General features: G+C 41.7%; 7 protein-coding genes, 1 non-coding gene and 1 pseudogene across 12 annotated transcripts in view; 4 read left to right on the top strand and 5 right to left on the bottom strand.

Annotated features, from left to right (window-relative positions):
• ECHDC2 (enoyl-CoA hydratase domain containing 2) overlaps nt 1–18,224 on the top strand; it is a 20,064-nt gene extending 1,840 nt beyond the window's left edge. Inside the window, exons 2-10 of one of the 2 annotated variants that reach the window (XM_060233315.1) lie at nt 110–177; nt 955–1,042; nt 1,847–1,933; nt 2,460–2,552; nt 3,149–3,205; nt 9,469–9,656; nt 10,939–10,989; nt 17,127–17,174; nt 17,695–18,224. In XM_060233315.1, the coding sequence (XP_060089298.1) occupies nt 110–177; nt 955–1,042; nt 1,847–1,933; nt 2,460–2,552; nt 3,149–3,205; nt 9,469–9,656; nt 10,939–10,989; nt 17,127–17,174; nt 17,695–17,772 (758 nt within the window). In that variant the 3' untranslated portion in view covers nt 17,773–18,224. The remainder of the gene's footprint in view (nt 1–109; nt 178–954; nt 1,043–1,846; nt 1,934–2,459; nt 2,553–3,148; nt 3,206–9,468; nt 9,657–10,938; nt 10,990–17,126; nt 17,175–17,694) is intronic. The other variant, XM_060233317.1, reaches the window with a different exon arrangement.
• A 3,816-nt stretch (nt 18,225–22,040) lies between these two features.
• LOC132566627 (protein zyg-11 homolog B-like) lies at nt 22,041–40,129 on the bottom strand. Of its 2 annotated transcripts, XM_060231830.1 has the most exons (14): nt 39,957–40,129; nt 38,588–38,753; nt 37,281–38,035; nt 36,494–36,634; nt 36,090–36,266; nt 32,516–32,580; nt 30,742–30,841; nt 30,614–30,667; nt 29,600–29,761; nt 29,472–29,519; nt 28,941–29,138; nt 28,803–28,864; nt 24,658–24,755; nt 22,041–23,051 (listed from the first exon to the last, which is right to left on the bottom strand). In XM_060231830.1, exons 1-14 carry the CDS (start codon nt 40,029–40,031, stop codon nt 22,861–22,863), a joined length of 2,292 nt encoding a protein of 763 aa, XP_060087813.1. In that variant the 5' UTR covers nt 40,032–40,129; the 3' UTR covers nt 22,041–22,860. The 2 variants fall into 2 exon arrangements, with proteins under 2 accessions (XP_060087813.1, XP_060087814.1); XM_060231831.1 differs by lacking the exon at nt 29,472–29,519 and having other exon boundaries at nt 39,957–40,123.
• A 2,991-nt stretch (nt 40,130–43,120) lies between these two features.
• ZYG11B (zyg-11 family member B, cell cycle regulator) lies at nt 43,121–80,827 on the bottom strand. Of its 2 annotated transcripts, XM_060231828.1 has the most exons (14): nt 80,679–80,827; nt 66,368–66,533; nt 64,114–64,868; nt 58,800–58,940; nt 57,344–57,520; nt 56,529–56,593; nt 54,840–54,939; nt 54,689–54,739; nt 50,230–50,391; nt 48,523–48,570; nt 47,431–47,628; nt 47,289–47,341; nt 44,936–45,033; nt 43,121–44,309 (listed from the first exon to the last, which is right to left on the bottom strand). In XM_060231828.1, exons 1-14 carry the CDS (start codon nt 80,679–80,681, stop codon nt 44,128–44,130), a joined length of 2,199 nt encoding a protein of 732 aa, XP_060087811.1. In that variant the 5' UTR covers nt 80,682–80,827; the 3' UTR covers nt 43,121–44,127. The 2 variants fall into 2 exon arrangements, with proteins under 2 accessions (XP_060087811.1, XP_060087812.1); XM_060231829.1 differs by lacking the exon at nt 48,523–48,570 and having other exon boundaries at nt 80,679–80,820.
• A 9,203-nt stretch (nt 80,828–90,030) lies between these two features.
• LOC132567338 (splicing factor 3B subunit 6-like) lies at nt 90,031–99,750 on the bottom strand (annotated as a pseudogene).
• Nucleotides 99,751–122,528: 22,778 nt separating this feature from the next.
• On the bottom strand, nt 122,529–157,165 carry GPX7 (glutathione peroxidase 7). Its single transcript, XM_060231827.1, has 3 exons — nt 156,882–157,165; nt 135,039–135,300; nt 122,529–123,119 (listed from the first exon to the last, which is right to left on the bottom strand). Exons 1-3 carry the CDS (start codon nt 157,092–157,094, stop codon nt 122,956–122,958), a joined length of 639 nt encoding a protein of 212 aa, XP_060087810.1. The 5' UTR covers nt 157,095–157,165; the 3' UTR covers nt 122,529–122,955.
• A 1,873-nt stretch (nt 157,166–159,038) lies between these two features.
• On the top strand, nt 159,039–251,373 carry TUT4 (terminal uridylyl transferase 4). 2 transcript variants are annotated; one of them, XM_060231814.1, is made up of 30 exons: nt 159,039–159,288; nt 173,640–174,315; nt 175,234–175,397; nt 178,087–178,203; nt 179,242–179,419; nt 181,388–181,476; nt 185,980–186,031; nt 186,228–186,297; nt 191,772–191,898; nt 193,572–193,691; nt 194,102–194,323; nt 194,517–194,691; nt 195,320–196,050; nt 198,230–198,380; nt 200,101–200,187; nt 203,510–203,613; nt 203,755–203,812; nt 203,908–204,011; nt 204,940–205,029; nt 224,659–224,772; nt 225,485–225,562; nt 230,472–230,649; nt 231,255–231,302; nt 231,390–231,472; nt 242,182–242,297; nt 242,929–243,089; nt 246,033–246,133; nt 247,157–247,679; nt 249,652–249,828; nt 250,547–251,373. In XM_060231814.1, exons 2-30 carry the CDS (start codon nt 173,751–173,753, stop codon nt 250,636–250,638), a joined length of 4,875 nt encoding a protein of 1,624 aa, XP_060087797.1. In that variant the 5' UTR covers nt 159,039–159,288; nt 173,640–173,750; the 3' UTR covers nt 250,639–251,373. The 2 variants fall into 2 exon arrangements, with proteins under 2 accessions (XP_060087797.1, XP_060087796.1); XM_060231813.1 differs by having other exon boundaries at nt 159,153–159,288; nt 173,643–174,315.
• A 982-nt stretch (nt 251,374–252,355) lies between these two features.
• On the bottom strand, nt 252,356–257,020 carry PRPF38A (pre-mRNA processing factor 38A). Its single transcript, XM_060231826.1, has 10 exons — nt 256,646–257,020; nt 256,310–256,469; nt 255,747–255,868; nt 255,147–255,232; nt 254,546–254,656; nt 254,265–254,377; nt 254,135–254,161; nt 253,454–253,551; nt 252,887–252,935; nt 252,356–252,660 (listed from the first exon to the last, which is right to left on the bottom strand). Exons 1-10 carry the CDS (start codon nt 256,773–256,775, stop codon nt 252,618–252,620), a joined length of 939 nt encoding a protein of 312 aa, XP_060087809.1. The 5' UTR covers nt 256,776–257,020; the 3' UTR covers nt 252,356–252,617.
• On the top strand, nt 256,873–287,885 carry ORC1 (origin recognition complex subunit 1). The gene is made up of 18 exons (XM_060231816.1): nt 256,873–257,107; nt 257,419–257,516; nt 261,096–261,223; nt 262,385–262,551; nt 263,719–264,085; nt 265,557–265,854; nt 266,531–266,620; nt 271,398–271,532; nt 273,783–273,969; nt 275,052–275,158; nt 275,959–276,060; nt 277,243–277,414; nt 282,404–282,511; nt 283,270–283,419; nt 284,441–284,560; nt 284,900–285,066; nt 287,109–287,196; nt 287,511–287,885. Exons 1-18 carry the CDS (start codon nt 256,988–256,990, stop codon nt 287,703–287,705), a joined length of 2,799 nt encoding a protein of 932 aa, XP_060087799.1. The 5' UTR covers nt 256,873–256,987; the 3' UTR covers nt 287,706–287,885.
• TRNAA-GGC (transfer RNA alanine (anticodon GGC)) lies at nt 258,779–258,853 on the top strand. Its single transcript has one exon. It is a non-coding gene; the product is annotated as a tRNA-Ala (tRNA).
• Nucleotides 287,886–288,358: the final 473 nt, after the last annotated feature.

The raw sequence follows: 288,358 nt of genomic DNA, 5'->3' as shown, positions 1-288,358 counted from the left end.
AGGAAATATCAGATATAAATTCTGGAGGTACTCTCCACTACCAACACCCAAGTGCTAAACTTTAAACATGGGATCACCTGTTCTTGTTTTTTGTTTTTTTTTACTAAAGGCATTGCAGAAATTCAAATGAACAGACCACATGCCAAAAATTCATTGGGTAAAGTGTTTGTAGATGAAGTGAAAGCCTCTGTCTAACTTTCAGTTATGTAACCTCTATTTGAATATTCATCTGTGTTCAATGGCATAATCCTCAAGTAATTTATTCTGCAGAATCTTTTTAGTGGAGTGCATGGTTTTTAGAGTGAAGCCTATTTAGGGGGAGGACTGTTTAAAAATCTAAATAAATAAAATGAAGGAAGTGCTTATATAGTAAGTTTAGAATAGTGTTATACAAAGTATATATAGAGCCCCGTGGCGCAGAGTGGTAAAGCTGCAGTACTGCAGTCTGAGCTCCCTGCTCAGGCGACCTGAGTTCGATCTCAGCAGAAGCTGGGTTTTCAGGCTGCCGCCTCGAGGTTGACTCAGCCTTCCATCCTTCCGAGGTTGGTAAAATGAGTACCCAGCTTGCTGGGGAGACAGTGTAGATGACTGGGGAAGGCAATGGCAAACCACCCCGTAAAAAGTCTGCCGTGAAAACGTTGTGAAAGCAATGTCACCCCAGAGTTGGAAATGACTGGCACTTGCACAGGGGACTACCTTTACCTTTATACAAGGTAGTTGTAAGATAAGCTGTCAGAATTTTGAAAATCGAATATACTTCAATGTGCTAAGCCACTGATTTGCTATATTGCCTAATTTTTACATATTTTGTGGTATAAAGTTCCCTATGGATTCCTTTAGAGTAGAGTTTCCATTTGCGATTTTCAGCAACAATCACCTGATAAAATTAACCATAGAGTTATGGGTTCTGGTAGAATTTTATATTTCAACTCTGACTATATTCTCTCCCCTTAGCTTTATGAAACCCTTGACATTCTCCGTTGTGATGAAAATGTTCGTGTAGTGATAATCAAGAGCAATGTAAAAGGTGTTTTTTGTGCAGGTGGGTGAGAACATATTCTGATGTAACAATTTACAGCCACCGCTACCCCAAAAATAATAGATAAAAATCATAGACTTTATTAAATGGAAAAGCATTGCTGTGGGCCATGTGGTTCTCTATCTGATTTAATTAATGAGTATACAGTAGGAATATACAGTACTATCAGAACTGATTCAAAAGACTATTAAAAGAGGCCTTCCCAAAACCAGACAGCTGCGATTAACTGGCAAGTGGTCATTTTAACAGATCAATCTTATGCAGAATTAAGTGCACTTCACTGATTTTTAACAGGGTTTGGAGAGGTAATATGATCACCATCTTCAAGTGCCTGAAGGGCTGTCATATAGAAGATGGTGCAGAGTTGTTTTCTGTTGTCTCAGAAGGTTGGACCAGAACCAGCAGGTTGAAATTAAATCAAAAGAGTATTTAGCTAAACATTAGGAAGACCTTCCTGACAGAGCAGTTCCCCAGCAGAACAGGCGTCCTCGGGAGTTGGCGGGTTCTCCTTCTTTGGAGGTTTTTAAGCAGAAGCTAGCTGGCCATCTGACAGCAATGCTGAATTCTGTGAACTTAGGCAAATCATGAGGAGCAGAGGGGGAGGTATTTGTGAATTCCCTGCATTGTGCAGGGGTTGGACTAGATGAGCTTGGAGGTCCCTTCCAAATCTATGATTCTGTGACCAAATTCTACATAGGATTCTCTTGTAGCTTACAAGGCAATTATTGGTGTGTTGAAGCAATACTGCTTAACTCCTTGTGTTCCCTTTGTGTATCAACAAACGATCTGTTTCTACTCCAAATATAGGTGCTGACCTAAAAGAGCGTGCTCAGATGACTGATTCCCAAGCTGTTCAGTTTGTTCAAAGGCTCAGAAGCTTAATGGATGGCATTGGTAAGTAATTAACAGCCATTTTCATGTGATTGTTGTCAAGGTACTAACTAGAATTATCCTCAGATAGAAAGGAGAGAGGAGCACTGATTTCATAGTTATTTATTAATTCTGTCTAACTTATGTTGTATTTTAGAAGGTTTTAAACTGTAAATTATTGTCATCCACTCTGAGACCGTTTCAGGGAGAGTGGGTGATAAATCAAATGAAATAAATAAGGAACTCTCAGCTATGCCATTAAATCAATAGAATTGCTGAACCTATGCTGAGTCAATGTGTTAGCTAGGCTTGCTAAATTGTGATTTTTTTGTGTACAATTCTGTTCAGTAGATCCTCTATGAGATGAATTATACTTCTTTTCTGGAGGTACACTAACATGATAATGTGTTTCAGGCTGAAGCATTAAAATATCCTAAAGTAAATATTAGTAATTTCTTTGTATTTTCTTGGACAGTCACTAATTACTATAAGTAGATTGTATGGAGTACTCGCTTCACATAAAATGTTTTTCCATACTATTTTCTTACAGCCTCACTGCCAATGCCAACCATTGCTGCAGTTGAAGGCTATTCATTGGGTGGAGGTTTGGAACTGGCGCTAGCTTGTGATCTCCGAGTTGCAGGTTTGTACACCAACATAACTATCTGTGTTACAGGGAGAGTTAGGCAGTATTCAAACCTCATATTGTTAACTTTGGTTAAGGAAAAATGTGTTTGAGCCCAGTTTGTTAACAAGTTGACATGCATGTCTCGCTCCTTCTGGTGTTGTGCCAAGAATTCTTGTTAAATAACTGTGACTCATGATGTACAAATGCCAGCGTGTGAGTTAACTGAGTTAGTTCCCCTTTACTACCACTAACCAGGATTTTGGTTTAGGATTCCATTTAGGGAACAGGAAACTAACTCTGGTTAAACTGTGTTCCTGCATTCATACATTGCAGGTAACTGAAGCTAGTTTTAACCACTGTCTTGGGGTGAGAAGAGAATGAGGAACACTAAGACATGAGCTCAGCAGCAACAGGTGTTGCTTGCATGCAGCCTTAATGTCCAAAGGTAGGCTGTAGGGCCTCTGAACGCACCACATGACACAGATTGATCACTGTTCCTTTTTTCCCTCCAAGTGCACAGCTGTGAGCACAATCCAACCAAGTTTAGCACAGTTAAACAGCATAATGCATATGTTAAAGTGACTTCCTTCTTCTGTTGCTTTTTCTGGCAGCATCATCTGCAAAAATGGGTCTCATTGAGACAACCAGAGGACTCTTTCCAGGTGCAGGTAAAGCAGCTTTATACACTTTATTACTTGTTGCTTTCATAATAGCATACTGTCACGACCCGGACCTTCAGGTAGAGACGGGCGGCTGCTGTTGCCCTGGCAATCGGCCAGGACGCTGGCAGCCGGCTACGGTGCTTTCAAGGAGCAGCACAAGCGTTATCTAGCAGTCCTAATTAGTCCCTACCATAAATCAGTCCAGCCGAAGGGAGAAGCAGGGCGTGTCGTCACAGGAATGCAGTGGGTCAAAAGCCAGAGGAAGCAAGCCGAATATATTCAAAGTACCTAAGCCAGTCCACAGGGCAAAAGCAGAGTCCAGTTCCAAGTCCAAGATTCAAGCCGTGGCGGACGGGTCCAGAGCGCAGCAGATGACCGTCCACGACCTCGACCAGGGTAGGGGTCTTCTTTTCCCGGATGGGGATGCCATGTTCCTTGGCGAAGAGGTGGTCCATGTAGCAGCAGGCAGCCCCTGAGTCCAACATGGCATGTACAAAGATCCACCGGCCGTCAGGGAGCTGCAGACGAATCGGGACCAGGAACGGGGTAGGTGGGGGATCGACGGAGCTGGAGGCCCTCAAGAAGTGCCCCAGGTCAGGAGCTCCAACTAGACCTGGGGCTGGCCTTTTACCGGGGCAGCGGAGCTTGCGGGGCGCTGCGATTTGGCTGGACAGGTACTTGCAAAATGTCCAGCTCCGCCACAATACAGGCACAGGTTGTGGGTGCGCCGACGGGTCTTCTCCTCGGGAGTCAGGCGAGGGCGGGCGACGCCCAGCTGCATGGGTTCCGCAGCTGGGGGAAGAGCCAGGGAACCTGGCGGTGGAGCAGCTGTGGGGACCCTCGCTGGGGCGTTGCCTCCTTTCTGCTTCTGGCGGCGGCTCTGTAGCCGCCCATCAATGCGCATGCATAACCGGATCAGGTCTTGTAGGGCGGTTGGTCGGTCGCTGCGGGCCAGTTCATCCAGGATGGCATCAGAGAGTCCCTCCGTATACTGGTCCACCAGGGCAGCTTCATTCCAGGCCAGGTCTTGAGCCAACAACTGGAATTCAGTGGTGTAGTGGGAGACAGAGTTTTGGCCTTGTTGCAAAGTCCGTATCTTGCGGTTGGCCGTCTCAGCTCGCACGGGGTTGGCATAGGCAGCCGTGAAATGTGCCTTGAAACGGGGGTAATCTGCTAGCAGCGGCGAAGATTCCAGCAGTAGGGGAGTGGCCCATTTGGCCGCTTGCCCTTTAAGCAGGCTCAAAACAAAACAGACCTTGGTCTTGTCTGTAGGGAAGTCGCTCTGCCTTATCTCCATGTACAGTTCACATTGGGCGAGGAAGGCAGGGAACTCTTCCAGGCTTCCTTCAAACTTGTCAGGAACACTCACCGGGCAGCGGGAGCGAGGCGCTGCTGCAGCAGCCAGGGCCGTAGCATTGGAAGCAGTCTGTTGCTGGAGTGTAATTACAGCCTGCGTCAGCTGTTGCACTTGGTCGAGGAGCCACGACAGGGGGTCCACGCCTCCTGCCGCTTGTTCAGTCATGGGGGAGCCAGGCGAGTTATATGGGTGCTGGCAAGCTGTCACGACCCGGACCTTCAGGTAGAGACGGGCGGCTGCTGTTGCCCTGGCAATCGGCCAGGACGCTGGCAGCCGGCTACGGTGCTTTCAAGGAGCACCACAAGCGTTATCTAGCAGTCCTAATTAGTCCCTACCATAAATCAGTCCAGCCGAAGGGAGAAGCAGGGCGCGTCGTCACAGGAATGCAGTGGGTCAAAAGCCAGAGGAAGCAAGCCGAATATATTCAAAGTACCTAAGCCAGTCCACAGGGCAAAAGCAGAGTCCAGTTCCAAGTCCAAGATTCAAGCCGGGTCAGGAGCAAACGGGTTCTCTCAGCAGGCAAGAGGGTGCAGGGCATGGTCACGTCCGAGGAGGATCGTTCGTTGCCAGCATAGTTTGCCCTAAGGCCAGGACTACAGATATACTGTGCTGGCTTGTTAGCTCGTTAGTACTCCGGGCTTAGATCTCTCCTCCCACGCATGCGTGCTTCTTTCCGTCTGTCTTTGAACTCCTGCCGTCTTCTTTCACGGAGCCGGCTCACAGGTGGCGGGGATTCAGGAGGTGATGCACTAGGGCCCGGTGTGGCCTGATCAGTTTCAGGAGGGGATGAGCTAGGGCCTGGTGTGGCCTGATCAGTTTCAGGTGGCTCCTGCTCTGGGTTAGCAAGGGCTGGGTCTGGTGCAGGCATGACACATACACTCCAGGCTGTATCCAGCAGTCATTGCCCACTAGAGTAAGGAGGAGTGACTTTTGACTATTCCCCTTTCCTTCTAGACTCCCCATACTGTGGCCGGCATTGTTCCTGGGTATACCCTGAATCATGGGTCAGTTTTACAAAGGGCTGCAGTGGGAGGCAGATAGACCACATTCTGTGAGCTGCATGCACAAGTTTATTAGGCAGAACCCTATGTCACTGAATAGCACAGTAAACATAAGAACATAAGAGAAGCCATGTTGGATCAGGCCAATGGCCCATCCAGTCCAACACTCTGTGTCACACAGTGGCAAAAAATTTTATATATACACACACACTGTGGCTAATAGCCACTGATGGACCTCTGCTCCATATTTTTATCTAAACCCCTCTTGAAGGTAGCTATGCTTGTGGCCGCCACCACCTCCTGTGGCAGTGAATTCCACATGTTAATCACCGTTTGGGTGAAGAAGTACTTCCTTTTATCCGTTCTAACCTGACTGCTCAGCAATTTCATCGAATGCCCACGAGTTCTTGTATTGTGAGAAAGGGAGAAAAGTACTTCTTTCTCTACTTTCTCCATCCCATGCATTATCTTGTAAACCTCTATCATGTCACCCCGCAGTCGACATTTCTCCAAGCTAAAGAGTCCCAAGCGTTTCAACCTTTCTTCATAGGGAAAGTGTTCCAGCCCTTTAATCATTCTAGTTGCCCTTTTCTGGACTTTCTCCAATGCTATACTATCCTTTTTGAGGTGCGGCGACCAGAACTGCACACAGTACTCCAAATGAGACCGCACCATCGATTTATACAGGGGCATTATGATACTGGCTGATTTGTTTTCAATTCCCTTCCTAATAATTCCCAGCATGGCGTTGGCCTTTTTTATTGCAAACGCACACTGTCTTGACATTTTCAGTGAGTTATCTACCACAACCCCAAGATCTCTCTCTTGGTCAGCCTCTGCCAGTTCACACCCCATCAACTTGTATTGGTAGCTGGGATTCTTGGCCCCAATGTGCATTACTTTGCACTTGGCCACATTGAACCGCATCTGCCACGTTGACGCCCACTCACCCAGCCTCAACAGATCCCTTTGGAGTTCCTCACAATCCTCTCTGGTTCTCACCACCCTGAACAATTTAGTGTCATCCGCAAACTTGGCCACTTCACTGCTCACTCCCAACTCTAAATCATTTATGAACAAGTTAAAGAGCATGGGACCCAGTACGGAGCCCTGCAGCACCCCACTGCTTACCATCCTCCACTGCGAAGACTGCCCATTTATACTCACTCTCTGCTTCCTATTACTCAGCCAGTTTTTGATCCACAAGAGGACCTGTCCTTTTACTCCATGACTCTCAAGCTTTCTAAGGAGCCTTTGATGAGGAACTTTATCAAAAGCTTTCTGGAAGTCAAGGTAAACATCTATCGGGTCTCCTTTGTCCACATGTTTGTTTACCCCCTCAAAGAACTGTAACAGGTTAGTGAGGCAAGATCTCCCCTTGCAGAACCCATGCTGAGTCTTCCTCAATAACCCATGTTCATCAATGTGCCTACTCATTCTGTCCTTAATAATGGTTTCTACCAACTTTCCCGGTATTGAAGTCAGACTGACAGGCCTGTAATTTCCCGCGTCTCCTCTGGAACCCTTTTTAAAGATGGGGGTGACATTTGCTACCTTCCAGTCCTCAGGAACGGAGGCAGATTTCAATGAAAGATTACAGATCTTTGTCAGAAGATCCACAAGTTCAACTTTGAGTTCTTTCAGAACTCTCGGATGTATGCCATCCAGACCCGGTGACTTATTAGTTTTTAATTTATCTATCAGTTGTAGGACCTCTTCTTTTGTCACCTCAATCTGACCCAGGTCTTTAAACACCCCTTCCAAAATTAGTGGTTCTGGAGCGGGCAAAAAGTTCTCGTCTTCCACAGTGAAGACGGAGGCAAAAAATTCATTTAGCTTCTCAACCATTTCCCTATCCTCCTTCAGTAATCCTTTTACCCCATGGTCATCCAAGGGCCCCACTGCTTCCCTGGCTGGTTTCCTACTTCTAATATATTTGAAGAAATTTTTATTGTTGGTCCTTATGTTTTTTGCAATATGCTCCTCATAGTCCCTTTTTGCCTGCCTGATCACAGTCTTGCATTTGATTTGCCACAGCCTGTGTTCCCTTTTACTAATCTCACTTGGACTGGTTTTCCACCGCTGAAAGGAGTCCTTCTTACCTTTTACAGCTTCCATTACTTTGTTTGTTAACCATGCAGGCCTTTTCTTATGCCTGTTTGTGCCTTTCCTAACTTGTGGTATGTATTTTATCTGAGCTTCTAGGATTATAGTTTTAAATACTGTCCAAGCTTCCCCAAGGGTTTTGACCGTATTTACCTTCCCTTTCAGTTTCCTCCTCACATGCCTCCTCATCTCAGTGTATTTACCTCTTTTAAAGTTAAACGTGGTTGTGGCGGTCTTTTTGGGCAACTCCCTATTTATACAAACGGTGAAATCAATAACATTATGGTCACTGCTCCCAAGCGGCGCAATCACTTTTACATCTCTCACCAAGTCTTGGGCATTACTTAAGACCAAATCCAGGATCGCCTCACCCCTGGTAGGTTCTGAGACCATCTGCTCCATAGCACAGTCATTGAGAGCATCAAGAAACTCAAGATACAAATTGTAAAGATACAAATTGTTATATTTATTGATGTTATTTATAGTCTCTCTTTTTAAGGGGCTTGGGTATGTTCAGTCTGGAGAAGAGGTGGCTGAGGGGGGCATGATTGTGCTCTTTAAGTATTTGAAGGGCTGTCACTTAGAGAAGGGCAGCAGAAGAGAGAACTCGCAATAATAGGTTTAAATTAAGGACAGGAAGATACCAGTTGGATATTAGGAAAAACTTTTTACAGTAAGAGTGGTTCAACAGTGGAATCAGCTACCAAGGGAGATGGTGAGCTCCCCCCTCACTGGTATTCTTTAAGCAGCAGCTGGATGAACACTTGTCAGAGATGCTCTAGGCTAGGAGTGGCCAAATTTGCGTAACATAAGAGCCACATAGAATAAATGTCAGATGCTTGAAAGCCACAAAAAAGGAAGGGAAGGAAATAGATGGAGGGAGATGCGAAAAGAAAGCAACATTAAATCCATTCTCCAAGCCACCAACTAGCTTGGCTTAGAGATGATATTGGGTTTATATCCTGCCCTATACTCTGAATCTCAGAGTCTCAGAGTAGTCACAATCTCCTTTACCTTCCTCCCCTACAAGAGACACCCTATGAGGTGGGTGGGGCTGAGAGAGCTCTTACAGCAGCTGCTCTTTTAAGGACAACTCATATGAGAGCTATGGCTGACCCAAGGCCATTCCCACAGCTGTAAATGGAGGAGCGGGGAATCAAACCTGGTTCTCCCAGATAGGAGTCTGCGCACTTAACCACTACACCAAACTGGTGATTTAAAGAGAGAAATGCCTTCTCCAACCCAGCTGATGGGTGGTGGGGGCTTTGAGAACCACACAATATGTGTGAAAGAGCCACATGTGGCCACCCCTGTTCTAGGCTGATCCTGCATTGAGTAAGGGGTTGGCCTGTATGACCCCTTCAACTGTGATTGTTTTAATTCTCACAGGGACTCAAGGCAGATTACACATAGTGCCTACACAAAATGGAACATTCAGTCACCAGGATAGCTGGTTCTGTAATATTCTCTCTTGAGGCCATTGGTAGAGATTATGAGCAACACAGCTGGATCCAGCTAATTTATGAAGAGATAATTATCATAGCTTAGATCCTATCCCTCAGTTCCACTGGGTCAGATCTACTTGAGCAAGCAGAAAAGACTGTGTTTTTGCCCACTTTCTCCCCATTCAGCAACTCATCCCAAAGGTGGCTGCAATGAGGAAGCAAGAGGCCTCTACCAGTGCTTTCTGCAGTACAGGTGTGGCAAAGGATCCTAGTTCATTGTTTCCGTATACAGAACCACAGTAGAGAATTTGCCTCCCAAAATCTGTGCTACATTTTATCATTGTTTTGTTTTTTGCCTAGGTGGATCCCAGCGTCTACCACGATGCATTGGAGTAGGCCGTGCCAAAGAACTGATTTTCACTGGCAGACAGATTGATGGACAAGAGGCCTACTCAATTGGGCTAGTTAATCATGCAGTGCCACAGAATGAGGAGGGCAATGCAGCTTATCAAAGAGCATTAGCTTTAGCTGAAGAGATTGTTCCTCGGGTCAGTGTATCATCACTTGATGGGTATCATCTGCAGGATACTTTTTTGCACTGTCAGAATAATGGGTGCTCACTGCACCAAACCTATTTTTTCTAAAGAACATCAAGGCAACCCAAATTTGTTTAAAAAAGAAATCATATCCAGTTTCACCTTATCACTAATTTTCATGATTTACCGTATTTTTTGGACCATAAGACGCACTCCCCCCCCCAAAAAAAAGTGGGGGGAAAAGTGTGTGCGTCTTATGGAGCGAGGGTACCTTCCTCGGGGAGGGGGCGATCCGCTGCCTCCGCCTCTGATCCCAGCGCTTCCCCCACACCTGCCTGCCTGGCTCCAGCTTCTTCCAGCAAGCGCTGGGATCGCTCCACGCTGCCCCCACCGCAAACCCAGAGCTTCGCGAGCGCCGGCTGCGGAGGGGGCAGCATGCTTCCTCCATGCCTGTCTGCCTGGCGCCAGCTCTGACGCTTACAGCAAGCGCCAGGATTGCTCCCTCCGCCCTCCGATCCCGGCCCCTTCTCTGATGCTTAAAGCAAGCACCGGGATTGGAGGGCGGAGGGAGCGATCCTGGCGCTTGCTGTAAGCGTCAGAGCTGGAGCCAGGCAGACAGGCACGGAGGAAGCACGCTGCCCCCTCTGCAGCTGGTGCTCGCAAAGCGCTGAGTTTGTGGTGGGGGCAGCGTGGAGCGATCCCAGCGCTTGCTGGAAGAAGCTGGAGCCAGGCAGGCAGGCGCGGGGGAAGCGCCGGGATCGGAGGAGGCAGCGGATCGCGCCCCAGGAGGAAGGTGCGTCCTATGGTCCGGAGCGCCTTATGGACCGAAAAATACGGGTAGATTCTGATTTTAGGGGGGTAGGAATTTGCTTTTCTATTTTCTATTGCAAATGCTTTGAGGGTATATACTTTTAAACTTTCTAACAACACAGACAGTGATAGGCCCAAGGTTACCTAGTGAACTTTATGGCTGAGCAGTGACTAGAACCCAGACCTTTCTGCCCCTTGCAAATATTGTGTTACTTATTTTGTCTATGGAATCTGATAAGGAACCATGCCCAATAATACAACCATGCCCAATGATGATATTGTTCCATCGGTGGCCCATGATTCCAGTGGGGAGTGATACAAACTAAAACAAATCTAAGTTCCTATAGGAACAGGGATTTGTCAACTTTTTTCCTATTCCACTGTTTTCTCTTCATCCTAAGGCAGATAATTCTTTTCAGCAGTTATGAATATCCTCATTGGTATATTACTACTCACAAATCCCTGTTCTCTTTTCTGTTAAAAGGCTCCAATTGCAGTGAAAATGAGTAAAGTGGCTATAAACAGAGGAACTGAGGTAATGAGTTTATAATAAGGCTTTTTATGAAGATCTTCAGCAAACCAGAGATGTACATGACTACACTACATATACTCACAAAATAGCTGTTTTTAAGCAAAGCAGCTCTTGAAAAGCAATTCTCAGCATAAATATGACTGTGTGCACATATATTCTTAATAGTTCTTTTCCTCTCACCCCTACCTAAGGTCCAGACATGGGAACTGTAAAACTACATATGTAGTAGCCAAAGGTATTGAGAGGGAGGTTATGGAATGCCATCTATGGAGGCTTTTGAGTAAAAACTGAATTATGTAGATATATTTTACATTGATACTTTTTTGGGGGGAGGGGAGGGGTTTGCACACTCTTGAAAATGTCCCAAGATTATCACATTTGTTGTTGCATTTTATCAGTTTTCTGTTTAAGTATCTGACCTCCTAGGCTAAAACACAGGAAATGCTGCACTGCAGTAAAACATCTTTGAAGGCATTCCAAAACTTTTTGGGTTAGAACCAAATGTTCCACTCTGCTAAGGATCCAGAACTGTACTGTGGCAGAACAGACATGTTGGATCCATCCCTCTGTTCATCTTGGGGGCAGCAGTGAAGACTACACCATAGATGGGATTTCCAGGGTCATCTAGTCCAACCTCCTGCACAATGCAGGAAACTCACAAATACCTTCCCTGCCCCCACCCAGTGACACCTGCTTCACACCCAGAAGATGGCAAAAAAACAAAAAACCTCCAGGATCCCTGGCCAAACTGACCTGGATAAAAATTGCTGCCTGACCCTAAAGTGGTGAACAGCATTCCCTGGGCATGTAAGAAAGGGCAATGAGACTTCCGGAGTTGGAAAATGGAGAGCTGAACTGCTTCTCACAAGGGGAGCAGACTGGGGTCTCTGTTCGGAGTAGAAAAGGCGATCTCAACGCCTACTGCCTACTTTTTTCAGTCAGAGATTAGTCCAAGACATGCTTGAAAAATTCTGAGGAGATTTACTTTGGCTGAAAAGGAGTTCCAGAGGGGCTCCTTTAAGGCTTTGAAGAGTCTCCAGCGACGAATTGCATTCCAATGTCTACAGAGAACCCCCAGGGTCATTCAGTTGACTTAAACTCACCAGGATCCAATGCTTCTTTGTTCTACTTAACATCTGAATTAACATCAGAATGGTGTCTACTTGGATAACTAACGTTGAGGGTACTGATCTTTATCTATCATTCCGGGACTAAAATAAGAACTTTAAAAGAAAGACTAAAAGGTGGCAAGTTAAACATATTATGTCAATATAAAGAAGAAGAGGAGGGGGTGAGATTGAGACTATTGGATATTAAAGAACAGCGTTAAAAGATGAGAAAAACAATGTTTTGAATACCTGTGGTTTCTGCTGAAAACCCCCATCGTCACAGAGTTGCTGATCTACTGGAAATCACAGGAAGTGTGTCATTAAAGTATCGAGAAATCTTTGGATCACTAAGAACAGGATTTGGTAGCAAGCAAGGCAGGAAGTGGCCATTGAAAGAAGGTAAAATGCAAGTTAACCAACCTACTCAAGGACTAAGAAACCATAGAAAAACATCAGCGGCCATTAAGAGAAGGTAAAAAAATTAAAATGATTTAAAGCTATTTGGGACTTGGAAAATTAGTGGAGCCGGAATATTTGGACATTATAAAGTGAAAAATATTGGACAATATCAACAAAATTAATTTGGGTAGCCTCTAGAAGAAAAAGGAAAATTTTAAAAAAGAGGCGCAGAAAAACCGCGGGCGCCATCTTGGACAGAATAAAAACTTTAAAAATTAATATCTTGACCTGGAAAGCTCCAGGAACGGCAATTTTGGGCTCACTGAAGAAGGCAAGCCTCTGTCTTTAAAATCTTATACTTGAAATTTAATTTGGAAAGATCAACTTTTGGAGCTTATTTACATGTCAGACCATAAGCCAATACGTACAAGGGCTGGCTCACTTGAAAAGATGCAGGAGCAACTGGATGTGATGGAGGCAAGAATGATGAAAGGAATGAAAGAGCTAATAACTGCCTATAAAAAAGAAATAAAGGACATTGAATCCAGTAAAGAAGCTCAAAAAAAATTGAGGATCTCAGAAATGACACCTTAGTGACATCTAAGAAAGTACAAGAGGTGGAGGAGAAGGTGAAAGAACATGATTCCACCTTAAAATAAGTGCAAGAGAAGGTAGTAATGCACGACTGCAAGCTGATGAAAAATGAGATATGCCTGAGAGGGGTACCTGAAAATGAACAAAATGACCTGAAGGAATATAACAAAAATCATTGCTGAATTTTTAGGTGATGAGTTTCCGGTAACGGCACAGCGCTAACAGACGTGTTTGTCGGAGCTCCGGCTCTGCAGCGTCTGTGCTGGTCTTTTTTGGGGGGGTTCTTCAGCTGGTAAGAACTCGGTGGTACCCCTGTTGGAGGGGCACTCGTGCGGAGGAGTGCTGGGTGCTCTGTGCCGATTTGTCTGAGCATAGAGCCCGTTCAACATATTACTTCAAGCCCGGATAGGCCAGACGCCTTAATGGCGAATTAGCTGTGACCACCGGAGAAGAGGAGTAGGCGAAGCGGCATTTGGAGGACAGAATAAATGGTAAAGAAGGGGGGGGGAGTACATCTGACCCTAAACTGGAGACATAAACGAAGGAAAGAACTTACTAAGTGCATTGTTTTGCCCCTGCTTTCGAGTGGAATCCGAAGCTGGGGGGGGAAAGACCTGGTTTAGCGAATGCACAAAGGTAGAAAGCGGAGGAGTGGTGGAGGACTACCTTGGCAGCAACGGCAGAGGTTGGGAGTCGTAGACTGGCTATGATTGTAAAAGTTTGTGAAGAGCACTGAGACAGAGGAGGTGAAGAAGGGGGGAAAAGAGGAAAGAAGCAGGAGATTTCTGACGATTTAAGGGGAGCCTTCATGAACTTCTTTTCCTCTCCCTTTTCCCATATGCTTGTGCATGGCGATTTTCTTAAAGAGACAGGGAGCTAAATAAAGGCTCAACGGTGGTTATAATATACAGGGTGGAAAGAAAGTCACCGGACCTTTGAAATGAGTTGAATCTGAAGATGGGAGACTTTTGATGTTAGTATAGAGTTTCCAGGAACACAAGGGCGGAGGTGAGGTGGAGAGGCTGGAATTCCGTTGGCAGAGATGTGGAAGAACAGGAATGGATTTACTGAACTGGCTTTTTGAACTGGTAGCAGAAGAGAGGAGCAGAGATTGAGATTAAGAAGAGGAAGAAAAAGGAGAAGAAGAGGAAGACAGAAGGATAAGAGGTTGGGAAACATTAAGGATTCAAAAGAGACAGTTAACAAATAATTAATGGATTGAATAATTAACTATTGTTAATTTGATTACTGCTTATTTTCTGTATGATTTTCTATATGTAATGAGTTAATGTGAATGTTCAGGTGAAGGGTGTTTGGTGGTAAAGAATAGTAATTTAAGGATATAAAAACCAACTGGTATGTGAGAGTGTTAAAGGAAGGTGATGTATGAATTTTGAGTGAAGTAAGGCGAAGTAGTAGTATATGACTTGGAATTGGGGTGTCAGTAAGACCTTGGATAATAGAAAAATGAGTATGACATACAAGTAAGACAAAATAGATAGGCTAGTCCCACTATTGGCAACTTTAAAACTGATGGAGATAATGTCCTCACAGGAAGTTATAGAGGAATTGCAGAATTCTATGCAAATGTATTTTATGAATGCATTGAGTCAGGTGCAGGCAAATCTGACAGAACAATTAGATGGAGTAAATAAGAAATTAGATGGCCTGCAAAAGCAATTGACGGAAGTAAAGGAAGAGATTCATGGCTTGACACAATCTGCAAAATATGTGGAAGGAAAGTTGGAAGTAGTGAATGAAAAGTCTGAGGAGATTGAAAAAGTTCAAAAATACGAAGGGGACAGATTAGTGAGAATAGAAACGGTGCAGGTAGTGCATATTTCAGGAATGCAGAATATTCCAGAGGATAGATATGACCATATAAAGGAGGTGATAGTAGAGATCTTGACACCAGTTCTTGGTATGAAGAAAAAGGAATTGGAGAAAGATACAGAAAATGGCTATAGAGCTTGCCTTATTTATTTCAAGGAACACTGCCTGCTGAGACAGGTTTATATAAGGTGTATTAGGAGGAAAATGAAGGAATTGGTCTGCCAGACGATGAGAGACAAATCATTAAAGTTATATCGTTGGCATATTACACCAATAAAACTGAAGAAAGTGTATTCCGAAATTGCTGGTTGCTTTGTTGCAGGGAAACAAATTGATACCATGCAATTCACAAACAAAGTAAGATGATTTGAAATGCTAATTTTTTTTTCTTCTTTTTTGGACCACAGTGTAGAAGAAAAAGTTTTCTTTTTCGTTAGCTCTAGACTTAGCTGAGGTAGATACTCTGATGGAGATACTAAGAGAAGAAATTAACAAATAGCTAGAAGGAAAACGGATCTTATTGTATGAAAGTGTATTCCAAACTTGCTGGGGGTTTTTTGTTGTTGTTGTTGTTGCAGGGAATTAAATTGATACTATGTAATTTATAAATAAAGTAAGATGACTTGAAATGCCAAATGTTCTTTTGGATCACAGTGTAGAAGAAAGAAAGTATTTTTGGTTGGTTCTAGACTGAGCTGAGGTAGATACTCTGATGGAGATATTAAGACAAGAAATTAACAAATAGACAAATAGAAGAGAAATGGAACTTATTGTATGAATGGTTATGGGGGAAAGATAATAAGAATATAGTGTAAAAAGGGGTTAACTGTAGAATGTATGATTTGGTTTAGGTTAGAACAAAGGATTTGTGTTTTAATGATATAAGTATAATGCATCCCGCGGTCTACATCCCTAAGTTTATGTTTTGTGTGTGTGTGTGTGTGTGTGTGTGTGTGTGTGTGTATATATATATATATATATATATATATATATTGTTAAATGTAATAAAAAGTTAAAAACTCCCCCCAAAAAAATTTTAGGTGATGACCCAGAGGATTCTAAACACCTGTATGACTATGTATACAGGGTCAACTCATTCTATGCTAAGAAGAATAAATTACCAAGAGATGTGGTGATAAGGTTTGTGACACAAGATATGGTTGGAAAGATCATTTAAACTTTGAAAAAATACTAATGGTTGAAGACAGCAGAGTAAGAATAATGAAAGAGCTGCCAAGGAAGGTTATAACTGACAGAAGACTATATAAAAAATTAACAGACAAGCTACGAGACAATGAAACAAGGTATAGATGGATGCTACAAGAAGGTTTGAGTTTTGAATATCAAGGGAAAAGGATTACAATTACAAGCATTCAAGAGCTACAAAGGTTTTTTGAACAGCATAAAGAATTTGGGGATACAGAAGTAAAAGAATCATGATGGATTATACCACAAAGCAGTATGCTTGGTATGGATAAAAAAATGGGTGACATTATAAATAAAAAAACTTTTAGTATTGGAAGAAGTTCAGAAGATATGTGGAAAAAGAATGGAAAATAAAGGGACTGGGTGATTTTTGATAATAATTGAATAATGAAAATGGACTAAAATAAGTTGGTTTATATAGGTTTTGTTTACTGTCTTGTAGGATGATACGTAGTTTTCTTTTTTAAGGAAATTCTTTAAGTGATAAGGTTACGTTTTTTTATTACTATTTTAAGTAATTGACACTGGTGGAAGTCTTGATATGGGGGAGGGGAGGATAAAATTGAGTAATGTATGGGATAGGTATAGAGTGTTTTTCTTTTAATGTTATTAGTATTTGATATTACCATATGTTACTAAATAAAAATTGTTTTAGCAAAAAAAAGAAAAGAAAGGGCAATGAGAACTAAACACAGATGCAACCCTTCCTGCCCTCCTTCTCATGAGCTGCCTAAGTTCACAGAATTCAGCATTGCTGTCAGATGGCCATTTAGCCTCTGATCAAAAACCTCCAAAGGAGAGTCCACCATCTCCTAAGAAAGCCTGTTCCACTGAGAAACCACTCTGTCAGGAAGTTCTTCCTAATGTTTAGTCAAAATTTTCTCATCCAGTTTAACATGTTAGTATATTACTACTGAAATTGTGGCTAAAAGAGTACAAAAGGTTAATAATTAGAAAATGTTCATCTTCTGTACATACAAATAAGGTTTCCTTTTGCAGGTTGATATTGCTTCTGGGATGGCTATTGAAGGAATATGTTATACCCTGGTAAGCTGCCCAATTTTTTTTTTGTTGGGGGGGGGGATCTGCTTTTTAAAAGTTGGATTTTTTTACAATTATGCACAAATCATATATACGTTATAATTTGAAGATCAGGTTGAATCTGACATTTCTCAGATTTGGATCCAAAATGTGCCTAGAAGCTTGCATGTTATCTATTACTTGTCTTCGGCCTTGAGTGAATTAAATATGTTCAGTGAACATGCACATTTCTCAATAGGAAGAACTATTTATAAAGTAAAAAGTACTGCATGTCTGCTTAGGACATCAGGCTGCTCATCATTTGAAACTGAAAGCTGCCTACACGTTACAAACTTAACTTTTTCCTCCTCCTTTCTACTTTATCCCCAACTTTATCCCCATTATGGGAACTTTATGATAGCTATGTATCCTGGGATTATGAGACCGCTTCTATCAAACTATAATTCAAAAGTTATTAATGCAGAATATACTTTTGTACTTAATAGGACTTCCTTTAAGTGTTAACCACTGTAATTTTTAAATGCAGAATATCCCTACAAAAGACCGGAGGGAAGGAATGGCTGCTTTCATAGAGAAACGACCACCAAAATTCATTGGCAAGTGATTTTAAGTTTCCTTCAGATGCCTGAAATAACTCCAAAATGTGATTGGAATACTGTAATGAGGCTTTTTTAAAAATAAATTTTGTATTCGGTAACGGTGCCTTACTGGTGGAACCAGCTGCCGGAAGAGGTACGGGCCCTGCGGGACCTAGGGCAGTTCCGCAGGGCCTGTAAGACAGCCCTCTTCCGGCAGGCCTATAACAACTGACATTGAGAATATCTTCTGGATGGAACTAAAAATGACATTGAGAATATCTTCTGGATGGAACTAGAAATGCATCTACAGACCGCTGGTTTTTATTCTTATTTTTATGTCTTATTAATTATGGTTTTAACTTTATTATGTAAATGTTTTTAAGCTGAATCTATGTGAATGTTGTGAGCCGCCCTGAGCCACTTCGGTGGGAAGGGCGGGATATAAGTCTAAATATAAATAAATATTCAGACTTTGGTACTCATATCTTGATTCATATGAATACCACTTTCAAGAATAGAAAAACTTCAGTGATAAAAGTAGGATCTATATGCTATGATGGAGAGAATTTAGGTGCCTTGGCTGAATACTATATATTTAACATGACAGTGGTTTTTATAAGGTGGTGATGGTAGGCATTTCAAACCCCAAGCTAGACAAGAGGCCACCCTGGTGCTTCTAGTCTCAAACACCACCATGGTGGACCCTTACTTCTAGTTGTGGGAGGAGCAGGTTGAAAAAGTTTGAAAACTATTTTGAATAGTTTGTTGCAATATGTTTATTAACCAAAACTCAAGCAAACAGATAAGATCCATATGCACATCCATATAGAATTTTCTACTGCAAGTGCAAGAGAGATCACTCTCAGGAACTGACCTCTCTATGTATGCAAGAATTAAATTTTCTTCCACATTTGCCCAGAAATGAAAATGTGGGAGGAAAGAATTTAACACTTGTTTCCGTTGGAGTGTAACAGGGAAGAGTATAAAACAGCTGCACCTCAGACCTTGCATATAGGGCTGTAGCCTTCATCCAGGACAGCAGAGTGCTCTCTTAGGTAAAAGTCGTCATGTTTTGGAAGAATTCTATGAGCTTGCAGCTAGCATCTAAACATGGTCTAATTTAGATATATAAGCTATCAAGAGGTTGTATTTAAGTTTGGCAACACAGATCTCACATTATAAAGGCATCCCTCAATGTTGCTTCAGACCTTACTTTGACTATTGCAAAAACAAAAGTACAGAAATATGTTTAGGGGAAATTAGAACAATGAACATGGAAACTATAGCCAAGAATTTCCCTGTTTATGGAACTATTTAATGACTGCTCAAACTTTGTTTCAAGGAAATTCTCTCATTTTCTATAGCTTGAATCTTGAACCACAAATAAGCTCTACTGCATATAATGTTTTTCAACAGATACAACAGTGAACAGTCTATCCAAAATTGTTTTCAGAACTGGCTTAGAACAGATTTAAAGTCCAGAACCATGTCCCCAAAAAGTTCCATACAAGGCTGAAGAATAAACATTGGCTTCCATTACACTGAATGGAAGAAGAATGTGCTCTTTTCCTTAGTTGAAGTACATTATGGACATACTGCACAGCTTCTAGTTTAGTAACCTGACCATGGGCTTTCCAAACATTTATAAACCTGAACCTTTTATTTATCGGTAAGTGAATTTCCTACCCAAGCCTACTCATTTGCTTTAATGCAAAGATGTTCAGGAATACCTCAGCTGTACAAGAAAAAATAGGATGTAATTGATGTAAATGATGACTGAGCTTCTATTCTTCCCTTTTAGAGGCATTTCATCAAATTTTATTCAGGGCCATTATCTATCTTGAAATGTATCTACAACCAATATTTTGAAATGTTTTATCACTGGGGCCATGACCACACCCATCTGAAAATGAATTGGTTACACTCTCCATGAAGTATACGCTCATTCATTTTACCATAAAATACTTTACTTTAAACAGACCAAGTTTGAGTCCAGTGGCACCTTTAAAACCTACAAAGTTTTATTCAACATGCCCACAAAAGCTTGTACCCACAATAAAACTTCGTTGGTCTCAAACTTTGTTCTGCTTTAGATCAACATGGCTACTCCTTTGAATTTACCTGAAACAGTAATTAAAGCCTCATTGTGAAGCTCAATGTTTCATTAAAACATATAAAAAGCAGTAAACCAAAATTAATAAAACGCAGCAATAACTGATGGCCAAACATCTACATAAAGTCTCCAAATTTTCAGAACTTTCTACACCTATTATCTTCTAGGCTCTGATCTGGATGGGAGACCATGAAGGAAGTCGAGTGTTGCTATGCAGAGGCAGGCAATGGCAAACCACCTCTGAACATCTCCTGGCTTGAATTATTGGGTTGCCTAAATTGTGATTTGATGGCACTTTCCATTAATTCTTTCCTGGGGTAGTAATATTTTAAAAAGTTTTGACTGTTAATGAATCATGTGAGAAAATACCTTGCACCCTTTATACCTCAGTATTCTATTAATACAATGCTGGTAAAATACTGGCAAAAGAAAAACACAGTTTACCATCTCACACTTTGCTAGAATGTCACACTTGAAAAGCTAAAAGGCTACAATAATCCTTTTCTCTTGAGGTAGGAAGATCAGGACTGACCTCCGAGAAGACAAGTCTCCAAAGGGGAAATTATAAACTGTCAGAATGTGAGAAGGATGTTCTTGTCTCCTTGACTGCCTTTCATAGATTGGGCACAAACCATGAAGAACTATGCCTTTACTTAGGGATTCCATCTTGACCCCAACTCGGAGATGTGTGGCAATGATGGACTTTTAAATGCTGCTGCTTTAAGATCCCCTAGCCTATTCTAATTTAACAAACATCTGAGTTAACTTTATAGTTAACTTTATAGTAGGACTGCATGTTTATCCTTTTTATCCTTGCTCAGCCTGTATACTCTTATTTAAAACTTTCTGATATTTTGTCTGCCCGTTGTCTGTAAACAAACCCTATCTATTTGAGTCTTGCTTCCAAAGAGCCATAAGGGAGAGAGGCAGTAGTTGAGCTCACACTCCATAAAGATCATCCCTATGCTAGCTAGCAGGAGAGATGGCAACAGGGCAGAACTTTAAACAGCAATGCAGGTACAGAGCACTAGATATACAAATATGTCTATCAAGAGATACTCTCAGAAGTCTTAGTGACAGCAGTTACTCCCCAGTGATGTCTGGTACTGCCGGAAAGTAAGGGAAAATAGCAGCATTGCCAAGCAGACACTAGGGATGGCTATGGGGACTTTTTGAGCTTCTGAGACCCAAGAGATTGGGGGCTAATGTGTCCATTCCTTCACAGACATGTAAAATGACGGCAACACTTCAGCAAAACTCATGACTGATGCAACTCTAAGTAGATTTTGTTGATTTCACCAAGAATAAATGTTTTGCAACAGAGATAGGAAGCATACCTGCCCTGAATCTCAGAAATAATCTGAATTGACTAGGGCCAAAAAAATCTACCACTATTTGTCATACACACCTAAACCCAGTTGCAGGGTAACTATCAGAAGTGACAGCTCTTGTTTTCACAAAGAACTCTGCAAAAGCCATTGCCAAGAATAAGGCAATCAACATTTGTTTTACAGTTTTGCCTAGAATTGGCTACAGAATCAAAGTTTGCTTTCAAATTCACAAAAGCTGTGAACAAATATATTTCTGTGGATCAGCTGAACAGAGTACACTGTGGCTCAGAAACCAGAAGAGGTTCCAAAAAGAACTGTCAGGAAACCAGCTGTTTATAGTTTGTGCAGCTCAGTCTCTCTGCTTTCATCTTTTGTGCATAAATGACTGCAACACAGACATATTCTACAGAACTATATACATTACATTAATTGCATATTAAACAACTTGGTTAGTGGCATGATCTGTGGCACAGAAAACAACAAAGACTTGCCTTATTAAGAATTGGGGGCCAAAATGAGTGTTATGGCAGTATTACAACACACGTTGTGCAGATGTTCTAGTGTGACAGTAAGAGGGCAAATTTAAAGCAGAACACAGGGGAAGGTTTTTCAACCAACCAAAATTTCCTACTGTGTTTTTTTTCCTGTGGGAACTTATGCTCTGACCACCATCAGAAAAAGACAACATGAGTCCTTTGGTATCCCATCTCATTCCCCCTTAACAGCTTTTTAAGGAATAGATATTACCCAATATTTTATTTCCTACTTGCCCCCCCCCCATTCCTGTGCCTTCTTTTGTACAGCCATTATTTCTCTACTAATGCTTACCAATTTACTGAAAGTTTGAAGCTAGATGCTATATTGAGACGTTTATTTTAGATATGAACACAATCTGAAAGATTCTGTCCTAGTATAAAAATAATGTGTATGTACATTCCCAAAGTAATACAAGTTCATACAGGGCTTTCTGATGGATTGTGGCAATAAAAACTTCGCAGTTGACTAGATTCTTCCTTTTAGGACATGCACCCCTCTTACAGCTATGTTCAAGCAGCTCATAAAATTTGCAACTGGCAGAAGGACCTATTGTAGCCTAATCTAATGATCTAAATATCATGAACAAGTCAAGTTTCTGCCTTTTCTAAGATTTTCATTCTCAGTTCACTCTCCTTGTCCTTTGATGTTTAAGTTTTCCCTGTATTAATTAAGTCATTCCAATTTTCTGGCCTTAATAATAAAGCAAAACTGACTCCACTGTTCATACGATATAAGACAATACCTGCTACAGGGACAGAAATTGCAGGAACGGTAACAAGTGGTTTTAAAGCCTCCATTTTCAGTGTCCTTGATAGCTAATTTTGTCATGGTACATGATGAGTGGCTTGCAAGCATCAGCCTCTGTTTAAGCCTTGTATTACTAAGCAATTTTTTTCTAGAATGCCTTGCAAGTGGAGAGATACTGAAGGACCAGTGCGTCATTTCCCCTTTCAGAAGGCAAGTTGTGAATTAGATCTACTTGTAGAAGACTCCTGGCTGTGCATGCCATACAAGTATCCTGAAATGTAGACAGCAGTAATCTTACAGGAAGGGCCATCCTGATGCCCATGGAGGGTAAGAAATCACTAGTACAGCTTGTGAAAGTAACAGGAGACAGTTCCAGCCACCCACAGTTATCCATTTGATTTGGCTTGTAGCTCCTTTAGGTGTTTAGGTTTCCCATAATACATCATGTGATTATCCATGTAAGTTAGTATCTCAGTTGTTAAATACAGGACATCTGGGTCACTCTGGTCATTTTCTTTGATATTATATAAATGTTGTAGCCCATCCTCTTCTATTAACATAGCACAATATCTGGCAGCTGAAGAAAAACAAGAGTTTGGTCATTAAAAATCCAGAGCCAGCATATTAAACACTATAGTAAAATTGGATCAAAGCAATTTAGAACAAATTCACCAGTTTCTGCTTCCACTAACTCTTCTTTTCATTGCATTCAAGATATGTCTTTGGACACCAAGGAAACATACATACACAAAAGCTTTAGCACAGAGCTCCCCAACCCCAGGCCGTGGACCGGTACCGGTCCGCGCCTGTTAGCAAGTGCGCCATGAGTTGTATAATTATTTTATTATGTATTACAATGTAGTAATAATAAGACATCAGATTTATATCCTGCCCTGCACTTCGAATTTCAGAATCTCAGAGCAGCTCACAATCTCCTTTACCTTCCTCCCCCACAACAGACACCTTGTGAGGTGGGTGGGGCTGAGAGAGCTCTCACAGAAGCTGCCCTTTCAAGGACAGCTTTGTGAGAGCTATGGCTAACCCAAGGCCATTCCAGCAGCTGCAAATAAAGGAGTGGGGAATCAAACCCGGTTCTCCCAGATAAGAGTCTGCACACTTCACCAACACAACAAACACTTTAGAAATACAATGCGCAATTGGAAAATTTGTCTTCCACAAAACCGGTCCCTGATGCCAAAAAGGTTGGGGACCACTGCTTTAGCAGATACATAAAAGACACATTATTTTGGAAGAACTAAATATGAATGTATTACAGTCCTTTTTGCCGGAGACCAGAAGAGTACCAGAATGAATGTAAGAGCAGCCCTGCTGGATCAGACAATGTAGTTCAGCATCCTTCCTGCTTCATTTAGTGGCCAACCAACTGCCCTTGAAGACATGGAAGCCAAGGCCCTGTTTCATGATAGTTCCTCTTAGCACTGGAATTAAGACATTTACCACCTCTGAATGTGGCTGTTCTTTTGAATTAACCTAGCTAGTAGCCTTCATGAACCTGTCTAACCCCCTTTAAAGCCACCTATGTTTGCAGCCATCATTATGTCCATTGACAGTGAATCTCACAACTTAACTGCTCATTAAATAAAGTATCACTTCCTTTTATCTACCCTCAATCCATTGCCTATTAACTTCATTGAGTACCCCCAATTTCTAGTATTATGGGAGAGGAGGAAAAAATGCTCTCAAGAACTTTAACATTATGTAAGAAATCAAGTTACAGATCCAGAATGTTGTGGCTCAGCTTAGTCAGAAAGAGAGCAGCATCTTGCCTTTCCCTCTTACATTGCCAATTCACTCCTCTGCTTCTTGGGCTTGCTAACTCTGTAATTGTCAGAAAATTATGGATAGGGCTAGCCTCCAAAGCATGGCTTTCTGGCAAGGCAGTAGCCATAGTTCATACACTTCTGAAAGCTATGATCCTTAAAAGCCTGGAATAGAGAAGGAAGCAGGAATATGGAAGGAAAGGGGAAAACAATACACTGTTAGCAATACATGAATTGAACAACCATCACTCTGAACCCACAGAAATATTTCAGGATTTGCAATTAACACCTGAATTCTCAGACAAGAATGTATTGTGGTCTGTTTAAACAAGTGTCCTCTTCAAGGTAACCTGGAGAATCAAAGTCTTATTAAGAACAACAGACTCTGTTAACAAAACTTACGAGTTTTGCAGCAAATGTGCAGGATGGCCCATGCTGCCCAGATCTGTACACTGGGTAATGTAAAACAATCAAGTAACGGGTAGAACGGCTTGAGTGACCTATACATTGGAGAAACATTTTGATAAATAGACAGTTTAACGTAATTACACATGCATGCTACATAACTACTTTTATCAGTACATAAGCAGCTTAATGAGATATGCAGCATCATTACACGAATAAAAGCCATAGGTATGTTTTTTCTGGAAAGCAAGACTACCATTGAATGAGGGCTGTGCCATATTGGAATGAAAACCACAGCCCCCATTCAACAGAACCATGCAGGTCATAGTGGGGGAGATGTCACAATAGCACTCTGTCCAGTGCACGCTGAACCCTCCATCTGCAGGCCTTCAACTAGTCAGAGGTTTCACAAACAAAAGTGACATGAATCCTTCAAAATCAATGGTATGAAGAACACAAAGGTCTAGAGCCACATATCTGTATCATCAGGAGGGGGAAAGAAATGCATTAATAAAAGGCATCAGAAGCTGAGGTTTGTTCTGTTTGCAGAGAACATAAGAGAAGCCATGTTGGATCAGGCCAATGGCCCATGCAGTCCAACACTCTGTGTCACATAGTGGCCAAAAATTTTATATATATATACACACACACACAGAGTGGCTAATAGCCACTGATGGATCTCTGCTCCATATTTTTCTCTAACTCCCTCTTGAAGTTGACTATGCTTGTAGCAGCCACCACCTCCTGTGGCAGTGAATTCCACATGTTAATCACCCTTTGGGTGAAGAAGTACCTCCTTTTATCCGTTCGAACCCGACTGCTCAGCAATTTCATCGAATGCCCACAAGTTCTTGTATTGTGAGAAAGGGAGAAAAGTACTTATTTCTCTACCTTCTCCATCCCATGCATAATCTTGTAAACCTCTATCATGTCACCCCGCAGTCGACGTTTCTCCAACCTAAAGAGCCCCAAGAGTTTTAACCTTTCTTCATAGGAAAAGTGTTCCAGCCCTTTAATCATTCCAGCTGCCCTTTTCTGCACTTTTCCCAATGCTATAATATTCTTTTTGAGGTGCGGTGACCAGAATTGCACACAGTATTCCAAATGTGACCGCACCATCGATTTATACAGGGGCATTATGATACTGGCTGATTTGTTTTCAATTGCCTTCCTAATAATTCCCAGCATGGCATTGGCCTTTTTTATTGCAATCGCACACTGTCTTGACATTTTCAGTGAGTTATCTACCACAACCCCAAGATCTCTCTCTTGGTCAGTCTCTGCCAGTTTACACCCCATCAACTTGTATTTGTAGCTGGGATTCTTGGCCCCAATGTGCATTACTTTGCACTTGGCCACACTGAACCTCATCTGCCACGTTGACGCCCACTCACCCAGCCTCAACAGATCCCTTTGGAGTTCCTCACAACCCTCTCTGGTTCTCACCACCCTGAACAATTTAGTGTCATCTGCAAACATGGCCACTTCACTGCTTACTCTCAACTCCAAATCATTTATGAACAAGTTAAAGAGCATGGGACCCAGTACGGAGCCCTGCGGCACTCCACTGCTTACTGTCCTCCACTGTGAAGACTGCCCATTTATACTCACTCTCTGCTTCCTATTAATTAGCCAGTTTTTGATCCACAAGAGGACCTGTCCTTTTACTCCATGACTCTTGAGCTTACTAAGGAGCCTTTGATGAGGAACTTTATCAAAAGCTTTCTGGAAGTCAAGGTAAACAACATCTATCGGGTCTCCTTTGTCCACATGTTTGTTCACCCCCTCAAAGAAATGTAACAGGTTAGTGAGGCAAGATCTTCCCTTATAGAACCCATACTGAGTCTTCCTCAATAACTCGTGTTCATCAATGTGCCTACTAATTTTGCCCTTAATAATGGTTTCTACCAACTTTCCCGGTATTGAAGTCAGACTGACTAGCCTGTAGTTTCCCAGATCTCCTCTGGAACCCTTTTTAAAGATGGGGGTGACATTTGCTACCTTCCAGTCCTCAGGAACGGAGGCAGATTTCATTGAAAGATTACATATTTTTGTCAGAAGATCCACAAGTTTAACTTTGAGTTCTTTCAGAACTCTTGGATGTTTGCCACCCGGACCTGGTGACTTATTAGTTTTTAATTCGTCTATCAGGTGTAGGACCTCCTCTCTTGTAACCTCAATCTGACTCAGGTCTTTCAACACCCCAATAGAAGTGGTTCTGGAGTGGGCAAACATTTCTCATCTTCCACAGTGAAGAATGGAGGCAAAAAATGCATTCAGCTTCTCAGCAATTTCCCTATCCTCCTTCAGTAATCCTTTGACCCCTTGGTCATCCAAGGGCCCCACTGCCTCCCTGGCTGCTTTCCTGCTTCTAATATATTTGAAGAAATTCTTATTGTTGGTCTTTATGTTTTTTGCAATATGCTCCTCATAGTCCCTTTTTGCCTGCCTGATCACAGTCTTGCATTTGATTTGCCACTGCCTGTGTTCCCTTTTATTAATCTCACTTGGACTAGCTCTCCACCGCTTAAAGGAGTCCTTCTTACCTTTTACAGCTTCCATTACTTTGTTTGTTAACCATGCAGGCCTTCTCATATACCTCTTTGTACCTTTCCTAACTTGTGATATATATTTTATCTGAGCTTCTAGGATTGTAGTTTTAAATAGCCTCCAAGCTTCCCCAAGGGTTTTGATTGTATTTACCTTTCCTTTCAGTTTCCTCTTCACATGCCTCCTCGTCTCAGAGAATTTACCCCTTTTAAAGTTAAACGTGGTTGCGCTGGTCTTTTGGGGCAACTCTCTATTTATACAAATGGTGAAATCAATAACGTTATGGTCACTGCTCCCAAACGGTGCGATCACTTTTACATCTCTCATCAAGTCTTGGGCATTACTTAGGACCAAATCCAGAATCGCCCCACCCCTGGTAGGTTCTGTGACCATCTGCTCCATAGCACAGTCATTGAGAGCATCTAGAAACTCAATTTCTTTCTCTTGATCAGAACACATATTGCCCCAATCAATCTGCGGGTAGTTAAAATCACCTATGACGACACAGTTTTTACGTCTAGCCACTATCTTTAAGCCTTCCATCATGTTATAGTCATCCTCCATCTTCTCCCATCGTTAAATTTCCTTTTGGGCCCTCTATTTCAACCCAAAGCATTTCTAGAAGGGAATCTAATTCTCTGACCTCAGTCTTACTGAGGTAATATAAAGAGCCAAACCCAAAACATTAAGGACCAGTTCACAGAAATAGGGAGGACTTAACTCCTACACACAGACACAAATTAGGAATTTTGTAACCATGGCTAAGAAATCATGTTCTTTTCCTCTCACGAACTTTCTTCTCTACCACAACCTATCCAGCCATATCCCTTTACTGTGGCTAAACTGTATATCTGTTCCAAACTTAATTATGATTAAAGTAACCAAGTTCTCTTTACCATATACCTTCAAACACTAAGAGAGAACCACAGGTTAGTTACATTAGCCAGCCTATGGAAGCGCAGAACAGAATTTGCTCCCGAGGGTGGAGGGGCGCATGCAATACCACAACCTGCTCCTGATGCTTAACCAGGGTTAAAAGATTCATAGAATATATCTGCCACTTCTGTAGGCACAGAGGCAGTCTCATTTATGTAGATTATATATGTCATCCAGTAAATTAACTACTACTACTACCAAAAAAGACCCTGAAATCTAAATCATTGGATTGGTGTTGACAAGTATTTGAGTTCTACGTAGCGCTTCATGTCTTGTCTCAACACATTAACTACTCAGAAAAAATGAACCCAGTGTGCCACATTATGGGCCAAGTGAAGCATACTTTCTATTCAGCTGCTTACAATAAGTACGCAGTTATTTTTAGAAGAGTATTTTAATAAAATAAGTACCTGGATAGCCCAGGCAAGCCCGATCTCGTCAGATCTTGGAAGTTAAGCAGGGCCGACTTTGGCAAGTACCTGGATGGGTGACCTCTAAGGAATACTAGCAGTCAGGAGGCTGGGGCAGGCTTTATTCAGCTACCTCCCTGAATATCCTCAAGGCCCCCAATCGGGGTCAGTCACCAGAGATCTCCACGACTTCCAGGTGTGCACACACACACACACACACAAATGCAAAATAAATAAAATAAGTACCTATAGGCTGGAAGTGCTACCATCTTGCATTCTGGTGTTGGCCACTTTAAGAGGGCTGAGTGCTGTAACAGAAAGATGTGTCAGGTTTTCAATAAACATGCAGAATGTTTTTAAAAATATGCATTTAAGTCAGTTTACCAGCTTCTCAATAAGCAGTCTTCTCTGTGTTTGACTTAATGTCCAAGCTTGCTCGCCTCTGGATAGTAAATTAGCAATAATCCCAGCTGAGAAGTAACAGACTTCCATTTCAGTACTGTTCAACAATTCACTGATGTGATCCACAAAGTCCTTCTGCATTAACTTGGGATGCAGTTCTCTCACTTCTGCTACATTGTTCTGTGATATAATGGGGGAAAGAGGAGATACAGCTATAAAAAAAAGATAGTCACAGCATACAATATGATTTACATGATTAATTTTATGCAATTCCTTCTAAAGGAGAATAGGAATTATGTTTAAAAATTTAATGTATTTTTACTAAGATCCAGATAAATGTATTTGGGTGTTTTATCAACTCTTGAGCGCACACAATTCAAGGGAGAAGCCTAATAAAGCAAATGCCCCTTTTCTGGAGCACTTTTACCCTAATTATTAATGACTGTTTAACATGATATAACACACAGCTTAAAAAATACATTTGTAGAATGAAGCATTTAATTCTGATCTTACCAGAAGGCCGAGCACTTTATGCTGCGTAGAGGAGTCCGCTGGAAATGACTGTCAAAAGAAATAAACAAAGCTATTCAACTTATGTGGTAAATATACTATAAACTGGTCAAAAAGGCTATTATGTTTACCTGTAAAACTCTCATAAAAAGCTCCAATCCTTTGTTGTCAATGAAGTGTCCACATGTGGTTGGGGCTTCATCTGTGAGATTCCAAAGGGCACTCAGAGTAAAATGGAATGTTGTGTCCAGTTCATTCTGATTAGTTTTCTGTTCAACTATTTCAAGAAGTTTCTATTTAAAAAGATGCTGCTATTAATATCACAATATACAAGACCCAGACCTGCAGGGGAGAGGAAAGCAACCATACCCACTGGCTCCTGCTTCATGTTATCCCCCATCCCCCTCTTCTCTTATCCACAACCTTTCACCACCCTACGCTCACTTATCACCTCTACTTTATCACTCATTATCACTCATTCTCCCCAACAGTCCCCTGTCTCAGCCAATCCTTAATTTTTTAAAGGCCTAGTTCCAGGAGATTGCTAGGCTAATATTGGTCAACATTTTAAAAAGCTGCAGTGTGGGCATAGGAACACATTTAACTGGGGGGGGGGGGGGTTGGTTGGGTTATACTGACCAGTTTTTGAATATGCGGTTTTCTGAAAAGCTGCGTGCCTGCCCCCGCCCCTGGCTGTAGAAACATCTCCCCTTTCCATCCATATAATAGAATTAAAGAGTTGGATCAGCCTAGAGCATCTCTGACAAGTGCTTGTTCCGCCACTGGTTAAAGACTACCAGTGACAGGGAGCTCACCACCTCCCTCAATAGCTGATTTCACTGTTGAACAACTCTTACTGTAAGGAAGTTTTTCCTAATATCCAGCTGGTACCTTCTCACCCTTAATTTAAACCCATTATTGCGAATCTTCTCCTCTGCTGCCAAGGGGAACAGCTCCCTGCCCTCCTCTACATGACAGCCCTTCAAATACTTAAAGAGATATTTCGCCCCACTGTGTGAATTTTTTGATCCCTACTCTTGAGGCCAGTTTCAGAATTTTATATATATATATATATTTTTTTTTTTGCTACAACAAACCCTTCTTGCCCCATTGCTTATTTAACTAATTGATGGCATACAACTCACCCCAACAACTATGTAGAATTCTGCAGTAAGTTGTGCTGCTTGTTCATCTGAAAGCTGATAAATCACATATGTTTAGATCATTATATGAAAAATCTCCAAAAAGTAGACATCACATAAAGATAACATACCTTTAGTGCTAGGATAGAGATAATATTAACTGCAATTCTTTGTATATGCTGATTTTCCTGGTTACACAGCCACTGAACAACAAATTTGGCAGCTGCAAACCTGCAATTTGAAAGTATTTTCAGAATATATTCTTTGCAACCCTAACAACAACAATGGTTTTACTGCAAGCATACGTGAACTTTACTATTAACAGGGCTGTGAGTAGGCTTCTGCCTAAAAGGGAAAAAAAATCCTATGCACAGTCCTCAACCAAGCACAGCCAAAGAGAAATTTAACTTCAATACACCTCTCAGATCTGAAGGCCCAGAAGAGGAAAAAATTCAGAAAACTGCAGCAGAAGTGTTTCTCCAAGGACTTTCCCCAGTTTTTTTTTAATGGAGCTTGGGGAGAAAAGCTCCTGCAAAATATCTAATGAGTAAGATGCTTTTTAAAGCAACATTTTTCACATTCAAAATGTACAGCATGAAAGAATCTGAAGACTTCCTCAGTTTTTTTCCAATGGAAAAATCAAGAAATTTGTGGGAGTACTGGAATAAGCATTTTACACTTGTAGACATATACAATGTTCAATAAACTTTTTAATTTCAATATAAATTTGGCAACAATATGCTCAGAGTTTAATGATGGTTCATTATTAAATTTTTCAGTGTGTTCAATGCTACATGGTTTAGCTTAATATCCAGAAAGGCTGGCAGTCCTACCTGAGACTGCCTGAATAACATATTCTTTTAATACAGATTTTTCCCTACCTTCAACTGTTGTTATTCCTCCCTGTCAGGTGGCAAAATTGAAAGTTTTATGTGCTATGACAGCACACGGTGCAGCAGTTTACAACTCTTGTCAAATACTTTTTCTTATAGAAAATATATTTATCCTTTAAAATTCAAAAAATATGTCTAACAGTGCTATTTTACATGCTAAGTTATAAACAAATAATTTTATGTACTTTAGGCAGTAAAACAATTTTAGTTTGAGAGGAAAGTACTGCATATATTTCAGTCCCCCCCCCCAATTCCTATTTCCCCCTGAAAAAAGAAACACACACATATCTGGTTTCTAAATTTCTGGACATTTTATATTTCTACACATCTCTCAACAGTATGACAGCAAAGGATGCTTTAGCAGAACCCTTCCCTTACTATGCACCTCTAATACTTCCTTCAAGGCATATGAAACTTCCTTCTACTGGCTCCGTACTGTAAGTTAATTGGTAATGGCACATCAAGGTGTGGAACACAGCATTGTGTCATGCTACCTAAGATATGTCTAATCATACATTCTAGGAATGAACCAGAGACCTTCTGCATAAAAACAATCACTGAGTTTCAGATCCACCCAGACAAGTACACAGGTTCACTGTCCCCCAGAATGAACAGCAACAGAAGCTTTGTTATGCCAGGTAGAAGCAACACTGACAGGGCCTCACAGACTTTCTGCATGCTTGTGTGCACAAATAAAACAACTACAGTGCATGGAAAACCACAATGGCAGAAAGGTTTAGCTTGGCTGGCATATTTAAATCAGGGTTTACTATGAACATCTGAGGGAAGAACTCTACTGAAGCTTCTATTGCTATTCCTGCTGGAAAGCAGAGGGTGAAAAAGACTCTTCACCTATGATTTGGAAAAAGTGGGCGCAGGAAAAAACACTTAGATGCATAACATGAAAACACTGAGACTGGGGAAATATCTGGTGGACAAAATAAAAAATCCCATGGATCACATTGCCCCGGTATTCTTGTTGCCGCATATGACTGTACATTATTTAACTTGCCTGTTAAATGGAACATCTTGCAGAATCCTGACACTAGATAAAGAAAGAAGGCAATTCTTCTGCAGCTGTATGAAGAAAGCACAACATCACAAACTTCTACACTTTCATAATAAATTGAATTTAAATTTGATTTAATTTAATAGTAAATTAAATTTGAATGTAATAGTAAATTAAATTTGAATTTAATAGTAAATTAAATTTGAATTTAATAGTAAATTAAATTTAAATCAGGGTTTACTGTGAACATCTACTACTTTAAATTTATATCCGGCCCTTCCCACAAATGATTACAGCAATATATCAGAACAATAAAAGCAACTACAATGAATATCAGTCAATAAAACAGTTAAAACAATTTTAATATACAGCATATCAATCATGGCTGGCAGCGTGATGGTTGTAGCATTTATGCCTAATCTGAAAATGGTTGGATCATAACCAAGTGATGCGATCTTTCTGGTAACCTGAGCTGCAACAGGGAGGCCAACTGGTAGACACCTGCCACTTCAACCACAGACCTAGTGGAACAGCTCTGTTATATTTATGAAACAGGAGATCCAGAAATGCACAATTCTAAATGCAATTCTAAAAAAAACAAAGATCCTGTGAATTTAGGAGGTGTCTGTGAGTTTCCTGCATTGTGCAAAAGGGTGGACTAGATGACCCTGGAGGTTCCTTCCAACTCTATGATTCTGATTCTACTTTGTACTTTGTAACGGGAGGAAATTAGTTTAGTAAACAAGAATAAAGCCATATTCCTTATTAAAACAGTTACTGTTTGTGCTCTAGCTTGAATGTTACTTAAGGTTTCTGCTGGAGGATAGAGGTGATTTTCACCATTTTCCCACATCTACTGCACATTTACTTCATTCCACATTGCTCCTAGAGATCCAATTTGCGGGCAAAGCAGGGGGTATGGGGTGTTATTTATTTCGAAGCGGTGGGGTAGGGCGGGATATAAATCGAATGAAATAATAAAAAGTGTGTGTGTGTAATCAGTGAAAATCTCCCTTCCCTGCTGCCAGCCCTTCAGTTTTGCTCCTTGTTGCATTGAAGTGTGGGGGAGAAGCAAAACCAGAAGGTTAAATGAAAACCCCTTCCTGGGCGACCCCCCCCCCCCTCTCTCCCAGTCATGGCTCACCACAGACAGGAGGAAGGGGAAAGGGAAGTCCCTTCCCAGGCAATCCTCCCCATCCCATTCTACCACATCCCAAACTTGCTGGACCAGTGCGGTCCATGTGAGGCCAGTTCCTCAAGGAACAGCATTTGGGGGCTGCAGCAAGAGGGAGGGAGTTGAGGAAGTTACACTTGGCAGAGGAAAATCCCTCCTGTTTGCAGAAATCCTCCAGACATTCAAGCAAATGTCACAAACTGCACTGTATGTGCAACAGGAAACGTCAAAAGGTCAAAATTACTGATTTTACTAACCAAAATTCAAAAAAACAAAAAAAACCCCACCCTGTCCAAATACTGAAAAAAGAGACCTGATTGACTGTTTTTCTAGACTTTCTGGAAGATTCACCAAATCACGTTTATTCTTAGGAACAAAGTCCTTAAAGTAGTTCATAACTGCTGGCCACTGTTCAGTCAGTCTTGTGGCAGTACTCTCTAGTGGTAAGTGCCAAAAGAAACATGTTTCAAGAAACAATGATTTGGGATATTGAGCTCTTTGAATTTTTGTGAAATCCTCCCATTGTGATGGCCACCCATAAGAACCCCCCACAAACAAGGAACATTAAATTTGAAGCATTGTTGTCCAGTTCTGCCATGCCCTACAGAATACATTATATGAACGTTACAAGTGCCAATATCTACCACAGGCTAGCTCTCTGTCAAAGTAAGATAATCAATCATGAGTTTAGCGACATCTTTGCTGACATTTGGCCCATCATTACTTAGCACCAGCAGCTTCAACCAAGGAAATAATGCCAAATCCAAAGTTTCATCCATTTTACTATAAATATCTTAGCTATTGCAAAATCCATCTAAAAAGTCTGGAGGTACCTGGTCATAATCATTTTTTTGGTTGGTGACTAGTATCTAACAGCTACCTACAATTCTCCATAAGATGCTACAATGGTGGCTACATCATAGCACAAGGTGTAATATGTACTAATACAGTCCTTCAGCAACTGTTCCCTGAAGTATGGAGCCAGTGTATCTGTTGTTAGATATCATGCCTTTGTCCTTGAGAAAGTTTCCCCAGTATATGTTCACAAGATAGCTCAAAAGGGAAGTCAGCTGAATTTTTAAAAATGTATTTATTGGAATTTCTATCCCACCCTCTCCTGCAAGCAGGCCCAGGGTAGGTCACAACAAAGTAGTAAAATAAAATAATCCAGCATAATTTCAATAAAATCTGACCAATTCATTCACTAATGATGGTAGTCCCAAAAAATCCCTGACCCTGGGTTTATACTGCCTGTGGGTTCAAGGCTGGCATACTGACAGACAAAACCAGATCACCACTTACAATATGAAGTGATAACATAGATGATATAATGTGCAGCCACAGGCGGGTTGGAGCAAGGGACGTCAATAGAAGTTAGACACTCGCCACTTCAACCAAAGCTCTGGTGGAACAGCTCTGTATTTGCACCAGCTGTAGTTTCCAGGTCAGATTCAAGGGTAGCCCCATGTAGAACAAGGTGCAATAGTCCAGCCTGGATGTGACCACTGCATGGAACAAGGTGCAATAGTCCAGCCTGGATGTGACCACTGTTGTCAAGCTGTGGGAGGGGAGATAGGGAACCAGTTGCCTGACCAGCTTAAGGTTATAAAAGGCAACAGCTGTGACCTGGGCCTCCACTGAGAGTGAGGCATCCAGGATCACGCCTAGGTTTCTGTCAGTGCTGGCGTTAGCGACAGCCTGCCAAGGGGAGGGAATTGGAAATTGTTTTCATTACCTAGGTAAGTTCTGCTCTCATTGCACTACAGTTGAAACTGGAAAGTGTAATAGTTCCTTTGCAATCTGTGGCTACCAGAACTAGTTTTCTCCAGCACACCGGGATGAACCACTGACAGATGTAGCGGAGATGAAACCAGTTGATTCCTGCACTCATCCTTATGTTTACAAGATGTGGCGAGCTGTTCAACTGCTTCAAACCCCAATCTGATAAATCCTTTAGCACACACAACACAAAACAGTTCTTCACTTTTTTCCTGTCCCCATTCAGATATACTGACTTTACTGGCCTTTAAAAATACACAAAGTAATGACCAAAATGAAAAAAACTGACTTTTACTGATTTTACTGACCATTTTCCACCCTTACTGAGCCTCCCACCCCACAGTTCCACATGTATGTATTTAAAAAACAACTAAAGACTAATAAAAGCCAAGACCACAAGGAGTCTTGGAAAAAGTCTATACTACACAACTGAATTGGAGCTACAGATGCCATTTTTGAAAGCTAGCCAAAGCTAGTGCAGACTTTCTGTGTTCTAGTCATCATGTGGCCTACTTCACTCCACAAAGCTTTCGCTAATAAGTTTTTATGATGGCAAAGAATTTTTTTGCATGCTTCGTTATTATTAGGGATGAACTGTATCTAAGTTCTGATGTACACCCTTACCTGCTGCTGTTCAGGAAAGGTTTCCATGGCCTTCAGAAGCAGCTGGATTACACTGGACAGCAGGCGGACAGGCATGCCTGCTGCTAGGCCTTGCCTAGTTAAGTTCAAGGCACAGGCACTAGCAGTCAATTGTACTGCCAAGTCCAGAGGATGATTCCTCATTCCAATAATCACAAGCTGCAATGGGAAATGCAGGAAAGGCAATTTTGGAGGAGGAACAAAAACACAATATTGAGATCAGGCATATCAGAATAAGCAGCTCTTTACGGCTTCTGAGTACAAATAATAATCAAATTAGATTTAAGTTGAAGGAAAATACAATCACAAAAATTAAGTATCTATCAAGCCTAAGAACAACCCTGTACTTCACATACAATTGTTTATTTTGAACCAATAGTTTTTACCTTTAGGATTTCAGGCTTTGTAATTCTCATAAAACATGTCTGAGTAAAAAGGTGGAAAAAGGCTTCTTTCACAAAGCATGCCCTTTCACTGTAACGTTTCAAAGCTTCTGAAATCTGGTTTTCATTTTCTCCTCCTGATACCTGATGCCAAATGAAAAAATCTGTTAACTTTACTGACCTCAGAATTTATTTTGTTGTTAATGCATTTAGTAACAATCTCCTCATCAAAAATTGTCTGTTAAGTACATGAGGTACAGATATCCATGCCAGGCCTGTGTGTTACAAAGACATGGAGTTGCAGGTCTCCGACTCCTTCCCACTCCCTTGAAACACAGAGATACTTCAAAGGAATAACAACATGGACTCCACTAGGCTGTAGTGCTGGCTTACCTCAAATGGTCTCACAGAAGCCCCAGGCAAAAATTGATCCTAAATGTTCCTCTACACCATGCTACATTTCTCAAGAGCTTATTCCAGTGCTTTCCCACATGGTAAGTGACTAAAAGCACTGAATCCAGTGATGTGCATGTAGACAGTATGAGTTATGGAGGCACTGTTCTTGCCTGCACCAGCCTGAAACACTTGACTTCTAACACATTACTAACACATAAAAACACTTTACTTCTAACAGAATAAATGAAAGTTTGTTCTGACCGGGCACACAATTTCAGTTGAAGGTTAATGGCAAGTCAGCACACAACCCAAAGTTAAAAGTTATGTTTCCAATCAAGCACAATATATATCTTCATTTGCAATATTAACCCAGGGAATATTTAAAAATTCAAACCTTCAAGGTTCCTTCTCCCGAAAGGAACTCTGTATATCCTGCTTCAGTACCCAGCAACCCCACAAACCGCATCGCAGGTCGCTGTCTAACAAATGCTTCTACAGCTTCATCAGTAATGTATTTACTCCCAGAAATGTCCAAAGATACAAGGTAGGGCAGGATGTCTTTCTCTCCTAGCAGACGAAAGGGAATGTCTGATCTGGAATGCTGTTCATCTGAGATATCAAGATGATTTAGATACTTTAGTTCTCTCATGACATCCAAGAACTTTGGTGCTGACATACTCAAACATTTCAAACCATGCATAGCGAGGGATTTAAGCCGATCCTTGCAGGCAACAAGTGCAGTTATGTCTGTGACAGAAGTACTGGATATATCCAAGCTTTCTAATCTTGGCAAGGAAGCAACCTCTGCTAAATCTTCATCACGGAAGGCCACATTGGTAATGCTCAAAGCGCGAAGACCAGAGAGCTGGCTAAAGCACCTTTCATAAGGATTTGTAGGGGACAGAGTTAATGAGTCCAAGACAAGGCACTGAAGGTTGCTCTGGATCCACACACTGCTACCCAGCCCACTCACAACATCTGAAACAGTAACAGCTTCATTCATCCCTGCAGCATCAAGCTCTATTAGTTTGTGATGGCAGAATGCCTGCTGGAAGGCCTGGGCAGAGATCTTTGCTTTGCGAATGCAAGCTTGCTTCAAACGCATTTGGTTGCCTCGGAAAATGCCCACTGTCCCATCATTCAACAGCTCTGTCAGGAAAAAAAAACATAATTCTGTCACGGCAAATATACCCAAGAATATTGGCAAATTGTTTTCGGTCTGCAAGATGTATCAGTGATTATACAATGGGAAGCATCTAAACAATAATGAAGGCTACACAGAGGGTTAAATTGGTAAATTCTATAACATGTATACAGTGTTTAACATCAGCAAATTTACATGCGGTTTCTTATTTTACATTATTTATTCCCTTCTGTTGGTCATGATGGGAGAAGATCTAAGCAGCATATTAAAGACTCATCACTGGCAGTGTTTCCCTAAAAATCAACTTCGATTAAAAAAGAACATGATGGCAATACTGGTTTGTTGCCTAAATCATGATGCTTACTTTTACTCAGTTCTTTGCCGCTGGAAAGCTTTTATTGCCATTTTAGGCCAATACAAGAATACATAAACCAGACATAAAGCAGTCTTCCTTAGGCCTTCAGATCACAGAAGCAGGATATATTCACAAGGGAAAATGCTCTCATTTATTACTATAATTAGAATTCTATTATTGCTAGCCCAGAAAGAAGTCTTACCCCGATATGCCATTGTTTCCAGTAACTGATCAGCCACTTCTTGAGGAAGCCTTTCTGATTCTTTCAAGCATAATGATCCATCTGGCCTTTCAACACAAAATTTTTCTAAATCGGCAACTAAGGCATTCAAGCAGATATCAAGTAGAGAATATGGAGATGCTTCAGCCTGCAATCACAGAGAAATAACATATCAGCAGGAAAATAAACAGCAGAGATAAGTAACCAGGATTATTAAATTAAATTACAATAAATTTAAGGCAAACCCGGCAGCATTTTCAAAGCAAGAGATGAGGTAGTTTGCCATTGCCTTTTTCCATGCAGCAAACCTCCTCTTCCCTGGTGGTCTTTCATCCCACCCAGGCTTAGCTTCTAAACTCTGACAAGCTAGTCTCGGCTATTCAGGCTATTGCTACTTTGGTGGTGGAAAAGTGCCAGCAAATCACAGCTGATTTTTGAAGAGCCTGTAGGGTTTTAAAGGCAAGAGACATTCAGAGGTGGGTTTGTCATGTCACAACCTTGGTACCCCTTGGTGGCCTCCCATTCAAACACTACCCAGAGCTGACCCAGCGTAGCTTCCAAAATCTGATGAGATCCAGCTAGCCTGAGCTATGTGAGTTAGAGCAATGTGACTTTACTAAGAAAATCAGGTATGCCTAGCCCTTTGTTATTCAAAGATCATTTTGTCAAATACTGGGTCCTGGAAAATTCTGTTGGTCTTTTATCGTGCTTTGGTTCCCTAATAATTTTTTACTACTACAGATTAACAAAACTACCCACGTGCTCCTATTAGATCTGCTTACCTTGTAGGTTGATCAATTCTACTTTGCCTATCTAACAAGGGGGGGGGGGGAGCCTTTACCCACTCAAATCCCTGAATCTTGTTTTTAATCACCCTCCCTTTGCAACTTCTCTCCCCATCTTTCTTATGCGAATACAGACACATCGACTTAAAGACACGCTTTCATGTATCGAATTAAGCGATCTCTGACTAACGAAAGGTTACCCCGAAATAAGTTTTCTTAGTCTTTTAAAGTGCAAGGGACTCTTCTTTTGTTTTCCTTCTATCTAAAGCACCGCCAGCTGGGAAAGCATAAGGCAACGAAGGCAGCAGGGCCTCTCTTAAAGACCCCCGCCCCCACCCACAAGAAATCACCCTTCCCCTATCAATACGGGCAGGCAGAATTTGCCCCTACGGCCATTATTGCCCCACCAACCCTTCCCGTGCCATCTGCGCAATCCCTCTGCTAAAAACGCAGCGCTTCGTTTCATCTACTCCTTCCTACTCCCATTGTCTCCTTCCTTTCTTTCCCTTCTCTTTTCACCTCGCCGCCGCCGCCACCTTTGTTTTCCTTAGGTCTTTCTAACTCACCTGTACAGCAGGACAATCCCCGCAAATAGTTAGTGGGGCTCGCTGCCGGTTCTGAATATGCAGGAATCGCACCATCGCAAAGGACCACCCAAAACTCAACAAGAACGAGGACAGAACTAATCAACCGGAAACACCACCGGCCGGAACGGCAAAAAAAGAGCACGTTTTACCGCCCTATGGCTGGAGCTAGAGCGCATGCGCTTCTTGAGGTCATGGAGACGCCAGCCGATTGGGCCGTGAGGGACGCGGGCTGATTTTCAAGAGATGGAGCGGGCTCTTGCGTCATTTTTTAATTATTATTATTATTTGTAAGCATATGCTTTGTGATGTAAGGTGTTTCTGGTTTAGCTAATTTAGTGCTAAGATGGCCATGGGCTGGAGCAAGGACGGATATGTTACCAACATGCAATACAAAGTCCCTTCCCTTATCGTCCTGTTACAGGCAGGGCTTTTTTTTTTTTAGCAGGAGCCCACAGGAACGCAGTTTCAGCTGGCTTGGTGTCAGGGGGTATGGCCTAAAATGCAAATATTCCTGCTGGGCTTTTCCTACAAAAAAGCCAGGTGTGAAACAATGGTGATGTCAGGGTGTGTGGCCTAATATGCAAATGAGTTCTTGCTGAGCTTTTTCTACCAAAAAAGTCCTAGTTACAGGGTTACTTCATAGGTGGTATTTTTGCATAGAGAAGTAATCCCAGTATGAAAACAACTCTGTCGTTCTGAAGTATGGTGGTGCATAGGTTCATTGTTGCCACATAATTCAGGAATTGTATGGCTCACATGGAAAAAAACCCCCAAAACTACACGTTTATGAGAGGGTAGTTATTTGACTGGATGGAACTGCTGGAATGGTACAGGTGCAAACATATTACATGAGGGTTTTTTCCCCAGAAATGCACACATGATGCTAATACAAATGCATGCAGCTGTGTTGTTACATGCAGATTTGCCCTTAACCAAAAAGTGTGCAGCAAATAGTTTTATTTTGGACGGTGCTTTAAGCAAGATGCTATATGTTGGCTTATGATCTTGGTGAAATCCATGCAGCCCAATCATGTATATCTGACTGAGATGAGTTTAGTAAGGGCATAGGCTGACTATCTGAGCACAAGAAGGCTCCATTCAAGTATTCATTCAAGATTAAATCAGGTTAAATCCTACAAAGAGCCTGCACTTTAAAGATTTAAAAATCTATTGTGGCATATGCTTTTGTAAACCTGTGCCCACTTTGTCAGATGCATGAAGTGTTACATTAAGTTGGCAGAAAAGATCTATACTCAAAGCTATACACAGCAGAAAAGCAGGGAGTGGGGTGCATTGCAAAGAGGTTAGAAGGCCTGGATTTCCAGGACAAGGTGTGGAATGTTGCATTGCAGAGCACAAATGAAAACAAGATCTAATCAAAAGTAAACAATCTACTCAGAGTGGATGTTGGCCACTCCTACACACAATACACCTGGCTTTCCCTTCCTAGGGCACAGACAATGTTCAGTTCTCTCCAGGTTTCATAATGATTTTGACATATTAGAAGGGCTGGATGAAAGGAGTTTACTCAAATTATGCCTGTTAGAGCAATCAGTCAAAAACAGCTTAAATATTCCTGGCTTTATTACATTAGCAAGTTAATGTAACATGAGTTTTTAGATATCTGGTATAGTTGGATTTATGGTCTGCCAAACTTCAGAATAAAAACAAACACAAGATGGGGCTAACCAACTTGACAGTGGAAGTTCAAGACTCTAAAGATACTTCCAGAGTTTCGGCTTTCCAAATAAATCAATTTTAACAATGATGTTCACAGATTTATTTTGTACTAGATCAAGGGTGGCCAAACTGGCTCAGGAGCCACATGTGGCTTTCACGTGTATTGTGTGGCTCTCGAAGTCCCCACCACCCCATTGGCCAGCTTGAAGAAGGCATTTTTCTCTTTAAATCACTTCCCCAAGCCAAGCCAGCTGCTTGTTAATGTTAAAATTGCTTTATTTCTACCTCTTCCTCCCCCATCTGTTTTCTTTCATTCCTTATTTCCTTCCTTCCTTCTTTCCGACATCTGATATTCATGTCTTTGGCTCTCAACCATCTGATATTTATTCTATGTAGCTGTTATATTAAGCACGTTTGACCATACCTGTCATACCCCCTGATGTAGTCAATCCTCCAAGAGTTTACAGGGCTCTTAGTACAGGGGCTACTGTAAGCTCTTGAAGGATTGGCTACATCTGGGGTGTGTGGCCTAATATGCAAAGGAGCTCCTGCTAGAATTCCACCCCTGTCTGTACTAGATATACTGTTCTCTGCTTCCAAGCCGTTTAATATGCTTTTGATCTCTCCCTTAAGTTTCAAAGCACACCAGAATTGCTTACTTTTATCTTACACAGAAACTCTTCCTGGTCCATCTTCAAGAAATAGGCCACCTGTTAAGGATTCAACAGATGAGCATCTATTACATAAAAATAACATTGTTTTGCATGCTTGTTGCAGCAGAAATACAGACTAAAAAATTCATGGTGGCTTGTCAAGACTTATACCACAAATATGTTAGTCTTGTGTCTAAAGACTAAACTCAGCAATTTGATAAAAATTAGGTCCAGTGTTATCAATACAAATGTGATTTGCTGTTAAGGAAATTTGTATAAAAACTGGTTTTTCCTCGTTTGCTATTGGCAGCATTTATTTATTTATTCATTTGTTGTTATGGTAGCCAGCAGCCAAAATAATTTTCTGTTCATTGTCTGTTCTCTTCCATCAACTAACACAATAGTATTCATCCAAAACTTTTTTTAAAAAAAGGGAGCAAGGCTGCCCACACTGACAGGAGGGGTCTCACTTTTCAGAACCTTTAATTTTTTTTGCTGAATTCACACTTTGCTTCTTTTTGGAAAAGAAAATCTCAAGCAGCTCTGAATAAGGCTGTAAATGATGTCATGCACAGGAATTAGTTTTTCATTCTCTGTGATTAGGCTACATTATATTGAAAAATATCTTAGGGTTGTTTTTTTTCTGAAGCAAATTAAAGAGCAGTACTTCAGAAATAAAAAAGCTTAACTCAAATTGCCATTTGTTTCATTAGCTCTCCTTTGTACTAAGCTTCTGTGTCCTGGTTCTATCTCCATTTTGTCTCACAAAACATTCACAGATAACAATTTACAGAGAAACTTCAGAGAGAGTTTTTAAACTATGGGAAGTTTTATACAAAACTTTAATACTCCACACAACAACGTGATTTACACCAGACTTTACATATGATGTTGGGTGAGATTTTGTATCATGGTGCCTTGCACATGAAGTTCACTGCACAAATGCTGACCAAGTATGTACACGACAGCAAAGCGATCAGTAGTCTTTCATAAATAAGGTGATCAGATATCCTTGGCCTCATACAATCCCAGTGGATAAGGAAATTCTACCCACTTTAGCCCGTGTTTTTGGTGGGCAGTTCCACCATTTGTCAGTCTTCTGTTCAACGTATATTTAACATTAAAAAGGGTAATAGCATTTATGTTTTATTTTTCACCTGTAATTAATTCTTTCCCCCCCATGCTTGGGGCTCCTAGAGGACAACCTATGTTTTTTCCTACAAGCAGACGGTTTCCTTAGAATACCAGAAAAAATAAGGTGTTGATTCATAGTTCAGACGCTCCTGCTTAGACAGAGGATGAGAAACATGAGATGACTCTGAAGGCTCTATATGGGTTTTTAAAGATCTCTAAAAGAAAAAAATCCCTGGTCACCTTACTCATAAAACTGTTGTGTTTTAATGCATGAACATATGACATGGCTGTAAGCTAAATAGCGCTGACTTTACAAGCACAAACAGTTCTATTCAAATACTGGGTTGGTGAAGTGATTTAAACACAGTTATGGATGAAGCAAGCAGAAATAATTTTCTGTACCTCAATTCACAAATTCAAAGATTTCATTTTGAATGGGAATTTGAACAATCTCCAACTTTCTCAGCCAGCAGTGATCCTCTAAACATAACCAATTTAAGAATGCATCCCAGATCCTCATGAAAACCCTTAAAGACCACTAAAGACAACATCTGCCAGCTGTGCACTGTTATCTGATGTCATGCTGACAAATGCTTTAACGGTGATCACTGGAACAGAAGTCTTTCCAATTAGAGACACTTTGCAAGGGATTATTAGAGGATAAGTTACATGCCTATTCTCTGCTATTTTTCTGACTGTTTTCTACAAGGAGGTGGCCGCCCATGCCGCAAAATATGTTTTTCTAAACTATCTAAAATAGAGATAGCAATTCGTTGAACATCTGGATCTGTCTGGCTGTTTTCCTTGATGTTGTATAAATGTTGCAGTCCACCTTCTTCAATTAACATGCTGCAGTACCTGGCAGCTAAAATGAGAAGAGGGAGCAGGGAGACAAATTCTGTTAGACTGCATGTTTTCAGATTATTTGATTCTGTCGTTTTTCACTTTTAGCAAAATCGCAGCAAGCAGACCCCAGTCCTCCTCCATACCATTTTCCTGTCTACAGAAGAAGTATATGCAAAGCTCTCACTTGGCATCTGAAGACTCTAAATACATGATTTAGGAGTAGAAATTGTTCCTTTAACACCCCCACATTCAGGCAGGGCAGAGCAAGTCTCATCACCTATAGTACAAGTTGTTAAGTGACCGCATCTTCAGGAAATTAACATACTAAAACTGTCAGCATAGTAATGCTCTTATGCACAGTGTATGTGCATGGTGGAGGATCATACTAGGATATAATTAAAACTACAAAACAGGACAGACTGTCAGTAGTTGTGTTTCTCTGTAATGTTATTCATTTTGTATTTCCCCTCTAATAAATCTGTCAGAGGCCTATCTGATTTAAAGGCATATCAACCACAACTTTTAACTCCCTACTTTTAATCAGGAGAAAAGTTAGACTTTGCTATAATTTATCTGGAGTATTTACTCACTCAACTGCACCTGAAAAGTGTTGTTATAAATGCAGATTTCTGTCGCAGTACGTACGGTTTTTGCTGCAGACATGCTGCATGGCCCATACTGCCCATAGCTGTACCCCAGGTGTCATGAAACAGCCAAGCAAGGGGAAAAAAGGGTTGAATGACCTATGAAGGAGAATAAAAGTTGGATCAATCATTTAGATATTTTTTGCACCTTTACTACAGCATAAGCCTACCCAAGGATTTATGTAACTTGTCAAAAGAGGTCACAGAGAGTTCTCAACACTCTCTGTTTTCTAATTTGACACGCAATTCTTTATTGCAAACCAGAATGCATGATGATATCACTACTTCATGGCTTTTTTTGTAGAAAAAGCCCAGCAGGAACTCATTTGCATATCAGGCCACACCCCTTGACACCAAGCCAGCCAGAACTGCGTTCCTGTGCAATCCTGTTCAAAAAAAGCCCTGCTACAACCTTCAAGAGTCTGTCTTTACAGCTTCAGCACCTCTAGCCTTGTCTATGAGCCAATCTCTTCTTTAGAAACCTCCAACACTGGCTTTGAAGGCAAAGCATCAGGATTGCTGCTAGCACAACCAGAACAATACAAAGAAAACAATTATGTTTTGCTACAAAATATGTCAACTTATCTGTACTATCAAGGAAAATACGCCCGCAATGCCTTTTTTTCTTTGAAACACCCTCACTGTAATTCAGTATTTCAGAGGGTAGCCGTGTTGGTCTTCAGTAGAACAGTTAGATTCAAGTCCAATAGTACCTTAGAGACCAACAAGAAGTTTCCAAATGTAGAAGCTTTCCAGATCCAATGCTCCCTTCATCAGACACAAGAAATGGAGAGATCTCTGGATCTGCATCTGACAGAGGGAGCTTTGACTCTCAAAACTCTCTGAAACTCTTGGTTGGTCTCTTAAGATATTATTAGACTTGAATCTCAGTGTATTTGATGCCCCCCACAGATGAAAAGAGAGGAAAGCCAAGGAACAGAGAATACTCTGTATTGCTGCAGGTGTCTCTGTGTGTCCCCCTCTGCATTTCTCTTGCAGCTCAAGCAATTTGTGCTCAAACATGGGGTGGAAACTAAACTCCAAAAATAACACAGAAATCAGACACAACATAAAGCCATACGTACTTTTATTTGTATGAATTTCTGAAAACCAAAAGCAGCTTTGGGGAACCAAAGAATTTCAGCACAGTGTTGGAGAGAGGGTTTCCCAAGTATCTGATGGTGGACAATTTAGAAGATAATTTTTAAAGGAATCGTTAAAAACCCATTTCCCTGCTCCAACCTGCAAAGTTCTCAGGTTGCTTTAAAATACCTTAGAGAAAGACAGTTCCAAATGTATCCTGTCTCATGTGGTGCACTAAGTTAATTTCAACTGTCTTAATATCATTCTTGCAGGTGACCGTAGTAGTAAAGCTGGCTAAGGAGTCACCGAACAGCTTTAAGAGTTCTGAGATCTATAAACTTACTTTAACAAGTGAGTTCAGGTGAGATTCTGATGAAAGATGTAGTACTCTTGTTGGTGTCAACTGCATTTAAGTGTTTTTTTAAAGGAGAAATTAAAGAGATCTAGGTTCAAATCCAACTCTGGGTGACCTTGGGCTAGTCATACACTCTCAACCTAAACAACCTTACAGAGTTGTTGTGAAAGTAAAATGGAGGAGAGTGAGCAGCTCTAGATCCCCACTTGGTAGAAGAGCAGGAGATAAATGAAGTAAATAAATAAATACAAAGGTATGGGAAGGCAGCAGACGAAAGAAAACACCTACAATTCATCACTAGTTAAATCATAAGCAATATCCATAGTGATTCATGACATATACACAAATTAAGCTCCATTACATTGTATCAGACCACTGGTCCATCAAGGTCAGTATTAGTTATTTCATTTATACCTTGCCTTTCTTCCCAATAGGGACCCTTTCTCCATTTTATGAGAATGTTAACTGTCCAGTTGTTAAAAACTTTGATGCTGATTCCATACAGAAACTCTGAAGATTCCTGGCTTTACAAGTTACTGAGAATTCTGTGAAGGTTTTCAGCTGAAAGCATGTTGTCTTTTAAAAGAACAGTACTTAAAGAAGTAATATATGAAAACAGGAGTACCTCTCAGCTCATGTATCTATATGCAAGAGTTTCTGTAATTTGAATCTGTATGTAGGGTTTTTTGGTAATGTGACAAAGAAAGATTGCTGTACGAAGAACAAAGGAAGTTTGTAATGTGACTTGTCATGTTCTCACAATTACAGTATGTCCTTCTGCATTCATTGTTTTGGTTACTTCACATTGTGGTTCCTTTTTCTAGTACACTGCAGCCAAAAGCAATATCATTCATAGCAAATTAAACAGAAACAGAAGTCAGTGTTTTCTTAAGCTTTACATCAAGGCTATAGTTACCTGTATGCTACCATTTCACATTCTGGTGTAGGCCATTTCAATATAGCAGAATGCTGTAAAACAAGGAAATGAGACATTACTATTTACATTAACAATATTGTTCCAGAGGAACACCAGACAATGTTTCCAGTCATATCTGTACCAGCTGTTCTAGAAGAGAGGTTCTCTGGTTGCGACTCAGTGTCCAGGCTTGTTCTCCTCGTGATATCAAGTGAGCAATAATCCCAGCTGCGAAGTAACTGACCTCCACCTCAACACTGTGCAAAAGCTTGCTGATGTGGTCTATGAAGTCCTTCCACATTAGCTCTGAATGGAGCTCTTTCACCTCTGCTATGTTATTCTACAAGAAAACAAAATATATGGGCTTCAATACGAACAAACAGCTCTTTAACGGATATGCTTGCTCTATATATATTAAGGTTGGAGCACTGCTGAGTGCCGAACTAGTTTTATTTCAAAATAAGCTTTCTAAAGAAAAAAGAATTAGTTTCGTCTTATATACGTGAATTCAAATTCTGCAGAGTTAAGTGTATGAGCCTCCAGATTGGTCTTCACTAACAGTCATGGTAAATTAAGCAGAATACCCATTTGAAGAAGGTGGTATTTTTTTAAAAAAAAAAAAAACAGCCAATACTGTGGAGTATTAGAAAAGGAGACTGAAAATAGCTTTAAAGGGTTTAGATAGATTCACAGAGGAGAGTACAAGCCATAGTGACTGAAGAGAGCCTCCATCTACAGAGACCTCTATGCTGGGAGGCAGCAACAGTGGAGGGCCTTGGCCTCTAAAGTCCTGTTTATTTGCCCCTCCAAGGCAACTGTTTGGGCATTGTGTGAAACTGTATGCCGGACTAGATGACCCAGCAGGCTCTTACGTTCTCAATGGAATGCCCAGCACAACAATGCCCAGACTGAGGGCTTCCCAGAGTCACTGTTAGGAAAAGAGTGCTAGACTAGATTGTTTCTTGTCCTCTCCAGCAGGACACTTCTTGTATCCCAATACCGTTGCCATATGCCAAATGAGCAGCCTGTGTTTGCCGGAGAGCACCCAAAATGCACTCTTAAGTAATTTGTCTCATGCAGTATTAAAGAGAAGATGAGAGGAATCTAACCCAGTGAAAGATAATGCTGAAATAAAATCTTATTAGGAATCACTAGGCTCCCATTTACCTCTATAGGGCAAAGAAGCAATGTTGGCATTCCCAGAGAAAATAGTGTGTTATTGTGTTCATCTTACCAGAAGGCCAAGAACTTTCTGTTGGATAGAAGATTCTGTTGGAAAAGACTGTAAGTAAAACAAAAATATGTGACAATAAGAAATTTAATAAATATTTTATATTCCAAGAGCGAAAACTGAAAATTGTCTGCAGAAAATTGGTAGTTTACTAATTTAGATTTTAGTTTGGTGGTGGATTAGCTAAGGAAGGATTGAGAAGCAAAGCAAACAGCAAACTTCATCTAGGCCCATTCCTCTGCCCCACACAATCATTTTAGCTATGTGGATAAAGGCTGGGGAGGAAAGAGAGCGAATGGGGATTTTTGCAGGGGAAAGGGTAAGAATTACTATTGGTAGGGAGGGTCACCTTAATAATAATAATAATAATAATAACTTTATTTTTATATCCGCCCTCCCCCGCCAAAGGCGGGCTCAGGGCGGCTCACAGACATGGAATTCCATGATTCAATAAAACAATATAAACAACAATTTTAGATACAATCAATTACATAAATAAATTAGTTAAAAATAGATAAAATAGGTGCTATAAAATACTATATATCGTAATCATATATAAGATGGCTAGATGGCTGCAATCAGTTTAGCCAGGTTCTGTCTTAAAAGCAAGCTGAAAAAGAAATGTTTTGCAAGCCCTGCGGAATTGGTTCAAGTCCCGCAGGGCTCGCACCATCTCTGGAAGTTGATTCCATTCTCCATTGTTGAGGATGCTGCTTGGGAATAAGTGCTTTACCTCAAAGGCTCTTTCCTCCCAGAAAATCAGAACATGATGTACATAATACCATTTATTAGCACCAACCCAAGACACCAGGCCACTGCAATAGAAAAATGATTCTTCTAAAACAGTTCTTCTAGAACTGGTACCGGTTCGTGGCCTGTTAGCAACTGAGCCATAGGGCAAGGCAGAGGTGCTGCACCTTTCACCCGCCTGGGACCCGGGCAGACAAAAGAGGCAGCGCAGCCTCACTCCACAGCCTCGGAGAGAGGCAGAACAGCTCCACCGCCCCTTTTGCCTGCCTGGGACCTGCGTGGATGAAAGAGGCAGTGTGACCTTGCTCCAAAGCACCACCTCTTTCATCTGCCCAGGTCCCAGGTGGGCAGAAGGGACAGCATGGCAGCAACCTTCGGCTACCCCTCATTTAAAGACCCCCGTGGGGGCAGGGATGAGCGGTTGGGGGGGCAGCCTGGGGGGGGGGGGCAAAACCCCCAGCACCATCGCCTTGCATTGGTCCATGGAGAAATTGTCTTCCACGAAACTGGTCCCTGGTGCCAAAAAGGTTGGGAGCCACTGTTCTAGAAGAGCTTTCCTCTCAAGTAGCAGTAGTGGTAGCATCAGAGAAGGTAAAGTAAGCCTAAACTCTTCTTCCCTTCTTGTGATGTTTTGTATGTCAGAGTGGTTGAGGTCCCTGAGTCCCACACCCTAGCAAAAAACAAAACTGGGGGAGGGGTATGCATGTATGTGGAGAGGGGGATTAGGTTCAGGGGAAGCCTACCATTTACTTCCAAGGAGCTCAGTTTCTCCCCACCACAACACCATTTTGCTGTAAAGGCAAAGTGTGTCTACTGTGTGAGTACAGCCCCTCCTTTTACACTGTCCATGCATGCCTCCCTGCATCAGATTTGTCACATTTAGAATCTACATGTGGACACTGGAACTCATACACAGCATGATAGCTGAACAAATGCTGACAGATAATCCTCTGTTCTTACCTCCAAGACTTTCATGAAGAGTTCCAGCCCTTGGTTTTCAATAAAGTGCCGACATGTGGTTGGAGACTCATCAGTGAGATTCCAAAGTGCGCTCAGTGTAAACTTGAGAGTAGTATCCACTACATTCTGATTTGTTTTTTGTTTCACAATTTGAAGTAGTTGCTGAAAATGGAGAAACCAAAGAAGTCTTTTGCCTTGGTGAATTACACAATCAGCTATTTGAGACTCAAACCACACATGGCGGAGGCAGATACTTTCAGTTCAACTCAGGTGTACCCAAATCACATATAAATTGTGTGTATGAATGAGAGAGAGAGAAAGAGAATGTGTGTATTAGGGCTCAAGATTTTTTGACCAAAAGGGGCATACAGGTAGCTGTACAAAACTTCCTCCCCCTGTCCACAGTTTGTCACCATGTGATCACATAGCCTCTGTTCTGATGACATATCTCTCCCAGGTGGGTTTGTATCGGAGAACAGATGGAGAAAAGCAACTTTGGGATAGGTTACAAGAGGTAAGTACAAATATTGGCCCCTTTGAATCTCAAAATTTGACCCCATCTTCCTGTTTTTATATACCATTTGATCTAAACAAACAGGGCTGCTACCATTATATGTAGTATGCTAGGGGTTTAGAACACCATAGTACTAACTCTAACTAGAAATTAGGGCTATGTCTCACTTTTCTAGATAGATGAAAGGCAGCCTTGTCCATTTTCCCCTTCCTTTTCTTGATCTACTTTTGTCTCATTGTTACCTGAGGTCAAACAATTTGTAAACCACTATAAGCCTGGAAAAGTATGTGGGAAGAATATGCACACTATATAAATGATGCCTCCTTCATTGCCACTGCCACCTTAAACTGTGAAAAACAACTGTGCCTCCAGCTGCCATTCCTCTGTTATTTTGCACATGTGCAGTCCATGAATTCACACACCAAAAGCAGCCTAGGCTAGGAGTACATGTAAGCAAAAAGAAGACTGGGATTCTCTCCTAAGAATGGATTTGATGATGGCTACAGTTCTGCAGTAAATCTGCTTAAAGTAGCTTCAGCTTAAGGAACAGGTTGGAGACGTCCTCCCTCACGGATAGATGTCCTAGCCTGCATTTCATATGGCAGACTAGGGCTCTTACTCATGCGTTTGCCAGTTAACTGCAAGCAGATCTTGTTGCTAATGTTCTATCAAATTTTTTATCTTACCTTTTCAACACGGAAGTCATGCACTGTTCTTCCCTTTCCTTGGTCAGAAGGGTTAAGCTGAGACTGACTTGCCCAAGGTCACTCACCAAGCTTTGTGGCTCAGTGATATTTGAACTCGGATCTTCCAAGTCCTAGACTTCACACTCAATCACTAGTCCATGCAGTTACTAATGAGCAGCTCACCCTGCCATATCAAGCAGCAATCTTGGGCAGGACTGTGTGCCTTACACCTCCTGAATAAAATTCTCTCTTTAATGTGCTTGAACAGAATGACATAATTCTAGTCAAGGCATCGTCTGGGATAGAAAAGTGGCCTGTAATAGCAGTTTGGATGCTGTTTGCCACATACCTTGGGAAAACAACAAGTCACTTCCTAAGACACTGTGGGCTTGATCCCATGCAGCACAATGGAAGGTGCTGGTGAGACACATATTTTCTTCCAACCTCCAACAGCTGCCAGTGAGCCTCAAAAATGTCATACCAAGGGTTGGAGATAAGCCGGAATGACAAGTCATGTGAGATGGGCCACTGCACTGAGGAGAGCAAAATTAGTGAAATCACCCCTCCTATCTAATCCTCCAGAAACACTTCATATGGCACTAGATATTCTGCTGATAGAAGAGGCAAAGGAGGGCAATTTCACTCCCCACCCTTCTCAGTGCAACTGCTTGCATTGCATGGCTTTTTGTCCATGTAGGTCTCCAGATCTTCTTGCCCCTAAGGCCCCCCCCCCCCCGAGACACATGTCATTTGTACCCCAAGATCCTTTGGCCTTCAAATACTAGAGGTGCAGAAAAAAATCCATCCAGTTTGGTATTAAATCTGGGTATCTCAAATAAGACAGGAATTTGCTTAGGAACTCTCAAAAGAGAGTAGCCTGACTGCTTGAATATTTCAGGAAACTGTCATCAAAGTTCGTGTGTGTTCATATATTTCTATTCAATTATTTTATATATACTTTATTGTAAAGGTTATTTTCATGTTCACTGCCTTGGGACTCTATTTAGGTGGAAAAGCAGCATAGAAATGTTTTAAATAAAATAAAATATCAAGATTCCTTTGTCCAGCTCTCCAGAGCAGTGCACATCATAATCAATCCAGGTCTGCAGAACCAATTATGAAAGCTCTCAGGACTCCTCTCATAATGAACTCTTCCTTGATAAAACAAGCATTAGGCCAGGGAGGACAATCAAGCCACATCCTGACCTTTATCAAACACCTTATGTGACAAAGGGAGCTTTAACTCACAAAAGCATATAAAATTTTGAAAATTTTGTTGGTCCTTACAGTATATGTGGATTCAATTTTTTTCACACATTAATTGGTCTGCCAGGTAATTCCATCGTCCCACTCAGATTATCCTGCTGTCCCTTGTCTCACCTTGTACCCATCCTCCTCTTCTTCCTCATGACCATATTTGCACTTTCACTTCCTTCCCAGTATACACCATCCTCCATTTATCAAAAATTCAAGCCTACCATACCAATAGGAAGTCAGTGGTCTAATACCATTACAGAACCTAGTTCTGCATAGAAACTAGCCAACAGGCAAGCCTCCTCCACTGGAGCCCAGGAAGACATAGGTGCATAAGAAGGACATCTCATGCCCTTCATTTCAGTAGCTAGTTCTGTAAGGCACCTTACACCAGTTGTGCATAGGACTTAATCCTACCACTGTGGTGTAGTGGTTAGAGTGTCAAACTAAGATCTCAGACATCCAGGTTCAAATCTCTATGCATTCTGCTTGCTCCTTGAGCCAGTCATACACTCTCAGCCTAATCCACTTCACAGGGTTGTTGTGAGAATAAAATGGAGGGCAGGAGAATAAGGAAAGTGCTTCAGGTCCCCACTTGGGAGAAAGGCTAGGTATAAATAAATTTTAATGTATGTATAATGTATAAATAATGCAATGTATATTTAAATTTTAATGTATGATTCTACAGTAACTGTTTTCTATGAACTAGTAACCCTCTTCTTGCTTTCTCACTAGCTGTCTTTTAATCATGTATTGACTATAGCCCTGCACTGCCATATCACACTGGCCAATAAAATAGAACCATCAGTAACTGGTAATAAACAAATTTGTTTGCTATGGAATCTGTCTTCTTACTTAAAAAATAGAAAATTTTAACTTGGAAAAAACTAGAAAAAATATTTTACTTGAAAAAACTAGGAAAATAATTATACCTTCCCATTTAACCAATCAACTCAAGGCAGTTTAAGACCATTTTAAAATAACAAATTGTCTTAAATAATGAGCACTTCAAGGACTGCTTCAAATTTAACTTTTTATATCGACTACTATGCTTAATATGGTTTGAAAGTTTTTTTTTAAAACACACACACACTCAGCAGGTAAAATAAACTTTGAGGCTACCCTTTGGGTCAGCCATAGCTCCCGCAGAGTTGTCCTTGAAAGGGCAGCTTCTGTGAGAGCTCTCTCAGTCCCACCTACCTCACAGGGTGTTTGTTGTGGGGAAGGAAGGTAAAGGAGATTGTGACTGCTCTGAGACTCTGAGATTCAGAGTGGAGGGCAGGGTATAAATCCAATAATCTTCTTCTTTTTATGGCATCATAGGTAATATGTGCTAGGAAACTGTAACCTAGAAAAGTTTTCATCTAAAATCAGTATTCTAGACTTTGCCTTTTTTGTGATACACCAAGGACACCAATTCTTCCACCAAATCAGAAGATCCTACATATGAATGCTAGCTCCATGGTATCTATATGGGTCCCAGGTCTGGCAAAGTCAGGCCATGTTTCAAGTGAGGTACAAAGTGATTCACTGATTCACGAGCTGCATTTTTTACCACACCAATCAATTTGTGTGCACTGCATTGTTGATGCTTCTAATGCGTGTCATACTGTTAGCACCACACTGTAAACATCAAAAAGCACCTTGTTCTTTTTCAAGTATTATGATTAGTGAAGGAGATTAACCTTTCAGCACCACAAAAGGCAACACACCCATAAGAGCTTAAAATCATAGGCAAAGTTCAATGAGTGATGACAAAAAGATAACTAATCAAAATCAAACTATCACATGTTCCTGCCTCTGCATTGCCTAGATCTGTATATGCCTGTGTTAGATTCACTGAGGTACATGCAAAAACTCAATGTCACAAACACCTAAACTTCTAATCTTGCCAGTGTACATTTTTAACAAAACTGCTGTCAACTGAAACAGACTGAAAAAAGAGGAAATGTTACAGCAGACAATATTTCAACAACTTTCAAGAAGGTGGCAGCACTCAGCTTACCCTAACAATGAAGAGCTCTGCACCAAGTTGAGCTGTTTGCTCTGTGGAAAGCTGTAAGCAGAAAAGACAAAAAGATTGGATTACTGTTAGGTGGGCCTTGGGGCTCACAGAGGTTAGAAACAACACAGTGGAGAAATCTAAAATCTCACACCTTTGCAGCAAGAATGGAGATGATAGCCACTGCCATCCTCTGCATATTCTGATCCTCATGGTTACATAGCCACTGCATGACAAGCTTGGCTGCTTCAAACCTGAAAGGCAACAGAGCATTCACAAATCTTGTGGGAACTGAAATACCAAGTGTCACATTGCATAAGCTACAAAAACCAGAAGCAATCAGATTATTTCACCATGGATGAAACCATACTGTAACATTTTAAAAGCTCAGCCAGCATCAGGCACTAAGCAAAATGGCTGTTCTCTGACAAGCACCACCAGCCCTTAAAAGAAGCATGTTACTTTGGTCAGTTTGGTGAAACTCCTCTTCCTACCAGCTCTCCCTGGAGCCTGGAGCGTAAACAGTAAGCATGAAATGCTCTGGATCTCAATTGGCCACTGGATGTTGAGACTGGAAAGGTATTTCCTCCTTGTGGCAGATGAGCACAAGCAGCTGTAGCTCTTACACTATCCCCAAGAGCAACAGTATGATTTGGGCTGGTGCTTTATGTTTTCTAACAACTTAGTTTATGGTGTTTTCACTGTTTTGGCAGCTGGCAGAATCTTGAGCTGAGAAATAAACAGGAGAGGTGAATGGGGAGGGGGTGTCCAGAAGAGACATTAAGGGCACAGGCTCCCAAACTAGGTCTGTGACTGGAGAAAGAATGGCACTACAACACACCTAGGAGATGACAAAGGCAAGCAGTGTTCAGAGACAAATTTTCAGATAAGCTGGAAGGGTTTCTTGGTTAAGAATGAGATGGAGAGAAGAGTGGTGCATGCGCAGGTAGCTGAGAGACAGCAACAGGGAACAATGCAAGGCTCTTAAGTATTAAAGAACCTATTCATTTCTGCTCTGATTTCTAAGCTTTCTTCTGTTCACATCCAGAGGGCTAGAAATGTTTTAGACAGTGAGGCTTTCAAGATACTATATCCTGTGTCAGGCGTCAAATCCTTTGGTGGGCATTAAAGCCACAATTCACACAACACTCCTTAACATGCAGTTACTTCTTTCTGGAACAAAACCCAGAAGTTAGATTTGCCAAGGAAAAGGTAGCATAGTGCATATTGATGTGAGTTTTATGTATTTTTATGTATTTTATATATTTTATTGTATAATTATTAATGTATTTTAAACTGATTTTGTTAGCTTTTTGAATTGTAAGCCGCCCTGAGCCCGCCTTGGTGGGGTAGGGCGGGATATAAATCGAACAAATAAATAAAAAAAGAAATCCATTTAGTACTGTATATTGCTCAAAGTTGATCTATTACTAAAAGTTTATGGTTGTCATTTTTTTTCTCAATACCAAGTAACTAGACCATTTCACACTTCCAAAATTCACTTTAGTTACAGCCAATTGGTCTATAGTCTGCTGTTATGTTAAATGTAACTGCTTCTGTAGAAGCAGGTTTTAAAAATCAGCAGCAATATAAACTAGGGGAAACTGATAAAAAACGAAAATGACCCATAACTATCTGGCATGCATGTGGATCTGATGAACGAACACTTATTTCATGACCATAGTGTATAAGTTAGCAAGCAGTAAACTATAACTATGTAAGAAGTCATAATTTGGTCCAGAAAAACCAATTAGAATCTTTCTAAATAAGAGATAAGCAGATTGCAAATCATTACATCATGGTAACCAGAAACACTCTCCCTAATTCAGGAGGAGAAACTCACCTGTTAAATGGAACATCTTGAAGAATCCTGTCACTGCACAATGACAGAAGGCAGTTCTTTTGCAGCTGTAAAAGAGCAAAATGGAGTCCTGCACAAACACTGCTTGCACAGCATTGCCTTTTTGCAGCAGAAATCTAATAGGTTACAGCTTGGGGAAAGGCCAAAACAGACTTATGGAGCATCTACTTTGCATTCAGAAGGTCTCAGGTTCCATTCATAGTATGTTACAATTAAAAAGGATTCAAGGGCTGGAAAAGCCCAGAATACTTCCTTTTATGATTTGCTGCTGTCGTTCCAATATTTTTAAATGAAAGATGACAACAAAAAAACCAGCATGGAAGGATACTATAGACATTCACAATACACTATCACCTGAGACTGCCAGACATTGTCAACAAATTAAACACAACCTTGACAGAAGAGATGTAGGTAGAAATGGTGTTGTGTAAAGCAAATGTTGCTTGGAATGACTGCATTCTCACATGAATTTACCAATAATATTTGATCCAATTTCACAGCAGCATAGCAAACCCACTGCAGGTGGAGATGGACCTTGTTCACAAAAACAGATTAAGTCTAAATATGCAATCTGAAAAAAAGCTGAAATCACTGGTCTCAAAAGACCTCTTTGAGGTAGCTGTACCAAAACAGGTTGCTCACTCCTGTTCTTTGAAGTTGGTTTTAATAGCAGCCTATTCATCATTACAAGTTAATAATCCTCACTTCTTCTGAAGAGCGTCATGAGGAAGATTTTTCTCATTTTAGAAACATCTGAAATGTTTCAGCACTTTGCCTTGAAAAGAAAATAAGCTTACCTGTTGGTGGTTGGGAAAGTGCTCCATGGCTTTAAGGAGCAAGTGAGTGACATCTGCCAGGAGCCTAACAGGCATGCCTAAGGCTAGCTCCTGTTTGGTCAAGTTAAATACACAAGCACTCGCTGCTAACTGCACTGGCAAATTGAGGGGGTGATTTCTCATCCCAGTAACTACCAGCTGGGGAGGAAAAACAAAAATCACAGACCAAATCAGAATCTAATCTCACATTTTTAAAAAATCACATATTCAAACTAAGCCACAAAAAAACTTAGCAAAGTCAACTTCATAGCTGCCAAGGAAAGAAGTAAGCTAAATGTCCAAAATTCCAAGAGCCCAGGTTACGCTGGGAACTGGACATGGTGACAATGAGGGACAGCAGGAATGTATCACTTTTAATTAGGCATTTTATGAAGGTGGGGGCACAAAGTGAACTTTTCCCTATGGTAGCCCTGGTCAGCTTATCCTCTCTATGAACCGTTGAACTAGCTGTAAGTAGACCTCAAGTTTCTCTCTCTCTCTCTTACACACACACACACACACACACTCACTCACTCTCTTTCCAGGGTCCAAATCAACAGGTCAGCCTTTTCCTCCCCTTACAGAGACCATGTCATTCAGACTGTCTGCTGTTTTCTTCTCTTCCAAGACCACATTCATTCAGTATTTGTTTGGGGGTATGATGAAAAATAGAGGGTAGAGGCTCTCTGCCCTTCCTACCAGTTCACTGATGTTTTACAGAAAGCAGGGCTTTTTTTGAGCAGGAATGCAGTTCCAGCTGGCTTGGCATCAGGGGGTGTGGCCTAATATGCAAATGAGTTCCTGCTGAGCTTTTTCTACAAAGAAAGCCCTGCAGAAAACATTCAGAGATACAAGAGTTTGCTGTTCTTACATGCAGTTCAGCCCACAGTTAGACCCACTTCACCAATCTGGATAAACGAGTTGGCTATTACTGCATCATCCATTTGATAGATATTTGAGACTGCACTATATCAAATCTCCAAGCTACCCAAAGGCAGCAAACCCTTCAAAATGGAAGCAATTGGAATGTTATTTCTTACTGTAGTAAACATTTGCACCATATTTTTCCTCTGCCCTTCAGATTAGGGTTATAATAGCCTTCTCTTCCAAATAACTTTCTATCACCAGAAAGATAAACATTTTGCTGTCCTGAATTTAATTTTTAATTATTACTTAGTTAAAAATAAGGGAACATTTCAACAAACCACTGACTTTGAAACTGAGCGTAACCCTATGGATGAAATATAACAATTTCTTCCAAACTTTTTGTATCTTCCTTTCTTTCTCCTCCTTACCCTGCCACTTCCAAACATAAAGGTGAGGTTATTTTGATCATGTATGCACATTTCATCCCATCTTATCTCAAGTTTAATAGTCTCAAACTACATTCACACAGTGATGCTTGCAAAGCTGGTTTACCATTGCTTAATTGTTTTACCTTTAGAATTTCTGGCTTGGTTTTTTCCATAACATGGGTAAGGCTGAAGAGATGAAAGAGTGCCTCCCTCACAAAGAATGCTCGCTCACTGTAACGCTTCAGAGCTTCAGAAATCTGAGTTTCATTTGCTTCTCCTGATACCTTCAACAACCAAACAAAAAATACAAGTGTTCACAAAGGCAGAAGATCATTATCTGGTGCTATTGTTGAAGCAAGAGAGACATAAACTGGAAATTTTATGTACCCAAAGGTTCTGCATGATTAACTTCCTCCAAAGTTACCTTGACTATCATTCTTCTTCATATATTCATTATTGCAGCAACCCATTCTGACAGCTGGAACAGGAAACATTTTTCACATGACATATTATATTTTAAAAGAGGACACTAGAATGATTTGTACTTGCTATAACTGGTGTATCATGCTCCGTGATAAAAACTAAATTATGTGAATATAAAACATACAAAGTTTCATCATATTGTATGGTTATGTCTAGCTGAGTACTACCTACTCTGACTGTTGGTAGTTTCCAGGATTCAGATAGAGTTTTCTGTGTCTGCTATCTGAGATCTTTTAATCTGAAAAGCCATCATGCCAGAGACTGAGCTTTTATGCATGTAAAATGTCCTCGCTCTATCTCCTGTTATGATCCCTCTCCAAATTCTATATCCTGTTGCTTGCACCATTCTAGTTGCTTAGTTCAGATATATACTGCCTTCATTATTTCTTTAAATAATCCTATTACCCAATGTTCTTGCCTCCATTACAAATAGCATTACAGCAGAAAAGAGTAAGAGTCCAGTAGCACCTTAAAGACTAACAAAATTTGTTGCAGGGGATGAGCTACTGCTCACTTCTTCAGCTACAGCTAGAATGTGAGTCCATCTGTCCTAAATATTGGAAAGTGGAGACATTTCGGATGCCAAATGGCATTAGCAGGTCAGTGACAATCTAAGGTGTGACTGGATTAGGTGTGATATGCAGAAAAGTAGTCTCTCGGCTTGACTTTGCGAACGAAGATTTAAGAAAAAGTAGTAGGCATGGAGAAATCCGCATTGGTAATGAGACAGGAAACCTAGGTCGATTCAATCCAGGTGGATCCATTGTCTTGACCTTTGTTATCAGCAGCAATTCAGTAGTCTCTCTTTCTAATCTCCCTTTGAAAGAGAACTGCTACTTTTAGGTCAGCAACTGAATATCCTGGAAGGTTAAAATGTTCCCCCACTAGTCTTTTAATGTTGTGGTTTGATGTTCCTTACAATTACATTACAATAGCATTATGATTAGCCATTTGCCTGTGGCAAGTGTCTTGCAGGACCCCTATCAGTCACGCAGGGCAACAGCTGGTAAATTCTTGATACCTAACAGTATTCCAGAATCTCTGAAGCAGAGGAATAGTAAAGAGTTCAGTAGCACCTTTAAGACTAACAAATTTTATTATAGCATAAACATTCAAGAAACACAGTTTTCTTCATCAGAGAAGAGTGTGTTTCATCAGAGAACTGTTTCTTGAAAGCTGATGCTACAATAAAATTTGTTAAGTCTTAAAGGTGCTACTGGACTCTTTACTATTTTGCAGCAACAGACTAACATGGCTAACTCCTCTGGATCTATGAAGCAGAGGAATTTCCCATCCTTACTACCCAAGGTCTTTTAATCACGGAGGAAATGCATGAGACAATTTTTTCCATAAAAATTACAACAGTTAGACAATGAGGCTGCCAACATTTGGCAAAAGCAGAATCAGGATACATAATATAGATGCAAAATTTTAGGCTTGCCAACCTCCAGGTGAGGCCTGGAGAGCTCCTAGAATTACTACTGATCTCCAGACTACAGAGGTCAATTTCCCTGGAGCAAATGGCACCTTTGGATGGTAGGCTCTATGGCAAGATACCCTGCTGAGGTCTCTCCCCTCACTAAACCCCACCCTCCCGAGGCTCCACCCCCAAATCTCCAGGAATTTCACAACATGGATCTGGGAACCCTAAAAATTCAGATACTGTGATCAAAATCCAGCAAGCTTGCAGCAAAATCTGCCGTATTTTCATATAAATCAAATGCTTTCTTTCAACGACGCTATCTCATTATTTTTTTATATCAATCCATCTTCTGCAATTTTATGCACATGAAGTATACCCATTCTGCAGTGTGAACCTTACCAGCTGTGCATATGAAAGAATAATCCAGTATTTCAATATTTTTAAGCACTGCAAATTCTATGCTGCTGGGCAACCTCAATGCACAAGATGTATAGTAAAAATGGAAGTTTAATAATAGATCTATTAAACATAACCCAGACCTGAACATCCTGTTTCAAATTAACTTCAGATTACTCCAAAAGATTCAACATAATGTTAAAATTACAACTGAAATTCAACAGAATTCACTCATCACTTGGAAAAAGGTGCAATTTTTAAAAAATCACACATGTATAAAACTTTTAAAAGTCAACAACACTGTATTGTTATGGATTTATGAGCCATTTATAGTGATCATGAAGAGGATTCCACCCTAATTTGCCTATCATGGTAAATAATGATCTGCCAGTAAAGAAACCGTTGTTCTTCAAAGAAGCTAGGATGTAATTTCTGATATGTAAGCATGGTTACAAACTTCGGCCACGTGTCTACATAAGGTCAGTGACCCAAGTGAGAAGTATTTAGCTATAAGACTGATACAATTTTAACATCTATCCAAATGCAGGATCAAGGACAATAGTTCAATAACGCAGATAAGCCAGCTGGAGTGCCAGAGGAGAACATACCTTTAGGTATGGAATTCCTTTTCACAGGGTACAAAATTATTGTTCCCTCCTTCAGGTACAGCCACCCATTTCTCACAGCTATGCTCCTTGGCAAGGGGGGGTGAGAGCGACATAGCAACAGAGTCCATACCCAGCCAGTAAAAACATTACCTTACTCTCTGTGATGTGTTTCTCAGGCTTAAGAACAATACAGCTGATTTTATACACCAGTGGGACAGAGGAGAAGCACTGTATAAAAAGAGACAGGTGTTCTTTTGCTCTAGCTAGGACTACTCTCTCACTAGATGCATTCACACTGCACTACACTAAATAACATGTTTTGCAACTGGACTTTTATTGTGTAAGAATAGCAAAAATTCAGTTGCAAAGTGTATTATTTGGTGTATTGTGAATGAATCCACAAATTGTTATCTTAGGAGGCACATGAAAGCCATCGCCACATATCCAGGTTTTCCTCATATTTTTCCTGTTAAAAAGTACTCTAAAAGCAATTTTGTGAATTTTTTTTTAAGTTCCAGTCTTAACAATTACATAGAAGTTTTGTCACAAAAATGAGGGACAAACAGTATATACGTACCAGCGTCAATTTCCCCTTTAAAAGCCCTTATACTGACCTTAACTCCCTTGGGGTGTTTGTTAAGCACTGGTGAATTAATTTCATCCCTCAGACAGAGGCTGTTGACATGTGATTCTTATCAGAGCTGCCTCTTCAGACCTTAATTGAATCTGATTCCATCAAGTTAATGGGCAAGTGCCATTAGGGGGAGCCTGCCCACACTCCTCTGTTATTCCTTTAAAAAATTCCTTTCCACTCCTTTCTTTTTTTCTTGTGTATTTTGTTACTTTCATACAGAGAAGGCTGTGATTTGTTTCTCTCTCCGTTTATTACGGATTGAACGAGCATTAGTCAAGCTAACTGGATACTTCAAAACAATCTAAACTGATTAGAAGCATATAATTGAATGACCATTACAATTTAAAGATTTATAGCTTTACTCCTTCATTTGTTTTGAAGATAGGACTCATCTTACCAGCCAGTGATATTAGTAAAAATTACACAGGAATGGGCTGGAAGTGCAAAGAGTTAGGATGGTACTTTTTACCGTAATTGGTGGTACTGTAAAAAGCCTAGAAAATTTTGGAAAGAAATACATGCTGAAATTTAGAAAATTTTGAATATAAAATTCACCATGAAACCTGCGACTATATTATTAGGAATCCTACCAGTAAATATAGATAGATCATCACATGAATTGTTTAGATATATGTTAACCGCGGCATGAGTAGTATTCCCGACTAAGTGGAAAACTGAGGTTTGCCCAAACCTTGAGAGCTGGAAAGATAAAATGGAAGATTATATAGTTATGGCAAAACTGACAAATCATATAAATAAAATATCAAATAGTGAATTTGAGAACAAGTGGGGAGCTTTTTACACCTATTATAGATAAAACTGTAAGAGGAGATGTAATACTTAGGGATTTTAAATTGATAAAGAACAAAAAAATCATATCATTAAAGTAAGCATTGCAGTAATTGCTATTAATATTATTAATTAATGTTAATGTTTCACAATTACATAACTAATTTATTATACAAATCTGCATTTCCATATGGAATACTATCTTTTGTTTTTTCTTTATTATTGCAAATTGTTATGTTATTTTTAAAATATATACAAACTCAAAAAACTCTATTTTCTTCTTGCCCCTTTGTTTTTCTTCACAGCCCTCTAGATAGAGAATAATGTAAATATATTATGAGGAAATAGTAGTATAGTCTGTCTATATGATGGGTGTGCATACCCTACTGAGCATAGAATTGTTTTATTTATTATACATACACCTCACCATCAGGTCCCAGTGGGCCCCTCAGCTCAACTTACAAAGAAAATAAAAGCTTGCAGGGGGAAAAAATACACACACATACATACATACATACATACATAATGTTCCAGTTTCATTTACCTTTGTTACCATTTTTTCCATCATTTCCACACAACTTTGTTAGTAATCCCTTGCTGTCCCAGATTTTCTACTTTTTTCTTGCTCTTTCTGAAACCTGTTTCTCCCCCTCAATCTTTTTTCCCCCCTGTAATGGCTTGATTGCAGTTTTGAACCAGACTGAAATGCCTGCGCAGTTTCACAATGCTCTCCCTACCTTGCCATCTTGGGCAGAGTGGACAGTATTTAAAACAAACAAACAAAAACCCCTTGCAATCCAGAATTAGACTGCGCATGTGCTGAACAACCATCGTGCCCAATTAGAAGGCCTAAAATTATTGCCTTGCTACCTCATGGTACATTTCCAAGAGCACATTTGAGCAATCCACCTGGATGCCATTTTCAAATTCTGTTTGCTGTGTGAGTGGGTGAGCCAAGATGGCATCAAGAAGCCAGTCCAACAAGCCTCTCATCATCAAAAGTGATCCACTTGTCACTGACCAGAATTTTTTTTTTTTTTTGGAAAGTTAAAACTTATTTCAGAATTCGCATTTCAGGTATGTGTCTCACACACAAACATATATACACACACAAAGATACCAACCTTTAAGTTTCCCTCTCCAGTAAGAAATAATGAGTAGCCAGCATCAGTTGCCAAAAGCCCCACAAACTGCATGGATGGTCGCTGTTGAACAAATGCTTCTACAGCTTCATCAGTAACATGCTTCCTGCCTGAAATGTCTAATGATACAAGACTGGGTAAGATGTCTTTCTGTTCTAACAAGCGTAGTGCAATATCAGATGTGAACTGCTTATCATCTGAAATGTCAAGATGATTGAGATATTTTAATTCTCGTATGACATCCAAAATCTGAGTGGTTGTCATTTTCAAGCATTTCAAGTGGTGCATGGTAAGAGACTTGAGGTGATCCTTGCAGGTGAGTAGTGCAGTTATATCAGTCACAGAGGTGTTAGAGATATCCAAGCTTTCTAATCTTGGTAGCGAAGCCACATCAGCTAGATCTTCATTGTAAAAGAGAACGTTGGTAATGCTCAAAGCACGAAGACCAGTCAACTGACTGAAGCACCTTTCATAGGGATCTTCCAGTGAAAGAGTTAATGAGTTCAGCACAAGGCATTGGAGGTTCTGCTGAATCCATTTATTGCTGCCAAGTCCACTGATGATATCTGTGATGGTAATGTCTGCATTCACCCCCGTAGCATCAAGTTCTACCAGCTTATGGTGGCAGAATGCCTTCCGAAAAGCCACAGCAGATATTTTTGCTTTGCGGATACAAGCTCTTTTCAAGCGCATCTGGTTGCCTCGAAAAATGCCCACAGTTGCCTCATTCAACAGACCTGTGGAAAAAGCAGTAACAGGCCTCTCAAATATATTGTTTTAAAACTGGAAGCAAGAACAGGAAGAAGATACCACAGCTAAGGAATTCCTCCCTTAGCTTTGGGACTGGACTTTCTGGGCAGAAGAAAGAAAAGGTTTCCCAGAGGAGAATGAAAAAGAGTAACTTGCATTGTTAATTTTGAGATCTTCTTTTTTCTAGGCTTCAGGGTACTGGGGAACTGCAACAATGTCCTGCCTTTTGCTATGAGGTATATAGGATCCAGCTGGGTGCCAGTGATGGCCTTTGTTCTAGCACTGACATTTATTCCACATACACCCCCCTCCACATCAGTGCTACCATAACTCCCCCTGAACAGACTCATGGTCTCAGGCAGTGCACAAGGTTTTTCTTCTGCGGAAAGGATAACACCACCAGCACCCTGTACAATAGAGCTGTTAGGACAATACCCATAGGTACTCTGTATGAGCACACTGTACTTCCCATAACCAGTAACTATTTTTTAAAAGCTGTAGAAGAAGAACTCTGGTTTTGTCACAATTGTTTCATGAAAGAAGCCACTGAGCTCCAATGGCACAGAATTACAATGCATGTCAGAATAACACCATGCAATACCAAGAAACAATTCAAATGGATATCAGTATATCTAATGCACTACATGGCCCCATTCATGGATATATTCAGAAACTGCATACACAAGCAGACAAAACAGATCTTTCTACAAACTGAGAAAAGTCGCTGGTTTCCAGACAATTCTGAATCTTTAAAAAAGAATTTCAGCATCACCCCCCCCCCCCCCCAAAATAGAAGCAGTACTTGCAGTTTTAAGAAACAAATGCCCTCAATGGCTGTTGCTAGGAAATATACAGTATTGCCAGTATTCAGGCATACGTGTCTGTCAGTAAAAGACAAGAGGACAGAACAGGACCATTTCTAGGGCTGTTTTGGCATTATCAGGGCCAGGCCCAGCAACAACCACCAGGCAACTTGCTACCATGCGACTTGCATGGCTCATGTAGGACTGGCTGCTTGCTACTGTTGGAATAGTAGCCCCCCCCCCCCCCCCCCGCAAAAAAAAAAGGCCAATGTGGTATAGCAGTTAAAGTGCTGAAGTTTCAGACAAGGATTTGGGAGACCCAGGTCAGAATCATCACTCTGCCATGAAAACTCAGTAGGTACCTTTCAGCCTGCCACACAACTTCAGCCTTACTAACCTCACAGCATTGTTATGAGGATAAAATGGATGAGAGGAGAATGATGTAGGCTGCTTTAGGTTTCAACTGTGAAGAAAGGTGGGGTATAAATTAAATAATATTGTTTAAGAGGGGGGGTACAAATAAAAAGTTAGGTGAGTGGGAATGAAAGAAGAAAACAAGAAAGGGGGAAGGGATGAGAAAAAAAATGAGATGCCTCCTGCAACCGCTTGTAGGTCCCCCACTTTTCTTTTTTTATTTTAATTAGAATCCCTATAACAAATATTCCTCAGAAGACTCATTATACCATTAAATGCCATTGTCTGCAGCAATCTGTCAGCCACCTCTTGGGGAAATATTCCAGGCTCTTGCAAGCACAATGTTCCATCCCGCCTTTCCGTACAAAACTTCTCTAAGTCAGCAGTCAGATAATTCAAGCAAATGTCAAGTAGAGAGTAAGGTGAAGCTTCCTCCTGTCACAAAGAAAAAACAAATACGAGATGTTTTATAGTTTAAAAAAATTATAGAACACTACAAATGATGTTATTAGCTGAAAATCAATGACAAGGGGTTGTGTGAAACCTACCAAAAGGAATCTTTGGGGGAAGATTCTGTATCTGGAGGTGGGAGAGAAACTGGGCTCAGAATGTATACAATGCCAGCAAACAACCTAACTATTTAAGGAATGCCCATCTACCCATTAAGTTGAAGTCATATAGGTTGGCCTTGAATGACCTTATATGTCAGGAACTGGATATTTAGCAGTTCTTCTAATAGTAAAGAGACTGGAAGCTGAAAATCACAAAAGCTGTCTAACTGGACTACCTGAATTTCACTACACTCTGGGGATCTCCCCGTGTGCAAAAAAGGTGATGAAATACATTAACCAGAAGTGTGGGGGGGGGGGGACCAGACATGGCTTCATGAAGCCTGAATATGCTCTAGGATGCAGGGAATATTGAGAACTACTAAGTAAATTAAACAAATAAAAGCAGGAAGAGAAAAACACCTGTTCAAGCCCTTAAGTACTTGATCATTTCTAAAGGGGCAGATTTTGAGGTGGATTGGGATTTCACAACTGCTTCCTCCTTCCAGGATTCTTTATGGGCCTTCATCTGGTTCTAGTACATCACAGAAAGCATTTGTATTCTGTATATCCAGCCAAGTGTAATGAAAGAAGTGTCAAGTGTAATGAAAGAAGAAAACAAAACTTCTGAAGGCTTCTGATGAAGTCATTAAAGTAACATGCTGGAACACACGTGAAGAATATGTATCATGGAAAACTGATCCAGTTTCTCCTTGAGATGCAATAGCAATCATTCCTTTACATCTTGCTTCTATTTCTAGTTATCACTTCCATGCAAAGTGTCCACATGCAAACAATTTAATAATAACTAAGGTAATCAAACTAAAACGTCAAACTTATCATTGTTAGTACAGATTACAAAGGTTTCTTTGTTTTTTCCTCTTTTAAATCCAAGAAGAAAATAGAAATGCCATACCAATCACAGAGAAATAAAATAAGCAAAAGTGCTGATGATAGCATAAATGAAGATTACTTTATTGTACAAGTAAAACATTCCTTACACGTTTCACACAAAGTTTCTTCAGGGGGACCTGCTACTCTTTCAGTGAAAATGCAATATCAGTGGAAGTTCTTACTTCCACAATAAAATATCCTTCTAGGGTTGCCAGCCTCCAGGTAGAGCCTGGAGATCTCCCATTTTTTACAGAGAGATCAGCTTCCCTCGAGAAAATGGCTACTTTGAAGGGTGGACTCCATGGCATTGCATCATGCTAAGGCCTCTCCCCTCCCCTCCCCTCCCCACCCCACCCTCTCCCATATCCACCCCCAAAGTCTGCATGTATTTTCCAACACAGACCTGGCAACCCTATACCCTTCATTAGCAGCACTTCTACCTATTTTATTTCCCCTTTTCATATCCCCCATATATGCTTAATATTTTCCGTTTCCTAGTTTTTAACCCAAGGAGATTGTGCATTGTGCAGGGGGTTGGACTAGATGACCCTGGAGGTCCAACTCTATGATTCTATGAGAGAACAGCATCATCACCACTGTGAATCATTTTCAGTACCAACAAAAAACAGGCCCAGCATTTACACCCCCAGCCAATTTTAAAAACAGAAGCGCCAACTGTTGGCTTTGTAAACTGAGAGGAACAGTGTCTTACCTTTGCACCAACTGGTTTACTAGCATTTCACTTTTATTTTGAAGAATCCAACAGTGCACTCCCATACCAGCTACTCCGGTCTAAGCCCACTGAATTTAATTGTGTTAGTCTGTGTTAACTATGTATGGGACTGCATTGCCTTTTAGGCTTCCCAACCCTCTCGCCCTGGCAGGGGACCCCAGAATTTCCAGCCTCTTCCCCCGCTCCCCAAAAAACCGGATGCGGGGGGAGGGGGGAAACAGCACCAAGGAGCATGGCGAGCCGCCCCATCTCTGAGCGGGTGCCGCCGCTGTGCAGCAGCCGCCTCTTCTCCGCTCACCGTAGCTGCTCCTCAAAGATGGGCTCAGGCTGAGCCCATCTCGGAGAAGCAGCTATGGCAAGCGGAGAAGAGGCCAACCTTCCATGAATCCAAAGCAAGGCAGCCCTTTTCCGCCCTCCAGCTTCTTCTCCAGCCCGAAGTCTGTGCACGCGCCGGTCTCTCCTTGTCCCGGGCAGCTTACCAACGCGACCTCGAGGAGCCGTCCCCGTCAGCCTGGGCCTGCAAAACAACCGGCCAGCCACCCCGACAAGGAGAAAGGGGGCGGTGGCGGGCGCCACAGTTACACAGCAGCGCCGCCAGCCCAACCCGGGCCTCAGCACTGCTTCGCTCAGGTAACCTAACCAGACCGCCTCTCTGGTCGGCCGCGCTAGCAGTGGGGGCACAGACGCCGCGCCCTCCTGCGCTCCGGAGGCCGCAGCCTCGCCGGCAGCCTTCCTTGGCGGCCCCGGGCATGCACACACCCCTAACGGAGCTACCTGCCGGGACGGGGTTGCTGCAAATGGAGGGAATGAAATGACCTGGCGTGGGATTGGGGCATGGTTTGTGTGATGGAGGGTGACCGGTGGCCATAATTACGTACACACACACCGTGTTCTTGGGATCCGCTTTCACTATGGGCGCTCCTGCCGTGTCCCATGAAGAGTCTCTGCATTTCAGCTACCACCACACTTCCATTCCTACTACTTGTTGTTGTTCGTTGGACAGAGGTATCTAGCTTGAAAGCTATGTTGCACGCGATGGGGCTCTCAGACGACAGCGACAGGATCGCTGTCAGTGGTTGCAGTGGGTCAATGTACTCTGTATATGCTCAGAAGCCTGCGGATCCAATCCTTCAGGACATACATACTCAACACCAGATACAAGAAACATCATACCTTTAGAAAGTAGTCCTTCATAGGTCTACTCAGAATCCTACTTAGGTCTACTGAGTGGCATATTCCCCAGAAACTATTTTCAGTATTGCTCTGTTAATTTAGGTACAACTAGACTCCCAATAATGTACTCAGGCATTTTTAACTACCATCCAAAAATTATCTCTTTGGCTATAAATGTATTTTGAAAGCATGATTTATAGATCTAGCCTTTACAATTCTTTACCCTCTCCTCCCCCCAGCATTCCTGATCTCTCTCCTTTGAAGGTTTTTAAATAGAGGCTAGGTGGCAGTTTGACAGCAATGTTGATTCTGTGAATTTAGGCAGATCATGAGAAGGGGGGCACGAAGGGGAGCATCAGTGCTTTGTTCTTGTGGCCCCTTCTTATACACCCAGGGAAATGCTGATTGCCGCTTTGGGATCAGGCAGCAATTTTCCTCCAGACCAGTTTGGCCAGGGATCCTGGAGGTTTTTTGTTTGTTTGTTTTCCCATCCTCTGGGCACGAAGCAGGGGTCACTGGGGTGTGAGGATATTTGTGAATTCCCTGCATTGTGCAGGGGGGTTGGGCTAGATGACTCTGGAGATCCCTTCCAAGCATCACCTCTTTCATGCCCCTCCAACCACTACTCCCATCAACATCAACACTTCCCTATTGCTTTTACACCCAACCCTGAGAGCTTGCTCCACCCCCTACTACTCCCCTCAGCCTTTTATTCTTGATCACATAAACTAGATTCTCTTGCCCATAGCTGATGCTCCCTAGCACATCTCCCTGTCTCGAGACAGGCAGTGTTCTTGAATATTAATCTTTGGCAATTGATCACTTGAATATCTGTATCTTCTGCCAAATTAGATTCTCCAACTGACAGATGCACAAGAAGCTCACTGTGAGCTCCAAGCAGCTTTCTTCATCACCTCATCCCCACTTCGCCACTGCCACCACTATCAGCCTGAGCCCATCTCGGAGGAACAGCTACGGTGAAGTGGAGAAAAGGCGGCAGCGCAGTGGTGTCGCCCGCTCCGCTCCGCCTCTGAGGTGAAATCAGAGAAGGGGAGGGTGGAGGGAAGGAAGGCATTTAAAAAGTTGTGAGGTCCCTTTAATTGTGATGGACAGAACTCCCTTTGGAGTTCAATTGTGCTTGTCACACCTTTGCTCCTAGCTCCACCCCAGTGTCTCCTGGCTCCACCCCCAAAGTCTCCTGGCTCCACCCCCAAAGTCCCCAGATATTTCTGGAATTGGACTTGGCAACCCTATTGCCTTTATTTCATTCGCCTGACATAAACTTCTTGTTGAACTCAGAGGAGTAGTAAAATAGAATGGAGGCAATCCCTGCAAACTCTGTTTAAAATACAGCCTTTGCAGTAACCATTAATTTCTCAGCAACAAGTAAAAGAGAATTGTATGTGGCTCTTCAGGGCTTCCTTTCCCCCAGAAAAATAAAGCCGGCTCCATGCTTTTGTATTGCTTTTTTTTTAATCTGTAGAGATAATGAAATAGGGAAAGAAGTATCTCTCATTATTAAAACACAATAATATTTCAGAACCAAATGGCAGGGGCTTACTTTGAGTCATCCCTGTTCTTGCTACAATCACTAGGCAACCCACAGACCGCAATGAAGCTGCCTGTGGCCTAGTGATTGCACCCTTATGCCATATACAGCAGCTGCCAGTGCTAACATTACCATTTCTACAAATTTCTCCCTCACTGAGAAAATGGCTATGGCTGAGTCAGTAAGGTGGAGCAAGAGTTATCATCAGAGTGAAAGAGAAAGCTTAAAACTATTTTGAGATCACTCCATGCTGGCTGCAAGAATGGCTTGCTCATGTAACACTAGTACTAGTGGCAGCTTGCTGTTTTATAAGGCAGGTCTGCCAAGAGTGGCTAAAAGGATATATATCTTTAGCTCATTTCCCTGTAAAATTCTGACATAAGACTAGCTAACTTTAGATCCCTCAAGACAGACTGTGCATGGTAATTATAATTTTAGTAACTCACACTACACAGGGAATAACTTAATAAAATATTCTTACAAGCTGTAAATCTACAACACCCACTGCACCATTCTCATTTTAATATGTACCTAATACAGGCAGAACAAAGTAGGAGTCAAGTTGTACCTTTAAGACCAACAAAGTTTTATTCAGAACATAAGCGTTTGTGTGCTTACGTTCTGAATAAAACTTTGTTGGTCTTAAAGGTGCAACTTGACTCCTACTTTGCTCTACTGCTTCAGACCAACACAGCTGCCCACTTGAATCTAATATAGACAATTAGACCTAAGCAGCAGCAATTGAATGATTCATAAGATATTTTAATGCAGATGAGTAGCCATGTTAGGTCTTCAGCAGCAGACTAAACCAGGCATCTGATGAAGTGAGCTCTAATTCACAAATGTTCAAACCAGGAATACATTTTGTTAACTTTTAAAGTGCCACTACTCTGATTTTAATAAAAAGCCCTGCAGATCAGACCAGTGTCCATCTAATCCAGCATCCTGTCTTACACAGCAGCCCACCCACTTGTTGTGTAAAGAAGTATTTCCTTTTGTCCATCTTGAATCTACTGCCCATCAAATTCATTATGTGTCCTTGAGTTCTAATATTCTGGTTGAGGGAGAAAAAATCCTGTCGTAAATCCAGAACACCTCTTTAACACAAACAAACTTTGCTTTAAAAGGTCTTTTTTTAAAAAATGCAAACCATGGTGTTCTCAGACTGCATCTTCAACTTAACTGCAATCTATATAGAACTGCATTATGAGCCATCCACAGGCACTTGGCAGACTCCTGTATCTCAGTTGTTAGCATCCTGCCAGTGTACCATATGAAATTCAAAAGTCCATTACAATGTTTAAAATGTTTATAAACATTGACATACTGTATGAGGAGGAAGGGGAATAGGAGAGGTTAACTTTTTATGTTCATCCATGTTAAAACTTCCGTGCAAATTTTAAAAAAATGCATAAAATAATCTTTGGTATTTACTAGTTTTGTATACGTACAGAGTTTGTGTTTACATCAGAAGAGTTCCTCATGCTACCACTAAAATCTGAAGTGGTATTGTTCAGTAATACATTATATATGGTTGAACATGCAATTTAGTTCTCAGAACAGAATTTAAAATTAGAATAAAAAAACCTCATGAGCATTAAGGAAGCAATACAATTATCCTTGAATATCCAAAATAAGAAGCAAGAATAGTTTAATCTAGCTACTAACTTCTATGTATGTGTGCATGTATGTATTTATTTAGAATATTTCTATGCTGCTGCTTCAGAATCCTGCTCACGGCAGTTTACAATTAATATCACAGTATAAAAACACCCAGCATTAAAAACATATGTAGGCATTTATACATGTACACATGCATATAAATTAACAGCTGATTATTTATTTTTAATTAATTATTAGCAATATAGAATTCTAGTACAAAAAGGCCAGTATGGTTAGTGGTTACGAGGTTAGTTAGTAAGATTAGGAACAGAATTCTAGTACAAAAAGGCCAGTATGGTTAGTGGTTACTAGGTTAGTTAGTAAGATTAGGAACTGGGATACCCAGGTTCGAATTCACACTCTGTGTTACCACAGGCCTCTCAGCCTAACCTACATCATAAGGTTGTTGCGAGGACAAAATGGAGGAGAGGAAAATGATGTAAGCCATTTTAGGTCCCCCACTAGGGAGAAAGGTGGAATATAAATAAATAAACTTGTATTAACACTAACAAATCTAGTAGCTGGCAAGAAATGAAAGTTTTATTAGAATTACGTATTTCCTTTTCCCCATGTATTTAACATCCACAACATCAGGCCCATATACATTTTGTTAAATATACCAGAATACTGATTCCACATTTATTACCACAAACACAGATTAGAACTATCCCTGTACTGATAAAAGTGCACTGGCAGGATAGAAATCATGCAAGTTTCTAACTGCTTCATCAAGTTCTTAAAATGTTACTAAGGACTATTACTAGGAACTAAATCCCACTGAAGCTAGTGGTACTTCAGAGTAAACCTAAGATTATAGTGCATAGTATATGATGTGATCTGTAAATTCTTCACAGAAACCTAAGCATGGATTTTTCTTCTGGAATAAGTAATTTATTCCAGTGGATTAAATAATTTATTCCCATCTGGTGAAGTGGTCAGTGTGATGGACTAGGACTGGGGAGACCAGGATTCAAGACCATGCTTGCAATGAAATTTACTGGGTGACCCTTGACCAAACATTGTTTCAGCCTAATCTACTTCATAAAGAGCCCTGGGGCGCAGAGTGGTAAAGCTGCAGTACTGTAGTCTGAACTCTCTGCTTACAACCTGAGTTCAATCCTGGCGGAAGCTGGTTTCATGTAGCCAGCTCAGGTTAACTCAGCCTTCCATCCTTCTGAGGTTGATTAAATGAGTACCCAGCTTGCTGGGGGGGGAAAGTGTAGAAGACTGGGGAAGGCAATGGCAAACCACCCCGTAAAAAGTCTGCCCCAGAGTCGGAAATGATTAGTGCTTGCACAGGGGACTACCTTTACCTTTTTAATCTACTTCACAGAAAGAAAAGCCCCAGAGTGACAAAAGACTTTGTCATCCTGGGGCTTTTCTTTCTTTTTGTCACCCTGGGGCTTTTCTTTCTTTTTGTCACCCTGGGGCTTTTCTTTCTTTCTTTAGCAATATAATTACTCCAGGTCTCCTATGCTTGTTCATAATTTACTTCACAGAGCTATTGCGGGAATAAAGCAGAGGACAGAGAATCATGACTAACCTGAACTTTTTATAGGAAGGGCAGAATAAACATCTACTAAATAAAACAAATATTCTAAAACCACCTCTGATTTTGCTTGGGTTGCACATACAGCATCACACACCTTTATCCCTGCTGTTATTTTAAAAGTACTGTTCTACAATAACAAATGTGGATCTCTATGGACTGGAAATCTGTTCTTTTACCACTATTTAGCTATGTGGGGGGTGGGGGGGTGGGCTCCCTCTGGGTATCCTACCCCCCCAGGGAAAGTGTATGCGCAATACATAGCCTCTCCTCTCCCGGTGTAGTGAACGCCGCGTGGTCACTGTCTGGCTATGCCTGGCAGATGGTCACTGCAATGGCCTCTCCTGCATTACTGCATCCATAGCAACACCTTCTCGCTGGTCCCCCCCGTTTTTCACAGAGTTTGCTACGTCATGGTGCGACCGAATTGTCCGGCGGTATAACCGGATGGGCAGGCTGGGCCCACCAACCTTGCCAGCCTAAGAGAAGGAAAACTCTAACATCAAACCCGGGCAGATAGAGCTCGTTAATGTAACACCTACCACCTGGAGGACTCGCTGCCGGCGTCCCGGCTTACTGGGCCATGGCAGATGACCCCCAGGTGAAAGGGTGGAGCCAGTACCGCGCACACTGGGCTTCACCTAAAAAATTCCTCTGCGCAGGCCTGAAGGGCATATCCACATACACAACCCACAACCCACAACACATCAAGTCCTGCAGCGATGGGCAAGGGGCGAAACGGCAGGTGGAAGGTGCCACTGGAAGCCGCAGTCCCGATCCTGCATGTAGGCGGTTCAGGGTATTGGTCGCCTGATGCTAACCCGGAGACGAAAGCATTTTTCGGCAGCACCCTGAACGACCAAGCAGCCTTATCTAGGGACAGCACTGCTTGCTCCACACGGAGAGGGGCCTAGAAAAGGTGGCCTAAACAAAGCTCGTCTCCTCCACCCCAGTTGGCTAGCCGCGGTCAACGGGCATCCTTACTTGCGGTCAAAAAATAACAACAAAGAAAAGGCATGCACCTGCCTCACAAAGTGTGCAAAGACTAAAGCTTGCGTGTTGGAACATCAGAACCATGCTTGACACAGTAGACAGTGGTCGCCCTGAACGACGCTCTGCTCTAGTTGCCCACGAACTTCTCAGGTTGAATATCGACATAGCAGCTCTCAGTGAGGTCCGTTTCCCTGAGGAAGGTAGTCTTCAAGAACACGGTGCTGGCTATACCCTCTACTGGTCAGGTAAGTCAAAGGCTGAGAGCCGCCTTTCTGGCATTGGCTTCATGGTCAGGAACTCCATTGCCTCCAAACTCGAAAACCTGCCAACAGGTCACTCAGATCGCATCATGTCCATGCGCCTCCCACTTCAAAACAAGCAGCATGCAACACTCTTCAGTGTGTATGCCCCAACCCTTCAAGCAGATCCTGCAGAAAAGAACAAGTTCTATGCTGATCTACACAACCTCGTACGGAAGACCCCTACAGAGGACAAGGTGATCATCCTTGACGACTTCAATGCCAGAGTAGGTAAAGACTCGGAAGCCTGGAAAGGAGTACTTGGCAAACACGGCATTGGCAACTGCAATGACAACGGGCGCCTCCTGCTAGAATTCTGCATGGAGCACCAGCTCACCATCACCAACACTATCTTCCAGCAGAAGAACAGTCTGAAGACAACCTGGATGCACCCACGGTCCAAGCACTGGCACCTTATCGACTACATTCTGGTGCGCCAGAGAGACCTTCGAGATGTCTTACACACCCGAGTAATGCCCAGTGCAGAATGTCATACGGATCATCGTCTTGTACGCTGCAATCTCCGTCTTCACTTTAAACCCACACCCAGGAGAGGAGGTATCCCTCGGAGGAAGTTTCAGGTTGGCAGTCTCCAGTCAGCCGAAGTTAAAGCTGCCTTCCAGGCAAAACTCCAGTCAAGAATTGAGGACCCCAGTTGCCCCACAGACCCTTCTCCAGAAGCACTCTGGGAACACCTAAAAACTACCGTCCTGCAGATCTCTGAAGAAGTCCTCGGGTTCTCCACAAGGAAGAACAAGGACTGGTTTGATGAGAACAATCAAGAGATCCAAGATTTGCTGGCGAAAAAGAGATCTGCCTACCAAGCACATCTTGCTCAGCCCTTCTGTCCTGGGAAAAAAGCAACCTTTCGCGCTGTATGTAGCAACCTCCAGTGCAAGCTTCGAGACATTCAGAACGAGTGGTGGACCAAGCTTGCTGAGAGAACCCAGCTGTGTGCAGACACTGGTGATTTAAGAGGGTTCTACGAAGCCCTGAAGGCAGTATATGGTCCATCATATCAGGCTCAGAGTCCCTTGCGTAGTGCAGACGGCCAAGTGCTCCTCACAGACAAGGCATCCATATTGAACCGGTGGTTGGAGTATTTTCAGGTTCTCTTCAGTGCCAACCGCGTAGTTCAAGATTCAGCAATTCACCTCACCCCACTTCAACCAGTGAAAACAGAGTTGGATGAGATCCCCACTCTAGAAGAGACTGTTAAAGCCATCAAGCAACTGAAAAGTGGCAAGGCAGCAGGAGTTGATGGAATTCCACCAGAGATCTGGAAGCATGGGGGCACAGTACTACATAGCTCACTTCACAAAGTACTTGTCACCTGCTGGGAACAAGGCAAATTACCACAGGACTTTCGCGATGCAATCATCATCACCCTATACAAGAACAAAGGGGAAAAGTCAGACTGCTCCAACTACGGGGGATAACCCTGCTCTCCATCGCAGGCAAAATCCTTGCCAGAATACTCCTGAACAGACTGGTGCCCGCCATTGCAGAAGAACTCCTCCCAGAGAGCCAGTGCGGCTTCAGAGCTAACAGGAGCACCACCGACATGGTATTTGTTCTCAGGCAGCTCCAAGAGAAATGCAGGGAACAAAACAAGGCTCTGTATGTGACTTTTGTCGACCTTACCAAAGCTTTCGATACCGTTAGCAGGAAAGGCCTGTGGAAAATCTTGGAACGTTTAGGATGTCCCCCAAGGTTCCTCAGCATGATCATCCAGCTACACGAAGACCAGCGAGGCCAAGTCAGACACTACAACGACCTCTCGGAGACCTTCCCAATAGGCACAGGTGTAAAGCAAGGCTGCGTTCTTGCGCCAACTCTCTTTACGATCTTCTTTAGCATGATGCTTCAAAGAGCCGCAGTAGATCTAGATGATGACAATGGTGTCTACATCCGCTATCGCACCGATGGCAGCCTGTTCAACCTGAGGCGACTAAAGGCCCACTCCAAGACAATGGAAAAACTCATCCGAGAGCTACTGTTTGCTGATGATGCTGCACTCGTCTCCCACTCGGTATCAGCTCTGCAGCATATGACGTCCTGCTTTGCAGAGGCTGCCAAGCTATTCGGCCTAGAAGTTAGTCTGAAGAAGACAGAAGTTCTCCACCAGCCTGCACCCCAGGAAGATTATCACCCTCCCTGCATCACTGTGGGTGAATCAGTTCTGAAGACAGTCCAGCAGTTCAGCTACCTGGGGTGCATCATCTCCTCAGATGCTAAGATCGACAAGGAGATCGACAACAGGCTGGCAAAGGCAAACCGTGCCTTTGGCCGACTGCACAAAAGAGTGTGGAGCAACAAGCATCTGAAAAAAGGCACAAAGATCAATGTTTACAAAGCGGTTGTGATGACAACCCTCATCTATGGCTCCGAATCGTGGGTTTTATACCGTCATCACCTGCGACTCCTTGAGCGCTTTCATCAGCGCTGCCTTCGCACCATCCTCAACATCCACTGGAGTGACTTTGTGACCAACACTGAAGTTCTCAAGCGGGCGGAGGTTACCAGCATCGAGGCACTGCTGTTGAAGACCCAGCTGCGCTGGGCAGGGCATATTTCTAGGATGGAAAGCCACCGCCTTCCCAAGATTGCCCTGTATGGCGAACTCTCCACCGGTCCTCGAAATAGAGGGGCACCAAAGAAGAGGTACAAGGACTCCTTGAAGAAATCCCTTGGCACCTGTCGCATCAACCATCACCAGTGGTCTGACCTAGCCTCAGATCGCAAAGCATGGAGGCACACCATCCACCAGGCTGTCTCTTCTTTTGAGAACGCACGCATAGCTGGTCTTGAGGACAAAAGGAGATTGAGGAAGAGTCGCACTGCTACAGCACCAACCCTAAATCAGACTTTTCCCTGCAGCCACTGTGGCCGGACCTGCCTGTCCCGCATTGGTCTTGTCAGCCACCAGCGAGCCTGCAGCAGACGTGGACTATTGCACCCTTCTTAAATCTTCGTTCGCGAAGCCAAGCCGAGAGATGAGATGGAGATTTAGCTATGTCAATATACACACAAAAGGGAAAGTAAAATGTTTCTGGGAATCACAAATACACATTGAGTATTTTCATTCACACTGTTTTCTGATGGTATCAAAAATAGTTTAAATTCTTTAGAATCATAGAGTTGGAAGGGACCTCCAGGGTTATCTAATCCATCCCCCTGCACAATGCAGGAATCCCACAAATACCTTCCCCAAGTTTACAGGATCTTCATTGCTGTCAGATGGCCATCTAGCCTCTTTTTAAAAACCTCCAAGGAAGGAGAGCCCACCATCTTCAGAGGAAGCCTGTTCCACTGAGGAATCGTTCTAACGGTCAGGAAGTTCTTCCTAATGTGGAATCGTTCTAATGGTCAGGAAGTTCTTCCTAATGTTGAGTCGGAAACTCTTTTGATTTAATTTCAACCCACTGTTTCTGGTCCTACCTTCCGGGGCCACAGAAAACAATTCCACACCATCCTCTATATGACAGCCCTTCAAGCACTTGAAGATGGTGATCATATCACCTCTCACTCGCCTCCTCTCCAGGGTAAACATGCCCAGCTCCTTCAACCTTTCCTCATACGACTTGGTCTCCAGACCCCGCACCATCTTTGTTGCTTTTCATTGCTCTTCCTCATAAATTAGTACGTACCACATGACATGCTGTCAACTGTAACAAATATATTCTTAAAATCAATAGTCTAAGGGAAACATTTAACATGCCTTTAACACCAGATATGCTGCCCCAACTGTTGAAGAACAAAGCCAAATACAATCTCACTAGCTGTTTATGATTCAACTCTCCTATTTTGCTGCTCCCCTTTAACAACAAAAACAGGAGTGGGGAGTGGACAGAGATAACAGTTTATATATGATTAGCTGCCACTGCTTTAGACGATCACATCAGACAACGTACCCAAATATACATGAAGTAGCCAAATGCACAACAAAGTTCCTATTCATTTAGCAGTTTTGCAGAAACAAATGTTTCATCAAGTACAGCTTTTCCCATCTTGGCATGACAAACTGTACCTGTCAAAATTCAACCATTCCACCTTCACAGGCATGTTATTGAAAGACATGTTTCTAGGACTATCTAAATAAGGGACAGTTTTAACATGCATCTACATGAGGGCACTGAAAACTACACATACAGAAAGCCATGTTTTCTATTATGTTACAAGTCTGCTCCATATGCCAGTGCAGCCACATGACAGAAGCTGCAACTAACATGTGCTCAATGATCTTGCTACATGTGAAAAATTCCCACATCAGCACTTTACATTGGTGTTAGAGAGATTCTTTGTACAAAAGGATCCAGCCATTTGCTGAACAATTTTCAGATGTCACTTGTCCGTCAAGGGCATTTGCTATGCAGCCCCATCCTCCATACAGTTCCTCAAAGGTGAACATTTCCCCCAGCGTGCCTTGCTTTTTCACATAAACACATTTTCTTCCGTGGCCACACAGGTGTATGTGTGTTTTGGTATACACACAAACACATTGCAAGACCCAGTGAAAAACCATAGCCAACTTCACTTAACATGGCTGGTTACCATATTACATCTTTTAGTCAGCCATCTGAACACAGGATAAGGGTGATTAAAAAGGAGAATCATTTTCGTTACATTTTCAGTGCATGATTAAGGTAAGTGGTGATTTTAGCTCACATTAGCAATTTCAAGTGCAGATCTGGGAATATCTGCTAATCCCAATCAGTTCAGTTCTCTACATCATAAAATGTTACTCCCTAAAATATTTTCCTGTAATAATTTCAATACTACTTATTCTCGTCTTGGATACACATTCCAATCACTTGACTCAAGATATATCTCCAGGTTTCCAACTCTTATAGATACCTGCCCAAATGTACTAGACACGAATCACCCACCAGGTAACGTCCCTTAACACCCTATAAGGTAGAGTTAATGTGTGCTCTTCGTATGTTGAGGCTGCCGCCTAATCGGTAAGCAATTCCCCAATGCAAGCTCCGTTTTAGTGACCGACCAGGAAAAAGAAGAAATGGAGGCGGGGAACCATACTCCGGTCCGGATCAATAAATCCGAAATCAAAGAAGAGGGCTTCCACGATTGCCTCTCCGGGCGGGGTTCCCTTTCTCCATGTGGGTGTTTCGGCGGCTCTCCCTCTTTCCTCCTCTGTCATTGCAGGAACTCCTACTCACCATTTCTGAGCCTGGAACCCCCCGTCTGCTCTTCCTGCTCCTAGTGAGGGGCGGGCCCCGACCACCGATTAGAGAGAGCCGCCCCCCCCCCCCAGTCACCCTCGACCTGGAAGTGAATTCGCCTCGGCCGAGCCGGCAGGAGGGGGGGAAAGGCCATCATAGGCATGTCTTCCGCTTCTCTTAAAGGAGACGTGCTCAGGATGCGGATAAGTAGGTTTGTTTAAACCTCACAGCAAAAGCGGTGATAACCTGTCTTCCTTCTTTCCAGTACTTAGGATGCCAATATTAATAAATAAAAGAGCATTCTCACGTCTGTATAGAGTGCCGCCGCAATTTTTTTTGCCATCAACTCCCAGCTGGTTTAGGGTAACCGTATAACGCAAGAGACGTTCAGAGATAATTTGTCTTTCCCAGCTCTGCCCCCAGGCGCAGAGTGGTAAAGCTGCAGTACTGCAGTCCAAGCTCTCTGCTCAGAACCCAGCAGAAGCTGCGTTCAGGTAACCAGCTCGAGGTTGACTCAGCTTTCCATGCTTCCGAGGTCCATAAAATGAGTACCCAGCTTGCTGGGTTGGGGGGAAAGTGTAGATGACAGGGGAAGGCAACCACCCCATAAAAAGTCAGGACAGGGTAAAAGCTGGAATGGGCCGGAACAGCCCGGAATGGGCATAAAACAACGTAGCCTGTCACAAAAAAACACTGGGATGCATCACAGACACTCAAGAACAATATTCTAGAACAGAAAAAGCAGAACTCACATGTCCTTATTACCCCATTCTGGGCCAAAATGCCTTCTGAACACCCTGGAACTGGCATCAAACAACCTGGGCTGCCACAAAAAACACTGGCATGCATCTCAGACACTCCAGAGCAATATTCTAGAACAGAAAAAGTGGAACTCACATGTCCTTATTACCCCGTTTCGAACCAAAATGCCTCTGGAACACTCTAGAACTGGCCGGAACGGGCATCAAGCAACCTGGGCTGCCACAAAAAACACTGGCATGCATCACAGATACTCCAGAACAATATTCTAGAACAGAAAAAGTGAAACACATCCTTATTACTCCGTTCCGGGCCAAAATACCTCTGGAACACCCTGGAACTGGCCAGAACAGGCAACAAACAACCGCTGGAATGTCTGTGATGCATGCCAGTGTTTTTTGTGGCAGCCCAGGTTGTTTGATGCCAGTTCCAGGGTGTTCAGGAGGCATTTTGGCCCAGAATGGGGTAATAAGGACATGTGAGTTCCACTTTTTCTGTTCTAGAATATTGTTCTCAAGTGTCTGTGATGCATCCCAGTGTTTTTTGTGACAGTCTACGTTGTTTTATGCCCGTTCCTGGCTGTTCCGGTCCGTTCTGGCTTTTACTGTCCCTAAAAAGTCTGCCGTGAAAACATCGAGATGTGACGTCACCCCAGAGTTGGAAACGACAGGTGCTTGCACAGGGGACTACCATTACCTTTTACTGCCTCTGCATAGCAGCCCTGGATTTTCCTTGTGGTCTCTCATCCAAATAACTAACAAGGGCAGCGTCTCTTTAGTTTCTGGGACTTGATGAGATTATTCTAGCCTGTCCTACACAAATCTGGAAACAGGGAAAGAAGAATTCTGGTGAAATGGCAAGAGTTCCAGTCGGATTTGAGTTTCAACAGATTATGTATTATTTATGTATTAAGCCAGGGGTGTCAAATTTATTTGTTACCAGGGCTGGATCTGATATAAATATTACTTTGTGGGATTGAGCCATATGTAGCATAAAATGTAATGCCAGGTACCAGAGATATAAACTTTATGAAGGACACAGGCATATCCCATTAACAATATTGATTTTGCTCAAAATACAAACAAAAGCCATTGATTCCTAGGAGCAAAAGCAATTGATTTACTGGGGAATCCACAAAAGCCCCACTAAATATATTTAATGATATGTAAGACTAGTTTTTTCCCAAGAGATATCATAAAAGGTGGGTTATCTTATATTATCACACAAATTAGCTACTTTTTTAGGTATAACACTTTTACAAGATGAGTCATCATCCTTGCAGGAAAATAAGGTAGCTTATTTTAGGTAAATAAGGTAGCTTAATAAGGTATGCCCAGCCTCAGCAGCCGAGCATGGATCCATCTCTTACTTTGTTTCCTTTCTTCCCGTCTTATCTGAGGATCTCAAGGAGGTATGCTGTACTCACTTCACCACTCAATCCCCACCAACAACAACCCTGTGAGGTGGGCAAGGCTGAGCAACAGACCCCAGGTGACCCAGATGGCAGGGCCCTGGCTCAGGAGGGGGGGGGCTCTCCCATATCCTCCCGCTTCTCATCCCGCCTGTGCTTCCTACAGAAACAGTGGGGCTGGGGAAAGGCCTGACGGAGAGGCTGTTCCTGAAACTTCCGTGGGGTGTTTTTGTGTCCTCCCATAACCTTTTCCCCCTCATGGGTTGAAAACAGGTGTGGGGAGAAGGGAGGTCACTGTCCACCCCAACACTCACTCTGCCTCCCTGTGCTCTGCAATGGTTCAGACATTCAGCAGCACCATCAGCACCCATTTTTTTTCATTGCTCCTCCGCTTGCTTCTGAGGCAGGGAGGTCCTTCCCCCAAGGGCGGCATGCATAAGACAGTCCAAGTTGCCTCCCAATCCATGTGCAGGGCTTCCTCCTCTTCCATACTGGCCCTGTATCTTCATTGGCTAACTGCACACCCATTCTTAACAATCTCACTCACAGTTGCCATGTGAAAAAGTGAAGCTGGCCACTCAGCTCCACCCCCCATGTAGTGGCTTCTCCAGTCCTCAATGAGCTGAGATCCAAGGAAGGAGGGAAAAAAACATGGTGCCTCCTCTTTCTCTGTCTTCTCTTCCATCCGTCCCCCTACAATATTTTACCTCAGCCTCTTAGCAGCACCCGCTAGCCATTTTCTATTTCTTGACAACTTCTACCACACACACACACCTCACCACATGCACCTGCTCACCCTCCCAAGCAACCTCCTGCCTTCCTTCCCTCACACCAGTTGCTCACGGACTAGGTAAGAGTCCTGGGCAGGCTGGTTCTGTCCCCCAGGCCTTATGTTTAACATCCCGTATTAAGCTCATATATGGCACAGTTAGAGCCAGCAACATTTGTTTAGGTTCTGACTCTCAGGTGCAAAGATCTAAATGGTTACAAATTCTTCACTGCAAGGATATGCTAGCTCTTGCGATACAGAATCTATAATAAATGTGCATGAAGCAGAAAACAAGATAGGAGCATTGGTCAGGCATTTCAAAATATCTCGCTAGGAGAAAAAACTGGATCTGCATAGATCCTCATGGGTCCTCTAGGGTTGTTTTTTTTAATCGAACTCCCCCAAATCTAGTATGAAATTACATGTCAAAGCCAGGACTGCAGATTAAATCTTTAAAAACACAGATCCAATACTTTGTGGTGCAGCAATGGCACAATAACATGGATATTATTTTTTGCACTGGAACAAAACAAAACTATCTTCATATTGTATATTAGAGGTGTCAATCTCATTTGTTATGAGGGCCAGATGTGACATAAATTGGATCTTGTCAGGACAGGTCATGTGTGTCATAAAATGTAATGCCAGGTAGCGTTCCGGACACATAGACTTTATGAAGGACACAGACAAACACGAAGATTTTTTTCTTAAATAAAACATGCTTAAAACAATAGCATGCTTGCAATATTTTGTTTTTTAAACACTACATGGGAGGTGGAGCTGAGTGGCCAGCTTCACTTTTTCACATGACAACTGTGAGTGAGATTGTTAAGAATGGGTGTGCAGTTAGCCAATGAAGATACAGGGCCAGTATGGAAGAGGAGGATAAATGTCACCTCTTGCTATGAATTATTGCATAAAAAACTGCAGGCAATGTAGTGTACCAATCTTAAACATGCTGTTCAGGTGTTGTTCAGATGTGTACCTCTGTAAGTTGCAAACCTACTTTTGATTTATTGACATTAATTACAGAGATCTTATGGTCAATGCTTTAAGCCTAAGACCCAGAGGAAAACATGCAGCTGGGCATTGTGAGTTTTTGTACATAAGTTGCTTCATGTGCTGGCCAAGAACATGTGAAGGCACCATGGCAAAGATTAAGGGCTATGTGTCTATAGTCTTCCTAGAAAAATAACTACAAGTCTTATGTGGCAGTGGAAGAACAGAGAGACAGCCATGTACTGCGGTCACTATCAGCCTACTATTTGGGAAGTCTAACTTCAAGATCATAAATCAAAGGAAAATGTGGAAAAAAATCAAGGGAAATTTGCTGAGTAATCCTGGGCTGGACACATCCTGGCTTGTTTGCTCTTCTAAATAGTTCACTTGCTTTCCTACTGAGAAAGACTGGAGGGCATGAATACAGTGAAAGAGGGGAACCCAGTTGCACCCATAACAAACTCAACAAAACTCTCTCTCTGTAGCAAGGCAAGAATTTATACCTTCAATAAAACCTCACTACTCTTAAAAGTGCTTTCTTTGTATCTCTCCCGAAGGTGGGGATGGACAAAGGAAGCCCTGCCAGCTTTCCCTCCCTCCCCAGGGGACAAGGAGAGGGAGAGGGAGGAGCTTCACCACTAGAAGAGAGGCTTGGTTCAGTAGCTATGTGGTGACTGATTGAGCCTGACAACCTTAATCACACAGCAAAGCTAACCTTAATCACACAGCAAAGCTATACAGCCAAGCTCCTGAATTTGGGAAAAGGGAGGGGGAAGAGGGAAAGAGAGGACAGGCTGCTTTGCTGGCTGCTTAGTGCAGGGGAAAAACACAAGATGGCAACCAGGAAGCACGCAAGGGAGAAGGAAGTAGACGATGGCCAGTTGCTGGTGGGCCTGACTGGAACTCTCTGGGGTCCGGATTCGGCCTACGGGCTGTATGTTTGACTTCCCTGGCTGAAACCTAATTAGTAATCCCATTTCATATTATGCCAAGCAAGAATTGAGAGGCCTCACTGTTTGTGGATTGCATATTCTCTTATTCTTTAAAAAATATTTGCATCTCTCCTCCCAGGACTTTTGATTTTGCTTATTTCCTGAATCAAGAATGGTGAACAGTAATATGCAAGGAAAAAAGTAAAAGCTGGATCTACATAGATCCTCAAGGGGTTTTTTTCACAGACCTCTCCCAAATCTAGTATCAAATCACGTCAAAGCCAGGACCACAAATTGCAAAAACCAGGTTGCAGGACTGCAGGTAACTCACTGCTGTCCCAGCTGAAAGCTTCCTCAGACCCTGAGTGCAGACCTTGACACTGCCAACCCTCTCCATCCTTTGCCAACAACTTCTGGTTCCTGGGCCTGTCACACAACTTGCATTTCCTGGAATTCCAGAGGAATGCCCTTCCTATCTTACTTCAACAGATGACCCACCCCAGCGCTGCAGGGCCTGGATGGCACACATGCACATCAGGAGTGAAATCCCCAGATCAGCTGCTGGGTGATCTTGAGATGTTTCCTATTTCCTCCTTCTTCTGTTTCCTAGAGTTTCTAGACAGAAAATTGAACCAGACCAATGTCAAAATGGCAGCTGATGCTTTGAGAGGGTCCAAAGATTGCCAAAGCATTGCTAAAGGCGGCTGTAATGGGGAGGGAGGGTTACTGAGCTGCAGTCAGTTTAAATTTTAAACACTTTCCCCTATGAATAGCTCTGCTAGGCTTTCCTTCTCTGGGAGCTCCATTTAACATCCCTGTGTTTATATTTTATTTAATATAAATATTATACACATTTTATTCTAAAGAATGCTGTTTAATGTTTGGAATGTTTTAATGTTTGCTGCCTTGGGGACTCTGAATTGGGTGGGAAAGCAGCATAGAAATGTATTTTAAAGGGGGGAAAGTAAAAATTGGAGCTACCCAAATCCTCATGGATCCTCTAGGTTTTATTCAATGAACTCCCCCAAATCCAGTATCAGATCACATGCCAACACTTTTAAAAACATGGATCCGAGGCACTGATATTCATATAAGTTTAACACTGAAACTAAATAAAATCATCACAAAAATTACGCGCCAGGTTCCTCTTAGGAACAGGCTATCTTAAAAATACAACAACTTTGAGCTAACTGGAAGATGGAGACCTCAACTACACAAGACAGCATTATTAAGCTGAACTTCTGTGTCACAGCTTGTTTTGCCAGGCTTGCTCAGTCAAGCAACAGAGCAAAGCCTCTATTTTCTCACTTGGCTGAAGCAACTTATGTACAAAAGCTTGCAATGTCCAGCCATTTCATGTTTTCCCTTCCCACCTCCACATTTCATTTCCTACCCATCTAAACCCACTCTGTTTACGCCACTCAAGGTAACACAGAGCATTCCAGTCAAGGAAAGTATACAGATACCCTTAAGACAGAAATCAAACACAAACTTGAAACAAATACATATATGCTTTTGCCTTGTAATAGTTAATTATTGGGGGGGGAGGGGTGGGCTCCCTCTTGGGTATCCTGCCCCCCCAGGGAAAGTGTATGCGCAATTACATAGCCTCTCCTTTCCCGGTGTAGTGAACGCCGCGTGGTCACTGTCCGGCTATGCCTGGCAGATGGTCACTGCAATGGCCTCTCCTGCATTACTGCATCCGTGGCAACACCTTCCCACTGGTCCCCCCCCCCCCGTTTCTCACAGAGTTTGCCACGTCATGGTGCGACCGAATGTCCGGCAGTATAACCGGATGGGCAGGCTGGGCTCACCAACCTCGCCAGCCAAGAGAAGGAAAACTCTAACATCAAGCCCGGGCAGACAGAGCTCATTAATGTAACACCTTATCGACTACATTCTGGTGCGCCAGAGAGACCTTCGAGATGTCTTACACAACCGAGTAATGCCCAGTGCGGAATGTCATACGGATCATCGTCTCGTACGCTGCAATCTCCATCTTCACTTTAAATCCACACCCAGGAGAGGAGGTATCCCTCAGAGGAAGCTTCAGGTTGGCAGCCTTCAGTCAGCCGAAGTTAAAGCTGCCTTCCAGGCAAAACTCCAGTCAAGAATTGAGGACCCCAGTTGCCCCACAGACCCTTCTCCAGAAGCACTCTGGGAACACCTAAAAACTACCATCCTGTCGATCTCTGAAGAAGTCCTCGGGTTCTCCACAAGGAAGAACAAGGACTGGTTTGATGAGAACAATCAAGAGATCCAAGAATTACTAGCAAAAAAGAGATCTGCCTACCAAGCACATCTTGCTCAGCCCTCCTGTCCTGGGAAAAAAGCAATCTTTCTCGCTGCATGTAGCAACCTCCAGCGCAAGCTTCGAGACATTCAGAACGAGTGGTGGACCAAGCTTGCAGAGAGAACCCAGCTGTGTGCAGACACTGGTGATTTAAGAGGGTTCTACGAAGCCCTGAAGGCAGCATATGGCCCATCATATCAGGCTCAGAGTCCCTTGCGTAGTGCAGACGGCCAAGTGCTCCTCACAGACAAGGCATCCATACTGAACCGGTGGTCGGAGTATTTTCAGGTTCTCTTCAGTGCCAACCGCATAGTTCAAGATTCAGCAATCCACCTCACCCCACTTCAACCAGTGAAAACAGAGTTGGATGAGATCCCCACCCTAGAAGAGACTGTTAAAGCCATCAAGCAACTGAAAAGTGGCAAGGCAGCGGGAGTTGATGGAATCCCACCAGAGATCTGGAAGCATGGGGGCACAGTACTACATAGCACACTTCACAAAGTACTTGTCACCTGCTGGGAACAAGGCAAACTACCACAGGACTTTCACGATGCAATCATCATCACTCTACACAAGAACAAAGGGGAAAAGTCAGACTGCTCCAACTACCAGGGGATAACCCTGCTCTCCATCGCAGGCAAAATCCTTGCCAGAATACTCCTGAACAGACTGGTGCCCACCATTGCAGAAGAACTCCTCCCAGAGAACCAGTGCAGCTTCAGAGCTAACAGGAGCACCACCGACATGGTATTTGTTCTCAGGCAGCTCCAAGAGAAATGCAGGGAACAGAACAAGGGTCTATATGTGACTTTTGTCGACCTTACCAAAGCTTTCGATACCGTTAGCAGGAAAGGCCTGTGGCAAATATTGGAACGTTTAGGATGTCCCCCAAGGTTCCTCAGCATGATCATCCAGCTACATGAAGACCAGCGAGGCCAAGTCAGACACTGCAACGACCTCTCGGAGCCCTTCCCAATAGGCACAGATGTAAAGCAAGGCTGCATTCTCGCGCCAACTCTCTTTACGATCTTCTTTAGCATGATGCTTCAAAGAGCCGCAGTAGATCTAGATGATGATAATGGTGTCTACATCCGCTATCGCACTGATGGCAGACTGTTCAACCTGAGGCGACTAAAGGCCCACTCCAAGACAATGAAAAAACTTATCGGAGAGCTACTGTTTGCTGATGATGCTGCACTCGTCTCCCACTCGGTATCAGCTCTGCAGCATATGATGTCCTGCTTTGCAGAGGCTGCCAAGCTATTCGGCCTAGAAGTTAGTCTGAAGAAGACAGAAGTTCTCCACCAGCCTGCACCCCAGGACGATTATCACCCTCCCTGCATCACTGTGGGTGAATCAGTTCTGAAGACAGTCCAGCAGTTCAGCTACCTGGGGTGCATCATCTCCTCAGATGCCAAGATCGACAAGGAGATCGACAACAGGCTGGCAAAGGCAAACCGTGCATTTGGCCGACTGCACAAAAGAGTGTGGAGCAACAAGCATCTGAAAAAAGGCACAAAGATCAATGTTTACAAAGCGGTTGTGATGACAACCCTCATCTACGGCTCCGAATCGTGGGTTTTATACCGTCATCACCTGCGACTCCTTGAGCGCTTTCATCAGTGCTGCCTTTGGACCATCCTCAACATCCACTGGAGTGACTTTGTGACCAACACTGAAGTCCTCAAGAGGCACAAGCATCGAGGCACTGCTGTTGAAGACGCACCTGCGCTGGGCAGGGCATATTTCTAGGATGGAAAACCACCGCCTTCCCAAGATTGCTCTGTATGGCGAACTTTCTACCGGCCATCGAAATAGAGGGGCACCAAAGAAGAGGTACAAGGACTCCTTGAAGAAATCCATGGCACCTGTCGCATCAACCATCACCAGTGGTCTGACCTAGCCTCAGATTGCAAAGCATGGAGGCACGCCATCCACCAGGCTGTCTCTTCCTTTGAGAATGCACGCATAGCTGGTCTTGAGGACAAAAGGAGATTGAGGAAGAATCGCCCTGCTACAGCACCAACCCCAAATCAGACTTTTCCCTGCAGCCATTGTGGCCGGATCTGCCTGTCCCTCATTGGTCTTGTCAGCCACCAGCGAGCCTGCAGCAGACGTGGACTACTGCACCCGTCTTAAATCTTCGTTCGCGAAGTCAAGCCGAGAGAGAGAGAGAGAGAGTTAATTATTATATTAATGATGCACAACACCTTGTATAAGCCTCTGAGTTTCAAGAAATTTCATCAGCAGCATACCAAATGTCTTGGTTAATCTTTATTTTGAAACACCAATTAGAAAGACATTGGAGTTAACACAGCAGTGATGAGTTCATCTGCATCTGGGATTATCATATAAAGCAGCCATGTGTATTTGTGGGGAAATTTCAGCCCAGAAAATAATGGGGTTAAAAATAAATAATTGCCCATATACCCAGTGGCTCCTCACAAAGGCCAAGGGTCTTATTTTGGTGGGTCCATGTTTATTCCATATTCCTTCATCAAGAGTTTCAGCTGTTCTTTGTTTTATTTTGTATTCATTTTTGAAGAGCCTAAAATAAAACAGAAATAAACTGTGAATAAATCAACTCTCTCCATTCAGAGCAATTCTATCAATATTATTAAAATGATTTCATTTTCTCCTATTTAACCAATTATCATTGTAGAAGAAGAAGAAGAAGATATTGGAGTTATATCCCGCCCTCCACTCCGAAGAGTCTCAGAGCGGCTCACAATCTCCTTTACCTTCCTCCCCCACAACAGACACCCTGTGAGGTGGGCGGGGCTGGAGAGGGCTCTCACAGCAGCTGCCCTTTCAAGGACAACCTCTGCCAGAGCTATGGCTGACCCAAGGCCATGCTAGCAGGTGCAAGTGGAGGAGTGGGGAATCAAACCCGGTTCTCCCAGATAAGAGTCCGCACACTTAACCACTACACCAAACTGGCTCTCCAGGAAATCAAGATGCATTATATTTAAATACTTCTTAAGATGAATGCATGCATTTAATTCCTCAAAACCAAGCCAGGCCCTTTGGAAAGCGACCAATGCCATAATAAGAAATTAACTTCAAACAATATTTTTGAAGTTAACGTCAAACAATATCCCATTTAGGTTCCAATTGTTGTGAGAAATATTAAAATAATTATAAATAAACTGATATAAGATCCAGAGTTCAATGGGGAGAACTCAAGTGTGTCTATGGTGGGAAAGCATACAAATTGTTATCAATTTGTGAATAGCCACCCTTCTCAATTGTATGTGGCAAGTAAGCACCTCCACATAATTCAGCAGGGAAGTGTTTGTAAATTGCAAACTGTTTCAGGTCAATGTGCCAAAAGTAACTAAATCTAGCCAAGCATGAGTATGCAAACATGAGGCTCACAGATCTTTCCAACACTCCACCCACCTTAGCAACATTACTATTTCTAATATTTTCATAGTAATTTGGATTCTTTTGATCAAACAACATTTTTCCAAAAAGAGGTACCATTTCTCTAGGTAGTCAGAATCTACTGCAGTCTCTTTAAACGCCTTCTAGCTGTGCCTGAATAAAAGCAGTATAATAATATTGGCTTTTATTCGAGCACAATTATTTCAGTAGCTGAATCAAATTCTCTAATTTATTAATTCAGTATACACCAAGCATATGTCCCTACTAAAGGTATAGTCCAGAAGTACACAATACAGCCACCCTTCTGAAACTAAGCAGTGGAAGGACTGATTAGAACAAGGGTGCAAAAACTTCTTGGAATCCTATATACCAGGGGTGTCAAACATGCAGCCTGTTGGCCAGATCAGACCCCCGGAGGGCTCCTATTAGGCCCATGAGTAACTCACTGTCATCTGCTTCCTTCTCCCTCTCTTGCTTCCTTCTGTGTTACAGCTTGCTTTGCCAGGCTTGCTCAGTCAAGCTACAGAGCAAAAGCCTCTATTTTCTCACTTGGCTGACCAACACATGAAGCAACGTATGTACAAAAGCTCGCAATGCCCAGCCATTTCATGTTTTCCTCTGGATCTAAGTCTTAAAGAACTGAACATGAGATTTCTGTAATGAATGTCAATAAATCAAAAGTTTCAACTTACAGATACTTGAACAACACCTGAACTGCATACTCAAGATTGCTACAGCACAGACATTGTCTCCAGATTTTGATGCAATAATTCAGAACAAGTAGTGTCAGTTATTAGAGGTTGTTCAATAAACAAAATACTGCAAACGTGCTAATCTTTTAAGCATCTTATTTTAAGATTTTTTAAAAAATATTTACCTTATTTTTCAGTCCATAAGGCGCTCCAGACCATAGGACGCACCTTCCTCCTGGGGGGTGATCCGCTGCCTCCGCCTCCGATCCCAGCGCTTCCCCCACGCCTGCCTGCCTGGCTCCAGCTTCTTCCAGCAAGCGCTGGGATCGCTCCACGCTGCCCCCACCGCAAACCCAGCGCTTCGCGAGCGCCGGCTGCGGAGGGGGCAGCGTGCTTCCTCCGTGCCTGTCTGCCTGGCTCCAGCTCTGACGCTAACAGCAAGCGCCAGGATTGCTCCCTCCGCTGTCCGATCCCGGTGCTTGCTTTAAGTATTAGAGCTGGAGACAGGCAGACAGGCACGGAGAAAGCACACCGCCCCCTTCACAGCTGGCACTCGCAAAGCGCTGGGTTTGCGGAGATGGCGGGTGCTTCCTCCGTGCCTGTCTGCCTGGCTCCAGCTCTGATGCTTAAAGCAAGCGCCGGGATCGGAGGGCGGAGGGAGCGATCCTGGCGCTTGCTGTAAGTGTCAGAGCTGGAGCCAGGCAGACAGGCACGGAGGAAGCACACTGCCCCCTCTGCAGCCGGCGCTCGCGAAGTGCTGGGTTTGCGGTGGGGGCAGCGTGCAGCAATCCCAGCGCTTGCTGGAAGAAGGTGGAGCCAGGCAGGCAGGCGCGGGGGAAGCGCCGGGATCAGAGGCGGAGGCAGCGGATTGCCCCCCCCCCGGAGGAAGGTACCTTCGCTCCATAAGACGCACACACTTTCCCCCCACTTTTTTGGGGGGGGGAAGTGCGTCTTATGGTTCGAAAAATACGGTAATTGTGTTTGTCTGTGCCCTTTTTAAAGTTTATATCTCTGCTACCTGGCATTACATTTTATGACACACAGGGTCTGGCTCGAAAAGGTCTCATTTATGTCAAATCCAGCCCTCATAACAAATGAATTCAACATCCCTGCTATATACACTGCCTCAAGTGCTTCAGAAGGAAAGAGGGCAATGGTGACATGGATGTTACTTTCCTATTTCTCATAACAAATTCAACTATAGTTGATAGAATTTGTATGCAAAGGAACTCACTCTTTTAACTCTATATGCTTACCAAAACAAAGGCCCCCGTCAGGTCTCCCTTCCTCCCAGTGCTCCTTAGCCTTCCAAAAAGCCTGAACAAACTTAAATATATATATACTGACTTTATGAGCCCATTATTCACTGTATTGGAGCCAGAAGGCATGCATCACAGAGCTCTTCAAATTCTGTTCTCAGTCATTTTACACAGAAAGCACAGCAGGTCCCCTATTATCTTGAATTATTCCAGTATTGGTCTCATAATGCTTTTGCCCAAATCAAATTAAAAGTTCATATTACGTGGTAACAACTGCTAAATTGTTTAAGAAAAGTTCTTGCCCTGTCTGTGTTATAGCACAAGACCACAAGGTATCTGTTGCACATGTTGAATCTTGACAGATTAATGGAAGCATTTTTGGCATCAAAAATATCTTCATAGACATCATAACATGTTCCTCTAGTCTCAGGGGCACTTCCTCTGTAGGATAAGCAGCATTTTAATATTTACTAAGGATAACAGTACAAACTCCATTAGCATTCAGAAATGACGTAAGGAAATGCATCACCAATACAATATTAAATGAGTTTCTTTAAAGTGCTGATATTTTGATTTCTTGTTATGTTTTTTCACGTGGGATTGGGGGGTTTTCCCCTCAATTCTGTAATCCTAGTTCTACTTCATTGTTTATTGAACATCCTTTACTGTTTGTTTGAATTGATTTTTATATTTTATAATCCTCCCTGAGTTCAAGCAGGCTACAAATGACATTAACAGCAATAACATGAGGGTCACAATTCCATGCATGCTTACTTGGAAGTAAGCATCAATGAACTCAGAGGGAGTTGCTTAGATTAAACATACCTAATATTGGCTGCACATATTGGTAGTCACTTTGCATCTGTTCTGAACACATAGAAAAGACTCCCAGTAAATTCTATGAATCAAGAAAGAAGCCTTAAGTGAAGCCACAATGAAGTGGCCAACTGCATGAAGACAACCAGACAGATTTTTTCAGCATGTTGCCAACTAGCGTTACAAGGGTCAAGAGGTACAAAAAGCAGGACAGGACAGATTCAACTGCAGGGTTCCATGTGCTTTTACAGATCAAGTACTACAAATTCTGTAATTCTACCTATTTGCATAAACATATGTAAAACGACAGCCTGAGCAACAGAGTCTGGCATGGTATTCCCAGGAAGCATGGCTGTTTCTGCTGGCTAACAACTGAAAAGGGTACAATTTTCCTGCAAACTAGGAGTGGATAAATCAACAGCACAACAAACTTCTATTCTGTTGTCATTCAATCACAGAATAACTTTGACTCTTAATGATTCACTGTGGTGTTACTACACTGTCAAATTTACCATCCTTACTCCAGAATTTCTCCAATTGTCTTGTTTCCTTAAAAAAAACCTTCCAGAGCAAATTTTATAGCATCAGTTCCTTTATAGTATTTCCTACACTATGGATCTATGGATCTACACTATTAAACTAATAAATATCCCACTTAATTTCTAGGGTTGCGTGGCTCATGTTATATGTTGGTCTTCTCCATTCTGCACCTTCCCTTAGAAACTTGGTTTTAGTTTGTCCCTTGTGTTATTTTACACAGAAAGCTGAAATAATGTCATGCCAGTCAACCAGAAAGTTGTCTTAAGGACATCACTTCAAAAATTATATTGCTAGCCTCCATTTTGAAACACTCCATAAGCTTACACTCGATTTATTCAGCATGTCCATATTTTCTAAAACTGTCATACATTTCTTCAGCTGTGATGTTATATGGCAAATTTCTTACACAAAATTCTGTTGACATCAGTAGGCAGACGAATCTAGATTTAGTCAAACATGCAAAATTATCAACAGCATAGATTTCCAGAAGAGGAGCGTTCAGCTTTAAACTTTCTATGTCACCCATATTGTTAATCTCAAAGCATCCTTGCCCATCACTAGGGTTGCAGGCCCACATGCGGGGATCCCCTGGTTTCAGGGGCTTCTCCTCACCATGGATCAGTTAGCTGATGGGGGATACCCCTCCTCTAAACAGGGATGTCACATGGGGGGGCACTCTGGTTTTGGGGAAATTTTATGGTTTAAACCCAATTTAACCATAGAGTTTGCCAAAAACCAGAGCATCCGCCATGTGACACTCCCAGAATGCACCCCAAATTCCCCCACTGGACCGGCAAGAGGACCTGGCAACCCTGGTAACACTCTCTAAGGCAGGGGTGTCAAACTCATTTGTTATTGTAATGCTTTTTGGGTTCTTAACAAGAACTTTGGTCCAGAGGCCTGACTCTAAACTCTGGTGAAAAAGTTTGCCTTTAAGATCCCAGCCAGGCTCCTTGACTGTAAAAAATTCTCTCACAAGGACTAATTGGTATGGTATACGGCCTACAAATGCAGTTATCAATACCTGTTGATAGCTTGGTATCATCCCTAACTGTTCGAATTAAAAGATTATTTGCAGCTGAAGGTATCTCTCTGTAGCTATGCAACCCAAGGACAATTGATAGTCACATGACTTCTTGGTTACTCTGGCAACAGGAAGGGAGATGACATCACCTCATAGACTCTGATTGGCTCCACAGGCCCTGGGGGCAATCCAACTCTATTCTATAAACTACACTTTGCTTAGCAGCTGCTTTCCCTTTGACAATCCATCATATCAGTCAGTAGTAGCTAGCAGATCCAAAGCTGAACCTGGCTGAAGCATTTGTCTTGTGAAACTCCCTACATGTTTGGAATCTTGGTAACTATATTGTCTTTAAGTGCTAGTTAGCCTGGAAATGAATAGGTCTTTTATTTTGTTATTCCTTCACTGTCTTGTCTTTGAAATATATATTTGCACTTCAATAAACCATTTTTTAAAATAACCTTATATGAAATCTTTTCCTCTGCAGCCTCAAAGCCTAAGTACAGAGTCCTGACTATGTGTAAAAGTCCAGTTTGGAAACTCAGTATCACAAGCCTACCTTGCAGGGCTGATTTTTTGAATTAACTTCCCTGAAAGGCTCAAGAAGTTGGCTCTGTTTCTGGAGTTACTGGGAATAGTCAGTGAACCTGATGGCAGCCTACAATTCAGCCCACAGAGAGGGAAGACTCTCTGAAGGAACTTGATAGAATGTTGTTCTTGCCTGTGTTAAAAGGCCCTTCTCTCTTTCCCTGGGCATGGGAGAACCCAAGACAGTTATGAGGACCAGATCTGACATAAATGTCACTTTGATGGGCCAGGCCATGTGTGCCATAAATTGTAATGCCAGTTACCAGAGATATTTTATCACTGACCATGACCCACATGCCTTCTCAGTACCTAACTTACCACCCTTTACTCAATATGCACAAGACGTTTTGCACAGAAAGCTCCTGGCTGATAACCAAGGTTGCTCACAAGCCGAATAAGAGCTCTGGATGGGATGGATCTGGCCCATGAGCTGCATGTTTGACATGTCTTCTCTAAGGCCTTAATACATCTATTTAAACAAAACAGGATAACTTGAGCTGCTTATCATGGCTTTCCTGTTTTAAAATGGCATCCCTTCTATATCATATAACTTGCAGTGTTACAGACAGCTGAACACATTTAGGCTCCCGTTTGACTTGAGCCTATTTGCATACAATCTGTGAAATCTGAACTACATCCGAAGAAGAGGATAAAATTTAAAGGGCCACATGGTTGGTTGTGTGTTTGTGTCAAATCTGCTGTCTTTCTACTATTCTTATCCCCCCCCCCCCAATCCATTTCTGCAAATACTTTCTCTGAGCCAGGTTCGAATAACAGAGGAGGAGGAGAAAAGCTGGATTCATACCCAGGTCTTCACTTGGAGTCTCAGAACAGCTTATAATCTCCTTCCCTTCCTCTCCCCACAACAGACACCCTGTGAGGTAGGTGGGGCTGAGAGAGTTCTGAGAGAACTTCTCTTGAGAGAACAGCTCTGAACAGAACTGTGACTAACCCAAGGTCACCCAGCTGGCTGCATGTGGAGGAGCGAGGAATCAAACCTGGTTCTCCAGATTAGAGTCTGCCGCTTTTAACCACTACACTAAGCTGGCTCTAAAGGAAAGCGAACAAGAAGACACACTGCCAATCAACATACTCAGCAGATGACTGATCAAAATGGGTAGCTGTGTTTGTCTGTAGCAGTAGAAGAGTGCAAGAATCCAGTAAAACCTTAAAGACTAAAAAAAATTGTGGCAAAGTATGAATTTTTGTGAGTCACTGCTCACTTCTTCAATGAATGACCCTGTGCCACTCTCAACCTCATAAGCATATTGTCAGAATAACATGTGGAGAAGATAATCATGTACATTGCTACTCTGAGCTTCTTAGACAACCAGTGAGATTAAAACCAACAATTGTATTGCTTTACAAAAGCACCCACACAGTGGGATTTACATGTAGAGACATACTCTAGGTATCACAAAGCAGGAGTCAAGTTTCACCTTTAAGATCAACCAAGTTTTATTAAGAACATAAGCTTTCGTGTGCTCTCTAAGCACACTTCATCAGACAAGGGGATCAGGTATTGTGAACGCTTACGTTCTTAATAAAACTTGATTGGTCTTAAAATTGCAACTTGACTCCTGCTTTGTTCAACTACTTCAGACCAACACAGCTTCCCACTTGGATCTATCTAGGATCACAGTTCCCTATCAAATGTATTTACTTCATTTATAGCCCACCTTTCTTCCCAACAATCCCAAAGCAGCTATCCTCACAACAATCCTTTAAGGTAGGTTAGGTTGAGACTAGCCCAGGTCATACTGCAAGCCTCAGTGGCAGAGAACATTCAAATTAAAAGCTCAACCATCAGATGTCAGCTAGACTGGGCTCCGCCTCCAGACACAATTGCCTCCCCTGACGCTTATATACTTGTACAGGAGGCTAGTCGATTCCATGCCACCAGCTGGAGACACATCCCCACGCAACGAGCCTCCAATGCCAATCGATCTCATCATCCTCTGCCAGCCCTTTCCACCCCTCCATAATAAAGCTCCTCAACTCCCACCAGTCAGGCTTTCACCCGGGTCACGGGACGGAGACAGTGCTGGTTGCCCTGGTGGATGATCTTCAGTGGCATCTGGATCGAGGCGGCTCGGAGGTACTGATGTTGTTAGACCTATCGGCAGCGTTCAATACGGTCAACCATCGGTTGCTGACCTGCTGTCTCACCAACGTGGGGATTCAGGGGTTGGCTTTACAATGGCTGACCTTTTTCCTCGAGGGTCGGGGACAAAGCGTGGCGATTGGGAACGAACTGTCCCGGAGGCGCCCGCTTGATTGCGGGGTGCCTCAGGGGGCAGTTCTCTCCCCGATGTTGTTTAACATCTACATGCACCCCCTTGCCCAGATTGCCCGGAGATATGGGCTGGGTTGCCACCAGTACGCTGATGACACCCAGCTCTATCTACTCATGGACGGATGGCCTGCCTGTGTCCCAGAAAACCTGGACCTGGCGTTGCAAGCCGTGGCTGGATGGCTCAGGCTGAGTGGATTGAAACTAAATCCAGCGAAGACAGAGGTCCTTTGCTTGGGTCGCCGTGGTCCGGGGAGGGAGATTCCCTTACCAGCTCTTGACGGTGTGCCTCTGACAGCGGCGCACAGGGTCAGGAGCTTGGGGGTGCTGTTGGAGCCTACTTTAACTATGGAGGCTCAGATAGCAGCCACCGCCAAGTCCACATTTTTTCACCTTAGGCGGGCAAGGCAGTTGGCTCCTTTCCTGGAGAACGGCGATCTGGCAATAGTGATCCATGCAACGGTCACCTCGAGGCTGGACTACTGCAATGCCCTCTACATGGGGCTGCCCCTGTGCCGAACCCGGAAGCTACAGCTAGTGCAGAATGCCGCCGCCCGGCTGTTGTTAGGGCTCCCTAGAAGGGAGCACATTCAACCAGGGCTTCGGGGACTGCATTGGCTGCCGATAGCATACCGAGTTCGGTACAAGGTGCTGGTTATGACATTTAAAGCCCTTTATGGTCTAGGACCTGCCTACCTTAGGGACCGTCTCTCCCCACACGTTCCCCAGAGAGTGCTGAGATCGGGGTCCCAGAACCTCCTTACAATCCCTGGGCCAAAGGAGGCCCGTCTGAAAACAACTAGAGACAGGGCCTTTTCGATTGCAGCCCCCTGTTGGTGGAACCAGCTCCCGGAGGAGGTGAGGGCCCTGCGGAATCTTAGACAGTTCCGCAGGGCCTGTAAGACAACCCTCTTCCGACTGGCATACAACTGACCGATATCTGAATATCTAAATTCATGAACATCAGCATATCTGAACTTTGATATACTTGAAGAACCGACTTTCAGGGAAGATGTAGCATGGTATATTGATAAATGTGTTTTTATGTATTTTACTGTATTAATTTTTAATGTATTTAACCTGATTTACTGTTAAGAGTTTTATGTTGTGAGCCGCCCTGAGCCCGCTTCGGTGGGGTAGGGCGGGATATAAATGGAATGAAATAAATAAATAAAGCTGCCTTCGAGGACCCTGAGCCACTGCGGGGAAAAAACAGGAGCCCATACAAAATAGGTGTTCTGGCCCAAGGCAGCGGGGAGGGAGGTGCCCGCATTTATGCTCATGCATTTCGCAGCTTGCATCGCCATGGCAACGGTCTAAGTAGAGTCCTCTCTTCCATTTCCGAGAAAATTTAAAAAAAAACACCTATACACCAAGACCGATTTCGCACTCAGCTTACCCCGCTGTCACGTTCCTCTTCTCCGGGCAGCGTCCTTCGGATTTCCCGCTATCTACTCCAGAGCTGCAAGATACATCACGATTTTCGCGGGGAAAACGGAAACTGGTTTTTAGTGGTTTCCATTTGCCGCGCGAAAACCACTAAGTTTGCTGCAGCTCGGAGCAGATAGTGGGAAATCCAAAGAATGCTGCCCGGAGAAGAGGAACACGACAGCGGGGTAAGCTGAGTGCAAAATTGGTCCAAGACTTGTGATGCTTCCACTGCGCAGGCGCCCTGTACCTCACCCTGAACACTTTTCATAGTCTTCTAGGATAATCTTAATCTCTTTAACACCCTCTTTAGGGTTAGTCATAATTACAATAATATCATCTGCAAAAAGGTTAAGCTTCATTTCTTCATTACCTATCTTATAGCCCTCAATTCTACCTGAATTTCTAATCTGTTCCGCTAGTTTGTTTGTTTGTTTGTTTGTTTGTTTATTTATTACTTTACATTTATATCCCGCCCTCTCTGCAAGCGGACTCAGGGCGGCTCACAACATCATAAAAACAATCAATTCAATAAAACATATAAAACCATAATTTACTTATCAATTTAAAAACTATTAGCGCTGTCTCAGTCCAATCTAGGCGGTATTGACTTCTGCCTATGCTCGCCAGCATTCTGTGGGATGTCCGGTGGCAGCCCATTTTCAATCAACCACAAAAGCCTGTTTAAACAGTTCGGTCTTACAGGCCCTGCGGAACGCCGACAAATCCCGCAGGGCCCTTATAGCTTCTGGGAGGGTGTTCCAGAGTTCTGGTGCTGCCACCGAGAAAGCCCTAGATCTTGTTATGCATAGCTTGGCTTCTTTTGGGCCAGGGGCAGACAGCAGATTTTTTGTCCCTGATCGCAGTGCTCTCTGGGGGATATATGGGGAAAGGCGGTCCCGTAGATAGGCATGTCCCTGACCATATAGGGCTTTAAAGGTTAATACCAACACCATTGCTATTATAAATAAGAGAGGAGATAGAGGACAACCCTGTCTTACTCCTCCTTGTATAGGAAATGCTTGTGTATGGTTATAGGGTGGCCAGACCGTCCCGGGCACCCGGGAATGTCCCGGTTCTGGCCCCCTATTCCCGCCTCCCGGGCTGGCTATACCGGGACCATTAGAGGTCCCGGTTTAGCCAGCCCCGGAGGCGGTGGGCCGCGCGCGGGGCCCGGCGGCGGTGGCGGAGGCCGGGGAGGCGGCGGAGAGGCCGGCGCTGGTCGCTGGAGGCTCCAGAGACTCTGGAGGGCCTCCAGCGACCAGCGCCGACCAGCGCCAACCAGCACCGACCAGCGGAGGCCGCGGAGAGGCCGGCGCTGGTCCCTGGAGGCCCTCCAGAGTCTCTGGAGGGCCTCCAGGGACCAGCGCCGGCCTCTCCGCGGCCTCCGCTGGCTGGCGCTGGTCGCTGGAGGCCCTCCAGAGACTCTGGAGGGCCTCCAGCGACCAGCGCCGACCAACAGAGGCCGCGGAGAGGCCGGCGCTGGTTCCTGGAGGCCCTCCAGAGACCAGCGGAGGCCCTCCCCGGCCTCCGCAGCTGCCGCCAGCCCCGCCAGCAGCACCAGCCACCGGGAGGAGAGGCCGCCACTAGCCCTGGATGAAGGTAAGCAGGGAGGGAGGGGGCCGAAAGCGGGGGGGGCGGCTGGCGGGAGGGGGCGGCCTTCCTTCCTTCCCTCCTTTCTCCCTCCCTCCTTCCCTCCCTCCTCCCTTCCTTCCCTCCCTACCTCCTCCCTTCCTTCCCTCCCTCCTTCCTTCCTCCCTCCTTCCTTTCTTCCTTCCTCCCTCCTTCCTTCCTTCCTTCCCTCCCGCCTTCCTTCCTTCCTTTCTTCCTTCCCTCCTTCCCTCCCTCCCTCCTCCCTTCCTTCCCTCCCTCCCTCCTTCCTCCCTCCTTCCTTCCTTTCTTCCTTCCTCAACCTTCCCTCCTTCCTTCCCTCCCTCCTTCCTTCCTTCCTTCCTTCCTTCCTTCCTTCCTTCCTTCCTTCCTTCCTTCCCTCCCTCCTCCCTTCCTTCCCTCCCTCCCTCTTCCCTTCCTTCCCTCCCTCCTCCCTTCCTTCCCTCCCTCCTTCCTTTCTTCCTTCCCTCCCTCCTTCCTTTCTTCCTTCCTTCCCTCCCTCCCTCCTCCCTTCCTTCCTTCCTTCCCTCCCTCCCTCCTTCCTCCATCCCTGTTTTGGTGGTTTGGTATATGGTTACTTTTGCATTTATTGGCATTTGCATTTATTGGCAATAGCTTGTGTAATACAGCATTTTGACTTCTTTTTTTTTTTTTGCCATATAGATAGGGTGATCATTTTCCTATACTACTTCTGCTTTGCGTATTTTTTAAGTGCTTGTGTATTTATGTACATTGTTTTCATTGACTAAGGGAGGTATCTGGTGTTTTCTGGTTGCTGACCTAGCCAGACAGGACAGGAGACCAGCAGAGAATATCTCCCCTGTTTCCCTCCCTCCCTCCCTCCTTCCCTTCCTTCCTTCCTTCCTTCCTTCCTTCCTTCCTTCCTTCCTTCCTTCCGTGGCTCTCAAATATCCGATGTTCATGTCTTGCGGCTCTCAAACATCTGACCTTTATTCTGTGTTGCTCTTTTGTTAAGCAACTCTGGCCACCCCTTGAGTAGACAATACTGACTTTGGTGGACCCAAGCACTGATTCAGTGTAAGGGAGCTTTGTGTTTGTGTCTTCTGGTGCACTTTGTTCTCAAATCCTGTATTTACTTCATCAGTATATGGGATAAGGCACTTTCTCAACTGTGCTGCATAATGCAGCCTATTTATTTTGTCCTGTTTGCTCTGTTGGCTCTATCTGCACCACCTTCATCACTTTCGGGGTGTGGATCCCCCAGTGGGGTAGTCTCCCGACTCCCTCCGCCGGCTGTTTCTGTTAGCCCTGCGCCCCCTCTTTCATTTGATATGTGTCCCGTGCGGGTGCCACCCTCCCGCCGGGAGATGCCGCAAAATGAGCCCCCTTGAGGCTTATGGTGGCAGGGCTCGGGGGAAGCGAGCTAGACTGCTGTTCTTTTGAGGGGTTATAGAGTGTTTCGAGCCTGTCCCTGTGGCATCGGTCCCATCGTTGTGGGGCCCAGGGGGCCGGTGCAGCGGCACGCTGAAGCAGCCTGTCGGTCACTTCCGGGTTCCTGTCCTGCATCTCGACCTGTGTTATTAGTGATAGGCTGCTTCGGCGTGTCGCTGCGCCGGCCCCCTGGGTCCCACAACGATGGGACCGATGCCACGGGACACATATCAAATGAAAGAGGGGGTGCAGGGCTATCAGAAACAGCCGGCGGAGGGAGTCGGGAGACCACCCCACTGGGGGATCCACACCCCAAAAGTGATGAAGGTGGCGCAGATAGAGCCAACAGAGCAAACAGGACAAAATAAATAGGCTGCATTATGCAGCACAGTCTCACTGGAATCTCACTGGAATCTGACTGGCTTCTCAGCATGGAACCCGTTCTCTCTAGTCTTCTCACTTTGAAAAAAGTAAAAAAAGAGTTTCATTTAACTTTACTTCCCTCTTTCCCTCTCTATAAATAATCTTGGTGTTTCCAGCGGTGATATTTGGGGGATTTTGGGGGACGTCACAGGAAGTGCTGTGAAGTCACTTCCTGTTTCCGGCAGTGGCATTTGGGGGAAATGATGTCATTTGGGGGAAATGATGTCACAGGAAGTGATGTCACTTCCTGCTTCCGGCAGGTGGCGGGGGGGGGAATGATGTCACAGGAAGTGATGTCACTTCCTGTTTCCGGCAGGTGGTGTGGGGGAAATGATGTCACAGGAAGTGATGTCACTTCCTGTTTCTGGCGGTGGCATGACATCGCCGGAAGTGACGTCACTTCCTGCTTCCGGCAGGTGGCGCGGGGGGGGGTGATGCCACAGGAAGTGATGTCGCTTCCTGTTTCCGGCAGGTGGCGTGGGGAAAATGATGTCACAGGAAGTGATGTCACTTCCTGTTTCTGGCGGTGGCATGCCGTCACCGGAAGTGACGTCACTTCCTGCTTCTGGCAGATGGCGCGGGGGGATGATGTCACAGGAAGCGATGTCACTTCCTGTTTCCGGCAGGTGGCGTGGGGGAAGTGATGTCACAGGAAGTGATGTCACTTCCTGTTTCCGGCGGTGGCATGACATCACCGGAAGTGCCGTCACCAGACGTTATGTCACTTCCTGCTTCCGGCAGGTGGTGCGGGGGGGAATGATGTCACAGGAAGTGATGTCACTTCCTGTTTCCGGCAGGTGGCGTTGGGGGGGAATGATGTCACAGGAAGTGATGTCACTTCCTGTTTCCGGCGGTGGCATGATGTCACCGGAAGTGATGTCACTGGAAGTGATGTCACCGGGAGTGACGTCACTTCCTGTTTCCGGCAGCGCGCACCCCCCCTACCTTCCCCCCAAAAAGGTGTCCCTGGCTGGCCTTCAGACATTATGGCCACCGTACCCTGTCACTGCAGATGCTTGAAGTGTTTGTATTGGCCAGAGAAACTGAGATCTGGTGCTTGCTAGAGCACTCAGATAACCACTTGACCATGACTGAATGAGTTTGTGAGAACTGGCTCTAATTTCTGTCTATTTTACAACTGTTTCGTTAGACAGGGCAGATAAAAAGCCTGCATAGACTCCCTTCACCATTTGATATCACAGATGTCCCTAACTCAATGTATCTCCATGTTTTTGAAACATCCTTTCCTCAGGAAAGGGGAAATTTCTTCATCTTCAGATACTTGAACTGCACGACTTTTTAAATAAAGGTTATGTGAACATACCATTCATAGAATCAGCACAATGCCAAAGGAGATGGCTTCTACAAGACTACATTATAAAAACATCATAGAAATTGTTTGCACTTTAAGAAAGTTTCCAACTTTATTACACAGCTTACATCAGTAGAATACCTGTGAACTATTATTCACATTATTTGTAAATATTATTTCAGCAAGTATCCCAATAAAGAACAAATAAAACCTTAAGCATTTACTTAGAGCTTTACAGTGCTCAAAGAATTTTGCATATATTATTACAGAGTTCAGGTTTTTAAAAAATAAATTAGCCAATTGGCTCATCCCACTCCCAAATGCAATGGCATTTGTGGGGCAAAGCTGGGTCAGGTCTCCCCAGGTTTCTGATAGCTTCCAGGCAGTAAAAGCCTGTCAGCCTGTTCTCCAGTCTTACCTAAGCCACCACATGTAGCTGTGTTCATAGGGGAAAAAGCTGTTTGGGTCATCGCAGCAATATTTGACATCCTGGAAGTCGCAGCAATAGATCGTGCTCGCTGCACCATTATCCTGGGGACAACTAAAAGCACTCACCAGAACCTTTTCAATGTTCATGTAACTCGTACAGTCAGCACACATGGTGTAGCCAGCCTTCCTTGAATTTGTTGAGAAGCTGTATTCGGCTACCATCTAGAGCCAAAGAAAAGAAATAGGCGGCATAACAAAGGAGTAAAATGACCACATGGGCAGGAAAAGTATGCGATAAGGAAGCTAGAAAGGCACAATTCTAGTGTGCCAGTGAAGTCATTGCTCTTTTCCTGGCGTGTTGAGCCAGCAGCTGATTCTTCAGAAGAATGACACTCCCTTCTGTGTAATGTTACAGTCAAGGTTAATTACTGATTACTAGTCTGTATTGTTTGGTACCCAAAAAATGGCACCTCCTGAAATAACCATAGAAAGAGGGAGAAATTATACTCACTATTAATATATAATGCTTTTTAAAATAGTTTTTATATATGCAGGCCTCAGATCCAGTGGGAGCTCACAGGAGCACAGCTCCTGAACCTTTCTGAGAGTTCCACCTCTTCCTTCTGAGAGTTCCACCTCCCTGTCCATTGAATAGTATGTGCAGCTGTATAACAATCCCTGGATGAGCTCCACCACCTGTTTTTCTACAAAATTAGCCCTGTATATATGTTATCTGTCTGTCTATCTATATTAAGAAAGCAATTTGTAGAATACATTTTAAGAAAAAATCATATATGTTATTTTGGAATCCTTATTCATAATTCAAACTGTTCATTAACTTGGCATGTTTTGGTATGTTTTTTTAAAAAAAGAATATTTACATTCTAAGAAATTATTGTAATTTAGTTGAGAAGATATCCTTTTGTTCTATCTATCAGATATCAGAACTCTGTCCTCAACAAAGGTAAAATGTAAAAACTGTTGATGAACAACTTTCGGATTTTTATACCTCCTTTTTTCTGTATCCTATTTATATGATAAAATAAACACACATACATACAAACCCACAAAAATAAAGCTGTGAATGGCAGAGTTGTTTTTGCCATGCCAAATAGGATTGTTTTACACACTCACCCACAGATAAAGGATCGAAGTCATCTCAGCATTGTCTGCCATCCCCGGTGTGCCAGATTGATGTTCCTTTTTCTGAGGGCACTCACCCCTGAGACTTCACCCTGTGTCAGTCTTACCATGATATGGTTCCACCTTGAGGCATTTCAATAGCTGAGGATATTAAAGGGCGACACCAGAATCCTCTGATGTTGGTTGAGACTACGGGATCTAAACATTTACTGGTCCCACACTAAATGCAACTTGCACATTAACATGTTAGAGCTCAGAGCGATAAAATGAGCTGTTCTTTTGCAGGTTTGCTGAAAGTACTCAGAGTTCTACTGTAGGGATGGGCATGAACCAGGAAAATGGTGATTCATGGTTCATTGGGCTCATCATCCATCTTTGTGTGCAATCCCACACTGGATGTGTGTCTGCACAAAAGATGTCAATTAACAAGAGTTACAGATAGGGCTCTTTTTGTAGAAAAAACCCAGTAGGAACTCATTTGCATACTAGGTCACACCCCCTGACAGCACCATTGTTCCACACAGGGCTTTTTTGTAGAAAAAGCTCAGCAGGAACTTATATACATATTAGGCCACACCCCGTTGAAAAGCCAGCCAGAACTGTGTTCCTGTGCATTCCTGCTCAAAAAAAGCCCTGTTTCCCACAAACTTTCATGAACTTTTCTGTTTGCTTAACTGGTTCATGCGGTTTGTGATTTTGGGAGGTGGTAGAATGGCCCCCTTGCATAGCTCAAAGCAGATGCCCCCAGGAAAGCTCAGCTATGAGAATCTGAAACCCATTATAAACTGGAGACAGCAACAAGTCACTGGGTGTGGAAACAAAGGAGCCTCTCCTTGAATCAGCCAGCAGTAGCAAGCAATTCTTCTCCTAACTGTCTCTTACTCAACAAATAACTCCTCTCTATTCCTGCTGCAAAGTGAAAACAGCTGAGTCAGTGTGTACAGTCTATTCCCACAGAGCAGAATGGGAGCTTTGTGGTTGGCTACCAGAGCTTTCAGTCAAGCTGTGAACAACTATGGTGTTTCTAGAGCTTTCCACAAGGCCACCCCCAGTGTTGCCTAGGAATTGAATGAATTAGCATCGGGCTGTCTGGCCAACACACCACTCTAATGAACCACTTGAGCCTGCGTGGAAAAAATGGTAGTTTCAATGTTGATTTGGGAATGGTGCAACCAACAAATCTGGTCAAAATGAACTATGAACCAGTCTGGTTCAAGTAAATATTCAGTTCATTTTGCAATTCATGCCCATCCTTATTCTACTCTCGACAGACAACACTACTGTTTAATGTTATCTAAACAGACAAAGGGAGACATGGGCCATTCAACTTCCTATGGAAGCAGAGCATATTTGGAAATGGGCAATCATGAACAACTGGTTGTTGTAGATTTTCCGGGCTATGTGGCCGTGGTCTTGACACTGTGAGACCTGATGTTTCACTAGCAACTGTGACTGGCATCCTCAGAGGTGTAACCCAGAAAACTGGAGTTCTCTCTGGGTCAAATTGAGAAGAAGTTGGTAGGCAGGTAATTTATATCTACTCAGGCAGGTGGGGTGCTTCCTGGGCTGTGACATGCTAATAGAGGAGTTTATCTGAGGGTGTTCTTTTGTGTATGGATTGGCTATTGACATTCCAATCTTATCTCTAGTGCTGTTGTAAGCTGTAGGGCATTTTGTGTTTTTCAGGACTGGAAGCCGTGCCCTATTCATTTTTAAACTTCCTTCCTGTTGAAATTGTGTTTGTGTTCATGATTTCAATGGCTTCTCTGTGTAATCTAGCATGGTAATTGGATGTATTGTTTAGCATCACAGTGTCCTGGAATAAGATACTGTGTCCTGTTTGAGTTTGGCTATGTTCAGCCACTGCTGATTTTTCAGGCTGCCAAATCTGCAGTGTCTTTCATGTTCTTTTATTCTTGTCTGGATGCTATGTTGTGTGGTCCCGATGTAAACTTGTCCACAACTGCAGGGTATGTGGCATACTCCTGCATAAGTGAGGGGGGTCTCCTCTGTCTTTTGCAGATCGTACCATCTGATGTATTTTTCTGGTGGGTCTGAAAACTGTTTGTAGGCTATGTTTCCTCATAAGTTTTCCCATCTGATCAGACTACCCTATAAGAAAGGAATGCCAGTTTGTATATGGCCAGGGGTTCACCCCTGATGGAATGCTTGAACATTAATTATAAACTCTTAACACCTTGTTTAAGGGGCCTATGATTTGTGTATGGAAACTGTTAAAGGAGGGAGACTTTTGTTCTAACTTGTAAACTTTAGAATTATTGTTTCCGGGCTGTGCTATCTTTTTTTAAAAAAAAGTTTAAAACAGTTTATTGATCTCAAAATAAACAGGTACAGTATAATCATCAATCATATCTTCAATGTACTTACTTAAACATTCAAGCAGGACTCTTACATTAAGGTACACATGTACACAGTTATAAAACACAACCAAACTGTACAACTTCATGACTGGCAGCATAAACAAGAAAAGAAGACACACTAATCACAGTTTCATTACATTAAATTAATAATATCAAATATCTGCTGGGGATGTGCAACCTTGCAAGGTTTGAATTGGTAAAGAAAATTCAAGAAAAGGCAACCACTTATACATTGGAGATACGTCACCATCTGAATCAGAAGGTTATTTCAAGCTATCCGCAATCTTATACATTGCATAGACTTCCCATATTTTTGCATACCAAGCTTTTAAGGGTGGGGAATTAGGAGATCTCCAGAACTCAACTAGAACCATCTTGGCTGCAGCAAGTAGAAATGATATTAAGGCTTTACTAGATTTTGGGATGGAAATACCAACCCAATAATCTAAAAGTATAAATTCCATTTTGACATGGAGAGTGTAACCTGTGATATCCTTAATCCTTTCCAAAATTCGAGACCAAAATGATTTTACCACTGGACAGGACCACCAGCAGTGGATAAACGAACCCTCTCCTCCACAATTCTTCCAGCATAAGGAGGAAGTATGTGGCAAAATATAGTGCAACCTTTTGGGTGTCAAATACCACCGGAACTGAATTGTTTGAGTTTGTAGTTCAATGTTCAATGCAGTCGATGAGTATGAAGGTGAGGTCCAAATCTGTTGCCAAGCAGCCTCACTTAAATTAACGAAACAATTCCTTTGCCAAGCCTTCTGATAAGAAAGAAATTCCTCACTGTCCTTCTCCAGCAATCCCTTATATATGTAGGAAATCAGTTCACAAAATTTAGAAGATGGAGAAGATAACAATTGTTCAAAAAATTGTTCAAAAAATTGTTCACAGGGGGTGCTGGCGGCCACAAGTATAGCCACCTTCAAGAAGGGTTTAGATAAATATATGAAGCACAGGTCCATCAGTGGCTATTAGCCACAGTGTATGTGTGTATATAAAAATTTTTGCCACTGTGTGACACAGAGTGTTGGACTTGATGGGCCGTTGGCCTGATCCAACATGGCTTCTCTTATGTTCTTATGTAAATGTGAGAGCACACCCAAAATTATGACTTTTAGAAAAAGATGTTATCAGGTGTTTCACCTGTAGATACTTGAACCAAAATAATGTCTTCTCAGCCTTTTTATCTAAAGTCTGTTTATCAAGCAGGCTACCTTTTGACATAATGTCTTTGAAACTACATATGGCAACATGCCTCCAAGCATAGTAAGAATTGTACAGATGCCCCGGTTGAAACCAAGAAAGTCCTAAAAAGTGAGAAACTGGAGATATTGAAGGAGCTAGATGACTACAAAGTTTGTCCCAAGTCTGAAAGACAGCTTTAAGAAAAAAATTAAATGCTGTAGCAGGTGGCCTACATCTTGGGATTTCCCAAAGTAAAGTGTTAAATGAACTATGACCAAGATAAGAACTTTCTATGATTTTCCAATCTATTTGCTGCGATGAGTCATAGAATTTAATAAGTCCACCTAAAATAGTTGCTTCATAATATTTACGAAGATCAGGGAGAGCTAGGCCTCCTAAGGATTAAGGGCGAATAAGAGTAGAATAACCAATTCTGGGCATGCCTGCATTCCAAATGTATTTAAGGAAGGAGCGCTTCCACCCTTTAAACAAGTAATCAGGAATAAGGATAGGAATAGCTCTAAATAAAAATAAAATTTTTGGAAAAATGAAGGATTTAATAATCTAAATTTTCTCATTTCAAGGAATAAAGGAAGAATTCTTATTCTTTTTGTAAGCTAATTATATCATTATTTAAAAGATGGTAATTGACTTTAAAAATATCACTCAAGTTTATGGGAGTATTCACTCCTAAATATGTCCAACACTTATCGATCTTCTTAAAATGATAATTAGAATAAATGAAGTCTTGAAGAGTATTAGATATTACCATGGGCTATAAAATGGATTTAGATGAATTAGATTTAAGCCCAGAAATAGAAGCAAACAGAGATAGTAAATTTGCTGTAGCCGGTAGTGAGGAATCAAGATTAGTTACAAAAAGTGTCAAGTCATCCGAGAACAAAGAAAGTTTAATATGCTGATTATTGATATGTACCCCCACAAATTCAGGAGTGTTATAGAGAGCATTGGCAAGAGGCTCAATTGCCAGAGCAAAAAGGAGGGAGGAGAGGGGACAGCCTTGCCTGGTGCCACGGGATAACCAAAATTCTTCTGAATCTAAATTATTAACATGAATAATAGCAGACGGGGAGTGGTATAAAGCTCAAATGATTTTGATAAATACCAGACCAAATTCCATCTTTTCCAACAGTGTGATAAGGTAAGGGAGTCCAACAGAATCAAAGGCTTTCTCAAAATCAATTGATAAAATAAAAGAAGAGTCTACATTGAATTTCCTACAATATTGTATAATATTGGGAACCTTTCTGGTATTATCAGTTAGTTCACGGTTCGGGATAAACCCAGATTGGTCTGGGTGAATATAAGTCCCAATAAAGGTATTAAGACGTGAAACTATAGCCGCTGTAAAGATTTTATAATTACAGTTGAGAAGCGAAATAGGTTTATAGGAACTAGGTTCTAACAAGTCTTTGCCCTTCTTGGGGAGAACTATAATTTTTGCTTGAGATCAAGTGGCAGGAAAATTATTCGAAGTTACAAATTGATTACAAAAATCAGCTAGAGTAGGGGCCAACAAAGCGTTAAAAAAATTATAAAATTCAGGAATAAATCCATCTCTGCCAGGCGATTTGTTGGACTTTAACCATTTAATGGTCTCTTGAGTTTCAAGTGCCGTAAATGGTTGCTCCAAGAAGGATCAAATTGCCAAAGAAAGCAGTTTAAGATTGGAGTGAGTATCTTAAAAAGATTTAATAAGGTTAAGTGAGGGGTGCTGAGACGAATATAAAACAGAATAATATTGTTTAAAGACACCCACAATGTCTTTAGCTGAATACTTCAAGGAGCCAGCTTTAGTCCGAATAGAGGAGACCGCCATCAATGTTAATCTCTTTTTTACTTTCCACAAAAGAAGTTTGAGAGATTGAGGGGTTCAGAACCAGTACTTGTGTTTGACAAATGCTATTTGTTTCTGAATCTTGGAGACCTCTAATGATTCTAATTTTTTCCGTTCTATAAGAAGATTTGAGTATACTTTCTTACTTCCAAACTTTTAAAATTTTTCTTCCAACATTTTGATATTGGACAGCAACTCAGATCTAATCCTCTCTTTTTCTTTCCTATATGAAGAGGCAATAGCCATAAACCTGCCCCGAATAACAGCCTTGAAGGAGTCCCAAACAATATGTTGGGGAACCCCACACACCAAATTAAATTGAAAAAATCCTTTAATAGAAAAATCCCTCAATAGAATAAGTAACAGATTTCATTGAGAGAAGTTTTTTGTTTATTCTCCAAGCAAATGAAGCCAAATTTTGGCCCATCATGTTCAAACCTCCTTCCACCCAAGCATGATCGGACCAGATCATAGAAGCAATGTCCCCTCGAAAAAAAAGATTAGAAATGGAATCAGAAACTAAAAGAAAATCAATCCTAGAATAAGTCTGGTGCCTAAAGGAAAAAAGGTATAATCTCTCTCTGTCTGGTGCTTGAGTCTCCATATATCACAAAGGTTGTAAGATTGCAAAATATCATATAAAGTGTTATGAGACGTCAGTCTCTGGGACTGAGAACAAGATTTACCTGAAGAGGGTAGGGGACCATGGTGAGATCTGTCAAGAGAAGGATTAATTGCATAGTTGAGATCACCTCCCAAAATAATAGGACCAGTATGAAAGTTCCTCAGCTTTGAAAAAGTATCTTCTAGAAACACAATCTGACCCTCATTCGGCGCATATATTGATGCCATTGTATATTGATGTCCATTAAAGATCCCATTGACAAAAAAATAACGTCCGCTTGGGTCAATCAGCGTATTTTCTAAAACAAAATGAACTGATTTACTAATCAAAATGGCCACTCCTCGTGCCTTAGAAAGACCCTGGAGCCTGAATTTGGTGAACAAAAAATTTTGATTGAAAAACATTAAAATGACTATTCTTGAGATGCGTTTCTTGCAAAAAAACTACGTCCAGTTTTTGACGAGATGGCAGAAGCAATGTGCTTTTTAAAATTAAATTATTTAAATCATTGCAGTTCAAAGATAGAAATTTCAATTGACACTCAGCCATTTAAAAGGAAAAAAATAAGAATATCACAAATCATAACTCTTACACAGTAAGAATTCAATAACCTCATGTTGGCTGCCAAAAATATGCCTTTTAAGTAATGCATGACCTTCAAAGTAGTTGAAAAGTCCATGAAGGACTTGCCATGTAAGCGTTTTCTGCCAGCAAAAAATTAAAAAAGGCACATGTAAGATTTAAGAAGCACCCCTATAAATGTTCCAAAATGTTGCCATAAACTCTCACTGCCCATAACTTGAACAAGTAACAACCAACTCCAGTGGCTCAACATGAAAAGCCACCAACCATGAAAAACATCAACACTTTCTGCTAACCACAAATAGGGAAAACAACAGTCAATATTTGCAAGTATTTATGTAATTGAGCACACACAAAAGCAAAGACTTCCTTCAAGAAGCTCCACTTAAAAAAATTAACAACAAAGTGGAGCAATAAGAAAAACCGAAAGTCTCTGTTCACCTTCCCCCCTTACCACCTAAAATAATTAAAGCAGATTTTAGCATTATCAGCCCAGCTCTTAAACCCTTTATTAAAAAAAGATTAAAAATAAAATTATATATACAATGTTTAAACAACAACCCCTCCTTACTCATTCAATTTACATATAAAAGCTTTCTACATATAAAGTATTTCATAAAGGAACCTTATCCTGATTGACAAGGTACAACTGCCAGCGTGAGTATACATAAACTTCCCAATGGTGACCTGAAGTGCATCAAGCTAATATATTTCTGCAAGAAAATTTTAGTGTAATCTGAGATTATCAGCATTGCCAAGTCTTTCATAGAATTAAATGCATCCCCCCACTTCAAAAGTTTCAAAAATATCCCAAAAGGTAAAGGGACTAATCACACATCCTGAATCACAATTTCCCCAAGTTAGCGAAATCCCAAACCCACACACCCATATCTCCATACCTATTAATCTAATTAGCATTTTAACATCGTATTTTACCTTCAGACAAAACCATGCATCCTCACCACTCTTCCAAGCCCCACGCCATCCAGCACCCATACCTATCCACATTTTCAATAGATCTTCCTTCAACAACTAACAACAAAGCCATAAGCACAAACCCTTCTTCCCATGCACCCACACCTAAATATTTAATAATCAACCTAAAATTTAATTATATTTCTATACAAAACAGCACTCTCACCCCACACTTCCCACTTACTCAACAATCAACAAACAGCCAAAACCACATTGCTAACAAACATACCTCTATAATCCGACAACAAATTCATTTGACTCATAATACTTCAACAAGACGATACATTTTTAACCTTAGCACATACCACACACCCACACCATACACGCATTACCAGGAAAAAATTCATTTAACATCTTAACACATTGGACAAAATGAAAATTAATTATTTACAAGAAGCATTAAAGATAAGACTCCCTTTGTACTCCATTTGGCGCAGAGCATTTTGCAGTCACTGACACTCAGCATAGGCAACGCAGCAGACAAGTCCAGAACGTGTAGAACTCGACAGGCCAGCAGATGACCTTTCACAGCTTTACATCAGTTTAACATTGGAAAACTAAGAGTCCAAAAGTACGGTAACAAAGAAACAGTTTCAGCAGTTTAGCTGCTGTTGTATTCAGGACGAGTAGAACGATTCATGGGTACACGTCGCCATCTAGTGTCAGAAGTCAGTGGGTGTTCTTGGGAAGCAGCCTCTACCAGTTCATTAGGAACATGAAGTTTCAGATCTCGCAGCAAGCCAATTCCTGATTCCAGATCCCAAGCCATAAACGTTTGGTCTTGAATTGGAACTTGCAGTTTATAAAAAGCAAACCAGCAATACCGAATGTTTTCTTTGTTTAAGATCTCAGTGATTGGCTTCATAACTTTACGTCTTTGCAAGGTTTCAGCAGACAGGTCTTGCAAAATTAGAACTTTGTGTTCACCCTATTTAAATAAACTAGAAGCATGGGCTTTTTGCATAAGCTTAGCTTTAGTGGAGACCAACGAGAAGTGGACTAGAATGTCTCTAGGCATTGATGATTTCTGCCTACACATGGGGCCGATTCTATAAGCCGCTTCCAATGTGCCCAATTCAGATTCAAAAAAGCCAAGCTCTTTGGATAGCCACTTGTTAATGAGACCTTTCAAATCATTAGGGGAAGCTGAGTTCTCAGGGAGCCCACGAATTTTTACGTTTCCCACCTTTAACTGGTTTTCAAGCGCAATAACTTTGTCTGTAGCCCATTCTTCCCGTTTATAAAAATACTGTGCCTCATCTTGAGACATGCTCCCCATATTGAAAGCAGAGTCAGCAGTCTCCGCCACCTTCTCAAGAGAAGCTTGGAAATCCACCAATTGAGCAGAAAGTGGCTGAATCATAGCGGATATTTTATCAGTCATTTTCTAGATTTTTAAAAGCCGCCATTACCTCTGAGCGAAAATCCGCAAGTTCGTCCGATGCGGTTTTCCTGCCTCCCAACGCCATCTTTTCTGCTGAGTTAGGTGCCGCTTTTTGGGCTCTAAATCTAGGCCCCTTGGGAAAATAGTCTTTCATGGAGTTCTTTGGGTTTCTTTTGGGTCGTGATTTTGGGCCATCTGATGTTCCCATACTATTTAGGTGAGTAAAAAAAATTTTAAAATGATGCTGGGTGCTTTGGTGGATGGGATTTCAGGAGGCAGACACGGAGCTTCGCTTTCAGGTGTCCATCTCTGAAGCCCGCAATGCCACGCCCCTGGCTGTGTTATCTAATGGCAGGCCTGTAGCCACAGGGGCAGCTGCAGGGGCACTGCCCCATGACTTTCAAACCTGGCCCCCTGACTATGCCTTCCAGGACATAGCCTGCTTAAGGGGGGCATAGCTGAGTCAGCAAAGCAGCAGCAGCAACAGCAACAGATGGAGAGGAGGTGGATGGAGCTGCTGGCTGCAAAGTGCCAGAGTGGGGAAGAGGGAGGTGGAAGGAAACCCACTGCTTGCATGCAAAGTGCAGCCCCTTCTTGACTCCAAAGTTGGCTGCCTCAGCTTGGCAACTTTCAGAGACTCCAGCCTTTGCCCTACCCCAGAAAGGTTCTGAGAAGTGACAAGCCCTGCAGAAGATGAGAAAGGGTGCCCCCAACTTTTAAAAAAGCCCCTGACTTTTAAAATTCTGGCTACGGCCCTGTCTAATGGGAAGTTAATTTGGACCCTCATCTTCAAAGCCAGAGCACAGGGAGTTCAGCTGGAGACTTCCTGGGCCACCAACAAGATGAAAGAGTTGGAGTTTTGGGGTGGCAAGCTGTGAAGGAGGTAAAAGTTAACTTTACAATAGCATACACCAGTGTCTCCCATTTGCAGGGTCGCGACCCGGTACCAGGCCATGGAAGCCTCACTACCGGGTCACAAGAAAAGCCAAAGCTAGCCCTGCCTCAGCAAAGCATGACTTCTGCTCTGCTTCCCCTGTCTCTGTGTTGTGCAGAGAAAAGCTAGCCTTGAAGATTGACACAGGCTACAAAGCCTGAGCTCCATTTGGCTTCCTTCCTTCCCCTGTCTCTGTGTTGTGCAGAGAAAAGCTAGCCTTGAAGACTGACACAAGCTGCAAAACCTGAGCTCCGTTTGGCTTCCTTCCTTTCCCCATCTCTGTTGTGCAGAGAGGAGCTGGGCTGCCTCTCCTTCCTTCTCCCCCCCACCCCAAGTTTTTGAGAGAAAAGCTGGCGTCCACTGGCACTTTAGACCCAGGAAGTGTTCTTCAAGGTATGAGCTTTCATATACCTTGCAGTATGTTATTTTGGGGACATTTCCCTGGGAGGCCTGGGCAGCAAAGAGCCGGGTGTGTGAGTGTGTGTTTTCAGCCGGGAGGGGTGGGGAGTGAGCATTCCAGCAGCTGTGTTTTTTTGTGTTTTTTTTAACCAAACAACCCCGGGGCAGAATTGTTGCTGGCTGGGGTCATCTGATGGTGAGTAAGGCTTTTTCTTCTTCTTTGTCCTCCCTTCTTTCTTTCTTTCCCTACAAGTGATGCTATGTCTGTATTCTTGGTGCTGGGGGTGGAGGAAGCAACATTGGGAGGTCTTCTAGTGCCCTGGCCCCACTGGTGGACATTCTGGTGCTTTTGGGGCATTGTGTGAAAGAATTTTAGACTGGATGGTCCACTGGCCTGATCCAACATGGTTTTTCTTATGTTCTTTCTTTCCATGTCTTTCTTTTCTTTTCCTTTCATCCTTTCCCTTTCTCTTTCTTTCTTTCCTTCCATTTTTACTGGATGAAACTTTTCTGTTCATCATACTGTTGTTGCAGACATAGGAGCTCTGTCAATGAAAAGTTGGTACCCACAGTTGCAACCAGCGTTTCAGCCAAGGAAAAGTATGAACAATAGTTGCCAAAAGTTTTTCTTGAAACCAAGCAAGCTTGGTTATAGCTTGAGTCAGGGTTCAGTAGCATCTGAAGGAAGGGCCTACTAAATGTGTCAGCATATTTTGAGGTAGAGCAGTTGCCAGGGCTCAGTGTGGGTGATACACAGTGCTGGCATTCGTGATGGCAATGGCAACAGCACTCCCAACTGCATACAGTGGCCAATGCTGTTGATGAATGGATGCATAGGTGGTGCAGGCAATTGAACATGGGCATTAGGAGTGCTTGCAAGTTGGAGAAGAACACACAGACAGATAGGTGCATGCAGCAGTGGGGGTGGAAAGAGAGGACCTTGGGAATGTATGAAAAAGTTGCAGTCCACCCACTTTCCACCCCCATTTTGGCTCAGCCTGAGTTTCAGAGAGATTTTTCTGAAAATGAAGTTACTTCAGAAGAAGAGGCAGGTTTGGGGGAGTGCCCTGGAAGTGACATCACAGGAAAAGGTGGAGTTTTGGTTCAGTGTGCCCCAGAAGTGACATCACTTGGCCTTTGACCTGGAAGTGACACCACAGGAAATGACATAATTGACTTGATTACCATTGAATCTCTGAATGATCAGTCTCAAATGCAGAGGATTCTGCTTACCTTTCAATCCCCCAACATTCCTTCACTAATTTTGAGGCAAAAGAATTACTTATGGTCGAAGTAACTTATGGTCGTATAATCCCCGTACGATCTTTTATTAACTCTCAAACAGTGGCGTAGGGAGGGGGCGGGGGGGCGGATCGCCCCAGGTCTGGGGGATCTGGGGGGCCCCCGCATTGCCAAGGGGGGGTCCCTCCCCTCCCCGGCAGGGCTCCGGAGCGTCGCGCAGACCTTCCAGCCACAGTCCCAGCTCGGGGCGGGGGAAGCGGCGTCCGACCCTCGCCTGCTCGAGGCTTCTCCTGCTGCTCCACGTGCCGCGGGCAGCAGCAGGAAGCAGAAGGCGGTGGCGGCGTTGCGCGCCCAGTGGCCGCATCCCCACGCTCGGCAGCAGCGCCCCGGAGCTCTCCGGCCCCCTCAACTCCCAGGCGCCGATGACTCAGCCACTCCTGGCCCCGGCCGCGGCGGTGCGCCAGAAAGAGGAACTTCGGGAGTGCATGAGGCAGGCTGCGGGGGCGGAGGGATGTGGGGAGGGCCGCGCGCCGCTCGGCGTCTTAAGGCAGGGAAGCCCCTCCCCTCCCCTCTGCCACACACATAGGGGGGCCCACATAAATCTTGCGCCCCAGGCCCCCGAAGCCCTAGCTACGCCCCTGCTCTCAAACTAATGCTCTGTTGCCTAACCTGTCCGCAGGGGACAGTACGCGAAGTAATCCCCATCTCTTGAAGAACGCATCATCTTCAGCAGCAAAATATAAAGCTGCGATGTGTTTTAAGGTTTCCAGATCTGGTCAGTCCCAAGCAAACCTCGAGTTGCATAATGAGTCATCAGTGCAGCCCTCTATGGATGTGATGCATAGTCCTCTTAATGTTTCATTAGAAGATGACCTTTTGCAGTCATTTGGGAGTCTTCCAGCAAAAGATCAACAGGCGATACTTGTAAGACTTGAAGGTACTAAGCTGCAGCTGCAAAGGTCTTTAGAGCCGGGGAAATCAGTTCCTTCAATCAATCTGTCATCTATCGATAACTTTTACATCGATCCGCGCACAGAAAGTGACCACCTGCCCCTAACTCTATCCTTAAGATAGGATCTGGAGGTTAATATGGTATCACCTTTCCAATCTGTGAAGGCCCCTGAGAATGTTCTAAAAAAAATTAAGTGGTCCCCGGCCCTAGAAAGGGATTTTTCTTCCCTCTTTGGCTCTGAAGCGCTACGCAGATTAAGGGATTCAATCATAAATTCCAATTCAGATGATTCAGTCCTTTTAGGATTGTCATTATTAATTGATTATTGTAGTGCTAAAGCTAAACCTGTGATCTTGTCTAGGTCTAGTTTCTCTAGCTGGTTCGATACAGATTGTTTAGCTTGGAAACAAGAACTGAGAGCTCATTTTAAAGAGGCTTGTCACTCTAAAGACCAAACAAAAATTAAGGCCTACATTGCTTATAAGACAGCCTACCTGGAGCTTACTACATCCAAAAAGAAAGTTTTCTTTCAGAATAAATGGGACCAACTTTACCACTCGATAAAATCTAATGATAATAAGGCTTTCTGGAGAATCATTTCAGGTAATCTAAAAAACAATTCTGTTACTGACCCAAATATTTCTGAGCAAACATGGGTTGATTACTTCTCTAACATTTTTGCTGCTCCATGTGTATCCCCTCCTATCTTAGCAAACCCCTCAGTTACTAATATGCCGGTCTGGCCTCCAGTAACTCTAGAGGAAATCAGTGAGTTATTGAAGGATTTAAAAGCGTGTAAAGCACCTGGCCCTGATGGCCTTCCCGCTGAGGTATTCACAAAGTTTGCCGATTGGTGGCTCTTGCCCCTTGCAAAATTGTTCTCTTTTATCGATCTGCATGGCTCCATCCCTGACTCTTGGCTTGATTCTATAATTATCCCAATATACAAAAAGGGGGGGGGGGGTTGGAGTTACCAGAAAATTTCCGCCCCATTAGTTTATTATCTATAGTGGGCAAATTGTATGCAAAACATTTAGAACTCCAATTAACTGACTGGATGCGCCTAGGCAACATCATAGGTCCTAAACAGATTGGCTTCTCCAAAGGCAAATCTGCTATGGATCACTGCTGCACTCTGGCCTTCCTTGCTGAAAAGCATATGCATACCGGGTCAAAAAAATTATACGCTGCCTTCATCGATTTGAAGGGTGCTTTTGATTCAATAGATAGAGCCCAACTATGGATCAAGCTAGGTTACCTGGGAATGGACTCCCGTCTGCTGTTTCTCTTGAGGAAACTTCATTCTAATACCTTTTGCCAAGTGAAATTTTCTTCTAGCGGTGACTTGACTAGTAAAATCTCAGTGTTAAAGGGGGTTAAACAAGGTTGTGTGCTGGCCCCGCATCTTTTAAATTTATTTTTAACTGACCTGGCACAATTTTTGAGCCCTATTAACGGTCATCCACCTAAACTTGCAGGCCGACCGGTCCCCTTATTACTTTATGCCGGTGACACTACCATCCTCTCTTGTACAAGAGTGGGCCTGCAAAGGTATTTGAATGCCTTTTATGACTACTGTAATTGTAATTCACTTTCTATCAACTATGCCAAATCTAAAGTACCGTATTTTTCGCTCCATAAGACGCACCTGAGCATAAGACGCACCTAGTTTTTAGAGCCGTTTGTGTGAATTTAGAGGCATTTGTGTGAATTTTTTGCAGTATTCGCTCCTTAAGACGCACACATTTTTCCCTCCACTTTTTTTTTGGGGGGGGGGGGGGGGAGTGAGTCTTATGGTGCAAAAAATACAGTAGTTGTCTTTTCAAATTGCTGGCGCCCACAGAGATGGTTTATTGGCAACTCAACAATTGAGCAAACAAACTTTTTTAAATACTTGGGGATCACTTTTAACCACAAGTTAAGCTGGGTTTCACATCATAACAACACTGTCAACTTGGCTAAAAGTTCAGCTGCTCAAATTAAACAGTTTTTCTTTGCAAGGGGCAACCAATTAGTTCCAGCAGCTATTAAAGTGTTCAAAGCCAAAACGCTTGCCCAAACTCTCTATGGTATCCCTATATGGATCTCAGCTTTTACCAGGAAAGTGGAGGGCATTCAAGCCTCATTCTTTAGACAAATTCTTGGTTTGCCAAAATGTGAGTCCTACTTTGCTCTCTGCTCTGAAGTGGGTCAGTCTTTGGTGGAGACAAAAGCCTGGATTGCAGTGTTTAAATTCTGGCTCAAAATTCACTTTAGAACAGATCCCAACAGCCTTCTTGATTGTATGAAAAGAGACCCATATATTTCATCCTGGACAGCAGTGCTTCTGTCCAAACTCAATCAATTGGGGTTAGAGGTAGATGATTTTTCTACCTCTGATGAGTCATATATCTTCAGATGTATTAAATTGAGACTGTGGGAATCGGAGGAAACGAAATTACGGCCAACTGACCCTTATATTTTCTCTCCAGCTTCCTTAGGTCTCTATGCTTTCTGTGGCAAAATGCCCAATTATCTATCAGACTTAACCACTCCAAGTCATCGCAGGGCATTTATGTTGGCTAGACTAAATGCGTTTCCCTCCAAAGTTTTACAAGGGAGATATCAGCGAGTCCCTTTAGCCGACAGACTTTGCTCCTGTGGAGCGAATACTCCTGACTCAATCCAGCATATATTGCTTGATTGTTCTTTTTACCATAACCTCTGCAAAGATTTATTTGGCAAGCTTTCTTTTCCCCCAGATTTGTTTAGTCTACCACCCTGTTATTATTTATTGAGTGATACTGAGGGGGTGGTTAGTGAGGCTGTGGCAAAATTTCTGACTGACATCCTTAAATTTAATTCTGACCATGTTTGAATGCATCTGTAAGCTCGGTTTCATTTTGATTTTATCTCCAATGTTTAAATTTTTATATTCTGTGTATTTTTATCTGAATCTATTATGCCATTAAAGGTTTGGTATGGTATGGTATAATTCCTGTCTCATATGAACATATGAAGCTGCCTTCTACTGAATCAGACCTTCGGTCCATCAAAGTCAGTACTGTCTACTCAGACTGGCAGCGGCTCTCCAGGGTCTCAAGCTGAGGCTTTTCACGCCTACTTGCCTGGACCCTTTTTAGTTGGAGATGCCGGGGATTGAACCTGGGACCTTCTGCTTACCAAGCAGATGCTCTACCACTGAGCCACCGTCCCTCCACCCCCAAAGTTTCCTGGCTCCACCCCTGAATTTTAGTGGGCCACAAAGGAGAAGTGTAAAAATAACTGGGCCGTGGGAAAGACAAGTTTGGGAAAACCCAGCATACACCATCACCCTATCAGCTGATGAACAAAGTGGAAAAAATCAATCGAGTGGGAAGCTACAGTAGGACTTAAAGAAAGATTAGGACACAATTCATTATGGATTTATCTTATTCTAGCATTGAAGTGAATGGGATGCAAGCAAAGACCTATGGCTCCCGATAACTGGGACCTAATAGCAACTTAACAATTATGGCTAAATCTAATACACGTAATCAGGAAAATTTCCCTTTTCCTCATGTAGTCAAAAGGAATCTGGCCATTCTTTTATCTATTTAAACTTTCCCATTGCTTTTGCTTACTTTGTAAGATGTGGGCCTGACTCCCAAGAGTGCTTCTCATTTTTCAATTTAATGTAAAAAGCAGGAATCAACTTCTTTTGATAGTATAACCTTTCTTAAAGATGGTTGTGTATCATATTCAGGTAAACAGTTCTATACTTCTTCATTCAGCAATTTTTTAACTACACATATATTTTATTTTGGTTTAAAACAATAAAGGAAGTTCATACAATTTGATAAAATGGTATGGGTATCTTTTATTTTGGGTCAATCAGAGAAAAGTGCACTGATGATTATCAGAAACAATTCCAATCATCAGTAAAGTATCTTCATATAGCAATATGTTTATTATACAGAGGAATGACATAAATTCTTCCACACAACAAAGAAGTGAATTTATTTTTTTTACCAGCTTCTTCAGCTTGTTTGTTTACTTGTTCAGTGGAGACTGTGCATTATCTACTCTTACTGAAAAGGGAATGGTAGCCCTTTCTAGTCCCAGTGACATCTGCCTTTCTCCAGCCACTACCCTACCTCCTGGGAATTAACAGTTCTCTTTTCATATTATCTTCACTACATTTTCTTCTAGGAATGTGAATACAAAATTGTACAAGTGATTCCTAAAGGTAGAAAATGCCAGAGTCCTTTATTTTTTTAAAAAATGTCACAGTTCGTCTTTTTTCTTCAGTATGATATTCCTGACAAGCTCAGTAACATAAGGTTTTATTTCTTCAATAGTGACAGTAGAATCCCAAGCCTTTACCACATTTCCACTGGGATCTACCAAGTACTTCCAGAAGTTCCAGGTTGGCTCATCACCAGTGGATTCTACATAGAAAAAAATAAGCAGAGAAAAATGGAAAGTTGCATATAATTTTATAATTCTATGACTATTCAGTTCTCAAGGAAAGAAGGTATGTGAGATATTATATCATAAAATAATTATTTATTAATCTCACAGAAAGAATCCTGGAAATTTAAAAAAAACTAATCTATTTTTCCTTATGATGTGTTTTGCATATAGGTTGAAGAGATTAGGGAGATAAAATGCATCCTTATCTAACACCTTTCCCAATTGGAAAGCATTCTGTTTCCATATATTGTCCTAACAGTAGCCTCTTGTTTGAAGTACAGGTTGTACATCAAAACAACAAGATGTTGTGGCACACCTGTTTCTTTTAAAACCAACCATAATTTTTCATAATCCACATAATCTTGCTGTAATCTATGAAACACAAACTGATTTTCTTCTGAAATTCTCTGGTATGCTCCAATAACCAACTAGGATTGCCAGACTCTAGATCTGGCCAGGGGACCTCCCCCCACACCTGGTCTTTGGGGCTCCAATCCATCAGCCCCTAGCTAGCTGGTGGGGAAAACCCCTCCCCCAAATAGGGACATTGTTGCACAGTGTCTCTGATGTCACTCAGAAGTGATGTCATCATATTGTGCAATGATGCTCTGGGTTTTAGGCAAACTCTATGGTTTTGTAGCAAAAAGACCATAGATTTTTTGCTCAAAACCTAGAGCATCATGCATGATGTCAGCAATGTGATGATGTCACTCCCAGACTGAGTCCAGGTTCCCCCCAGTGGTAGCAAGATAGGACCTGGCAACCCTATAACCAACATAAATTTGCAATATGATCTCTTGTGCCTCTTCCTTTTCTGAATTCAGCTTGAATATCTGGTACAGATCAGGAATTGTTAATAGTGAAAATTAGAATAAAATTGGAGAAATTCACCAAAACAGACATAGTGCCAAAATAAATCTTAGTAACATTCCTGAAGAGTTTAAAGACCATGTAAATAACAGATTTGCATTATTAAATCCAAGTGAATGTGAATCAGAAGAACTATGGTTTGAAACCAGAGATATTATCAAGGACAAATGCACAAAAACTATTTCTGTAGCCAAAGAAAAGAAAAGCCTCTATGGATGACTGATTAAACTCTTAAAATTACTAAAGGTAGATAAGAAGCAAAAGTAAAAAGTAACTGAAACAGAATCAAAAGTCCAAATGCTGTGTTCCAGCATTCACACATAAAGACAAATAGAACTATTATAATAATCAGTGTAAAGAAATAAAAGAGAATAATAAAATGGAAGAACAAGAGATCTGTTCCACAAGATCCAAGAAATCAAAGGGAAATTTAAAGCATTGTTAGGCAGGCTGAAAGATCAGTGTGGAAATATTAATGAAAAAGGACAAAATAAAGAAAATATGGGAACAATATACAGAAGAACTACACAGAAATAGGGTTGCCAGACCCCCCCTGGTGGAGGCAGGGGTCTCCCACCACCAGGCCCCACCTTCCCAACTGGGCAGTGGACGAGGAACTTACTCGGAAAAAGAGTGAGGTCCAGTTGACATTGCAGTGATGTTTCTATGTCACTTCCAATGTGACCTGGAAGTGACATCATCACATTGGCACCATTGGGGCAACACTGATATTTGGGCAAAAACTCTATGGTAAAGGCCAAATGTACCATAGTTTTTGCCTGAATTCCAGCGGGTTGCCACAACATCACTGCATGAGGACATGACTTCTGGGTCATGTCAGAAGTGACATAGACACCTCACTGCAATATCAGCTGGGCTTCCCTCCCACTCCTGGTAAGTCCCCCCACCCCCTGCCAGTTGCCAGGAAGGACCTGGTGGCCCTATACTGGAGAGGTGAAAGGACAAAAGATTCCTTCAAGTAGACTCTTTTGAAGAAGAACCTACAGTTTTAGAAAGTTATGTGAAAGCTGTGCTGAGAACAACCGGGAGAAACAAATCACCAGGAGGAGATGGAATATCAACAGAGCTATTCAAAGCCACAGAAACTGAGTCTATCAAAATCTTAACAAGGTAGTGCAAACAAATATGGAAAACAAAACAGTAGCTGATAGACTGGAAATGCTCAATTTACATTCCAGTTCCAAAAAAAGATGTCAAAGACTGAAGCAACTATTGGACCATTGTGTTAATTTCTCAAGCAAGTAAAAATTTTGATTGAATGTTTCCAGTCTGTGGGACATTGTTTAGTTTTCCATATTTATTGCCAAATTCTTGTTAGGATTTTGATGTACTGATTACTGTATCTTAAAAAGGACATTGCAGAGCTGGAAAAGGTACAGAAAAGGGCAACTAATATGGTTAAGGGGCTGGAGCACCTTTTCTATGAGGAAGGAGAGTCTGGGACTTTTCAGTTTAGAAAAAGATGACAAAGGAGAGGAACATTATGATAGAGTTTTTACTATGCAGAAGGCAGAGAGAGTGGTCAGAGAGAACTTTTATCTGCCTCCCAAAATACTAGAATCTGGGGTTATTCACTGAACTTGATAGGCAGTAGAAACAGGGCAGACAAAAGGAAATATTTATTCAAACAATGTGGAATTAATGGTCAGAGGATGTAGTGATGACCACAGGAATAACTAGCTTTAAAAGGGGATTAGATAGATTCATGGAAGATAGGTCTATCATTGGCTCCTACTACCCGTGGTGACTAAAGGGAACCTCCACATTCAGAGGTGATAAACCTCTGAATACTAGTGCCAAGAAGCAACATCAGTGGAAGGCCTTGGCCTCTATTTCCTGTTGTTAGCTCTTCAGAATAACTAGCTAGTCACTGTGTGTGATAGGATTCTGGACTAGATAGATTACTAGTCTGATCCAGCAGGCCTCTTCTTATATACTTACGTTCAGGGCGTGTGGTGCTCCAGCAGGCATCCCCTTGCTGCTGCACTCCTGCAGCGCTGCAATGCAGTGCCGCACTTCACCACACACTCCCCAAGGGTGACACCCGCCTCCACCTGTGCCTCCTCTACCTGCCCACTGCCGCCTGCCCCTCCTTTCCCTTCCCATTGCCCCCCTACATGATCACAGCACGCTGCGCCTCAGCCGTACTAGCTGTGACCTGGCATGTATCTTATAATTCGAAGACCATGCTGGAGGAGAAGCCTCCAGTGCGTTCTTAGAAATATAGGATGCATGTTGTGCCCCAGCTGGCAGGGCCTAGGCGCAGCACGCTGTGATTGTGGGGGGGAGGCGATGGGAAGGGAAGGAGGGGGTGGGCAGGTGGTGACAGGAAGGGAAGGGAAAGGAGTGGCGGGCGGTGGTGGCAGCGGGTGAAGGAGGCAGGCAAACTAGGTGCTTGCCTGGGGCACCAGGAGGGGGGAGCCCAATTTGGCGCACCCACCTTCCCAGCGCCCTAGGCAACCACCTAGTTTGCTAGTGGGCGAGCTGGCCCTGTGTTCAGGGCTTTTCTTGTAGAAAATGCCCCGCAGGAACTCATTTACATATTAGGCCACATCCCCTGATGCCACTATTGTTTCACAAAAGGTTTTTTTGGAGAAAAAGCCTAGCAGGTACTCATTTGCATATTAGGCCACACACCCTGACACCAAGCCAACCAGAACTGCATTCCTGTGTGTTCCTGCTCAAAAAAAGCCCTGCTTATGTTCTTAAGATGTTTCAGCTTGCTGAAAAATTTCTTAAATATTAAAGAAAGTGGTGATTTGGATTCAGATCTGCACTGTAGGTAAGAGGTCTTAACACATTCATCTGCTCCATTAACCTAACAGAAACTCCCCCTTCTCCATTAGTCCCAGTAGATAAAAAGGACCCATACTGAAGATTTGTAGATTTGGGGTTACTTAATTTAAGCACTACTCTGGCACCACTAACGGGTTTATGATGAATGGATTTATAACGTATGTCTCTGAACTTGGGAAACTAAAACTGTGAATTTAATAAAAGATACAACAAAATATAGCCTGTGGAATAAATTATGGATGACTCAAACAAGGAAAACTGTATCAATAGCCTTTAGGGAGAATTCTTTAAAACTACTACATCAATGGTATATTACTCCAGTATATCTTGCAAGAATAAGTAATACAAATAACACAAAATGTTGGAGAAATTGCAATGAACAGGGCAATTACATCCACATGTAATAGTCTTGAGCTGTAGTGTCACAGTTCTGGGGAAAATATTTACAGAAATGGAAAATATGCATCAAATAATGTATGCTACACCAGCACTGGCTTTGTTAACATTTTTTTGGGGGGTGGGGTGGGGATGAAAAGTGACATCCAAGGGATTAATACTGTTGATGGTAGACTGTGGGGTAAAAGTAATGTGTTGGAAATCTGCAGAATTTTTAACATTATTGGTATTCTGAATTATGGCAAATAGCTATAGCAGGAAAAATTGACATATCAACTTAGAATAGTCAAAGGTAAAGTTAAAATGTCAGATTTTTATTAAACATGGAATGATTTTATCTCATATATGAATCAGAAAAGGTATTCAATATCCATCCAAGCCCTTCCTCAAATTATGGAAAAGACTTGAGCATAAAGTATACAAAAATATTTTTAACATTCTGCCTTCAATTACTTCCTCTCTAAGCTATATCTTGTAAGATAAATGAAAATTGTGTTAAATATTAAGCCCTCTGTCAATTATTTGATTCAAAATTGTCTATATTTATATTTTACATGTTTAATTTGTTTGTAATCTTGTCTCTATTTTTGTAATTTAGAAGGGGTTTTCTGTCTGATTGAGCAGTGGTTGCTTTCTTTTCTTTTGTTTGAAAAATTAATAAAATTATTATTTTAAAAAGATATGTCTGGGGAGTCAACAGATGTAAGTATGAACAATCCTTTTGCTATTGCTGAACAGAAGCTACCCCCAGAGAATCCTAGGTTCCTCTCTTGAAGATGAGTGGCAGAGATCAATCACAATCTTCTTTCAAAGGCTTCTCCCAGAGTGAAATTGTATGTTATATATAGTTCTGTGACCAATTTAAATGGATGTTTTTCTTTTATAGATTGCAACTGCGGCTTATTTAATTTATATGCAGAGTACATGTGGAATGCTGGCCTGGATGAAGCACAAGCCGGAATTAAGATTGCCGGGAAAAGGACTTCCGGGGGAGGAAAATGCTGAGCTGAGCTGCTTCTCATAACGGGAGCAGGCTGGAACTTCTGTTCGGGGTAGTGGAAGGCAAATTAATGCTTCCTGCCTACTTTTCTCAGTCAGAGATTAGTCCAAAATATGCACAGAAAACTTTGAGGAGATTTACCTTGTCTAAAAGGGAGTCCCGGGGTGGGGCTCCTTTGAGGGTTGCATCTCATAATCTGCAGAAGTTCTCAGAGTCATTTATTTGACATAAACTTGACAGAATCCTAACCTTCTTGGACATTGCTAAACATCTAAAGCTACACAAGACCGGTGTGGATCTGGATAACTGGCAGAAAAAGTACAGATTACTATCTTTCATTCCGGGACTATTTACAGTTAAACAGAATAAACTCAGAAGGTGGAAAATGGAAATATAGAAAGCTTGGAAGAAAAAGGGAGGAAGAGGTGAAATTTGGACTTTGTAAATTTAAAGGACAGTGCTAAAAAGTGTGAAGGAATTTATTGTTTGGTTTACTTGCAGTTTTGAAAAAAGAGCACCATCGTCACAGACCTGCAGCATATACAATCAACACAGGAAGTATGTCAAGTATCATGAGATCTCTTTACCAGTGAAAACGAGATTTGGTGGCAAGTAAAGCAGGAAGTAGTAGATGAAAAGCCTACTCTAGGATTATAATACCATAGAGAAACATTGGCGGCCATTGCAAGGAGGTTAAAATTAAAATAATTTTTTTAAAGTGTTCGAGACATTAAAAATTGTTGAAAATAATTGAGGTGATAAGAAGATAAAGATTATTGGACATATTGTTTGTAATGGACCTTAGAAGCCTTTAAAAGAAAAGAGAAAAATTTTTTTAGAGAGAAGCAAAAAGTCGCAACCGCCATTTTGAAGGATTTAAAAACTTTAAAAATTAATATCTTGGTCCAGGAAGCTCTGAGGACGGCGAAATTAGGCTTGTTGTAAAAAGCAAGCTCTAATCTTTTGAATCTGATAGTCAAATTTAAAATTGGTGAGATCAAAATTTTCGGTGTTTTTAAATGTCAGAACACAAGCAAACCCGTGCAAGGGCTACCTCATTGGAGAAAATGCAGGACCAATTAGAGGCGGAGGCTAGAATGATGAAAGGTATGAAAGCGATGATAACTGCATCTAAAAAAAATTATAGAAGAGATTAAAAAAGATATTGAAAATCTCAGAAATGAAACAGAAGAAACATCTAAGAAAGTGCAGGAGGTAGAAGGGAGAATGAAAGCACATGACTCCACCTTGTTAAAAATACAAGAAAAAGTGGCAATACACGACTGCAAATTGATGGAGACTCAGACACATCTGAGAGGAGTACCTGAAAAGGAAGATGGTGACTTGAAAGAATATATAATAAAAATAATTGCAGAATTTTTAGAGGAAGATCCTGAAGAGACTAAAAGTATGTATGATTATATGTATAGAGTGAATTCACTCTATGCCAAAAAAAATTACCAAGAGATGTTGTCATAAGATATATGACAAAAGAAATGGTGGGAAAGATAATGAACAAAATTTTTGAAAAGACATTGATAGTGGGAGGCAGCAGAGTAAAAATTATGGAGTTGCCAAGGCAAGTGATAAATGATAGAAGAACATATAAAAAACTTGACAGAAAAATTACGGGACAATCAAATGAGGTATAGATGGATAATACCTGAAGGCTTGAGCTTTGAACTTCAGGGGAAAAGAACCACAATTACAAACACACAGGAACTGCGTAGCTTTTATGAAGAACATAAAGAATTTGCACCATGATGGATTATAAATTATTGTCTTGGAATGTAAATGGACTAAATTCACCACAAAAAAGAAGGGCAACGTTTCATTGGATTAAAAAGCAAAATTGTAATATAGTTTGTTTACAAGAAGTGCATATTAAACAAAAGGATTATAAATTTTTATGGAATAAACAATTGGGACTAGAATTTTATTCATTGGCTGAACAGAAGAAAAGGGGAGTGATTTTTTATATTAAACAAGAATTGGAGCTGAAATTAGTGTTTAAAGACAAAGATGGAAGATTTGTTGCAGTAGAAATTATATTAAATGCAAAAAAAACCGTTGTTATTGGGACTGTATGCACCAAATGGTGCAAAGGATGCTTTTTAAAAAGACATTACACAACAATTTGATGAAATGACTTATGATCAAGTTCTGATAATGGGGGACTTTAATGGAACAATTAAGAATACACTGGATAGGTCTGAGGGGAAAATAATAATAATATAGAAGGAAAATTGCCAAAATCTTTTTTTGAATTGGTCAAACAAGAAAATTTGGAGGATATATGGAGGAAATTAAACCCTGAAGTGCGGGACTATACCTTTTTTTCAGCAAGACATAAACTTTTTCCAGAAATGACGTGTTGTGGGGCAGTAAAGATTTAGGTCTTATAACAAGGAAAATAGAGATTTTACCTAAAATTGGGGCAGATCATAACCCAATAATGCGGGTTACAAAATTATCTAAGAAGCTGAGAAGATGAAGATTGAATGAAGATTTACTACAGAATAAAGAAATAGTGACATACCTAGAAAATGAAACTAAAGCTTTCTTTCAAATGAATGACAAAGAGGATATAGAATTTCAGACGGTCCGGGATGCCTACAAAGCAGTAATGAGAGGAATATTGATTACTTTGAATAATAAAGATAAAAGAGCAAAAGAAAAACAGTTGTTGGACATACAAAATGAAATAAAGAAAAAAGAAGGGGAGTTGAGAAAAAGGCCAGGGAAGAAGAAAATTATAAGGGAAATTACAATACTTCAAATGCAAATGAGACATTTGTTAAATAAAGAATTGGAATGGAATTTGAAAAGATTGCAGCAGAAATCTTTTGAGGGTGCAAATAAACCTGGAAAATATTTGGCTTGGCAACTGAAGAAAAAGAGAGAAAATAAAATTATTAATAAAATTGTGGCAGATGGAAGAGAGGTGGTTAATCAAGAAGGAATAAAAAGAGAATTTTTAAGTATTATGCCAAGTTGTTTAAAGGTGTTAAAATAAATAAAGAAAAGTTGGATGAGTATTTACAAGAGATAAAAATAGAACCCTTAACAGAAAATAGGGGAAAAGTTTTGAATGATCCAATTGAAAAAATAAAAATTGAAGCAGCAATTAACGCAATAAAAAATGGAAAGGCACCTGGGCCAGATGGATATACAGCTAAATACTTTATAACCTTTAAAGAGGAGTTAATACCGAAATTGCAGAAGTTGATGAACATGATAAGAATAAAAGGGAAAATACCAAACACATGGAAGGAAGCTGTTATTTCGTTGATCCCAAAGGAAGATAGAGATGTCATGAATGTAAAAAATTACAGACCAATTTTGCTATTAAATAATGTCTATAAAATATATACAAGAATCTTGGCAGAACGGCTTAAACATCTGATAAATTTTATAAAGGAGGAACAAGCGGGGTTTCTTCCCAAAAGGCAAATAAGAGACAATATTAGAACTGTTGTAAATATTGTAGAATATTATGAAAGACATCCAGAAAAGGAAGTAGCATTATTCTTTGCGGATGCAGAGAAAGCATTTGACAATTTAAACTGGGACTTTATGTTTGCAGTAATGGAGAAAATGGAGTTGAAAGAAAGCATTATAAGAATGATAAAAGCAATATATACTGAACAACATGCAAGGCTATATATAAACACAGATCTTACAGAAGATAAGACAATTAGCAAAGGTACAAGACAAGGCTGTCCGCTTTCCCCACTGTTGTTTATAATGACTCTTGAAATATTATTGATGCAGATTCAAGACGATAAAGAAATAGAAGGATTAAGAATAAAAGGATTTACTTACAAATATAGAGCATTTGCAGACGATATAATGTTTATAAATGAAAATCCTATACAAGTTACACCTTTGTTGTTAGCCAAAATAAATGAATATGGAGAGTTAACGGGACTTTGTGTTAATAAAGATAAATTTAAAGATAAAAATATGCAAATAAGCAAGCAACAGGCCTTGCAGAGACTGACAGAGTGTGAAGTTATCTCCAAGGTAAAATATTTGGGTGTGGAGATAACAATGAAGAATATTGATTTGTTCAAAAATAACTATGAGAAGCTATGGCATAAAATGGATGAAGATATGTTAAAATGGAATAAACTTAATTTGTCATTGCTGGACAGAATAGCTGCAATTAAAATGAATAGTCTACCAAGAATAATGTATTTGTTTCAAACTATTCCTATTGTGAAAGTTAGTAAACAATTTGATAAATGGAGAAGAAAAATCTCAGAATTTGTGTGGGCTGGGAAGAAACCAAGGATCAAAATGAAAATTTTGACAGATGCAAAAGAGAGAGGTGGATTTCAATTACCAAATTTAAAATTATATCAAGAAGCAGTTTGTTTAGTGTGGATAAAAGAATGGATAATGCTGTTAAATAAAAAACTCCTAGCGCTGGAAGGTCATGTAAATAAATTTGGCTGGCACGCGTATTTGTATTATGGAAAAAAGATGGACGGTTTTTTCCTCTCACCATTATATAAGAAATAATTTGTTAAATGATTAAATGGGCAATTAATGTAAATGAAGAAATACAGATGGAAACTTGGGAATACTTGTGGAAGAACTCTATGAAGCTCTCGATGCGTCATAGTATTAAAGAGAACTGTTTTAAAATGATGTATAGATGGTATATGACTCCTAAAAAATTGGCAAAGATGAACAACAAGATGCCAGATAGATGTTGGAAATGTAAAAAACATGAAGGTTCTTTCTACCATATGTGGTATACTTGTGAAAGAGCAAAAAAGTATTGGCAGATGATTCAACAAGAAATTTCTAAGATCTTGGGATATGATTTTAAGAAAGTTGTGGAGACTATTCTGTTGGGACTACAAATGGAAAAATTTCCAAAAGAAGATAGAACTATAATTTGGTACTTGCTTTCAGCTGCTAGGACATTGTATGCGCAGTTGTGGAAGCAAGAAAAAATACCAGAGAAATGAGACTGGATTGTAAAAGTTATGACGTGGAGTGAAATGGACAAATTAACAAGAATTTTAAGAGACTATGATGTAGAAGTTTTCAAGATGGAGTGGAAAAAGTTCAGAAGATATATAGAAAAAGAGTGGAAAATAAAAGAACATTGGACAATTTTTGATAATGATTAAGTCTTAGAAAAAAGGAGAATATTAATTTTTGTTTTTATTAGTTAAGGGTACCTTTAAATATTAGTATTTTAAGTAAATAACACCGGCAGGGGTCAAGTAACGGGGGGAAGGATGGGTAGAAAGTAATTTATGGGATAGATAAAAGAAGTTATTAATGATGCAAGAATTATGTTACCATATGTTACCAAATAAAATTGTTTTAAATACAAAGATTGTCAGGAAAAACATCAACAACCTCAGATATGCAGATGATACCACTCTAATGGCAGAAAGTGAAGAGGACCTAAAGGACCTGTTGTTGAGGGTGAAAGAGGAGAGCATAAAAGTATCATTGAAACTCAACTTCAAAAAAACCAAGATCATGGCATCCGGCCCCATCACACCTTGGCAAATAGAAGGGGAAGACATGGAAGTAGTGACAGATTTCACATTTCTGGGATCCAAGATTACTGCAGATGGCAACTGTAGCCATGAAATTAAAATACATTTGCTCCTTGGGAGGACAGCTATGGCAAACCTAGGCAGTATAATAAAAAGTAGAGACATCACCCTGCCAACAAAAGTCCATATAGTCAAAGCGATGATATTCCCAGTAGTAATGTATGGCTGTGAGAGCTGGACCATAAGGAAGGCTGAGCGCAGAAGAATACATGCTTTTGAGCTGTGGTGCTGGAGAAGACTCTTGAGAATCCCTTGGACTGCAAGAACATCAAACCAGTCAGTCCTAAGAGAAATCAACCCTGACTGTTCCCTGGAAGGTCAGATGCTGAAGCTGAAGCTCAAATACTTTGAACACCAAATGAGAAGGGAGCACTCACTGGAGAAGATCCTGATGCTGGGAAAGACAGAAGGCAAAAGAAGAAGGGGATGGCAAAAGATGAGATGTCTGGACAGTGTTGCTGATGTAACTAACACAAATTTGAGCAGACTTCGGAGGATGGTGGAAGACAGCAGAGTCTGGCATGACTTGGTCTATGCAGTCGCAAAGAGTCGGACTTGACTGTGCGACTGAACAACAACAACAAAAGCTGCTAGAGCTTCGATTTCTAGAGCAGGGCTAGTGGCAGCAGTGGCAGGGGTCTCTTTCCCCATGCTATTATTTGTATTTAACTGTTGCATATCACCTAGAGCCTGGCATTGGACAGGATAAGGTGAAATAACAACAACAACAACAACAATAATAGAACTGTGAATTGCTTTTACCAGGTACCAGGAAAAATACAGGTACCCCTACCTTTCAACTCCCAGCTTGCTTCAACTACTGTTCATGTTCAGAAATAAATAAGAACATCTGAAAGTAGAACCTATAGAGGACCTATCTTCTGTTAACTTCTGTTAAACAGAAATTTCTCTGGCATTTTGGTTTGAAGGGCAAGGCAATTAAACATCCACTTAACTCTTATTGTCCCTACTGCATTTCACAGAGATAGAAAAGAATAATAACAGATGTCCCTAAAAGGGGTTTCTTTTTCATACTTAAACCTTGACTGGGTCAAATATTTGGACCTTAGACCTTACTAAATGCTGCCAGTATCCCCCCTTCCTTATTATATTATCCCACCTTATTATGGGAACCATGTGTATCCTAAATCATATTTACAGCTATCACTATACAACAGTTCCAAGCCACAAATCAGCTGCTCTGCTATTTCTACTGTACTCACCAACTAGGTATTTGAAGGCTGGATTTGCACCAGTGCCCTTCACTGCAATCTTGCTGAACATGGGGAAGGAGACTCCATATGTTTTTCGAGCAAAACTCTCAATTTCTTTGTTGCTATCTGGTTCTTGCTGCCCAAACTGATTACATGGGAATGCGAGGACATTAAAATGATATGGGCCTAGTTCTCGCTGCAACTGCTGCAGGGCTTTGTAATGGCTGTCGGTATAGCCGCACTCACTTGCAACATTGACAACTAAGGATACCTAAAGGAAAGATAAAAATTTGAAGTACAGTTTATTGCTATTTCTTTTGTCAGCACATTGTCTTGCTTTTAATTGATAAAGTACCATAAAATAATATGTGTGATATTCATGATTATTGAATGAAAATTGTTCCTTCACTTTTTAAAGAATACTGTACTTAACTTGGTTGTTTAGGAGTGGGCCACCCCCAGCATCAAAGCCACCCCCAGACTTACCCCAAAGCTACAGGATTGTCACTCAGAAACCCACCTAATCCCAACGTGTTGTCAGTCTCCAGCTGGGGTCTGGAATCAATCAATTGATCTCCAGACTACAAAGATCAGTTCCCCTGGAGAAAATGACAGTTCGGGAAGGCCAACTTGAGGATATCACATTCCTGCTCTTCCCAAACTCCAGGCTCTGCCCCTAGATCTCCAGGAATTTTCCAAACCAGAGTTAGCAACCTTATCACCAACAACTGTCAGTTGTTTAATTCAAGTGAAGCCTGTGATTCCACTCCCCCCCCCCACAAAAAAAAAATCTTGCCAGGCTTTGGGGGAAATAACTGGCTATAAGCAATTTGTTGCACTGGCTTAGGGGCTTAGAAACTAGGCAGTGCGGAGGTGGCTAGGCTCTCTTTCTCCAGACTGTGCAGGAAAGACCCAATAGAGAGGTGGAAGAACCAGGGGCTGCAACCCACACCCCTCCGCTACCCGGTTCTGCAAGCCCCAAATATGATAGACAGGGCAAAACTTTCCAAGGGAGTTTCTGAGAGCAGAGATATGTACATTGCTGTACCCCACACAGGTTAAGACCTTCAGATGGCTAGCTGCTTCATTTTGCTTTCATCCCTTATTCCTTTTCTCCTATCTAAGTGCCTGGAGCCTTTTCTTCTGTATAAGAAAAGAGATTTCTAAGTTGCCAACAAGAGACTTAATGGCTGGACATGAGCAGCTGCCTGGTAATATGCCGCCTGGTAATTGACATCTCATTAAAGAGACAGGGCATTTCTTCTCTGGGCAGTTGGCAGCCCTATTGCCACCCCATTTATGGAGGGTAAGCAAATGACAATCTGAAAATATGGCTTACCACAGTTTAACAAGTAATTTGCTGTAAGGCATCCGCTACAGTTATCCTTGTGCATATTCTTGCCATTGTCAGAAGTTAATTGAAGTAGAAGTTTCTCAATTCTAATGCCAATATAAATCCTTACAGTATCTAAATTTGTCAAAACCTGCATAGCTTCTGCCTGAATGTTCTGATAATGGTACTATGAATGGAACAAAGTAGGAGTCCAGTAGCACCTTTAAGACCAACAAAGATCTAGTCAGACTGTAAACTTTCGCATGCATGCATACTTCATCAGACATCATCAGTGATTGTCTGAAGAAGTATGCATGCATATGAAAGCTTACAGTCAGAATAGAACTTTGTTGGTCTTAAAGGTGCTACTGGACTCCTACTTGGTTCTATTGCTTTAGACCAACACAGCTGCCCACCTGGTATTATGAATGCTTAGTATCTCTTGAGAGTGCTACTGGCCCAGATACTCATGTTTGGCCTAAAACCCATCATCATTTTGCAACACCACATATACTTGAGCTCCCCTGCACTTTTTATTCCCTAGGGGCAAAATGAAGGGTATTTCATTAGAGATTCTGAACATGTTATGGACTGTATGGGAATGAATGACAAGGAGTTTTGTAGTAGCATATTAAGATGGAATATTTTTTGTGCAGGATACTTTCTCTCTCTCTCTCCATCTAGGAGGTTGTTTATTCCACATTTTCAAAAGTTTTATTGGTTTCAGAAAGAGTGAAGGTAGGGGATAGGGGGAGTAGAAAGCACAATACATTTTGACCTTGTTCTGCATAAAAATGCTTTCAGAAAGTACAAGCTTAGTCCTACAATACTTTCTTTACATAAATTGTCCCATATTATTATGTCTAAACAAAACATCATCCACATTTTAAAATTTTATAGTATAAATCTTTTGTTAAAGTTATCTATTAGTTTTGACAATTCCAGTAAAGGCAATTTTATAATATAAAATACAGCGGGCGGGGGGAGGAGAAATAAGTTCACATCAGAGAATCTTAAGAGTCTTGAATGAGATAGCAGATAGTTTATGCAATATAAACAATTCAGAAGGTAACGAATCTCTGATGTACAAGTGGATTCCATTTCTTAAATTTTCTTTTGGTCCTGTAGATCAAATGCGTACATGTATACCTGGAAGATATTATGACATTATCAATTTGATGTAATTAATATATGGACAGAGTACTTATTTTTTAATTCAGCTGCCAATTATGTATGTGTGTGTGAATATATATGTGTGTGTGTGTGTGTGTGTATGTATATATACATACACAGACATATATATATATACATACACACACACACACACACACACATATATATATATATATATATATATATATATATATATATATATATATATAGTGTTTCTTCTTTCGATTTCCCAGCCAACAGCTGGGATAGAAAGTCCAGCTCTGCTGTTTCCAGAATTTTTCCCACCAAGTCCATTTTTGTGGGAATTTCCTGAGATTTCTATCTCTGTGCCAAGAGAATCCTGGCAGCTGTGTTAAAGTGTGCCAACAAATGTCTCATTTCTTTGGAATAGTCCTCAGGAAATATGTTCAATAAAAATAGTTCTGGTTTGAAATGGATCTGTCTTCATAATCTTCTGTAATATTTCATGCACCATTTTCCAATAGCCCTTCACCATCTCACATGTCCACCACATATGGTAAAAAGAACCAACCTGTTTAGTGCATTTCCAACATTTGTTAGACATGTTAGTATAAATCTTACACAATTTTCAAAGATTTCAGGTTTTCACGACTGGTAACATCATTAGGGTTTGTAGAATCTTTCGGGATCAAGTGCCGTGTTCTACTGGATAAAGTTTTCCTTCCAGACATTTCATTCTCAGCTGCGGAGAACATCCTCAGTGGCGTTGCAGCCGGAGCAGGCGCTCAGACCTTCTTGGCTGCTGTGCATTGAGTGGGGCCAGGGCTGCTGGAGAGCTGCTATTTGTAGGCTGGAGGGGGTGTGATGAAAGCGCAATTGGTTTGTGGATGTGCCCATTGTTTGGTGGGGCTTCCTGGAAGGGTAGTGATAAGGAAACTGGCAGTTGAATGTGACCATTGTTCTGTGTTAATTGCTGGGAAGGTTGGAAGGGGTTTAAAGATAAGGAAGATGGTTGTTGACTGTGCTGATTGTTCTGTGGAATTTGCTGGTTGCATCTCCAAGTTCCCTTATTGTTATTGGCTCATTTAAAATTTTTTGTTGTTCTTCTGTAAATTTATTGAGATTATTTTGGTTGATACATTCTTCTAAATCTGTTTTATGAACTTGCTCATCTGCATATAATTTTTTATAGAACTGTTCCACAATTTGACATATTTCTTGCTTTTGAATTTTCTCTTTATTGTTCTCATCTTTCAGTGTCGTAATTATTCTTTTGACCTTTTCTTTTCTCATCCTATAAGCCAACCACCTTCCAGGCTTGTTGGCATGTTCAAATTTTTTTTGTCTAGCATACCTCAATTTAATCTCCATTTCTTCCATAAGAATTAAATTCAATTTGTGTTGCATTTCTTTCACCTTTTTTTGAAATTCATGTTTTGTTGGCTGTTTTTTAAGATTCTTTTCAGCTTCTCCATCTTGTGACATTAAGTTTTGAAAATTTTCAGTTCTTTCTTTCTTTTTATTGATACTATATCTAATTGCAAGGCCCCTATAGTAAGCTTTAGCAATGTCCCAAACTACTTGCATCTTTACCTCTTGTGTTATGTTCTGTTTAAAAAAAAGATTCCATTTCCACCTTAGATTCTTTGAGAAAGTCTTTATCTTTCAAAATTGAAATATTTAGCCTCCATGATCTTCTCATCCGTGGCCCTTTGAGCTTTATCATTACAGGGCTATGGTCTGAAATAACTCTTGTTTGAATTTCTGTGTCAACTAAGTCTTTAATCATATTTGCAGAAAGCCAACACATATCTATTCTTGACCAAGTTTGGTGGCTGGAGGAATAGTAAGTAAAGTCTTTGGAATTGGGATATCTTGTTCTCCATACATCAACCAAATCCATTTCTTCTGCTAATTTCCCAAAACTTGTTGGCAACTGAAGACCTTTACTTTTCATCTGTTTGTGCATTTTTTGTCCAGTTGTCTGTCAGAAATTGCATTGAAATCTCCTATTAGACAATATTCTACATACTCCAAATTTGATAATTTAAGATGCAAATCTTGAAAAAATTTCTCTTGGTGATCATTTGGGGCATAGATATTTGCAAGTAAAAAAATTTTATTATCCACTGTAATTTCCACTAATAGAATTATTCCATCTTCAGAAGCATACTGCAATTGTGGGTTAAATTTATCTTTAATATATATTGCCACTCCCCTTTTCTTCTTGTTCATGTCTGTTGCTGTAAATAAATTACCAAGTTTTTTATTTTTTAAAAAATGTTGATCTTTAGTTAAAATATGAGTTTCTTGTAAGCAAATCATGTCATTTCCATTTTTGTCAAATATCTAAAAGTCTTCCTCCTTTTGGCAGGGGAGTTGAGTCCATTCACATTAATTGAAACTATTGAAGCCATTATGGGTTTTGCTTATCATTATCTTTCTTATCTTTTTTGGAATGCTGTCTTGTATGGTATCTCCATGGTTCGTTTGGATTTTCTTCACCAGAACTTTCTTCCTCCTCCTGTCAGCAAAGGATTCATTGAAGTATCCAAAATGATCAGACTTGGCTTTGTTCAAAACTAAGTTTGATTTATTGATTACAACAATATTGCTCTCTGCACATGTTCATTGAAACTGATAACGAGTAACTGGAATCATTGGTATTTATGAACATACATCAAAGACTAGGACTACAAACTACTTCTCATAATAAATCTACATCAGTCCCTGCACTTGTTACTTTCACACGCCGGTTATCTCTTCCCCCCAGGCATAGTTACATCCTCCCTCCGGTTGGTGTCCTTGCTCTCGCCCGGGAGGCGCCAGAGCGGTCAGCCTGGTATTTTACACTTCAAAGGCCAGGCTGCTCTTTGGAGTTTTGGCAACCTTCTTCCCACCCCTCCTTTCAGTGCAGGGCACAATCATTAATAACTAGCATTTTATTAAGCATTAGGGTTAGTAGGCATGGATTAAACATTATTAATAAGCACAGTTGACTTCAATGAAGCATTGCCTGACACCTCCTCCTCCTTTTCCTTGCCTTCTTTTCCTTCACTCTATCCAGAAAATTCTGAGCTTTAAAAATGGAGTTAATCCTGTATCTGTTCTCCTGGTAGGTAAAGAGAAGGCCTTCTGGCATTAGCCACATGTAGGATATTTCTCTTCCCCTCAAAAAGTCTTTTAATGCTTGATATTCTCTCCACTTTTGTCTCACTGGCCAAGGTACCTCTCTTAGAATTTTCACCATATTTCCAGCTATCATCATAGGTCTGTCTCTTACTTGCTTCAAAATGTCATCTTTAGTCCTCTTTCTTGTGAGTCTCAAATGAACTTCACTAGGTAATTTGTTTCATCTTGTATAACTTGATGGCACCCGTCTAACTGATCAAACTCTTCTTCCATCCTCTAAGGAGTCACCTGTAAAATTTCAGCCAAGGCTTCACTTAAAATTTTCTGTAAATCTTCATTTTTCTCTTCTGGTATATTTTGAAACCTCAACATATAGGCGGCTCTGTCTACTTCCAGCTTCAAGAGTCTAGAATCATGTATATTCTGTTCTTTTTCCAGATGTTTCACCTTTTGGATATTCTCTGTCACCTGACCATCTAGTACTTTTAAGGCTTTGTTGGTCTCAGCTGTCTTTCTGCTATTCTCCAAAAGCTCTTGTTTAATCTCTGCCATCTGTTCACCAATATTGTCTACTTCACTAGTCAGCTGTGTTATAGCAGTCATTGAGGTGTTTTGCATTTCTTTCATATCTCCCTGCATGGTTGTAAATTTTCCTGGCCCAGGTGAAGCATTAGGCGAAGAAAATGATGGCTTTCCTTCTCTGTTATCTTTTTTTGACTATTTCTTTGAAACCAATCCCAGCTTTATTTTCCATTCTTATTAGAGTAAGCACACTCACAGCCACGAGTTCAATAATGCCTCTTCAACGTTTGTTTTGAAACTCTATGTTCCTGTTTATAACAGATAAGTTAATCTCCACCAAGTGGTGCCCTTATTATGAAGTAGTTTTAAAAAGAAAACAACCTTCTAGCTTCTATCAACAATTTGTGGTAGCCAAAACAATGCTAAGAATAATAATATACAGAACTTTTTAGCCAACCACATTAAATAGTCAATAGGCAAAACAATTCAGTTCACTACAACAGTTCACTATTACAAGTCCTCTAGCAACACTGATTCAGTTGAAATCCGAATCCCCACAATTTCTTTCAAATAACTTCAAATTTCAGAAACTTCATGGTGTAGATTTGTAATCCAGGGCTGAATGCCCTATTTGTAATCCAAGAGTGAGATCCAAAATTAAAAAATAAGCCAATAATCCAAATAAAAGGAAGGGAAATCAGGCACTCCCAAAAGTAAAGGCAAAAAATAATAGGAAATAGGAAAAATTTCCCCTATTTGGTGATACAAAAAGGAATGAAAAATGAAAGGTGCATAAAAAAAGGAATCCCAAACCAAAAAATATTTAAACTATGTCAAAAAATATTCCAGCCACAGATAAAAAGAAGGCAAAGAAAAAAAAACAAGTTTAAAAGGTTATATCCATATCATCCAACAAGAATAGCTAAAAATCCACTTTGGAAATTTGTAGAGGTATTCTTCTTACAGCCAGAGATCCTGCTATGTCTTATAAGACAATATCAAGTACCCACCAGCCTTTAGAAGTTAATTAAAATTCTTATAAATTCATTCAGAGCACTTCAATTTAAGCTTCAAAGTATTTTTAAGCCAACTGTCTTTCACATCCATATACACTTGCAAGCAAGCATCTTTCCCAAAATCCAAAACATTTTTCTCCCCCAAAGGGGGTTTAAAGCAGATCAGTTAAATTCAGCCATCAAGTTTCTTATAAAACTAAAAATTGGTGTGGTCTCCTCATGCAGGTATTTTCAATGTTATCAGGTTAGGCAGAAACTTTTGCAAGCCTTGAAAAAGAATGAGGGAGAGTCCCCCCCCCCCTCAGTCTTTTGCTCCACTTGAGATCTGCTTCAGTCCTGATTCTCCTTTTTCCTGCTTGTCAGAGATGTTACCATTCAAAAAATTAGTTTAGGAAAAGAACACTTACAGTAGTAGAAAGATCAATGTCACTTATCTTGATATTGGAAGATTTTAAGATCTAAAATGTAGAGTGTTGAAGAGAAAGAAGCTGATTGCTGACCCTCTTGCCATTTAAAAATGGCAATCGAAATGATGAGGCTAGAGGAAAGTGGGATCGGGGAGCAGCCGCCTCCGCTGACACCCCCGTTCTACCGCTCAAGCCCCTTGCCTTCTGGGACCCTTCCTGGGTCCCAGAGTCGAGTCGTCCTTTGGGAGTGACCCCTCTACGGACCAATTTGAAAGCGGCTCTGGACACATCGGTCCGAGCCGCTTTCAGCTGCGCGTCGCCGAAACCGGAAGTCGAGGTTGTTTATTCCAACACAGTTCAAATTAGAGAAATATACTGAACAACTGGAAACCCAGGTCGTTCTCCCCCTAATTAACAAAGCCGTTTGTTTAGATCCTTATGGGTTAAAAGTCCAGACTGGGATAAAGTGATTTCTTGGGCCTTTTTTAGCTTCTAGCACCACAAGGTAAGAGCCAAAACAATTGTCCAGCAATGTACCAGTCACATGGAATTGAGAAATATGTGAACCAAGCTTGCCATCTAGTGTACACAGCAAAAAAGTTGTTAGTAGCCTTGATCCACAGACTCCTGCAAAAACAGAGAGAGAGAGAGAGATTCCAATTTGGGGACTTTTTCAAGTAGCTGCCATTTTGGAAAATGCCATTTTCCAAAATGGCAGATATGGTTATATGTAAAATTCAGGAAGGATACTCATCTTGGTGTCCTTGTACATGTTTCTGAGACTGATAAAGCCAAATGCACTATTATATTTGTTGCAGAGATAACCATTTTCCTATAGCCATCATTTTGCAAGATGGCAGATTTTTAAACATGTGGGTAGAAAGCTCATAATATTTGTAAGGTCTGTAATATTTGAAGGGATGATAAATCCAGGAAAACTGTTATTTTTAAAAACATTTGTAATGTTTGAAATATTGGGACAAAAAGTAGCAGAACTGTTATAGCGACAACCAAAAGTCCAGATTTTTTCCTGCTGTTTTAAATAACAGTATTTATTTATTATTTATTTAAAATATTTATTAGCCACCTTTCTTCCTTACAGACCTCAAGGCAGCTTACAATATTAATAAAATACATTACATAAAAACATAAAACTACATTTAAAATCACACTTCAGGTTTGCTTTAATCACATACAGTCCTAAATAAAAACATCTTCAGCTGCCCCCTAAGAATCAAACTCAATGGCCAATTAGGGCTGGCACAGGCACCCCCCCCCCCAGCCAGATTAAAATGGTGCATTCAAACACACACATCTGGGCCACAGCCAACACTTGCCCTTACCTCGTCCTCTGGCATCTCTATGTTGCTTCCCAAAGCCACCAATTACTAACTGGTGGCAAATCTCTGAAGCACTTCCCTGTCATTTTTCCTGGTTGTTCAGCCTGGGAGCAGCAGGGAAGCGCCTCCTATGCGAATGAGTGATGTGACTGCTCCTCTGGGGTACACACAGCCTGTCCCTCTTCCATGTGCTGTCTGACTGCCCTAGGGCACCTCTAACTATGCTGACTTTTTCCTGAGCTGGAAGACTGCCAACCCAAGGCTACTCATGTGTGCCCAGCCTAAATGTCAGCAATATGTGGATGATACTCAGCTCTACCCTTCTTTTCCACCTAATGGGCTGGATGAGGGTGAAACTTAATCCTGACAAGACAGAGGGTTTGGGGGTTAGTAGAAAGGCAGAACAGCAACTTGAGGTCTCTCCTGTCTTGGGTGAGGTTATGCTTCCCTTGGGAAGCCAGGTTTGCAGCTTAGAAGTGCTACTTGACACAGCAGTCACCTTAGAAAACCAAGTAGCTGCTGTAGTCTGGAGTCTTTTCATGCTGCTTGGGTTGGTGCATCAGCTGCATCCATTCCTGGCTCAGTGTTGTGTTCCATGGTCAGGGTCAATGACCCAGTGCCAGTAAGTCACAGGAAGGCCCCGGTATCTGGATTTTGAAAGACAGTCCCAGCCTAACACAAGAGGACCAGGCACCAAGACACCGAGGTTAGGTAGCAAGGCAATGTCTAAGAGCTGTCATCCAATCTGGTCCAAGGTCAAGGCACAAAAGTCTGGATCCCAGGTGAGTCAGGAGGCAGAACAGAGTTTAAGGAGTCAAGATACAGAGGTCACTGCACAAGGTGTCAAGTCCAAGGCAAAGTCCAAGAGGTGTGGTCAGGTCCAGAATAGAGGTTGTTACACAGAGTCAGGATACAAGGCAAAGTCCAAGAAGCAAGGCTGATCCAACAAACATTGTTGCCAGTGAGGGACTGGTTGCAGCTGCTTGGAATTTATGGAACTGCAGTAGCCCCCCCCCCCCACACCAAGTGTTGCTTGTTCTTGAAAGGAGCCATCAGATTCTCCAGCTGTGATCACTTACAGCCAGGTTTTCATCTGCTTCTGTTTTGCTCTCTTCTCCCTTTGACACTCTCAGCATGGGTGAGGCAATGTCCCCTCCTCAGAGTTGGGTTGTAATTCTGGGGAAGGCCCTGACATGGTTTGAAAGCTCCCCAGGCTCCCTTTGTCTGGTCTTAGGTACCTCTGGGGGCCCCAATCAGTTGTCATTGGAATGGAACTTTCCTTGGCCAGGCAGTCATGTGCAAAGCAGCCAGGAACTCCACAGCAGAGGCACAGCCCCTCCCTCCAGCAATGTCAAGGAGGGGTTGACTCCCCCAACAGCATTGGTTCCTCTGGAGGTAATGCAGGGATAGTGGCAGGTGCTAGCTCGCTCTGGATTGGGCATAGAGCAGGAGTCCTACCTGCAACCTGAGATCAATGGGCCAAACTTTGGCCTTTCAGACACCCATCAATGCGTTGACACTTTTAGGTTAAGGCTTTCACAGAGGCGGGGCCTTCCATTTCTGCCAGCTTCTCTAAGATCTCATCCAAGAGGCCCTCCAGGCTCCAATTGTTCCAGTCCAGCTATTATGCCAAGAGATGGAATGAACTGGTGTATTCAGTAACTGAACTGAATCTGACAAAGACGATGAATCTGCTGGCTGGCCATCCCTGCTGTCACGGCTCGAGTCTTCAGATAAGGAACGGCAGTTGCCAACGTCCCGGCAGCTGGCCAGGACTCTCGCAGCCGGCTGGGGGGGGGGGTAGCACGGGGGTGATCGTAAACAGTCCAATTAGTCAACACCGTAAATCAGTCCGGCCGAAGGAGGAAACAGAGAGCGTAGTCGTAGGAATGCAGAGAGTCAAAGCCAGAGGAAGCAAAGTCAAACACAGTCCAAAATACCTAAGCCAGTCCACAAAGCAAAGTCAAAGTCCAGAGTTGCAAGTCCAAGGTTCAAGCCGGGTCAGGAGTACACGGGTTCTCTCAGCAAGCAAGAGGGTGCAGAGCGTGGTTACGTCCTAGTAGGATCGTTCGTTGCCAGCACAGTTTGCCCTAGGGCCAAGATTACAGATATACTGTGCTGGCTTGTTAACTCATTAGTATGCCGGGCTTAGATCTCTTCTCCCCCGCATGCGTGCCTCACTTCTTCTGCTTCGCATCTCCTGTCGTCTCCTTTCACGGAGCCGGCTAACAGGTGGCGGTGATTCCGGAGGGGATGAGCTGGGGCCCGGCGTGGCCTGATCAGTTCCAGGTGGCTCCTGCTGCCGGCTTGCTTCTTCGGGACTTACGTCCAGGGCTGTTAAAGGTGCCTGCTCTGAGCTAGCAGGGGCTGGGTCAGGGGCAGGCATGACACTTGCTGCCTGAGGATCCACAAAAGCAGTTCTCAATTAATTTATGAAGAAAGAGTAAGTCCCCAGACTTGACTTGAGCAAGTAGGATGTGGCTCATTTCATGGCTGGTACACCAAGCAAGTTGATTATGAAGGCTACCTGAGTCTACTCATCCAAAAGTCCTCTGGCCTTACTTTCATGTACAGTTCACACTGGGCCAAGAAGGCTGGGAGGGCATCAGCAGCCCCCTCAAACTTATCTAGCATTGCCACTGGGCACTTATACATAATGGGCACAGGCCGTGGGGGAGCTTCAGTGAGGCACATCTGCAATACATTCAGTGTCAGTTAATTGGCACACCTGCTCTACCAGTGCTAGAGCAATGCAGCAGCCAGATCCATGATACCTGCAAGCTTAGGATTGCCAACAAGCTGTCCTGTCCCATGGTCAGGGCGAAAAGTCTGGTTCCAGTGAGTCACAAGAAGGCCCTAGCATCTCAGTTTCAAGAGACAGTCCCAGTCTAATGTGAGTGGTCTGGGCAAACAAGGCGCCAAGGTTAGATAGCAAGGCAAGAGCTGAGGTCCAATTTGGTTCAAGGTCAAGGGACAAAAGGAGTCTGGATCCCAGGTGAATCCATAGGGTGTAGTCAGGTTCAGAACAGAGATCACTGCACAAAGAATCCAAGAGGCATAGTCAGAAAGAATGTCAAAGCAAATATTCCCAGGAATGGCGCCTTACTGCAGGACACACTTATGGACGTAGCTCCAGTGAGTGGCTATGAATCAGGCATTTGGATGGCTCCCTCCGGCTGGAGGACCGACGGAAAACCTTGATAAAGGTCCTCTGCAGCTGTTGACTGGAAAGGAGGCAGTGTGCTGAGCGGCAGTTTGACACACAGGTCCCCAGTTGCCACAAAGTGTCACGGGCTGGGGCCAGGCCAGGCGAAGTCCAGGGGCAGTCCAAGGTCTATAGCTGGGTAGCAAGGAGGGTCCAAAGCGCCAAAACCGAATCACAGTCCAGATATCGTAGGTCAGAGGTTCAGAAGCCGAAGTCAGGGGGTCCAGAAGTCAATGCCAGAGTCAGGGGGTCCAGAAGCCAAAGTCAGAAGCCGAAGTGGATGCTAGAACGTCAGGTAAGTGACTAGTTGCTTCCACAAAGCCTTCTCTCCAAGCCCACAGCTATATAGCCCTCTGCTGTCTGTTGCCCATTTGGGCTAATTGCTGACTCAGAGGGCAGCCAGGATCCTGCTGAGACTCAAGCACCCTCACTCCTAGAAGGGCCAGAATCCTTTCAAAACTCAGGGCTCAGGGAGCGTCTTGCTCGTGAGCGTGCCGCCCTCCTCCGATCCCTGAGGTCCTGACGAAGGCGGTCACGCACATGAGCCACCCGAGAGGGCGAGGCAGGGGGGCTTGGATCTTCTCCAGCAGGAGGCAGGGGCACTGGTGCAGGTGGCAGGGGCACAGTTTCTTCTGCAGGCTCAGCTTCTTCTGCAGGGCCCCCAGCACCCATGACACAAAGCTCCATTGCTCCAATCTCCATTTTGGAAATTAAAGGTGACTCCCAGCTTGCTTTCAGACTTTCAAACTCTCTTGATCTGCATCTCTATTCTTGAAATCTCAAGTTTTCATGAGACTTTGCCTTTTTAACCATTTAACTCTTTGCTCATTGGATCTATCAGAAAGGAAAACCTCTCTTTCTAAGGGGTTAATTGAAATGGATATAGTAAAGGTGGAAAGTGGGGGGGATTCCTCACTCGCTTTCCCCCAAGCTCCACAGCTTTCAAACTAACCCGGCATTGAAAGTTCATGAAGTTTATGAAGTGAAGAAGTTCCCCAGTTTCTGTTGGTTGTGCAGTCTCAGAGAGACAAAGGAAGGATTTTAAAGAAGGGGCGAAGGAAGGGTTTTTAGGGCTTTCCTAGCTCTTCCTTCGCTAAAGATGGCCATTTGCAGTGAGCTGGCTGGTTGTGTTATTTATTGATGGAAGTGTCTTTTTTTTTTTTTTTTGATGATCCTGCTAGTTATCCTGATTTTTCCCCTTTCATTTTGGAAGTTTTGGTCATCCTGCCATGAATTACAGTTAGATTACAGTTGGATTTTTATAGCTTCAGTCCTTTTAACCTAGGATTATAATGGTGCTGATTATTATAAACAGATTTGAACACAGGACTGAACTTCTTGGGTTTTTGGAGCAGTTTATTCTACTATGCAAAAACACTAACTGTCTTGAACTCTGTTTTTTTAGAACTTTGCACTTTTTATTTTTTTATTTTTTGGGGGGGGATTTAATATAGCTCTGGTTTGTTAATTGAAGATACTCTCTTTGGAGCCAATTTGAATTGATTCAAGGCAGAATTGGGGTAAGACCGATCCTGATTTTGTGTCTGCATGGTGTTTTTACCAAAGACCTTTTCAGCTTCATTTTAGTTTAATAATACTTGCAGGCTCTAATCTGCACTTTGCTTGTGGTTGGATTGTTTGGGAGTTTGCAAGAACTGATGAAGTGAGTATTTTATTTACTTTAAGTGGGGATTGCTGATATTTGTAGTACATGGTGTTCCATAACAATAGTGTTCAAAAGTAAATATCTCATTCATTGGAAATAGTCTTAAAGTTATAAGACAGGTAAACTAATAAAGGTATTTTTTTATTATTGTGTGCTTATTGATTGGTGGAGTGTAGCAATAATGAGTAAAAGAGGTATACCTTCCCCAAATATTTTAACAGGGCCCTCTAAATTGAAACCTCAAATTTACAAGAAGAAATTAAAGAGTTGCAAGCGACACTGATGAAAGCTATGTCAGATGTAACTGACAAAGTGGTAACTTTAGGGGAGCAAATGCAATAGGTAAAAGGTGATGTTAAGGTATGCAAGTGGGTACATTTTTCCATATGTGGTGGACTTGGTGAGTTATTAAAAATATTGGATTATGGTGCATGAAATGTTACAAAAGATGCTGAAAACGCATATCCTTTTTAATCCAGAACTATTTTTATTGAACATATTACCAACAGACGTTCCAAGGCAGAGTAAACATTTGATGTTTATAATGACAGCAAAACTTTTGATAGCACAACGTTGGAAACATCATGAAGCTCCAAAGAAACAAGATTTGATTGACAAAATACTAGAACCAGCAGAAATTTATATTTCACTTCATCTTAAAGGCAAACTACTAAAAGATGGAGAAAATCTTTGGAAACCTTTTTATGAATGGCTTGATGCATGAGCTTGACATTGTATATTATCTGTTGCACTATGTAATGTACTCCTTATTTTGATATGGTTGAATTTATAGTAGCAAACTATTTACTATAACCTATAGTGGCATAGAGTGGTAAAGCTGCAGTGCTGCAGTCCAAACTCTCTGCTCACGACCTGAGTTTGATCCCAGCAGAAGCAGGGTTCAGTTGCCGGCTCAAGGTTGTCTCAGCCTTCCATCCTTCCAAGGTCGGTAAAAGCTTGCTCGGGGGAAAGTGTAGATGACTGGGGAAGGCAATGGCAAACCACCTCGTAAAAAGTCAGCCGTGAAAACGTTGTGATGTGATATCACCCCATAGTCGGAAACGACTGGTGCTTGCACAGGGGACTACCTTACCTTTGTAGGCTATAAACTTGTGGAGACTAAGAGTATTATTATGTATTCTAATGATGCAGGGTGGGGGGAATGTTGACTCATGTTATTTTTACCCCTTTTCCCTTTCCACTCTGTATTCCTTTACCTCGCCCCTTTTCCCAAAATTTCAATAAAATATATATAACCTGAATGAATGTCAAAGCCCACAGAAGCAAGGCTTAGCAGGGAGCTGGTAGGACCACTGTTGCCTGCAAGGACTGGCTGCAACTGCTTGGTATTTATGGAACTGCAGCAGCCCACCCCCACCAGATGTTGCTTGTTCCTGAAAAGGAGCAATCAGTTTCTCCAGCTGTGACCACTTACACTGGTTTTCCTCCGCTTCTGTTTTGCTCTCTTCTCCCCACTCCCCTGCTGGGAGCTGGCGCCTTAGGCAATTGCATAGTTTGCCTGCTCCCACACACCGGCCCTGTACATGTCTAGATAACTAACACTCCATTTTTACTCCATCTTTCCATTTACAAGTTTCCATAGTTCTCACCTTCCCATTTTATCCTTGTAACAAACCTGTGAAGTATAGTAGGCTGAGGGAAAATAAGTGATTTAATTGGGATCATCCAATGAGATTCACAGTTCAGTGGAGACTGGAACTTCACCTCCCCAGTCCTGGGCCATTACTCTAACCCAGACATGTCAAACATACACCCTGGGGCCAGAATCAGCCTGCCAGGGGTCTTAACTGGCCTGCAACCAACCAGGAGGAAAGTGGTCCAAATGCAGACCCCCTGCTGAGGTCCCTCCATTCTCCAAATGTGGTTCTTTCTCCAGATCACCAGGGATTTCCTAACCTGGAGCTGGCAACCATAAGGGGTGAGAAGGGCTGGTTTGTCCCCAAGCTATCTGCAGGCAGTCCCTTTGGGGCCTGCCTGCTGCTCTTGGCCAGGCCCCGGGCTGGAACACACTGCTTGCCACCATCTTTTCCTCCTGTGGCCAGAGCACATTGGTCTCCTGCTTCTACTGCCTGTGCTGCTGAAAGGATGGATGGATGCTCATGTGCAGCTGGCAGAATCTCTTTGGCCCTGCCTCCACAAGCCAAGTTAAGTGGCTTCCCACTCACAGGCAGCTCGGGAAAAGTGCCTGCAGGTACAGAGGCCTGCGGAAAGCCACTGGTCAGCTTATCAAATGTGTCCTGCTTATGTAAGACCATTTTCGCACACAGCTTACCATGCGGTCACATTCCTGTTCTCTCCGCAGCGTCTGTTGGATTTCCCATTATCTGCGCCGGAGTTACAGGAAGTGCCGCAGCTTTTGTGCAGCAAACATAAATTGGGTTTTAGCAGTTTACGTTTGCTATGCAAAAGCCTCGGCACTTCCTGTAACTTCGGCGAAGATAATGGGAAATCCGACGGACGCTGTGGAGAAAACAGGGATGTGACCCCATGGTAAGCTGTGTGTGAAAACAGTCTTTGTGTGTGAACAGAGCAACTGGCTCAGCCAGACATGCTGTGTGCAACAGTCTAGGCAAAAGAGAAAAGCCTGGTGCAACATGTTTAGAATACTGAGGGTTGGGATGGAGGAGGCCCATCAAGTCAGGTGAACCAGAGCCTGCTAACTCAAACGTGCATGGCTCCTCTCCTACCTCCCTTCCATGCTAGTGCAGGGAGGATTAAATAGGAGGCAAAGTCTAAATGCACACGTGTTCCCTGGGCTCCCTGCAAGCAAGCACTGCTTTATGTAACAGTATGAATGGAAGCAGGGGATGAGGCAAAGGTCAGGGACAGGAGTAGGCATTCAGAAAAGTGTGCTGGGTTTGCACATGGCAGAGTCAGGCGCTGGATGTGCATCTTTGTGCTTGCACGCAGGGAGTAATATGTTAGGTGGCTGGATAACACCATGGAGCTAGAAATAAAAGTCTGCAAAGGACCATTAAAGTGGAGCTGACATCTTTGGAGAGTGGCAGCTCTTGAAGATTGCTTGTGGTGCTGAGGAGCATCGCAGTTTCCCCTGTGGTTCAGACTTGTTGCTGAATTTGGGACTTTGACAGAGGGAGGTGTGGGATTGTGGCTGCCTCACCCCTACCCCTTCCCTCACCAAATTCTGTTGACCATAGCAGTTTCTTTAACACTGTGTTCCCTGTTGGGTTCCTTGTTGGGTTCCCTGGTTGATGCCACTTGGCTACCTCCTTTGGCTGCTACCCTTGCAGCAATAGAGTGTAGCACTTCATGTCCCAGTAATCAAAAGCTTCTGAAATGTGCTAGTCTTTAAAGAGCCACAAGAGTCTCTGGTTGTTCCACCTCAACTTTCAGGCAATAACTCTCTGTACTGTGCAAAACTTCTTCGGCATATTGAGCAAAGGGTGGTTAGTTATGTGCTTGGGTTGGGGGTGGGGTCACAGTCAGTGGCAAAGTATCTCCAATATGTGGCCAAATTTGCGGATGACACTAAATTGTTCAGGGTGGTGAGAACCAGAGAGGATTGTGAGGAACTCCAAAGGGATCTGTTGAGGCTGGGTGAGTGGGCGTCAACGTGGCAGATGCGGTTCAATGTGGCCAAGTGCAAAGTAATGCACATTGGGGCCAAGAATCCCAGCTACAAATACAAGTTGATGGGGTGTGAACTGGCAGAGACAGACCAAGAGAGAGATCTTGGGGTCATGGTAGATAATTCACTGAAAATGTCAAGACAGTGTGCGTTTGCAATAAAAAAGGCCAACGCCATGCTGGGAATTATTAGGAAGGGAACTGAAAACAAATCAGCCAGTATCATAATGCCTCTGTATAAATCGATGGTGCTCTGTATAAATCATTTGGAGTACTGTGTGCAGTTCTGGTCGCCGCACCTCAAAAAGGATATTATAGCATTGGAGAAAGTTCAGAAAAGGGCAACTAAAATGATTAAAGGGCTGGAACACCTTCCCTATGAAGAAAGGTTGAAACGCTTAGGGCTCTTTAGCTTGGAGAAACATCGACTGAGGGGTGACATGATGGAAGTTTACAAGATAATGCATGGGATGGAGAAAGTAGAGAAAGAAGTACTTTTCTCCCTTTCTCACAATACAAGAACTCGTGGGCATTCGATGAAATTGCTGAGCAGACAGGTTAAAACGGATAAAAGGAAGTACTTCTTCACCCAAAGGGTGATTAACATGTGGAATTCACTGCCACAGGAGGTGGTGGCGTCCACAAGCATAGCCACCTTCAAGAAGGGGTTAGATAAAAATATGGAGCAGAGGTCCATCAGTGGCTATTAGCCACAGTGTATGTGTGTATATATATATATATATATATATTTGGCCGCTGTGTGACACAGAATGTTGGACTGGATGGGCCATTGGCCTGATCTAACATGGCTTCTCTTATGTTCTTATGTTCTTATGGCATTACATTTTAAGGCACACATAACTCAGCCCAACAAAGCAACATTGTGTCCATTATCCAGATCACATGAAGTGATGGTATTGCTTTACTCTGCTCTGGTAAGACTTCACTTGGAGTATTGTGTTCAGTTTTGGCCACCACATTTTAAGGATGTAGACAAGCTGGAACGGGTTCAGAGAAGGGTGACAAAGATGGTGAGGTGTCTGGAGACCAAGCTCTAAGAAGAAAGGTTGAAGGCACTGGGTATGTTTAGCCTGGAGAGGAGGTGGCTGAGAGGTGATATGATCACCATCTTCAACTACTTGAAGGGCTATCATATAGAGGATGGTGCAGAATTGTTTTCTGTTGCCCAGGTTTAAATTTAATACAGGAATTTGTCTAACTGTAAAAGATGTAATCTTTCTTTATTAATAGAATATTGCAATCAAGAAAATTCTTGTCTATTCTTTTAAAAAAAGAATATTCTTTTAAAGAAAGAATACACCTCAAAATATTTTAATTATGTTTTATTATCTGCTCTCACATGTGAGTTATATATTTTTACATAAACAGTTCACTTTACATGATGTTACTGTATGTAACTATTCATAACATTTGGAAATTATTGATGAATTTATACTTTCCCCTTCCCCTTTTTTCCTTCTGTACCCTCCTTTTCTAAATAGATAGATAAATAAAAGATCTCCTTGGCTTGGCTGCAGTCCTTCAAAACCTGGTATTAAATTATCTTTTTTTGGGGGGGAGGGAAGGAAATATACAGTCAGAACTCATTAGCATACTGTATGGACAGAAAAGTGTGCCTACATCAATATAATTTTCTTTGCCTCAGCTCCAACAGCTATTCCCCACCACCACAACATGAGGGAGCTGAGGCTTTTTAAACAGTAGCAATTATAACCATTTACTGCCAAAATCTTCTAGTTCAGCTTTCATTTTAAAAAAATTAATAAAAACCCACAAGAAAATTCAGTTAAATGCAGAGGAACTAGAAGAATATGGCAATAGATCATTATTAATGTATCTAATTTCAGTTTTAAAAACTCACAGTTTGGGGCCACAGACAGCCAAGACATGTTATTCTACAAATCTAAGTAAAACTTCAAGGTAAACTAAGTAAAAAGGGATGGAGGCAGAGCACATTGGAGGATTAACCCCCTTAAATGATCAAAGCAGCACCTGTAGCTTTAGGAAACGAAACCCATTGTGAGGCAACCACTATTGCCAGCCTTCCAGATTTCTGTCAGTAAAAGGCAGAGGGGCGGGCCCTTTGTGGGAGGGCTCATTAGCAGCAACTGGGCAATTTGCTAACATGAATTATTCAGGCCCAGCTGCTTACTACTGCTCAGCAGCAGCCACCTCACAAAAACTGGTGTGGTGTAGTGGTTAGATTATCAGATTAGGATCTGGGAGACCCAGGTTTGAATACTCATTCAATTGCAAACATTCACTGCTAGTCACACAGTCTCAGCCTAACCTATGGCACAGTAGTGCTGCAAGGATAAAATGGCAAAGAGAAGAATGATGCTTTGGGGAAAAAAATGGGATAGGGTTGGAACTGAGATAATCCCTGCAAGTCCTTGATGGTCTCCTGTTTGTAATGTCATAATGTTATAACCAGCTAGCAATTATCAGTTATGAAGCCCCTCAAGAGCATCAGGGGAAAAACACAGGATGTAACATGGAAGAAGCATGCAAAAATTCCCATATGAATAATCCATTGCTAGTGTGACTACTTCCACATTTGTGGAAATAATGACAGGAAAAATTAAGAATCTTGCTGTGTTCATGCAGCCCTGCACCAGGCCCGTAGCTCCAGGGCGCCCGAGGGGAGGGGGAGGCAGCTCTATTAAAAACCCCTTCCCTATGTAGGGCCTTCTATTGGAAGGCCTCCAGGAAAGGTGGAAGAGGGAGGGAGAGAGAGAGAATGAGAACATGAGACAGCAACAAGAGAGAGAGAGAGCGCAAGACGAGAGAGTGACAGTGAAAGCAAGAGAGACAGTGTGAGAATGAGAGAGCGTCAGTGAGAGAGAGAATGGGAAAAGGGCAGCGAGAGAGCGCAAGGTGAGAGAGAGTGCAAGAATGAGAGCGGGAGAGCTAGAGAGGGATAGCATGGGAGAGCAAGAGAGCGGCAGAGAGAGAGCGACAGCAAAAGTGAGAAACTGTGAGAACAAGAGAACAACAGCAAAAGTAAGAGCGAGCGACAGCGAGAAAGGGGGGAGAATGAGAGAGCGGCAGTGAGAAAGTGAGAGAGCAACAGTGATGGGGGAGAGCGAGATAGCAAAAGCAAGAGAGAGCTGGGGCCAGGCAGCTGGAGAGAAGAAGCAGCCAAGCCCCGCAGCCCACCCACCAAATTTTTTAGCTCCCAGGTCCCTCCACCCCAAATTTTCGGGCTGCAGGGATGCCCTGCACTAACATGTAACAAAGTCTCATACTTTTTGGAATTTAATGTTTAAACAACCACAATCAAAAGTAAACAACCACATTATTATTATATCATGGTGCAATCCTCCTATCAACATTTATGCAGTGGCAATTCTCACTTTTTCCAGTAAGGTTCACTCTCAGGAAAGTAGCCTAACATAAGAACACTATAGAAAAGAACTGGTATCATCATGATCTTAAACATTAATATAAATTATTTGTTAATTATATGCAACTATGTAATATTTTTTCCTAAAGAGCTGTACCTGATTTTTAAAAATAATATTGAAGACTGCTTGATATATAGTACTGTGCAAACACATATGCCAATTAGTATCAAAGAATTTATATTAGTTGTTGAAACTGTGAGGCTCCCATATAGTTTATCTGTTGTACTGGTACAACAGCGGTGTAACCTTATGAACACTTTCCTGGGAGTACACTTACCTCTGAGTAAATATGAATAAGACTGCACTGTGATATAACAACACTGTGACTATTTACTTTTGTTCATGGTTATAAACACGGAGGACTAATCTCTTCTACACATTAGTACTGATACTGAAGGTGAGTATAGAGGCTGGGGGCAATTTGCTGAGAAGTTTTCCTGCAAAAATTCTAGTGCACAAACTGTGCATGGTTTAATTTCTTATGGAAGAAGAAATTAGTACGTTTCTTCACATCCAGCACAGAAATTTAAAAGACACTTTCCGCGTCTGAATGAAGAAGAAGCTTTTTGTCCTGTTAAGGTTACAAAATTACATATAACTTTTAAATCGTCATATTGTATTTCTTTGTATGCGACGCTAGATTCCCACATACTTCCTCCCCCATTCCAGAAAAGCAAAATGTCTCTTCTCCCCTCACCCGCAGAAAACCAATATTTTGTAATGGAGATCTTTTTAAAACGATCAGAAAGGGCCATACGTGGGAAACGTGCCTTCATATAAGTAGCGGTGATCGTGCAGCCTCACAGTAATGCAAGGACTCATTCTTGCGTGCCTACATGCCACGTATACGCAGAACAGGCGGCTTAGCATCTCAGACATCAAAATGCGCTCATGCAGTAAGAGAATTTTTTAATAGAGGCACACAAAGCCGCAGGTAACGCAAGACAAGAAGCCCAGGAAGAGACCGTTCAGGCCTCTCCTTCCCCTCCTCCCCGCCTTTCATGCAGGCATGCCGAGATGACTCGCCGTCAAAAGTGGGAGCAGAGGCTTACAAACTTACCGAGCCTCTGTATTTTTCCAGAGAGACCAGCTTCCCTCTGATATTCACCACTTTAAAGGAGTAAAAATTGGTCTCTTTCTGCTCCGTGGCAGAAAAGGCTAGCAAGAGCCACGCTACTAGAACAATGAGCATGGTTACGAGGATGAGAAAAACTTTACAGAAAGAAGAATTAACTTTGTGCTCCCGCTCCGCACTGCCCTCAGGGTCTAACATGCTGCACAGACTCTCCGCTCGGCCCGCCTCCAAGATGTGCTGCCGGAAAGAAACGGCTGCTGAAAAAGGATTCCTGCAAGCAACAGTTTCTCACTTCCTCAATATAACAAACTTTGAGTAACGATAGCGCCACAAACTGAAGCGTACACACATCATCTGGTAAAAGTCATTACCCAGAAACCCATGATAAGTGAATTGTGAAAGTGGTTGGAGCGAGGCAACCACAACCCGCTCCCCCATAGTTCTGTTGTCCCGTTATCATCTCTCCTCAAATTGGGTTACAGGGTTTCAAAACAATGCAAAACAACCCCTCCAAAAAACATCACAATTGGATCCTACATATTTTAGACCTTTGGGTAGATTAATTACACCATCCTCATGGCCTCTGTCACTCCCCCCCCCCTTCAATTTATTAAGTTCTTCTTTCATAACAAGCATAGATAAATAATATATATTCAAATAGGATGATGGAAGGAAAAATCACTACAAAAACTCGGTATAAAAACTCTGTCCCACTAGTTTGGCCAAATGCAAAAATGGAATAAGTGAACCATGAACAGTGATCCCACTTTCTGATTGTCCTCAGCCTTGACTGAGGGACAGTGGCTCAGTGGTAGAGCATCTGTTTGGTCAGCAGGTCTCAGGTTCGATCCCCGGCATCTCCAACTAAAAATGGTCCAGGCAAGTAGGCGCGAAAAACCTCAGCTTGAGACCCTGGAGAGCTGCTGCCAGTCTCAGTAGGCAATATTGACTTTGATGGACGGAGAGTCTGATTCAGTATAAGGCAGCTTCATATGTTCATATGTTCAAGAGACATATAAAAGAAGATATATGTTCATATGACTGGAGGATCAAAAGCAATCCTGCTAAATTATTTTAAAGCACACATCGATGCAGAAAATATTTCATGTAAATACACACACAGTTTACATACATGTACACTATGTTCAGCATTTGTGTCACTGCTACAATTTGAATCCTAACTTTCTTCCAACAATATACAACTGTATAAATGTGTGTGCACATCAAAGAACATATTTTCTCTTAGGCCACATTAAGTAGCATATCAGGGTACCTTTCAAAAGAGAAGCCTCGCTGTAGCATTTTGCCCAGGAAGAAGGCCCAGCATCTCCTTGCTTTTGCAGTGATTTTGACTGAAGCAAATCTGACTGAATCATCTTATCATACTGATCCCACAGATCTGTTATCTAATCATAAGTTACACCTGTCCTTATTGGCAGCATCATAAACTACATAGATCTATCCAGCCCTGGCATCTGAACAGAATGGCCCTTCTGCATCCTTTGCAGGGCATGGATCCTCAAAAAATTTCCTGGTTCTTATGCAGCAGACTCCACAAATCAGTTGCCAATTGTATTTCACATCTGCTTACTGGATATCTTTTTTAGAAAACGTAATTGCGCCCCCAGATCCATGATTTTTGTAAAGAAATCTTTGGATAAGAGATATGGATGACAACCATGCTTAATGAGTTCCTTCTGGAGAGCTGGTAATGAAGGCATGTATATTCGAGTGCTAGGGTTTTGCGCAGCTTTGCAAGTCTCTGGAGCCCTGATAACAACAGCAGCAACAACAGATGCAGAATGGGCTCCCGCAAGACATGTTTTGGTAACGTGGTTTGTTGTTTCTATCAGGATCTGCAAACAGCTGACTTTACTCCAGATGTATTTCGGGGCTGTGTGCTGCCCTAGCACAGAAAACGCGTTCATTAGTTAAGCCCCACCGCAAATTCAGCCTCGGAGTCAACTCTCGGTTGTAGGATGGTGGCCTGAGGTCACGCGCAGCGGGAGAGTTGCTTGGATCGGAACTCCAGACCGTACAACTTTGTTTCGAGGCCTCTGCAATGAAACGAGGAAGAGTGTCTGTTTATTTTGCGGGATCCGATCGGGGAAGGGTATATATGACCAAAAGGGTATTTTACAAGGGAGGGGCGCCCAGCACTAGCCCAAAGCAGAACCGCGAGCGGGAGGTTGTGGGGGAGAAACAGCTGAGGCCAGCTCTCTGTGCCCGCCCCCTCCCGCCTGCTTCTCTTTTCCCTTCCCCCACAATGCAGTGCGCGCCGCGGCTGACATGGCGGCCGGCCCAGATTGAGGCGCTCGCATCGGAGCCTCACAAGTGTCGGAGCAGGACATGGAGGGGGACACGGCCGGAACATCCCTGGGGTGATAGCCAGGTACTTGTGCCCGGGGGGAAAGGGACCCGGGATATTTTCCTCTGCTACTGCTTTGTACCTTCCCCCTAGGTCTCTGCTTCCGACTCCTCGGGGTTGAGGTGATCACCAAAAGGCGGCGCGGGGGGCTGGCTTCCCTGCGTTAAGGGCCTTCGTTGGCCTTCTCTCTCTTTTACACCCATACACACTCTTCAGAGTTTTCAGCAAGGAGCGGCTGCTGGATCGCTTGTATTGTCAGGTGTCGTCCTAATTCGGGTCTTGAGACCCGCGGCTTCACTTTCCACTCCTGCTTTCGAGACGCTGTGTGGCGAGAAGAAGTTTGAAGATAAAAGGGCCTTTGAGGACTCTACCGTGAGCGAATATATATTTGTCCCAGACGGATTTGTTCCGAGGGTGAAGATTTGCTCATTAGAAGGTTGTTTTTTTTTTAAAAAAAAGCCAAAACAAAACATAACCGGAAGCCGCTGGACGGCTAGAGAGGACGGTTATTTGTTCTCCGGATCTCTCTGAGCATGTAGTGTTCGTTGTCGAAAACGTAATGCTCTAGCGGAGTTGTGATGCCTTGAGACAAGTCATCTGATAGCTGAGGAAGTTCTTGCGCTGGGAGGCTTGACAAGTATTCCTGGAACCGTCCTCCTGTGTCGACTGCGGGGTGACATGATAGAGGTTTACAAGATAATGCATGGGATGGAGAAAGTAGAGAAGTACTTTTCTCCCTTTCTCACAATACAAGAACTCGTGGGCATTCGATGAAATTGCTGAGCAGACAGGTTAAAACGGATACAAGGAAGTACTTCTTCACCCAAAGGGTGATTAACATGTGGAATTCACTGCCACAGGAGGTGGTGGCGGCCACAAGCATAGCCACCTTCAAGGGAGGTGGGCCATTGGCCTGATCCAACATGGCTTCTCTTATGTTCTTATTCTTAGTGATTTGTCTTTTGGACTCTGATGTACTGATTTCAGTGCCTCTGCAACCCTCGCAGATCAGTGTATGGGAGTCTAGGGAAATCAATATGAAAAATCAACATTATTATTTTTATGCATAGAGAACTGTCAATGCATATGATGTACGACGTTTTTAAAGGGAAAAAGTAGGTCCCTTCCTCAAGGATTTTAAATCCAAAATTGTGGGAGGTTAACCTGACAAACCAGCCACTCAGTATTTTTGGTATGGTGGTGCCATAAGCATAAAAAAATTGTAAGACAGTCTCTTTGGAAGTCCACTGCAAATCAGTTTCTAGTTTTCAAATGATTACAAGGCTAATTATTATTTGTACTTTGTTCATGTGGAGTATGAAGGGTTTCAAGCCACCTTTGCTCTTAACAAGAGTACATGTTAAAAATTTAGTTTATGTCCACATTAGCTTGCTATGTACATCACAGAAGCCCACTGTGTACACCACAGAAGCACACTGTGTGGTTTTTGAAGTGGCTACTTTGCTTACAGCTAGAAGGAAACTGGTACAGTGTATAGTTCTGTGCAACTTGTGAGGTTGCCATGACCACTTTTGAAGTCAAGCTAGAACAGAGCAAGATAATTTCTGATCCTTAAATTATTACCATATTGTGCTTTCCTTTTGCCTGTGTTCGGTATTAATAACTGTTGAATGACTTTAAAGTTTAGCCACCAAGTTTTGAATGAATACTTAACATTGCCAGGCTTCCATATCAGTATTTTTAGGAGCAAAAAACAAACAAAAAAAATCACATCTTAGGGGTCAGTCTAAAGGGGTTGAAATCTCCTTGGTACCAACACCAGTTTTTTGGTAATTTTGTGCAGGAATCCCTTGCAGTGGTGATGGTTGTTCCACATTTATAGTTGGCATAAGGGTGTTGATGTTTGTCTCACTACTGTAATAGAACTGAAAAAAGTGTGGTACTCATTTAGGAGCCAATGGCTGCAATCCTAAGAACACTGCCTAGGACTAAGCCCCATTTAAAAAATAGGACATTTCTAAGTAAAGTTGCTTAGATAGAGCCCAGTGTCTCCTAGAATTAGGATAGTGGCAAAGGGAATCTTTTAGATACTAGTTTTAGCAGCAGGTTTGGAAGGACTGTGTTGGATATTTAATGTATAGGTACTCTTTATGCATATTTAAATAGTTTTTGTAGATGTCAGAATGCAGCTAGTGAATATTTCTTGCACTCATTTAGTAATGCTACTTATGAAATTTTTACTGTGAGACTACATATGATAGCAGAATATATTGAATTCTCTGATAGTTGACAATGAACCCTGGACAGTGAAAGTGAATCCTGAACCCAAAAGTGAAAGTTAATAATAAAAAGCAGGCAAGCTATGCAAGAGCATTAATGACATCTTTAAATGTTGTTCATTCTCCTTTAGTTTAGGTATTGTACAAAATAATTGGTAAGGAGTTGTCCATGTTAAAATTCCTACTGAATTCCTAACCCCACCCCTCCCAAAAAAATCCAGAGAAAACTTTTCTGTCATTTTACTTTATATTTAGGGAATATATAGTACATATTGTTAGCCCTCAGATGTATTGTTGAGGCCATTTCTTAGTTTTTGTCTGTATACTTATACCTTGCATGGTATTTCATTTTCAGAAAGCAGTTAACCCCATCTCAGAAAATGAGACCAAGACCAATGCTCCCTCTTAAGTTGTGGAGGCTTGTGAGCAAAAATTCTACTTCATGAGCTACCGGCATTAAAGTTGTGAGTGAGCAATTTGGCTACTGCATAAATTGCTCTGGGGCCATCCTTTTTGAACTAAGACAAAAAAGTATGAGCTGGAGGCTAAAATACTGTGAACTAGCTTACACTAACTCAGCTTAAAGGGAACACTGACCAAGACCCAAATTAATAGCTAAGTTTTTCAGGCATTGGGACAAGATTCAAGTCTGGTAGCACCTAGAAGACTGACAAGATTTCCAGGGTATAAGCTTTCAAGAGTCATCATACCCTTTGTCAGATATTTAAGGTGCTGCTGGATTTGAATTTTGCTCTTCTATTGTAGAACAGCTTGGCTACACCCTGAAACTAGGGTGATGAATGGTGTGAATTCCAGATATTTTTTAAAAACAGCCTCTCATGGAATATTTTGAAATCATAGCATGCAAAAGCATAACAGTTTGTAGTTATTTATTGCCTTCTCATTTTTAGACCTTAATTGTCATTTGTAAGTTTTTAGTTTTATTGTGCAAGCATGAGTGCTTGCAATGTCGAGATTATTTATGTTGAACCAAGAAATGTATGTTTAGGCTGTGTGTGTGTGTGGACATGTACATGTACATACATGGTATTTATTTTATCAGATTTATATCCTGCCCTCCCCTAATGGGCTCAGGGTGGCTAACAACAGTTAAAAATCACATAGAATCCTAGAAACAATATACAATAAAATCAGCTCTACAAATTTTAACCATAAAATCCCTCTGTATTTAGGGAGCAATTCTAGACAGAAGCAGATTTCATGTTAGTGAGACTTATTCCTAGGAAAGTACCTTTGGGATTACAGCCTTACGGAGTTTTTTTTTGCTGTTCACTGACAGCATAAGTTCAGCACACATAATGCTTGACCCATGCCAATTTCTCTCCCCAACTACTGTTTGAAAGATAGAGTGTTTGTACTCAGCTATGTATTTCCCCCCCCCCTCCCCTGAACCTAGAATTAGTGGGAGCAGGGGGGAGTTAGCTCAGAGGATACTTGGAACCCAGTTCCTCCTCCCCTTGCATGTCTGTCCCCCTCCTGCATATTCTTCATGTGTCTGATTGTGACTGGGAATTTTCTTTGTGTGAAAGACAAACCCTGCCCTTATTCTCCCTCCATGAGGCTCTTGCACATATGCATTCCATTTGTCTACTATAGAGAATGGGCGATACTCATTGTGTAGCTGAAAATTATTATACCAGTGGGCCTTTGTGGTATATAAACTGTAACAGCAGCTTACATATCACCTTGAAAAGTGTGCTCAAACTGGAAGTGGAAGGAAAGGGAAGAAAAATGTGTTGGGATCTGCTCAAAAGTTCTTTTAAGAACATAAGAAGAGCCCTGATGGATCAGACCAATGTTCCATCTAGTCCAGCATCCCTTCAATGGCCAACCAGTTCCTTTGGACAGCCAACAACGTGGCATAGAGGCCAAGGCCTCCCCCTGATGTTGCCTCCTGGCTCTGGAATTCAGAGGATTAGTGCCTCTGAATGTGGACATTCCCCTCAGTCACCATGGCTAGTAGCCATTGATACTTATCCTCCGTGAATCTAATTCCCTTTTAAATCTGTTTATTCCTGTGGCCATCACTATATTCTCTGGCAGCAGATTCCACATTTTAATCACTCTAGAGTATTTCCTTTTGTCCTGAAACTACCACCCATCAGTTTCATACTATGCCTTCAAGTTCTAGTGTTTGGGAGAGGGAGAGAATTTTCTCTTTATCAACTCTCTCCACCCCATTCGTAATTTTATAAACCTCTATAATGTCCCCCCTTCGTTGTTATTTTTCTAAACTGAGCCATTCCTCATAGGAAAGGCGCTACAACCCCCGAATAATTATGGTTGCCCTCTGTACTTTCCCCAGCTCTCTGATGTGGTTTTGGAGGTATGCTGACCAGAACTGTACACAGAATAAAGTTAGAGTCCAGTGGCACCTTTAAGACCAACCAAGTTTTATTAAAGGAATGAGGTTTTGTGTGCACACACACTTCTTCAGATACAATGAAATATAGTCAGAATTGAAAAGCAAATTAGCATATAACATGATGTAGATATTTTGAGACAAACCAGGAACAGCAAGCCAAGTGTACAGGATCAACAGCTGTATGGATCCAATTAAGGGAGAAACAATGTTTGAAGCAATAAATATGTCAAAATAGAAGATAGATGTGTAAGAGAATCTTTTCTAATTGTGAGAAAGTTAACTGAGATTCCTTTATGATGCCCCATCCATCTCCCCTCAAGTGTAACGGTAACAAACAGCATTTTTTTATTTTAGTTGGGGTGGGGTACAATATATTTCAAGTTTTTTTGTATTACATTACAATCACTATATGTTCTAAATACTATACCATTATGTTGTTCTTTAGAGGTGCTTTGTCAGAAAAATTATATTCCTATATATTGCATTGCATTTACAAACAGTATTCAATTATATTATTCAAAGAGAAGGGGGCGGAGAGAAGAATGCATTAAAAATACAGAGGATGTATAGTTCTTGGTGAAAATGTGTAACGTATGTTGAGATAAGAACCCAATATAATAATAACTTTTTTTTTTAAGTCCTGGGGAGGAGTTTGTTCCAAGTGTTGTAATAACTTTAATTCAGCAATTTCCTTCTCCGTTCCTGAAGTTCCTTTACAATAAAACAACTACTTCGAGGTCACCCTATTAAAGTTCTGGGAGGTTAAAGTGTTCTCCTACAGGTTTCTCAGTCTTGTGATTCCTGGTGTCAGATTTGTATCCATTTATCCTTTGGTGTAGGGTTTGTCCTGTTTGCATTATCTAGAAAACTGAAGGGCATTGTTGACATTTAATGGCATATATAATGTTAGAAAATGAGCAAGTGAATGAGCCTGAAATGGAGTAGTTGGTGTTGTTAGGTCCAGTGATTGTGTTGTCTGAGTGATTGTGGCAGCAAACTTGGCATCTGGATTTATTGCAAGTTCTGGTATCAGTGTTCATGTTCAAATGAGATGTTGCATTATTGTGGGTGAGGAGTTGTTTGAGATTGGTGGGTTATCTGTGTGCAAGAAAAGGTTTGCCCCCCAATAATTGTGAAAGAGAGCTGTCATTGTCCAGTAGAGGTTGTAAATCGTTGGTGATGCATTTAAATGTTTTGAGTTGAGAGTTGTATGAGACCACTAGTGGTGTTCTGTTATTGTCTTTTTAAAGGCCTGTATTGTAGCAGGGTTTATCTGGGTACCATTCTAGCTTTGTTAATCTGTTTCCTAACTTCATCATGAAGATAATGTTCCAAAAAGGTTTGCTGTAGATCCCTCAGGTGGGAATCTTTGCCTGTAGGACTGAAGCCAATGCGGCTGCAGTGTAGAGCTTGGCTGTATACAACGGACTGTTTAGTATGTTTAGGATGGTGGCTAGAGGAATGTAGGTCCATTTGTCAGTCATTAGGTTTCCAGTATAAGGTGATGTCTATGTGTCCATTGTGTATTTTTACAATAGTGTCCAGAAAATTTATTTCTTGCATAGATTGGTCAGGTTGATGGTAGGGTGAAAGTCATTGAATGCCTTGTGAAATATGTCCAGGGCTTATTTACCATGTGTCCAGATAAAAAGTCATCAGTGTAATGTAGGTATAGGAGCAGTATGGGTGGGTGGGAGGTTAGGAAACATTGCTTCAAATCAGCCATAAAGATGCTGGCATATTGTAGGGCCATGTGGGTGCCCATAGCTATACTGTTGATCTGGAGGAACAATTTGTGGGCAGATCTGAAGTGGTTGTGTGAGAACAAAATGACATTGTTTGGTGGCAAAGTTAGCTGTGATGTTGTCAGAAATCATATTCCTCATGGCTTGTAATCCATTGTGATGAGAGATGTTGGTATACAGAGATTCCACATCCGTGGTGGCTAAAATAGTATTCTCTGCAAGGTCATTCAAAGATTGTATTTTCCTCAGAAAGTCTGTGGTGTCATGCACATAGGTGGGAGCATTGATGGCATAGGGTCTTAGAACAGTGTCCATAAATCCAGATACCCCCACAGTAATAGTGCCTAAGCCTGAGACAATATAGCATCCTGGGTTGCCAGGTTTGTGTGTTTTGGATAGAAGATAAAAGATACCTGGTGAAGTAAGTCAGTAATTTAGTTTTATGTAACATTGATTTGTACAGTAATGATATTAAACACTTCCCAGTGTGAACATTTCTGTAAAATGAAGGTATGGCTGCTAAGAGCAGGTTTATCTGAAAATGTAGGCAAGAGAACAGGAGTCTCGTACCCTTTAACACTCCTTCAGAAGTATGAATGCGCGCTCATACAAGTTGGTTTGAGACAGCATTTTTTCTTTTCCCTGCTCTATGGAATGGGTTACTGTAAACAAATAAATAGAAGCAAAAATAAAAACAAAGGCAATTTGATATCAGTACATTCGGAGGATCTGAAAGTCTGTATGGCTTTGAAAACATGAATGGTTGTAGATAATATTTTTTAAAGTTCGAAGCCCAAAGGAGTCATTGGGTGATAGATGATGCTATCTCATAAACACCACGCACTTAACCACTACACCAAACTGGCTCTCTAGATGCAGCTAGATCTGGAATCACAGCACAGAAGTGCTGTGTGAACTGGTAGAATCAGCAAGGTTTTCTGCTTAGCCCATTCTGAGATGGAGCAGAGGTCCATCAGTGGCTATTAGCCACAAGGTATAGATGGAACTCTGTCTGGGGCAAGTGATTCTCTGTATTTTTGGTGCTTGGGGGAGGGGGCACAGTGGAAGGGCTTCTAGTGTCCTGGCCCCACTGGTGGATCTCCTGATGGCACCTTGTTTTTTATGACAGAGTGTTGGACTGGATAGACCATTGACCCGACCCAACATGGCTTCTCTTATGTTCTGCTATGTTCTTAAAGAGAGAGAAACCCCACTTGTTTCTGGGCATCTGGCCAAGGTTAGATTTACACATGATCCTGTAAAGCAGTACATGTGCTTAAGCAGGGGTCTGTGTTAGTAACTGGAATATGAGCTGCTAGCTTAGTGCTTCCATCACCATTGGGCTGCCTCTTCATGAGTTTGCCATCTGTGCTGCTCTCATCAGGTGGTGGGATAACATGAGTAACTGCATGGATATGGCCCTATAAGGTAGGCGTCTGACTGCCCTGAGCTCTGGTATACTGGCAATATCATTGGGACTGATCCTTCAGGGCAAGGTCCTTCACCAGATGCCTCAGAATCCAGGTGTTCTGGGTCTGGAAGAGATTCAGAAGAGTCAGTAGGAAGCCAGATTGGTGTAGTGGTTAAGTGTGGGGACTCTTATCTGGGAGATCCGGATTTGATTCCCCGCTCCTCCACTTGCACCTGCTGAGATGACCTTGGGTCAGCCATATCTCTCACAGGAGTTGTCCTTGAAAGGGCAGAGCTCTCTCTTAGCCCCAGCTACCTCACAGGATGTTTGTTGTCGGGGAGGAAGGTAAAGGAGATTGTGACCACTCTGAGACTCTGAGATTTAGAGTATAGGGCAGGATATAAATCCAATGTTGTCATCCTCTTCCTCCTCTTTTTCTTACTCCCTGAGTTTTTTGATCATCCTCAAGGCTAGCCCCTGGGTTGTCTTGGTCATTTTTATATGACAAATCCATTCCTGGGTCTGACCACGGGGGAGGAGTCCAGACACCATCTCCTCCCCCAAGGCTTCCTTCTGGTGCAGTGTATGGAACAGATTTGGCTCAGTGGTGGCAGTGGAAGTGATAAACAACGTCTGGGGCATGGGCAGAAGTTGCGGGTTCTAAAGGTTACAGCTTGGGAAGCATATCTTGAGAGCCAGTGTCAGACTATGACCTGGAACAGCTGGTTTCAAATCTCTACTGCACCATGGAAACTCACCAGCTTACTTTGAACCAATCACAGTTTGTCAGTCTAACCTCAGAGGGTCTCTGTTAATGATAGGACATTTTGAAGGTCATTATTTCATAGGGTCACCATAAGTCAGATAGGGCTTGATGGCACATAAAACACACAAAAATACATAAGTAAAATGGGGGGACTGTATACAGTGCTGTAAGCTTCGAAGAAAGGTGGGATGCATATCTAATAAATACAAATAAAACTATGGTTCACAAAGCTGATGCATACATGAGGTTAAGCGCCATTTCAAATTTGATCTGTGTTCTTTGTTTGTATTGTGCCAGCAATTTGGTTACAATTACAACATGATGTAAGTTTCTCTCTCAAACACCACTGTGTCATCCACACATGGATTTTATGTTTTGAAGGAAGAGGCAAGAGACATCATGTGCTGTACATCTTTAGAATTATCCCATATTACTTTGTATCTTGATGATGGGAGCTTTGACTCTTGAAAGTTAATATCTTGAAAATCTTGTTCTCTAAGGATTTTTGCTACTGGATTTTTGTTTGTGATTAGTGAGTTAGTGATAGGATTTCTAGCTGATCTACTGGAGACCAACATGGCTGTCCTCTAAAACCAATACTTTATCTCAGGGGTGGGGAATCTTTTTTCTGCCAAGGGCCATATGGATATTTATAACATCATTTGTGGGCCATAAAAAATTATCAACTTAAAAAACAGTGCTCCGGAAAAGGGAGAATGATTCAGGCCAGCAAAATTAATGCAAATTATTGTTTTTCTATTTGAAGTCATGTGGGGAGAGCCTAATCTGGCCTGCACACATACACACACACCCGGCCTGCCGCCTTAGGCAAATGCATAGGTCCAGAGCTTTTTTGTAGAAAAAGCCCAGCAGGAACTCAGTAGCATATTAGAGCACATCCCCTAATATTATGATATTAGGTCACACACTCATTAGCGTATTAGGCCACATCATCTGGGATAATCAAGTGCAAACTGAACTGTGACAGTAACTTTTCCAGGCCCTGCAACAATTCTTGCCGGTCAACCAGGCCCCAGGGAGGCTGCCGCACAGTACATCTGGGCCCTGTGATCCCTGCCTGGCCCTGGGGAGACTGCTGCACAGCGCGGCTGGGCCCCACGATCCTTGCTGGCCAGCCAGGCCCGAGGGAGGCTGCCACATGGCTCGGTTTGGTCCAGCAATCCCTGAGGGCCGCATCAAGTGACCTCGAGGGCCGTATACCCCCGCTTTATCTAATGCTTTTGCAAATATAATGCTCTATACTCTAATTACTTATGCAATTCCATTTTAAAACCTTTTTATTGTCTTAACAGTAGTAGATATACGTGCTTTCAATGTTCTGTGAAGTTAAGTCTTACTCTTTAGAATTACATTTAATCAAAACCAGTTTAAGTTCTGTTCTGTTTTGTTTTTAAGGTAGAGATCTTGGCTTCACCTTTGTGGTTTTTGGAGTAGTTTTTTGGGAGCAGTTGTTAAGTAGGGTTTGATCAAGAAGGCAAGAGCAACTACGCAGTACTTTAACTGGAGAGCCAATTTGGTGTAGTGGTCAAGTACGCAGACTTATCTTTGATTCCACACTCCTTCACATACACCTGCTGATGTAACCTTGAGGCAGCCACAAGTTTTCACAGAGCTGTTCCTCTCGAGCAGTTTCTGTTAGAGCTCTCTCAGCTCCACCTACCTCACAGGGTGTCTGTTGTGGGGAGGGGAAGGGAAAGGAGATTGTATGCCAGGCCCCAGGGAGGCTGCCACATGGCATACCCTATGGAGACTCCTTTGAGTAGTGAAGAGTGGGATATACATCCAATCTCCTCTCTTCTTCCTCCTTTGCAAGTTTGTACTTGATTCATCTTAGACGAATAATTGATTTTTCATACATAATATGTAGTTTATGAGCTGCGTATCTTAGATTTGGTGAGACTGAAAACCATCTTGAGCCTCTCTAAGAGGATAAAACCTTTATATGGATATTATAGCCTGAATGTACACAAGTTCCGTGATGCATTAAAGTTTATTGCGTTTCAAGGTGTAAAGTGAAAATGAAACTTTCACAATTTATAAGTTTGCTGAAGATACAAGCACTGAACATGGTGTAGTTTGTCAGTGACTTCACAGCACCATGTGCTGTTGTTTTCCCAGTCTCTGACCACCTGCCCCATGCTCCCAGCTGGGAACCATATCCCAGTTTGGTGTAATGGTTAAGTGTGCGAACTGGGAAAACTGGGTTTGATTTCCCACTCCTCCACCTGCTAGTATGACCTTGAGTCAGTTCTAACTCTCTGAGCTGTTCCTCTCAAGAGCAATTCTCCAAGAGTTGATTCCACAACTTATTGATTCCACATCATTGATTATTGATTCCACGTTGTTCAACTAGTCCCCTAAACTGTTACTTAAAACAATAACTGGAGCCATTTTACAAGTTAGGATTTAGTACACATTTCTGTGAATATTGAATATGGCAACCAGGATTGTTTGTGGCTGGAAATCAATGGACTGGTCAAGGCATTAGCCAGATTCCGCGTTTCTGCTATGCCACATTTTACACCAGGATTACGATATGTTATATATAATTTTCCAAAAGTGAAATATCAAAACAGTGCTAGTAAACATCTGCAGGCTCAAGCATTAGGCCTTCTCACAGATAGCGGCTCAAATCCCCTGATATTGCATACAGCAGCAGCCTACTAACAATTATTCTTTTGCCAGGCAAACAGTTTGAGCTAGAAATGAAAGGAAATATTCCAGTCATAACATAGAGATAATTTTGTAGGCTACTGAGTAGATGATCTATATGATGAACCCATGGGGCCCTTCAGGAGAATTCAAAATATCACATAGTCATTTGTCTGAACATTTAATGCTGCTCAAATATACTGCCCAAATGCTGTCTGTGAGAAGGAATCAGGTGTTTTACAATGGTCATAGACACACAGAAGAACAAAAGCTGTAGCAGTAAATAGCACCAGGAGCTGCCAGTGGGAAAGAGCAACACAGTGAAGAACAAAAGTTAGGGTTAATTCTGGCCTTAGGGAGAGGTTAAAGAAAGGGGTTGGGGGGGGAGTGTCATTAGAGTGATTTGAGATGTAAAAGCAAAAAACATGCCTATGAAGAAGCAAAGGTTAGAATTTAAACCTTTCATATCACTGAGCAGCTTCCTTAACCATATAGCCAAAGGTGCAGGTAGGAGAAGGGCATATGATGGGGTTTTTATAGCATCCTAGAGGATCAACCACAATATGCTGCCCTCCTTGTAGTTCTGTTGGGTGCTCGTACCTAGATTCCTGAAGTGGGCAGATTCTGAGAAGACAACTATTAGTAGTATGCTCTTCCAATATTTGGGAGTTTTTTTGCAACTTTTTTATTTATTTCATATAAACAAAATATAAGCATATAAATCATTTAAATAACGAGATAAATAACAAAAGAAACAGCAATAGTTAAGTAGAAAAAATGAATAACAATACAAGAACTATAAAATAATAACAAGAATTGACAACAGAAGCTTAATATAATACAAAATCAAGATATTTGGTAGGTACTGAAGTAAGAACAGAAGAATTTTCATTAATATAGGAAAGGAAATCAAACCATTTTTCAACAAATGTGTGGGTCATTAAAGGATTCTTAGCTTGCAAAATGTGAGTTAAGAGCTTATCTTGTATCAGCAAACCCCAAATCTTATCAAACTAGCGATGTAAAGATCAAATCTTACTGGTTTTCCAACGCTGAACCAGTGTTATCTGTGCTGCCAGAAATAATAAGGAAAACAACTCCAGTTTACAGTTAGAACATGATTTGTTACGCCAGAAATTAAGGAAAACAACTTCTGATGTAAATGGAATTTCAAACCCAATCTATTCAGCAATTTCTACAATAGACTTCCAAACTATGTTAACTTTGGGGCAGTCCCACCAACAATGTCTGAAGGTTCCAGTGTACCCACATTCTTTCCAACAGATCGGGATAGCAAGTAATAACAGAACAACCTATGTGGGGTGTAATACCAACGTGACCAAACTTTAAAGTTCTGTAATCCAAAATACTAGACCTAGACTTAAAAAGGGAACTATTCCACAATTGTTTCTATTGTTCATCTGTTAATGCCACTTTACAATCTTTTTGCCGTTGGTTCTGCTGAGTAGAGGTTTGTGACCAAAATGTATGGTTTAATAAACGGTAAATAATGGAAATTGCCCCCTTACCTGTAGGGATGTCAGATTTTAAAAGAGAGTCAAATGGATTAAAAGTTCTATTAAAATAAGTAGTTGGTATAATATTATATAAAGTGTCATAGAGTTGAAAGTACTGCATCCAAGGAATAGTAATTTTTTTATTTTGCTTCTAACTGGGCCTTAGAAGTCAGCATTCCATTAAAGGTAATATCCAGCAGGCAAAAAAAAAATTCTCCATATTTTAAAGTCAGAAAGAGATTTATCTGGCGGAAACCAGGTTTGTCCCCAAAAGGACATAAAAGCAGAGATAGCAGGGGATTATACAGCTCTATACTTGTCCCAGAGAGCAAATATATGTGCTAAAAACTGATTTTGCGGCACCAATTTGATCTTTCCAATTTTTCATTCCAGATTGCTTCATGAAGGAGGGATTTGGTAAGAAAACTTTCTCAATGCTGAGCCATGTGCTGTTACAGTTGGGAAAGGCATATAGAATGATATATTTTAATTGAGAAGCCAAGTAGTATTTATCAAGAAGAGGAACTCCCAAACCAAGTTCTATGGGCTGTGACAAGAAAGAAAAGGAGATATGAGGCTTTTTATTATTTCATTAAAAAGTATTGAAGCAGACTTGCCATTTTTGTAAATCTTTCTTAGATGAAGGCAGGCCTCTGATTCAGCGGGAGCTCACAGGAGCTCAGCTCCTGAACCTTTCTGACAGTTCCGTCTCCTCCTTCCCACCTTGTCCATTGAATAGTAGGTGCAGCTGCATAACAATCCCTGGGTGAGCTCCACCACCTTTTTTCCTACAAAACAACCCCTGTCTGAAGGTATTGGTAAATTTTGAAAAAGATACAAAAATTTGGGCAAAATAAAATATTTGAGCAAATCAGTTTTTTCAAATAATGAAAAATTACACCTGGAACACTCCAACAAGGAAGTTTTGACTGACTGAAAGAGAGAGGAATAATTGGCAACAAATAATTTTTTTAAGTGAAGAGAAATGTTTATACCTAAATAACACCAGGAATTCTCCACCCATTTATATGGAAATAGTTCCAGGATTTGTTGTTTCAGGAGCAGAGTAGTGACCATTGAATATATTTTGGATTTCTAAAAATTGATAGTAAATCTGGAATGTACACTAAATTGATCTATCACAGTTTTTAATTTAGTGAATGAAACCAAAGGATTACTGAGATAAAAAACGGTATAAAAACCAGTTTTATGGGCTACTTTGTTTAAAAGTATACCCTCTATTTCTTGCAGTATTTGCTGTTAGGCCAGGGTATTATGTAAAGTACATTCTCTGTTTTTGTGTCAAGTTTCCTTTCCCCAGAGTTCTCATAATGAATTATTCATTCTGAGTTTTTCTGATTTTAGGACTGAGTGACGTATGTTGCCACATGCTGTGATATCTGAGACGTGTGTTTCCTGTCCACAGTTTATATATTGAATGGCTGTAAAGTTCCTTTAGACCCTATCTTCCTGTGTGACCTGATGTAAATCTACTGTACTGGCATATTTAGCATAATGGAACAGAGTGATCCTATCTTTGACTTGCAGATGAAATTTAGTGCAGTTCTGTGAGTGATGATCAAGTAAATGTTTTAATTATTACTGTGACACTTCTCCATGTGATGTTTTTGTCTCAGCAGACAATCAGCCAGATTCCCTGCTCAAACAGAGGATTCAGCTCTATCAAACTGTAGCAAAATTACATTTCAAGTGGTTTCAAGTGATAGGTGAAGCAGGTCTTCTCAATAATGGAAGAGGGCAAAAGCTCAAAAAGTGGAAATCATGAATCAAGAAAATCTGCCCATGTTGTCTGTGAGGAAAGTAAAACTGCCCAACTTGCAATCAATCAGAATTATAAACATAACAAAAATGACAAATCTATAAAAGAAGCCGTGAAAAATTCTTTAAGTGGAAACAGTAATAAAAAGAATAAGCAAAATGAAGTTTGTACTGAAAAGTCAGGGGGAAACAAATCATGTAAGACAAATAGTTGTATTGCTGGATGCAAAGACTTGGGGTTAGACCCTCAGGATCAAAGACATGGCAAAACAAAAAGATTATCAAATTTACCAGCAGCAAAAGAAAACCTGAAACCTGAGTCACGTGATCAGCATACAGAAGAAAATTCCCTGAGCTCTTATCTTTCAGGGAATGGCGCCAGCACTGAAACATCAGAAAATGCAGAAAGAGAAGCTTCTGAATTGCAAAATCCTTCAGGAGATGATGCATCCAAAATTCTTATGAATTGGCCTAGTGACTTAGGAAAGAGTGGTTTGGATCAGAAACTAAAGGTGCACAAGTCTGATGACTCCTGTGAGTACTTCATTCAGTTTTTTAAATGAAAAAAGTCTGAACTATCCTCATTTATGTTAGCTAAAGCATAGTAATAAAAACTAATTTTTATTATTTTAAACTAATAGCAAGACTATTAAGAATACGTATCTATTTCTCTGTGTATCAGTGCAGAAGATTTTATGACCCTAACATAGAATATTCTCTTGAGGCAAATTTTGTTCCTATTGTTTTAAGTATCCATTCCATTAAAGCAGTGCTTCTTTTTAAAATGTGGACTAATTCAAAAGGGATGTTTCCATCTGCACTCTGAAGTGGAACAATCCATTCTTCACACCTGATTAATTGCTGTAGTACTTACGGTCAGTGGGAAGATTGTTGGACTTGGAACTCAGAGGCCTGGACTGAAGAAAATCTGCTTAAACAAGCAATGTCTGAGTAGCTGAGACATCATCATCTGCAAACCTAAATTTTTATCTTTAAAATTAAAACAAAAAAAATTGTCATAAATTTGTTGTAAGTATATTTCAGAAAAGGAGTGTGCCGTTTATGCACACATTTCATGAGTAGTTGATAATGAAATGCATAAACAAAATTATAGACTTTAATAATATTTATAGATAGTGTTTCCTAAATGCTTAGTGCTTCATAAATATTATTACAGTAATCCTGAACTACCATCCCTCATTTAATGCTGAACTGCCATCCCTCATTTAATGCTTTGTGCTTCATAAATATTATTACAGTAATCCTGAACTACCATCCCTCATTTAATGGTAACTGGAACGCTGTATATTATTTTATTTCTGAGCTTTGTTTTACTTATTTATGAATTTATCTTATCTTATATTGAATTTATTTTGCATCTTCATATCCTTTGCTATGTTTAAATTAGTCTAGAAAAAATGTTTATAATCTTCATTCCCTTCATCCCACTAGGTAAAATGAAGAATACTGATTCTGTGAAAGAAACTAATTCTGAGGGTGATTATTTAGAAAGTGTCACAGTAATTGATGAATCTACACTGATGGCCGAACAGCAGCTAGGTTTGAAGCAAGCTGAAGAACGACTGGAAAGGGATTATATCATCCGCTTAGAAAAAGTCAGTAATGACTTCCTTGGTTTTGGTCTTGAATACTTCTGGCACAATTAATTCTAAAGAAGAGCTAAACTGTTACTGGACTTCAATTAAGTTGTTTATTAGAACAAACAGAATTGGCAAGGGCTTGTAAGGGTATTTTATTTCCCCCTGTATCCCCTTCCCCACATTGTTTCTTCTTTCTCTTCCCCTGGCAGCTCCATATCCTGTCCCCTTTCCCTGCTTGCTTCTCCCCTTCCCACTCACCCTTTCTTTTATCTGCCCCACCCACTCTTCAGTGTTATCTTATTTATTTACTTCATTTATTTATCACCTTCCTCTTCATTGGGGAGCCAAAGCAGTTTACCTAATTTTTTTTTATCTTCCATGTTTTCCTCATACAATCTTGTGAAGTAGATTAGTCTGAGAGAGAGTAACTGGGTTAAAGTCACCCAGGAAGCTTTTGTCAGAGTGGGGATTTGAACCTGGGTCTCCCAGGTTTCAGTCTGATACTCTAACTATTATACCACCCTAGCTCTCTGATTTCCTTCCTTCCCTCCCCCTCAGTAACCTGTTGGCTCTTAGGCTTTGAATTACAGAAGATCTTTTAACTTTAGTGCAAAAGAAAAAAATTCCGTGGGAAATCAACCGGACGAGATCTAAATATCATTTAACTACTTTTATTTCAACTATGCAACAATGAAGATTTTAGAGCAACTAGGTTCATTCCTTCATTTCAACTTTCTATTACAGATTCTTCAGCTCAAGAGGATAAATTCTTTAAAACATCACAAAAGCTCCAGAAAACAACGGGATTCTAAAAGTCAGATTCTCCACTGTTCCTCTTAACTCAAGAGTATAAATTCCCACCAAATTCTTATTAAATTCGAACACACCTTACCTCAACTGACTCTTTCCACCTCAGTGCCAGTTTGGTGTAGTGGTTAAGTGTGTGGTCTCCTATCTGGGAGAACTGGGTTTGATTCCCCGCTCCTCCACCTGCTGGAATGGCCTTGGGTCAGCCATAGCTCTCTTAGGAGTTGTCCTTGAAAGAGCTGCTATGAGAGTCCTCTCAGTCCCACCTACCTCACAGGGTGTCTATTGTGGGGGAGGAAGATAAAGGAGATTGTGAGCCACTCTGAGTGGAGGCAGAATATGAATCCAATATCATCTTCTCAATGCTAACTATCTATAGTACTAGATTATAAATTATGGCAATCTCATCAGTTTCTAAGAGTAATATGATAATAAAATTAATTGGCAGATTCTCATTCAGTTGGTGCAGTATAGTAAGAACTCTTTGCATGGTCATTTTGACATTAAGGGAAAACATGTAAAATTACTTGTGGATTCCTCTTAACTTTGGGTGGGTCATGTCATCTGTTTTGATTTTCCCTGTCACCCCTTAAAATACTGGGAATTCAACCGCTAAATGAATTCTAAGTCACTTTCCTTAAGGTTCATCCAGAACATTAGGAAGTTTCCTAACTACAATCACATGGCATCTTAGATGACACGACTGGGGATGTTGGATTTTGAACCTGGTCCAAATATGAGGCTGGTCCCCCTGTCCAAATAGTCACTGTCAGACATAGTCCTCCTTCTTGAGAACAAGCTTTAATGAGAGCTGTCTCCCCAAAATGTCCTTTAGGGTCCCTTGACTGATAACATGAAGAATATATGCTTACTGCAGACCAGATATATGTCTCTCTAGGTAGGATGAACACATAGCAAGAGAATTTAAATACTTAGGAAGAAGTGGTATGTGACTTTTGACACTCCAGGGTATGCGTAAGGAAATAAATTAACCCACATGCTACTACCTTTTGTAACTACATGTAACTATTTTTTGGACTCATTTGACTGTTTAAAACCCCCCAGCAAGCTTCCTTATTTTTTTTGGTTCCCTAACTTGCCTTGACTTGCTTTAAAGTACTTTAATCATTAAATCATGAGGCCAGTATTAATACAAGTGAAATTTGCTTTTGGAAGGCTGAACGCTTCATATTTTTCTTTAAATTCATAATCAAATATTCCATGTTTCACCCATGGTCTGTCTCCCTCCTCCTAAACCTGCTGTATTTAAACTTCAGCTACTTTGATCTTTGATCTTTTTTAGTGTCAACAATATCCCTGGGATCCTTGCCCAGAGTCACTACAAACAGAACAGATTTTGGCCAGGTCACATGCAGAGCAAAGGCTGAGACAAAAGCCCCAAAATTGATAGAAACCATGTCAGCATTTTCAAATGAACAGAAAAAGTCCTTTACTAGGCCTGAGACCTAAATTTTAGTTCTGTTGGTTTCTGGTTTCCTAATAGTCCTGTTACATTCACCAGGCTTGCTGGAATCCATAGATCTAACACCCTGATCTGGGGCTTGTAGAAAGATCTGCCTTTGCTAATGGCTGCAATCTCTAGATTTAACTATCCACAGATAGAGGTCATGTTGAGAATTAGCTATGTATTAGCTAGAATTGTAGTGACAAAAGAACCAGATAAGAATGAATGGGGCTTTTAGTGAGCAGGAATATTTCAGTAATATTTAATATATGGTCAAACACTTCATGTTACTTCATGACATGGTAAGTAGGGGAAATTCTCAATCTATAATGTTCTGCTGTGCATGTACTTACTATTATTTTCTTTAAGTCATCAGGGAAAAAAGACATATTAAGTCACTGCTAAATTTTAAATGTGTTTTTCCCCCCACAGAGATCTCCTGAGTACTCTAATTGTCAGTACCTATGCAAGCTCTGCTTAGTTCACATTGAAAATATCCAGGGAGCTCACAAACATATTAAAGAAAAACGCCATAAAAAGAATATCATGGTAAGTGTCTTAGAATAAGACTTGGAGTTTTTTTAAAATCAGAAACACGTTTTTGAGTACCTGATCCAACTTGTAAAATTATCATGGTTTGTTTATGCCCTCCATCTTATGTATCCGTGGTACTCAGGGCAGCTTAGAAAACAAATACATTTTTAAATTGCGTTGGGCAGGCATCCTTCAGGAACTTTCTACATATAACTGGAGTTCTAGGCTCTGTGATTCCTGAGTCATGTTCATAAGGCACACTGCTGTTGCTTTTAAATCTGAGGAGGGAAATTGATCTGTGTGTCATTGGTATATCAGTATCTAATTGCAGATCTCTGTGAATGGGTTGCAAGACTGAATCTTTCAGTGCGTCTACAGGATAGTTTTTTAGACAGAGCAAAAGTAATGCAAAACCATCTTCTAGTATTGTTTTGTAAGATGATTGGAGTCTTCAAAGCCATGCCAGGATTCTCAAACATCTTTAATGCCTATCATGAGAGGATCCATTGCCACTTAATGTTGATTCCATGAACTTCCCTACCCTGAAAAGTCATTTCTTCATGTATTTACTTGAACAGTTCTATGTTGGTTTTCTCCCAAAAGGTCCCAAAGCAACTTACAGAAAATTCCAAAATACAATTACCATAAATTCAAACAGTACAGCTTAGACAAACAAAACTAACTGATAAAACAGACGTCCTGGTCTTGTCCTGATCTGTGAGACATTGATCAGGAACTTGTGCCTCGGGTCACTCCCAAGCTAAGTACTTGCAAACAGAGAACCAAAGCCAAGATGTTATTCAGCTGCTTCCACACGTAGCACCATTGCAATTTTGATTGTTTTATTGTTTTAATATTGCTTATTGTTTATTGTGTATTTTTTTTTTGTTAGCCGGCTTGAGTCTGCATAGAATGGGTGGGATATAAATATAACGTAAATAAATAAATAAAATGTTGACTTCTAAATACATGATAAAATAAATAAAGATAAGCTTAGATGCATTTAAAAACACAAGAATAATACTTAAATTTATCACTCATAATGTTCCTCAGGAAAAGCAAGAAGAGAATGAACTGCGTGCTCTTCCTCCGCCTTCACCTGCACAAGTAACTGCCTTGAGTTTTACATTGATGGAGGCAGCAAAGGAACAAGGCATATCTGATAACGATTTCCAAATCCGCCAAAAAATTGTATATGAGATGGAGAAGATAATTCAGCAGTCCTTACCAGGTAACACTAGATTCATCAGTGTTCTTTGAGGCAAGTCATTTTTTATCCTGTCCTCTCCCCAGTATATTATTGGGCTTTTCATCCAGTGTGACTTGTGTGTGTTCAACTATGCCCAAAATGCAGTTTTGGAAGGCTATGAGATGGGGCTGTGAGATTTTAGCTCAGTATCTAGAGTTGTGTTTCACACAACTCCAATGATCCAGTTTTATGTTTAAACATTTGCTGAACTATAATAATTCAGGAATGTGAATTCCAGTCTGATCTTCCACACTTTCACAACTGTGCCTGAGTGATTTGCTTCTGAAGATACTAAAACATATTTTCCCTTCAATAATATGTGCTTAAAAATAAAGGAAGGAAGTACTTTGTTGATCTTGAGAAACAAGCATAGTCTGATTCTTTTGCTGCTTGAATTCCCTTCCAGTTCAGGGCTTCAACTGACAGGAATCTGGGATGTATTTTACGTTGTTTCATTACATAATAATACATGAAAGTTGTTTGCAGCATTTGGGTGAAAACATTTTGTTCATGGAAAAGCAGTTGTTAGTGGATAAAATCTTTGTCATTCTAATTTATTGTATATTGTGTTCCTTGTCTCTTGTCATGACACTGACAAATAGTGATATTTAAGAGTTCTGGTAGGGAAAACACAAATGGACTAGAATGATAAAATTTATTTGGCAAATGTGGAATGTTATCATGGTCTGTTATTAATACCTCTCTGAGGGTGTGGCAAGTAAGGATCAAAATGAATTGGCTATTGATAGGTAATTGTTGCTTGAAGGGCGGTGAAAAGGCACGGCAAGTGATGTGAAATATGTCTGCTGTGTTGCGAAAAGCTGGCCTTGCTTCATTGCTTGGAAAGTCCCAAAGGACCCCAGGAAATGAGACTGTGGTTAGCTAGCTAGCAAACTGATGTTACGAAAGGCAGCTTGCTGAAACATGACTATATGTAATGTGCTCCGGGAGATGATTCCTGGAGAATCCCAAAGATGTTGTTTACTGAACCGGAAAGCTGCGGTTTGGCTTGTCTTACGACAGCAAATAATGCTGCCATGTAATGCCATGTATGGAAAGTACCGAAAAGGATCAATTGCGTCCCGCTTGCGTCTTGACATGTTTCCAGTTTGCTTGATTCTGCTGATGTGTAATTTTAAGCAGTATAAAACCTTGTGTTCTTTCTGTAATTGGGATCAGGCCCACAGTTTTTGGCATGAGCCACATGGGCCTGATCCATGCGCATGTTATTTCAATAAAGAAAAAAGCTGTTTTCCTGATCCTGCCTCAGGCCTCATCTATCACTGAACCCACCATCAGTTGCCTACTGCAGGGGGTTTTCCTGCTATAAGGGCTACTTTATTAATACCTTTCCGAGGGCTACTTTATATGGAACAAATATTTTTCATGGATTTTTACTTCCAAGTAGGAATTTGAAAGTTCTTTATCCTGTGTTTTTGAAGGTATGTTGGTGTCCTGTAGTGGGTACTCACAGTTAAATGGACAATTGTGCATTCATCATACGTGACTAAACCTAGGGTGCATGTGTGGCAAAATTGCTTCAAGTTCATGAATATGACTAAAATGCATTTTCTTGGAAGTAATCTCAAGAACACACAGTGGTCCTATATCAAAAGCTATCACCATCCTACGTGGTAATTGTATGACAAAGAACAAAGTAGAATAGGTCTTTTACACTTGCCAGTTGTATATCAGAAATGGGCTGCAGTGCTGGAGAATCATTTCTATATAGTTATATATTGTTCACTAACACATTGTTCACATCTTAATTTCTGCTTTTTTAAACCTTAAAATACTTTTTAACTGGAAGGTAAAATAATGCATTTTGATATATTCCAAAATTAGAACTTGCTTCCTAGTACATTGACTTTTAAGTCTGCAGACATATTAGTTTTGAAAAAGGTAATGAAAGCTGCATGTCAACTTACAGAATTTGTTCTTTATTTTCAGAGTGCTCATTGAGGATGTATGGCTCTTGTCTAACTAGATTTGCTTTTAAGACCAGTGATGTTAATATTGATATAAAATTTCCCTCCAAGGTAAGTTTAAAAAAAGTGATATAAATTAATTACAGTTTTTGTTTTTGTTTTAATCTGGTGTCTCTAACTAGAAGTGTTAATAAGGTACAAAAAAGAAAAGCTGACCAGCTGTGAAATTTAACTTTATCTTTAGTTTCTAAGATTTGGGGGTAAATATTCAAAACTCCATCTTAACTCCAGTACAGTCTGCTGAATCATAACATTTAATATCTGGAACACCAGTTCTTCTTTTTAAAAGAATTTTCATTGCATGTAGTTGGAATATGGGACAAAGCTTTCTCATGACCTATTATACTATTTCCAGGACTTAGGTCCTGTCAAACCAGTCATGTACTGGGATTTCCTGTTTAAGAGTTAATTCTCAGGAGTCCAGTTTGGATTGGAAATGTGGGGAGAGGTAACTTAAGCCTCCTTGCACCATTTTTCCAATCTGAAATGTCTCTGGATAGTCACAGCATTTCTAGTTGAAAACCAGTGTTGGGTGGAGGACATTTAAGCGCCCTCCCCTTGTCCATAGTATCAATCCCAATCAGGTCCCATGTACCTGAGTATTAAATTTCAACAAAGAGTTCTGAATGTGTGTCTGCTTGGACAAGACCTAGACAGACAGGAACACTGTAATGTATGATTAGGTCCTGTTAATGGGACCAAAAGAAAAAAGAAGAAAAGAAAAGGAGGTTGCATAATTACTTGAAGGTAAACTCTAGTGAAAATTGAAACTAATTAGGGTTTTATATTGAGTAAACATCCTTTTGGTTGAGTTGTTAATTCAGTGTGTATAAATAACAGTGGTGAGGGACAAATATGATCCCAAGAAAGCAGTTGGAACAGAACTTGTAGATTTGCCAAGTCCAGAAAAGGTTTTTGTGGAACAAAGAAACTGGATGACGGAACATCTGAGTGACAATTTGTCTAATTATTATAGGCTCTGTCCACTTGTTCTGAATGACTCTAGCCATGTCTCGTTTTGATATGGCCGTGCACTTAAGAAGTCATACGTTAGCTTTCTTTGTATTAGATCATTAATCTCTTGGCAACAGGTATACCTCAGTTTTTATTTTCGTATACCACACAAGTAATACTGTTCAAGAATCTTTGCTTCCATCTTTGTATTACAACATACTTATTTACACTTTTAACATTGACTGACTTGAAATAATGTGATAATACCATCTGGTGATTTTACATAGGTTGTTAAAGGAGATCAGTTATTTGAGCCCCATATTTCTTACCAAAGGTAGACAGGTTTCACAAGGAAAGGATCCCCTTCGAAAAAGTAGCTGATAATAAGTTTAGGCTCCATATTTATAGGTTTTCAGAATCATCTTCTAACAATAGCTAGGGCTCATGTTGTTAGGTGACTAATTTATTGTAAATGTATACACCATATAAAGTTATCTGTGCTTATGCGTCTTCTAAAATATATATAAAAACCAGTATTCGTTCATTCTCACCACTTTTAATCATAACCAAGAATATCAAAATATCCCTTCTGTATTTAATTGAACATTTCTGAGATGCTTCTCCCACCTGGGCCTAGCACATATTATTCATTGATGCGAGTTAGACTGTTTCTAAAGGCCAGATCATCCTGTTATTCCTTTATTCTAAGGCTGTTGTAGTCTGGGTTTCTGGACTCACTATTTGGCATATTTAGCTGAGAGGTCAGCCCTCATTCTGTCCAGCAAAAGAGTCCTCTGTGGTCTTTAGTCAACTGCTCCCCTATATTTCTGGCTATATCCATGATGCAATGCTTATATGTTGTTTTTATGCCCCTTCTTTGTTTTCAGTGGCTTGTTTTAATATTAATAATTCTTACATTGTTTTTATTATTTTGTTGTATTCTGAACTATCTCAGCTAGGGGGGTGCATTTGGTTTAACCCAAAGGGAAAAAATACCAAATAAATACTCATGAAGTATTTTCTAAGCTGAATGTAAATTTGAGAAGCTATTTGGCTGCTGAATAGAAGACTCCAAATAAAAGCCAAAATTATCAGCTTTTATTCAGGTTCAAACAGAAAAATCAAATAGCAGCCTTGGAGAATGACTGCTGGCCATTTAAACCTAACAGCTGACTGGCAGCAGTCAGGCTGTTAGGTTTAAATGGCCAGAAGCAGCCAGCATTTCAGCCTAACAATGTGGTTAGTCATTGCTGCTGTCAGAGTGAAATTAATATGCTTCTCTGATCTGTCATCCCTTCCCTGAGTGTCCCGCCATGGTGGAGTTTCCAGAGGAGGGAAGGGGAGGCATGTGAACTTGGCTTCCTGATCTGTCATCCCTCTCCTGGGCACTCTGCTGTGGTAGAGTGCCCAGGGAAGGGGAGGTATGTGAACATGCATCCCCAATCGGTCATTCCTTCTGATCAACATGTCTTCCCTCCAATGCTCCCTCTAACCTGAGGAATCTTATGAGCAAAATTTCTAATTTATGATCTACTGGCATTAAAGTTGTGAGTGAGCAATTTGGATTCTGCATAAATTAGATTGCTCTGGGGCCATCCTTCCTAAGACAAAAATGTGTGAGCCAGAGACTAAAAAACTGTGAACTAGCTCACACACAGCTTAGAGGGAAGACTGTTCCCCTCTCTGTCTTGCCTTCCCTGGGCACCCCAGCACAGCAGAGCCCCTGAGGAAAGGAAGGTGAAGCATGTTGCCTCCTCTTCCACAGGTGAGTTTCATTCCCTGTCAGCTGTTAGGTTTAAATGGCCTAAACCTAATGACTGATCAGCTGGGATGGTCCTCATAGGGTATAAAAGAGCTGCATATATTCGTTATCCCGAATACTTACCTTGAATACTAGCACAATACCATTACTGGCATTTGGGGATGTTCAGAAATACCGAATATTTTTAGATCCAAAACTCCCAAATCCAATTTCAACCCAAATTTTTTTTCTTGCACACCCTTAATCTCAACCAGGTTATTGGAGAGGCATTTTGTAAAATCTGTAAATCAGGTGTGTCAAACTTGTGGCTCGTGGGCCAAACCAGCCCACATAGTGCTTCAATCAGGCCCATGGGGCTTTCTTCTCTCCCCCTCCTGTCCTCACCCTTTGTAGCTCTGAGGCTGCTGAGTTCCCGTCTACTCCTTCCTTCTTTTTGCAGAGGCTAAAGCAGAAAACAAAGCTGCAAAGAAAATGTGGAATGGATTTTCATTCAGGCTTCTGGGCAGAGCAGACATGAATGGAAAATCCACTCCACATTTTCCTTGCAACTTTGTCTTTGTGTTTTAATGGAGAGGAACTCAGTTTTACTTCCCAGTGTTCCTATGGCCAGCTGAAGCTTCCTGGAGTTGTGTCTTTGCAAATCAAGCATTGATGCTTTAAGCCAGCTTTGTCTCTGCTTAATGGAGTGAGAACTAGTGCCTAGGGAGTACTCTCTTGGGAACCCACACCCAAAGGGGGATATTACACTGGACAGCCATTGCTAATCTGAGTAGACCTGGGGCAGAGAGGGGGGAGGGAAGAAGCTTGCAGTGCCTTGCCATTTAATGTTTTCCCAGGTGGAGAGCATTTTTTTTAGATTCTGCTGTGATCCTTGTGCTTTTTCTTGATGTTTTATTTTTAAAATTGCATTGCAAAATCCCACTATTTCCCCACCTTTCTGTTTTAAAGAAAATATTGCAAGAGTTGCAAAACGATATCTTTAATCTTTAATTGCAAAATGATATTTTTAATTGTGTTGGCCTGTGTCCTCTATAAAGTCTATATCTCTGCTATCTGGCATTACATTTTAGGATACGCATAGCTCGGCCCCACAAAGTCCCATTTATGTCAGATCCAGCCCTCCTAACAAATGAGTTTTGACATCCCTTTTCTAAATAAACAAATAAGCTACCTGCAAATTGCACCCCTTGCTTATCACACCTGATGCAAGGGAGAAAAATCAGAGTGTGGTGTTACAGCCCTTGTTACTTATCATGTTTAATTCTGTGTACTTCTGAAAGGGGCCAGATTAACATGCACCAAGTAGCTGCCCCTAGTCCAGCAATATGGGCGCATCTGCAGGATGAAGGAATTTATCTTGCTGTCAACCTGGCCCATTCCAGCTCCTTTAAAGCCTTGTGTTAAGATGTGGTAAGTTGCAGACACTTCAATAATAGCTGCAGAACCCCTTCTGCTATGGGATAAGCCTTGCGCAAGCCAGAATACAATGAGTCCATATGAGGGCACCAAGCAGATGTCCTCAGGCTGACCCCAGTTGGATACCCAGAGTGTATGGGACCTCTCATTTCAGTACCATAGCTGTCTTTGCAGGTATATGCCCAGTACAGCTGTGCCATAGTGTGCTGGGGCTTCATGTGTTCATACCTCTGGGAAATTAGCTTTAGGTTTCAGAAGCAAATATCCTGAGGCCTGTTTGCACATGTAGATGCCCTGTAGCTGCCTTTTATACAAGCAAACAGAGGCCTGGATTTTACTCTTATGACTTTTAAAAACATGATTGTCATGTTAACTTTCACAGTTCAAAATGAGGTTAAAATATCTTTTTGTCATTATTTTAGATGAGTTATCCAGATGTTTTGATACAGGTGCTTGATATTTTAAAAAACAGCGGTAAGTTTATTTTTTCCTTATTTTTCACTCATTTTCTTCATAGTTTGTTTGATGCTGGCAGTAGAAAGAAAAGCTGATAGATGGCATAATACACTTCTAACTCATTATATTACCCAGATAAATGTAAAAAAAATTGAGAGATCTGTGAAAGGCTCTTCTGTTTCTTGATGTACTCTTCTTTTTTGTCCTCCTTCAGCTTCTTACTCTGATGTGGAATCAGATTTCCATGCCAAAGTTCCTGTTGTTTTTTGTAAAGATGTTAAAAGGTTTGTATAATTTGTGTTATATGATTATGTTAAATGCACTTAACTTACATGAATTAAACAAATTTAATATTTTATAATCTTTTGTGAATTGAAAATGCAGTTCTTTGAGGAAAAAGCTCTAAAGCAAGACCTCACATGGTAAAGGAGTAAATGTTGTCATAAATGCTATACAACCTGCAGGAGGCACAGCGTGGTCAAAGTGAAGCAAGTTAAATCCCATTGGTTTCAGTGGGAGAAATTTAAGCATATTCTTCATCATTCAGTTAAATCACTACCACATAAAAGTGCTCAATATTTTGGTTGGATTGTGCCCAAGTAAAACCAGTTATGATGGGTTCCACACAGAAGCGGGCTTCTGCGGTTTCCATGTTGCTAGTGTGGTTGCTGCTGATACAGTTAAGTGGCAGCAGGGTTTCCACATGGCAGGATTTCCTGCAGTTTCCCTGTCCCAGCAGACACTATCTCCACTCCCCCAGGCTATTGGAATGTGTTCATATTTTTTAAAAAATCAACAGTTTCATGCATTGTTATACTGTTGTATCAGTAAGTGAAACAGGTTCTCCGAATTCTCAGGTATCATTCTTTTAAAAAGGTGTCTAGCATAGGGGTGTCAAACGTGCAGCCCGTGGCTAAGCTTCCCAATCCTCCGCTGGGGCGGGGGATCTCCCGGTTTTCAAGCCCCTCCCCCGCTGGTCAAAAATCCAGAAGCAGGAGACAAAATGGCAGCCATTTTTGTGCCGCCTTAGGATTACTCTCTATGGTGCCAGGGAGACCTCCATGGAGTCACATGGTTGGTTCCCTATAGGATGCACTGGCATGCAACTCTGATTTTCCCCAACGGCGCCACCCCCAGCCAGTGCACTTCCTGACTCTGAGGAGTGGGCTCCACCATGAGACGGGGGAAGCTCTCAAGCCCCTTGCCACCATCGGAACCTTTGGAGAAGGTAAGATTCCAAGTGCATGGCTGGATTTTCACTCCTGTTCCCCAGGCTATGCTGCAGCCTTTGGAGAAGCCCTGGGGGAGGGAGAGGCATATGTCTGCTGGCATGGGCTTCAGAGATGGAGGGGGGCAGGGGAAGCTGTGGGCGCCCTCCTTTCCCCGTTCTCAGCATTGTGTTTGACTCAGGAACACCTTTTAGTTAAAAAAAAAATTGTCTTCCCTGAGTGTGTTTGTGTGAGAGAGACTGAGAGTTAGCTGGAGGAGGGGGAAGGGAGGCTGGGTCTGTCCTCCTCAGCATCGCGTTTGACCCAGCGGGAGCACCTTTAAGATCGACAAAGTTTCTCTCCCCCCCCCCTTCATCTGTGAGTGAATGAGTGAGAGCGTGCTGGAGGTAAAGGGGAGCTGTAAATGCCGTCCTCAGCATTATGTTTGTCCCAACAGCACCATTAAAATCAACGAGGCTTCCCCCTCTCTTTCCTGGGTGTTTTTGTGTGTTGGGGGGGTGGAGGCTGCTTTTTTCTCTCTGCTTCCTCAGTATCCCATTTGACCCAGCAGCACTTGAAGATCGACACAGTTTTCCCCTCCTCTTCCTTGTGTGCGTGTGTTTTGTTGGAGGTAAGGGAAGGCTGTGCCAGACTGAGTGGGTTCACACTACAGTAAATAATGCATTTTGCAACTGGGTTTTTGCTATTCTTACACAGTAGAAATCCAGTTGCAAAATACATTATTTACTGTAGTGCGAACCACACCCTCTGTGTTTCACTCAACAGCAGGAGCTCCTTTAAGATTAACCAAGTTTTTCCCCCTCTTCTGTGAGTGTTCTGGTGTGATGAGAGACTGTAAACATGGATGGTAAATTGTTTCAGTTTATTTGGCTGTGTTCATTTTTAGTCTCTGTGTTTTAAAAAGTCTATGTGTTCTAAAATTATGAAAGCTTATAATTTGTACAAAGCAGGAGTCAAGTGTACCTTTAAGACCAACCAAGTTTTATTGAGAACGTAAGCTTTCGTGTGCTCTCTAAGCACACTTCATCAGCTCTCTCAGCACACTTCATCAGACAAGGGGATCAGGTATTGTGGGTTGAAATACATGCAGTTTGTTGTTTAAGAGTGCAAACTGGCTGCTTATAATTTGTAGTTTGTACATTTTAATATGCTAATTTGGTTGGTATATTTTGTGCCCTCTCAGCTGTCAGAAATAGCTGCTGAGAACACACCATTATAAATTGATATTATGCAGGTGCCTTTATCTTTGTTCTTGAAGGAAGTTGTTATGTCCACAGATGAATTTGTTTTCTAGCCATTGTAAATCAAATATTCACTAATGCAGCCAGTCTTCTAGGAGAAACAACACCAAAAACACCCCAAGGTCTTGGTATGTACAGTAATTCTGTACATCCTTTTCAAGAGTTTTATCATTTTTGCAACTGAGTCTCCTAGTAATACAGTAGAGAGGAGACACTACCTTAAAGTGTCTCTATTTATGCTTAGAAGAGGAAAGTTTTATTTCAAAATGACACCCTCACTCCCTACTATTTCATTACAAATGAAATGAAGCTTTAAGTAATTGGTTTTCCTTTTAAAATGCTTATGACATATTTAGCTTTTCTTAAACGTTTGTTAAACTATAGATGGAAATAAAAAAATGTGTAACTGAAGAGCAATAGATTTCAAGCCATTCCTCCATTTACTTCAACAGTATATTGGGTACAGTGTTAAGTCCATTACTACTGATTGAACTTACAAAGTTTAAGCATAAAGCAGTGGATTTCATTAGGGCTCTATGTCATCTTTTTCTCAAGATTTCACTGTCTCAGGAAACTTAGCAGTTCCTCTTCTTGCTTTCTTAGCCATGCATAGCATCTGTCCATGTAGTAAGAATCTCAGAATTAATAGGACGGCTTATTCTGTGGGTTGATGTCTAACTAGCATTGTTTGATTTCCCTGTTATTAAATGGCCTTCTCCATATTTCTGAATACTGTGTATAAAACATAAAGGGCTGGTTCAACACTCTAGTGTGGTGGTTTGGAGAGTACCAAATCAGTAGCAGAATCATGAGGAGAGGAGGTGGTAGGCATGTTCATCTCCCAGCCCACCCTTCTCCAGTGACCAGCAAAGATATTCCACAACCATTTGGAGAGGGGGAGGGGAGAGACACAGTATATCAGTTTTGCTAACTGTTTGGAAACCAAAGAAGGGAACTACCTGGGGATCCTAGGCTTGAAAGGGTAAAGTCTAACCTAGAGTGCTGGACTAGGGTCTGGGAGACCTGGGTTTGAATCCCCACTCTGCCAAGGAAACTTGCTGGGTAACATTGGAATACTCTCAGCCTCTATTTTCTCCATTGGCTGACCAGCATATGAAGCAACTTATGTAGAAAAGCTTGCAATGCCCAGCCATTTCATGTTTTCCTCTGGGCCTTAGGCTCAAAGCAGTGACCATGAGATTTCTATAATGAATATCAATAAATCAAAAGTACATCATTAGGGTTTGTAGAATCTTTCGGGATCAAGTGCCGTGTTCTACTGGAGAAAGTTTTCCTTCCAGACGTTTCGTTCTCAGCTGCGGAGAACATCCTCAGTGGCGTTGCAGCCGGAGCAGGCGCTCAGACCTTCTTGGCTGCTGTGCATTGAGTGGAGCCAGGGCTGCTGGAGAACTGCTATTTCTAGGCTGGAGGGGGTGTGATGAAAGGGCAATTGGTTTGTGGATGTGCCCATTGTTTGGTGGGGCTTCCTGGAAGGGTAGCGATAAGGAAACTGGCTGTTGAATGTGACCATTGTTCTGTGTTAATTGCTGGGAGGGTTGGAAGGGGTTTGAAGATAAGGAAGATGGTTATTGACTGTGCTGATTGTTCTGTGGAATTTGCTGATTGTTCTGAGACTTTCTGCAATTTATAGTCTGTAGGGTGTTTTGCAGAGCTGGGTACCAAGATTGGTGGATGAAAATGCCGTCTTCCTTTCTGTTAAAATTGTGCTGGTGTTTGTAAATCTCAATAGCTTCTCTGTTCAGGCGGGTATGATAATGTGAGATCGTAGAAAGGACTTCAGTTCTTTCAAAGTGGATGACGTGGTCTCCTTCTTGAAGTGCATGTTCAGCTACAGTTCAGCTACAAAAGTACGTTTGGAACTTGCAGATACACACCTGAACAACAGCTCAACAGCATACTCAAGATTGCTAGAGCACAGACATTGTCTCCAGATTTTGATGCAGTAATTCAGAGCAAGAGGTGTCAGTTATCAGAGACTGTTAACTAAACAAAATGTTGCAAAAGTACTAATCTTTTAAGCTTGTTTTAATTTTTTTTTAAAAATCTTTAATTGTATTTGCCTGTGTCCTTTATAAAGTTTATGTCTCTGCTACCTGACTTTAAATTTTATGACATTTGTGGCCCAGCCCAACATAAATGTCAGATCTGGCCCTCACTGAGTTTGACATCCTTTCCCTTGCAAAAATATGTCTTTTTCTCATATATCCACAACAGAAGAGGCTAGAGACCTTTCAAAAATGAAAGCTGGGAATTTGCAGGACTTGATTCACTTATTGTTATAATCAGGACTTTTTTGGTAGAAAAAGCCCAGTAGGAATCCATTAGCATATTAGGCCACACCCCTTGCCACCAAGCCAGCCGGAACTGCGTTCTTGTGCATTCCTGCTCAAAAAAAGCCCTGGTTATAATGATACATTGGTATAATAATATGAAATTGTTGACTTTTTTTAAAGGCCTCCTGATGTGTATGTTTCTCTTTGTGGAAATAGTCATTGCGGGGACAGGGTCAGGGAAAATCAGAATTTTTCAACGAACAGAGCAACTATTGCGGTTTTACTGGGATCATTCCCAAAACTTTGGAATGAAGCAGGTTTGAGAAAGACTGGAGAAAAATCAGAGTAATCCTGGGAGATGTATGATGCACCATAGAATTATAGAATTGGAAGGGGCCTTACAGTCATCTAGTCCAAACCCCTGTTCAAGGCAGGATCAGTCTAGAGCAGGAGTGGGCAAACTGTGGCTCAGGAGCCACATGTGGCTCTTTCACACATATTGTGTGGCTCTCGAAACCCCACCCCCCCCACCCCATTGACTGGCTTGGAGAACACATTTCTCTCTAAATCACTTATTCAGGCCAAACCAACCAGTGGCTTGGAGAATGCATTTAAAGTTAAAGTTGCCTTCCTTCCTTCCCTCCCTCCCACATCTGACGTTCATGTCTTGTGGCTCTCAAACATCTGACGTTTATTCTATGTAGCTCTTATGTTGGCCATCCCTGGCCTAGAACGTCCCTGATATGATATTGTGGAGAATCAAGAAAAAACCCCAGTTCTCAGTAACATTGAATCCGGGCATTATGGAAGTGGCCTCAGTATCTGGGGTAAAGGGAATCTAAATGTGAAAATAAATCATATAAGCAAACCAGTAAAACAAAGAAGGCTGCTTTTATATGGCAAGAATTATGTGTTTTGATTTGTTAGCAAATTTTATTTACTAGTGAATGATCATATGATTTACAACTTTTCTTATTATTTCTTTCAACATCAGTGGTTTAACTTGTAAAGTAAGTGCTGGAAATGATGTGGCCTGCCTTACAACTGACCTGCTGGCTGCTCTCGGCAAACTAGAGCCAGTCCTTGTTCCTTTGGTGTTGGCTTTTCGCTACTGGGCTAGAGTAAGTTTATGAAATAGATGCATTTGTTTGTTGCATGTGTGCTTAATATGTAAATGTAATTAAAAACATTACACTTAGGTGACTGGTCATAATATGAAGTCAGTTTAGTATTATATAGTTATATCTCATGCAGTTATGCGTTTATCTTATTGAATCAGATGACATCCAAATTGCTGACTATAGAGATGCTGCTCCAAGTGAAGCATTGGCTGTGTGTTGAGGTTTTTGTGTCTCTCTTCCCATTGAATATAATTGCACCAACTGAACAAATGCTCCAAATATTCAGAGGACATTTCATAGCAGCCCTCAGTGCAGTTTAAGGGCAATTAAATGAGGGCACCAAGAGGTTGAAATCAGAAAAGATTCACTGTATGTTTTTAAATACTTGGGCAATGGGCACAAAAACATTTTTCTTAATCTTTATAGAGTTAAAATCTATATATACAACAAACAGGTTAGTATAGAAAAAAAAGGAATTACTGTATTAAATTCACAAACTAGGACCTAGAACAGTGGTTGTTAACCTTTAACTCACTACTACCCACCAAGACTCAGCATTATAACTGAATGCTTTCCAAGCCACAAGTAAAAAAATAGGACATAAATGCAGAATTCTTGAAAAAACAACTTTATTTATATAGATACATACATTGAGTAAGAGCCTTGTTGCCTTGTGGTCATCAGACAATGTTAGGTTTAATATCTGTTTGCTATGTATCTCTTTTTTTAAAAGCCTGTGATAAAAACCTGGGATTTTAGTGCCAGAGTGGTAACAGCAGTATAAATCAACTTTTTTCTGCTGGCTGTCAGAAGCCATTGCAAGGGGGGGGGGGGGAGGATGAATTGTTTAAAATACTGAATGCCCAGTGTTTTCTTCCCAGAATTCTGAATGTTGCCCAATATTTGTAGATTGCCCCCTGTATTGACCCTGTTAAGAATAATTGAACTAAAGATTCCTAAGCAGCCATAAGAACTGACAGATGCAGGGGATAAATGAAACTTCATTCTTTCATCACTTGTCCCTTTAGTCTGCAATGCTGTATGTTTTAACTACAAAATACCTTTTTCCCAAGCCACTGACCTTGCACTACAGACTGGAGCTTGATTCACACCTAGATGTTGCTGACCTGCAGCCCAGCAGTAATGCAGGCCAGGGCTTGATTTGGACCTGGCCACTAACAGTACTGGCTCAGAAGGCATCAGGAGTATGTCAGTCACCCTCAACACCTCACATACAGCTGATGATTGGGAGTGATCTGAGCCCTCAGAAGGCAATGGGACTTCAGGGTGAAGAGTTCTCTCTTTTAGTTGTATTGGAGCTGAAAGAAGAGAGAGTGGTGCTGAGTCAGTCAGCTCAGGAGTTTGAGCCTCACAACTCACCTTTTAGAAAGCCATTATCCGCTTTTATTATGTGATTCCCAGTTTGAGAACCAATCATCACTCTTCCATTTGCTATACTCTGGCTTTTATAGTGTTCTATATCAGGTTGATTTTTAGTCATTGGTCACTTTGTTATTGGTTCTTCAGATAATTTTCTAGTCACTGGCCTTTGTCCAGTGACTAGAAAATATTGGCTAAACTGTGGGGTTATAATATCTGCATGTTTTTTCTATTGTTTCTTTTTTAAAAATACAACTTCATTGCAGTATTTTGACCTTTCTTCCTCTTTATAGTTGTGCCATATTGATTGTCAGGCCGAAGGTGGAATCCCCTCATATTCCTTTGCCTTAATGGTGATATTTTTCCTTCAACAAAGAGAACCACGTATACTACCATCATATTTAGGCAACTGGGTAAGTTGAAAATCATATGAAGGTCTGGATCTAAATAACCATAAGTTAGTTCGAGTAGAGCCAAGGGAAGCTGAGACTTGTGTTTCTTGAACAGCAGCTTGGCATGACACAGAGCAAAATCTCTTTGGGAACTGGTGGTTTTACATTCAAAGGAGAAAGTCTATTCATGTTAGCAGTGTCTGAAATAGCTCTTTGGATATTGGCCAATCTTGTTATTAAAAGGCTGTTGACTTCTAACAATTTTATAGTTCTGGAGAATTCTGTCAATATCCAGACGTATGTTCTGCACATGATACCACTATTTAACCATTTGTTGAGGAGCAGTTTTTTATTTAAAACGAATAGCCCACTGAGCCAGTGTTTGTTTCTTGCATATGAATTGGTTTTCTGGATGCCTCATTTGGATTTAGATGGAAGGCTTCGATTCTAAGAAGGCTGATGACTACCAGCTAAGGGGCATTGAAGGTGAAAAGATTGTGGTGTGGGAATACAAACCATCATATAATGGAGCAGGGAAAAATGGAGCAGGTGTGGAAGGCAAAGGTAAAGGTGACCAGCAAAAAGGTGCTAACAAGAAAGCAGCAACTGTAGAAACAGACACCCAGAGTCATCTAAAGGAGAAAAATGGCAAGGTATGTAATTTTCTTTGAATGTAGATTGATCAAACTGATATAGGATTTTAACAAGTTCTTAAAAGAATCCCTGGGTTCAGATAGAGTCTACTAAATGTAAATTTCTCTTTTCTATTTAGCATCCTTCTTAGAATTATAAAATTTTAAGACCAAAGAACCAGAAATTTACATTTTCCTTTTTTTCTTCTTTCAGTCTCCATTAGCATTGGAAACACCACAACAGATATCTCTAGGGCAACTGTGGTTAGAATTGTTGAAGTTTTATACACTGGAATTTGCTTTGGAAGAATATGTTATCAGCATACGGGTACAAGAACTTTTAACCAGAGAGAACAAAAGTTGGCCTAAAAGGCGAATAGCCATTGAAGGTGGGGTGTACTACATTTATAATGGAATTGCAGAAATCTTTGTTTCCCTTACTTGCTTAACTTTGCGTAAATAAAGTGTGTCTTACATTGTATTAGAAATTTGGAAATTATGGCAATTATATGTTTCAGCCTTGTAAGTAATGGTCATGTGTTCATACCTGTTTGAAAGAATTAACAAGTTTGTTAATATTTCTAAAGTAGAATATATCATATTGCTAGATAATTATGGCTCAAGCACTTGGTTTCGCATTTTAAGCAATCATTTATTATCAAAGCGAGAAATGTACTTTTATATTTTCTTATTTTTACTGTTCTTCCCAAAAGGCTGTTGTGGAGATAACATTGTGGTTTGACTGTATTAATACTCTGTTCAAATCATGTCCTGCAGTAGTACTTGTCTCTAACAGACCAAACAACCAGCAGATAAAGAGGAAAACTATATTTGGACAACCATATTGACTTGTTATGGGAAACATAGCCCTGTTCTTATGTCTTTGTTCTATATTATTATTCAACCTCATAATAAGAATAATCATACTCAAGGGAAGATGCTTTCTTGCATAACAATTTGAAATACAATATGTTAATTTTGTGCTTAGTCTTAAGAACGAATTTGTCTTTTTTCTAGATCCTTTTGCACTAAAAAGAAATGTTGCACGGAGCCTGAACAGCCAGATGGTGTTTGAGTACATCCTGGAGAGGTTCAGGACAGCATATAAGTATTTTGCATGCCCACAGAATAAAGATGGAATTAAGTCCAAACTTGATACCAAGAAAAAAGAAAAGGGAAAAATTGGTAGTAAAAAAACTGGAGAACTTGTAACCAGTTGTTGCCTTCAGCAGAAGGCCAACATTGCAGAGAAACAGAACACAGATAATGGGTGTATTATACAAGCATGTGAGTTTAATGAATGTAGTGAAATGGAACCTACGTCCAGGAGATGTACTTCCAACAGCTTAGATAGTTTGCTGGTAAGGAAGCCAGAAGTTTTAAACGCAAAATCTGAAGACCAAGAAGAAACTGTATCCCTTATAACTAGTGAATGCTGTGAATTAGAACAAAAATCACTCAAAGCGAAAGATGATCAAGAGCCTTCAGTTGAAGAGGAAATAAGCCACCATTGCATTTTTAGTGAACATGGGTCCCACAGCACAGATTCTGTTGATAAATTATCTGACACTGAAAGTAGACAGAATTCAGAAATGGAGCATTCACAGAAGAGTATGTGCTCAGGCACTACCGCATCAGCTACCTCGCACAACTGCCAAGCAGTAGGAAATATTCAAAATACTAAAGATGAAGTCACCTCAGAAGATATGCATTATGTATTTGATAAATTTATTCTGACTTCTGGAAAGGTAATATATGCCTTATTATATGGTTCTTCTTAGGTTCATGTACTGTATGTTTTTGTCATTCACCTAGTAGGATAACTGAAAGGATAACTTTTTTGATCAAAAGATAAGGTTAGCAAACTTGACATCTGTCTATACAGGAGATCTTTCCCAGTTTCATTTATTTGTTTCGTGTATAGTCCACCTTTTGCGCTGAGAAACATTGTGCCTTCAATCAAAGAGCAGGCTTGCATAACTCCTAAGCTTTCTGTTGGAAGCACAGCCAGTCTTAGTTCTTCCTTCTCCTTTCTAAGATAGTCTGTGTACTTAAGTTAGGGGGGACCACTCCAAATGACTTGCCAGCAGCAATGCCCAAAGAACTGCTCCTAGAGATCCACACACACCATTTTTATAAGATATCGCAGATACCTGTGCTTTAGCAGTGGCCTCCTTTAGTAGGGAGGTGCCTATAATCAGGGATTATAATTTGTCCCAAGATGTGAATGATTCTTTTTGTCAACTATTTTCTATTTGTTAATTCTTTTATCTATGCTAATTTGCTATTTACAGGTTTTACCAACGGCTGTAATCCAATCTTAGCAATACTTATCATTCAGTTGCTTATACAACTTGACTCCAGCTCTTCCTGGCAACTAACTCCCCCCACCCCCCTGTAATGGTTGAGGAAGTCTTGTGTCAATGTGTCTGAAGAAGTGTGTATGCACACAAAATCGTATACCCAGAATTAAGCTTTGTTCGTCTTAAAGGTGCCACTGGACTCAAACTTGTTCTAATGTTTCTTTTGACATCCCTTGTCCTCTTGGTCTTCTAAAAACTGAATAGGAGTGAAAAGTTGAGGAGGAGCATGACTGATGTCTGTATGGTCTGTCTCTTCCGTGGTGGTATCCTGAAACTGCCATCAGCTATGGTATGCTTCTTTCCCCTAGCTGAAGAAAAATAGGCTGCAGTTGTAAGAATACTTTCCTAGGAGTAAGTCCCACTGAATAAAATGGGAATTACTTCTTAGTAGACCTGCTAATATTGCTTCTCTAGGGTGCTGTGGCTTGCCCTTCTGCCTTCCTGCTGATGTAATGTATTTCTTGAGACTGATCTCAGCTAGAATTAGGAAAAATCCTTACATCCTGTGGTAGCATCTAGGTCTGTATAGGTGTTTTAGTAAAATCTTGCAGGATACTACACAAAATCTGCCACCACATGCCAGCATTATTCTAGTACACTTCCATATTTCACAGCTATTATTTGGCAGTTTATCTTTGGCCATAACACATCTTATTGAGTCTAATACTTCCAGACTTTTGTGTCTTCTGCTTAAATACTGCCCTTTCATTATAAATGGGGAAGATTATGTCCTCATAATTGCTTTTCCTCTGTCTTCACCGTCTCTGAAGCAGAGACATTCTGCCTCCTCATCCTTTTCTCTGGAATTCCATAAACTTTCAGGGCTTCAGCAAGTCAGCTCCCCATCTCTCTGGTCCTTCCCATCCCACCCTCCCCCTTACGGTTTAACTGATTCTTAGCTGCTCTCTACGTTCTGTGTCAGCTAGAGGATTTTTAGTCCTCATTCTTCAGTGACTTTTATCTTTTGATTAATTACAATATATTTTTGTACATATACAGCGTCAATAAACTACATCAAAATCCCTACCTAGTCTTATTTTGCTGTTTCCATTATTAGTATTAGCTGCTTGCTTTACTATTAAATAGTAGGTAATGAGAATGATAGCTTAGTAATTAAGGCATATGTATAAATTTGTGTGAAGCTCAGATGCTATTGTCTGTGAGCTTATTGTTCATTAAAGAACAACGATTCAGGTTGCTGTATAAATTGTCTGTAATCAAATCTCACTATGGATGTTCCTTGTTCTTCTCCTCACCTTTACTTTTTTTCTGCATCTTGTGTGCTTTGGATTTGTGTCACTTGCGTTGAACTTCATCATGTCAGGAAATATAGAGTTAATTACAGCTTCCAGTGGAGATTGCATTGGGTGCATACAATATACAGTCATGTGCTTCTCCCAATTTCATATGAAAAGCAGGCTTGAAAGATAAGTGACTCTTCAGAACTACCCAGTAAGTTGAATTGATAGTTGAACCCATTTACTGCTGAAACGCCTAAGATATCCATAGAAAAATGTCACTTGAACAGTTTTAAAATAAATAATTTGGTTTTGATTTTTCTAAGCCTCCAACAATAGTATGCAGTATCTGCAAAAGGGATGGCCATTCCAAAAATGACTGCCCAGAGGATTTTAAGAAAATTGACCTGAAACCTCTACCACCAATGACAAGCAGATTTAGAGAAATACTTGATCTAGTCTGTAAAAGATGCTTTGGTAAGTGTGGTTTTGTTGCTGACCAAATTGTGTTCTGTTTTAAAATGTAATTAATGGTTATGTAAAGCCTAAAGCTGGGTGACAAAGTTATGGCCAGTAGGCCACAACTGTCCTGCCCAAGGATTTAATCAGGCCCACAGCTCTTTTCTCCCCCCTCCTCCCCCTCCTGTCCTCACCCTTTGAAGCTCTGAGGCTGCTGAAGTTTCCAGCTCCTTCTGCCTTGTCTTTGCCTGCTTTGCAAAGCTGCAAAGAAAATACAGAATGGATTTTCCATTAAGGTCTCTGTGGCCAGATAGACTACTCACAGACTGCTTGTCTGTGCTGTAGTATATTTCAGTGGAGTGGAGCTCAAGTAGTTTGACTTTACTGTGTTTGTATGGCCAGTAGAAGCTGTTGCTTGCTGGAGCTGTCACCTTGCACATGAAGGGTTCATGCTTTGAGCCAGCTTGTCTCTGTTGAATGGACCTGAGAACTGGTGCCTAGTGAGTACTCTAACCTGGGAACCCATAGCCAAAGGGGGATATTACACTGGAGAGCCTTTGCCAATCTGAGTAGATCCAGAGGGTAGGGAGAAGCTTTCAGTGCCCAGTAATTTCATGTTTTCCTAGGCTCCGTGCATTTTATATTTTTAGTTTATATTTTTAATTTCTGCTGTGATCCTTGTGCTTTTTCTTGATGTTTTATTTAAAAATTGTATTGCCAAATCCCACTGCTCATGCACATTTCCATTTTAAACCATATATTTCAAGAATGTTAAGCATGATTGTATTTTAAGTAAAAAAAATCTTTAATTGTGTTTGTATCCTTTATAAAGTTTTTATCTCCTCTACCTGGCATTACATTTTATGATATGCCTGGCCACACAAAGTCCCATTGATGTCAGATCCAGCCCTTGTAACAAATGAGTTCAACACCCCTGGCCTAAAGGTTTCCCATACTGAAAGCAAAGAGTGAAAGTTACTTTGATGAAACAGACAGAAAATATATTCCCATTGTAGTTCATAGTAAGACTACCAGTGCAGTGGGTATAGTCCAAGGTGATAAGAAACGTAGTTTTAATCAAGGATTCTGTATTCTGCAGCATCCACTCAAAGCCTTAAAACTTTGTCCTCAAAAGTAGGAGTCCCCAATGTCATGTCCATTGTTGCCATGGTGCCTGCTGACACCTTTTTCTGGTGTCCACCAAAGCTTTTTACAAAGTGGGTGAGGCTTTTGTCCAGCTAGACTTCAGACTAGCCATTGGAAATCTGACTGGTTATGCAGACTCAAAAACATGTTGATTTGGCAACAAGAATCTTTATTGCATGATTGAGGGTAAAATGTATGTAAGCAATAAACTACTTTTTTGAACAATATATTAATTTTAAAAGGTATACTGTTAAGCAGAGTGTTTGCCTGAAATGTTCAAGAGTTACTGTTAGTGTTATGCATAACCTCACTCCCTGAAGTTTTGTGGTTGGCTCCACCTGCTGCTGCAGCCATTCTGTAGTTGCACTTACCACCCTGTGTCAGAATTCCAAAGGTGCCCACAGGCTCATAAAGAATGGACACCTCTGCTTGAGAGATTTGTCAGATATTTAAAGATAATATGTAAAATGTCATTGCTAGAAGGCTCTGGGGAAGTCCTAGGAATTAATATAAGTGATCAATGAGAGCTGTGTTAAAAATAGTTGCGTTTAATGATTATATTGTTGAAAGTCTCAATTTTTTCTTTGTTTAGATGAATTGTCACCTCCTTTCTCAGAACAACAAAATAGAGAGCAGATTCTTGCAAGTTTGGAAAGGTTTATTCGAAAAGAATACAATGGTGTGTAATAGAAATGTTTTAAAGTGTATTTGGTTTTCTGTAAAGATGGTGTGTTTGTGTGTGTATGGAAAAGGAAAGGTTCCCTGTGCGAGCACCAGTCGTTTCCAACTCTAGGGTGACGTTGCTTTCACAACGTTTTCATGGCAGACTTTTTATGGGGTGGTTTGCCATTGCCTTCCCCAGTCTTTTTACACTTTCCCCCCAGCAAGCTGGGTACTCATTTTACTGACCTCAGAAGGATGAAAGGTGGAGTCAACCTTGGACCGGCTACCTGAATCCAGCTTCCGCCGGAATCGAACTCAGGTCGTGAGCAGAGAGTTCAGACCACAGTACTGCAGTACTGCTGCTTTACCACTCTGTGCCACGGGGCCGCTATGCGTGTGTGTGTGTATATATATTTAATAAGATATACTGTTCTAAAATTTGCAGCTGTATAGCCTATGCTTTACAGCTCGATTTATTGTTTATTAAAATATTTACATCCTATCACGGCACTCAGGGCAGATCATAGCAAAACATTAAATACATTAAGAGCTATACATTATATTAGTTTATATACCTATATTAAAATATATAATTTTAGAGCATCAGTACAGATTCCCCCTGCCCCTTCTGTCAAGTCACAGCTCACTTATGGTGACCCCTGGTAGAGTTTTCAAGGCAAGAGGTGGTTTGCCATTGTCTGCCTCAGTCTTATGACTCTGGTATTCCTTGGTGGTCTCCCATGCAAATACTGGCCAAGGCTGACCTTGCTGAACTTCCAGTATCTGACAAGATTAGGTTAGCCTGGGCTGTCTAGGTCAGAGTTATCAATACAAATAGCCTCATATAAAATTAAATTTCAGAAATGCTCCCTCTATAATAAAATTTGAGATAAAACAGTTATTTCCATTGTAGACAGTCCTGTGGTAGGGATGATGAGACATATTTAGATAAATTATTAATAGATGAAACCTCTGTTATTACCAAACTAACAGCTAGATTCTGTTCTCAGGTGATCAAAGTGCACAATAAATTTCAGTCCTGCCCTTTTGAACCCTGATTCAGTTTCTTCAGGAGGTTTAAATCTTAAATTTCAGAAGCAAATCAGTAGACTATAATAATCATAGAACTGGGGACCAGTGAGAAAGTAACAGGAAAATTCACCTCTGACTTCTGCAACTCCAGCCACCTTTCTCTATCTCCTCTTCCCATAGTTTGCCCCCTCCCATCTTTTCCCTTTAACACTACCTTCCTCTCCCCCCCCACCTCCCCCCCCCATTCCCACCTGATGCCCACTTTCCCCTTGCCCTCTTGAGGCCCCTCTCCAGTCTGCCTTCCTTGCCAACTCTTTCTGGCACTAGGAGGAAAGAAGTTGGCAGCTGGAGGACGTAGGTACTGCAAACTATGTTTGTGCTCACAGTGGAGGGGGGTTAGAAGCTGCTGTTTCCGGTCCCTATTTTTCCTGTGCTTGCTCACCTTCTTTGCCTGTCAGGGGCTGGAGCAACAGGTGGGAAGGAAGGATAGAGAAAAGAGCTGTTACCATTGCTCACCTTTTCATCCAGTATGGGGAAGAATGGTGACTGCCTCCAAACTGCACTAGTTGGAATCTCACTCCCCTCCAATAATAGAGAAAGGAGCACTGGCCTTTGATTACCTTATCTCCCGTTTGGGTGTAGGAAAGAACAGAAATAGCAGCTGCAGCTCTTCCATTTCCTCCTGGTCAGTGCTGCTTACTGCCTTCTGTTGGAAGTCTCCCCCACACGCTATTGTGGATGGCTGAACACTGGTAATTCGGGTGTCTCCCTCCAATCCTATGCCAAACACTGAGCATTAGGCCCCAATTATCCCTTGTTGCCACCTTCTTTTCCTCCCAGCTGTGTTCTCCCACCCCTTCCAATGGATCTTGAAAGTGTTAGGTGGCCCCCAGGATGGCAGTTGGGATCTCTTGATGGAACATTGTGAAATGTTGTTGTTCTTTTATTGGGGGAGGGGAGGGGATTTTTAAATCTTCACCTTTTAAAAAAAGTGTTCACATTTTTCTACAAACCTGGGGTTGTCCCTGGTCTTCAGAATAATCTGTCTTGTCTGTACATGGTCTTGCTCCTCAGATTTAAATACCTGCAGATGGGGCCATGTTGACTATTAGATATATTGATATGCTCTGAAATATTGCTTTGTATAGGTATGTATCAAAAATCCCTTTCAGCCTTCTGCTGTTTTTACTGATTCTCCTTTCCCACAGCAGACCCTCATTTCACTCTCCACACATGTTCTTCCTGAAGATTCTCTGTCCTCCATGAGGAGCATTTGTGGAGGTTAGTGGGGTGCAATATGAAGGGGAGTGGTGCTTTGCTGATGGCACCCTTTGTCTACAGCAGCGGGAACACTATTGAACACACTCTGGCAGACAGTTATCTTCCAGCTGAAGCAATTTTGAGCCAACAAATGCCAAAGAATATCCAATTTGGAATAGTTCATCCCTTGAGAAGATGATCTAAATATTCCATGTCCTCAGTGTTTAAGATAGCATAGAAGTTAACATCAGGCACAGAGAAACTAATGTGAAAAATTAAGAGGAGTGAGAAACCCATTGTTAATTATTAACTACAACCACAGTATGTTTGTTAGAGTGTTGGATTAGGTTCTGGGAGACCATTGTTTGAATCTCCACTGTTGTGGAGGCTTGCTGAGTTACTTTGGGCCTTTCAAAAACTCTTAGCCTAACTTACCTAACAGGGTTGTTGTGAGAATAAAATGGAAAAGGGGAAAAGATTATAAGATGCTTTGAGTACATATTAAGGAAAAAGGGTAGGGTGTAAATAAAGTAAAATGAGTAAATTAAAACAAGAAGCAGGGTTTGTGTATTTTGTACCTTGGAAAAACAATCTTAATAGTTGTGTCTTGTACGTTTAAACTCCTTAAACAAATTGTCTTTAACGGGTACATTTTTTAAAAAGAATCAGTCATTTACATTTTATTCATTACTACACTGTATCATTAAAAGCCATTTTTTCTTTTTGCATTTGAAAGGTGATATGATTTTATAAATGTAGCAAAAGACAGTAGTTACATATACTCTGCAGAAATATTGATTTAAATGCTGTTGTGTCTGTGAAATGTGTTGTTACGTGACCATGATGTCAAATGTCAGTGTATTTTATTGTTTTATTATTATTTTTACTTATTTCATTCGATTTTTATCCTGCCTTCCCCACGTAGGCTTAGGGCGGGTTATAAGAGTCAATAACTTATTACAGTTGATAATTTACAGTTGATAACATTCCATTGTAAGCAAGTCTAATGGTAGTACAAAATCTGTGCCACTTGTTCTTTTGGTCAGACAAAGCCAGGTTATGTCTGTTTGGCTCTTCAAAGAATGGATTTGGATTCCGTGACAGTGACCTGGATATTTGCATGACACTTGAAGGCCATGAAAATGCAGAGGTAGGAGTTCTGCTTTTGAAGCTGAATTAAAGGAAGATTTATTGTAATAACAAATGCTTATTTAAAGTGTTTGCTTGTATCTTAATTATTAAAAGGAAGTCTATATAAGTAGTAACTTGGGTTTTTGTTTATTTTATCTAGAAATTAAATTGTAAGGAAATTATTGAAAATTTGGCAAAGGTTCTTAAGAAGCACCCAGGTATGTGAACTGATTTTGTGTTGCTTGGCAATTTGTATTTATGTGAATTTTTTATTATAGAAAATAGTTTACATGCTGAAAACTTTCCTTCTCAGGTTTAAGAAATATTCTGCCTATAACAACAGCCAAAGTGCCTATAGTAAAATTTGAGCACAGACGAAGTGGCTTAGAAGGAGACATCAGCTTATACAATACACTGGCAAGTAAAGTACTGTTCATAGTAAGGGGTGAAAATTTGTTTGTATGTGCTAATTTCTTAAAGTTTAAAAATGGCCAACAATATTTAAAATGTTTAGGGCAAAATTAGAATGTGAAAGTGGTCTGTGTTTTATAAAATGTTAGTCTTTTTAAATGGTCCATTCATTTATGCTGTAGAAGGTACAAGAACCAGAAAGAGAGATTCAGAAAGTCCAACACCATAAAAAAGGGGACAGCTGCAGGTTAATATGAGGTGATCCCCATAAACCTTCCTGTATATACATTTAATTTTCTTAACAACTTTTGTTAATGGATAAATCAACCCATTTGCCCTTCTCTCCCTCCCCCAAGGCTGCTGTTTGTCCTGATAATCCTTTCTGATGGTCAGAGGGGACTTTCAGATTAAACAGTAGATTGATGGTGGAAGGGAAAGGTATGATAAATATTTTATCAGTCATCTCCCTCTCCAGGCTTTTAAGCTAGATCCAGCATTCTTAACTTTTATTAGCACTTTCACATTTGATGATAGTCAACATATCAACACACAGATTGTTCTCAACTATTAGATAATCCCTTAAAATCTAAATATTACAGGTAATACAATATGTTAAAATTTACAGATAAAAAACTGAAATGAAAGAAAAGGTTATTTTTCATACCATTTTAATATAAGTTGGCCAAAATACTGAGTCCGACTTACTCTTCTTATAAGAAGACAGTCACGCAGCTAGTAAATCCTTATCACCTTGTATATATGCATGTTGTGCATGTGTGTGTATAACATTCATAATGTTATTTTGTGACCAACCCCAGATTTTGTAATGTAAATGTGCATAGGCTATTGTTCAATAGTGTTTCATATTATTGGATTGCACATGGTGATGTTCTGAACTTCAGTCTGGTATCTAAATCCTTGACTTGGTTTTCAGGCACAGCACAACACAAGAATGCTTGCAACCTATGCAGCCATTGATCCAAGAGTGCAATACTTGGGATACACAATGAAAGTTTTTGCAAAGGTAATCTATAGCAAGTATAACTTTAGTATATAGGTTGATGTGCTAGAACCTTTCTGTTCTCAGTAGCTGATGGAATATGCTTTGAAAATTATATCCTGAACTAGTGAGGGATGAACTCCTCTCTTTTCCATATAAATTCGGAGAGACTGTAGAAATACTAAACCAGTATGTGTGGAAGCAGTAAGGATTGAGGATGAATAAACTGAAGCTTAATCAAAACAAAAGAGAAGTGTTGTAGATTGAGTGAAACTAATACAGGAGTAGATGCATATCCTGTCCTGAATAAAGATTACACCTAATGAAAAGCAGGTATACAGCCTGGGAATACTTCTGAATATTGCCGGGGGGGGGGGGGTACATTTTTCTAGCTGAAGCCAGTTCACCAACTTCAAGAATTCCTGTTGACAGCCAACCTGGTTGTTGTCACATATGCTTCAGTAACATCCAGCAGATTGGAATACTGCAGTATACTCTATGTTGGCCGTATCACAACTACTCTCTTTACTCATGTGGTTAGCTATGGTGTGTCTCTAACTTTCTTGTTATTTCTCTCTTTCTGTGAATGTAATGCTCCCACCAGGAATTTAATTCCAATCTTATTAATTAACATTTCCCACAGTATTGTGCCCAAACTCTAATTCTTCTTCTTTGAATGAGGATAAGATACTTATATTTTAATAGCATAGGACTCCAGGTTAACGATAAACAAAATAAAACTTTATTTGTACAAGAAGCATATTGGTTTCAAGATTTTTGTAACTTATCTCTTCAATGAATACAACAGTGTATATTAATAAATTCTGACTGAGGTGTCATACCGTTTCATTTTACAATCACTCCTCTTTATCAGATCCTTTCTCCTCAGAATGTACTTTGTTCAAGCTTTACTATATATTTCTCAGTTTCCTTTCTTTCTTTTCTGTTAGGTTTCTGTCAACTTCTTTTTTCCATACTCTTATAATACTTTGACAATATTAGGATGTGACTCTCTCTGGTCACCAGTGTTCCCTCTATGCTCCACAGTGAGCAAAATTCTACCTCATGAGTGAAAGAAGCTAGTAGCATTAAAGTTGTGAGCGAGTTTACATTTCTATCACATAGCTTAGTTTTTCAGACGATTACTTACGTGACCTTGTAAAAATCTCAGAATAAATTCTTTTAAATTATATTTAAACTATATTTTAAGAATAATTTAAGCATTATAGGAGAAAACAGAATTGTCAAATCTCACCCACCCGTTTTCATTATATTGGTAGACCTGTCCTCTGGAGAACAAGTCTCTGAACCCCTTTTCACTATATTGGTGGACCTGGACTCTACAGAACAGGTCTTCCCACCCATTTCTGCTATATTGATAGACCTGGCCTCCAGTGAGCAGGAGAGATTTCAGAGCGTTCCGAGAGACATTTCAGAGAGTTCTGAGAGAGAGCAGAAAAGCCCTGAAATAGAGCAGAGAATAACTGACATAAGGGTGAGCAGCTGGGGAAGTTGCTGAGAATTTCTGAGTTTGTGTGACTGCTGAAAATTCTGAGTTTGTGGTTGCTGGGGAACTGCTGTTTGTTTGGTTGAGTAGGCTGAAGGTGAAGATGATTGTTGCTGATTGATTAGGAGTGGCTGTGTTCCCCACCCTCTTTGCATTGTTAAGCTGTGCCTTGCCAGAGGCACGAGCCTTTGGCGCGAGCTGAAGGGCGAGAACTAAAGGGCTCTTAGCCTGGGGGCTCTGTAAGGACCAGGAACCCAGATCCCTAATTTTCTTGTGCTCCCAATAAGGTAAGTTGACCCTCCAGAAGGGGAGCCACATAAACCAACAGGATTTAAAGGGGACTGTATATTTTAAAAAAAAAAGCTATCATGAAGGTAGAATGCCAGCAGGGGGGTGGGGGCTTTCCATTGTTTTGCACTAGTGTCACATGTATGGCTATCTGCCCACAGGACAGAAGTCTTGGGTGTGCGCTTGATGCAAGGAGCTCCTGGTCCTCAGGGAACGAGTTCGTACCATTGAGGCCGAGGTGACTGACCTGGAGAAGCAGAGATAGTCAGTTAGGCACTCGGGGAAGACTCTCGGGGATGTATTAGATGAGCCCCGCTCTGAACGTGGCAGCCCCGTTGCTGCCAGGGAGCATGAGGGTCGAGAGGCAACGGCACCGTGCTGAGGATAAGGGAATGCGCCCTCAGAAGGGACCTCTTCTTTAGTTGGTGAACGGGAATCCTTTCACGCCAAGGAACCATCCTTGGGCAGGGAGAGAGGAGGGGTCTTGGTAGTTGGTGATTCGATCCTTAGGCAAGTAGACAACTGGGTGGCAAAACCGCGTATTAACCGTATGGTGACTTGCCTGCCTGATGCGAAGGTAGCGGACATTATATGTGTTGTAGATAGGCTGACAGACAGTGCTGGTGAGGAGCCAGTGGTTGTAGTGCATGTTGGCACCAACCATTTGGGGAAATGCAGTCGTGAGGTCCTGGAGGAAAAATTTAGGCTGCTAGGCGGGAGACTTAAGGCCAGGACCTCCAAGGTAGCCTTCTCAGAAGTGCTACCTGTTTCACGTGCAAGGCAGGAGAGACAGGCACAAATTAGAAGTCTCAAAGTGTGGATGAGAAGATGGTGTAGGGAGGAAGGGTTTAAACTTGTTAGGCATTGGGATGCTTTCTGGAACAAGCGGGAGCTGTACAAAAAGAACGGTCTCCACTTGTCCTCAGATGGAACCAGGCTGCTGGCGCTTAAAATCAAAAAGGTGGTAGAGTGGTTTTTAAACTAAATCTTGGGGGAAAGCCGACAGGAGATGAAATGTCTCTGGTTTGGGAGGACTCATCTCAAAGAGATGAAGGGTTAGCTGTTACTTTTCTACTGGGTAATGGATCAGAGTTGTCCATTACAACTCTGAGATGGTGACAAACAGTATGGACTGTCTGCCAAAGTCTCGAGGCAGCAGGAGGAAGGTTGCGGGCCTAGCTTGCCTGGGAAATTATAGATGTTTGTAGGCAAAGCTAGAAGTGTTCGAAGTAAAATTGGTGAGTTGGAATGTTTAGTGTTGGGAGAAAACATAGACATTGTGGGAATTTCAGAAACTTGGTGGAATGAGGAGAATCAGTGGGACACGGTGATTCCTGGATATAAGTTATATCAGAAGGATAGGGAGGGAAGGGTGGGAGATGGGGTGGCTCTGTATGTCAGAGAGGGTATACGGTCCAGTGAGACTGAGCTCAGAGAATTAGATTCCCTTCTAGAAATGCTTTGGGTTGAAATAGAGGGCCCAAAAGGAAATTTAACTATGGGAGTTTGTTATCACCCACCAAATCAAAAGATAGAGGATGATTATAATATGATGGAAGGATTAAAGATAGTAGCTAAACGTAAAAACTGTGTCATAATAGGTGATTTTAACTACCCGCAGATTGATTGGGTCAATATGTGTTCTGGTCGAGAGAAAGAGATTGAGTTTCTTGATGCGCTCAATGACTGTGCTATGCAGCAGATGGTCTCAGAACCTACCAGGGGTGGGGCGATCCTGGATTTGGTCCTAAGTAATGCACAAGACTTGGTGAGAGATGTAAAAGTGATCACACCGCTTGGGAGCAGTGACCATAACGTTATTGATTTCACTATTTGTATAAATAGAGAGTTGCCCCAAAAGACCAGCACAACCACATTTAACTTTAAAAGGGGTAAATTCCCTGAGATGAGGAGGCATGTGAAGAGGAAACTGAAAGGAAAGGTAAATAGAGTCAAAACCTTGGGGAAGCTCGGAGGCTATTTAAAACTACAATCCTAGAAGCTCAGATAAAATATATACCACAAGTTAGGAAAGGCACAAACAGGTATAAGAAAAGGCCTGCATGGTTAACAAACAAAGTAATGGAAGCTGTAAAAGGTAAGAAGGATTCCTTAAAGCGGTGGAAAGCTAGTCCAAGTGAGATTAATAAAAGGGAACACAGGCTGTGGCAAATGAATTGCAAGACTGTGATCAGGCAGGCAAAAAAGGACTATGAGGAGCATATTGCAAAAAACATAAAGATCAACAATAAAAATTTCTTCAAATAATTTCTTCAGGGAGGCAGTGGGGCCCTTGCATGACCAAGGAATCAAAGAATTACTGAAGGAGGATAGGGAAATGGCTGAGAAGCTGAATGCATTTTTTGCCTCCGTCTTCACTGTGGAAGATGAGAAGTGTTTGCCTGCTCCAGAAGCACTTATTTTGGAAGGGGTGTTGAAAGACCTGAGTCAGATTGAGGTGAGAAGAGAGGAGGTCCTACACCTGATAGACGAATTAAAAACTAATAAGTCACCAGATCTGGATGGCATACATCCAAAAGTTCTGAAAGAACTCAAAGTTGAACTTGTGGATCTTCTGACAAAAATATGTAATCTTTCAATGAAATCTGCCTCAGTTCCTGAGGACTGGAAGGTAGCAAATGTCACCCCCATCTTTAAAAAGGGTTCCAGAGGAGATCCAGGAAACTACAGGCCAGTCAGTCTGACTTCAATACCGGGAAAGTCGGTAGAAACCATTATCAAGGACAGAATGAGTGGGCACATTGATGAACATAAGTTATTGAGGAAGACTCAGCATGGGTTCTGTAAGGGAAGATCTTGCCTCACTAACCTGTTACAGTTCTTTGAGGGGGTGAACAAATGTGGACAAAGGAGACCCAATAGATGTTGTTTACCTTGACTTCCAGAAAGTTTTTGATAAAGTTCCTCATCAAAGGCTCGAGAGTCATGAAGTAAAAGGACAGGTCCTCTTGTGGATCAAAAACTGGCTAATTAATAGGAAGCAGAGAATAAATGGGCAGTCTTCACAGTGGAGGACGGTAAGCAGAGGGGTGCCGCAGGGCTCAGTACTGGGTCCCATGCTCTTTAACTTGTTCATAAATTATTTAGAGTTGGGAGTGAGCAGTGAAGTGGCCAAGTTTGCAGATGACACTAAATTGTTCAGGGTGGTGAGAACCAGAGAGGATTGTGAGGCACTCCAAAGGGATCTGTTGAGGCTGGGTGAGTGGGTGTCAATGTGGCAGATGAGGTTCAATGTGGCCAAGTGCAAAGCAATGCACATTAGGGCCAAGAATCCCAGCTACAAATACAAGTTGATGGGTTGTGAACTGGCAGAGACTGACCAAGAGAGAGATCTTGGGGTTGTGGTAGATAACTCACTGAAAATGTCAACACAGTGTGCAATTGCAATAAAAAAGGCTAATGCCATGCTGGGAATTATTAGGAAGGGAACTGAAAACAAATCAGCCAGTATCATAATGCCCCTGTATAAATCGATGGTGCAGTCTCATTTGGAATACTGTGTGCAATTCTGGTCACCGCACCTCAAAAAGGATATTATAGCATTGGAAAAAGTGCAGAAAAGGGCAACTAGAATGATTAAAAGTTTGGAACACTTTCCCTATGAAGAAAGGTTAAAACGCTTGGGGCTCTTCAGCTTGGAGGAAAGTTGACTGTGGGGTGACATGATAGAGGTTTACAAGATAATGCATGGGATCGAGAAAGTAGAGAAGGAAGTACTTTTCTCCCTTTCTCACAATACAAGAACTTGTGGGCATTTGATGAAATTGCTGAGCAGTCAGGTTAAAACGGATAAAAGGAAGTACTTCACCCAAAGGGTGATTGATTAATATGTGCAATTCACTGCCACAGGAGGTGGTGGCGGCTACAAGCATAGACAGCTTCAAGAGTGGGTTAGATAAAAATATGGAGCAGAGGTCCATCAGTGGCTATTAGCCACAGTGTGTGTAGATATATGTGTGTGTGTGTGTGTGTGTGTCTTACGTTCTCCCCACCCCTTTCCACTACATTAGCAGACTTGGCTTCCAGAGAACAGGTCTACTCACCCCTGTCCACCATATTGGTAGACTTGGCCTCGAACCATTGCCCTGCACTGAGCCTCAGAAAACATAACAGCACTTGTGGCCGGGGTGGGGGTGGGGGGACTCTTGCAGTCTGCTTTGTTTTTTCTAGTGAAATATGAAAACCAGCACTACAGGTCAGATATAACAAAGGAGAAACAATCACTGCCAAAACCCTGCCTGATCTAAAAAAACAGGAAGTTACTTAAATGTTATCAACCTGTCCAAACTATTGGTTTATTCAAATATTTATATCTCACTTTTCCCTGTGATTCCAGGCATACTGAAAAGGGGTGTGCAAAAAATGTTTTTTTCCGGTTCCATTGTAGCTTATGAGGACCATTATAGTCAATGGGCCCACGAGCTATAATAACCAATCTGGGGCTCTGGGGGGCTGGGGTTTTTTTTATGTAGAGGCACCAGATTTGCAGCATTGCTGCTGGTGCCTCTCCTCAAAAACCTCCCCAAGTGTCAAAAAAAATGGACTGGGGGCCCAATTCTTCGGGCCCATGAAGGAGCTGCCCCCATCCTTCATTCTTTCCAATGGGCTGAAACAGTATCTGTGGGCAAAAGTAGAAATCTGTGAACAGCCTTTTTTTTTTTTTTTTTAAGTGAGAGTGTGTGAGAGAGTGAGTGTTTTGGGGGGCTTGTTATGGGTAAAACTGGCTTCCCCTCCTCTTTTTCACTGTATTCATGTAATTCATGTCCAGTCTTTCTCAATAAGAAAACATGTGAACTATTTAGAAGAGGAATAACAACAAGCCAGCATTAGGCTGAGAGTGTGGGTCCAGACCAAGTTTACCCAGCAGATTGTCTTTGATTTTTCTTTCACATTTTCCTTTGATTCCTTTGATTGACTGGGGATTTTGAATTTAAACATCCCAGATAGTAGCTTATACTGACCACTATACATGGCTGTCTCTCTATTCTTGCACTGCCACATAGTTGTAGTTATTTTTCTGGGGAAGATTATAGTTTTGTAGACAAACACATAGCCCTCAGTCGGTGGGCTTCACATGTTCTTTACCAGTATATGAAGCAGTTTTTGTACAAAAGCTCACAATGCCCAGCCTTTTCATGTTTTCCTTTGGGTCTTAGGCTTAAAGCATTAACCATGAGATTTCTGTAATGAACGTCAATAAACAAATAAATAGGTTTGCAATTTACAGATACAAACCTGAACAACACCTGGACAGCATACTTGATTGCTACAGCACAGAAATTGTCGTTTTTGATGAAGTAATTCAGAGCAAGAGGTGTCAGTTACCAGAGAGTGTAAAACAAAGTACTTCGTTGTTGTTCAGTTGCACAGTCGCGTCTGACTCTTTGCAACCGCATGGACCAAGCCATGCCAGACCCTCCTGTCTTCCACCATCCTCAAGTCTGCTCAAATTTGTGTTAGTTACATCAATAACGCTGTCCAGCCATCTCATCTTTTGCTGTCCTCTTCTTCTTTTGCCTTTTATCTTTCCCAGCATCAGGATCTTCAGTGAGTGCTCCTTTCTCATTTGGTGGCCAAAATATTTCAGCTTCAGCTTCAGCATCTGACCTTCCAGGGAACAGTCAGGGTTGATTTCCCTTAGGACTGACTGATTTGATCTTCTTGCAGTCCAAGGGACTCTCAGGATTCTTCTCCAGCACCACAGCTCGAAAGCATCTATTCTTCTGTGCTCAGCCTTCCTTATGGTCCAACTCTCACAGCCATATATTACTACTGGGAATACCATCACTTTGACTTATATGGACTTTTGTTGGCAGGGTGATGTCTCTACTTTTTATTATACTGTCCTCCCAAAGAGCAAACATCTTTTAATTTTATGTCTACAGTCACCATCTGCAGATTTTGGATCCCAGAAATGTGAAGTCTGTCACGACTTCCATGTCTTCCCCTTCTATTTGCCAAGGAGTGATGGGGCCGGATGCCATGATCTTATTAATAATAATATTTAATTTGTATCCTGCCCTCCCCGCCGAAGCAGGCTCAGGGTGGCTCAGAAAGCATAACATAAAATACAAACATTACAATAATAAAATCACACTAGTTACATAACAAAATTACATATTACTGTTCACATATATATTATTACATTAAAACCATCTAATTAAAACCATCAAATTCAATTCCAGCTATTAGTTTGGTACTACAGTCTCGATGTTACTCATCTTATAATTTTACATGGCAACGGTACAATAGGTTCCACATTAAGAAAAAGCCAGCTGAAAGAGGGTAGTCTTGCAGGCCCTGTAGAACTGGATAAGGCTCCACAAGGCCTGCACCTCTTCTGTTAATTGATTCCACCAGTGGGGAGCTGTGATCAAAAAGGCCCTTTCTTTTATAGCTTTCAGTTTGGCCTCTTTCAGGCCAGGGATTGTCAATAGATTTTGCAAACCAGATCTCAGTACCCTCTGGGGAATATATGGAGAGAGACAGTCCCTAAGGTAGGCAGGTCTTCAGCCATATAGGGCTTTAAAGGTAATAACCAGTACCTTGTAACGAATCCGGTACATAATCGGCAGCCAGTGCAGTTCCCGCAGCCTCAGCTGTATGTGCTCCCACTTAGGGAGTCCCAATAACAGTCTAGCTGCCGTGTTCTGCACTAGCTGCAGTTTCCGGGTTCGGCACAGGGGCATCCCCATGTAGAGGGCATTACAGTAGTCTAACCTCGAGGTGACTGTTGCATGGACCACTGTTGCCAGGTCGTCGTGCTCCAAAAGGGGGCCAACTGCCTCGCCCACCTAAGATGAAAAAAGGCGGATTTAGCAGTGGCTGCTATCTGGGCCTCCATTGACAAGGAAGGCTCCAGTAGCACCCCCAAGCTCTTGATCTTGTGCGCTGTTTTCAATGGCGCACCATCAAAAGCTAGTAGGGGGATTTCCCTTCCCAGGCTGCCACAGCTCAGGCAAAGGACCTCTGTCTTTGCTGGGTTCAACTTCAACCTACTCAGCCTGAGCCATCCTGCCACGGCTTGCAACACTACGTCCAGATTTTCTGGGACACAGCCAGGCCATCCATCCATCAGTAGATAGAGCTGGGTGTCATCAGCATACTGATGACAGCCCAGCCCATACCTCCGGGCAATCTGGGCAAGGAGGCGCATGTAGATGTTAAACAACATTGGGGAGAGCACTGCCCCCTGTGGCACCCCACAATTAAGTGGATGCCTCTGGTACAGTTCTCCCCCAATCGCCACCCTTTGTCCCCGAACATCAAGGAAAGAGGAAAGCCATTGCAAGGCCGGCCCCTGAATCCCTGCGTTGGCAAGGCGGCGGGTCAGTAACTGATGGTCGACTGTATCGAATGCAGCTGATAGGTCTAACAACATCAGCACCACCGAACTGCAGATGCCACTGAAGATCATCCACCAGGACAACCAGCACTGTCTCCGTCCCATGGCCCGGGTGAAAGCCGGACTGGTGGGAATCTAGGACGGAAGCGTCATCCAGAAAACTCTGCAGCTGTAACTCTACTGCCTTCTCAATAATTTTGCCCCAAAAGGCCAAATTTGAGACCGGCCGGTAATGTGCCAATTTGGTCGGATCTGATGTAGCCTTTTTCAGGAGAGGGCGGACCACAGCCTCTTTAAGAGGCGTTGGAAAAAGTCCCTCCGAGAGGGATTTATTTACGATGTCCCGTATAGGACACCTAAGCTCCCTCTGGCAAGCTTTAATTAGCCAGGAGGGGCACGGGTCCAGATCACAAGTTGTTGGGCGTACAGTAGAGAGGATTCTGTCAACATCCAAACTGAGTGTCTTGAAGCGATCCAGAACTGGACCAGAAGACAGGCACGGGGCCTCGAGTTCACATACTGTATCCAATGTGGCGGGGAGGCCATGGCAGAGCGACACGATCTTAACTGCAAAAAATTTCACAAAAGCCTCCCAGCCTATCTCTAATTCCCTAGCATTTGGCTTGCCTTGCGGCAGTGTTGTAAGATTCCGAATCGTCCTAAACAATTGCGCTGGGCGTGAATTTGCAGACGCAATTTTGGCCGCAAAGTAAATCTTCTTTGTGGCTTTGACTGCCATCTGATAGGACCTCATAAACTCTTTATAAGATGTTCTAGTCGCTTCGTCTGGAGTATGCCGCCATTGCCTCTCTAACCGTCTGAGTCCTCGTTTCAGCTGTCGCAGCTCCGAGTTGTACCACAGGGCCAGCCTAATGCGAGAGCACAGAGGGCATCGAGGTGTGATCTCATCAATGACTCTGGAGACCCGGCTGTGCCAGGACTTAACCAGATCATCCAAGAGAGTTGCCAGGGGTCCCATAGAGCCATTTGGAACCACTCAGGGTCCATCAGACTCCACGAGTGAGGCAAAATAAACTCACCGCCCAAACGGGCTTGGGGTGGAACAGCCACATGAGCCTTGAGAGCAAAGTGGTCCGACCATGGCACCACCTCTGCAGTAATATCGTCCACCAAAACCCTGGCTGCAAAGATCAAATCTAACATGTGCCCAGTCTGGTGAGTGGATGATGTAACAAATTGGGAGAGTCCCAGTGTCGCCATGGATGACACTAGGTCCATCGCCTGACTAGAGGCCGCATCGTCAGCATGGACATTGAAGTCGCCCAGGATCACAAGCCTTGGGTACTCCAATGCCCAGCCTGTTACGGCCTCGATCAGGGATGGCAAGGCGCTGGCTGGTGCGTTAGGCGGATGGTACACCAGCCAAATCACCAAAGCCTCCCCAGCATCCCATGCCAGACTGACACATTCAATACCGTTGATCTCTGGGGCCAGGAGAGCCCGAAAGGAGTAAGCCTCTCGTATGAATAGAGCCACCCCTCCCCCCCGGCCGCTAATCTGTGTTTGGTGAAAGACTGAGTAATCTGGGGCCAGGAGAGCCCTAAAGGAGTAAGCCTCTTGTATGAATAGAGCCTCCCCGCCCACTAGTCCGTGATTGGTGAAAGACTGAGTAATCCGGGGGAACTGTTTGGGAGAGGGCCACAGTGTCTCCCTCTCGCACCCAGGTCTCAGTCACGCAAGCCAGGTCTACATCCTGCTTGAGCAGAAACTCTCGGAGGACCGAGGTCTTATTATTTATGGACCTGGAATTGCATAACACCAATGACGGAGGCGAGTAATTCAATCTTAGTTTTTTTGATGTTGAGTTTCAAGCCTACTTTTGTGCTCTCCTCTTTCACCCTCAACAAGAGGTTCTTTAGGTCCTCTTCACTTTTTGCCATTAAAGTGTTATCATTGCATATCTGAGGTTGTTGATGTTTTTCCTGGGAATCTTAATTCCATCCAGGCCAGCATTCCGCATGATGTACTCTGCATATAAATTAAATAAACAAGGTGACAATATACATCCTTGTTGAACTCCTTTTTCTATTCTAAACCAATCAGTTGTTCCATTCTGACAGTTGCTTCTTGACCGTTATACAGGTTTCTCAGGAGATGTGAGGTGGTCTGGTACTCCCATCTTTTTAAGGACTTGCCACAGTTTGTTGTGATCCACATAAAGGCTTTAGCATAGTTAATGAAGAAGAAATAGATGTTTTTCTGATACTCCTGTGCTTTCTCCATAATCCAACGAATGTTGGCAATTTGATCTCTAGTTCCTCTACCTCTCCGAAACCCAGATTGAACTTCTGGTAGTTCCTGATCTACAGACTGCTGAAGCCTAGCTTGTAGGATCTTTATCATGACCTTGCTGGCATGTAAAATGAGTGCGATAGTTTGAACATTGCTTGGCATTACCCTTCTTTGGGATTGGAATATAAACTGACCTTTTCCAATCCTGTGGCAACTGTTGTGCAAACGTTTTAAGCATGTTTTAAGTTAAAAAAAATCTTTGTGTTTGTCTGTGTCCTTTATAAAGTTTACATCTTTGCTACCTGGCATTACATTTTATGACACACATGGCCCTGCCTGAAAAGGTCTCATTTATGTTTTGTTCAACATCTTTATCAATGATTTGGATGAAGGAATAGAGGGAACGCTTATTAAATTTGCAGATGATACTAAATTCGGAGGGGTTGCGAACACAGAAGAAGACAGAAACAGGATACAGGATGACCTTGACAGGCTGGAAAACTGGGGTAAAATCAATAAAATGAATTTTAACAGGGATAAATGTAAAGTTCTGCAGTTAGGTAAGAAAAATCCAATGCATGGTTATAGGATGGGGGAGACTTGTCTTAGTATGTGTGAAAAGGATCTAGGGGTCTTAGCGGATCATACGCTGAACATGAGTCAACAGTGTGATGCAGTAGCTAAAAAGGCAAATGCAATTTTGAGCTGTATCAACAGAAGTATAGTGTCCAGATCACGTGATGTGATGGTATCACTTTACTCTGCTCTGGTAAGACCTCACTTGGATTATTGTGTTCAGTTTTGGACACCACATTTTAAGAAGGATATAGACAAGCTAGAACGAGTCCAGAGGAGGGCGACAAAGATGGTGAGGGGTCTGGAGACCAGGTCCTATGAGGAAAGGTTGAAGGAGCTGGGGATGTTTAGCCTGGAGAGAAGGTGGCTGAGAGGTGATATGATCACCATCTTCAAGTACTTGAAGGGCTGTCATATAGAGGATGGTGTGGAATTATTTTCTGTGGCCCCGGAAGGTAGGACCAGAACTCTCTCGGCTTGACTTCGCGAACGAAGATTTAAGAAGGGTGCAGTAGTCCACGTCTGCTGCAGGCTCGCTGGTGGCTGACAAGACCAATGCGGGACAGGCAGATCCGGCCACAGTGGCTGCAGGGAAAAGTCTGATTTGGGGTTGGTACTGTAGCAGTGCTATTCTTCCTCAATCTCCTTTTGTCCTCAAGACCAGCTATGCGTGCGTTCTCAAAGGAAGAGACAGCCTGGTGGATGGTGTGCCTCCATGCTTTGCGATCTGAGGCTAGGTCAGACCACTGGTGATGGTTGATGTGACACGTGCCAAGGGATTTCTTCAAGGAGTCCTTGTACCTCTTCTTTGGTGCCCCTCTATTTCGATGGCCGGTGGAAAGTTCACCATACAGGGCAATCTTGGGAAGGCGGTGGTTTTCCATCCTAGAAATATGCCCTGCCCAGCGCAGCTGCGTCTTCAGCAGCAGTGCTTCGATGCTTGTAACCTCCGGCCTCTTGAGGACTTCAGTGTTGGTCACAAAGTTACTCCAGTGGATGTTGAGGATGGTGCGAAGGCAGCGCTGATGAAAGCGCTCAAGGAGTCGCAGGTGATGACGGTATAAAACCCACGATTCGGAGCCGTAGATGAGGGTTGTCATCACAACCGCTTTGTAAACATTGATCTTTGTGCCTTTTTTCAGATGCTTGTTGCTCCACACTCTTTTGTGCAGTCGGCCAAATGCACGGTTTGCCTTTGCCAGCCTGTTGTCAATCTCCTTGTCGATCTTGGCATCTGAGGAGATGATGCACCCCAGGTAGCTGAACTGCTGGACTGTCTTCAGAACTGATTCACCCACAGTGATGCAGGGAGGGTGATAATCTTCCTGGGGTGCAGGCTGGTGGAGAACTTCTGTCTTCTTCAGACTAACTTCTAGGCTGAATAGCTTGGCAGCTTCTGCAAAGCAGGACGTCATATGCTGCAGAGCTGATACTGAGTGGGAGACGAGTGCAGCATCATCAGCAAACAGTAGCTCTCGGATGAGTTTTTCCATTGTCTTGGAGTGAGCCTTTAGTCGCCTCAGGTTGTACAGGCTGCCATCAGTGCGATAGCAGATGTAGACACCATCGTCATCATCTAGATCTACTGCGGCTCTTTGAAGCATCATGCTAAAGAAGATCGTAAAGAGAGTTGGCGCGAGAACGCAGCCTTGCTTTACACCTGTGCCTATTGGGAAGGGCTCTGAGAGGTCGTTGCAGTGTCTGACTTGGCCTCGCTGGTCTTCGTGTAGCTGGATGATCATGCTGAGGAACCTTGGGGGACATCCTAAACGTTCCAAGATTTGCCACAGGCCTTTCCTGCTAACGGTATCGAAAGCTTTGGTAAGGTCGACAAAAGTCACATATAGACCCTTGTTCTGTTCCCTGCATTTCTCTTGGAGCTGCCTGAGAACAAATACCATGTCGGTGGTGCTCCTGTTAGCTCTGAAGCCACACTGGCTCTCTGGGAGGAGTTCTTCTGCAATGGTGGGCACCAGTCTGTTCAGGAGTATTCTGGCAAGGATTTTGCCTGCGATGGAGAGCAGGGTTATCCCCCGGTAGTTGGAGCAGTCTGACTTTTCCCCTTTGTTCTTGTGTAGAGTGATGATGATTGCATCGCGAAAGTCCTGTGGTAGTTTGCCTTGTTCCCAGCAGGTGACAAGTACTTTGTGAAGTGTGCTATGTAGTACTGTGCCCCCATGCTTCCAGATCTCTGGTGGGATTCCATCAACTCGCGCTGCCTTGCCACTTTTCAGTTGCTTGATGGCTTTAACAGTCTCTTCTAGGGTGGGGATCTCATCCAACTCTGTTTTCACTGGTTGAAGTGGGGTGAGGTGGATTGCTGAATCTTGAACTACACGGTTGGCACTGAAGAGAACCTGAAAATACTCTTACCACCAGTTCAGTATGGATGCCTTGTCTGTGAGGAGCACTTGGCCATCTGCACTACGCAGGGGACTCTGAGCCTGATATGATGGGCCGTATACTGCCTTCAGGGCTTCATAGAACCCTCTTAAATCACCAGTGTCTGCACACAGCTGGGTTCTCTCTGCAAGCTTGGTCCACCACTCATTCTGGAGGTTGCTACATGCAGCGCAAAAGATTGCTTTTTTCCCGGGACAGGAGGGCTGAGCAAGATGTGCTTGGTAGGCAGATCTCTAGTAATTCTTGGATCTCTTGATTGTTCTCGTCAAACCAGTCCTTGTTTTTCCTTGTGGAGAACCCGAGGACTTCTTCAGAGATCGACAGGATGGTAGTTTTTAGGTGTTTCCAGAGTGCTTCTGGAGAAGGGTCTGTGGGGTAACTGGGGTCCTCAATTCTTGACTGGAGTTTTGCCTGGAAGGCAGCTTTAACTTCGGCTGCCAACCTGAAGCTTCCTCCGAGGGATACCTCCTCTCCTGGGTGTGGGTTTAAAGTGAAGACGGAGATTGCAGCCTACAAGACGATGATCCGTATGACATTCCGCACTGGGCATTACTCGGGTGTGTAAGACATCTCGAAGGTCTCTCTGGCGCACCAGAATGTAGTCGATAAGGTGCCAGTGCTTGGACCGTGGGTGCATCCAGGTTGTCTTCAGGCTGTTCTTCTGCTGAAAGATAGTGTTGGTGATGGTGAGCTGGTGCTCCGTGCAGAATTCTAGCAGGAGGCGCCCGTTATCATTGCAGTTGCCAATGCCGTGTTTGCCAAGTACTCCTTTCCAGGCTTCCGAGTCTTTACCTACTCTGGCATTGAAGTCGCCAAGGATGATCACCTTGTCCTCTGTAGGGGTCTTCCGTACGAGGTTGCGTAGATCAGCATAGAACTTGTTCTTTTCTGCAGGATCTGCTTGAAGGGTTGGGGCATACACACTGAAGAGTGTTGCATGCTGCTTGTTTTGCCGCATCCTTACTTGCGGTCAAAAAATAACAACAAAGAAAAGGCATGCACCTGCCTCACAAAGTGTGCAAAGACTTAAGCTTGTGTGTTGGAACATCAGAACCATGCTTGACACAGTAGACAGTGGTCGCCCTGAACGACGCTCTGCTCTAGTTGCCCACGAACTTCTCAGGTTGAATATTGACATAGCAGCTCTCAGTGAAGTCCATTTCCCTGAGGAAGGTAGTCTTCAAGAACACGGTGCTGGCTATACCCTCTACTGGTCGGGTAAGTCAAAGGCTGAGAGCCGCCTTTCTGGCATTGGCTTCATGGTCAGGAACTCCATTGCCTCCAAACTCGAAAACCTGCCAACAGGTCACTCAGATCGCATCATGTCCATGCGCCTCCCACTTCAAAACAGGACCAGAACTAATGAGTTGAAATTACATCAAAAGAGTTTCCGACACAACATCAGGAAGAACTTCCTGACCATTTGAGGTGGTGGGCTCTCCTTCCTTGGAGGTTTTTAAACAGAGGCTAGATGGCCATCTGACAGCAATGAAGATCCTGTGAATTTAGGGGGAGGTGTTTGTGAGTTTCTTGCATTGTGCAGGGGGTTGGACTAGGTGACCCTAGAGGTCCCTTCCAACTCTGTGATTCTATGATTCTATGTCAGATTCAGCCCTCATAATAAATGAGTTCAACACCCCTGGCTTAGAGGGAACTATACTAGTCACTAGTATGCCCTCTATAAGTATTCTGTTTACTTCTCAAGACTCCTAATGTTTTTCACAGCACTGTATGAGATTCTAATCAGAAATCTTTTTCAGATTCTGTAGACTGCTAAATGACTACAACTGACTGTTAACTGCTGACTGATTGATAACTTCTGCCTTCTGTCTCTCCACACACACTTCTTAGCTCTGCCCATACATTCTTAGAGGCCAACCAATTACCTCACTCACTCATCTCCCTCTTTCACCCCCTTTGTTCTTCTGCAACTTAAAGGTAAAGGTAGTCCCCTATGCAAGCACCAGTAGTTTTCGACTCTGGGATGACGTTGCTTTCACAACATTTTCACGGCAAACTTTTTGCGGGGTGGTTTGCCATTGCCTTCCCCAGTCATCTACACTTTCCCCCCAGCAAGCTGGGTACTCATTTTACCAACCTTGGAAGGATGGAAGGCTGAGTCAACCTTGAGCTGGCTACCTGAGCCAGCTTCCGCTGGAATCGAACTCAGGTTGTGAGCAGAGGGCTCCAACTGCAGTACTGCAGCTTTACCAAACATTTAAAGAAACATGCTGGTTTGGAGAAGTGATTTAAAGAGAAAAATGCCTTCTTCGAGCCAGCCTACGAGGCAGTGGGGGGCTTCAAGAGTCACACAATACATATGAAAGAGCCACATGTGGCTCCTGAGCTGCAGTTTGGCCACCTCTGCTCCAACACAATGGAGAATAATGTTAGTATGGGCTAACATTTTTGGAGTGTAGTACCATCTGGAGTGTATTTTGCAATTTAGTTGAAATGTGTTCACCGATTGTGTGTGAAAGGCATCAGAGTTCCAAATAGAATCCTATTGATCTTTGGTTAAAAGTAAGTTGCAGTCTTTATGCCATTGTTTGGTATAAGATGTAAGTTTGGTATTCTCAGTTTGTAGTAAGATTTGATAAAAGTTCTGATATAAAACCTTTGGTGGGAGATGAACATTCTCTCAAATTCTGTCAAAGATCTGGTAATGCTCTCCTTGATCTTTGGATCATTAAGGAGGTGATGTACTTGGAGATACTAATACCAAGGGATAGATTTACAAGTGTGTTTGTCAAGGTCTGTTTTCTGTAACATTTTTCCTTCAGAGACGATATCTGACAAGAAGATTAAGAATGCTGACTTCCAGATTTGGAAGGTTTCTGGAGCTTGAGCAGGGGGAAACCATGATTGGCCCAGAAATTTGGAAATTAGAGATAGGCCGGAAGCCAAATGTTTTCTTTCTTTGTCCCAAACTGTTAGCAAGGCTTCTGTGAAGGGATTAAGGGAATCATGGCCTGGTCTCTTGTTCTTCTTTTGCTATATTAATTTGTAGTATTTATGAGGTTGAAAGTAGTATTCCTCTATTGCAGTCCATATTGACCTTCCTGGTTTTTGTCTTCTCCCTGCAGTTTTTCCCCCAAACCCAGGAAAATTTATTTCTGAGGTTTTAGAGTAATAGCTGTGTAGGTCAGGAGGCAGTGATGTGGAGGGAGAAGGGGATAAAATTGCTCTCTCCTGCCTCTTTTATGAGTGGAACTCTGTTGATGGATAAGCAATTTTATCCCCCCCCCCTACATACTTGTATAGTTCTTGCATGGTCCTGCCACTAAACCCAACCCAAGGTTTGATGCTTGAGAATGGGGGAAAATGGCATGGAAGGTAAGTGACACATTCAAAGGGCCCAACTTAGAAATGAGTTGAGTTGTTTCCATTATGAGCTCCCTAGCAGTATCATTTGTATCATTAGTCTAAACAATGTGTATATGTTTTTAGGTGAAAATTCTGATTTGGGGCAGTTTCTCTGGTGTTCCTAGTGAGTCTACTAGTAATGTAATCAAATTAGTCACTATAATTAATCATTGGCTTTTGAACATCTATATGACCAAAGACTTAAAACTTGATGCAGTGATACTGTACAGCAAAATCACATTCTTGTAAGTCTAAACTTGCTGCTTTAGGCTTCCTCATTATAACCTTACAGATAGGGGCAAGAGGCAGCATTTCATAGCCTTCCTGAAAAGATTTCATAGGAAGTTTGTTTTAGTTTTAGTGCTGTGGAATAACAGAAGGTATTAATTATTCTTGAGCATGTTAGTGACTCATTAAAATATATAGCTGCCAGGATACAAAACTCCACTTTAGGCATGCTCAAGCACATTGTTCATAAACAGCAGGATTTTTAAGTTTTTTACTTGGAAGAACAAACTCTTGTGTTGTATCACAAATGATTTTTGGACTTCTCATCAGTTCCAAAAGAGGTAGCATAAGAGAGCTAGAGTGGTGTAGTTCTCATAAAGTTGGTCTCATTGTTGGTACTGAAGAAATAAAGGTTCAGATCTCTACTTGGTCATGAAGCTCACATTCAGACTAACCTAACTTGAATGAACGTTGTGAAAATATAAAATGGGGAATAGGTGGAAACTTAACTTGCAGGGTAAAATGTAATAAAATAAACCAGAAAATGGGAAATTTCTGCTTAGGTAATGCATGCAAATTCCTCACAGGTAGGGGTCATTTTGTAGAAAAGAGGTGCCAGACTCATTAGCACAACTCATTTGCATATGCCACACACCCCTGACATCACTGGAAGATGTACTAAATTATATCAGCTCAGCTAAATTATATCACCTTAAAATGCTTCTTGAATTATAATTGTCATCATAAAACCTTACCCCCCTCATACTTTTAAAACTTCTTTCTCCTATTTGGCCACAGTGGCATGATGAAGATTTTCATCTGTCTCCTTTACATGTTTTGGTTCTTTTCCCATTTTTATGGGGGAAAATATTAGAAAGTTTGTCAAATCTTAAGAGTTCAGCAAAATTCTCACAGGGGGTTTGAACAATGGAGCCCAGAAGCAAGTATTTGGGGAAGGGAAGGGAAGTAAGAAAGAAAGAGCACAATAAAATTTAGAGGTTCTGGAGTGCCGCTCCTGTGAGCTCCTGCCCAAAATGAGGTGTGCAGAAGCAGTTGCTTATGTAATGCATTCAAATCACACACAGGTGTTCAGAAACAGCTGCATAGTTCTTTGGATGTATACTTATGTTTGGTATTTCCCAATAATGAGAGCTTTTAGTAATAAAAATTATCCTTCAGTGCATTTTACTTCAGTTGCTACTTTAGTGTTTACCAAAGGCAATATTCAGATTTGGCTGCATCACAAAACAGTTTGTTATTTAACAAATATTTGGTGAGGGAGGCATCATCATTCCCTAAGTCAGAGTCAATACAAGGTGATGTAGAGCTGGACACCATTTTGGCTACTGGACTAGAAAGTAGTCCCAAAGGTCTGTTAGAATCACCAGGAAAAAAAGTTTTTTACTGTTTCCGTTGGTTTGGGGGTAGATTTAGAGGTCATCTGCGAGCCTCTTCCCATGCTTTGTGTAGATTTAAGCTATCCAAATCGAGTTGGCAAGCTTTGAGGAGGGAAGGGAGCTCTCTTAGAAAGTGCCTGCCATGATGAAGCGTCACTCCACCCCCATTTAACAAATATTTGATTTATTAACTCAATAACATTTGTTCAGCGTCATAATTATTAGAACAAAATTTTGTGTTCCATTTTCTTAAATATTTTGTTGACCAGCGTTGTGACATTGGAGATGCATCCAGAGGGAGTCTGTCTTCATATGCCTATATTCTTATGGTGTTATACTTCCTACAACAGAGAAATCCACCAGTTATCCCAGTTCTTCAAGAGGTATGTATCAGAGAAGGCAAGTGAACAATAGTTTTGAGAATTCTCAATGTTTTTTCTCAATTCTGGTCTTAGCTATTATTTGATGTAAAGCTGTTGATGTAACAAATATGTCTTTCTCTAGCTACTTGGGGCTTTTAATTTGTCAACATGAGCTTCCTTTATTGCTGGAATTGATGTGCATCTTATGTGTATTATCACTATGATGATTGTTTGTGCTGGCTTTATGCTGCACACATAAGGAGTGAAAAATACACGTACAGTTGTCAAATGTATGGTGTAACACATTAATTCCTATGTAGAACTGCTAGTATACAGGGAAGTCAAGAAAAAATTGTGACTTCAAATGGAGTTAAAAGCAAAAAAGGCAGTAATATTTTTAATTTTGTTTTGAACTTCTTTGTCCTTAACCAAATTGAGTTATCTAAAATGTTGGCTTTTTTAGAGGAAGTCTCCTGAGCAAATGTAGACTGCATTGCCCTGATCAATAAGTAACTGCAACTCTCACCTGTCTCATCAGGACTTCCACATCAGAGTTTGTGGTTTTTCTGGCAGGCTAGAGCCCCAGCATCTCTTTTTAATTTTTTTTAAAATTTAATGTTGTGTTGGTAGACTCAGTTGAGGCACTGGTGACTTTTACAAAAGGTTGTTTCTTATCCTTTATCTGTTCAGTACTGTTCCTTGTTCGTTGACCTTATTTTTGATGGTGTTTTAGATATTTGATGGACAACAGATCCCCCAGAGAATGGTTGATGGGTGGAATGCTTTCTTCTTTGATGATACTGAAGAACTGGTAATGTTCTGATTGTGGAATAAACAATGAATTCTTAGGTATAGGTTTATTATAACACAATCTACATATTATATTGTAATAGTGAAGTCAGCCAATTTTTGGATTCTTAAATCCAGTAACCAGAGCTGTGACAGAATGTTCTACAAACCTGAAAAGGGCCCATGTTTGTAGAGAAATAAATGGGAGGTTTTAAAAATCTGAAAAGGAGCACCTGTAGCTTTAAAAAACAGACTCCCTCAGTGGCTGTTGTCAGGCAACCACAGGTTGCGTTTTTATGAATAAAAAGTCAAGGGGAGGGGGCAAGGCTCTTTCCAGGCCTAATTTGGTCTGTGAAGGAAGATTCATTGGGGCCAGGCCTTTCTTGGGTTGCCAGATCCAGGTTGGGAAATTCCTGGAGATTATGTGGTGAAGTCTGAGGAGGGGAAAGTATGAAATAATGTCACAGAATCCACTCTCCAAAGCAGCCATTTTCTCCAGGGGGACAGATCAGTGTTTTCTGGAGTTCTGTTGTAATTGTGTGTGGGAGGGTGTCTCCTGGTCCCATCTGGACGCTGGCAACCCTAGACCTGACAGCAGATTCTGAGTGACTTGACTTGCATGACTGAACTAGGTCTGGCTGCTTGCTATCATTCAACAACAGCCGCCCTTTGAAAGCCAGTGTGGTATAGTAGTTTTAGAGCATCAGAATAAGGTCTGCAAGATGCAGTTTCAGATCTCCATCTCGCTGTTGAAGCTGAGTTGGTGTTTGCAGACTAGTCACATAGTTTCAACCTTACCTTCCTCACAGCATTGTTGGGCAGATAAAAAGGAGGAGAGGAGAAGCTGTTTTGGTTTCCACTGTGGAGAAAGCCTGTAATTTTCCTAGGTAGAGGCTGCCAGGGTGGTGGTGGGGAGAGCTGAAGACAGAGGCAGATAAAAGTAGGCTGACTATTGGGTAGGAAGGAGATAGGTTTGCCAGCTCCAGGTTGGGAAATGCCTTAAGATTTGAGGGGTGAAGCCTGGAGAGGGTGGGGTTTGTGGAGGGGAGGGAACTCGGAAGTATATAATGGCATAGACTTCATCCTCCAAAGCAGTCATTTCCTGCAGGGATATAGCGTTGCCACTCTCCAGGTGAGGGTTGGTAATTCCCCAGAATTATAACTGACCTGTCAATGACAGAGATTGGTTTCACTGGAGAAAACAGTTGCTTTGCTATGAACTAGAAGGGCATATAAAGCTATGCTGAAGAAGAAAAAATGCCAGTCTATTAAATTTTTATGGGACAAGGTAATTGCAGCTGCCAAAGGGAAACCTAATACATCTTTCTGGCATTTAATTACTCCAATACTGAAATCCAATGTATAGCATCCACAGTTGAAAGACTCAAACTAGGCCTTCCTAATATTTCAACACTGATCTGGGAAGCTATAGTCGGTTTTAAGTACAGACTGCTAAATTTCAAAGAACTCCCAGCTTTCACCATATCAGCAGCCAGGGGCTTTTTTTTTTTGCAGAAAAAGCCCAACAGAAACTCATTTGCATATTAGGCCGCACACCCTGACATCACTGGAAGTGGTACCACCTCTTCAGTAGGTTACTTTCCGCATATTGAAGAAGAAGAAGAAGATATTGGATTTATATCCCGCCCTCCACTCCAAAGAGTCTCAGAGCGGCTCACAATCTCCTTTACCTTCCTCCTCCACAACAGACACCCTGTGAGGTGGGTGGGGCTGGAGAGGGCTCTCACAGCAGCTGCCCTTTCAAGGACAACCTCTGCCAGAGCTATGGCTGACCCAAGGCCATTCCAGCAGGTGCAAGTGGAGGAGTGGGGAATCAAACCCGGTTCTCCCAGATAAGAGTCCGCACACTTAACCACTACACCAAACTTGACACAGGACAGTACAGTGCCATCAGTTGCATTTCATGGATTTGTGTTCTCACACAGCCTAATGAGAGACCTTGTTTCATTCCCCCCCCTCAACATGGCCAGAGAAAGAGAACCATGTGTGGCAGCAGATCCAGCTTCTCCTGGGAGGGGGTGCTCCTGGGCAGCTCTATTTCTCTCGCTCTCTTTGCAAGCCCTATGGAGGCTGGAGGCAGCAGAGAACTCATGGCTGCCTTGTGCCTTCCCTCTGCTGGAGATCTTTTTTTGAGCTGGAGCCCTGGCCAAGCCAGGCAAAACTGCATTCCTGTGTGTTTCTACTTTAAAAAAAAGGGGGGGGGGAGCCCTGTCAGCAGCCCATGTTGGAATAGAACTGTGGATATGGAAATAAATTAAGTTTATGGAAATCAAGAAATCTAACTGAAATAAGACAAGCATTGCTTATAGAGAAGCTGCTTAAGCAAGACTGCGATTCCCTCCAAAAAGATGCTGCATGGAAATGCTTCTTACTCCAACGGGGAATTAAGTTGATTTGCCTTACTATCTCAGTTCCAAAATTGAGGTGGTCATATATGATCACAGGTTGTAGTTTGCTGCCAACAGCCCAGATGAAGGTCCGTTTCCTTAAAACACTCCAGACCAGCAGTGGTTGATTCATTGTCCATACCTTTTTTTACTGTCCAAAGTTTGCAACAGCCAGAGAGAGATTTCTTAGGAAATGGCTACTGAATTACTCAGCCATTCATGATACTTCAATATTAAGATTACTTCTGAGTATCCTGTGCAAAAGATATATTGTGGATGTGGCAAACTTCTGTTTTATTGTGATTTTTAATTCTTACATTTTGTTTTATATATATGGCCTATGGGTTGTTAAATTCAAATAGACTTGACATAAATGGTTGCTTTGGGGGTTGGACTCTATGGCTTATTTTGCTGAGGTCATTGTCCGATGCAAACCTCATCCTCCCAAGACTCCACCTCCAAATCTCCAGGAATTTCCCAACCTGGAGCTGACAACCCAAAGGGGAACTGATCTCTGTAGTTGGGAGATCTGTTGTGGTGCCTGGAGACCAGGCACTGTTACTGTGGGGGGAAGCAAGTAGGTGGGCAGCTGGAAGTACTGCTGCTACCACTGCTGCTGTGGGGATGGAAAAAGCAGACAGGAAGTTGGGAGAGTGATGGATGGAAGGCAGAAAGAGAGAGAAAGTGCCAGTCATGGAGGAGAGGGAGTAAGGAAAGAGGTGGTAGGAGAGAGATAGAGTGAGAGACTGAAAGAAGTAGGGGGAGAAGGCAGTAAGCAAAGCTGGGGGGAAATGGGACAGCTGCTCCTGCAAGTTTCTTGCAAGTCCCCACTTGCAAATACACTAACTGTTCCTATGAAGCAACAGTGGCGTGCTTCATTCATTGCACGAATGAAAAAAAAAATTCATTCACAATATTTTGAACAAAGGGAAGGAGAATTAAAATGAATTTTTTGCAAAAAGGAAATGTGGACAAAGTTGCAGAAAGAACTTTAAAGAAATGTAGAATTATAAATAAAGAAGTGCAAATAAAATCTGTTCATAACTTCTTGGAAACTGTCACATGGAAAAACTCTTATGCTTTGCTCTATGGGTAGCAAACCTTTTAGTTCTTCTAGACTTCTCTTTGAAACACTCAGATGAATGATTGTACAAGTGTTGTAGGAGTTATATGACCACAGTTCCTCATGAAAACTATATCATTTATGGGTAAGCATGGGAGAAAAGATGTTCCTGGATTTGGGGATGAAATATGCATTGTTTATGATGTGGGGGGAGAAGAGCCCCTGCACAAATGACAAATGAGCCAAAGCAGAAGTTTACAACTAAGATAAGGTACCTAGAAGGCGGCCAAGTAACAAACTTCTCCTGTATCGCCTATCTGTTGCCACCTACCAGACATGGGCATGAACTGAACCACAAATTGCAATTTGTGCATGAATCGGGTTAATTTGTGGTTTGTTTCAAACTGATCCAGACCGTGGTGTTTTGTTTGGTTCATATTTGCACTTCATTTCCCCAGACACCCAGGTGCTGATTCAATCAATTCCAAGCAACACTGGGGGTGGACTTCTGGGAGCTCTAGAAACACCCATAATGGCTTGAATGGCAGCTCTGGGAGCCAATCACAGAGCTCATTCTGCAGCACAAAGAGTTGTGAAAGCTGAAGCTGAGATTTCCTGGGGGCACCTGCTTTGGGGGCCTATGACTCGGACATTCCAAATCCAATCTTTGCCAAACTTGGAGGGTGGGTGAAGGAAAGCCTGCTGAAGACTCCCAGTGAGTTTTACACCTCCCAATCCAAACAAACTAACAAAACATGAACTGGGTGAGAACTGAAACAAATCACAAAACAAACCACCATTTCCTCTGCTTTGTGCCCATTCCTACTACCTGTCTTACATCCTTCCTCCCATAACATCAGCAGTGTTTCCTAAGGACCTGTTGCTGAGTTAACTCCACACTGTTATTTCTTAATGGAAAACTCGGCACAGTGCTGTGGTGGCATTGCCTGCATGCCACCTCATTTATTCTTTTTAGCATTCAAAGGGAAAATGGCTTGTTACAACTAGAGGTAAGAGGGAGTATGTGTAAGTGTCATGGCCAGAGTACTAGATGGTGTGTGTTATATTTGTCCAAGTAATAGAACATGGCTACCCAGGCTGGCTGTCGAACTTTTCCATTTAAAAATCTTATGATTGCTTACAAATGTAGTCAGCCTATAGAGTGAGAAGGAAGTGGGTATCATTTAGGTGGAGTTTCTCTTTTAAACATCAGTGATTCCTTTAGCCAGGGAATGATCTGTTTCAGAACTGGGGATTCGAGGAGGGAGACAGGAAGGTGCCTTTATCTGGAGCCTACTCAGATAGAGCATTTCCCTTGACTTTAAAACTATTCCCGTTCCCTCTTACTGTGTGTCAACTTACATTATGAAAATTCAGTTTCACAAGAGATTCACATTGTAAAATAGTATGTTCAGACAAAACTGCTTTTTTTAATTCAGTCTGCTCTAAATTTTATACAGAAAAAACGTTTACCTTCTCTTGGGAAAAACACAGAATCACTGGGAGAACTCTGGTTAGGGCTACTGAAATTTTACACTGAAGAGTTTGACTTCAAGGAATATGTAATTAGCATTCGACAGAAAAAGCTGTTAACCACCTTTGAGAAACAATGGACATCCAAATGCATTGCTATTGAAGGTACTTATGGAATGTTAGTCATCAATGAAAAAATACATCCCACAGAGGATCTTTCACAGCTAAAGCAAACATTTATATGCCTTACACCCTTAACACGGTGAGAAATAGACTAGTGTAGTCACTCATATAGTAGTTATTAATAGCAAATGTTACTTATTAAATAATTATTTCTGAATTGGTATAAAGCTCACTAAAGTATCTTGATTGGATCCAAAGAACAGTGAGCAAAAGAAAAACATCAACTAGCACTGTTTCACAAACACTTGCACAAGAATCCATGGTTGATCCACACCAATTTTCATGCTTCTGGTTATGTAAGTGGTTGCCAAAACTTGTGTGAGCAGAACATAATTTTTGTGTTTTGTTGAGCTTTTTATTCTATTTTCTAGATGTAAAACAACCGTTCTGAAAGTAGGAATTATGTTCTGCATCCAAAAGTGCACCTTTTGATTTAACCCATAATATTTTATCATAACAGTTTTCTTTTGTTAAAATAAAGATGTATGTGTTAAGGGACTATAAATCTATATATTCATAATTCATTCAGAAGGAAAATTACAATGCTAGCAGTATCCTTTACCTGTTCTTTTATTTCCTTTGCTCAGATCCTTTTGACCTGAACCATAACCTGGGTGCAGGAGTTTCCAGAAAAAGTAAGACTTGAGGGGGGGGAAAACCCTAATATTCAAAATTGAATTTCTAAAGAAACATGATTTCTTTAGTGTTATTTTTTTTCACAGTGACCAATTTCATAATGAAAGCATTAATCAATGGGAGAAAACTGTTTGGTACCCCTTTCTATCCAGTACTGGGAAGAGAAGCTGTAAGTTTTCTCATTTTGAAATTATACTTTTTTGCTGTTGTCAGAAATGACCAGGTACCTTATTCAAGTTTTATTGAATCTTTCAAGTACATATAAATATATTAATTGAACTTAACAGATGAATTGTAGCATAGTGAGAAAAAGGCCTCTTCGACAGATGCATAAAGTGCAGTTCATGACTATGAACTTGGCGGGGGGATGAACAAAGACTCTGGTATGCAAGATGTGTAACTTGTTCAGAACTCACATGTTTAAAAGACCAGCACAGTGACAATTCAATTTACTGGGTTTAATTATCTTTAATTAGTTCTTTTATTTCCAAAATACAGTATTTATATTTTAATCTGAATTAACACATGAATAAAATTTTGTTGTAGAAGGGAGGATACAGGTAGTCTTGTTTTTAGAGGGCTGTGCATATTGCTGTTTCTCGAGGCTTACCTTCGATACATGTAAGCATACATGTGACAGTTGTCTTATTCCTGAGCTTAACTCTTGCTGCCTCCTACCCAATCAAAGGATGTAGTTTTAAGTCTCAGGTTAAAAAAACACCAGTGCTCAGGCACATCGTTTATTTATTTGTTATTTCATATTTCTATCCCGTCCTTTCCAAGAATGGGCTCAGGGAGGGTCACATCAATAAAAGAATTACATGATTATAAAACAACTAGCTAAAGCAAACAAATAGGCAAATTCCAGATTAACAAATTCAAAATTCCAATGATGGCCAGTTTGAAAACCTAAGCCCTGACTGACACAAAACAAATGGCATAGTCAGAACAAGTCCTGCTCAGATAGTATTCACATGTGGGCCTGCATGTAGCAGGGGGGCCATGTTGATGTTTAATGATGTCCCCTGCCTCAACTAAAGGCCTGGCGGAACAGCTCTATTTTATAGACCCTGCAGAATTGTAATAAGCTCCATAGGGCTTGGATCTCCAGTGGGAGCTGGTTCCACCAGGTAGGGGCCAGGACGGAAAAGGCCCTGGCCCTAGTTGAGTGAGGCTAAGCGGACATCCTTTGGGCCAGGGACAACCAGAAGATATTGCTCAGCAGAGCATAGAGCTCTCTGGGGGGTATATGGGAAGAGGCAGTCCCTAAGATGTGCTGGTCCCATAAAATCTATATAAAATCACAACATAATAGAACCAATTAAAATCAATTTACCAAACATTTTAACAATCCAATGGTGATAAATAGTCCCAGTCCCAACTGCCAGACTACATTCATGAGCAGGGGAGAAGAGGGCAAAAGAGATGTAATTAGTAGAGGAAGGTGCCAGCCAGATGGAAGCCGTCACTGTCCTCAACCAAAAGCCTGGCGGACTGTGTTAAGCTTGCATTACAATGAACAGCTATGTGGAGTACACTTAAGCCTCTGTCTTTGACTCTGAGACATTAAGATTATGCCATCTAATACTAGAAATCAATGTATTAGTCAAGGGTGTCAAACATACAGCCCACAGCTGCATCTAGCCCCTGGAGGGCTCCCATCAGCCCCACAAGAAACTGGCTGTCTGCTGCTTCCTACTTTCTGTTCCTTCTTCCTGTTTCCAGCATCACAGCTGGCTTTTGCCCATTCGCTTCTATTTCTTGCTTTGCATAGGAGAGAGAGAAAGCCAAGCCTCCCTTCCTTTGATTGGCTGAGGGGGAAGGGAAGAATCAGAGAGAGAGAGAGAGAGAGCCCCATAGCACTTTTGAGATCAACAACATTTTATTCCAGATATAAGTGTTTGTGTGCCTGCACACTTCTTCCAGAGGTGGGGAAAGAGAGAGAGTGACCTGTAGCACTTTTAAGAAGATCAACAACATTTTATTCCAGGTATAAGCTTTCGGGTGCCAGCATACTTCTTCAGAGAGAGGGGGGGAAAGGGGGAGGGAGGGAGAGAGAGAGTCTGTGTCCAATGGCACTTGGAGAGATCTCCCCTTTCCAGTTCCAGTAGATCAGGGGCTGGGGGGGGGGGGGGAGAAACGTAAGTGTAGCTTGCACTCTTTATTAGTGGAAGGGAACAAGAATCCAGTGGCCCTTGATGATTAACAAAATTTGAGGGAGGGCATGAGCTTCCATGAGTCACTGCTCACTTTGTCAGATACAGCTATAATGTGAGTCCATCTGTCCTTATATCTTGGAGAGTGAAGTGATTTGAGATACCAAATGACAATGGCAGGCATTGGTAATAAGAGATGAAACCTAGGTCTTAGTTCAGTCCTGAAGGATGCATTGTCTTGAGCTTCATTATCAGATGCAATTCAGCAGCCTCTCTAATCTCCCTTTGAAATTCCATTGTAAGAGAACTACTACTCTTAGAGCAGCAACTGAATGTCCTGGAAAGTTAAAATGTTCCCCAATGGTTTTTGAATGTTGTGGTTTCTAATAGCAGTAAAAAAAGCCCAGTAGCACCTTAAAGATTAACATTTGTGGTATGTAATGTGGTTTCAGGAATTACTGCTCAGTTGTTCAGGCTTATTTTCATTTATTCTTTGCATCATCCTGGACTGGATCCACCTGTACTAAATTGAGACCTAGGTTACCTGTCTCATTACCAGTGTTGATATTGCCATACCGACTACCCCATTTCACATCTCGTCTAGAATCATAGAGTTGGAAGCGACCTCCAGGATCATCTAGTCCAACCCCCTGCACAATGCAGGAAAATTACAAGTACCTCCCCCTGCCCTCTTTCTCATAATCTGCATAAATTCACAGAGTCAGCATTGCTGTCAGATGGCCATCTAACCTTTCTTTAAAAACCTCCAAAGAAGGAGAGCCCACTGCCTCCCAAGGAAGCTTGTTACACTGAGGAGCCACTCTGTCAGGAAGTTCTTCCCAGTATTAGGGTTTGTAGAATCTTTCGGGCTCAAGTGCCGTGTTCTACTGGAGAAAGTTTTCCTTCCAGACGTCTTCCCAGTGTTTAGCCAAAAACTCTTTGGATTTAATTTAAACTCATTGGTCTGACCTTTGGGGGCAACAGAAAACAACTCCATACCATCTTCTAGTCTATATGACAGCCCTTCAAATACTTGAAGATGGTGATCATATCACCTCTCAGCCATCTCCTCTCCAGGCTAAACATGCCCAGCTCCTTCAACCTTTCCTCATAGGACTTGGTCTCCCTTACCATCTTCGTTGGCGTCCTGTGGACAGGTTCCAGCTTGACTATATCCTTCTTAAATTGTGGTGCCTAAAACTGAACACAATACTCTAGGTGAGGTCTAACCAGAGCAGAGTAAAGCGCTACCATCACTTTGTGTGATACAGCCCAAAATCCCATTTGCCCTTTTTAGCTACCACATTATACTGCTGACACATATTCAGTGTATGGTCCACCAAGACCCTTAGATTCTTTTTGCACATACTACTTCCAAGACAAGTGTCCCCATCCTATGCATTTGGTTTCTCCTACCTAAATGCAGAACTTTACATTTATCCCCATTAGAATTCATTTTATTTGTTTTAGCCCAGTTTTCCAGCCTGGCAAGACCATCCTGTAGCCTGTCTCTGTCTTCTACTGTATTGGCTACCCCTCCTAATTTAATACCATCTGCAAATTTAGTAAGCATTCCTCCTATTTCTTCATCCAAATCACTGATAAATATGTTGAAAATAACAGGTCCCAGATCCCTGAGGCACTCCACTTGTCACTCCTCTCCAAGAGGATGAGGAACCATTCACAAGCACAGTTTGGGTGCAATCTGTCAACCAGTTACAGATCCACCTAACAATAGGATCCAAACCACACTTTACCAACTTGTCAACAAGAATATTATGTGGAACCTTATCAAAAGCCTTACTGAAATAAAGATAAACTATGTCTACAGCATTTCCGATTCAGCAAGGTAGTAACATTCTAGAGCAGGGGTGGGAAACGTCTGACCCACGGGCCATTTCTGGCCCGCAAGATCCCTTGGCCTGACCTGCGAGGATCGGCTGGCCGGCAGGGATTGTTGGGTTGGGCCATGTCACACAGCGGCCTCCCTGGGGCTGGCTGGCTGGGATTATTCGGCCCTGCCACATTGCATGGCAGCCTCCCCGGAGTTGGCTGGCAGAGATCGCTGGGGCACGCCACAGCCTCCCTGGGGCAACTGGCCAGCAGGGATTGTCGGCCGAGCTGAATGGCAGCCTCCCCAGGGCCAGTGGAGATTGCTGAGCCCGGCAGTGTTGTGCAGCAGCCTCCACCGGGCAGGCCGGCGGGGATCGCTGGGCCGCGCCACAGCCTCTCCAGAGCAACTGGCTGGCAGGGATTGCTGGCCATGCTGCACAGCGACCTCCCCGTGGCCAGCGGGGATCGCTGGCCACACTGCATAGCAGCCTCAGGATTGCTGAGCCTGGCTGCGTTGCACAGTGGCCTCCCTGGGGCCAGCCAGCAGGGATCGCTGGGCTATGCCATGGCCTCCCCGGGGCAACTGGCCACCATGGATTGCTGGCCACGATGCGCAGTGGCCTCCTCAGGGCTGATGGTAATTGCTGGGCCACACCGTGCCCCATGGCAGCCTCCCTGGAGCTAGCTGGCTGGTGGGAATTTCTGGGCCCAGCAGCACTGCGCGGCCTGGCTGGCCGGCCAGGATTGCTGCAGAGCCTGGAAGAGTCACTGTGGCAGTTCAAGTAAGTTTCCCTCTCATTTCCTTATTTCCCTTTCTTTCTCTTTCTTCCCTCCCTTTTAATTTCCCTTTCTCCCCCCTTTCTTTATTTCCCTTTATTTCCATCTCTTCCCCCTATTAATTCCCCTTTCTTCCCCCCATTTCTTTATTTCCCTTTATATCCCTTTCCCCCCATTTTTCTCTCTCATTTCTCCCCCCTCCCTCCTTCCCCCCTCCCCTAAGTGGTTGGTGTTATGAAGGACTGCTGCTGGGGTATGTGGGTGTCTTGGGTTTGATAGGAGCAGCTGTAGTTTCTGCATGAAGGGAGGGAGGAGTGGGAGGTGGGAGCCAGCTACCACCAGTTCAACTTCCACTTCATTATCCCAGAAGGTGTGGCCTAATATGCTAGTATTATGGGGTGTGGCCTAATATACTAATGAGTTCCTACTGGCCTGCGAATGATGTTATAAATTTCTAAATGGCCCTTGGCAGAAAAAAGGTTCCCCATCCCTGTTCTAGAGAGATATATATAGGGCTAGGGTTAGTCTGGCGTGTTCTTGAAAAGCCCATACTGGCTCTTAGTAATCACAGCCATTTTTTCTAAATGCTCAAGGACTGACTAACTGATGATTTGTTCTAAAACTTTTCCAGGTATAGACATCAAGCTGACAGGCTGGTAGTAGTTACCCAGATCTTCCTTTTCCCCTTTCTTGAAGATGGGAACATTTGCCCACCTCCAGTCTTCTGGCACCTCACCTCTTCTCCAGGAATTCGCAGAAATAACGGCTCAGAAATTATGTCCACAAGTTCTTTTAGTACCCTTGGATGCAGTTCATTTGGCCCCGAGGACTTTGTTTCATTTAAAGAAACGATGTGCTTATTTACTTGTTTTAATTGCTTATTTACTTCTATTTTTATTACTTATTGTAAGCCCACTGAGCCCACTCGCGAGATAGGGCAGACTAGAAATTAACAAAAATAAATAAATAAATAAAATACTTGCCCATGTGCCAGTCCTAGGCTGCAAGTCCCTTCCCTCATCATGTGTTCTGTTTTTGCCATGTTGAGCACCTTTTTCCTCAGAAGAAAAGATGAGGGAAAGTACGAATTGAGTAGTTCTGCCCTCTCTTCATCACCTCTTACAATTTCAGTTTCCTGTCCCCACAATGGGCCTACCATGTCCTTGCTCTTTTTCTTACATAAGAAAAGAACCATTTTTTGTTTGTTTTTAGCATCTTTTACTAGCCTAAGCTCATGCTGAGCTTTAGCTTTCCTAACTCTCTCTCTACAAGCACTGGTTGTTTATATTCATCCTTGGTTATAAGGCCCTCCTTCCATTTCCTACATGAGTCTTTTTTGTTTCTCAAGTCCTTTGAAAGCTGTTTATGGAGCCACCTTGGTTTCTTTAGGCTCCTCCCATTTTTCCTTCTTTTGGTTTTGAGAAACTCCCACCCCTCTTGAACTCCCTTCTCCTTAAGTAATGCTGGCCATGGGATTCTACCCAGCCTAACTTGTCAAAATTTGCTTTCCTGAAGTCCAGCCTATATATCTGACTACATACAGCTTTTCCCTTCCCCAAGACTGCAAATTCCAAAGTTACATGGTCACTGTGAGCAGTGTTCCCTCTAAGATGAGTTAGTGTGAGCTAGTTCACAGTTTTTTAGCCTCCAGCACACATTTTTGTCTTAGCTCAGGAAGGATGTTCCCAGAGCAAACTAATTTATGCAGTAGCCAGATCACTGGCTCACAACTTTAATGCCAGTAGCTCACAAAGTAGAATTTTGCTCACAAAACTCCACAGCTTAGAGGGAACATTGATAGGGTGCCCATTACTTTCACCTCATCAACCAGTTCTTCTCTGTTGGTGAGAATCAAGTCCAAGATAGCAGATCCCCTTGTTTCCCTTTCCACTTTCTGGAAAATGAGGTTGTCAGCAAGACAAGTCAGGAATTTATTTTACCTTTCGTTCTTCACAGAATTGGACTTCAACAGATATCCAGGTAACTGAAATTTCCCATAACCACTGTGTTCTGTCTCTTTGAGAATTTGGTAATCTTTTCTAGGAATGTCTCATATAAGTCCTCTGCCTGGCTTGGTGGTTTACAACAGACCCCCACCATAATATCACTGTTGTTTCTTCTTTTATTTTTACCCAGACACTCTCAGCTGAATTTCCATGCTCAGATTCAGGTATTCCCTTTCGTCATCCTCCTGTTGCCTTCTCAAGAGCACTTCATGGGTTATGTCCATGAAATCTTTGCCTTCTCTTATAAACTGGAGCATGGACAAATGTGCCTCAAGTCCCTGTATCTTCTCCAGTAGGGTTACCAACTTACACTTGCTGCAAATATAATTGCTGTTACCCTCCGGTAAGAATACAGACATGCTACAGACTTTGCATGTTACTGCCTCTGCCTCTTCACCAGCCATGCTGTTGCAATCCATTTTTAATTTCAAATCCAATCCAAACTAGTACTGTTTATCTTGTACCTCCCTGATAACTCCACTGCCAAACTGCCTCTCAAGACTACTTGTGAAGAGCTACTCACCTTTCTTCAGGCCATACCCCCAGGCAAAGTCCCTTTGGCAAGGAGGAGCCTTGCAATTTACAGGCTCTCAGCTCCCACCTCTGACTCAATAGCTAGAGGAACAGTAGAAGGTGGTGCCAGCAATCACCCCCAGGCAAACAGGCCTTCCCCTCTCAGCAACAAACCAGATGAAAAAACAAACAAACTATCAGAAACTCCGCTCTGGTAGGCTCCAAGCACAGTTGTCTCACACAGCAACCTCAGTTAATACTCTCCAGCAGTTTAGGAAAAGCAAAATTAACATTCACCTCGCCAGTAGTTCCTTTCCCCAGCACAGCTGAGTCACCTAATCCAACCATGCCTGCTATTGCCATTCAGCATCTGAAATAATCTTTATGAATTTTACATCTCTAATACCTTGTGCTAAATTTTATGGCACATGTGGCCTGGCCCAATGAAATGACATTTATGTTAGACTCAGCCCTCATAAGAGTTCAACAGCACTGTATTAGATAGAAAAGTTAGCGTCTTTGTTTTTTCAGCTGTATGGCATTTATTTATTTATTTATTTGACTTCTGTATTGCCCTTCCCTCAGAGCTGGCTCAGGGCAGTGTACAACTAAAACAAAAGAATATAATCTACTAATATATAGAAATCGTGCAGTGTCACAAAAACCTGTATGGCTCCACCATACATGAATTTCTAACCCCCATTAGCAGAGAGGGGAAGAGTGGAAAAATAAACTAATGAACCAATTACTGTTAAAAACCATTGCTGTTCTCATCCATATGCTTGGTGGAACTGTAATAAGTTCCATAGTGCCCAGATATCATTTGGCAAAGAGTTCCACCAAGTCAGAGTCAGGCCCTGGCTCTGGTTCAGGACAGACAGATGCTCTTTGGGCCAGGGACTTCCAGCAGGTTTTGTTCTCCACCCCCCACTGCAGCCAATCACATTGAGTATGATCGAGTCAGCCTTTGTTTGATTAACCCGCTGGTGTCGAACCTACCCTTTTTGGGTAAGGTTATAGAGCGGACTGTGGCGACTCAGTTACGAGGGTTCCTGGATGACACTTCTGCACTGGACCCGTTCCTATCTGGCTTTCGTCCAGGTCACGGGACGGAGACGGTTTTGGTTGCCTTCATTGATGACCTGTGACATCTGGATCGAGGTGGCTCAGTGGTGCTGTCGTTGCTAGGTCTACCAGCCGCATTTGATATGGTTGACCACCAGCTACTGTCTAGCTGCCTTGCTGACATGGGAATTCGGGGGTCTGCCTTGCAATGGCTGGCCTCTTTCCTTCAAGGTCGGGGACGAAAGGTGGTGATAGGGGAAGAATCATCCCGGAGGTACCCATTCATATGTGGTGTGCCGCAAGGGGCAGTTCTGTCCCCGATGTTATTTAACATCTACATATGCCCCCTTGTCCAGATTGTCAGGAGGTATGGACTGGGGTGTCATCAATATGTGGATGACATCCAACTCTACCTATTGATGGGTGGCCAATCTGGCTGCACCTCAGACAATTTGGACCTGGCATTACAAGCCGTGACATCTTGACTCAGGCTGAGTCTGAGGTTCTCTATCTGAGCCACGGTGGCCTGGGAAAGGAGATCCCCTTGCTGGCTTTTGATGGAGTGCCGCTAATTCCGGCCCCGAAGGTCAAGAGCCTGGGAGTGCTCCTGGAGCCCTCCTTGTCTGTGGAGGCCCAGGTGGCAAACACTGCCAAGTCTGCATTTTTCCATCTACGGCAGGTATGGCAGTTGGCCCCTTTTCTGGAGCACTGCAACTTAGCAATGGTGGTCTATGCTACAGTCATTTTGAGAACAGACTACTGTAATGCCCTCTACATGGGGCTGCCCTTGACTCTGACTCAGAGACTGCAGCTAGTGCAGAATGCTGCAGCACAGTTGTTAATGGGACTGCCTCGATGGGAGCACATTCAACCAGTGTTGAAAGAGCTGCACTGGCTGCCTATTGTGTACCGAGTCCATTTCAAAGTGCTGATATTGACCTTTAAAGCCCTGTATGGCCGAGGACCTGTCTATCTAAAGGACCGTCTTTCCCCATATGAGCCCCAGAGACCACTGCGTTCAGGAACTCAAAATCTATTGTCCTTCTCCAGACCAAGGGAGGCCAGACTAGGCTCTGCACGGGCCAGAGCCTTCTCAGTGGCAGCATCAATGCTGTGGAATGCGCTCCCTGAGGCCATAAGAGCCCTGTGAGATCTCTCCCAATTCTGCAGGGCTTGTAAAACCTTATGCTGCTGGGCAATTCCACCAGAGGGACCACCAACAGAAAAAAGGAAGGTCTAATACGATCTGAGCCGCCTATGCTTTAACATTCTGTATAGCACCAATACTTTGTTTTAAATTGTTTTAAATTGTAAATTGTCTATATCTTATTGTTTTATGCCTGAAATTGAGATGTTGGTTTTATTATGATTGTTAGCCACCCTGAGTCCATTTGGAATGGGCGGGATATAAATCGAAAGTAAATAAAATAAATTAATTAATTAACAGTAGGTATGGCTGAAAGGTAACTGCTCAGTTAAGAGCTCCTGTCCTTCTCAGGCTACCTTTTACTTCAAGTGCTAATTTAACTTCAAATGTTACTTTAGCCATTCTAGACTTTGATTAAAGAGGACTCTAGCTGAATAGCCTCAGCAGGTACGGGAAGTATGTAACTGCTTCTTTTCTTCTAGGGGCAAAAACTTTCTTCAAAGACTATGAGAATTTGTTAAGATATGGTAGCCTGCTGTGAAGCATGGTAGATCATGAACTGTCAGAATGACTAGTAATAACTGGATGTGTCCAGAGGAGACACAATGAGTCAGCAGAATTAGCTGATTGGTGGGCTGTACTATTTAGCCAGCAGAGTGCCAGAATGTTTTTTCTCTCTATGTGTTTGGATTACTGGCGAAGCATTTTGTTCCTCTGGACCGTGTATGTATATATCTTCACTGCTGTAAATATTTTGTATAATACACCATTTGTTATAAAAGCAACTGGTGTGTTGGCTCTTCATATCGACGTTCCTATTGCTAATGCAACTTCCTGTTGTGGTCTACCTACACTCTGCATACGCTCTTGCCGTCAGAATTAGCTTAAAATTTTAGATTTTGTTTAAAATTGGGTCCCCTGTTTTTTAAGCCCTAGCTGTTCTTTTAAACTCTAGATGCAGTTTGTTTTGTTATTTGTTCCTGGGGAATCCCCTAATAACAGGTTTTGAGGGGCATTTTGAGCTGCAGGAGAAGACGAGCCATCCTGTGTGCAAAAATGCTTCTGTCAGTAGATGCACCCCAGTGAATTCAAGCCGTATTTTCATAAGTTTTCTTGAAAAAATAGACATGCCCTCTACTGCTGTTTACTCGCCTTTATTACTGATGCGTGTTGAATGAATGCAAATATGAAAACATTTGAAATGTGATTTTGAATTGTTAGTTACCATATAATTCAAGTTATTGAAGGTGATAAGGTACATATTTCCTTCTTAAAGCATGCACTGTTTCTTCTAATATGCCTCTGCTGTCTTTCATTGCCTCTTTGTAGAAAGTGATAACAAGAAACTTTTGTAGAGTAATAATGTACTTTTCCCCTATAGGAATACTTTTTCAACTCAAAGGTATTAACAGATGGAGAACTGGCACCCAACGACAGATGCTGCCGTGTCTGTGGCAAAATTGGCCACTATATGAAAGACTGCCCAAAACGGAGGAGGTTGGGAGAATATGCACCATTTTATGCTGAATATAAATTATATTTTGAAGAGTGAAGCTGGGCATCACCTCTTTGCTTCTTATTCTCATACTCCTTTTGTATGCCTCAAACACTGCATCCCATCCTTTTACCTGTTCATTTTGAAACCATTGTTTTAAAATCATATTTTCAGTTCCTTCCTTGACACAGCTTTTCCCCTGAATGTAATAGCTGTCATAAAACAGTGCCAAACACTATAGCTGAATTACATGGCATTTGCTGTGTAATCTTGATAGGCTTTCCTGTATAGCACTTACAGGTGCCTTTTGCCTTGAAGGGTAAAAGCAATGAGATGCAGAAAATATAAGCAATTGATTGCTTTATTTCAGGGTACTTTTTCCTGGCACTTAAGCTTTGATCTCATCTTTTCAACATTTTAACCTCTGGTTGCCTCAAACAAAGGAGCAAAACCTGATTTGGAACTGATGTTGTGTTTGCAGTGCCTTCTTAATGTTGTAGACTTCAGTTGTATTGAGCAGAGCTCATATTTTCTTAGTAGAGGTAAATTCTCTGCTTGTTTTCTTTCTGTTGGCCTTTTCTATATCACAGTTGCACATTTTCAAAATATTATTCAGCATGTTTTCTCTTTTAGGTTGAAGAAAAAGGAAAGTGAGAGAGAGGATGAAAAGGAAGTAAAGGAGGAAGATAGAGAAACTAGAGAAAAGAGGTGCTTTATTTGTGGGGATACTGGACATGTTAGGAGGGATTGTCCTGAATTCAAACAAACAAGGCAAAGAAGCAATGGTGTTACAGGTAAAACAGCATCACTTCCCTTCCCCCACTTTTGTGTTTTAATGTTTCTCAGTTTTCTTTAGACTGTTACCTGTTTTCAGCACAATATGCTCTTTTTAATCACATTTTTGGATAATTTATTTGGAAAGAGAAAACTGGCACTACTCTAAAATCCTGCTCTGAGCCCTAAATACTTTATGAGATTTTCTCCTCTTCTTATTTTACATGAGTATTCTGACTTGTATTGGCTACTATCAACTTATGTATCAAACAACATAAAAATACAATAATATAACTGAATACTTACTAAATATTGGTCAAATTAGATAGATAGATAGATAGATAGATAGATAGATAGATAGATAGATAGATAGATAGATAGATAGATAGATAGATAGATAGATAGATGATAGATAGATATTTTCATATAGTATAGATAATTATACAAAAATAAATAACATATAGCCTACAAGCCAATGTCTCCATTATTATAGTCTTCATCAAAATACAAGATATAGCCCATTGTGAACAGAACAATTTCAAATATACAGTCTAAGTAGCTCAGTTGTTTGCTGAAAAGCAATGACTCATTCTCTAGAATGTTTGCTGACAATTAGTAGCTCTCATTACTGAGATAAAGTGCATAATATTTTCCGCAGTCCATTTCACATACAAAATCCTTTGAGAAGATGGTTGTTTCTCCTTGCAACTCCGCTGATAGTTAGCTTGAAATCTCCATTTCAGTCTTTTATCAAAGACAGAATCAGTTTTTCTTTTAGAAAGCTATTAACAACAAAAATATATAATTAAATAAATATGTAATACTAACTGCCTGCAAATATTAAAACCCAAACACACTTGGCTTTTACAAGAATCACTTCATCCATTGCTTATTGAAAAGCCTTTAACCAGTTTAATGACTAATGTTTCTATTCTGTCTGTTGAAAGTCTCATTAAAACAGTGAATATCATATACAATTTCACCAAATGCACTGAAAATTTACTACTTAAAGAGACAAGGCTGTTGTTCCAAATTGAGTGAAGGATTTTTACAAAGAGTTTAAATAATGCATCCTTACATACCAATATTATACCGTAATTTTACTCATTTTACTGTACCACCCATGTTCTAAAGTTTATGAAAAGCTAGACAGATCCATTGTTTGCATTTAAGCCATGGGGTATGAGAGCACTGAGCTTGAATGTCTGAAAGGCTTCCTGTCTTAAAAGCTCATTTTGTTTGTATATCACAACCACTATGTCCCTTTGCTACATATAAACCTCAATACTTAAAGTCATCTTCACTATGACTCTGCTCAGTAAAATGTGTAACAAGAGGGGCATCTGTTGCTGCTCCAAAATGCGAGTTTTAACAAGATGGATGGTACTCCCTACATACAGAAGTTGGCAACCACATATGATTACATAAACCAAATTTGAGGTGCTGAATATTGGGAAAAAACTGTAATTGAATGCTCTTCCCCCGCCCCCGGGGGGTGGTTTAAAGTCTTGTTCTTCCAATGTCTGACGGCAGACTTTAAATTTTCCACACTTAAAGTGTCCTCTTGGTAATCCTTGAGTTTTGCTATCTACTGAAATAAGAACGAATAACCAAATCTCTTCTGTTTTTTGTCCCTCTAAACCCTGTGGGGAGTGGGGTGGAATTTCACGCCCAGGGATCTCTTCAATAAGATGCCAGTGTTTTAAGATCACCCGCCTGATAGCCAGAGGGGCAGGCCTGTAGCTGCAATGGGAACCTCAGGGTTCTGGCCCCACCACTTTAAACACCAATGCAAGGGTCCCAGCTCTACCATTTACCACCCTGACTTTCAAGTTCTCATGCCTCTTGTTGCCACCATTGCCAGCTGCTGTCTCTTGCAAGACGCTGCCTGTTCTGAGGCTTCTGGCCCTGCTGTCCTCATCCAATCACAGCAACAGCAGGCAGATGCTATCCTCCAATTAAACGCCACTGCTGTGTTGTGCTCTCTCGCCTGCTTGCACATGCCTCTCTTGTGTCTTTGAAATAAACTTGAAACATTTTTGAGTGATGCATGACTTGTCTTCATTATTTATTATATTTAAGTAAGAATAAACATAATTGGTGCCCCACAAAAAATGTGCCCCACTAAATTAAAAACCCTGGATATATGCCCCACTAAATGAAAAATTCTGGCCACAGCCCTACAGAGGGGTAAAGTCAAATGCACACATTTGTCTATTTCTATGAAAGACAGCACGTTCCTTGGCATTAGTAATAACTTCTGATTTTAAAACGAAACTCGGTCTCTCTGCTATCTTTTGAAATCACTATGCTGGTTGGAATTTCTCTTCAATCTCAAAAATTGCCCATAGAGGAGATTATACCTAAAGTGTGGAGGATGGAGCGAGTAATAATGCAGGTTCCTGTATGTAGCTCTCTTAAATGAACATACTTCCAGAGTTCACAGAGTTCTGTTCACAGTGGGTCATATCTTGTATTTTGATGAGAGATTGTAATAATGAAGAGAGACATTGGCTTGTAGGTTGTTAATTAATATATTTTATCCTGTTCTTCCCAGGAGCTCAGGTCAGTGTATTTCATAATTATTGCTACCACATAACCTAATCCTAAACTCTTCATGGCTTCTTGTCATTTTTAAAGCTACAACAGAAATGCTGTAGCATATAAATAAATATGTGGTAACTCTGGCTGTTGCCACAACAAAAAGCTAACTTCTGTCCCCTTTCCCTTACATAAATAAGCTTTATAAAGCTCTACTGAAAATCACTAAGAGGCATTTACAATAAACAAATGCTAAAAATATTTAGCAGAAACAAGGAAATGTCTATGTACCCTGGCTCCTTTATCAAGTTTTGGCTACATGAGGGCCTTTTGCTTGCAATGCAGACTGCTGCTTTGGATCACAGTCTGTTTGGTTTCCCAAAATATTTAAAATTGTACATTCGTTACATTTTGTCATTCAGCTCCTCAATTAGTTCGAAGTCTTGTAAACTCACAGCAAGTAACTGGATCAATTCAGCAGCAAGGAGAAAGACCCTTACGTACCAGACAGCCATCAGAATGTGTAAGTTCATTTGTTCCATAATATTTTAGTAAGCAATTCTATCTATGAAGCCAGTGTGATTTGTCGATGGGAATATAGCTGCAATATTTAATGCTTGTGAAACTTTCTATGCTACTCAAATGTTTTAATAGTGTTTGGTTTTAACATACTTTTTCTCAAGCTTTTGTGGAAATTACTACTTACTGATTATATCTGAGGAATCCCAGATCAAGCCAGAGATCTGAAAAATGTATGGAGTAATTGGAAAGGAGAATCAATTAAGATACTGTTAATGAGTGAAAGAGATGTATTTCTGATTATTTATTTATGTATTACTTCAGTCTTATATCCCGCCCTCTCTGCAAGCGAACTCAGGGCGGCTGACAATTAAAAAAACATTTACAATTGTAATTTAAAACAATAAAATAACAATTTAAAATACATTTTTAAGGTGCTGTTCAACCTTAGTATAGGTGGGATCTTCTCTCTTCTGGCAGTGATCTTGTGATGATTGTAGTGCCTCAGCAGTGTAGGGTGGCAGTCCTCTCCCAGTTTAGATGTTAAAGGCCTGCCAAAATAATTCAGTTTTGCAGGCCCTGCAAAATTGAGAAAGATCCCGCAGGGCCCTTATGGCCTCCGGGAGGGCATGCCACTGAGAAGACCCTAGCCCATGTGGAACACAGTCTCACCTCCCTTGGTCCGGGGATAGATACTAAGTTTTGCGTCCCTGAATGCAGTGCTCTCTGGGAACATATGGAGAAAGGCAGTCCCGTAGCTAGGCAGGCCCTTGACCATTATGTAATGCTGTGTTCCAGTAATATCCTAGCTGACCATTTTCAAGGGTGGGACTTATTCTATAGAATGAACATGTCAAATTCTCTGTTAATGAAACCTTATTGAGTTCAGACAACTAAAGAATTCAGTTTACTGGTAAGGTATAGTAAAGGAGGGGTGTGAGAGAGAGGCCATCTTATGTATCAGAAGATTAAACAGAACGCTTTTTAGTGAACTAATCCAAAGCACATCCTTTTTTTCCCCTTCTAGTCTGATTCGCGTCAGTCATCTTACTCTCCACAGCCTCAGCCGTTTACCCAGAATTCCTCTCCGCCAACCTCCATTAACCAGACTCAGCCACAACCAATCTCCCAATCCAAGCATGCTCTGCAGCCCCAACAAGGGGCACAGCCACCCCACCAGGTCCAGCTGCCCTTGTTTAACTTTCCCCAATCTCCCCCAGGTCAGTATTCTACCTTGCATAATCTGGGACTGTTTCAGATGCACCATCACCAACATCACCACCAAATTCAACTTCCTAACACCTCGTGGCCTGTTATTCACTCTGCACCGGGTAATCCTGCTCATTCTACAAGTGTTCCATTTTCTGTGAGGGCTGGCAGTAGCAATCCACCCAATAATCCAAGCAGCATAAACTTGAATGATCCCAGTATCATCTTTGCACAGCCTGCTGCCAGGCCTGTAGGAATCCCCAGCAGCTCTCATGAGGGACACTGGCACAACCCTGTGACTCTAAACTCACTGGTGAACAATGGCACTTTGGGGAATTCAGGTAACTCTGTCCTTTCTTCTTTTTTGTACTGATGATTCCTTTACTAAACATATCTGAACCTATTTGCTACTATAGTGCTTATAACTAATTTTTAAACAAATGGACTACCTAGTAATTTTTGAACTTAAAAAAGTGTTATCTGCCTGAAAAGATATTCAGAAAGGTGGAATAGCTTTTGAAAGATGTTTGTAGACCATGCTGTGTTATTTAAAAGGAAAGGAGTTTGGATTTTCTGTTGAGAAACATGGGTCCCAAAACTGCATCCCCAAACAGCAGGTTGATAGGGTATGTAGACAACAATTGCAAATCAAAAGAATCCTGTGCTCAAGTGCAAAGTGTGCCTGCATCTCCACATGAAATGTTGCCCATATTGCTATCTTGCTGCAGCTCATTGGGCCATATCAAATAGTGCTCTGGTGGGTTCCTGAACTTCAGGAACAACTCTTAAGTGAAATGCAAAGGAAGCAATAGCCACAAACCTCCCCACTTACAGATAGAACACTCAGTGGAGTCTTTCAGATCCTGAACAGTGACCATAAAACTTTCCATAAAAGACTAGTGAAGTCTATGAGGATATAATTTAAGCCAGGGTTAACCAAACTTGCTCAATGTAAGAGCCAAACAGAATAAACATCAGATGTTTGAGAGCCACAAGGCATGAATAGATCCAGGTGTGCAGCTGTGTTGGTCTGAAGCAATAGAACAAAGTTGGAGTCCAGTAGCACCTTTTAAGACCAACAGTGAATGTAAGTTATTTAAAGGAGGGAGGAAAATAGATGGAGGCAGGGAGGGGAAGGTAGAAGGAAAGCAATTTTAACTTTAAATTCATTCTCCAGGCTGCTGGCTGCCTTAGCAAAGTGATTTAAAGAGACAAATGCCTTCTCCAAGCCAGCCAATGGTGCATTGGGGGCTTCAAGAGCCACACAATGTGTGTGAAAGAGCCACATGTGGCTCCCAAGGTGCACTTTGGCCACCCCTGGTTTAAGCTATGGTATTGTCTGGAAACTACTTTTCAGTGCTATAGCAGTCCTTGGACAAATTAAATAATAAAAGAAAATTCCACCAAGCATATAAAAAACACCATAGCATAGCGACAAGCACATTCCTTGGATCTTAGCTGAAAGGAGGACATCCAAGTCAGAGGAATTAGATCCTGGGACGGGAGCTCTGTTACCATTTTTCTTAGGATTACCAGAGCCTCTGTTTAGTTTGTATCTCTGTCACTGTTAATGCCCGCCCCTAATGTGTTACATGATATTTTTAAATCAAATGTTCACTGTTGTAATTATCATTAATTTTTTGAACAGTAAGATTGACTTTTAAAAATTTATTGTGGCTTGGTTTACTATATGATTTGTTCTTCTCACACCACTCACAAGAAAACCCAGAAATGAATGTTTTTGTTACACCAGTCACAAGAAAACTGCATTATTTTATGTAGTCAATCAAGCAGACATTGTCAGTACTTGATATAACAATGATGCTTTTAATACAGAGACCTTCTAGTTGATAGATGTTGCTTATTGCATCAGTACTAATCAGATAGCGTCAATGATAGTATTATACTTGTTTTAGTTAATTGATTTAATGGGTTTTAAGGTTAATTAATGCTTAATTTTAATGTTTATAACGTAACTGTTCATAATGTAACTGTTTTATTGCTTGGTGCACCATTGGTCACCGCACTGTTAGCCGCCCTGAGCCTGCTTCGGCAGGGGAGGGCGGGGTACAAATAAAATTTATTATTATTATTATTATTATTATTCTGGAAACAGCATTAAAGTGTGTTGATAAGAAAAGTCAAGATAGACACAATTGTTATGTATAGTTAAACAGAAGCACTCATAAGGGTTTTTTTAAAGCTGTTTGATGTTTACTGATGTAAAAATTTGTTTAGCAGTTACTGATGTGCTTTTTCATCTAACGACATATGATGAGCAATTCCTCCTTTTTTCCTTTGAATGAATACTAGATCAGGGCTTCCAAGGACAGTTTGGTAAAGTGAACCCTCCTCCTCCTGTTCCTTGGGACCACAGTGCCCCTGCCCATTTTCCTCTTCTTCGAGGGACGTGGCCTTACAATATGTCTCCGAACTACATGCAACAGGGAAATGCCAGCTATCCACTGAACAAATCTTTCTATCCTCAAGGTACTAGTGCAAATATATAAAGCACTTTGCTACCTCTTTTTTCACTGGTATTTGTCTGCAGCCCTTAATCCACTTATTCTGAAATAGCCACATGGAAATCAATGAGATTTAAGTTGGTAGTGGCAAATCAATCTCTAATAAGATGTAAGAGTCATAGATCCTTAAATATAATGAAACAGATATGCTTGGGGCCATAGTATTAGGAAGTTAGTTATCAATTGTCTGGATGCAGTTTGCCTTCTTTGGGTCACTGGAACGACAGAAGTTAAACAGGATTAAGACCTGTAATTAAATCTGTCATTTCTGCAGAAGAGGAGATTTTCATTGGTTTCTCATCTACACAAGTTTCTTTTATGTTGTGACTGTTAAAAGTTGTAATCCTTGACAATAAAGGAATGACCCTGATTGTATATATAGTTCAAAATTACTTCAGCAAATGTTCCTTAGTTTCAAATTTACCTAAGTCCAGGATTGTCTGTTAAACCTCTAACTGTTCAAGGTGCATTTATGAAGAATCAGATTTAGTAAGGGATATGTCTAGCAGTTAAACTACAGTCTACTGATAAATATGGAGTGTTACAGTGTCTTTCTGTGTATCTACACCATTCCCACTGTGAAAACAGGGAGTTGTTTACAACTTGTCTTTAACCTGTGTATTAAGTACAGAAGATTTTAACTAATGCGTCTATGAAAGTAATGGTAATTCATTTTCTTTTAGCTGGCTTACTGATGCAGAACAACCAGCGCTTTTCTCTTCTGTCTCAAGGACACCCACACTTGAACATGAATTTTATTCAACAGAAAAAATGAAGTTTAATTAAGAGGTTTGGAAGAAATCAGGTTCTGGATTAAAATCTTATTGCAACGTGTTTAGATAAGAGATTATTTAAAATTTTTAAATGTATCATTTGTACATAGATATAAAATATAGTTTTTACTAGTATCACAAATGTGATACAAATGCCATCTATTTTTTACCCTATTTTTAAGGGCAACTGTGCTTTATTTTATCTTGATAAAATGTAAAGAGAGTTTTTAAAATTAAGTTGTTTATTTTCTATTAGCTTTATTCATACCTTGGTTCAAACTTTATATCTATTGTTCTAAAAAGAAATTAGAAAGGGATTTCTTGTGTTAAAGATTGTCACTTCTTTACAGAACAATGTAGTGCCAAAAATTTTTAAAAGAAAAAAATAAAATTGCAAAATTAGAAATCACAACCAGAATGCTCTTCTGTATATAGTTTGGGTGCATCTGGCTTTAATGTTACTCTTTTTAAGATTACAGGCTTGTTTAAATATCATTTCAGAACCAGCTTCAGTTAGTATCAAACTACATGAGCTTTCAGAATTTACAGAAGTCTTTGCAAGGTGTTTGTTTAGGTTTCAGAGGTGAGTGTAGAGAGGAAGCCTGTGGGCTTGTGATGGCCAGTCCATTTTTTCCCTCTTGAAATTCCTCTAGCTCCTGCTCATTCTTACATTGATGAATAAGTGTATATGTTTAACGTTTCACTTGACAAATTAAAGACATATTGTTTGCCAGAAATCACCAACTTTTTATTTAATGAGAGTTATTTCTGAATAATGAAAAATATCCTAAGGTACCTCCCTGCCCTGGACATGTTACCAAATTGTCTTCTGTCCTAGACATTAACATGGACTAGAAATGAAGTCATCAGAATCCTACAAAATAAAAGCTTCAAGAACAAAAACCCAGAGCAGATCTTTTTGCATCTTTATAACAGCTGGCAAGCTAGCTGCCAGTAGCTCACAAACAGCCTGTTGGCGATCCCCGTTGTATGAAGTCTGGATAATAGCAGCTTTCCCTCAGTCCTAAACTTCAGCTATTGAGACTAACCAAAATGTTAGAGAACATTATAAAGCAATATAATCCAACATGTGCCTGCAAACTAGGGTTCCAATATAATTTAGTATGACTGGATTATGACTAAATTTGTATAGGTTCCATTGGTAACCTATTATTAACATTGAGTTGTTCAGAACTCTGAAATGGGTAGTTTGTTACCCTTTGTTTGAAACTTCCTACTTTAAATAATTTAGGCCTATGACATCCACAAGAGAATGCTTGAAATATCTAGGATGAATTACATGTCTGTATAAATTGTTTTTGAAAAGCATACATGTTGAATGCAATGTCACATACTCCTACTCCTACCTTCTAGAAAGGTGGGGAAAATATGCCCAGAAGTTTTGTCAATTCACATTACCAATCTCTGTTATAAAGGAGTGCATTAGACAGTTTTAAAAAGTTGTAAGCTTCCCCAAAATTGCAACTCTGCATACCAGCTTTCTGAAAATTGTGTAAGTTTATCACCTCTAGGAGATGCCCAAGTATAATCATATGCAGGACATATGTAGAATGGAATATTAACAACATAATAGTTTTCATACAGAAACTACAATAATTATCTGCCATCTCACTTACCAATCCCTGTAGCCTTATTAGTATTTTGATGGTTTGTTGGGCTTTGTAAAAATGAATAGTTGCATAACAATCAGACATTGTAAAAATTACAAATAAACAATGCTTTATTGACAGGTCTTGTAATGAATTTACACAGTTCCTTAACTTATATTGTTTTTTTAAACTGGCTTTCAAAAGAATTTCAACAGATTGTACATTGAAAATGTTCCCCTTGTATCAGACAAAAAGAATACTATCATATGTAAGATACTAAAAATAATATAAAAAGTTAGCTACTGCAACAGCCACTACCCATCTTCTGAGTGCATATCTACAAACAAAGTGGTTCAGCTACACTGTCCGTGTCATTCATTCCCCCGACGACTCTTCTTATGGCTTTTTTTAGATCTGAAAGTACAACAAAATTTTCTCACTTGCTGATTCCAATGGGTACATGTGAATTGCACATTCAAAACAAGTATTTGGATTATGGGTTAGTTATGACATCATTAATAAACTCCTAAATACACACAGTTTGGAACTTTACATTAGATAGTTACCATACTTTTAAAAAAAACTTCTAAGAACAAAGTCATTGCTAGAATATTATGTAGCGGCAAAATATGGTCTATACCTTTCTGGGGACTTGGAATGACTGCGATGTCTGTGGCTACGATGGTGTCCTGTTAAAAATAAGACACAAAATTCATGCTTTGAGTATGGGTTCCTTCTAAGGCATAGGGTTCCTTCTAAGTTCCAGTTCACATAATGCAGAATTGTTAAAGAGAGTGCTTTATGGAAGTATTAATGATAAAAACAGTCCAATGATTATTATAAACAAACAGGTAGAAAGTGGAGCTGGAACTAAATGTTACTGACATGCCAGATAGATCAAGATGAGTACCCAAGTTAGTCTGTCTGTAGCAGTAGAAGCTGGGAAAGACAGAAGGCAAAAGGTGAGATGGTTGGATAGCGTTACTGATGTAACAAACACGAATTTAAGCAGACTTTGGAGAATGGTGGAAGACAGGAGGGCCTGGCGTGACTTTGTCCATGGGGTCGTAAAGAGTCGGACTCGACTGTGCGACTGAACAACAAAAAGCAGTAGAAAAGAGCAAGAGTCCAGTAGCACCCTAAAGACTAACAAAGTTTGAGGCAGGGTTTGCACTTTCACGAGTTACATGCCAGAGAAATCAATTACCTGGGGATTTAGATCTTGATCTGTGCCGTCTTTCCCTGGATCTGCTTCGATGCCGCCTTGGGCTCTTACTACGGTGCCTTTCCCGCCGTGGCGAAGGACTAACAGAACACAGGATATTATTAGTGCTAAGCCTATTTAATTATTGAATAAAACATTTATATCCACCCTTCTTTGTGGTTCAAGGCAAATTAGAATAATAGCTACAAACATTTTCATTTTAAAGGCAAAAATAAAATAACAACCTTTCAATCTTCCTCCTCCAAAGATGCCAGACTCTCTCAATAGCCCTGGTAAACAGGCAGGCCTCCCAATCTCTACAGGAAGCCCATTCCAGAGCTGAAGTCATGATGGAAAAGGCCTGGGCTCTGGTTGATGCCAGATGGGCCACCTTTAGTGATGGCATAGCCAGCAGATGACTGCATGATGACCAGGGCGCTTTTTTTTTGTAGAACAAGCCCAGCTGGAACTCATTTGCATATTAGGCCACACCCTCTGATGTCACCATTGTTTTGCACAGGGCTTTTTGCAGAAAAGGCCCAGCAAGCATTCATTTGCATGTTAGGCCACTCCTCCTGACATAAAGCCAGCCGGAACTGCGTTCCTGTGTGTTCCTGCTCAAAAAAAGCCCTGATGACGACATATGTAATTCAGTTTTTAAAAACAGTTCAGTAATTCTCCTACCTCCTTCTCTTTGGAGATCGACTTCGTCTGAAATAGAGGGGGGAGGAAGATAATGGAGGTAAGTGTATTAATCTTTACATCTTTTTAGAATGAGCTTTATGTTGATTGAAAGGGTTTTCCAAAAATGTACCTTCTGGGAGATCTGCTTCGGCTTCTCCTATACCGCAGAGTTGGAGATCTCCGGGGTTTGTCTAGATCCCTATAGCCTCTTCTCCTGTGATCAGGTGTGGGAGCCCTTTCCATCTATAAATATTACAAACAAACCACTCCATTGTACCCTGAGTACAATTCATATTTAAAGAAAGTCAAACACAATTTAATACTAAGGGTTTTATCATGCAAACTCAGTATGAGTGTGGGGTGTGTGTGTGCGCGAAAGAACCAGAAGAACCACCACACAGATACTTAAACCTTCTCATCATCATCTTCCTCATCTTCACTAGACTCCACATCATCCATATCTTCTTCCAGCGCACTAATACGTGGTTCCAGCTGTTCAGCTTCTTCTAAGACATACCGTTTCTAAAAATAACGAACAGCTTTTCAGTGTAGGCAATCTTTAATGGAAAGAAGAGTGAGAGATTGAATTTATACCCTGCCATTCACTCAGAGTGGCTTACAATGTCCTTCCCCTTCCTTTCCCCTCAACAGACACTCTGTGAGGTAGGTGGGGCTGAGAGAGCTCTCAGAGAACAGCTCTGCAAGAACTTTGGCTGACCCAAGGTCACTCCAGTAGTTGCAGGTGGAGAAGTGGGGAATCATGCCCAGTTCTGCCAGGTTAGCGTCCACACACATAACCACTAAACCAAACTGGGTGAAACAACAACCCATGCATTTATAAACTCACTTGCAAAAGTGGCAAGGGTCTTGTCATATTTTGTCACTACTTGGCATATAGTCTAGTCTTATTTTTATCATTTTTTAAATTCTGCTTAAATCCCTCCCTCCCTGCAAAGCAGGCTCAGGGTGGGTTACAGACATCAAACAATTGAAATGGTTAGTCATTACACACCTGTAGTCTAGGTAAAATAATATCACACACTCGCTCATCATGAAGCAATTGATCAATAAACTCATCCACGTGCATTAATTCAAATTCTGGAAGAAAAAAGTTTTATCTCAGAATGCAAACAGCCACTTTTTAATTAATAGCTCAATTTCCAAAATGAAATGATTGTAAGAAAATTACAATTCAGTTTTCAGCAGTCTGCTGATACTGTACTTCTCTTCATATTCTCCAAGAAAACAGTGCAGTTTGTCTTCAAATAACATTTACATCGAAGCAAGCAATTCTTTATTTGACACCTGATAAATTAAATCCATATATATGGCATCAAAACTAGAAGATGTCATGAAGTTACAACCTACTCATGGTGAGCCCATAGGCCATTCCAGGCAAGTGACAAGCAGAGGTGGTTTGCCACTGCCTTCCTTTGCATTGCAACCCACAATTCCTTGGTGTTCTTTCACATTCTGATGAGCTGAGGCTAAGCTGGGCTATTCAGACTGCTTATTAAAATTAATAAAAGAGTATTCTATCTATATGTGTAATGTATGGTTGATAAATACCACCCCATTTTAGGTACAGGAATTATAAAATTAGACCACTTACCCCCATTTCTATTTTGACTTTTTATTTTTCGATAATCATTGTATAAGGGTTCAAGGTACTTGTAGCAGTCTATGGCAGTGCCAGTTAGTCGCATATACAATGCACCAAGCAATCTCACATACCTGAAAATTAGCAATAACAAAAATAGTTTGGAATGGTATTATTATTCTTTCAGATACAGTAATATAAAAATAGAAACCTTCACATGTTAGAGCAGTTTAAAATATTATTCATGATTACTGGAATCTTCATTTGTTGTTTCCGCAGATCAGCTGCACATACAAAAATACTTAGTAGATTCACAGCAGTGAAAAGTTGGAGAGGAAACATTATCAAAAGGGTTAATAAAAATGAAGTGGCAGAAAACAAAGAATGTATCTACAAATTCTAATTTCAGTCAAGAAACATGCATGGTGAGAGAGACAATATGAATTACTAAATGCAGGATTTATAGAGTCTGTGAGACTGAACAACTACAAAATGCGAGTAGTTACTTTCAAGCACAGGACAAAGTAATTCCAGTAATAACCTTCAACTCTGTGTTCAGACTGAAGGCTCCTTACTTGAAATCTTCATTCTTTATAAATTCCACAATGATGTCTTTTTCAGGCTGTATCTGTAACATCTTCAGAGTCAAACATAAGAATGGAGTAGGCTTGATGTTTCCACCATAAACTCCACCAATGTACCTCAGTTCCATAGCCTTATCCACAACCAGTTCAGCTAATATATGAATGACAGAAAGTGGGGCATGTATTGCCGTTAATAACCTAGTATATGCACAGCAGGGCCTTTATTTCACAATTTATCTCTCCATTCTATTTTCAGGTTCCCTCTCCCGACATACTGCCCCACACGCTCGACTCCCTCCCTCGCCTTCATAGCTACCCAAACCGTACCAGTAAGACCAAAGCATTCTTCCTTCCAATACTTGGACTCATAGATGCGAGTGCGGATAATCTTCTCCACCAGGTATTGCGGGTTAGTGCCGTGGATACTATGCGCATCCTTTACTGTCCGGTTTGCCATTGTCTGGCCGAGAATCCACAGTGAGGAGGGAGGGGGAGCAGAAAAATATAAAGAAACGAGCGGACGAGTGTAGCGCCGGGCAAACTCACTGTTTTCCGCTTCCGTTTTAGGGAGCTATTCCTTCCAGGTTGAACTGTGTCGCTTCCAACTTGTCATCTTAGCGCCGAGCAAACGAGAATCTCATTTCAGGCCTCACAGAGACTGGAACAAATATGGCGGAAATTAATTTTCCCGGCAGTGCTTCTGTTTCTTGTTCCGGGGCGGGGCGAGTTCAGTTCGGCGCGAAATTTCATCCTGAGGAAGAAGTAGCTGTGCGCCACATCCAGTTCCTTGTAAGGATTCTTCAGTCCGGGAAGCAGATTATTGTTTTTGGTGGGTGCCGTACAGCGCCGATGTCGGGCTTGATATCAAGAAATGATAGAATACATAGAAAAAGGGAGTACGAAGTTTTCCCAGAACCCCGCACTGGAACCCAGGAGCATTCCCTGCTCCTCTGCGCCTTCTCTGGTTCGCTAGTGGGGATGTAGCATTCCCAAAACGGGCTACTTCCGTATAAGCGGTTTCTGCTTGTGTGCGGGCGCCCGTCCTTCCAACAGTTTATAGAACTGCATACAGAAATTATTTTGCTTGCATTTCTTTACAGGAAAACATGATGAACACAAGGGATTTGGGTAAACGCGTTTACTCTTGGTATGGAAGAGCCATCTATTTTGATAAGCAGCTACAGATCTCTTATTACAGGTTTGTACCTAGATGGATAAATAGCACAGATAAATGAATAATGAAGTAAAGCTGGGTTTTATATAAGAATGGTCATTATAATAACGTAGTTTTAATTACAGAGTAATAAATGAAAAAGGAGATCTGTATAATGTGACACAGGAGGCAGGTAATGATAATATGAATATGTGTGGTTGCGTTTATCTATAAAATAAGGTGGTAGAATGGATTGCATTTTTTTGTATTGAAGAGGTGGATCCTGAATTTGAATTATTATTTATGTTGAAAAACTACATATGCAGAAAACTTACAGAAAGGATAGAGGATTTATTCACTTCTTTCATTTTCTGTACTGGTTTTCTGCTAGCAGAGAGTTTAGCTCAAGGGAGCATTCTAAGATGTGATTCTCCTCCTGCAGACTGAAGGAGAACACTCCATGTTATCCTTTTCCCACCTGATTTTCTTCTATGTGTAAAACAGGCCTTCATTTCAGTACAGATTCAGGTCTAGGGTTAAGCCAAAAGCTTTATGGTAAAGGTGAATTTTAAGAAGGGTTTTGAAGAAACGGAGAGATGTAGCATCATGTAGACATTCCTTGAGAGAGTTCCAGAGATGGTACAGTAATTTAAGTGGTTATGATGTCTTTGGAGCTTTAAGGGCGGAGGAGTGAAGGTCATAGCAGTGATGGGGAAAGGGATTAAATATTAATACTTCAGCGTTGGATGTTGTTCTTCATTTCTTGCCTTAAACTGTTTACCACTATTTACTTGTTCTGTTAAATAGGGCTGAATGAATTCTTATTTGGCAGCCTCTAAAATTGCATTGTAGACCTGTGCCACAAAGTGGTAAGCTGCAGTACTGCAGTCCACAGCTCTGCTTATGATCTGAGTTCGATCCTGGTGGAAGCTAGGTTCAAGGTTGACTCAGCCTTCCAAGGTTGGTAAAATGAGTATCCAGTTTGCTGGGGGGGAAAGTGTAGATGACTGGGGAAAGCAATGGCAAACCACCCCATAAAAAGTCTGCCGTGAAAATGTTGTGATGCGACATCACCCCAGAGTCGGAAACAACTGGTGCTTGCACAGGGGACTACCTTTACCTTTTAAAATTAGAATTGTGCACATCTTTACTTTTTAAAATTATTGTGCACACGGAAGTTATATGATTTCACCAAGTTTTAAAAATAACAAGTGTATTAGTTATTGTCTGTGTCCATACCTCAAATATAATTAATTACATGGCCTACTCATAGTTAATTACTATGGGAAGCAGACTGGATCACTTAGGGAGAGGCTGTGGCTTAGTGGTAGAGCATCTGCTTGGCATGCAGAAGGTCCCAGGTTCAATTCCTGGCATCTCCAGTTAGAAGAATCAGGAAATAGATGATGGGAAAGATCTCTGCCTGAGACTTGCTGCCAGTCTAAGTAGACAGTACCGACCTTGACAGACCAATGGTCTGATTCAGCATAAGGCAGCTTTATGGGTTAATTTTAAAGAAAGATGTCTGGATTTGAAAGACACAGAAACAAATAAGAGGGATAGGAAGAAGAGCAAGATTGTTCTTGATAACCTGGACAATACACCTTAATTGAACTTCCGGGTTATGTCGCCTTGAGCTCAGTGGGGGTCCGCGGAGCTTGTCTCTAGCGGCCCCCCTGAATCAGGCGGTTGGAGAGGTGCCACAGATGTGGCATCTCCTGAGAGACCCTGAAGGGGTTTCCTTTCGGCATGCAGTTTTGCAAGAAGCCAGGGGCATAGCGGCGGCTGTTTCTGTCCTTCTTGTATGCCCCAAAGCTCCGCCGCCATGATCGCCATCATGGCAGTAAGAGATGAACACCCGACAGCTTGCTCTTTTTTCTCTTAACAAGCTTCTGATGCATCACTTTCCTACCTCAAGCACGGCAGTTCTACTCAGCAAGTAAGTTTGTTTTCAATACCATTGGCTAATGGGTCGTTTTACATAACAACAAACAGAACAGTTCAAAGGAAGGGAAAGAGGTGAATCTCCCCCCCACTTTCCTGTGAATGAGGCTTCGAAAAGACAAAGAACAACTTTGAGCATTGGCAACAATTTGAATTAGACTGAATATAGATACTCAAATCGACCCGGATTATAATTGAATATGTGTTAATGAGACTATTATCTGGCTATAATACGGTCTGAACAAAAACGAGATATATTTTAGAGAGATTTGTCTTTGCTGCCTGAGTGCAACTGAAATGGCAACAATCGAAACACATGGCTGGAGGAGATTTGGAGAGACAGACTAACTGAGTCTCTGAGTTACTTTTCAACTTTGATTAATAGACTGAGTTATTTGGTAGAGAAAAAATGGCATTACCAAGCGAAATGTGTTTATAAAAAAGTTATAATGGATACCATAACTTCTCTAAAGAAAGACTAGTTCATTAACAGAGTTGGAAAAAAAGCAAATGGGAGCTTTTATGTTGAAAGCTATCGAAATCTCAAATCTGCATGAGCAGAGTGTTAAAGAGATCTTGGTGGCGTCTGTAGAATTGGAAATGGAGAGTGATCTGCTGGAAAACAAACAGAAGAAAAGCAAAATGGAACCTTATTGTGCAGTTAAAAAGAAGGACTGGAAATCAAGAATGATTGAAGTTTTTTCGAGAGGAACAAGTGGTGTGGGATCCTTACTATTTTTATCAAGAGGGATGACTGCACTAAGGAGAGAGAAGGTATATCTCAGCAAAAAAATCAAGACGTGGAACACTTTTAGGAAGAAGGGTTTTTAAACTGTTTCTCTCTCTGTGGGTAATTGGATATGGAACTCTCAACAAGAACTGACATGCGATTTTAAAAGGCCAAGTGAGATTTTTGGCACATATTAAGTTCCTCCTAGAGCAATATGGATATAAGAGTTAAAGGATTTAAAAGTTTTGAAAGGAGTTTTATATAAATAAATAGTTAACTTGGATTAATTTTTAAGAAGGCAGACAACACAATTATTCTGTAATCTGGTAGATCTGCTCTTAATATGTTTGTTTGGAGAAATTGTTTATACTGACAGATAAATTACTATGTTTTTTTTCGGCTTATCACTTTTTTTATCTCTCTACATTTTATGATATTTTAAATCTGATTTCTTTTTCTTTCCGTTTGAAATAAGTAAATTAGGATGAAGATATTTGTTTCTTATGCTCATTTTAATGACGACATTGTTAAAATAACAAATTAGTCTGTATTTTTAATATGGTTAAGCTTAGCCAGTTAGTTCTGTGTTGAGACTTCTCTGACTTTCTTATACTTAAATGTGCTGAAGAAGAATAGTCTAGACTTGCATTTTAAGTAATGGTTTAGTAAAAAGTGTATAATGAAAGATAAAGATGGTAAAATATAAGGGGAAAATTTAATACTTGCAGGTAGAAGGAACTGGGTATTTCATTTGGTGGTAGAAATGTAACTGATATATTTGTATTTTTCTTTGTTTCTGGTCTCCCATTCTGTATTCACCCCTCCCCCTCTTTAATGCTTCTGTATCTATGCTTATGCTTTTTCTTTTTAGTTAAAATCAATAAAAATTATAAAATCCGAAACCTTAATTGCAAGAAATGTGGAAAACATTTATAATTATCCTTTTCTAGGGGAATGTCTATTACATCAGGAAAAAATACAACTGAAACCTGCATTTTCCCTGGAGAGTTTATTTTAATAGAGGGTGAGAATACAGAACAGATTCTTGTGGCAAGACTCCTAAAATTATATGAAGATGGTAAGTCGTCTGATTCTTTTGAATTGCTGTCCTGTACATTGCCTGTTAATTTGTTCAGTTCTGGTCAAGGAGGCTCCCCCTTTTATTTATTTATTTTATTTTATTCGATTTTTAGCCCTTCCCATAGGACAGGTATTAGGTATTCTAAAAAGAGGTCTGAGGTATAGCCAGGCTATATTTCTTGGCTATGTTTTTTGCTACTTATTAAAGCTATAATTCTGAACAAATGTCCCAAGGTTCTGGGACCCCAAACAAAATAAGATTATTATAGGAATTAACTCTGTATATTAACTTTATAGATTTATAATTAAAAGCATTTTCATTGTGTGGTTTCCTTACAAAACCAATACATTCAATATCAAGCTATTTTTTTCACCTCTGTCCTAAAATGGTCAGTAGATATCCTTACTACTTTTTTGTACAGTAGAAACCTTCCGGGAAAAATGAAGAGCATCAGCAAGGAGCTTAAATTATTATTTTATTATTTTCTGGTAGTGGATATTCTGTGCTGTGTAAGTCATTAACTGGGTGGCATAAGGTGGTTTGTATGTTTTATGGGCATTGCTTTTTATGTGGCTGTCATAGATGACTGTTGCCATTTTTCAGTGGCTATGCGCTGTTGAACTGTAGACTATCACTGGACCTTTGTCTCCATTTAGGGCACAAGTTACTTGTGTTGTTTACTTAAACTTGCTTGAGTAAACTTCACGTTTAAAACTTGAAGAACATCCATAAGGGACAAGGCAAACTCATGCTTGGGAAAGGTAGATAGCCATTCCTGAAAGACAGCATGTCCACCATAACTAATTATTCCCTAGCTTACAAAACTATAGGAGAATGTTATTATGCAGTCCTATTATGCAGTCTTGGGCCACACAGAGCAATGGTGAGCTCCAAACAATCTGGCCAGCCCTTCACTTGAAAAGACTGTGTATTCTAAGAAAGCATCTCAGAATTCTCTGCACCCACAGGAGTGCTGTGGTAAATGTGTAGTGGTTCCTTAGCAGACTAGGAAAGTTTCCCTGAAGGTGAAGAATTTGTGAGATGCTGCTACAGACCACTCAGATTTTGAAATGAAGAAATCATTGTTAAGCTAAAATACTTTTAGTATTTTTATTCATGCAAAATTGAATTGTGTGTATGTCTTTGTGTCTGCTTCAGGTTTTGAGGAAAAACGTGCAGTTGTTCAGTGGTTTTCTCGTGTTGAAGAAATACCTCTCAATCAACGCATGACTTTAGGAAAAGAAGATTCTCAGGAGATATTTTTAAATGAGAATTCTGAGTGGGATACTGACATACTCATTACATCCATCATTAGTAATGTCACGGTGTGTATATTTTATTCTTGTAAAAAAAAGGGAAGAGTAAGTTTCTGGTTCTGAAGTTTATAATGCAGATCTATGGTTATACTGGATGCTTGTGATCCTTAAACTTTTTCAAAAGGCTGGCTTGAAATCTCTGCATGAAGCACCACTCAGATTTGAGAAATGAAAAGTATGAACACAATATGGGCACTCACAGAAACAGATTTAACTATCCCTATGTAACAGGTGTCCTTGATTATTGAACTTTTGACTTCACTGCAGAAAATATTAGTTTTTCTCTGCTGTAGCATAGTAGCAGTGTATGGGTGCTTGAATGGCATTGGCAGAACATGACTGGTAGTAGCACTTGATTAATTGTTGGGGAAATTCAAGAGCTAAAACCTCAGTTTAACTTTGCATTAGAAGCTTTTCTGAACTAAGGATCTTAGTCTTACGTGCCAGGCTTACGGTTACAGACTAGATTAACTCTGCATAAAATTGCACTACTGGAATGCCACTTGAGCTGCAGTTTGTCATGCTGCTGTTGCTGTCGTTGAATTCTTGGGACTGGCTATTTATCACTTGACTTTCAACAACTGCATAAATAAGTTAGTTCATTACTTGCTTGCTGAACAATAGCTGACACGTAACATTCAACCAGACATTTCTATTTTTTTGGTAGCAATTTTTAATAAAAACTTAGTTTTTTGTAATTCTTTACAGAAACTGCAGATTGCAGGGGCTCAGAGGAAGTATTCCTCTATCATATAGTAATAGGTGTCGCTTCTAGCTTGTGGCCTGTTGCAGTGCAAATATGTATTATCTTTTTCTCCAGAAATATCTTTACTTGTATGAAAGTGTATGCAGAACTAATTGCTTAAGATTTACATATTGGAGTAATATCCTGAGATACACAGTATGAGAACTGAACAACTGGTATTAGACAAAAAGTTAATTCTAAAGCTATGCATTTCAGTTTTCTATTTTGTCAAATATTTGGAGGATTGACAGATTGAATTATGTTTTAAGAGAATGTCTTGCCTTGATGATGCTTTAGAAACTAAAGCTTCAGGGGCTTAAAAATATCGAAGGCTAGGTTAAAATCTTGTATTTGATAAGAATACTAAATACTGTATAAATAGCACATGCTAGCATAAAGTACAATCATCTGGTGTTTTGCTTCCTTTTCAGGTTATCCCACTGTCGCCTAGTGAAGTACTTCCTGCTGTGCTACACAATGAAAAATTACTCTTTGTGAGAAAATCTTGGAATGGCAAAAAGTTGAAACCTTTGTTGCCTAGCGTATTGGCAGAGCTGAAAGATTCTGTGAAAATGAAGACTAATGTCATGAATTTTACAACTGAATACCAAGTGACACCCTCACGTACTGCTTGCTCTGCAGAAGCAAAAACCAGGAGGGTGACTCGAAGTAAGAAGGAGATGGAAGCAGAATCAAAACATTCAAATGCCAAGTCATCTTTGTCTAAGGAAAGATGTTCCCAAAGAGTGGCCAGTAGCATGAACACCCCAGCGGCAAAGAAAAAATTACAGCTAAACAGTATGTATTCCATAAATCATACAGATATTGCTCTTGGCTGATAGTGGGCTTATTGCTCTGGAAACGGGTTAACTGGTCTTGAAAAGGGTAGTTTATGAATAACTCTTACAGGACTTTTTTGAATACTGTAATTTCAAAACAAGGGCTTTTCACTCCAGAGCACAAATTTGTAATTGACAGCTTGTTTCTGCAGTCCTCCTGCCGCCGCCAAGTACCTTGGAATAATTCCCATGGAGGAATACATGTTTTAAAATGCTATATTATTGGCTTTGCTGCCTTCCTGACTCTTTGGGAACAGGTACAGTAGGAATCTTTCTCTGCGTGGCTGCATGGAATAAACATTAACATGAGTTCTATGGATAAAGAAGTTATTGTCAGTCAGGACACCTGAAATCCTTAAACAGGATTTCATATCAGGCATCTATTGTGGTCCTGAGCATGAACAATACTACTTTCAGGGGAGGGGCTATGAAAGAAAATCCTAAATTCAATTCTGGGATCACCAGTTAAAAGAACCATGTAGTGTGAAAATCTCTTAAGACCCTGGAGAGCTGTTGCTAGTCTTAGTAGATAATACTGACCCTCATGGAACAATGGCCTGATTCAATATAAGCCAGCTTCATGTGTTCATGAAGAGCTGTAGTTAACGCTGTGTTCTTGTGCTGAAGGCAACTATGCTGCAATTGTGTGTGTGAAACCTTCTGAACAAATGTATCTTACTCTGCATTAGTAAGGTGTAAAGGATGTGGCTTAGCTGCTAAATTTGGGCATCTTTTTATTTATTATCTTCGATTTCTAACCCACCCTCCCCTTGAGTGGGCTCAGGGTGAGTAACAACAAGTAGCATGAAAACCATCAAAAACAAATTACAAATTGTTGGAGGGAAATAATTTGTTCTTAAATCCTTTTTATAAGAGTAATATACAATAACTATTTGTATGTGGTGTGATGAAGAATAATGGTGGTCTTTTTGTTTATAATTCCAGTTGTGTTGCATTTATTAATAAAGCTATCAACATATCTAAATGCTGTGCCCCAGAATCTGTCTCTGATTAGATTCTGTCATTGTCCACTGAGTTTCTAGAGTTTACCCAAGAACAAACCTAATTTCATGGGGTTTGAAGGTACACTGATGGTTGGAACTTCTCTCTTAAATAAGAATTGGGAGGGGGGGCATGTACAAGTGAATGCAGGAGAGATGAACTCTGTCCTATTGTATATTTGGACATACAGACCAAAATACATTGTATATTGCCCAGAGCCTTCCTGAGGCAGCGATAGGCAATTCATAAATCTAATAATTAAATAATTTTACTGAGAACAAATTTACCAATGCAAAAAGCCATGTACAAGTTCTGTTCTGTGTTGCTAACTACTTACAATTGAAGCTTGGCACCCTTCATATACGGGTTCAAAACAGATTGTTTCCAAACAACCTTATTCAAAACCTTTTGATGTTTTTGGGTTTTAGGTCCTACCAAATTTCCAAGAAGTATGTTCAATGAACAAGACATTATTGAGCTTCTAGACTTTGACTTCATTAAGCCTCTGGATAACTCACCACTTAAACGCAAAGTCACATTCACTGGCATTAATGGCTCACCTCCCAAAATATCTTGTCCTACTGATGAAGATGATCAATTTCAGGACACGGAGCCATTGGGAGACACATCAGAGCAATCTAATGCAATTGTGTTACCTTCTTCCAAGAGGAACCAAGATACCACATGGAAAACCAGGATTTTTTCTGGGAAGGACACTGCCAGAGAGTGAGTGACAGAATTTAACATAAATATTGGAGAGGAATTGTTAAAGTGTACTGTCTGTGTCTATTCTTTGCTATGTTTTCTGTAACAGTCTCCAAAATAGCCAAGAATCTCTTTGTAACAAAAATCCAGAAAAATACTTGTCACTCCTCTATGCATGTGTGTCAGAAAACTAGAATTACTTTGCTTTCTGCTGTTGCTGCCACCACCAACTTGAGAGGAGAGTGTCTGGCATGGTCTCGTTCATCCACAGTCATCTGACTACAGCTCTGCTCCCCATTCTTGGGGGACTGAGCCATGGGGAACTACTCCAATATGAGAACTATGTGCAGGCTGAAGCCTGGAAGCAGGGTGGGGGTTAGAGTGTGGATATCCCCAAGCTCTTAGGCATGACCTATAGTAGTTCTTTAGATTCTGACTAGTGGATTTTGAATCATTTTATAACTTCAGTGGCTTTCATTTTTATTGCTCTTGTATCCTATACCAACTATGTTTTGTTCATGTTAACCTCATTCTATTTGAAATAATGTTAAAGGAATTTAAAGGAACATTAAATGTAAGAATGGAGAATCAGTAGGGTAAATTATATGGACTGAATTCAGTTTAAAACAAAAAAGTTGCCCTTTATGATCACACTTCTTTTTTTATTCCATCTCCCCCCCCTCCCCATTAATTCAAGGGGTACAGATTACAGGGATGAGATTTGCAAGACGTCCAAAAACTCAGCAAAGCAAGCTGCAGCACTCAAGAGCAGTCCTATACAGCAAGTGTAAGTGATCTTTAGAGGTAACTGGACTGGGTTTGTAACTTTTTGTATTCATAAACTCTTAAGTTTCAGCGAGTAAATGGAATTGTAAGAGGTTACATTACATGCTGGTGTAAAATTCATAGTATGTTAGTTGAAGCAGTGTTAAGTATTAGACTAGGAGTGGGGAGACATGGCTTCTAATTGTTATGCATCCATCAGTGACTGTGAACAAGTCTCTAACCTACCTCAAAGTTCCTATGAGACAAAAAAAAATGGAGGAGGGGAGAACCATGCATGTTGCATCTAGCAAGCCATTACTATAGTGTAGAAGTTTGGTGAATGGAATTCTTGACAGTTTTTGCACTATATATGTCTCAGCAACATGAATAAAACTACTGGCCTCTTAACTGTCATTTATTTGAGCCACTTTAAATTTTGACTAAAGATTTGTTCCACTGACATGTAAAACAAAGGTTCAGATCCTCCTAGCACAGAGGTGGCTAAACTGTGGCTCTTTCATAAATATTATGTGGCTCTCAAAGCCCCTGTCAGCTTGATTGGAGAAGGTTTGTCTCTTTAAACCACTTCACAAAACCAGCCAGCGGCTTGGCGAATGCATTTAAAGTTGAAGTTGCTTTTGTTCCACCTCTCTCTTCCCCCAATCTGTTTGCCTGCCTGCCTTTCCTCCCTCGCTCCCACATCTGATGTTCATGTCTTGGGCTCTCAAACATTTGATGTTTCTTCTGTGTGGCTCTTATGTTAAGCAAGTTTGGCCACCCCTGTCCTAACAGGTCCTGTCACTTGTGTCTTTTGTTGGTTTGATAGCAAGTCCTAGAGCCCAGGCCTTCTTTGTAGCAGCTCCTAACCTGCTCCTCTTCTGCACTGGTGGCATTTTGCAAGGCAGAAAGACTGCTAATCTGCAGGACATTTGAATTTCTGATATTGGGGTTTTGCAGAATTGCTACCTGGTAATTGGGGCCTTACTGACTTTTAAAACAATTTTAAACATATTTAACTGTATTCTATTATGAATTATTGCAATCTGCCTTGAACTTTTGAAAAGGTGGGACATGTTTTTAAATAAATAAGCATGCAGGTTTGAAGGTTGTATGAGGAATGGATACTGGCTTAACTACACCCATGTGGTGCAAAGCTTCTGAGAAAAATACTGAAATGACATTCTGCATCATCAGTGGATGAAGGTTATTCTTGTATGGGTTGTGCCACCAGGGCAGATACAGTTTTTTGCAAACCCTCAGATCCATAGTGAAAACTCTCCAGACAGACTTCTTAGCCTCCATAGACTGGAGGCTTACTTATATATTCCTATACATCCCACCTCCAAAAAGTACCTTCTCTTTGCTTAGAATCACCAGCACTTTTAATACAGGGTACTCCCATTCAGGCTATCCCAGAGTCTTCTCCAAGTTAATGGTTGCAGTAGTGGCTCATCTCCAAACACTGGATGGCCACTGTTCAGATCTCAGGGTGTCCTGGACATCCAGACAAACCTAAAGGCCTTCTGCTCCCATTGGTTCCTGGTGAACCACCTGTCACCTTCACTGACCATCATCCATCTAGGGTCAAGACTGGCACTACTTGGTGCACCCTCTCCCTTCTAGTCACTCCCATCCTACATCTGTAGATCTAATGACTTTCACGTGTGCACTGGTTCTCATCTATCTAGAAATGGTACTGTGGGACTGAGTCCACTCTCATCCTCTTTAATAGTTCCTACTCCTCTATCAAATGAATATCCTTCATCTATCTCACTAGGACGCCTGTTCCTCCCATTGTACACTGCTCCTTCCAGTGGTGGCTGTGTGACTCCTATCTTAGGACAGACAACCACTTTCCAGAACTGGAGATTACCACAGATGTCAGTCTCCTGGGCTGGGGGCACATTGCCATCCCCTACTCACCCAAGGGACATGGAATGACAGTGAGATGAAGCACAGCATCAGTTGGTTGGAGCTAAGAGCTATCTTGAGAATCCCTTGGACTGCAAGAAGATCAAATCAGTCAGTCCTAAGGGAAATCAACCCAGACTGTTCCCTGGAAAGTCAGATGCTGAAGCTGAAACTCAAATACTTTGGCCACCAAATGAGAAGGAAGCACTCACTGGAGAAGATCCTGATGCTGGGAAAGGCAGAAGGCAAAGGAAGAAGGGGACGGCAAAAGATGAGATGGCTGGACAGCGTTATTGATGTAACAAACACGAATTTGAGCAGACTTCGGAGGATGGTGGAAGACAGGAGGGCCTGGCGTGACTTAGTCCATGGGGTCACAAAGGGTTGGACTCAACTGTGTAACTGAACAACAACAAGAGCTATCCATTTTGCGATACTCTCCTTCCAACAAGTAAGTACTCTGGGGTCCTTATCCTCACTGACAACATGACCCCAAAATCCCATGTCAACCTTCAGGGAGGCCCCAGATTGTGCTATCTCCAGGGCATCTACAATCTAAAGGTATGTTCAGTTAGCAGGACCCGGATTCAGGAGAGTGGCTCCTCATTCCAAGAATCTTCCGTGTAGTGACCTGGAGTATATGGGCCCTCCCCTGCCTGGACCACTCTGCATTCCCAGTCTACAACATGATACCAAGATTCCTATCTGGACTTCTAAAGGAGGGGACGGGTGCCCTCTCAGCCTCCTGCCCAAAGGGACTCCTATACCTTTCCCCCCATACCGCTCATAACCAGGGCACCCAATGGAATATGAAGAAAAGCAGCAGAGGTCATTTTCATCACTCCTCACTGGTCAAGTACACACTGGTTCTTTGACCTGGTGGCAGTAACACAACCACCACCACCGATCTTCATTCTCCTACAGGGTCCTGTACTCCATTCCAATCTGGGTTGGCTCCACTTTTCTGCATGGAAATTGAAAAGAGATAGCTAGAATGTCATGGCTGCCCACAAAAAGTCATTAAGGTGAATTTCTGCCCACAGAATCCATGAAGCCACTAGAAAAGCTTTCAACAGATACAGCTGCAGAAAGAAAGCTAACATACCTACAGCAGGAGTACCAGAGGTCCTTCACTTCCATCCGGATGGTCTGGGCTAGGGCCTCAGACTCAACACTCTTCAGCTCCAGGTGGTGGCCTTCTCATTAGATTCCCATCCCATAGCATCACATCCTCTGTCCAGACACAGCCACATAAAGCATTTCCTAATCAGAGCAGAATTATCCAGTCTTCCCATTCAGCATCTTTTCCCCTTGTGGGACCTCCCCAAGGTGTTGGGAGTTCTACATAAACGTCTATTTGAACCCATGATGGCAATTCCTCTCACAATTCTATCATTCAAGGTAGCTTTTCACATAGCTGCTGTAACTTTACCAGGAGAATTTCAGAGCTCATTGCCCTTTCAATCAGAGATGGGTTTTGTTCTTTTCAAGAGGATTTGGTGACCCTGTGCACCAACCTGTCCTTTATACCAAAGCTTAACTGTTTGTTCCGCAGGGATTAGGAAATCTGTGTACGTTCATTCTGTTCTCATCCCAGCCATCCTACGCGGACTAGCATAAAATAGATGTCTGGAGGGCCCTTCATGTTAAGAAGATTGCAACTTTCAGATCTTCAGATGCTTTGTTTGTTTCCTTACCCAGTACCATGGTGAAGAAGGCATCATAGTCAACTATAGCCAGGTGGATCTAAGCATGCATTTCCCCAGTTTACAGTGATCAGCATCCTCAAGTGAACAGCCCCATTCTGCAAGAGCAGCCACTACTTCCGCTCTCTCCACCAACACATCCATTGCAGAAATCTGTAGAGCAGGTACCTGGGCCTTGACCTCTACCTTTGTAAGGCACTACAAAATAGGCATGTTTGCCTCAGCCAAGGTAGTGTTTGGCAGAAGAGTTCTCCAAAAGGTAGTTCTTCAATAATTCCTTTCCTCTGTTTTTCCTCCGCTGATGGAGAGCAAAACATTGGATTTACAATGAGAGTTTCTTCTCATCAGTGGATTGAAAGGTATCCTTCCCTTCCCTAGCTGGCAGAGGAGGAACTGAAGAGGTTAACACAGAGACTGTCTGAGATGTCTTCATCCCGCGTACAGTATTTCCAGTTACAGATCTTCAGAGAGGAGTTGTTCTTCATCTATGAGTTTTATGTTAGTGGTGGATTTGTCTTCCTAAAAGCTTAGCAAAAACATGAACTAGGGGAGGGGAGATGGAGCACTTTCTCAGGATAGTGGAAGCTTTTGCAAAAAATTTGCATGTGCTCTGGACCAAAGAACAGGCACAACTTAGACAAGGATGCCTTCCAATCCACTGATGAGAAGAAACCCTCATAGTAAATCCAATGTTTCAGTCTAGGAAGTCACAACTCCAGTATCTTTAAGTGGGTTGGATCCAGTGATCCACTCACAGAAGAACTGTGAGTCTTCCCTGCTTTCTTCTCTGCCCACCCCAGCAGACATTTCTGATGTCAGGAAAGCTGATTCCTGGGATGGCAGGACCTTCATGGAGTAAATTACCACATGTGTTGATAGGCAGCATTGAAGAGAAAGAAAGGGATGAAATTGCTTCATTTTCTATGATAAGGAGCTCCACTGAAAGAACAGGCAGGGAGGGTGATACCTGCTTCTCTCTTGAGCCCACCAACACAGATGGCTGTTGCTCCAGTTGGGTCCTGGAATCCTAGGAAAACTTTCCTCAGATTGAAAATAGCTGCTGGGGGAGGAGAAAATTGGGAAGATATGCAACCATAAGCATTTTCTATTGAATGTTCATTGGATTCAACCATAGTGTCATTTAAGGAAGTTAGAAAAACCTGTGCCATTCTTTTGTTACAGTCCGGATGAAGTGCAAGAATCAGATGCCAGGAGCAAAGTGATGACTTCTTTTCAAAGGAATTGTGCACAGAGGACTCTTCTTTCTCAAAGGAAATGTGCCCAGAGGACTGCTATTCGCATTGCAAAACATCTTAAGTGAGTGATTATAACTGTGTAGCTGCTGCTGTCATTTCACTATTCAGATGTCCCTTCTCTAATGAAGAAATGCTTGGTGAAGTGTGCTTTTATGTGTATGCATTGAATTATGTTTAATACAGAAAGCTTCAGGGAGTTTAAAACTGTTTTGCTATCTCAGCAAATTAAGAAGTTTGCATGTGCTCTATTCCTTGAGGAGCATGGTGGAATTAGAAGTGCATAATCACATCTCTATGTGTAAATTAATACTATCTTAGGGACGTGCTACTCATCACACGAGAGACATCTAATGCTGGTATATGATGGCAAGGGACAATTATATACCCACTTCCTCCTCCTCCGTAGTGTAGCTACCTATCTTGCTGCTGTTTTGTCCACACCAGTCCCCAGTCTTCCAGCAACAGTCTCTTTGGTGCTTAGAATTGTCTATTTGGGGATGAGGAATGCAAGAAAAATCAGTTTCTACCAGAAAGGTATGCTGGTGCTGCACAATATCCAACACATTGTATATGTAAAAGCTAATTAATGGGTTTTGTCATACTGCAGTGTGACTGCAGTACAGGAACAATACGGGGTTATGTAAATAAAGAGGTGGATTTATGAGGTTAGTCTATTTAGTACTACTGGAAAGTGTGTGGTAAAGGCGGAATCCCATGACGGAAAAAAAGGCAGAATATAAATGCAATAAATAAATATTAAGGTAAGAAATGGCTTGGTTCTTACAGTCTGGGACACTGTTGAGAGGGTATTAAAACTGCTCCTTCCAGATGCTGAACTCATTTACTGCCTCTACCTACAAATGGGACTGATTAGATGAATTCAGAGGTATGTTGCCTAAGGCAAACATACCTACTACCTGGCTAGTTCTTCCAGTGATCAGGGATACACTTTGGGAACATGGTCTGTAAACCGTGACTTGGTTTACTAGCCAAACTGGTTGCCACTGATCTCTCTTCTGCTCCAAGGCCTTTGTGAGTTGTAAAGAACTTGGGGGGTGAGGAGGAGGCAGGGCTATCTTGCTGTGTCCTAGAACAGTTTCTTCCTGCTCCAAAACTCAGTAGTGTAGCATAAGAAACCCTTCCCCCTCTCTTCTGCTTGTGGAGCACAAAGAGAAGGACCCCCATGTTGTGTCAGGGACCTTTGGCAGAGGCCGGAGCACTTTCCATGATGCGTGGATTTGTGAAGAGCTGAGCTGGGTCCATGCAACAGCTACATTCCTTTCTCCATACGCCTCTCAGCTCTCATAATGAAGACTGTTTCACTGTAATAAAAAGCCCTGACAAACATTATTCATTTATAGGTATTAGAGTTTAATCTACTAAACGCCCTGTCGTTGTACTACTACTTTGTTCCTTACTCTTCTGCAAGGCTATTGTATTCTAGACAGGGCCGTAGCCACGGGGAGGGGGGGCGGGCACGGCCCCTACATTGAACCCCCTTTGACTAGTGTGGCCCCTCCTGGTGGCCCCCACTCACCTCCATGTGATGCAGCCCCCACTCCCTTCCTCCCACCCCGTGAAGCACCAGCTCCTCCTGGGGCTCTTTCCAACCCTCCTTCCTGATCATGGGAAAAGACACGCGGGAAGACCGGCACTCCTCTGCCCGCCTTCCAGCACTCTCCGGAGCTCTAGCGCTGGGACCATGGCAAAAGGAAGCACCGGCAAGCCCTGCAAGAGTGCCTGCTACTTCCGGAGAGGGAAGTAGGGAGGAAGCAGCAGAGGCAGCAGGCACTCTTGCATTTTTTCCTGTGATCAGCGCGGGGGTGGTGGTGGTGGTTTGTCATACTGCAGTGCCATCTCTTTTTCTGGTCTGCAGAAGTATCTTCCATGACCAGCAACTGTTCCTTTATATTGCTGGCCGTATTCCAGACAATATACTAACTGCCATCCACTTAAAGTGATGATTGCTCAATGGTAACATTTTTAGTGACTAGATCTGTACATCTAAATGATTAAACAGAGCCCCCATTTCATATGACTTGAAAGTTGTGATTTGGTACTTAGCTATCAAGGCAAATCTTGTATGCCTGTTGAACGAGATTTCTGAATACATTACATTTATACTAATACTTACAAAATGACAGCTAAGATTTATGTTAGGCACTGGTGACTGTCTTGACAAGCAGTTTGCTTATTAATAAATGAATTGGTAACATTAAAGAGGTAACAGCAGTGGATCTCTTGCATGGTAGTACTTAATATTGCAGTTCATGTGTTGAACATTACATAATGCATTTGTTTTCCCTGTTAGTATTTTAGATTCATCTGGGGAGGAAGATGAAGAAAAGCACTTCCCTCTAGCAAAAGGTTCTGATTCCAGTAGCAATGACGATGAAGACATAAAGGTGTTTCAAACACCCAGAAGGCAAATAAGATCTACTCCAAATAGTACAAGGAAAGAATCCTCTGGGACTCCTGCCAAAACCGCAAAGAAAACAGTAAGTTTTGTTGTAACGACTCCTAGCTATTTTTTGTTGGGTCAAAAATAATCAGTCTTACAGTGGAATAATTTACATATGTTTCTTCTCTACAAACACTTCTGTTTGCCACTTGTATACCTCTAAAATCTAAATTTTGGAAATTGTGAAATACTTATTTTTTTCTTAACTTGCATATTGAGATCTTTTGAGAGCTACTTTTAAAGCATGTACGATTTTTCAAACTTTATAAACATTTAAATATAATCATAATGCCTTGGTCTGGATAGCTCAGGGTAGCTCAGTCTTATCAGATTTCAGAAACTGAATAGGGTCAGCCTTGACTAATATTTGAATGGGAGACCACCAAGGAATATCAGGCAATGACAAACCACCTCTGAATACCTCATGACTTGAAAGCCCTACAGGGGTCACTACAAGTCAGCTGTGTCTTGACAGCAACAAAGAAAACTTAAATAATAACTTAGACATATCTTAAACTAAATAAAAGTTGATTTTTTTTCTTATAAAAGAGGCTGAGGAATAGATTTGCAAGAACCATTAGAGAAAAAAGAAAAAATCTTCGTTTTTTTAAATTACTAAAAATGGGCACCCTGAGCATCATTTAGTTGGGATGGGGCTATAGTTCCATGACAGAGCATATCCTTTGTATACATAAGGTTGAAGCTTTGTATCACTAGTTACTGGGATCATGCAAGACTTTTGCTTAGTGTTCTGGAAAGTGCTGCCATGCAGAGTAGGCAGTTTGGGTTTAGATACATTGTCTGAAAGTACAGGACAGCTTCATATGTACTTCTTACAAACATAAAGTAACATGATTATGAAAGCATCCATGTGAGCTTTAGTCCTAAATGTTCTAAAAAGATTAGTTCCACATTTTTAAAAAATTTACTAGATGGCACCTCATTCTTTCCCCATGTAATTTCCACCAGTTTCAGGAAAGAAGCACATAATCAGGCCTTTACCATTTCTGTTAACCTTGGGATCTTTAAATGTTTTATGTCTTAGTTTTTTGAAGCTAGTTGTGCTGTTGATTAGGTTTAATGCGATGCTTGTTTTGAGGGTTTGACTTTTCTCTGCAGCCACAACCAAGAACCTCCAAGACTCCACGTAATGCTACTCCCAAAATTCCTAACCGAAATCAGACAACGCAAAAGCCAGAAAATGTGCTACACGAGGCTAGGATAAGGTAAAGTGAGAGATGCTGCCAGCATTCTTTGCAAAATAGAAGTGAGAGGCACAATCTGTTTTCAAAATAAAAGTCACTAAGGAACACTCCCGATGTGTTCCGTGAAGGGCAACTTAAAACAGTAACATCAGTGGTCCTTTTAAAAGTTGTATGTTTAATAATGTATGTTGCATTCTTTGAAAATCTGAGTTCATTCTTAAGGCTTAATGTCAGCATTTCCATTGCATTATTGCAACCCTAACACTAAAATAATTTTTTTCAGAATCATCTGCAGAAGACAGCTTCTACTGCTATCTGTGTCAGGCTCTAACTCTATAATACTGAAATTATAAAATACTAACCAAATGGACTCTCCATACTAACCCAAAGCCTTTTGTTATATGGCAGATAGCTTGCATATCAAAGAGGAGACGTTTGAAATGTTAACTTTGTTTAGGTTGTAAAGGGAGCAAAGGAATGTGACCGTTAATAGATACCACCATTGGTCTGCATCTTCCCAGAGGCAAAGAGATAAGCAGAAGCTCTCAAAGTTTGCACCTTCACTCCCTTTTGTTTTGAGAATAGTGTCTTTGTTTAGATATCGCTTTGATGTAGATTCCATAAGACTAAGAGACACCCATTCCCAGGTATTAGTCTCAACTTTTGTTTCCAGCTGTGAGTTTCCAATAAAGTATACATTGTTTAAATGAATACTGCCTTGAGTCTCCATTGCCTGACAATCTGTTCTGCACTTGTGCATTTTTTAAACAAGGCTCATAACTACCTTTTATAATGTGTTTCCTTTCTTGTTGTAATCAAAGGCTGCATGTTTCTGCTGTCCCAGAGTCCTTGCCCTGCCGTGAAAAGGAATTCCAGGATGTCTATAACTTCATAGAAAGCAAGCTCATTGACGGGACAGGAGGGTGAGTGTGCTTCTAGCCATTTTCTTTGGATCAGTGAAAAGCTGCTTGTGCATGTTGGATTTCACTGAAGAGAAAGAAAGTGAGGAAATCTATGCATGCATCTGCTCATTGGCATTAATCATTTTACAGCACAATTATGTGGGGGGGCTTATCAATAGAGGTTCAACTAGAAACATATAATTTTGTCTGTGAAAAAGCTTTTTGAGCTTGCCAAATCAGAACCATAATAAATAATGTAGTTCTTCAGCGGCATTAGTTGATTCTTCATTGCTCAGTGAGTTGTGCTCTCTGCATTGCATATTGAAAAAAGGTAATACTGGGAAGTTTTAAAAAATATGAATAATGCATAAAATTCAAGAGCCCTTAATCCTACCATCCTACATCTCAGTCATCTTTAACCCCTTATTGGCAGCATGGGACCTTACTAAGCTGCAACCATTTGATATCACAGTCACATGGTAGGATGGGAGGACAAGTTATGACCTCACTGGTGTGAAAGAGAGAATGTTAGTCAACAGACCAAGTCAATCAGGGACAAAACAAGCCAGGCTGCAGGAGGGGTACTATACTGAGGAATAACTAAAGGGATAGAATTATAGAGGAATCCTCTCCACTGTTGTGTTGCCATCCTACTGCTCCTTTCAGCTTATATGCAGTGAGGCAGGAGATGTGGTGCCCTTGCTCTTTTACACATGCACATTGTCAGCAGATCCTTCCAAACAACCACAAAAAGGGCAACTCTATAGAGGCTTGCAATTTACCCTGACATGGATTGAAGACCACAGATATATCTAATAACCAAGTTTGCCCTCCCCAGGCAGATTAAAAATATGCAAAGGAGGACAACCCAGGGCTGAAGTAGATATTTGGGAGAGGAAACCAAAGCAAGGAGAAAACAAAGAAGGGAGGAAATAGTGCAGGGGCTGCTAGGAGGGAAAACTGAGAGGGCAGGAAAGAAAAGAGAAAGTGGCTGAGGTGAGTGGCTGGAAGGAAGAGCAGCCCATCAATTGTGGAAGGGAGAGAAATAAGCTTAAACAAGTGTGTGGTGGGGGAGGAAAGCTGGGCAAGCGAGACTGAACAAGAGAAGAAAGTAGGGGGCTGGGGTGGTATTTCCCCTCCCCTGAGAATCCTTAGGGGTCCCCAGCTTGTATTGCATATTTACATTACTGCCTTTTTACTAAGGTGCATGTACATTTCTGGAGTTCCTGGGACAGGAAAAACAGCAACAGTTCATGAGGTCATTCATTGCCTCCAACAAGCAGCAAAAAATGATGAGCTACCACCTTTTCAGTTCATAGAGATCAATGGCATGAAGCTGACAGAGCCCCAACAAGCCTATGTGCAGATCTTAAAAGTGAGTGACTTTTTGTTCATTTTGTGCTTTAGATAGTATTTGGTAGAAATATCTGAGATGCTTTGAATAAATAACAACATGATCACTTTAAGCAGACAAGTAATCTGTCAGCTAGAAATGGGGAAAGCATTCTAGCCAGCTAAGCACTCAAATCACTGCTGCCACTCTATTGGTACTATCTTTGAATAATATATGGCCCACAAGCATATGTTGTATCCCCTCCCCCCAGTTTTTGCAGTCTGCCAGGCATCAGTCTCATGTATTTCCAGCCCACTAAATATGCCTTATTATTATTGTTATTTGTTTATTTATATTCCACCCGTTCCCCCATGGGAGTTCACGGCAGAGTACATCAGAAAAGATTACAACAATATAAATAACAGAACAATCACAATAAAATTACAAAAATCCAATAAAATCAGTTCCAATTTTGTACAGCAGGATGGTCCACCTAGTTGGTATAACAAGATAGCACTGCAGTGTGATATAGCGGGGGAGGCAGCGGGTCTAAACATGTAGATGCCCACTGCCTCATCCGAAAGCCTGGCAGAACAGCTCCGTTTCACAGGCCCTATGAAAGGCTAACAAGCCAGGTAGGGCCCAGATCTCCATAGGGAGCTGACTCCACCAGGTCGGGGCCAAGACCAAAAAAGTCCTGGCCCTGGTAGAAGCAAGACGGGCATCCCTTGGGCCGGGAACAGTCGGGAGGCTAAATGAAGCGACCTCCAGGGCATATATGGGGAGGGATGGTCCCGTAGATATGTTGGTCCCAGGCCGTGCAAGGCTTTGAAAGTCAAGACTAACACCTTGAGACGGATCCGGTATTCTATAGGCAGTCAGCAGGCGAGCTGCTGCATTCTGCACCTGCTGCAGTTTCCGGATCAGCTTCAAGGGCAAGCCAGGGTAGAGCGAGTTACAGTAGTCTAATCTGGAAGTGACCATTGCATGGATCACTGTAGCCAGGTCTTGTGGGGATAGATATGGTGCTAGCTGCCTGATCTGCCGGAGGTGGTAAAAGGCAGATCCCGTAGCTGTCATGACCTGAGCCTCCATGGAAAAAGAGGAGTCCAGAATCACTCCCAAACTCTTCACCTGTTGGGCCGGCACTAGAGCAGCACCGTCCAAGGCTGTGAGCTGGATGCACAGCCCCATCCCCCCTCGACCTAGGCACAGGACCTCCATGTTAGTTGGATTTAACTTCAGTCAGCTCTGCTGTAGCCATCCCGCCACGGCTCCCAATGCCTTGGACAGACTTTCAGGGGTGGAAGATGGTCTACCTCTCATCAACAGATAGAGCTGGGTGTCATCAGCATACTAGTGACAACCCAGTCCAAAACCTCGGGCAATCTGGACAAGGGAGTGCATATAGATGTTAAATAATATTGGCAATGAAAGTAGCTCATGGATTGCTTGGTAGGCTTGTATGTTGCTCTGGTATTGCTGGACGCATCCAGTGAGCAGAAAGCCATGTACCAACATCCTTGAAAAACTGTAATGGGATATTTGAAAATACTGCTCACAGTTGCAACATTATTCTTGGAGGATGTTTTCGAAGGGGACTTTTAAGGGACTGTATTATTTCTTGTGTACTGTTTCATGCAATATTGGAATGGTATGCAATCTGAAATGCATTAAGTTACATCATTAGCATTAGCTGAAGAGGCTGTATGTGGCTCATGGTATAGCTGAAGGGTGGCCCACAGGGCCTGGCCCCCTGACAGTTTTTTGGCGGCCCCTCACCCCCCATCCCAGGGCTGCCTCTCCCACACCTGTACAATTAAAGCTGCTGCTCCTACTGTGCATTTAAAGGGCCCACTAATCAGCTGATTGGTGGGCTCTAAATCATGTGGGGGGCAGCCGGAGCAGCTGCCAGCATTCTTTGCAATTTAAAGGGCCCACTAATCAGCGGAATTAAATCATGCAGGAAGGATGGTACCGCTGCGGCTGCTCCTGCATGCCCCTATCATGCAATTTAAATCACACAAGAGGGAGGGAGAGGGGCAGCCCCAGGCCTCTCCAGCTTCCTACTCTCACCCCCGCGGCTCCCTCCCCTGCAGTCTCTAGCTACTGGGCTGGTCCACATTATTAATGATAATTTTAAAAATGATAGTAAAAATTTAGTTGAATCCTTGGTCTGTATGGAGACAGTGCTGATGATGTATGTATTTAAACTTCTAAACTTGGGATCAGAAGATAGGGCTATGGACTAGCAGTGATTCAGTCAAATTTAGGCCAAGGTGAGTTTTCACCAAATCTAGCTCCATACTTGTCTCAAAGCAAGATTAAATGTATGGCTATCCAGAAGAGGGCTAAAATAGACAAAAATACTCTTGGTGCATGTGTCCTTCCCAAGGAATAATGGTAGCTTTAGAATATACCCTTTCTTTGCATCATACCTTAACATATGTAAATCTCTATCCAGCAACACTCCATTCACTGTCTATAACCTTATATAAAGTCTCCCTTCAAGGGTAGCAAGTTAGACAGAAGTCCTCTAAATCAGGGGTGTCAAACTCATTTGTTAGGATGGCTGGATCTGACATAAATGGGACTTTGTAGGGCCAGGCCATGCGTGTCCTAAACTGTAATGCCAGATAGAGGTATACTCTTTATAAAGGACTCAGGCAAACAGAATTAAAGATATTTTTTAACTTAAAATACAAACATGTTTAAAACTCTTGCAATATTTTGTTTAAAATGGAAAGGTAGGAAAATGGTGGGATTTTGCAATGCAATTTTAAAAATAAAACATCAAAGAAAAGCACAAGGATCACACAGAACTAAAAATATAAAATGCTCTCAGCCAGGAAATGGAAAGGCATTGCAAGCTTCTCTCCCTCCTCCCCCAGCCTACTCAGATTAGCCATAGCTCTCCAGTGTAATATCCCCCTTTGGCTATGGGTTCCCAAGTCAGAGTACTCACTAGGCACTTGTCCTCATGTCCATTAAGAGACAAAGCTGACTCAGAGCATTGACGTTTGCAAAGACATAACTCCAGGAAGTTTCAGCTGGCCATAGGAGCGCTGGGAAATTAAACCTCTCCATTGAAACTAAGTTGCAAGGAAAATGTGGATTGGATTTCCCATTTCAGTCTTTTCTGCCCATAGGCCTGAGTGGGAAATCCATTCCACATTTTCTCTGCAGCTTCACTTCTGCAAAGAAAAGGCAGAAGGAACTGTGAACATCAGCAGGCTTGGAGCTTTGCAGGGTGAGGACAGGAGGGGGGCCGGGGTAGAAGAGAGCCCTGCAGGCCTGATTGAAGCCCTCTAGGAGTCAGTTTGATCTGTGGGTTGCACATTTAACACCCCTGCTCTAAACGGATAAAGAATAATGTAGCTGTAGAGCAGGGTTTCCCAAACTTTTCTTTCCTGTGGCCTGGTTATTTTTACACTTCTCCTAAAAGTGACCCACTAAAATTTGGGGGTGGAGCCGGGAGACAGGAATTATGTCATTTCCTGTGGTGTCAAGGGCCAAGTGATGTCACTTCTGGGGTATACTGAACCAAAACTCCACCTTTTCCTGTGATGTCACTTCCAGAATGTCCACCGGTGGGGCCAGGTCACTAGAAGCCCTCCCACTGTTTCTTCCCTCCCTCCCAGCACTAAGAATACAGACAGAGCATCACTTGCAAAGAAAGGAAGAAGGGGGGGCAAAGAAAAGAAAGCCTTCCTCACCATCAGATGACCTCTGTCAGTGGTTCATGTGCAGAGTGCAAAACAGAGAACTGCCACAAGGTAGACGCTAGGAAGAAATTGAGCCTCATACCAGCACCTAGTATAAAAGTAGTGTATTTACAAACTATATACAATACAACTAGTGCGGTGAATAACATACAACTGAGTGACAAAGTGCTACGCCAGGAACCAACTCTCAACAGAGAGAAATACTGTCTGGCACTGTAGTCCTTATATATACAGCTCAGCCAATCATGGCAGTCCACACAATTGCTGACTCCAGCAGGTGCTTTCCCCTGGATACAGTCCAGCCAGAACCGGCTCACTCCCAAGGTTGATCTGACCTGACCTGTCAGATGCTGTCATTGTAGATCCACCTGCTGCTCCATGCTTCTTTCATGCTGTGGACGGAGGACTCTGTACTGACAGCAACAATTCTGCCCAGGGGTCATTTGGTAAAAATGGGGGGGGGAGAAGGAAGGAGAGGCAGCCCAGCTCCTTTCTGCACAACACAGAGACGGGGGAAGGAAGGAAGCCAAACAGAGCTCAGACTTTGCAGCCTGTGTCAGTCTTCAAGGCTAGCTTTTCTCTGCACAACAGAGAGACGGGGGAAGGAAGGAAGCCAAATAGAGAGCAGGCTTTGCAGCCTATGTCAATCTTCAAGGTTAGCTTTTTTCTGCACAACAGAGAGATGGGGGAAGGAAGGAAGGAAGCAGAACAGAGGTCATGCTTTGCTGGGGGCGGGGCTAGCTTTGGCTTTTTTTGTGACCCAGTAGTGAGGCTTCTGTGGCCCGGTACCGGGTCACGAACCTGCAAATGGGAAACACTGCTGTAGAGGAATCATTCTCAAGAACCAGGAAGAGGAGAGTGGCACTACCTGCAGTTACACCTGTTTTTTCTCATTGCAACAATTTGTTAATGGGGAACATCAAGATACTTGGCCTGGCTGTGGTACCTGCAAAAGAGAGATAAGGCTCTTAATGAGGGTTGCTTGTCAGCTTCCAGGCATGGCCTGGAGATCTCTCACGATTACAACTGATTTCTAGATGACAGAGATTAGTTTCCATGGAGAAAATGGTTGCTGTGGAGGGTGGACTCCATAGCACTGTATCCTCCTGAGGTCCCTCCCTAAACCCCACTCACCCCAAGCTCCACCCATAAAATCTCCAGGTATCTCCTCACCCAGAGTTGGCAACCCTACAAACTGAGTTTGCTTTCAAGAGCTGTAAATTAAACAGGTAAATTTGGCAGAACAGATTCTGTTGTTCTCTGTTACCATCCATATCTTAACTTGTAACTGTTTAATCCCATTCAGTTATTGACAAACCAGAAGGCAACTGCTACCCATGCTGCAGTGCTGCTAGAGAAGATGTTCTACAAACCTAGTCCTAAAAGGAAAACCACAGTACTTGTTGTGGATGAGGTAATGTGGGGGTTCTCACAATGTTAGAAAGGATTATGGGCCCGCCCTATATAAGTATTCTGAAACTTACTGAATCATGATAAATTTAAATAAGAAATTGAAGTGACAAGCAATGTTCCCTCTAAGCTGCAGACTCCTGTGAGCAAAAATTCTACTTTGTGAACTACTGGCATTAAAGTTGTGAGCTACTGCATAAATTATTGTGCTCTGGGGTCATCCTTCCTGAGCTAGGACAAAAATCTGTGAGCTGGAGGCTAAAAATCTGTGAGCTAGCTCATGCTAACTCAGCTTAGAGGGAACACTGGTGACAAGATGTGGTTTTATAGTGTCCAAATACATTTTAGGTATTAATTGCAAATTTAAGATTCGGCTCCCTAAAAGGTTGCCTGTTTTTCAAGGAGGGCTTTACAGAGTCATGAAGGAAGAATCCCTAGTTTGTACACTTGCCTACATGTTCAGTGAGGGGGAAAAACATTAATGCACATGTAGATGCAATATAGTTTATATTTTTTAATATTAAGCTTTATTTTATGACATCAGTGGTAAGATCTAGTGAGGAAATACTATGGTAGAGACTTCTGTAACAACTTTGTATATCCTTGTGTGTCTTGTTTTGAATAGGGAAGATCAAAAGAGAGCAATGACTTGTACAACGTTATAGTTGACTGTTTACAAAACTACAACTGAAACCAGATCTTCCAAATCTTTCTAGAGCATTTTCCTGTGTTGTAACCTTTTGCTCTATTTCCTTGACTTAGCTTGACCTCCTGTGGACCCAAAAACAAAATGTGATGTACAATCTCTTTGACTGGCCAACCCAGAAGGGTTCCAAGTTGATTGTTTTAGCCATTGCTAATACTATGGATTTGCCAGAGAGAATCATGATGAACCGAGTAGCTAGCAGGCTGGTATGTCCTGGCAGCTTTACTGCTATGGTTATAAAGTATTCTGAATCTTCCATTATTCTGTTAATTTGTCACTTTTATTCAGACCTAATTGTGTTGTGATAACTTTCAACTGAGGTTGTTTGTATCTTATATCTCTTGGACAATCAAGAATGAAAAACCTATTGCTTAGGCTATCAGTTCTTATCAGTATGATAAAAGTAAATGTGGCAACTGTCTGGGATAATTCCTGCTGTACATGTCACTCTGGAAAATGATCTAAGTTAATGGCAAAGCCTAGACAGACAAACATTCCGTGCCCATTTTATCACACTGCTATATAATTTGCTTACTTTATTTTTTCTGATGTATTAGGGTACTCTGAAATATAATAGATGGAAATAGATTCCAAATACAGGAATTCCTGTTTCATCAACCCATATTTGCAGCATGAATGCAACAGAGAAATCTAAAACAAAATATTATTGCAAAGTTACTTCTTAAAAAACTATTAAAGTGGCTTACAGATAAAGTGCATGCAGATTACAATTAACTTTTTAAAAAAGTAGCTACAAAAATTTAGATTTGAGGTTGCTTTCCATTCTATAGAGAACTTTTTGCTACGTAACTGCATAGGAAAGCTGTATTTGTACAAATTCCACTTATCTCTGTGCACAACCTTCTAGGTATGTTATAAAGTTATTCAGTGCTGAGGGAGCCTGATGGCTCATCAGTCTTCTGTAGATAACTGGGTTTTCTGCAAACTGTGTAGTACTTGCTGTCAGCTGAAACTGTTTCTATTAACATAGAATTTCCTTGTCCCTTGCCCCACTTTACATGCCTTGAGTATACTTTGTAAACTTGTATCTATAGGATAAGAATATGATTAAAGGAAAATACTGCTGTGGAAAAAGAGGTAGTAACCAGAAAAAGAGCTAGAAGTCAGTTTAAGTAGTTTCAGGCACACAAAGTGGCACATTTTTCTGTATTAAGCAATTCTTGGGATGTATTAGCAACTAAATGTTCAATATTTTCTTCATTTCAGGGCCTTACCAGAATGTCCTTCCAGCCATACACCTACAAAGAGTTACAGCAGATTGTTTCCTCCAGGATGGCCCAAGTGAAAGCATTTGAAGAGGATGCTATTCAGTTAGTTTCTAGAAAGGTAAACTTAGTTACACGGATACGTCAAGCTAGAAAACACTTGTCCTAAGAAATAAGAGACTCTATGATATTTAAAACCTCTGACTGGAGTCCCTGGTAGTTCAGCTAATCCCGTAACTGTTGACTTCATTTTCTCCACTGGCATCTGAGGGAAAACTAATGTGTTTGGTTTTCTAACATAGTCCACTAAATTTACTTGATTTGAATCTTGAAAGCCAGTGTCAAAAGTGACCAGTTTCAATTTTTAATTTATAAGGACAAAACAGTATATTTTAAAATAACGTTTTCTGGGTATTGTGATATCAGGAATGGATCTTAGTCTTTCATTATTTTGTTTTAGGTGGCTGCTCTGTCTGGTGATGCAAGGCGTTGCCTTGACATATGTAGAAGGTCTACTGAGATCTGTGAACTCTCTTGTCAGAAGAATAGCTCTGGACTGGTCACCATGACACACATCATGCAAGCAATGGATGAAATGTTCTCATCACCCTATATACATACAATTAGGTAATGCCAGAGTTTGAGCTGGTAGTTTCCTTAGTTTAGTTCAGTCTTTAGGGATGAATTCTGATGACTAATGTGCTGTGATAGCCACCTGTGACTTCATCTGCCCTAGACTTGCAGACATTTGGGGGAAAGCTTGGGGGAGAATAGAAATGACACTTTGATTATCAGTCTCTTCCCGCCCCCAGCTTCTCCCTGAGTCTCTGTCTTGCAGGCACACAGGAGATGGTTGGAGTAGGGAAAACAAGCTAATTGCTTCTGTTTCTCCCACCCCCCAGTTGGTGGGGCATAAACAATCAGCTTCTCAGCTGCCTGCGTGGGGTGAGAACAGCCTTATTGCTTCTGTTACCATAGTGCAAGTACATGCACACACCCTTGCTTAGAGGGGAGGAAAAAACACATTCAGAGAGATAAGAAGACAATCCCTGCACTCCATGCTGGGCGTGTATATGTGTATGGGGAGCAATCAGTTATATCCCTACTCGCAAGGAGGAAAAAAAGATGTCCATGAGTTTTATTACCTCCATACATGCAGTTAGGCTTGTAGAAAGCGAAGGCATTTATAGGCATTCCATAAAAATGCTAAATAGTACTGTTTTACATTAAAATTTCCATGTACCAAAATATGACTTCCCTGCCTCTTCCCTCCTGTGGCAGCTCAACAGTGCCCCCCTGAAATGCTGCACCTGGAAGATAGTGGGTTCCAGGACCAGCATGAGGGCACGGAGTAGGTCTGCCCCTAGAGGAGAGAACTGGGTAAAATTCACCCATGCCACACATACATAGATCTTTTCAGTGGGATCTAGCCCATTATGCTGTGTTACATTCTATAAAAATAAGATTAGATTTGATAGAAAAGTAACTATTATTTATTTATTTAATTTGATTTTTAGCCCGCCCTTCCCCTAGGACAGGCTCAGGGTGGGTTACATCATAAAAACAATCAACAGTAAAAACAATAAAAGACCAATTTAAAATATATAAAATCTAAAACTACAGAGTGACAATAGAGACTAAAATGGCAGGTTCTGCCTCACAGACATGGCCTACTGTCCAAGTCCAGCAGATATTATAGCACTGGGATGGAATAAAGTGGGGAGGCTGGTAACAAGTACATCCACTGCCTCAGCTGAAAGTCTGGTGAAAGAGCTCTGTTTTACAGGCCCTGCAGAATTGGAGCAGATCCCGCAGGGCCTGGATCTCCAGGGGGAGCTCATTCCACCAAGCAGGAACCAGGGCTGAAAAGGCCTTGACCCTCGTCGAGGCCAGATGGATGTCTCTGGGGCTGGGTATTACCAAAAGTTGTTGGTTGCTGATTGTAAAGATGGGACTCATACAAAGAGAGGCAGTCCTGAAGGTATGCTGGCCCCTGGCTGTATAGGGCTTTAAAGGTAAGTACCAACACCTTAAACCGGATCCGGTACTCAATAGGTAGCCAGTGCAGCTCACACAGCACAATGGATCCATGCCCATATAGGTGACAATGTCAACATCCATTCAGCAGCATTCTGCACCAGTTGGAGTTTCCAGAGGAGGGTCAAGGGCAGCCCCACGTAGAGAGAGTTACAATAATGTAGCCTGGAAGTGACCATTGCATGGGTCACTGTGGCCACGGCGTGGGGGACGAGATATGGGAGCAACCGTCTGACACGCCTCAGATGGAAAAAGGCCGATCTGGCAATGCTGGTAACCTGGGCCTCCATAGTCAGAGAGGCATCCAGGAATACCCCCAAGCTCTTCACCCTCAACGTGGGCATCAATGGAGCCCCATCAAAGGGTAGGAACCCTTTCGCCCCCCCCCCCCCCCCCCCGCAAATTCAATTTCCATTATTTCCATTTCTGTGATGTTTTTCCATGGCTTTACAATTTCCTGAAAAGGATAAAATACACTTCCTCAAAGTAATAAGTTAATTCTTCTTTCTGTGATGTCTATTTTGAAATACACCTGGTAGTTTACCAAATGTCTTAGACATTGCTTGTTAATCAGCAAAGCAACAAACTCTCTGGCCTGTTTAACCTTTTGGGACTTTTTTGTTGTCTTTCAGGAATGCATCCTTGCAGGAGCAAATTTTTCTGAAAGCAACTATAGCAGAATTTCACAGGTCAGGACTAGAAGAGACTACAGTTCAGCAGGTATTCTTTACAAAATTCACCATCTTTCTGAAAGGGGATTCTTAGGCTGGAGGAAGGTTTTGAACTTTGCTGAACAGAGTGGTAGGATACAGACTGCTGACTGCCAGTGTACATCCTGCATGCATGAACTAAAATTTTACTTGTACTGCAGTGCCATCATTTTCTTCTTTGGTTCCCTTCAGGTTTAGAATATACAACAGCAGTATTCTGAAAAGAATATATTTGATTTAAGGACTGTCCATGTAGATGGGTAGTTTTTCCTACTGATGCTCGCTCTGTATTTGCTGAAAAATTTCGCTTTTATTTTTCTTTAGGTATATCACCAGCATGTTGCACTGTGCAGGATTGAAGGCCTGAAAACTCCTACTGTATCAGAAATAATGGCAATTTCCTCTCGGTTTAGTGCCTGTAGACTCCTGTTGTCAGAATCTAATAATAAATATCTACATAGCCGAATTCGACTTAATGTTAGCCAAGATGATATTATGTATGCACTCAAGGAAGACTAAAGCAATTTTGCAGATAACACATATGTTGGGTTGGGGAGGTTAATCGTCAGTTTTAAAGAGATTATTTTAAATAATGGTGCTGATTGAAACTTGTATTTTCAAATTCATACCCATTTATTTATGATTCTTCAATGTTTTGTGTTGTTTCAATTTCACTTTTATAAAATCTTTTTCTTAAAATGTTCAGTATTAACTTTTTTCAATTATTCTAAGATTTAATTCAATCCATGAATTGGTTATCAGTCACAGCCCTTTAGTGAGAATTAGGGAGCAGAGGATGAAGCACGTGAGCTTACACTGCTGCTACTTATCAATCTTCAACAGTTGGACATTACTTTGGTCTGAAGGTTTTGCATGTGTAGTATATGGCCAGTGAATGGCACTATTCTTCCTGTTCTTTCTGGAGGGTTAAAAAAATGAAACTTTACAAATTAAACTACTTTCAGAAGGTTGTTTCTTGTTCCTCAAAATACTTCAGCTCTTAACTTTAAAAGGACACTGTTATGCCCAATGTGGCATTTACTTAACAAAAGATGAAGTTCATATTGGCTATTTATAATGGGAATATGAAATGATTAATATGTTTGAGATGCTTACATTTAATTCTGTGTGTGGTTCTTAAACAGGGGGCCAACATCTTTATAAATATGTGT

Source organism: Heteronotia binoei, chromosome 2 (assembly GCF_032191835.1).
Source record: "Heteronotia binoei isolate CCM8104 ecotype False Entrance Well chromosome 2, APGP_CSIRO_Hbin_v1, whole genome shotgun sequence".
Classification (NCBI taxonomy): Eukaryota; Metazoa; Chordata; class Lepidosauria; order Squamata; family Gekkonidae; genus Heteronotia; species Heteronotia binoei.
This window is presented reverse-complemented; position numbering and strand designations above follow the sequence as displayed.

What these genes read in the sequence shown, in the direction of transcription:
- TUT4 (XM_060231814.1), top strand. Translation starts at nt 173,751, where the DNA reads ATGGAAGAGGGCAAAAGCTCAAAAAGTGGAAATCATGAATCAAGAAAA. An exon ending in ATATCATCCGCTTAGAAAAA is followed by an intron (nt 175,398 to 178,086) that starts GTCAGTAATGAC and finishes TTCCCCCCACAG; the next exon opens with AGATCTCCTGAGTACTCTAA. An exon ending in CTTTTCGCTACTGGGCTAGA is followed by an intron (nt 191,899 to 193,571) that starts GTAAGTTTATGA and finishes TCCTCTTTATAG; the next exon opens with TTGTGCCATATTGATTGTCA.
- ORC1 (XM_060231816.1), top strand. Translation starts at nt 256,988, where the DNA reads ATGGCGGAAATTAATTTTCCCGGCAGTGCTTCTGTTTCTTGTTCCGGG. An exon ending in AGCAGTCCTATACAGCAAGT is followed by an intron (nt 266,621 to 271,397) that starts GTAAGTGATCTT and finishes CTTTTGTTACAG; the next exon opens with TCCGGATGAAGTGCAAGAAT. An exon ending in CTCATTGACGGGACAGGAGG is followed by an intron (nt 276,061 to 277,242) that starts GTGAGTGTGCTT and finishes CTTTTTACTAAG; the next exon opens with GTGCATGTACATTTCTGGAG.
- PRPF38A (XM_060231826.1), bottom strand. Translation starts at nt 256,775, where the DNA reads ATGGCAAACCGGACAGTAAAGGATGCGCATAGTATCCACGGCACTAAC. An exon ending in TTATTTTACCTAGACTACAG is followed by an intron (nt 254,657 to 255,146) that starts GTGTGTAATGAC and finishes CGTTATTTTTAG; the next exon opens with AAACGGTATGTCTTAGAAGA. An exon ending in CATTCCAAGTCCCCAGAAAG is followed by an intron (nt 252,661 to 252,886) that starts GTATAGACCATA and finishes TTGTACTTTCAG; the next exon opens with ATCTAAAAAAAGCCATAAGA.
- GPX7 (XM_060231827.1), bottom strand. Translation starts at nt 157,094, where the DNA reads ATGTTAGACCCTGAGGGCAGTGCGGAGCGGGAGCACAAAGTTAATTCT. An exon ending in TGGAAAAATACAGAGGCTCG is followed by an intron (nt 135,301 to 156,881) that starts GTAAGTTTGTAA and finishes TCTTTCCTTTAG; the next exon opens with GTATCCTTAGTTGTCAATGT. An exon ending in AGCCTTCAAATACCTAGTTG is followed by an intron (nt 123,120 to 135,038) that starts GTGAGTACAGTA and finishes TTTTCTATGTAG; the next exon opens with AATCCACTGGTGATGAGCCA.
- ZYG11B (XM_060231828.1), bottom strand. An exon ending in CCAAGCCAGAAATTCTAAAG is followed by an intron (nt 57,521 to 58,799) that starts GTAAAACAATTA and finishes TTTCCTCCCCAG; the next exon opens with CTGGTAGTTACTGGGATGAG. An exon ending in CAAGATGTTCCATTTAACAG is followed by an intron (nt 54,940 to 56,528) that starts GTGAGTTTCTCC and finishes GTTGCCTTTCAG; the next exon opens with GTTTGAAGCAGCCAAGCTTG.
- LOC132566627 (XM_060231830.1), bottom strand. Translation starts at nt 40,031, where the DNA reads ATGGTGCGATTCCTGCATATTCAGAACCGGCAGCGAGCCCCACTAACT. An exon ending in GGAAACAATGGCATATCGGG is followed by an intron (nt 38,036 to 38,587) that starts GTAAGACTTCTT and finishes TTTTCCTGACAG; the next exon opens with AGCTGTTGAATGATGGGACA. An exon ending in CGGGAGAAGGAACCTTGAAG is followed by an intron (nt 36,635 to 37,280) that starts GTTTGAATTTTT and finishes ATTTGGCATCAG; the next exon opens with GTATCAGGAGGAGAAAATGA.